The sequence below is a fragment of the Pantherophis guttatus genome, chromosome 4, assembly GCF_059756535.1.
Source record: "Pantherophis guttatus breed Tessera chromosome 4, ASM5975653v1, whole genome shotgun sequence".
NCBI lineage: Eukaryota > Metazoa > Chordata > Lepidosauria > Squamata > Colubridae > Pantherophis > Pantherophis guttatus.
This window is the reverse complement of record NC_142066.1, coordinates 113,541,448-113,829,805: the sequence shown is the minus strand read 5'-3', so window position 1 is coordinate 113,829,805 and position 288,358 is coordinate 113,541,448. Positions and strand designations below refer to the sequence as shown.

Here is a 288,358-nt window from a genome sequence, read left to right as displayed (position 1 = left end):
TCTATGATTACAAATAAATGCATGTTGGTATCTATTCTGATAATAAAGCATGGAATTGAAACAGATGCCAAAAGAGGATAATTTTAAATGGCATGGCATAACAAAGAAAAGAAATGAGTGCAATTAAAGAAAAACAAGTATAATAGACTATGTAGGGAAAGAACAATGAGATCACTGCACAAGTTCCTACAGTGACAAATTAATAGCATTAATTTACTGTCTAATAAAAATAAATGATTTTCTGTATTCTTGTAATCAGTAATTCCAACTTTATCTTCAGGAGCATCTTTTGGACAAAGAGTAATATACTTGTTTTCACTTAAATAAATGTTAGTTTTAGTTTTTCATCACTGATGAATCTTAGTAAGCTTCCTTCCTTCTTTTTTGCAATTTTTGTTTTTCCACCCTTACCACTATGTATTTTAAATGACAATTCATATCTCTTAAATGAAATTAGCCTAATAATACTTAAATCCATTTTTATTTGGGAGTATTTTTCTGATCACTTCTGTAGAAGAAGTGAAGAATATATTAAATGAAAATAAAAATCTATCTCAAGAAAATTAAGTCATTAAGGAATGCTACTTATCTATACAAATATAAATAAATGACTGTCACAGTTACTCACCTGCAAACGAAACCTGGAATTACAAGCTAATAAAGAAGTGTATTAGAAGTATAATTTATAGCTTTTTAAGATTCTCTTTTTAAGAGATATTTCCAATAAATTTGAGATATGTAAATAAAATCACTGTTGAGTTACTTAAAAGAAATATAGAACTTAAGCTTCTCTCAGCTCACTAGTATTATCATAGTCAGGAACTCACTAAGTCCTTTCTATGTCTTGAAAAGACTACATTATTTCTTCAAATTACTTTCTTGTATGTAATTAAAAGCAATATAATCATAACAATTACTCTAATGACACTTTTTTCTTCTCAAAATTCAGTTAACAATAAAGAATTCATGCAAGGGCTGATTTTATTGTACTGTTACTAGATTTTCAGCCATTAAAATTTAACATGTTATTGCTGGTCCCAGCAAAATGATTATTTTTAATGTTGAAATTATTGTACCAGTTTGGATGGTGGTTCAATTTTTTCCAGTTCATTTACTATCCTTAATTTGTGGCTTACAGCATCAGTTTGTACATGGCACAATTAAGAAAAAGCAATAAGAGGACAGATTGCCACAGAGATTAGTTGCCTGCTGATACTAGTGCTTGAGAATCTAATTCAATGGAAAATATATATCAAAGAAGTTTTTTTTTAAGCCATAAAGGTCATAAGACTTTTGAAACAGCTTTTACCTTTCTAAAATATGGAATTGCAATTCAAGTGCTAAATATAAAAAAACAGAGAACTTTATATGATGACAGAAAGAAATACACTTCAGTTTTTATTATATATACATATATACATAGATGTTCCTTGATAATCCTTGTGAAAGAATTTATTTTCTGGGTATATTTTAGATTGCATCAAACTATCTCAAAACATTTGGTTAAATGATCTCAGAATATATTTTTTTCTGGAAAAAAATGCTCATCCCCCCATCAATATTCAGTCCAACATATTTAATTTGATATTTCTTCAAATGTAATTTTATAACAGCTTTGTTATCTATAAGCTGCACTGACTTCAGAATTGAAAGTTTCTAAATTTGTTATTTTCAGTTTTTAACTTTGCTTCCAATTCTTATATAGACAACTATAAAGGAAAAACTGCCATATTTTGCAGGTTATTTGGCTCAATTTCATGTGTTCAAAGAATCATATGTGCCTTAATGTCACATATTAATAACAGTTTAATAAACCAAGTCTGACAACATGCCTAACATAATCTACTATTATTCTTCATGGACTGTGAATATGTTGCACTTTTTAGGAAAATAACTATAATAACACTGAGAAGAAAACAAATTCAACCATGGTGATTATGCGGGGAAAAAAATTCCAAAAATTTTATTAAGCAAAATCTGTTACAGATCTAACTGAATGGTTACGGAACAGAAATTTAAATATATAACTTCCCATTTTTAAAGTTTATATATTTTTTTTGTGATACAAACTGTTTTGAAACAAATGGAAGTAGAAAAAGAAAGAACCTTGCCTAAGTTTTGAATCTTTAAATATTTTTTTAAAAATTGTCAAGACATAAAGAAAAGTGCATCAACAAGTCATCTATCTGAGATAATAATAAAAAATAATAATTTTGTAATTCTCATTGTGAATACATGACTTTTTATTGAACTGGGCCTTTTAAAAAAAGTATCCAGCATTCAATTCAATAGGAGCAATGCACCATATGGATTAGATACCACTTCTTAAATAGAGGTAGTCCTTGATTTAGAATCACAGTTGGGACCAGAATTTCAGTTACTAGTCATTAAGTGAGTCAACATGTGACCAGACCTGTTTTACAACTATTCTTGCAGCAATTAAGATAAGTAAATGGTTAATAAGTGAATCTTACAGTTGTTAAATAAATCTGGTTTTCTCAAATGACTTTGCTCATTGGAAACCAGGTGGAAAGATGCAAATCATGATTATATGAACACAAGACATTGCAACCATTGTATATGTGAGCCAAGTGCCAAGTGCCCAAATTGCAACTACATAACTGCAGGGCTGGTGCAATAAGCATAACTTTAATGACAGATTGTACGTCATTTTTTTCTGAGGATGTCATAACTTCGAGCCAATATTAAATGAATGGTTATTAGTCTAAGACTATACAGAAAGAGTCTTGATGCTCAAAACAAATCTTCACCATGTTTAGAATCTGTTTCCTATCTTGGCCAGTAAGTTCTTCTTTCTCTACTATTTACACCATTCATGTCACTTCTAGTAGAAAGCTGTAGGGTGAGTGGGGTTGTAAAAATCTTAAAGAATTTTACAAAGTGTATAGAACAAAATCTTTCCTAAGCTGAAGGACATATTCATTAAGGCACAAGTTGCCAGGGACCAGACATAAAAAATGGAAAGAAGAAGGGGGAAAAAAATCTGCAGCCAAAACATTTTAAACCTTACATGCTAAAATTACCCTTTACTTATTTAAACTTGCCTGTCTTCTCTTTTATACAAAGTATATAATAAATTTAAAGAAATATAAATTATCTTAAAAGAACTTGAAGAGCATCCTATGAGCTGTATGATATATCTATATTTCCCTTTATTTTGCATTATTGTGTTATTATTATTCATCTGTATTTTTATATTAATATTCCTTCCCTTTTGTTTTTAACAAACATTACATTATTTATTTTGTTTACAATATTTGTGGTGTCAAAAACTACATATTTTTTCTTCTTTCTTTCTACCAACATGTTTTGAAAAAAATGTAAGGAGAAAAAGGAGAAAAAAGAAACTTGCCTAGTTTTGAATCTTTAAATTATTTTTTTTTAAATTGTCAAGACATAAAGAAAAGTGCATCAACACATTATCTACCTGTGATAATAATAAATAATAATTTTGTAATTCTCATTGGGAATACATGATATTTTATTGGAGGTACATGAATTGTCTCTTGCCACTGCTACATACGAATACATGTACACATTTGTTTATTATGTCCACTAACATTCCTGATTGAACACATATTAATTATTTTTACATTACAGTTGTAATTAAAAACAATTATATGGTGCCATGTGATATTTATTTGAAAAAGAGAGATGGAGAAAGTAAGCTCCAGTATGTGTTAAGCTCATATCAGCTCACATTCTATTGCTGGTTAACTGGATATTCTTTCACTCCAAAACTGAATCAATATCTCGCTGAAAAGTCTTGATGCCATTAGGGAAAAGGATGGCCAGAGTATGTATGTATGTATGTATGTATCAGAGGTAGGTATGTTTCAGCAGGTTCTGACCAGTTCTGGAGAACCGGTAGCGGAAATTTTGAGTAGTTTGGAGAATCAGTAGTAAAAATTCTGACTAGCCTCGCCCCCATCTATTCTCTGCCTCCCAAGTCCCAGCTGATCAGGAGGAAATGGAAATTTTGCAGTAACTTTCCCCTGAATTGGGGAGGGAATGGAGATTTTACAATATCCTTCCCCTGGAGTGGCTGGGAATGGAGATTATACAGTATCCTTCCCCTGCTACACCCACCAAGCCATGCCACGCCCACCAAGCCATGCCATGCCCACCAAGCCACACCCACAGAACCGGTAGTAAAAAAAATTGAAATCCACCACTGGTATGTATGTATGTATGTATGTATGTATGTATGTATGTATGTAATACCACCTTTCTCTTCCTTCAAACATTTATTTCTGATTGCACCCCACATACTTATAGATTGATATCACCCTGCAACAGGCTCTATCAAATCTACATCTCTTGCACACACCGTGCTCCCTTCCAAACCTGCAACTTCTCACTTCTTCCCCTACCCACAGCAGCCACTCAACTGCCTGCTGACTTTAGACTTACATTCTCCTGCTGGTTTCTCCATTAACTTACTCTAGAAGTCTGGTTAAAATATTAGAAATGATTTTTTTAAAACCACTGGAATAGGAGCAATTGGCCTTGAAGAATTGAAATTCTCTACCAGATCTGCAGGTATAGAAATTGGCTGATTTCTCTGAATTTCTCCAGGGGGAAAAAACATTTCTAGGAATTTCTCAAAGACAGGATTGCACAGTGCCTCTATTATTTAAAAAGCCCAAGGAGAAAAGTTCTCTCAGATTGTCTTCCCTTGGGACTGAACTGATGAATAGTGGGTGAGGAAGGCTGCAGACCATTGAGAGATAATTGTATAATGCAAAAAAAGATATTCATACAGACTTCTTGGCCACTTTCCAATGAAATAAGCACAATACCATACTCCATTAATGAGAGTTTCAGTGGAATGAGAGCTGATGGGCAAAACATTGAAGAAAAATCTGTTTAGCTGATTGCATAAAACATGTAAACTTGGGATGGAGGAACAGTCTTTTTTCCAAGCCAGTAGTGATTATTATTGCAAGAAGGTCTATGGTATGCCTGCATAAGGATGCTGCACCTCTTTTAAACCAGTTCCAGATCCCAAATTCTACCACATTGGCAGTGCTTGAGAATGAGATAATTTATTTCTACCTTAATTTCAGGATGTTGGCAAATCAGGCAAGTAAGCATTTTGTTTTTCAACATTATTGAAATCGTGGGCAATCCAGATTTCTCACTCATGGGAAGTCTTATCTTCCCATCAGTGTCCTAGACTCTTTATCCTGTGTCCTAGACTCTTTATCCCCCAGAAAGTTTAGATGTCTGTCCAGAAAACTGATTTCAAGGCAAATCAGTCTAGAAAAACACAAAATATTCTTGTGTGCTTTGCAAATTACTAGCTTTTTACTGAATAAAAAAATAGAACTCTTCACAATGTTGTGCTAGGAAGAGTTTCCAGAATCTGTAAATAATCCAACAACCAGGATTAGTCCCAGTTGCACTTCCCCATCTGTGCTGTCATAGCAGCAACAATCATGATTACAGATATTGTGGAAAATACCTACTTGCAATAATGCCAACATACTATCCTTCAAGCTTCATAGTTTGTGGAGTTTTTAAAACTAAAACAGAAAGTATGGCAACTTTACAGCCAGAGAAATTTATTTCATAGTAGCGGCTCAGGTTTTTGTGAGGTTTTTTTGCAAATGTACAGTAAATGCATGCAATAAATATTGAAAGCAGAAGTGGGAGGGAGGCAAGAATGGACCAATAGAAGCAGGCAGTGATTGAATGCCATTATCTTGATTCTCCTATATATCATCTGGAGTGAACATTGACCAGTCCATGGCGTTCCTCGCTGTTCACAGCTTTTCAAGAAGTAAAACCCCTAGGAATTTATTTTAACTTCCTTTTAAGGACTGGACAGTGAAAATAGTGTGTGTCAAGCATACACACACATATGCCACACACATATATACATACATATGTAGATATACTTGTTTGTATGGAAGGCATATAGAACAACTTTATTGTAACTTTGAATGTACACTAATTGGCATACATTGAAATGACATTTCATTGCATATAGCTCTCAAAGGGTCACTACCTCCAATATACACTACATAGGCATGACAAAATAAATTAATAAATAAATAATTCAAAATTATGCATATAAACCCACATATATTATATGACACAGAGAAACAACAGAGTCTAGTTCAGATATATACATGTACATGGAGAGTAAAACAAATCTTGCGAGTTTATCAGATGGATGGCGTAGGCAACAAAGCTGTTACAGAATCTGGTAGTCCTGCTAGAAATACTTTAAAACCTCCTCCCAGACAGGAGCAACAGAAACAGACCATACAGTGAGTGTTTGGGATCTCTAACAATGCTTTGAGCTCTAAGCACATAGCGCTTATAAGCAGTATCCTGAATAAGAGGAAGCGAACTCCTTATAATCTTCTCAGCTGTTCTCACCACTCTCTGTATGGACTTTCTATCTGAGGCATTGCTGCCACCAAACCAAACAGTGATGCGGTTCATTAAAACACTCTTAATTGCGCCTCTGTAAACAGTGAGTAGGACAGAAGGAGAAAGATCTGCTTACCTCATCCAGGAAATGCAGACGCTGGTTTGCAGATTTTACTTAAGATGACACAAGGAGAGACCAGTTCAGATTGTTAGTTATCTATACCCTCAGATACTTAATACTGTTGCCTACCTCTATAGCTGCATTCTTGATACTGAGTGGAATATGACTATGCCGGCTCTTTCTAAAATCTACAATGATCTCCTTTGTTTTATTAACATTTAGAACAATGTTACTTTTATTGCATCAGCCCACGAGAGCCTTCACCTCTTCCCTATAAGCATATTCATTGTTGTCCCGGATAAGACCCACCACTGTCGTGTCATCTGCATACTTCACAATATGATTCGTAGCAGATTAGACACAGCAATCATGAGTCATCAACCCAGTGGGTCAACAGTAGTGAATTTAAGACACAGTCCTATGGGGAACCTGTACTGAAGGAGATGGAGTTGGAAACTTTTCTTCTAACTCACACAAACTGAGGCCTATCAATAAGGAAATCAAGTATTTAATTACATAAAGGAGTATTAAAACCTAATAGGCCCAGTTTGTTCACCAAATACTGAGGAATGATTGTGTTGAACACCGAACTAAAATCAACAAACAGCATTCACACATGTATTCTTCTCCTCCAGGTGTGCTTAGCTCCAGGTATAAGATGAAGCACACAGGAAAGTGCATCATCTATAGAACGGTTCTTCTGATAGGCAAACTATAATGAGTCAAATGTAGGGAGAAGGCGTTAAACCATATAGACCTTTACCAATCTCTCAGAACACTTCATCATAATGGAAGTGAGTGCAACTGGATGGTAATCATTAATATATACAGCATGATGATTCCTGATTCTATATGCGTGTTCTTGGTCACTCATTAAAGGAATCTTCTGAGCTAGTGAAATAATTTTTCACAGAGGACTATTACTGAAAGTGAAGGTGAAAGTTCAGTCTCCTAGCTTCTGGGTTGGTTTCTGAACATTTCATTACCAGGCTAGGTAATATCTTCAGTGGAGTTTAGGGAATGACATCCCCTAAATTCCGCTGAAGATGTTACCTAGCCTGGTAACAAAATATTCAGCAACCATCCCAGAAGCTAGGAGACCGAACTTTCACCCGTATCCTACACCCGAGATACAGATATTCACCACTATTGCATTACTGAAACCATAATAGATTTACAGAAATATTCTTGGAACTTGAAAGCTGACGTACCCTCACATCTGGAGGATACTAATTTCCTAATAAATGTATTATGTGCAAATTCTTCTATGATCTCCCCTTATTCACTTGTTAAAAGAAATAAAAGGTTATTTTGTTTTCACAATCTATTTGCTTCAGCCTTAGCTGCTTGAAGAAAATATGATATTATTTTGATAATAATGATCTTTCCAGAGTTCAGCTATGTTTCTAGAAGGATAAATTCTTTTCTATTTAGAAGCTGTACTCTCTGTGAACAAATTGAAAGGGTGAGCTTATCCAGGCTGAAATTCAGCAGGTTCTGACAAGTTCTGGAGAACTGGTAGTGGAAATTTTAAGTAGTTTGGAGAACCGGCAAATACCGGCCTCAGGGTGGGGTGGGAATGGAGCTTTTGCAATATCCTTTCCCCAGGACTGGGGAGGGAATGGGGATTTTGCAGTATCCTTCTCCTGCCACGCCCACCAAGCCACACCATGCTCAGCAAACCACGCCCACAGAACCGGTAGTAAAAAAATTTGAATTCCACCACTGAGCTTATCCTACCAAAATGGGAAGGCAGAGTGTGTTACAGGTCCTGTCTATAAAGAATTGCACATAATGGGACTTAGAAAAAGGGCCTCTGTAGTGTGTCCGTGTCTCCAGAACATCCCTTCCTCAGAAATAAGGGTGCCCTCCCCCCTTGCTACTTTTCCTGAGGTCCTTGAAGACATAGTTCGGTCAATGGGTCTGGGGAACCTAGGTGGATTTGATAAAATGACTTGTATGATCATGTTTGTTGTTGCCATGGAGGATGGGGTGAGGGTTTCTAGGATTTTTATATTGTTAATTTTTAATGCTGCATAATGCCCAAAGTCATTGTGTGTAAATTGGTCAGATAAATATATTTAATAATTTTTTTAAAAAGCATCTTCATTTATGTTTCATGTTTTTGCCTATGCAAAGAAATAGATTATATAATGATATCCTATCATTGATCTGTGAGAAGTGAACAAGCATGTTTGTTTAACTGTTACATTTTTTTTACTATGCATCCCCAGTTTTGTTTCCAATCAAAAGATAAAGAATAAAGGGAAAAGGGAGATGTTAACTTTTTGATCATATCTGTCAAGCTGATCCACAAATGTCAGAAGCCTCATAACAGGAAACAGGCTTTGCATGCTTAAGCTTCCAGACCTATTCATCCTGGAATAAGAATGCACATTGCTTTCTAGTATATTACTCATCTAGGTGACACAAGAAGAATCCAAGTAAAATAATAATGATCCAGGTCATTTGGCATCTTCTTCTCTATCAAAGCTAACCAGAACAGGGGTGGGTTCTAATTATTTTTACTACCGGTTCTGTGGGTGTGGCTTATTTTGTGGGTATGGCTTATTTTGTGGGCGTGGCTTGATGGTCATGTGACAATTATTTAGGATTTAGCAGAGGTACTGGTCTACCAGGTTGTACCAATCTACTCATGTATTTTTGCAGGCACTGATCTACTCATGCATTTTTGCAGGCACTGATCTATTCATGCATTTTTGCAGGCACTGATCTACTCATGCATTTTTGCAGGCACTGGTCTACTCATTTGTTTTTTTTTAACACTGATCAGCTGTAGGGCGGCCCTTTGAAGCCCCACTGCAAGAGTTTAAACATTTTTTTTCCCTCTAGCCATCAGCTTGGATTCAGGAGGCAGCAATAGATTGGGGGAGGGGCCAAATAAAAGGTAAGAATAACGCGGGTGGGTGGATGGGCGGCGGGGTGGGTGGGGGGCAGGGGGGCAGAACCGGTTCAGTGATGTCATATCGTCACTGCTACCAGCTCGGCGGAACCGGGCGGAACCAGGCGGAACCCACCACTGAACCAGATGCTTCTGGAAGCTCATTCCAAGCCCATGAAAACACCTCCCATTTAAAATCCTCCAACTTCATCTACAGGCATATAGTGTCTTCTTCCTCTAAATCTAAACAATGTAGCTACCAATGGCACTAGCTGCTGGAAAAAAAATTGTTCATGTTTTTTAGCAACTCATGCTACTCTCAAGGAGCAGCCCCAGTGGTGAAATCCAATTTTTTTTACTACCAGTTCTGTGGGTGTAGCTTGGTGGTCATGGTGTGGCTTGATGGGCGTGGCTTGGTAGGCTTGGCAGGGGAAGGATACTACACAATCTCCATTCCACCCCATTCCAGGGGAAGGATATTGCAACATTCCCACCCCACTCTGGGGCAAGCCAGAGGTGGCATTTGCCGGTTCTCCGAACTGCTCAAAATTTCCGCTACCTATCAGAACTTGCTGGATTTCACCCCTGAGCAGCCCCCTTTTAGGCACCAGGGATTGGTTCCATGGACAGAGGTTTTCCACAGCCTGGATTTCGTGTGCTGCCTGCATCCCGCAGATGGGGCTTTGCTTATTTCCATGGCCTGGTTTCTGGCATGCCACGGACCGGGGTTGGGGACTTCTGCTCAAGAATATCTACTCACCCTACAAGGTCCATAAGGAATTCATGCTCCAGTTTTTCTTTTTTAAATTTTGCCACTTTATTGGAGCTCAGAAGTGTGCCTATTCAGTAGCTGCTCTTGTTCTCTGGAACAATTTATCTTCAATAAACAGTATGACAGTCCCTAAAGACAACACTTTAGGAAAAATGTTACTGCTTGCTTTTAGCAAAGCTGTTTAAACCTGGCTTTTCCCCCAGGTATTTGGGCTCAATTGAGTGGATACCCTTTTGTGTGTTTCATTAATGTGTTTGGTCGTTATCATCTTTAAGGGAGATGGGAGGTTTAGAAACATGAAATATAAATAAATACATTTTATATCTTGTACAGGTAGTCCTCAACTTACAACAGTTCATTAAGTGATCGTTCAAAGTTACAATGGTGCTGAAAAAAGTGACTGTTTTTCACACTTGCAGAATCCCCATGGTTACATTATCAGAATTCAGATACTTGGCAACTGACTCATATTTATGCACAGTTGCAATGTCCCAGGATCATGTGATCACCTGTTACGATCTCCTGACAAGTAAAGTAAATTAGGAAGCCAGATTCAGTTAACAACCCTCTTACTAACTTAGCAACGATGGTGATTCACTTAACAACTGTAAAATGAGGCAAAACTCACTTAAATGTTTCACTTAGCAACAGCACTTTTGGGCTCAGTTGTGGCTGTAAGTTGAGAAATACCTGTATATTGTACATGTTTAAATCAGGGGTGAAATCTAGCAGGTTCTGACAGGTTCTGGAGAAGCGGTAGCGGAAATTTAGAGCAGTTCAGAGAACCAGCAAATACCGCCTCTGGCTGGCCCCAGAGTGGACTGGGAATGGAGATTTTGCAATATCCTTCCCCCTGGGATGGGGAAGGAATGAGGATTTTGCAGTACCTTTTCCCTGGAATGGGGTGGGAATGGAGATTTTGCAGTATCCTTCTCCTGCCATGCCTACCAAGCCACACCCACCAAGCCACACCACGTTCACCAAGCCACGCCCACAGAACCGATAGTATAAAAATGTGGATTTCACCACTGCTTTAAATGTTCTTATGGTTATTTCAATTTATTGTTTGTTTTTCTATTATACATTTTCCAGAGTCACATTGTCTCATTTAAATACAATTTTACAGAAGACTATAAAGATTTTTTTAAAATGAGTTTAAACCACTATTTTGCCACTGAGTTTGGGCAATATAATCCTGAATTTTTAGAATGCCCCCCCCCAAAAAAATCCAGCAGAGCAAGTGATGATTTATATCTGACTCAATGGCTGTGAATTACTCTCCATTCAATAAAGGAAATCAGATAATAATTGAACATTTAATCTGGTGGAGTTTATTGACACTACAGAAATCTAACTTAATTTTTCTTTCCCTATGAGAGAAATTCTGTTTTACAATTTTGGTTTTAAGTTTGTTTTAAGACCTTAATTTATTGCTGAAAAAAGTGGAAGTTTGGGTATTGTCTCTGATTTTCTATTCCATATTTTTTGCACCTGTATTTGTCTGCAAGAAATTTGAGAACTCTTTAACTCTTATAATATAACCATATTCCATTATGTGTCTCATTTAGTTTCAAAACATTATTGTACATATGTTAATACAAACTTTAGGAAACATGCAATACAGTAGTTAAAGATGCAAGCAGTATAATACAAAAACCTGAGGAGGTTTCCTGGCAAACTATTTAAATTAACACATTTTATTAAAAGGCATGCTTGTGTGAGATATATCGCACTTCCTGGTATTGGTGGAGTTGCTAAACTGATAAAAGAGTTAAATTGGTGTGGGGTAGGAGGAGGAAACACAAGGTGATTGCATGTCAACATTTATTCTGACTTTAAAAAATATTATTAGAATTAATAAATGTAATAAAAGTACAAAGAATCAAAGAAAAATTAAGGAAAAAAGAAGATATAGAATTTCCATCCTTCTTCCTGCCAAGTAGTATCATTTTATTCTTTCCCTTTCCTTGTTTTTAATTCCCAAATGAATAAATCTTCAATTCAGTCTTTTCTTTTTTCAGTAAAAAGTCCATATAAAATTTCAGTCTTTTCTTCCTAATCAAACTGGTCAACTTTGCCATTTCTGCAATTTTATAAAGCAATCTTTCACTGAATTTCATTATTCTTCCATATGTATACATATATTATGCAATTATTATATATTTCTTCCTTATTCAATGTCTATAATATACTTGTTCTGCATGTATTTCTCAGAGTAGTTTGGGGGCCTTGGTATTCATTGGAGACTTTCAGTACTAATCAGACTGTATCTTATTTATCTTCCAAAAACAGACATGGTCCGGCTAGTTAGAGGATGCCATCTGCTGAGATACATTTTTCTTCCCCATGTTCTCTAGTTCACCCTAAAAATGTTTCTACATTTTAGAATAAGTTAGTTCTAAGCGGCAAGATCCCAGTTTGCTGTATGTGCATGTTTGTGTGTTTGAGAATGCATGTGTATTTTCCAATTAACTTTCTTTTTGTAATTTATTTCAGGGCTACATGTCTGCAATATGAATTTTTCTGGTTTTCCTTGATATATGTAATCTATTCTATAAACTCTTTTAAGGGAATAGGAGAATGGAAATATTTACAACTAAATGATTTCACTGATTTCACTGATTACTGATTGGGAGCAAGGGAGCACACATTCAGAAGGACATCTCCTTTCAAGGTTTGGCTTGAGAAAAGTTAGGTAGGAGGCTTAATGAACTCTAATCAATGTTTTCTAATAGCAAAAGCGCACAACTTTTTTTCAGGTGTATCTCATATGTTCAAATCATAGCCATATCTCCTAAAACCATATTTTATATTCTATATCAATATTATGATGTCTGGAGAATTCAGGAAGTTGACAACATTGGAGAGGTTGAGAAACATTGCCTTATATCATTTAATTATTAATCATTTCTCTTCTCCCTGTTTTGGAAAACATATTACACTAAATAAGTCAGATTTTTTTTGTTTTGTTTTAAAATGAGCTTCTTGGACAGTTGAGCATTAGGCTAAAATGTCTGCTTTTAGCCCTTCCTGAGTCCATTCACCTTGCTTCAATTTCCCTGGTTATTTTACTGTAAGTTTTTCACAGTGTAGGCTTTGTGACTGTGACATGCATTGTTCTCAAGTGAAACCTTCTATTCCACATGTGAGTGGCTGATTGATAAGAGCACCTGTAAGTATAATGCAGGCTTTCAGTGATGAATCCATTATCTCTCTAGACCAGGCTGCCTTCTTTTAACACCGACATAGTGGAGGGATGATGATACCGTTTATTGGAGCAACTTCTACTGATGAGACTATCACAGTCCCCAGCAGGTGTTGTTTTATTTGGAGCTATGTCCTGATTCCACTGCTTGGCAGGAACCTGTTCTGTTGTTTGTTTGGTTTTAGGCAATGCTCCTGTGCTTTTTAAAATTAAAAAGCAGAACTTTGATTTCCCTAACATAGATCATAGATCAGGGGTGCGGTGTTCAATGAACTGACTTGGTCAGTCAGCCTTTCCTTGCCCTCTAGATGCATTGAGGTTAGTGACTAAGATATTTAGAAGGTTTTATTTATTTATCAAATTTAGAAACTGCCCGTTTCCCTCCCAGAGAGACTCTGAACAAATAAAATCCTAAAATAAAAAATAGCGTATGTAAAATTTAAAAGAGGCAAAGATGATTAAAATCCAGCATTAAAAGTGAATTAAACAGTAGGGGCAGGACCTTCAGGGCAATAATCTACCCACATGCTTCTCTGTGAGTCCCAAGCAAACAGTCTTGAGTTTTTAGTTTAATTCATCTAAAGAGCATAACACTGAGAATAGATTCTCTACCTTTATTATGTATGATTTAGTTATTTCATTTATATTTCAATGATTTGTATGGCTCCCTTCAAAACCATTTGCAGGCAGTGATCAGTTTTCAAAACTGATGCAAAGGTACACACAAACACCCTTAAACTTTATGTACTTCCAAAGCTTTTTGAATTCTACTTTCAGTTATGTTGCACACTCCTACTGATAGAATCCAGCAACATGAAGTTGCAAGTTAAATTGTGATATATATTGAGTCTAGTTGCCGGGTGTTCTGATTGGTCGTTCGCAGCCTAGGATTTCATTGGTTGTTAGTGGCGACGAGAGGATGGGATCACGGTAGGAACCCTGCTGGACTGGGTTATAAGGGTTCCCGTGACTAAAAAAAAAAACTGGCCACCCTGTCGCTAGCAGATTTGCCCCGGGGACAGAGTCGCAGCAAAAGTAACACTGAGCCAATTCATTATAACGAAATGGAGTATAGCGATGAGGACTGTCTGGTGGAGGATAGTGACGTGGATCGCATCAAGGAGTCTCAGCGCCCTATGAGACAGGCTAGACAAGCAATAGGAGACTGCCGAAGTTGTGGGGGCAGTCACATGAGAGCAACTTGCCGTTTCAAGGATGCTACGTGTCACAGGTGTGGGCGCCAAGGACATATTGCTCGTGTATGCCGCTCTCAGAAGTTGAAGGAAAAGACACCCCCCCCCACAAGGGCCTTCCCGGGGGCCTCGAAGAAGGGAGAGGGGCCAGAGGACAAACACTGGTTGGGGACGTGAGCCTGGAGGGGTTAATGGGGTGTATCCCGCCCCTCGCGCTGCCGGCCGGCCGAAAATTGACGTGTCCGTCTCCATTGAAGGCCGTCCGTGTCTGATGGAGGTGGACACTGGTTCGGCCAATTCCATTGTCTCCTGGAGCACGCTTAAGCAGCTAGCACCACACATGTCTAAACGCCACCTGAACCCCTGTCCTCTACAACTCCGGGACTATCAGGGCAAACCCATTGCCATTTTGGGGTGTGGACAATTCAGGATCCAATTTAAGTCCTTTTCTGCCGTTTGCCGTTAGTGGTTGTGGAAGCCCCACTACCCAGTTTATTGGGGTTGAATTGGTTCCAGGCTCTGGGTTTTACAATTCAGGGGATAAATGCAATCCGCTCATCTGAATTGGATTCACTAATTCAAGAATTCCCGGCGGTGTTCGATGGCAGCCTGGGCTGTTATAAGGGGCCCCCAGTTTCATTTAGCCTGGATCCTAGCGTGCCCCCTCGCCGCCTGAAACCTCGCAGGGTTCCTTTTGCCTTGAGGGAGAGAGTTGACACTGAACTGGATAAATTAATCTCTCAGGATGTGTTAGAACCTGTTGAATTTGCCAATTGGGAGATGCCTATTGTCACACCTGTTAAAGCAGATGGATCAATCCGCATTTGTGCTGACTATCGGGCAACTCTAAATAAGGCCCTCCTGGGTCATGCTTATCCTGTACCTATCGTGCAACATCTGCTGCACTCCTTGGGGCAGGGGTCAGTCTTTGCAAAACTGGACCTGGCCCAAGTGTATCAGCAATTACAGGTGGACGATCAGACTGCTGATACGCAGACAATTGTGACCCACCGGGGGGCGTTCCGGTGTCGCCGGCTGCAGTTTGGGGTTAGTGTCGCCCCGGGGATTTTCCAGAGCATGATGGAACATATGCTTCAGGGAATCCCCGGGGTCATTCCTTACTTCGACGACGTCCTTGTCGCAGCCACCTCGACATCACAGTTGATGGATCGGTTGAGGCAAGTCCTTTGGAAGTTTGACGCTGCGGGACTCAAGGTCAAAAAAGATAAATGTCAAGTTGCTGTACGCCAGGTAGAATTCCTAGGGTTCCAAGTAGATGGTTCAGGAATTCATCCGACGGCTGCAAAGACCGCTGCCATTATGGATGTGCCAACCCCCAAATGTAAGGCTGACCTTCAATCCTTCCTGGGGTTACTTAATTTTTATTCGGTTTTTATTCCACATAAAGCATCGGTGGCCGAACCCTTACACCGTTTATTGCACCGGACTGTGACTTGGCGTTGGGGTGCCAGGGAGGAGGCTGCTTTCCTGGCCATGAAACGCCTCCTAATCTCCAATTCCGTTCTAACGCAATTTTCCACCCACCTGCCCGTGACCTTGGCTTGTGATGCTTCTCCGTATGGGGTGGGGGCGGTGTTAAGCCATGTCTTGCCCTCGGGCCGCGAGCTCCCAGTTGCTTACTTTTCTAAAACTTTGGCTCCTGCAGAGCGTAATTACTCACAACTGGATAAAGAGGCTCTCGCCCTGGTGGCCGGGGTCAAGCGATTCCACCATTACCTGTACGGCCGCCCTTTTGTTTTATATACTGATCACAAACCGTTGTTAGGTATATTGGCTAGTGATAGCCAAGCCCCCCAAATTCTGTCTCCCTGAATGACTTGTTACTCTGTTTTTTTAGCCGCTTACTCCTATAAACTTGTGCACCGTCCGGGCAAGGATTTGGCTCACGCGGACACGTTGAGCCGCTGCCCCGTTCCGGACCTCCTGGCGGACCCAGTTCCAGTCTCCTCTGTTTTCTTGCTGGCTGACTCTCCCCTGTTGGTCACCGCATCGGACGTCGCACGATTCTCCGCAAAGGACGCTACCCTGACTAAAATGATGGACTGGATGGCCAGGGGTTGGCCTCAGGGACCGTTCGCTCCAGAATTTCAACCATATGCCACGCGGCGCCTCGAATTGTCCACCCAAGCTGGTTGCCTCCTATGGGGCCACCGGGTGGTTATTCCGCCGCCACTTCGCCATTCATTGTTAAAACAATTGCATAGGGGTCACCCGGGGGTGGTGCATATGAAGGCCTTGGGCCGATGTTACATGTGGTGGCCGTTGATGGATCGGGACATCTCTGAGTGGGTCTCCACCTGCACTCAGTGTCAGGTTAACCTGCCGTTGCCGGCCAAGGACTTGCCGGGGACGTGGGAAGCTCCTGGGGCCCCCTGGTCACGGTTGCACATAGACCTGGCTGGCCCGCTACAGGGCCAGTCATTCCTGGTACTGCTGGATGCATATTCTAAGTGGGTGGAGTAATACCCATGCGCTCCACTACGGCGGGGGCCATCATTCACGCTTTGCACAATCTGTTCATTACCCATGGGCTGCCTGATGTTATTGTTTCAGATAATGGTCCCCAATTTACGGCTGCCGAATTTGAGGGGTTCCTGACACATAGGGGGATCCGTCATTGTTTAATCTCGCCATTCCATCCGTCTAGTAACGGATGTGCGGAACGCGCTGTGAGATCCGCGAAGGAGGCCCTCAAGAAGATTGGGCACGGTACTTGGGGAGAAAGGGTAGACGAATTCTTAATTGCCCAGCATACTACACCATGCCAACTCACGAATAGAAGCCCCGCCGAGATGTTAATGGGTCGGAAGCTGCGCACGACATTAGACAGGTTACACCCCTCTTATGGGCATTCCAAGCCATTAGATTCTCAGAGACAATACCGTCAGTTTAGCATAGGAGATGGGGTATATGCCAGGAATTATGGGGGATTGCCGTTGTGGCTAGCAGGGACGGTAGTAGGAATAGCGGGGCCGTGTTCTTACCACATAGAGATGGAACAAGGAAGAATTTGGAAGCACCACAAGGATCAATTGCGGGCTCGGAAAAAATTGTCAGACAATAGGGGACGAGAGGAGGAGCCAGACACACAGGACGATAGGCAGGAAGGGGGTGGCGAGGAGAATCACCAGCTAGATAAAACACACACACCTGGTAATGAAGGGTCAGAGGGCTTACCATCACCAGTTAGAGGCGACTGGGCCAGGGAGGTTGGGTGCGAAAATAGACCACGGAAGGAGGACGCTCGATTCCAGGAGGAAAGTTCGAATTCACCGCCACGGGAAGGGGTGGAGATCCGGCGTTCCGGACGAATACGTAGAAGACCGGCCTATTTAAGTGATTACGCATGCGCCTGATGTGGCGCACGCTCATCTTGGTGGGAAGGGGTGATATATATTGAGTCTAGTTGCCGGGTGTTCTGATTGGTCGTTCGCAGCCTAGGATTTCATTGGTTGTTAGTTGACAGCTCGGCGATATAAAAGGAGCTGCTTAGCGCGGGATGTTTGGTTCATTTGTATTTGTTATGGTTAAATAAAGGTTGTGAATTGGATTCAGACTCCCTCCTGTCAGCCGGTCTCTTAGGATGAAATAAATTGCATTATTATCATTTTGTGTTTCCAAAACACAATTTACAAAAGAAATTGCTCTTGAATAAGATAGAATCTTACCACTTAGTACAAAAAGATCATTTTAGCTATATAAAATGTTATAAAATATAACATTTTAGCAGATACAATGAAAATGTTTATCAAATATTAAATTAAATTTCAGAAACAATTTAAAATAATCTGCAGTAATCAGTTACAATGTGAATAGGAGAGAGGAGAAATAACTTAATTCCAATATTAAGATTGCAAGTAATTGTTACATAATACATAGTGTATTTTCCCACTTTTTTTTACAAAGGCTGTATAAACCACAGAAAACTTGCAAGGAATAAAGAAAGCCAGAGTTCTCAATTTGCTAGGAATGCTTTGTTTATTACCAACTGACTGCAATTGCACAATACACAATATCCTAAAAAAAGGGGGGGTGGGAGAACCTGTTTCTATGTTAATTTATCTCTTTTTATGCTAATATAACATGTTGTGCCTAAACAAATAAATCACTAAGATGACTAAGGGAAATGACCTGTTTTCATATTATATATGGTAGCTAGTTTTTTAAATTCCACATTATTCAACTTTTTATCATGAAAACACAGTGATTGGATGCTACAGTTATTCTCTAAATGTGTTCTATTGCTATTCATGAAATAATGAAAAAGCAATATTTATCCAGAAATGCAAACTTTAACTTTACTAAAAGGAAAGCTAATTGTTTGGCAATCCCAGTGACTCAAAATCTTATTTAAAAGGTGCTGAAAATTACAGTAATATGGGAAAGATTAGCCATTAAGGCAAATATGGTTCTTGAAGTTGTTAAACTTATGCAATCTACAATGTACCTTTGTGCAAGTTAAATCGAATATTTGAGCCCCATAAAATAGAAAATCTAGAAAACAGTGGAAAATTCCCATTGTTTTATCTTCTGCATTATCCATGTACAATATTGCACACGATTTTAAAATAAATTGATTTTCAGAGGGATTTACAGCTAAATAAATGTGCTTACAGCCTCAGACAATTTGCTTCCCAAAAGCTCTATGTGCCAACCTCTGATTCTCACAAAGGGTAAAATGCTGTTAGTGCAGTTGAAAACCTATAATGCTGTGAAACATATTTGCCATCTATTTTTAATGATATGATTACCTAGCAAGTATGTCAATTCCTACAATTTTTTCCCCAAAGGCTTTTAGGACAAAATGTGCCATAAATATCAGAGCATAAATAATCTACCATTATACAACCACCTCATAAAAAAAGCATGAATCATAATGTAAACATCAGCATGGAATGTCCTGCAAAACAGCTTTTTAAACAGTTAGCCACAATAAAAATTTGCAAGTATAGTTGCTTGCGCTATAATTAGAAGCTTATGTAGAGTGAATGAGTGAAGGATGAAGGAAAAAAAAAGGGAGCACCCGAAGGCACTAGCTTTATGAGGTAATTTTAAATATATCTTTGATATTGCAATCTTCTTGCTATATTTCCACAGTACCATTTTTCACTTATGGTCAATTTGAAGATATTCTAAAAATTGCAATCCATTCTCTTTGCTACAGGCCTACATAGAAATGTATAAAACACAAATAATGAAAAATTTCAATATCTATAAAATTTACAAGGGGCCAATCTCTTTCACAAATAGTTCAGACCTGCTAGCACAGACATAGCTATAAGTCAATTCATTTTTTTCAAAAAGGATGCTGTCTTTGTACAATGGTTGAAAAAGTAGCTCTTATTACAGTTACAGTAACTAGAGTAAAGTGTACAACCTGAATATCCAGGATCGTATGTGACATCAGAAAGCCTTGGGTGTGCCTCCAAATGTTTCTAGATGTATTTTATTATATGAAATATATTAAAATAATTTTTGTACTTCCGACCCACTTTGGAATTAGATTCTGGCATTTCACTAAAAGGCCAAGCATGACCCGAAAGAGCTGCCATTTTCTATGTATGTTGTTAGGTCTCTCCAGGATTAATATGGGAATTCATTCCTCAGTCAAAAGGATACATTAGTTAATCTTCTTTTAAATAATGATAGGGCATGAAACAGTAACTGAGAAATTGTCTTCCGTAGAAGCTATTGTGTAGAGTTATTAAACTATTTCCAGAAATTTGTTGTAAACACTAAGTGAATGTATGAAGGATTTTTTGTGCCAGCATTAAATTCTTTACTATCTCTGCTCCAAACTCTTATGTGTAGATTAATTCTTGTATGGCAAATTACCTGAAAATTTCAGGATTAGCTTAGGAAGTTGAAAAAAAATATATCTCAAAGACAATAATAAACAAACCACTTCTGTATTGTTGCTAGGAAACAACACTGAGATATCCATATAGTAACCAGGCCTTAAGTTTGACTTGAGAGACTTTATTTCATATGAAAATAACTAACAGAGGTGTGTGGGCAAACTTTTCATTTGTGATACTTACTTTGTAATTGTTGTTGTTTGCTAGGGCCTGAAATTCATCAATCCGATGTAAAATAGCGATAGGGAGAGGGATGCAAAACACTGTGGATCATTACTTGTCACGCTCCATAACTGTTCAGGATCTTCTGCATTTACAAGTACAAAACTACAAATCAGCAGTAGCTATGGTTTCTGAATCTAAGGGTGGCAGAAAAGGGAAGGTTTTCTGTATTAAAGAGTAGAAAGAAGCTCTTGCTGATCTCATTCAAAATTGCTTCAATTTTGCAAAATGTTAAAAATTAATTTTTTAAGGTAGCAAAGGTACCTGCTTAATTTTAAGGACAATCTAATAATAAATCACGAGATCTAGAAAACTTTTGAATACAAATGGCAATTAATGTACCTTTTTGCATAATATATTCATTGAAAACCTGTGGTTTTCTCCGTGTTTACAAAATTTGCAAAAATGGCCAGCTTCCCAGAAAACAGTGTTATCATAAAACATACTTTGTCCAAATGTCTAGAGTTTAAATAAATAATTTATCTTTCCCATGTTTAATTTGTTAGAGACCATAGCAGTGTTTATTGCAGGATATAATATATCCCTTTTCAGTAGCCAGGCACAAGGCTATAGATATGTAGAGATTTATTATTAACTGATTTATTGATTCCATCTCAGTACTAAATATAATTTTCTTTAATGCTATTTGCATTATGCAAAACTCAAAACAGCATATTTACATACAAACGACATTCAATGAATCTTTTATTTCTACAATTCGAAAGAAGAAACTGTACAGTTGCTGAAATTAAGAAGCATCAATGTAAGCTTACATCATATTCTAACAAATCTCCAAAGAATTACTTAAAAATTGTTGTCCTATGAAGAGCACATTACAATAATGCCAACTTGGGTTGTCAATATATAAGTTATTGAATTCAGATGACTTTTTCAAATAGGGACACATCTGTTTCCTTAGCCAAAGGATAGGGGATGGAGCCCATCTTGCCACCAATTATATATGGCTAAACAGCATGTGGATTGATTGTTCCTCTATTACTACAATACAAATAGAGAAGCAGCTATTAAGGCTTATTCATTTTAGTATGCAGCACACCCATCAAACTGGAATTTTTATAATATATTATTCATCAGACAACTTTTGAAAGTGGTCTAAAAATTACACTTCATTTAGAATGCAGCAGTAAAGTGGGGAGTTGAACATCTTGGAGATCTTATGTTGTCTCAATACTGAATCAGGTTTGTAAATTCCATGCTGTCAATTTAATATGCTAAATAGTGTATAATGTCTTATATTGCTGATGACTGGACTGCTTTCTCCCAAATATTCTCCCCATACTTTTAGGCTTCTAGCAAACATGAAAAAATAAGAAAATGGGACAAAAGAAAACCAAGGGAGAAAGAGAGAAAGATATATGCAACAGGCAATTATTTATATCTATATATCTTCTATATCTATAGAAAGCAAAGAGCTTCTGGAAACAAAACAATGGACTGTTCCATCCAAGGGTTCTTGATTATTGCAATTTTAACCCTTTTAGGGATATAATGACAGCAAGAGAGACATGGAGAAAGATAACAAGGAATTCCTCCTCTATTCTGCACTTTGATGGTTGGGGATGATGTACACAACAAAAATAACTATTTAAACCTGCAGTATCTACAGTGTTATATGTGAGCAGATCCACCTGAATTTGAGAAGCTTCTATATTGAAGAGAAGTACATGTAAATCCATTGCAGTTAAATGTATTGTAATAATAAATGCTCTTATTAAAAGATGTGGGTTCTTTTTAATATTTTTTGTCTTTCCCATTGCTTTGATCCTTTTATAAATTTAATATCCAGGTCTTTACAGAATTACTAATTTCTGTGACTACTTCTTGGTTCTATTTAATTACAGGCGTGCAGGTTTTCTTTTTATGAAAGCTTCATGAAGACGTCTATGCTAATCTACCTAATTAGGCATATTTTAATTTAATACCATGGGCCCTTTTCGTCCTTCATATTGAAATCACTAAACGTTTTAGTAGCTCACAATGTCAAATATCTTTGGCTGCTAATTAAAGCAAAGGGTTTACGATTATCTCAGTAGTGTCATTCTGTACAAACATGACTCCTATGTAAAGTACCTAAGTACTTGAATTAGGTCAAAAGTAAGAAAGATGGATTTACACATATATAGATTTATTAAGTATATATGGTTCTAAGCAAAAGCATAGTGAGTATGTAAAGGACCAAAATAAATCAGTATAATCTTACAACACCTGCAAAAGCTGTTCTGTCACACCTGCAAAAACTTGTTGTGAGGACTGGTTTGATGAGATGATGATGTGATAATTAGTAACACAGGTAAAGCTAGGACTTTATTTTTTACAGTTTTGATTGTTAATTGAAACATTTGAACCAACCTTCCTTCCTTCCTTCCTTCCTTCCTTCCTTCCTTCCTTCTTTCCTTCCTTCCTTCCTTCCTTCCTTCCTTCCTTCCTTCCTTCTTTCCTTCCTTCCTTCCTTCCTTCCTTCCTTCCTTCCTTCCTCCCTCCCTCCCTCCCTCCCTCCCTTCCTCCCTCTCTACCTCTCTCTCTCCCTCCCCAATGATTGTCCAATTTGTCCTCATTCACATTCAACATTGTCATATTTATAGAATTCACTTCAGGCATTTGTAGACCAGGATTGTTCTTCTCCATAGCCTACTGTTTAATTCAGAAAAGGACAGCATATCACTGTCCACATTATGGACAGTATGCACCTGTGTATATGCTGCATTGCTTGCTTCACAAATGTCTTATGGCACCTTTTACCAACCCTGCTTTTCCTGCCTCTGTTTCTTGCAGTATAAAAACCTTTTCAAGACTTTTCCTATCTTTATAATGATTGAATAAATGGACTTATCTTTCTAGAATTTGCCCTGGGTACAGAGATGACATTGCTTTAGTGTATTGTATCAACACTTCGTACTAGGCATGATTTTTTTAAAAAATGTCTCATTCTCTCAGCTCCATATTCCTAAAGCATGTTGTGAAAGCTAAATAAGCACATTAATTGGAATTAGGAAGCCATATACATAAACATGCTGTTTTATCTAGCAGCAACAGATAGCCAATCATGTATATATATCAGGGTCAAGATTCAGATCTAGGATTTCGTCCCTTCACCTTATTGAGCCAATTGATTTTTGATTGTTCATTCTTTGGCCCTGAAACTCTTTGCCATCTATTCCAGGATTATTTCTGCATGTAAATCAGAGTCTCACTTCATCTGTGAGACAAACCTTTATACATGGTGAGACAAACATCCCTTATAACTGTTCCCATTGTGTTCCATAATCTTATTGTAATCTCCTTATAATTGGATAAAATATATATTCAGTTAATCTGAAATCCTGAATAGGTACCTTGATTTATGCTCACACTGTGATGACTTCATCAACCTAACTTGATATTATTCTTGGACTAGTGGTCTCCATATAAGTAAAAACTGATCCTTCTTATGGCCCTTTAGCTCACAGCCAGCATTTGCAGAGCTACTTTAAATTTACCTTATATTTAATCTGAGATTAATCACAACTTGTTCCCTGTACATTCCCCCCCCCACTTGTTATGCCATGTTAGCTGTGAGAAATCAAGAGACCTATCTGTCAGAGACATTATAGCAACAAGGAGAAAAGAGATGAAGTCATGGACAGAACTGTCAAATTTAATTTTAATTACTCTTATTCATCTGCCTCTGAAGAAAGTCTGATTGCTCTCTCATTGTCAGTAAAATGAAACTTGGTTTGGTAATTCCCCTTATATTTCTCAATGAATTTTTATGCTGCCGATTATACAGAGATGGATGAAATATTATTTTAAGTATTATTTCAGGAAATAGAATTGTCATGGAAGGGGTGTGGTTAAAAGACTTTATTGAATTGTTCTGAATAATTTCATTTTTGAAAACAGATTACCATCACTATTTTGATTTTTAATTGTGAAGTGCCAATATACCATCTACCCATTTGTTTGACTAACTGTCACCTCTATATTTCTCTGTTCAGTTTGGTTTAAAGACTTTGAAGTCTTTATAATATTTCAATATAAATGTTCCATGGTATCTTTCACATAAGGAATAATTTTTTAAAAAAACTGTGATCAGAAGATCATAAAATGATTTTTAGAAATCGTAAGAGTCCCCAACGAAGAGGGGACTAGTTTTTGGTCACTGAAAGGGCATCAGAACTAATCCCAAAGGAATTGGCCTTGAAAGAACTCCCTGGCCTTCTGAGTTTACCAATCCTGTAAGGAGAGTGGAACAGTGGGTTGCTACCAGTAGCAGTGGTGGCAGGAGGCTCCACCCACCCGCCTGGATGCTTCTGTGCATGTGCAGAGGCAGCACGCGAGCGCACACACGCACATGAGCAAACCGGTAGCAAACTAAATTGAAACCCACTACTGGAGTGGAAGTACCCTTGAATATGTCTAAATGGATCCCTAGACCAGAGTTTCTCAATCTGAGCAACTTTAAAATGTGTGGACTTTAACTCCAGTTCCAGGAATTGAAATCCACACATCTTAAAGCTACTGAGATTGAGAAACACTACATCAGAATACAGAATCACAAAATCATAAAGATGGAAGAGGCTATTTAGCCAATCCGATCCAATCCATTGCTTAGTGAAGGAATAAAAAAAACTATCCCATACAAATAGCTATAGTGTATCTAGCCTCTATTTGAACACATTTGATGAAATGCAGCCTATCACATTTTGGGATAATTGATTCAGCTACTGAACATTAATACTTTTAATAAGTTTTTCTAACATTCAGTTAGAATCTGCTTCTTTTAACTTAAATCCATTTTATTTCCTGACATTTGAAACAAAAGAGAACAGGTCTTGCTGTGTGTAAATTCTTAAGAATATATGAAGAAGGCTATCATATTACCCCTCAATCTTCCTTTCTTAAGAATAAACATTCCAAGCTCATTCCATCTATTTTCATATTGTTACTTCTTAATCTTTTGATTATTTTCATTTTCCCTTCTTGGAACTGTGTTTTCAATTTCAATTTTGAATTTATAGGACCTGGAACTAAACACAAAAAAAGATCTTATGACAGAATAGAACAGAATGATTAGTTCCTTTTATTTGAAAAACAAGCTTCAGTTGCCATAGCTAAAACTGCATTTGCGTTCTTTACAGCACATCATACTGTTCGCTCATATTCAGTTTACAATCAACTACCATTCTGAGTTCATTCTCACAAGTGTTTGTTCCCAAGCCAGGTATCCTTCCTTTTATACCTATGCATTTGACTTTTTCCCCTCCTAAGGGATGGTACGCAGTGCTCAGAGTCTTAGACGCTGAGCTTGTCAATCAAAAGGTCGACAGTTCAGCGGTTCGAATCCCTGGTGCCACATAATGGGATGAGCTCCTGTTACTTGTCCCAGCTTCTGCCAACCTAGCAGTTCGAAAGCACGTAAAAAAAATGCAAGTAGAAAAATAGGGACCACCTTTGGTGGGAAGGTAACAGCATTCTGTGCACTTTTGGCATTTAGTCATGCCAGCCACATGACCATGGAGACATCTTCGGACAGTGCTGGCTCTTCGCCTTTGAAACGGAGATGAGCACTGCCTCCTAGAGTCGGGAACAACTAGCACATATGTGCGAAGGGAATCTTTACCTTTAAGAGAAGGAGATACAATTTTTGAGCCAGCTATGTATCAATTTAATATTGTGTCATTTAATCCACTCATAACTAGCTTGATAAACAACATATCATATAGTACTTTGTCAAATGCTTTGTGACAGTGAAAGACTATTATGATTATGGCACTCCCAAAATTTATTAAGGACTTTATCTGATAAAAATGAGATAAAATTAATCTGTCAAGGTTTACTCTTTATTAATCCATCTCTGGAGTAATAAAACCTTCCCAGATGTCCAAATCAAACCAAATGTTTTGTAGTTGCAGATTTTTTTCTCCCTTTTTGAAGACACTGATAACATTTCCTCCCTTCCAATTGTTTGCCATTTTTCCAATTTTTCAGAATATTTCAGAGGTAGTATGTAAATAATTACTTTCTTCAGCTGGGATGAAATTATCTGGTCCTGGACTTTTTAACTCCTGTTTTTGCTAGTTTCAAACTGTCAGTCTTCAACTGTTTGTTCCTGTTTCACAATCTCTTGGGAAAACATTTAGTTTGGGGTAGGTGTAGATTGAAACAAAATAGGAGTTGAGTTGCTCTTGATTTTCTTTTCTGTCTTTCATCTTCTTTACAAGCAATTATTATACTAGTTGTTTTATATTCTTCATCCTTGAACATATCTAAAAATATTATTTTTATAATAGCTAATATAACTTTATATAGCTAACCATAACTCATTCTGAATATTCTGTTTCCTGACATTGGCTTTTAATTTGTAGGCTTCTGCTTTGTTAACATCTTCTGACATACTGTAGATCATAGCTATCATTGTTTAGGATATTTATGCTTGCTTTTTTGAAGCCCCAAATATATTCAACTATGCTTAGTGTTAGTTTCCTGAAAAATCAAAATTACATAGTGACCTTCCCCACTTTTCCTGCAGTTCTCATTTTCTCAGCTAAAGGTATATCCATCCTTATGATTTCAAGTTGTCCTATTCTGTACTCATGTTGACTTGTCTCTAAGCTTCCTTAAGAAAATCCTGTCCAGACAGAGATACTTCAGCAACAGCAATAGTATTTAGTCAGCCCACTCTCCATTCCCAATGAACAACTCCATGTGCTGCTGTGACTTTCCACCTTTCTGTTCCAGGAAAATAATTATTATTATTTTTTTTAATTGAAAAAGTTTTCAAATACAAATTTCCCCCCCTTTTTTTTCCCTCTCCCTCCCCCTCCCTAACCCCCCCTCCCCACCCATCCCCCCTGTGACTTCTTCATAACAAAAAAAAAACCTAATTCATAACAGATTACTTACTCCCTCCTCTAGATATTGACCTTTACTTACTAAAAATATTATTAATATTATAACATCCCCCTTTATCCATACATATCAAAAAAGAGAAAAGAAAGGAAAAAAAAAAGACATTATACTATGACATTATAAAATAACTTCTCCACTTTAAAACTATACGATAAGTCCTACTTTAACATTTAATCTTCTATATATATTACTATAACATTCCAAAGCGGCCTTCCCCATAAAATCTAGTTTAACATTTATTCCACTCTATCCATTTCCTCCACTCCCCTAAATATAACACTTAAAAATCCCTTTTCTTAGACTAATCAATCTACTAAATAGCTTATTCACCCACTATCATACAAAATTGCCATAGACAACATTTCTTAACATCTTTGATTCACTGCCCACACTTCTTAAAAATATATGTCTATATTTTCCATTATATCTAAATAAAAAAAAAGAAAAGACAATGACTTTAAATTTATAATCCATATAGTATCTTCTTTGAGGTCTTTCCACTGGATTGGTAGAACCAACATCCATAATCGGGTAACATAGCTTACTGGTGCAACAGTTTATTCAGGATCTTCAATCATATCTGCCCCCATCAGTAGTAAATATCTTCTTATATGTATAAAAGTAAAAACAACCACCCAAGTGACATTATAATTATATTCCATATAGTAATAATTGTGGGTTTCATCAGGATTATTAATTCCCATCATCGTAGTGGGTAACAACCCGATCTTCTGCATGCCCCAGCATAATTCTCTTGCCTTGTGATTCAAGATAATATAATATGTTTATCAACACAAAAAGAAATTCCAAAATGGATAATTCAAATCCATCAGTTTAAGGCTCGTTTCACGTCCCCAGATTACGGCCATGCAGAGATCTGCCACAAACCTCAGGATGATATTAACCAATACGTCGCCTCTTCTGTGTTTACACATAATCGTTCATATTTTAAAATCACTGGCTTCACTGTTGCCTGATTAGAAATTTCTGTTTTTATGCCACCTATTTCTTTTTTTCTTTTCTTTTTGTGGGTTTGGTTTCCATCCTGGTTCCCTTTCTGTAAAGTGTGTATCATCTGGTCGGTTTTTATTCTGCTTTGTAGATTGGTCTTGTTGGTTTTGCTTTTGTATCTCATATTTCTTTTTTATCCCTTGTATATCCCCTAATTGGTTTCCATGTTTATCCTTGCCTTGATAAGTCATCACATTAAGATTAGATGCCTCTTCTCTCAAATTTGTAGATAGTCCAGCTGGGGTATCCAATAAATCCAAAGGCAATTCATCTGGTACAGTCTCTGTAATTCGATATTTTACCTTTATTTCCGGCTCCTTCTGCTTATCCTGTATTATACCTGGAGATGTTAAGTTCATTTTCAACCTATTTTGATAAAATTCTTCCGCTCTTTCAACAGTATTTAGCTGATATCTTTCTCCTTGGTATCTAAATATAATACCCACTGGGGCGTCCCACCTGTAGGAGATATTTCTCTTTTTTAACTCATTCACCAGAAAACCAAATTTCTTCCTTTCCATCAATATCTTAGGTGGGAGTTCCTTGTAAATCCAAATCTTTCTTCCATACAATTGCAAATTAGAATTGAAGGAGTTTTGAACGATATTATTCCTAATCTCCTTATCTGTAAAATAAATCACCACATCTCTAGGCCATTGCCTTTGCTTAGCAATCCAGGAGTTGATTCGATAAACTCTGTCGATCCTACAAAACACTTCGTCAGGTTGAACCTTTAGAATCCCAGCTAGAAATTTAGAAGATATTTTCCTTAAATCACCTCTATTATTTTCCTGCAAACCTCTTAATCTTATCGCATATTCTGTAAAATTATATTGTACCATTAACATCTCTTTTTCAATCTTCTGTTGCAAATTTTCTGCATTACCATACTTTTGATCAGCATCCATTTTAGGTTTTTCTTCTAAGCTATTATCCTGAGTGTTTGTCAAATCATTTTCAATTTTTTGAATTCTATTGTCCAATTTATCTTGAATTTCTTCCATTTTAGACTCTAGTACAATAGTATTTGTGTCCAACTGTTTCATAAATCCTGTAAAACCATTAACCACTTTTGAGAGTTTTTTCTCCAAAAAATCAAACTTAGATTTCACCAATTCTTTAATTTCCTGCTTAAATTTTTCAAATTGCTGATTCACAATCTCCTCCCTTCTTTCAATCTCCTCTATAAAAAATTCTATTATATTAAAGTCAGGTTTCTGAGACTGAAGAATTAAGACTTGTTCCTTTAAGTTGTTGGTGGGGGGATCCCCCCCCCTTCTTGTTTATCTGACTTTATGAGTCTCAGTGCCATGTTTCCGCCCAGGCAGGCTTTGTTAAAAAAAAAGCAAGAAAAAAAAAAGGGGGGGACTTCTTTCCAATCAACGACAATATCAGGTCTCCAAGGGAAAAAAAAAGAGAAAAAGACACAGGAGCAAAGTTTTGTCTACAAATGTAGCCAGTGGTATTTATTCCGCTACATTGTAGTAATAGAAAACGGAAAGACTTCCCTTTCAGCCTCTCCTCCAGCCAACACCATTTTAAAAGGCTTCTTTTTTTCCTCTTTCTTTTCCTCCTCTCTCTTAAGTAATTTTTTTTAAAAAAAATCAGTAAAATACTTGCAGTTCAATATTACAGGTCCAGCTCACATTTTCTTTGAGTAGTCTGTTAAATTTGCAGGCTTGCTTTTGACGCCTGGCTCTGCATCAGCAGAGGTCTCCCAAAGCCCGGAGCGGCGGCTGGGGATACGGGGCATCTCATCCGCTCCGTCCCAAAAGTAAAAAAAAAAACTTTTGGGACTCCGCAGAGAGTTCTACCCACCCCTGCCGGCTCTATCTCCGTTTCCTCATGGAAACGGAGTTTTTTCGAGCCGCCATTCCGTTGTGAAGGCGGCTCTAACAGGCGATGGAAGCTGACGATCCCAAAGGAACGTCTGGCAGCGGCAAACAGCAACCCAGAAGGAAAATAATTATTAATGCTTTCATTCACTTCCCATTTTCACGCACATATAATGATTACCACTCCAAATTAAAGCATTGCAAGATGGAAGATTCCTCATTGATGCTATAACCACCACAATGGTCTAGTTTGGTTGGTCAATAGATGTTTTTCAGCTTCCCATTCTAGGAATGAGAGAAGTAGAGATAGAGAAAATGACTTCCCAAAGATATCCATCAGCACCCAGATCTCCATGTTGCTAATCCAGCACTTTAGCAACTATACCAATCTGGTTCTTTCTATTCAGGTATGCGAACACCCATACATACAATTACATGCATATACACATAAAGCTAAATTTATGCATACATAAATCAAATTACACATATATGCAAACATAACTACATCCTGTGAAATTAAAAAAAAACAAATCTCTGCCCTTTGCCCCCAATTTTCTTAAATAAGATCTACACCTTCTATTATAAGCTTTTTTTATGGTAATGATTATCTTTGCTTAGTATAAGGAAAGTTGCAATTTAATGCCCAGCAGAAAATTTTTAATTATTTCTCTTTTCTTGAATAGCTAATTTCATACCTTTTATTTTTTTTGAATGTCCATATGAGCATGGTTTTACTTTTTTTCCAGTCATCTGAGAAAGGTTTCTTGTTCTTGGTTGTTCCCTTCATCTTACTGGGTTTGTTCCTTTGTTTATCTTTCTTAATAGGGTTTTTGATGTCTGTATCTGTAACTGACCCTCTTTTCTCTAAAATGAAAAACCTTCCTACTAAACGATGGCTTCTCACCATTCAAATACTTTATTTTTTGTCCAAGGATCACCGTGAGTTTCTATTTGCTGCAAATATGCCCCAGATTGTTTTCAGGTAGGTAGACAAATAAGCCTTAAGTAATGGAGGTCACAATTGTGGATTCTGTCCAGCTTTACTTTTGCTTTTTAAGGCTCCACAGAAAGATTTTTTCCCAAGCTTTCACATTAGCTAAACATGTAACTTTTGATTTGACAGAAAAATTGATAGAAATACCAAGCTGATTTCCCTAGACAAATTACTGTTAAATTCCCTTTCTGAGCGAACTCACTTCTGGGAACCAGACTATTTTACACTTATAAGGATGTAAGCTGCTAGTTCCTATGATGAAGAGAACCCCAGAACAGGTGCCTCTCTAAGTCAATTATTGATTCAGAAAGACAGAAAATAAAATAGAAATTAAACTGTGGAGCACAGTTGTATATGAGCTTTGCCATTGTGTGCAGAAGTTACAGATGTTCTTTGTGTGCATGGCCTCATTTTTTTTTATTGGGTCATATTTGTGACCTTCTGTGAGTAATCAGTTCCTGAAAAATGGAATTATTGTGTAGAGAACTAAGATATGCCACTGAACCTGTATGAAATCTGACAATAACCCTTACACAGTCACTCCTTACCCAGCAGGTAGCTGAGCCATCCAGTCAACCACAATGCCCAAACCACAGCTCTCAAGACATCTCTCTTATATTCAGCAGTTATTTAAAACCTTTTCAATCTTCACAATTTAACAAATAATCCTTAAGAAGAGTTTCTCTGGTCATTTTTTTTCTTTTCTGGTCTCTTTCTTTCTTTAAATTCCTTTGATAACCATTTGTTAGTTTTCACTTCTATTATGGTATTCTGAATGAAAATGTTAACTTATCAGGAAAGGAAATGAGGGCATGAGAAATACACCAAAGAGGAAAACTAAACATAAATGTGCTACCTTGTTTATCAACTATCACACGTGTCCTAAAATGTTAGATTTATATGCTGTGAAGTTACAATATTCAATGAAGACAGTGCAGTTATATATTATGCTTCCTTTATCTTGAGTACCAGGAAGAAGGATAATTAAGTTCAGGATGTGTAAATAAGTGGGAAAATATCCTGCTCAATTATAAAGTGATTTGTATAGCTCACAAGATCTGTAGATATATGAAGAATGCAAATATAATTTGTTATAACTGGGAGAACAGACAGAAATTAGACTAATACCTGTCTAGCAGTAGGTTTTCTTTGCTTGCCAGCCAAAATGTATTAGATCTATCTAGATTAATTAGCTCGACAATTTGACGCTAAATAAACTGGGTGTTACTCTTCTGGACTTTGAGTGAGTGAAAATTCTACCTATTTTAACTATGTAATATAAGGACTAAAATATGGACTCAACTAAAGTAGTAAAATTAGTATTTATCTTAACTAAGGTAAAGAAAGCTTTTATAATTTATGGTTAACCATAAAAGTTGGTTAAGATGAACATGGCTGCTTTCTGCCATTTGATTTCTCCTGCCTTTGGACCAAAGCTGTTTGTTCTTCAGAAAGTCATCACTGGTAGTTCTGGTTTGGACTAATCAGAGAAAACATTAAGATAACCTTAAAAAAACTATGACTCTGTTCTTTGGTATTGCATTTTAGTAGGTGGTAACTCAAAAGTTAAGTAGAGTCTGGTCTGATGTATTAGGATAGGATTCTATATAATCCTAAAGTCAGTGGTGGGTTGCTACTGGTTCATCCTGGATCAGGCGAACCAGTAGCGGCAGCGGGAGGCTGGATTGGAAAGTAAAAAAAAAAAAAATCTGAAAAACAAAATAACTGGCCAATTGGATGCTTGTACTGTGGTCATTAAGAATTGCCCTTGACTAACCTTTTATCCTTATCTTATAATATTTCATTTACCAGGAAATGCCTTTTTTCCTGGTTTCAGATAACATGCTTAAATACAAACAAATCACTGGTGAATCTGAAAAAAAATATATGAATACCTGCATCTTGCTTTCCCTAGTATATAATTTGAAGGATAAATACATCTAAGTCCTATAAGCAACTTATATAAATGGCATTAAATGTTTGAATTGATTAGCATTGTGTTCTGAAAGCTTCCTTACTCATTTGCCATGTGAACTTTGAACATTTCTAAGTACAATAATATTTTCTCTGAATTTTTTTTTTTAATAAAGAATATTGTAATTGGCCTTTGGGAGCTGATTTTTGGTACACCCTATTATTTATTCAGCTGCAGTGAAGGCAATATGCAGTGGGAAAACTGCATAGACAAAGGATTTATTATTTCTTTTTCAATTTTTTTAAATTAAAAACACCTAAAGTGAAAGAATCAGGGATCTTTATTATTTAGCATGTAAAGAACAGTAACCCCGGGTCTTTTGGGTGACCAATCAAAGATAACATTAGTTAGACTTTTTGATCCTTTTTGGCAGTTTGGATGTTTAGGGATTTTACTGTTAATGTTGATGAAAATATGAAGGCTTTCAGTCTATTAGTTTGCTTTTTCTTCCCCATTTCCCATTAAGTATCAGTGAAAATTGCACCTTCGCAATTCACAGCTTGGAGGATTTAGAACTGCAAAAAGGAAGTTCAGAGCCTGGATGTGGTTTGTAGACAAAAGGTTGGCCACAAGTAATAGATCGTTTTCATAAGAAAAAATGAAGAAAATGGGAATAAAACAATGCAACAAATGGAATTTTTGGAATTCAATAATTCAGTCAGACAGAAAATTAATTGTATGTTACATTCCCTTGTAATAGTGCATTCTGAACCACAGGTGCTTTATTACCATCATTGCTGTATTCTTTATTTCTTGCTCAAAACCATGATAATATCAGGAAAGATAAAAACCGTATCTCCTAAATAGCCTTACATAGCATAAAATCTATCTGGATATATACCACTGGGATATATTAAGATTACGAATGTTGCTTTGCAGGACGAAGGCATAATATCAAGCACCTGGATAATTAATACTATTGTCATGTTAGCAGAAGGAAATGTGTTAGGAGTATTCCCTATATAGCTATATGATGTCCAAGTAGCAATACAATAATGCTGTGTACAGTAAGCTGTTTTAAACACGACCCACAATAAAAGGAGTCCTATTACTCTCTGTATCAATACAAGCTTGCTTTGAGTCATGTCCAAAATTATCACAGTGTGAAACAGCAGATTAATTAATGATGGCCAATAAACTCAAACTCAATTTCCCTCTCCTTTTCTGTTTTCTTGTCATTCAAACACAAACAACACAAAAAATAATAAAACATTATTTCTGAAAAGAAAGTCCTGTGTGAAGATTTATTCCCAGTCTAAAATCTAATCATATCTTGGCTTTGTTGTTGTCTTCTTGGTGAGAGGGAGGGATTGGAGTGACAGATGTATGAAAAGCTTTTAAACGCCAACCGCCACTGTAACTCTTATTGCCCAATAACCAAAAGAAAAGCACCTTCAGGAGAAGCACTGCTAAACAAGGGTCTAGAACTTGGATAGACTTTTTTTATATACTAACATTTGGGTTGCTTCAACCTGAGAGCCAAATGCAAAGCAACTACATACATAATGTATACCATTTATTGATTAAATTTTACCCAGTGCCCATTCTCTGAATGCTGCATATGTTACTCTTTTCATGCAACTTTTCATGTTTATTGTACATTTTGCTTTTTAACTTTAAAAAATACATGAGTTCACAGTGAATTGATGCATACCAAATAAATAAAAATATTTAGACCTGCTGGCTTAAGGCCTATAGGGCAAAACAATGATAGTTAATCTTGCAGAATTGAAATATAAATTATTTATTATAATTCAGGTATACTGCCAGAATTGTTTGTGTAGATTTACTGTATCTGTCGGAGCTTGTCTGATCTGGAAAAAGCTAAGTCTACTAGATCTAGGTTAGTACTTAGGTAAGTACTACATTTGATGATGATGATCATGATCATGATGATGATGATCATGATCATGATGATGATGATTACTGTTGATTGCATGGTCAGCCAGATGTTTCAGATTTGGCATTTTTATCAATTTATTGAATCCTTCCCATTGACCTGAAAGAGGCAGGGGCTGTTTTATGGTGTTAAATGTATTGTTGCAAAAGTTAAGCTGTTCCAAGTAAAGCTGCCTTTTGCAATTGACTGATGATGATTTTTTTCAATGTCGATAGTATTTAAGTGTTGCTACACGTAATATTGTTGCTTTCTTCTACCTTATCACTCTACTTCTATTTGCAATTTCTTGTATTTTGTGATTCCCCCCCCCCCTATTTTTTTCTTTTATTCTGCTGTCTCCAGGTACTGCCATATCCACTATCCAGGGTTTTTGTCATTCTTATTAACAACTGTTAAGTTTTGGATGTTATGTGGAATGTTTGTTTGAATTTTAAAGTCCCAGAGCTCTTTAGCTTCTTCGTTTTCTATTTTGTGATTCTTGTTTGCAGGCAAATAGTATTTCTTGCAGATCTTCCAATGCACCATTGTTGCTACTTTGTCATGCCATTGTTTGTAGTCAGTCTGAGAGATCTTCTTGCAGCAGATAAATGGGTGGTCCAGGGGTGGGTTCTACTTACCTTTACTACCAGTTCACAGTGGGGCCGTGCGCACATGCTTGCTTTGCTCATGCGCATGTGCGCTCTTCTACATGCACAGAAGCATTTTAATGACGTCAGGGTCGGTGGGCGAGCCTCCCGCCAGTTTTACTACCGGTTCTATGGAACTAGTGCAAACTGGGGGCAACCCACCACTGAGGTGGTCCACTTTTTTTTCAGTTTCTTTGCAGAGGTAGCATTTGTTGCCTGTTGCTGTCTCAGTTCTGGCTTCATATATATTTGTTCTTTAGACTCAATCTTGTGCAGTCTGAATTAGCCCCTCTATCTCTTATTTTTACTTTCCTGCTCTTAGCCACTGTGAGGTGTTGTTACTATCTTCTTCATGTACTATTTTTTAATGTATTGGCCATGTAGTACTTTGCCTTGCAGTGTCTATTTTCTATTCTTCACATGGACTTGTAAGCAAGTTTGGCTAAATTCTAGTTTTATCTATTCTAGCTTGCTTGCATATAATCTTAGCTTGGTGATCTTATTTTCTAGCCTGATCTTTCCTTTTTGGTGGTATGTTCTTTGGCTTTTTTTCTTATTTGTTTTTTTGTATTCTAGGTATTCAGTTATAATTTCAGCTATGTGGTACATTAGTTGTTTTTATTCCGTGCACCGAGCTGGTGCTTATATTTGATATTATGATATTGGTATGTATTAATTCTTATGCTAGCTGTTTCTTTGGAACAAGTTTCAATGCAGGCAATTTTACCTGAAATAACAGAATAACAAAATTGGAAGAGATTTGTTAATTGTTCCCATTTTTAGGAAGTTTCTCCTTAGTTCTAGGTTGCTTCTCTCCTTGATTAGTTTCCATCCATTGTTTGTTGTCTTGCCTTCTGGTGCTTTGGAAAATAGGTTGACCCCTTTCTTTGTGGCAACTTCTCAGATTAGAACATTGCTAGTCCTTCTTTTCACAAGATTAGCCATACCCAATTCCTGCAACTGTTCTTTGTATGTTTTAGCCTCCATGACACTAATCATCTTTGTTCTATTCTCTCCAGTCTTTCCAAAGTCTCACTGTATTTTTTGTACTGTGGTGCCCAATACTGGATGCAATATTAATATTTACTAAATCTTTATAAAGTGTTACTAATACTGCATGTAATCTTGGTTCTATCCCTCTGCTAATGCAACCTAAGATTGTATTTCATTTTGTTAAATATGGCCCAGTATTCAAGACTGTCAAGATTCATCTGGATCGTGAGCCTATTGTCTGGGATGTTGGCTATTCCTGCCAGTTTAGTATCATCTGCAAATTTGATGAGTTCCCCTTCTATTCTCTCATCTAAATTGTTTATGAAGATATTGAAGAATATTCAGCCTAAAACAGAACCTTGGGGTATCCCACTACTTATTTCCCTCCATATATATGTAGTTCCATTAAGGACCATATGTTGTGTGCAGTTTGTCAACCAGTTACAAATCCACCTGATGGTGATGCTGTCTATCCCACATTTTGCTAGTTTAGCAAGAAGTAGGTTGTGGTTTACTTAGTCAAATGCCTTACTGAAATCCAAGTAAACTACTGTATATCCACAGCATTTCAGTCAGGGATGGATTCTACTTACCTTTACTACCTGTTTGCAGCGGGGCCGCGCACTTGCGCTCTCTTTGCTCATGCATGCATGCAGTCTTCTGCGCAAACGCAGAAGCTTCTGTCCATGTGCAGAAGCTTTTTGATGATGTCGGGGTAGGTGAGCAGAGCCTCTCACCGGTTTTACTACTGGTTCTATAGAACTGGTGTGAACCGGGGGCAATCCACCACTGATTTCAGTGGTCCACTAATTTAGTCACCTTGTCAAAGAATGGAATAAAATTTGTTTGGCATGATCTGTTTTTTTTTTTTAATTGAAAAAGTTTTCAAATACAAATTTTTCCTCCTTTTTTCTCCCCCTCCCCCTCCCTAACCCCCCTCCCCACCCATCCCCCCTGTGACTTCTTCATAACCAAAAACCTAATTCATAACAGATTACTTACTCCCACCTCTAAATACTGACCTTTACTTACTAGAAATATTATTAATATTATAACATCCCCCTTTAGCCATACATTTCAGGAAAGAAAGAAAAACATTATACTATAACATTGTATAATAACATCTAATTTAGCATAGTATTATTATAACTCCCAATTTGGCAATAATCTGCCCTTTTTCTCCTCTCCCAAACTTATATCTATATATTATTACAACAATTCAAAACCACCTTCCACTTTAAAACTATACAATAAATCCTACTTTAGCATTTGATCTTTTATATATATTAATATAACATTTCAAAGCGGCCTTCCCCATAAAACCTAATTTAATGTTTATTCAACTCTATCCATTTCCTCCACTCCCCTAAATATATCACTTAAACATCCCTTTTCTTAAACTAATCAGTCTGTGAATTAGCTTATTCACCCACTTTCCTGCAAAATTGCCATGCACAACAATTCTTAATATCTTTGATTCACTGCCCACTCTGCTTAAATATATATATATATATATACGTATATATATATACATATATATACATATACATATACATATACATATACATATATATATATATATATATATATATATATATATATATATATATATATATACATGTATATATTCCATTATATCGAAATAGAAAAGAAAAGACAATAACTTTAAATTTATAGTCCATATAATATCTTCTTTGAAGTCTTTCCACTGGATTATTAAAACCATCATCCATAATAGGGTAACATAGCTTCCTGATGCAACAGTTTGCTCAAAATCTTCAATCATATCTGCCCCCATCAGTAGTAAATATCCTCATATATATATAAAAGTAAAAACAACCACCCAAGTGACATTATAATTATATTCCATATAGTTGTAATTGTGGCTTTCATTAGGATTTTTGATTCCCATCATCCTAGTGGGTAACAGCCAGATCTTCTGCATGCCCCAACGTAACTGTCTTGCCTTATAACTCAAGATAGTTATAATATATTTATCGATACAAAAAAAAAAAATCCAAAGTAGATAATTCAAATCCAACAGTTTAAGGCTCTTTTCACATCCCAGAATTACGGCAATGCAGAGGTCTGGCACTGTCCTCAGGATAATATTGACCCATACTTTGCCTCAGCTATCTTTTCACATATTCATTCATTTTTTAAAGTCACTGGCTTCACTGTTGCTTGATTTAGAAATTTCTATTTTTGTGCGACCTATTTCTTTTTTTCTTTTCTTTTTGTGGGTTTAATTTCCATCCTAGTTTCCTTTCTACAGGTTGTGTATCAACTAATCGGTTTTCATTCTGCTTTATAAATTGATCTTGTTGGTTTTGTTTTTGTATCTCATGTTTCTTTTTTGCCCCTTGTATATCATCTAATTGGTTTCCATACTTGTCTTTGACTTGATAAGTCATCACGTTAGAGTCAGATGCCACTTCTCTCAAATTTGTAGATAATCCAGCTGGGGTATCCAAAAGATCCAAAGGCAATTTATCTAGTACAGTCTCTGTAGTTCAATATTTTCCCTTTATTTCCAACTCTTTCTGCTTATCCTGTATTATGCTTAAAGATGTTAAGTTCATTTTCAAAATGTTTTGATAAAATTCTTCCGCTCTTTCAACAGTATTTAGCTGGTATCTTTCTCCTTGATATCTCAGTATAATACCAACTGGGGCATCCCACCTAAATGGGATATTTCTTTTTTTTAACTCAGTCACCAGAAAACCAAATTTCTTCCTTTCCGTTAATATCTTGGGTGGGAGTTCTTTGTAAATCCAAATCTTTCTTCCATACAATTGCAAATTAGAATTGAAGGAATTTTGCACAATGTTATTCCTAATTTCTTTATCTGTAAAATAAATCACCACATCTCTAGGCAAATGCCTTTGCTTTGCAATCCAGGAGTTTATTCTGTAAACTCTGTCAATCCTACAAAACACGTCCTCAGGTTGAACCTTTAAAATCCCAGCTAGAATTTCAGAAGATATTTTCCTTAAATCATCTCTGTTATTTTCCTGCAAACCTCTCAGTCTTATCGCATATTCAGTGAAATTATATTGTACCATTAAAACCTCTCTTTCAATCCTCTGTTGCAGATTTTCTACATTGCCAGTCTTTTGATCAACCTCCATTTTAGGTTTTTCTTCTGAGCTATTATCTTGAGTATTTATCAAATCATTTTCAATTTTTTGAATTCTATTATCCAAATTATCTTGAGTTTCTTCCATTTTAGACTCTAATAACTTAGTATTTGTATCCAACTGTATCATAAATTCTGAGAAGCCATTAGCCATTTTTAAAATTTTTCGCTCCAAAAAATCAAACTTAGATTTCACCAGTTCTTTAATTTCCTGCTTAAATTTTTCAAGATGCTGATTCACAATCTCATCCCTTCTTTCAATCTCCTCTAAAAGAAATTCTATTATGTTAAAATCAGGTTTCTGAGACTGGAGACTTAAAACTTGTTCCTTTAAGTTGTTAGTGGGGGAATCCCCCCCCACTACTTGTTTGTCTGACTTTATAAGTCTCAGTGCCATGTTTCCGCCCAGGCAAGCTTTGTTAAAAAAAAGAAAAAAGACTTCTTTCCAACCAAAAGCAGTATCAGTCTCCAAGAGAAAAAAGAGAGAAAAAAAACACAGGAGCGAAGTTTTGTCTACAATTGTAGCCAATGGTATTTATTCCGCTACATTGTAATCAGAGAAAACGGAAGGACTTTCCCTTTCAGCCTCTTCTCAAGCCGCGGCAGACGCCATTTTAAAAGTTTTTTCCTTTCCTTTTTTTCTCTTTAATAATTTTTTAAAAATAAGTAAAATACTTGCGATTCAGTATCACAGGTCCAGCTCACATTTTCTTTAATTGATCTGTTAAATTCGCAGGCTTGCTCTTGTCGCCTGGCTCTGCATGTAGCAGAGGTCTCCCAAAGCCCGGAGCGGCGGCTGGGGATATGGGGAATCTCATCCGCTCCGTCCCAAAAGTAAAAAAAAAACTTTTGGGACTATGCAGAGAGTTCTACCCACCCCAGCCGGCTCTATCTCTGTTTCCTCATGGAAACGGAGTTTTTTCGAGCTGCCATTCCGTTGTGAAGGCGGCTCTAAACAGGCAATGGAAGCTGACGATCCCAAGGGAACATGTGGCGGCGACCTGGCATGATCTGTTTTTGACAAACCCATGTTGGCTTCTGATGATAACTTTGCTTGCTTTTAAGTGTTTGCAGATCTGTGGCTTGGTTATCTTTTCCAGGATCTCCCCAGATGATGTCAGGGTACTTAGTCTGTAATTTCCTGGATCCACCTTTTTTTGTTGCTTTTGTGCTGTTCTAGATGCTCAGTTATTCTTTGTTTCAGTTCTTCCACTTTTTTAACCAGAGGGCTTTGTTCTTTCGGAGTAGAAAGCAGAGAAGAGGATGCCTAGTTTGGGAGTAAAATAAATCAGGAACTTTGTTGGGTTCGCTGACTCTCCTTGGTTTCCCTCTACAGTCTGATCTACTTCTGGAAAAATTTCAATTTCTTTGTCCAGAGTAAACCTTTGCAATTCTTTCAATTCTGCTTTTGTGAATACTTTATTTTGTACTGTAAATCAATTTTGTTAGCTTCTGTTCTATATTTTCTGTTTTAGAATTTTGTTCTTCCCAGAACTAGTGCATTCTTTTCAGATATTCTCTTCTTTTTTTGACCTGATTTATAATAACATACCATTATTCCTTTCTTTTATATTTCTCTTATATTTGCAATGTATTAATGAAGTTTTAAAAAAAAAGTTTACCTGGGGGTTTCAGACCAATAACTTCTATTCACAACGCAGATGGAACATTGGTTGTAAAAGTAGATCTAGAATTTATTAGACTAACAGGACAGTAGGAAAAGATTTTTTTTTTATTTTAAAAGTTCTGATGTACATGTGTGCACATTTTGATGCTTTACATTTATATATACTATATCAATTCCATTTAAATTTATCTGTGTACATGAGTATTGGTAATTATATCTATGAATCCATTTATCTTTCTAGCAACCCATCCTATATTTTTATATATAATAGTAGGTCTGACCAATAAGGCTCACCTTCAAGAAGGAAAGCAATTTTTAGCCGTTTTTCTAGAATGACAGATTTGGAGGACATCACTTGACTGTGACTTGCAGCCTTCACTGCTACCTTCCCCATTGACCTACTTGTTGGAAGCCAAGTGGAAAGGTTGCAAATCATAATAATGTGACTGCAAGACACAGCATTGTCATAAATGAAAGCCAGATGTCAAACAACTGGAATGCAACCATTTGACTGCAGGGATGCTGCTATGACGTAAGTGTGAGGACTGGTCATAAATCACATTTTTCAGCACTGTCATAACTGAATGATTACTAAACAACTGGTTGTATCCTCTGTTTTTGTATATCAATATATGCAGAGAAGAAATTTGCTACATAATGCCATGAGAAGTGGCAAGAAAAAGGTTCTTTTGTCTGGAATTCTTCTATGCTATACTTTCCAAAACTGTATAATGAAAGTTCGTGGTATTCATAAATTAATTTTAAAATTTCTTCTTTGTATAGGCGATGACCAGGCTGAGCCTGAGGGCAGGGTCAAACACACATCATCAGTCTGGGGTACTTACATCCCCCTTAAGTCCAAAACTCCCCCCCCCCTTGAAACCAGTTGATTCTTATTTGGCACCAATTTCCCTTGACTATTAGTAGATCAGATCCTGTGTATAGGTTGCATGCAGTGCTTTCTGAACTCCTGACTCCTGGATTCTTGCACCTGACACTTTAGGCGCTTTGGAGCCCTGATGGTGAAGTGGTTAAAGGCAGTATTGCAGGCTAACTCTGCCACAGCTTGGAGTTTGATCCTGACCATCTCAAGGTTGACTAAACTTCCATCTTTCTGAGGTCTGTAAAATGAAGACCCAGATTGTTGGGGCAATATACTGACTCTGTAAACCGCTTAGAGAGAGTGGTATAAAAGTCTAAATGCTATTGCTTTGCTATTTACATAGATTATCAGTTGCTGGAAGAAAGGCAGATATAATATAACAAATAATAATAGTACATAGTAAAATATTTCTAGGAGGATAAATCTAATTGCATTCCCTTCATGCATCCACTTCCATTTGTGAATGAATATTTAAATCACATTCCTTTCTTATCTGAACTAAGAAACTATAGTTTAATCTTTGATTTCTAGCTAAGCAGGTATGAAACTAGAATTAGAGGTTCAGAGCAATGAGTACTAATAAACACAAAAGCATTATACAGCATGATGTAAAACTGAACAATCAACGAAGGCATTGTTCACACTGCATATATTTGTTTGTTAATTGTTGGAGCATTTACTTGAACTACTGTAGCATTAAACCAAAACATCAATGCAGTCATAATAATTGCTTTCTATATTCTTCTACAATATAGCGTGTTCTAACAGAAACATAATTGAGGTTATTCTTCTGGAAATGTTTTATTGTGTATTATTTTATTTGCTTCATTTATATCCTGCCTGTCCTCCAGGACTGGGTAACCAGCGCTCCATTCTCCCGTTTATTTGCTTATAACAATCCTGTATAAATACATTGGGCTGGGGGAAAAACGCAACTCATCCAAAGTTTCCACAGCTGGGTATCAATCTGATCATGGACCACTCTGATTCCAATCCAATATCTTAAGCACTGTACCACATTGGTTTCAGAGTTACATCCTTGCATAATCTTCATTTTGGGGAAGATATTATTTCTGTATGACATATTAACTGTTCCTAATGAGAGACAAAATATGTTCTAGACAATCTCTACAACAACTTTAGAATGTGTGTTAAAGAGAAGATATCTTAAACTGTAAGGAAGGCTACACTAATGCTAAAAGGAGCGGGGAAAACATCTGCTGTCACCATCTGTCTTCAGCTTTTAAACAATATTTCAAAAATTATTGGCACCAAGTAGTTATTTTCCTTTTGTGAGATCCTTAACCTTCTATTACTTTGTTGAAATGATTGCTATTATTGCAAACATGTTATGAAAGGTACAGATATCATCACTAGGAAGAGTTGTATTATTAAAGATGGGTGAAAAGGGTAAATTATAAATAAAAATATAATATGCATAGAAGCTACACATTTTAAAAAGTGCAGAGTCTATATTATGATTACACTTCAGGATTGAATGATAAATGTGTTTCTAATCGTGTCCTTCCTTCTCTAACATTTCCAAGAAAGCTTTACGAAATATAATGAATATCTGTTTTCAGCTCTTTTCTGTTTTAAACAGAAAATATTTCTTTGAAATTTTTATTTAATAAAAGCACATTTTTTTCCTATACAGGAGAATAATTGTACAAATGATCTACAAGGTATTAAAAATACAAAAACATTTACAAATAATTTTGAAAAAAATGTAATTATTGATTAAAACAGCCACTACTATGACACATAGAGCTATAATTTAAAAGAGCTGTTTTTCCTTTTTCAAAGTACAAGTTTTTAGGAAATGCTCAACTTGTAGTCTCAAGAATATATATGATTCCTGAAATCTTAGGTGTGATCCCAGAGCTCTTCAAATAGTGTAATTTTAATGTGATGAAAAATATAATTACAAAGAATCCTTATTTCAATTATCCTGGTCCCATCCACTTTTTTAATTAACATTGGTTGTTCTGTTATGTTTAAATGCCTATTATTGCACTATCTTGATTTAAGGCTTTAAAAACAATAATTTTCAATAATTTTATGCACTCAGAAACTGATTCAACCATGAACAATAAATTAATCAAATGATGCAATAAAAAATATGATGGCTGTTAGCACCCATCAACATTTGATAATGTAGTAATGTCTATGTTTAATGCACTGTTTTGCAAGAAAAGATGCCCACTACATCAAATTTACCAAATTTGTTTCTGGATTTCACACCATTTGACAGAAAAGCCTACTAAATTTAAAACAAAGCAAAACAGACTTTGCAAACTTGTTCATGAAATGGGGCTGAAGTATGAGTTTATATTTGGTTCATTTCATATAAATTTCCCAAATGAAATCCAATAAATTTACTGAAATAGATTTACTAATTGAGCAGTTTCCAGATATAAACCCTAGCAGATGGTAGGAAAAAAAAAAGATTCATGCTTCTTGGATCAGTGCATTTCTTTGGAACTTTGATAATATATTGTGGCCTACTATCAAAATGCTAGTCAATTCAATATTTTAGATTCCAGAGCCACAGCTATAAATAATAGGCTTGATCCTTAAAAAAAAAACCACACACACACACACATCAAATACAGCTTCCTATATCTTTACTTTTAGACAAAACAATTATTTCTTCCTGTAAGGACAAGAATGAAACTTCAAGGGAAATGTTTGTAGGCAAATTGATGCCTGGGACATCATGCTGGGAACCCCAGGTATGGAATAATTAAACTAATATAGTGCCTAAATTCTGGCTCATTCAACCTAGACATTTGTAGATTATTATCAGAAAACCAACTGTTCCATATAGAAATTTCCTGAGCAGATGCATTATAACTCAGTAATTGGTATTGTAGAGTGAAGGTATTGATTTCCCCCTGCTTTCATCAGATACTGATTGCTTTGGGGAGGGTGGTGGAAACATGTTTCTTAAGCTGACAGGAACGTTTTGCTTTTAAGATCTGGAGAACTGCTGTTAGTTAGAAAAGGCAAAAGGCCAGCTCATGGGATGCATGAGATTCCTTGGTCTAAGGACTGCATTAGCCTTCAGATGGTATGCCAGGGACCACTTCACAAAAAAGAAAGTCCATATCAAAAAGATAAAGATGGGACACAGGACAAAATTCAGTTACAGAAATTAAATATTAATTTTAAAAAATCTTACATAGAAGTCTTGATTGGGTGAAGGTTGAAGGAGGTAATGCCAGGTTTTACTGCACTTCAGGTAAGCAAATAAATTGATGTTGAAAATATGCAGATTGATGTTGAAGATAACTATACAGAACAATAACAAATGAGGAAGTAGTATGAAAAGTGATGACATTGGTACCAGCAAAATTTGGTGACAGAATCTGGGGGAATGTCAGTAATAACATCTGACCACAATTGAGCTTGTATGGACTCAATGGACAACTGACTCATATAGAATAAAGATAAGGATATAGAATTAAAAAAATGTTTTTGAGTGTGCATATACCTTAAAACTTTAGATCGAGGCTGAAAACAGGGGTACAACAACTAGATAGCACCAAAGAGAAAACTCTGATTTTGCTATGAGGTTTGTTTTTTTATATAGCCCAGCCCAGATATGTAAATTGTGTACATGTGCAGGGATGCATGGTGGATGTATGCTTTAAACAAAAGAAGTGTTTTTCTGCTTCAAACAAAGGTATTGTTTTTCTCCTCTTCTAAACAGAATATTTGCTGAAGGAAAAATAAACTATAAATAAGAATTTATATTTCAGAAATGATCTAATAAATATTTTCTTTTTTTCCAAAGCACATTTCTGTCTGTTTGTTAACACACTGTGTTGAATCACACTGTGATTCAAAATGTTTTACAATGTTGCCAGATGATTTTATATTTCCAAATAGTAATTCCAAAAGATCCTGCCCCCAGCTCAATTATGTTGCTTCAAAGCTGGCAATTTCAATTGGGCTTTCAGCTAAACTCAACCAATAGTTTTCTTCAGTTGCTTGTTACAAAAAGTAAGAATAAATTCTTAGTCCCCAAATAATTTCTTCCCATCTGCAACCATTAATGGAAATATGCCTCAGAGGCAGCACCACATAGCTGGGAATTTAGGCTTCCATTCTCAAAGAAGCCTCCCAATACAAACCTGTTTAGCTGTTCACAGCATGTTTGCAAAAGAATCATTGCATTGTCTACAATGCAAAAGAATTTATATTAATATGTATGTTGGAAATTACAATGGATTTAAAATAGATAAAATCTATGAAAGAATAATGGTAAGAAAGGATTTGTTTCATAGATCATTACAAATATTAATGCTAAGATAAGATTGATTGGTCAATGTTATTTCTCTACCCTCTCAATCCAAACAGACTTTAGATGGTGTATAGTTATCACTACACCTCTTTGGTGTAGTGGTTAAAGAGCTGGCCTAGAAACCTGGAGACTGTGAGTTCTATCTAGTCCTGCCTTAGGCATGAAAAACTAGCTAAGTACCTTTGGTCCACTCACTCTCTTTCAATCCAATTCACTTCACAGGTTTGGTATTGTGGAAAAAATAGGAGGAAGGAGTTTAGATTGAGGAGAAGTTGGCTAGTACCAGAGTAAGTTTGTAACTTGAAAGTTTGTAAGCAGACTACTGAATATGGAAATAAGGGGTAGGGTAAAAATCTTAAAAATTATAACATTATAACAAATTGCAAATTATGTTAACAACATAGAAATTTCGAATTACCATTAGCTTCTATGACTTTGCATTAATCACTGATGGCCTTCTGGAATATTATTATTTAAAAAGCTTTGAAAAGCCATAAGAATAGCAGCTTATCTTGTATTAAGAAGGAAAGGGAGGGATAACTGTTCTGAGGAAAAATAGTATAGGACACCTGACATGGTGCTACATCTCTTTATATAAGGACAGAAGGCAAAGCAGAGCTAACCTTTTTAACCTTTCACAAAATTTGATTATTTCCCCAAAATTTTGAGCTAGGTGGCTAGAAACTCTGGTATTAATGATGTGATTTGGGGATTATTATTTATTCTTGGGCTGGAGAGTATCTTAGCTATCCAGGATTGTAAAGCTAGTGAGCAGCATTTTGAACTGGCTCCGAAAACTACTGACAACCAATGCTATACTTGCATTAGCAGTATAACATGACCGTACTGTAACTGTCCAATAAGAATATTCTTTTTGATGTTTTTGGATGGATGTACAACCTTACGTACAACTCCATGTACAGAGAGTTACAACTAAAATTTATCTTCCTCAGTGCTATATATGGCATGTCAGCTAAATATGAGCAAAGGCCCTTTTCAAGTAGGAGCTGTGAGTTCAGAAGAATCAGATAATTTCATGTAAAGGACCAACTTCAATGAGAGGCGAACTTAGAACTGTTGTGCCATCAGGAGGTTTCAAATTAGCAGCTACTACATCTTGCTTCGGGTGTACCTGAGCCTATTTTTTCCTATCCAAGGCTTGGTAACTTCCAGGAGAATGATGAGTTTGTTTCACTTCAAGGAGGAGATATAGATAACAAATAAACACTGTTAAAATATTGTTTGTGTTTACCTGATAACATAATTAGAGAATCAACAACAAATATGTGAGAATGTAAAAAATTATATTAATTTCTTCATTGTTTTCAATTAAAATGAAACCTTGAACATTTCAACTTTCCATAATTGGATGGAAGAAAAGTAGCATCTAACATGGAATACTCAATACTAGCATTTATTCATACTATCCTGTTTATGATGATTGTCTCAAATGTTAATTAAGAATAATTTAGCAGCACATTTTCATGATATAAGAAGGATTGCAATTTTAAAAGCAACTGTTGACAGTGAAAAATATAAAATTGCTACATTCTATTTTTGTAAGTTAAAGCCTCAGTTCAAAACTACATTCTTTTAAGGATATATAATTGAATATTGAGGTCATATGAAAGCTTCATCTAACTAACCAAAATATGCACACAATTTTAGATTGTACTTTAAAAGATACCTGATATAACTCTCAAGAAAATAAACAATACCTAAAGATAAACAGGGAATTTCCAAGAATTTCCAATTTTATATACACCTCTAGCGTATTATATACTATACGTAGTATCATCTGGAAAATAGATACCTGAAGGTGCATGTTAGAGAAAATTGTAGTTCACGACCTGATCATTATTCAGTGTACAAGTCTAGACTAAAGAATAATAAATCACATATATAACACAAAAATAGTTTAGAAACAATGAAAGGAAAAAATAAGGTATGTTGTTATAGTAGAAAAGAAATCATCATTCTTTGCAATATTTCTAAAAAGAATCTTCTTAGAAGCATATTAATTCAGTACTGCAAATTAAATTCTTTGAATACCAGTGATCTGTCTTGAAGTATTATAATGTAATTTAATTTGTAGTATCTTTTCCTTGAATTGATGAATCTGATGACCACAGGTATATTCCCAAGCCTTTTGTTTGTTTTGACAAAATGCTCTGGAAGTCATTTGCTATTGCATTCTTCTGAGATTGAATTTTTTTCCACAGCTAAAGTTCTAGCTCTGGGAGTTCCCATTGGTTTAACAGTTTTTTTGAGATCAATCAATGTTATCTAAGTGTGTCTACCTGCTGTGCTAGTTTATATACGTCTCACTATGCTATACAAACAGAAAGCTGGACACTTCTGACTAAGAATATCACCATAAATAAACATAAAATAAAATCTTTAGATACATTCTGGTTTGTTCCTGGCAGAAATTCCATGTATTCTGAATTTTCAAGCCATGTGCATAGGTGTAGAAGTTGGATACACAGGATTGGGTTCACTAATAATAATTATTATTTTTTATTTTTAACATTAACTCTGTGTGCAATGTATCCTTTGATTGTATTTATTTCTGCTGGTTTATTCCCTCCTGATGAAAAATTAATATCATCTGTATGCTATTTCATTATATGAGTTTTTTTTCTTAAGAAGTAAATTGCTTTAAAATTATTTTCAAGTTGCACTATGTTGCATAAATTCAAATAATAAAAATACAATATGCAGCATATACGTTAGATGTTACAAGTCAGACTAATGAAACATTATTATAATCAATTGCCTAATGAATTAAACTTTACACTGTTGTAATAAGAGATAGATAATTCCCAGACCTTCCACATCTAATGACTTTTTTCAAAAGCAGCAGCAGCAGCATATTTATGTAGATCATGGCTAACAACCTCCATAGAAATCCCTGTATACCACTTGTGCACCTTCTCAGGTTGATGACTGTAGGAGCAGTGGAGGTTTTTGATAATTATCTGCTCCTTATATGCATCTGGAAAGGTACACAAATGGAATCCATCACCACTGCTATATGTTGTGTACTGCTTATTATGGTAATGAGCAATGGTAGAAGCAGAGAAATACCAAAGTAACTAGTGTTCTTATTGCCTTTTTTACTTGAGAATTTCACATATGAGTCTCATAAAAATCTAAGAATATACAAGTGCACACATGGATGAATACATATTCTTTAATATGATTATGTGGATACATTAATTGATCAAGTAAAGCATGTAATTACTTTAATAACCATTTGAATTCTTTGTGAATATGGGACTGCACTGCAGCCTAAGATTTAGTTATTTATAAACTAATGATTTCATATGAATATAATGAAGTGAATAAACTTAAATTTGGCTGTATACTCTTCCTTTATTTATCCAAACAATAGATTGAATGTATTTTGAGGGAAACCGGACTGGGAAAAAATGAACATATTTTTAAAACTGGAGGAAGAGACTATCTGCTTTTTGCTGATGGTCAGTGATTGATTAGTGGTGTCTTGGATTGCTAATATTTATAACATTTATTTCAATTAATTAATTACGTGGGTTTGGGGGAAGACCCGCGGGGGAGGGTATCTGGGCCAGCCGTAGGGCGTGGCATGGGAGGTGCGGACTCGGGGGTCAAGGAGATGATTAGATCTTACGATACAAATGGCCATAACATCGATACTGTAGGTGGGGGGGCAGATATGGTGGGAGCAGGGGGCCACATCATCCTGCAGGAGTGCGTCCTCGCTGATTACAAGCGATGGCACACTCCGACCCTCAAAGCTCTTCTCGTTCCCCAGGTTGTACGGAACCTCGGGCCCCAGGCCTTCGGCTGATGCTGTGCAATGCCAGGTCCGTGGTAAATAAAGCCCCCCTCATTTGTGATCTTATTCAGGAGGGGGGTGCGGACCTGGCGGGTATTACGGAGACCTGGTTGGGCCAGGAAGGGGGAGCCCCCCTTGTTGATATGTGCCCACCAGGTTTCCGTGCTTTCCATCAGGCAAGGTCTCAGGGGAGGGGCGGAGGGGTGGCGGTTGTTATTAACGAAGGTCTTGGACTGAGGGAGGCCACTGTTCCTCAGACGGCTGGATGTGAGTCCCTCCTTGTGAAGTGGGGTCATAGGGTGCAGTTGGGCTTGCTAGTCACGTACCTGGCTCCCTGCCACGTGGCAGCAGCCCTGCCTGAGCTGCTTGATGTTATAGCCGCGGTGGTTGTTGACACCCCCAGGCTTATGGTCATGGAGGATTTTAACCTGTCGTCAGTTGGCAAGACGTCTGAGGTGGCTCGGGAGTTCATGGCTTCCATGACGGCTATGGACCTGACCCAATTAATTTATGGCTCTACTCACATGGGGGGACACACACTGGACCTGGTTTTTGTCTCTGGACAGTGGTTGAGTGATCTCGAGATAGGGGATATAGCGATTGAACCCTTGTCATGGTCAGATCACTCCCTCCTTCGCCTGGACCTTTGAACCGCCACACCCCACCGCAGGAAGGCAGAACCAACCAGGTGGTTCCGCCCCAGGTGCCTGATGGATCCTGAGAGATTCCAGATGGAGCTTGGGCCATTTCCTGAGGTTCTGGCACACGACTCGGCTGAGGACTTAGTGGCCGCCTGGGATAGGGCAGCGGCTGAGGCTTTAGACCGAGTCGTGCCTTTGCGGCCTCTGACCCGGCGCTGGTCTCACCTGGCTCCTTGGTATACTGAGGAGCTGAGGGAGATGAAGCGCCGGAAAAGACGCCTAGAGAGCAGTTAGAGGGCTAGTTGTTCTGAATCCGACCGAACACTGGTAAGATCTCATATTAAGAATTACCTAGTGGCGATAAGAGTAGAGAAGAGTAACTACTTTTCTACTCTTATTGCGTCACACCCCACCGCAGGAAGGCGGAACCATATAATCGCCCAGCCACCCTGTTTAGGGTGACCCGCTCCCTGCTCCATCAAGATGCGGGAAGACCCCTTGGAGGGTAGAGCTGAGGATTTTGTACAATATCTGTATGACAAAATTGCTCAGATTCGGGAACAGCTAGACTCTGACTGGATTGATCCAGGGGAGATGACAAGGGCAGGTCCTGAGAATATTATTTGGGAAGAGTTTGATCCTGTGACTCCCGAAAGCGTGGACAGGATACTGAACAGACTAAATGCGACCACATGCTTATTGGACCCGTGTCCCTCCTGGTTGGTACTGGCCTCCCGGGAGGTGACGCGAAGCTGGCTCCAGGAGATTATAAATGCTTCTTTGAGTGAGGGTGTCTTTCCCACCATCTTGAAAGAGGCGGTGGTGAGGCCCCTCCTCAAGAAGCCTTCCCTGGACCCAGCTGTGTTAGCAAATTATCGTCCTGTCTCCAACCTTCGGTTTGTTGCGAAGGTTGTTGAGAATGTGGTTGCACGACAACTGCCTCAGTACCTGGATGAATCGAATTATCTAGACCTGTTCCAGTCGGGCTTCAGACCCGGGTACAGCACAGAGACAGCATTGGTCTCATTGGTTGATGATCTCTGGAGGGCTCGGGACAGGGGTTGCTCCTCTGTCCTGGTCCTACTTGACCTCTCAGCGGCTTTTGATACCATCGATCATGATATCATGCTGCACCGGTTGGAAGGGTTGGGGGTGGGGGGCACTGTTTTACAGTGGTTCTCCTCCTTTCTCTCTGACCGGTCGCAGTCCGTGTTGACAAGGGGGCAGAGGTCAACCCCGAGGCCCCTTATATGTGGGGTGCCGCAAGGATCGGTCCTCCCGCCCCTTCTATTCAACATTTATGTGAAGCCGCTGGGTGAGATCATCCGTGGTTTTGGGGTGAAGTACCATCAGTACGCTGATGACACCCAGCTGTACATCTCCACCCCAGACCACCCCAATGATGCCCTTGAGGTGATGTCCCAGTGCCTAGAGGCCGTACGGATCTGGATGGGAAGGAACAAACTCAGACTCAACCCATCCAAGACCGAGTGGCTGTGGTTTCCGTCGTCCCAATATAGTCAGTTGGCGCCATCTCTGACTATTGGGGGCGAGTCGTTGGCCCCCACAGATGGGGTTCACAACTTGGGCATCCTCCTAGACTCGCGGCTGTCTTTAGAAGAGCATATGACGGCCGTGGCCAGGAGGACTTTTTATCAGGTTCGCCTGATTCGCCAGTTGCGTCCCTTTCTGGATCGGGACTCATTACGCACGGTCACTCACGCCCTTGTCACCTCACGCCTGGATTGTTGTAATGCTCTCTACATGGGGCTCCCCTTGAGAAGCATCTGGAGGCTCCAACTGGTCCAGAATGCGGCCGCGCGGGTGGTGATGGGAGCAATGTGGCGCTCTCATGTGACCCCCCTCCTGCGCGAGCTACACTGGCTCCCGGTGGTCTTCCGGGTGCGCTTCAAGGTTTTGGTTACTATCTTTAGAGCGCTCCATGGCTCAGGACCAGGGTACCTACGAGACCGCCTCCTGCCACCAATAGCCTCTCACCGACCAGTTCGCTCCCATAGAGAGGGACTCCTCAGGGTGCCGTCGGCCAAACAATGTCGACTGACGGCCCCCAGGGGGAGAGCCTTCTCTGTGGGGGCACCTGCCATCTGGAACGGGCTCCCCCCAGAGTTACGATGGATCCAAGACTTGCGCATCTTCCGCCGTGCCCTGAAAACGTTTCTATTCCAACAGGCTGGTCTGGCCTAACTCTCCCTTTTAAATTGGCTTTTAAATTGGCTTTTAAATCGGGTTTTTAGATCTCTTTTAGATAAATTTGGATGTTTTAATCTTTGAGCCTAAATTACTTAATCTGTTTTTTAATAGTTTTTAACTTCTATATGTCTTTGTATTTATTATAGCTGTTCACCGCCCTGAGTCCTTCGGGAGTAGGGCGGTATACAAATATGAAAAAATAAATAAATAAATAAATTGTTTCAATTCCATTCTTAAACATATCACTAATATCATTTGTATACTTTCTTCACTTGATCATTTGCATAATTAATTCCTGGATATTCTTGTGTAGTTCTATTCACCCACTTTCAAATAATTGTTTTATTTCCATCAAAATCATTGTTCATTTTCTTTGCCTTTTTCAATTTTAACAATTTCTTGATGTCTTTCACTGCATTCTCTATTTGCATATTACAATGCTTGTAACTCATCCTAATTATTTTTGCCTTTATTAATTTCTTATATGCATTTTTTCCTGATCCAGAGCCTCTTTCACTTCATCACTCTCTAAGCATCCTTTTTTGTATTTATTTTCTTTTCCTTAATGCATCTCCACATATTTCTGTAGCATTTCGCATCCTCTTTCTTTATATTCACATTCCTTTCATTGTACTGGAAAATTCATTTATCTTCCATTTTTTTCCATATGCGATTCATACCTCTTCTTCCTGCATTCATTCTACTTTCATTATATTTTATTTCAATTATTTCTTTTTTTTCCCCGTGTCTGTTTTTCCCGAATTACAAATAAGGATATGTCCCATTTTCAAACCTCCTGTCACTGGTGAGTTCTCTAATTCTTTCAATATCTAATTATAATCAGCTCAATCATGATTTTAGACTGATATTTATCCATGTTTGGTCTATTTACACTACATGCATTTATTTTTAAACTACATAATCAGACTTTTCTGAAACAATACTTATCAAGTGCATTCTTATTAATCCTTCCATGTAAAAATATCCCATTGTCTTTTTAATGTTTTCTTGTCTTATTACAAGCAATCCATCTTTCTCTCTATATTGCATTCATTCAGTATGTTGCATAATTCTTCACCAAACACATATCTTTTCCTTCCAATTATCATCTTCCATTAGAGCATACTATGCAACTAGCACCAATTTATGGATTTTTACTTTCATTTGCACTCTGAAAAATATAGATGACACCATTCTGTGAGAAGGACCTTGGAGTCTTAGTGGATGATCGCTTGAATATGAGCCAGCTGTGTACAACAACAGCCAAAAAAGTTAATACAATCCTGGGTTGTATAAACAGAGGCATAGAATCAAGATCACATGAAGTATTAGTACACTTTATAAAACTCTGTAAGACCACACCTGTAATATTGCAACCAATTTTGATCACCATACTACAAAAAATATGAGATTTTGGAAAAAGTTCAGAGAAGAGCAACTAAGATGATCAGAGACTAAAACATATGAAGAACAGTTGCAGGATTTGAGTTTGGCTAATCTAAAGGAAAGAAGAATTAGGGTTGACATGATAGCAGTATTCCAGTATTTGAGGGATTGTCACAAAGAAGAAGGGGTCAAATTATTCTCCAAAGTACTAGAGGGCAGGACAAGAAATAATGATTGGAAACTAATCAGAGATAAGCAACTTGGAATTAAGGAGAAACTTCCTAACAGTGAGGACAATTAACCAGTGGAACAGCTTGTCTCCAGAAATTGTGGGCGTTCCATCACAGGATGTTTTTAAGAAGAGTCTAGACAGTCACTGATCTGAAATACTATAGGTTCTCCTGCTTGAGCATGGGGCTGACTAGAAGACCTCCAAAGTCCCTTCCAGCACATTCATTCTATTCTATTCTAATTCATATTTTATGACATATTTTGAATTATTTCATTCATAAGTTTCACTTCCTCATATGTTTTTATCAAATCATTCCAAACTCAGATCATCTTAATTTAGATCAATAAATTCCTTCATTATTCTTAGTTTACCGACCCAAATATATAATCTATTCATTCTTGAATTCAGTTTCATTCATTAGTTCATACTTTTTATGAATTACACAGCCAATTGATCAAGTTCCAATCTTCTTTATGTTATGGTCATCCACAATTGGGCCCATAAATATTAGCCTCTTACATCTATAATTGTTTAGTCAATCAAAAGGTGTGTGTGAATGTATGTATGTATGTATGTATGTATGTATGTATGTATACACATACATACATACATACATACATACACACACATATACATATACATATACATATACATATACATATACATATACATATACATAAGGATGAGTCATAAGATAATTTAGCAAATCAGTGTTCCCTGGAACTATGTGCATATTTCATGAGGAAAAGTGTTGATGGCTGAAGAGTATTCACATAGGACAGTCCAAATTTTCTTTCAGTTACCTTACACAGATCTGTTCACATAACACTACCTTATAAAGAACTTTCAGCATACATACACAAAATGAGAAGAATATTAAAACGAAGAATTAACTTGGCTAATATAAACTAAAGCCTACTTTAGGGTTTCCACTACATTAAAAATGCAACAAATTCAGCAGATTTAAAACTTCAGTTCTATGTACCTTTGCTTGGCAGCAAGTTTATTGAATTTAGGTGAGACTTATATCTGGGTAAAGATATAAAATTGGACTGTTTAAAAATAAATATATTGCAAATGCAACAATATGTGCCTTGATGGAAGTAGACTGTAGAGGGTAGTTTTCTACTATTAACATGCTATGCAAACTATTTTTTCTTTCTTGGCTCTGCTTGAGTCACTTATTTTTTAACAAAATCTTCTGCGGGAAAAAAACTCCCTTTACAGGAAAACAAAGAATAGGAGTTAGAAATGGTTATCAGGTTTTTTATTGATAATCAAAGTAATGATTATTTTATTAAAAAGTAAAATATTTATTTTAGTACAAATCGATTGTTTTCAAAGCTATGGAACAAAACATGGCATTTACAAAATATATTCAATATATTTATTTTAACAATGATTGCATTTATACAACTAACCTTTATGAAGATTTTTTTTATTAAAAATAAGTATTTTTCATACCTTCTCTTTTATTTTATTGATGCAAAACAAACAAATAATTTATTGTTACAAGTATGTTCCTCAGACTTAATTATGGATGCTACATCTTAAATGTGTTACACAATAATTCATTTTAAACATCCATCTGCACTATAGATGCTCACAGATCATAAATTCCTATATGGGGAGGGGGCTGGTGGCATTTATTTATTTATTTATTTTATTGTTTGTCAACAAGTACAAGGAAATAAGTATTAGTATAGACATAGACATGGACACATGAAAAAAAGGCACAGATAAATGGATATAAATAGGTAAGACATAGCCATAAACATATAAATAAACTGATTACATATAAATGGGGACAGTAGGACAGGGACGGTAGGCACGCTGGCGCGCTTATGCATGCCCCCTTAGGGACTTCTTAAGAAACGTGTAAGGTCCATGGTAGACAGTTTAAGTAAAAAGTATGGGGGTTAGAGAAACTAACAACAGAACCAGGTAGAGTGTTCCAGACATTTACTACTTTATTATAGTAAAGAAGTCGTGTTTTCTGAAATCAAGATTAGAGCGAATTACATTTAGTTTGTATCTATTGATAGCCCTTGTGTTATTGCGGTTGAAGTTAAAGAAGTGATTAACAGGTAGGACATTAAGGTAGATAATCTTGTGTACTAAACTTAGGTTGGAACGTAAACGGCATAGTTCAAGGTTATCCAGGCCTAAAATTTCAAGCCTGGTGGTATAAGGAATTTTATTGTGAGCAGAGGAGTTGAGTACTCTTCTTGTAAAATACCTCTGACTCTCTAATTTGAGTATGTAATTCAAAGGATAGTGAGCCTGCTTATATTTTACAGTCAATTCTTCTGTAGAACTGTTGCAGCACTGTATCTCAACTACTTTTTGGATTTGGGGTAATAGATGAGACTCAGAAGATCTTCCAAACGACATCTGGATACTTGTTAAGGTTATGTTAAAGCAGAGTACATGCAGTTGCAAGCTGTCACTTTATAAATTCTGGATAACTAATATTGTTAAAAAACATAAAAGAAGAAAACAAAACAATAGGCATAAAACAGCAGCTAATGTGAAAAAAAGATTAATCACAATTAACCAAGTAATGTATGAGCTTAGCCCCACCTCCTAACTTCCAGATGTAGTAACATATGGATTTTAGATGATGTTGATAAATCATTAATATATTTTTGTTATTAATCTGTTCATTACATTTTAATATTACGAAAATATTTTGAAGCAAGATGTAAAATCTTGAACGATGCATATTAATCCTTTAAAACAGCTGTCCACAACCTGTGCAGTTTGGCATCCCAGTTAGGGGGAAAGGGGAACTGGGCCACACAAGTGGTGAGCTGGCACACAAGCAAATGTGCACAGCTTGACTTGTGCAAGTGGTGGCCCAGCATGCACGTGCTTGCATGCCCGCCACTGAGGAGTCAAACTGTATAATAATAACACCAGCAAGCCACTTGTGTGCCCTGATTCCAAATAGGGCATGGCCCGTAGTGGGCCGTAGCTAAAGGGTTGCAGACTCCTGCTTTAGAAGACATATTTCTCCTTTTGTAGTAAAAGGAAAAATGCTTCTTTTAGATAGTGCTAATGATTTCCTATTTGTGTAAGCCAGCAGTGGGGTACTTCCTACCTTCTAAATATTATTGCATGCCAGTTCCAGCCTGATTCAGTCCAAGTGATTTTTGTCTGGATTCATACTAGAAAAAGACAATGAATCAACCAATTTAGTTGAACCAAACAGGATGCATACTAAGAACAGCTCATTAGCCATGTGGGTTACATCAGCTATAGCTGAGATGTTTTGTTTCTTAGAAAAAATTATGTTCATGCACCAGAGGTGGGTTTCAGCAGGTTCTGACCAGTAAATTTTGAGTAGTTCGGAGAACTAGTAGTAAAAATTCTGACTGGCTCCACCCCCATCTATTCTCTGCCTCCCAAGTCCCAGCTGATCGGGAAGAAATGGGGATTTTGCAGTAACCTTCCCTGGAGTGGGGAGGGAATGGAGATTTTACAGTATCCTTCCCCTGCCATGCCCACCAAGCCACACCCACAGAACCAGTAGTAAAAAATTTTGAAACCCACCACTATCCTGCACATGCTTCTTTACCAAGCATTTTTACAACTCTTAAGAAGGAAATACACCTCTGAAGTCAGTAGGGATAAATGCTCTACCAAAAGGCATCCTTTCCTTGTTATTTCTGTGTGGAGATTTTGCTAATGACATATGTTGGTCAAATTTACATATAAATATAACTGAGGACTGTTTCTTGGAGACATAGAAAAAGAGAAAAGCACACATGGACAAATGTGATAACTTATCCTTCCAAGCTACATGTTGGTGCTTATTTTCAAAAGACCTACATACTCATATGCATAAGCAGATTGGTGTAACATTAGACTGAAAACGTAAAGGTTTAAGTTTATTAAAGACTTTTTATAGCAATCCTTATCTCAACATTTGTAATATTTCTCTGCCTTTTCATTATAGTTTTTTTAAAGAAGTAAATGACACCCACTTTCAGATAAACTTTGTCCTATAAATATTATTCCCATAATGAAACAAATAGCAACCTAGCTCATTAGACTCCATAGTAAAGTTCTCACATGAAATAATTTAAGAGCCAGTTTATGGTTAATGTGTTGGTCTAGAAAGAACGACATAATGAGTTCTAATCATATCTCAGTCATGAAAGCCAGCTAGATGACTTTATGCCACTCATTTGCTCAAGCCCAACCCCTCCACACAACAATTGCTGTTGTGGGCAATGGAGAAAGAAGAGGCATGTTATACTGAGTTATAAAAAATAAGGTGAGACTTTTAAAAAAAGTTTTTAAAAATTATGTGAGAATATTCCAAGAATATTGTATATTCCTATGGCCTATACTGTCAGGAAACACTTCTAAGCAGTAGTAGAATGTATTGTTGTCTTTTATTTATTTATTTATCTATTTGTTTCCATTTCTATACCGTCCTTCTCCAAATAGGACTCAGGGAGGTGAACAGCCAAAATAAAAAACAGAACATACAAAATTTAAAAACAGTTTAAAATAATTAAATATTTTGGCTGTAAATTAAAACAATCCAATTTAAAATCAGTTTAAAATTTAACTCAAGCCAATTGAACCCAATTGACTTGGTCAAAAAAGCTAAAGGTCTATGGAGATTCTTAATCATCCAGATCAGGTTGTCTAAAAGGTGCTTTTCCAAAAGGCATCTGGACTTTCTTGGTTTTTGTTTGTTTGTTTGGGAAAGTTTAGCTTCTCGTGCAAGAAGCTTGTTTAGAACTGATGGGGAAAATGGAATACTGAAAAAGCTTCTTGGATGAGATGCGAAACATTTTCAAAGAAAAAAAATCAAGAAAGTCCAGTTGCCTTTTGGAAAAGCATCTTTGAGAAAGAAAGTTAGAGCTTCCCTATCTTTGTTATAAGAAAAAAAATCATGGTCTGATAAATTTGATCCCATTTAATTAGTTAATTGAAGTTGGACCCAACAGTTAAAGACTAATATTATCTTTATGCTGCAGATGGGAGACAAAGAACAAGGACTTACTTTAATTTCAGCAAGATTCCAAGGTAGAAGTTAAAGTGAAAAGATAGATTTAGTAGTTCATTCTCTACTGGGAAGAATATTAGCTTGGAATGGTGAAAACATTATATATAACTCCAGCATATCAAAAAGATAATTGGAGAAGTGATCCCAGGTGAAGAACAGTGAATATTTGCCAGAAAAGAGATGTGAGAGGAAATTCTTAATAATTATTTCATGAGGACAGTACAGGGGACCAGTTTGAATATGTTGCATGACAGAAGCTTGATCTAGAGAAGAAAGGTTTTCGGTTTTCTTTGAACAAGTCCTAGATTATTCCTGGGTCAGTTTGTTGACCTATGATTGATTCCTTGAATAGCTGTTTTGATTAAAAACAGTGCTTTCCTGCCTTATCCAGAAGAATGCTTTATTTCCACCTCCTGCTGAGGTCAGTCAGTCTCCTCCCAACAGGACTCCCACACACGTTGACTTGTTTCTCTGAAAAACAACACAGTGGAAACAGCAGTTTTTAGCCCCATTAAATGCCAAGCTTTATGCACCGACTGCTGAACAATAGAGACAGCAAGAAATGTCATTTTGTTGTTGATTGGAGTCCAAGGATATAAAATTGTCATGGGCTTGTTTGAACATTAAGGTTGACGTCTCATTATGAGTCAGCATATAACTCATGAAAGACTTGAAAATCTTCAAGGCCCCATTGCTTCCTTTAATGTGGATAAAAGTTTGAAAAAAATCTTTGGTTGTCCTCTTTTCTAGTGATTTTCTATCTTTTCCTATCTCTGTAGCTGTGTTCAATCTTCAAATTAACCTGGTTAGGAAGCCAGGTTAATTACTAAATGATGATGAAGATTAGTTATTACTAGATTCATATAATTTGCTAAACAGGTTTGTGCTCAGCATACTGTATAAACAGTCATTGCAGCTGGTGATAATTAAGATTAAAAGAGTCAGTTTGGTTTAATCGTTAAGGTACCAGACTAGAATCTGGGAGACAGTGACTTCTAGCCTAGAATCAGGCCTAAAGCCAGTTGGTGACCTTGAGCCAGTTACTCTCTCAGCCCTAACAAGCAAGCAATGACAAACCACTTATGAAATGTTGCCAAGAAAACTGCCAGGAGTCAACACTGACTTGAAGCCACATACACAAAATTAAAACATAGTTTAAAAATTCCAAGTACCTCTAACAAATTCTTCATATAATTTTGTTTTATTTCTGCAATATACAAAGAAGAGCATAAAACAGTGCCTTTTCTTATGATCATCCTCCATAATTTAATCATCTTTATTGTGTGGTCTTCATCTCTTAGAATCTGCCATCCAGTCACTACAACTGAGAATGTGGGGATTTGAAAACCATATATCTTGATGTTGCCTCTGCTAAGTAAATCTCTAAGCCACATCCCAAGCAAATGAATACAACCTATGAAGTATGATAGAGCCATGTTATGAGAAGCCCCTGAATCTTGGGAGTAGAGATCAGAAGGAAATAATCTAATTTCTGAAAGGTGGAATTCTAATATAAAATTCTGGGAATTTTGAGACAATTACCTACAGTATGTTTCAATTATCTGAACAAAAATATTGTCTTTTAAGACAAAAGATCAAAAGTCTATTAGCACTTTTTAAAAGGAATTAATTTAAGTGTTCATGTTCTTCGCTCACTTCATCAAATGCACAGACAAATTGAAAACTGATGTAGAATTTATTATAAACTGGGTGAGGAGGAAGTGGGAAGGGAGGAGAACATAGGTTGGTTATGTGGGTGCAGATTTTGTGTGAGGCAGATCAATTAACGATTGTAATGTGTTAAACCACTTGTGTTTGTTGAGACATCTCAGATTGCCTGAAGCTTTTTGATGTATGTGAATTCAGCAAGATCTTGCACAATGATATTGCTAAAGTGCTATATTTTTTTTAAAACAGTCACTTTGAGTTACTTTTTGCTGGCCCCTGTTGCTTTGGTTATATATCCCAAGAAGCAAGCACAAACTTCAGGCATTCTAGTCTGGGTCAAGCTTTTAATAGCAGCTCCACTCTGACCAAGGTAAGTGGAAGGAATGCAAACCAACTGTCAAAATACCTGTTCTACAAGAATGTACTGGGATAATTCTACCATGGTCTTTCCATTTTAGAATTTGGTCTTTTGTTGGCTAGGCACATCATGCAAATCTGTTCCCATTCTATTCTCTTTTCAGAGACTTATCTTAATGTGGGGTTATTGGTGCTCACCAAGCTCAGAGAGCATTTTCTTGCCAATGTTTCATTATCAAACTAGGTAACATCATTAGTGCTTATCATACTTATCCTACTTATGGACAAATTGAGAGACAGTCCCAAGTATCTTTCCATAATTTGTTTCCAAAATTTCATTGGCTTTGAATGTCTATGGAGATTCTCAGTCATCCAGGTCATGTTCGTTGACTTGTTCCAATACTTCTGTTGGTAGAAGTGATTTCAGCCCTTGGAGTTTGTGTTCCAACTCTCTTTCAAAATCTCAATTGTGAAATGAATCTGTCTTTTTCTTTCATTGAAAAGTTGGAGCTGTGCTTTCTGCAGGATGTTTTCTGCCTGTGCCTCTTCACTGTTGAACACAGGTACAGGTTGTTTGGGATGAATTTATGCTGTCTGCATCTCAAACTGGAGCACAAATGGTTCTTGTAGTCTGCAATTTTTCTGGAAATCTGTTCATACTACCGTACCATTTGAATTTGTTCTGCTTTGTGGAGATTTTTGAACATTGGTGCTATTATTGTTTCACACAATTGAAAATGAAAGAAATGAAATGAAGAGCCTTGGTACTACAGTGGTTTAAAGCACCCTGTTATTAACACAGCTGCCTGCAATTTACTGCTGGTTCGAATCTCTCCAAGGCTCAAGGTTGACTCAGCCTTCCATCCTTTCTAAGGTAGGTTAAATGAGGACCCAGTTTGTGGGGGCAATAAGCTGACTTTGTATAAATATACAAAAGTATGAAGGCTATTGCTTAATGCATTGTAAGCCGCCCTGAGTCTCCGGAGAAGGGCGGCATATAAATCAAATTTAAAAAAAAAAATACAATTAATATAAAACATGCATATTTTGATTTTCCAGTACTTTACAATGAAAAAGCTGGCTGTTAATTTAAAAAATGGACATATATTGTATTCATTTATAATTACAAGTTGTTCTTATTCAGTGACCATTCAAACTCATGACAACACTGAATAAGTGGTACTTATGACTGGTCTTTAAAGTTCAGATGTTGCAGCACACATGTGATCACATGATTACAAACCAGGAGCTTGGCAGCTGCCTGGATTTCTAACTATTAAAGCAGTCTATGTTCATATGAACACAATTTATTGATTTAAAGCTGCCTTTGATTCTATTTGGCATACAACATTTGGGAGGAAATTAGCTCAACCTTCTCTGCTACTTTTCCACAAGCTAAGTTAGTGGGGAAGGCAATAGGAATTGTAAATTAAGTCACTGCAAAGTTCTTTTGGCAAACAGTATATTTAATAGTAATAGAACATTTAATTCTATAAAATTTCTTTCTTCCAATTCTTTCTATTCTTCTTGTTTTAAAAAGTGAATGATCAAGGCCATTTTTGTAATCTGGTGTGCCTCTTGCAGAAATGTTTATACCAAAACTATGATACTACTATAATTTGCAACACATAAGTATGATTTTTCTGTCCTATTGCTTTTTTGTCCCAGTTACCAAGATTAGGAACTGAAAGGAGTTCATCATACATAATGTAGCAAAGTTTCTTAAGTGGATCCTAATTAGATTTGCAGATAATCATTTCCATCTTAAAATAATCACACTAAAAATATTGTATGTATTTAAATTAAACAGTTGATATTTAATTAAGGTTAGATGGTTAAATTAAATCAATTTTAGAAATTACAGTGATGGCATTCATTAAAAAAATAAAAAAAATTTATCAAGAGCAAAAGGCACAGATCATTATTAATGGAAGTCTGACAACAGAGTTTAAAATTGAAAAAGGAACAAGACAGGGATGTCCGCTGTCCCCACTTTTATTTATTTTAACACTAGAAGTCTTGCTAAATACAATACGGGACTCTAATATCTTGAGAGGTATAAAGATTAGGCAAGAGGATTACAGAATAAAGGCATTTGCAGATGATCTGGTTGTTACCCTATCACAACCAATGGAATCAATAATCTTGATGAAGGACATTATACAAGACTATGGTAAAGTTTCAGGTTTTAGATTGAATCCAAAAAAGACTAAAATGATAGCTAAAAATATGACACAAGATCGTAAACATGAGCTTGAAAGGAGGGCAGGTTTTGAGACTGTACCTAAGGTAAAATATCTAGGAGTTCAGGTTGCAGAATCAAATATGAAATTGTTTCAAAATAACTATGAGGTGTTGTGGCGAGAGGTGCAGAAAGATATGGAGACTTGGAAAAAACTGCAGCTGTCTGTACTTGGAAGAATAGCAGCAGTTAAGATGAATATTTTGCCAAGATTTCTTTTTTTGTTTCAAATGATTCCGGTGCTTAAAAGTGATAAACAATTGAAAGTTTGGCAATCTGGAGTGAATAAGTTTGTCTGGAACGAGAAGAAGCCGAGAGTGAAATTGAAAATTATGCAAGATGTTCCAGAAAGAGGAGGTCTTAAACTTCCAAACCTACAGCTATATTATGATGCAGCAGCTTTAACCTTAACAAGTGATTGGTTTGGAAGGAAAAAGACTGGAATATTGAATGCAGAAAGTTTTGATCTTGAATTTGGATGGCATGCTTACTTATTTTACGACGACAAAGTAGATAAAGTATTTAAAAGTCATATACTTAGAGATTCTTTGATGAGAGTTTGGAAGAAGCACCGACTCAAATGGGATTATAAAATACCGCTATGGCTGGATCTTGGTCATACCTTGTGGAATACAAATATAATGTCACTCAGGGGGTTTTTATATAAAGAGGTTCTTTTTACAGATGCGGGCAGATGGCAGTTGAAGACATTGCAGACACTGTTGGATGAAGGGATTAATTTAACTTGGTTACAGTATAATCAATTACAATTGAGATGGAAAGAGGACCAAAAAACTGGTATTATGTTGCATGAGGAAGAATTGGTTAGACATATAAGAGAGAAAGGTCCAATGCATATCAAAAGGCTTTATAATGTTTTGCTAGAAAGAGATTCAGAAACTGAATTAGTTAAAGACTGTATGATTAAGTGGGCACAGAATTTTGAAGAACCAGTGATGCTGGAAACATGGGAAAAAATTTGGGTTCAGAATGTTAAATTTACACAGTCGCAGAATTTGAGGGAAAATTTCTACAAAATGTTTTATAGATGGCATTTAGATCCCAAAAAGTTGTCATGCATGTACCCTAATGTTCAGCCAAAATGTTGGAGATGTGAATGTTTGGATGCTACGTATTATCATGTTTGGTGGACCTGTAGGAAAGTTAAAGCTTTTTGGATAAAAATTTGGTGGGTCATGCAGAATGTTTTGAAGAAAAAAATTCAATTTTCTCCACAACTGTTTTTATTGGGTATAGTTAAGGGTTTTACATTGGGTGAAACAAAATTGATATTGTATATGATAACAGCAGCAAGATTGTTGATAGGTAAATATTGGAAGAATGAAGCTTTGCCCACTATTGAGGAATGGACTTTGAAGATGGCCAGTTTTGCAGAGATGGCGAAGATTTCAGCATATTTAAAAGACTGTTCACAAGAGACTTATGAGTGGGAATGGAAAAGGTGGATAGAATATGTTCAGAACAAATATCAAACTAGAAAGTATCAAATAGCTTTTATTTGAAAATAATGTAATGTAGTGGAAATATTTTAATGTAATGAGGTAAAGAGAAAAATTACACAGGGGAGGGAGGGGTTCAAGTTTACATATAAGTGTTATATTAAGGGTTTTTTATGAGTATGAATATATTATAGGGAAGTCTGGGGGGAGGGGAGGGTTAGCGAGGGCTAGGGAGGTTGGGAAGTTTGGGGGGGAGGTGGGGGGGGAAAAGGGGTGAAAATGTAATTGTAAAACTTTTGCAATAAAAAAATAAAAAAAATAAAGGGAACGAATAGGCTTACAGTTTTATATGCTTCTACTCTATTTTGCATACATTCAAGTGTATTTTAGGACCAATAATAGAGATTATTTTAATAATTCCCAAGTATAGTGATAGGTAAGAGTTACAGCTACATTTTCTTGACTCATTTATCTTTAATGAAGCCTTATGCATATAAAATCTCAGGAGTTGATGTACATTCAACAAAAATATGATTCGATAACTTTGGCTTTAAAAATTGCAAGCTCTAGGTTAAACAATTAAAGAAATTATTTGACAGGTACATGCAAATACAAAGATACACACACACACAAATATACATTTAAACATAACAAAAAATAATTGCAGTTAATTCCTGTCTTTGAAAAAGTGTGTACTTTGAGCAAATCCTATTAAACCTACTGGTATTTGCATTCAAATAGACATTCTTAAGAACTATTTTTAATGACTCTACATATATTTATCTCTCCTTGAAAAGTTCAAAGCAGCAAAGATATTTCTTCCCCTTTCATTTATCCTCAATTCAACTTCCTGAGATAGTTTAAGTCAGGGGTCTTCAAACTTTTTAAACAGGGGGCCAATTCATGGTCCCTCAAACTGTTGGAGGGCCGGATCGGCTGGGAGGGTGTGGCTAGGTGGTCATGTGACTAGGTGGGCGTGGCTAGGTCATGTGACTGGGTGGGCCAATTTAACAGTCCATTGAACAATGCACACAAATTAAACTTTAATTTGTTTTGCTCCTGGGGATGTTTTATTTGCTTTTGTTTGCATATTGCTCTTTTGGTTGCCTTTTCTTTTTACTAGATCATTTTTTCAGTTGTTAGGAATCTAGTGGCCCACTTCAGGAAACTCAGTTGTGCTTCAATTCTTCTCAGCCCCAAGGAGCTTGAGAAATCTCTCTCTCTCTCTCTCTCTCTCCCCTCTTTCTCTTTCATTCTCTCTCTCTCTCTCTCTCTCTCTCTCTTTGACTCTCTCCATTTCTCTCTCTCCTTCTCTCTCTCTCTTTCTTTATCTCTCTCCCTCTCTCTCTCCCTCTCTCTTTCTATCTCTCTGTCTTTCTTTGTCTCTCTCTCCTTCTCTCTCTCCCTCTCTCTTTCCATCTCTTTGTTTGTCTTTCTCTCTTTCTTTCTCTCTCCCTCTATCTCTCTCCTCCCTCTGTCTCCCCCTCTTTCTCTCTTTCATTCTTTCTCTCTTTCTCTCTCTCTCTATTTCTCTCTCCTTCTCTTTCTTTCACTTTCCGTTTCTCTTTCTTTCTCTCTCTCCCTCCCTCTTCTCTTTCTGTCTATCTCTCTTTCTGTCTCTCTTTCTCACTCTCTATCTTGTGGAGGTGGTGAAGGTGAAAAATGGGCTGTTTTTGCCTGTTTTTTTGCCTCTTCTAACCCACCCACCCCTCTCATCCACAAGCATTCTGCAAGCTAGAACAAGGCAAAAATGGCTCATTTTTTGGCCAAAACCAGGCCATTTTTGCCTGGTTATTTTGCCTCTTCTAACCCCCCCCCCCCACCTCCACAAGCATTCTGCAGGCTAAAATTGTTGAGCTTACCTTTTGGTTCCAACCTCAGGTCTCCCGAAGGAAGTCCTGCACTCTGCTGAAGCGTGGGTTGGGTGGTGTGGGGGGAGGGCAACTTTGTGGTGCTCCACGGGCTGGATTAATTGGTTCAGCAGGCCGCATGTGGCCTGCGGGCCATAGTTTGATGATCCATGGTTTAAATTATCTGAGAAGTAGTGACTGCCTTAAATTAACAATCAGTTTTCAATATTCCATGGAGACTTGATCCTGAGTTTCTTAAGTTATATATATCACTTTTGTTGCTTAGTCCCTTAGTGATATGGATTTCATATTTGAAGAGATCTCCAGAATCCATTCAATGCATCCACTTTTATCTTTCTGAATGGGAACTAGACCTATGTATAACCAAATCTCTTTGTGTGAAAACCAGCTGTTGATTTAATGATCAAACCCTGAAATTGCAGATAATTTTAATGCTAGTATGGGACTCAGTGAAGTGTTTTCAACATTATAATATCCCATATCTCTCTTTAGCTTTAACTCTTAAAAATATAAAGATAAAATATAGGGGTTGAAAAGATGGACATTGCTCTAAATGGTGGTGAAATTTGGTTTGCAGGTTTTAAATAGTTCTATTTCAGATGGAGAATGTACTTTTGGAGCATTAGAATGATCTTTTCTTTCAGATTATCTTTTAATTTTTAATTATTTTGCCTTCATTGTATAGATTTTAGTATGCTTTTTCATCTTGATGATCATTTTACCACTAAGCAGTCTCTTTGAGGGGGTGGGGGATACTATTGAGCAAAAACAATACCCACAAATTCAACTGAGAGATATTATAAGCCACTACTGTCCAAAAAAATATGTGAGCTATTGTTTTTCAATTCTTTGGATCATCACAGGCTAGCCATTTAATACCAGTTATTGGCATAACTTACAATATTCATTATTTTTTTTTTACCATTTTCCCAAAAAAATATTAGGTTTCAATGCAACTGCTTAAAATCTAACCACGTTTCTTTTTACCATTACACCCCTAATAAAAATTCCAATCGGTTTATCACATCCTAGTCACGGCCCTAATAATTTCAGCCAACAGAAATGTCCAACTTTATAACAGTGTGTTTACATGCAATTTTCCATTCATTAAAATGTTCAGAAATAAAAAGCAAAGTTATTCACTTATGAATTGATCAAGACTCTAACAATCAGTGACAAATAAAGATTATTTTGACTTTGTCTTATTGTCAGGCCTGGAAGCCATCTTTTGCACTAGGCCTCAGACCTGCCACATTTACTATTGTGGGAAACTGGGAGGGGAGATTGTATGGAGTCAGAGTGATATATAGTCATAATAACATTCCTTCCTCAGAAAGTCAAGGACAAATTGCCCTACACCTGGAAGGCTGGACTTGGGAGGCATCTCCAGTTGGGACGATGTTTGATTGGGGCACATGATGGACTTATGGGTGTTGGGCAGGGACTTCAACTTTTCTTGAGTGGGGAAAACTGGAAACTTTCAGATTTGGGTTTTCCCTGATGTGCCAATATGACATCTCCAATAAAATGTAGCTTTGAGGAACTTCAAGCTTTGGAGTTTTATTTCATTGGGGGTATTACTTGGAACTCTGACATTTATCTCTTGGGTCTCAGTTAAATGTCTGTGGAGAGTCTCAATCATCTAAGTCATGGTTGTTCAAAAGTGATTTTTCCAAAAGGTTTTTCCTGGCTTTTTTTCTTTGAAAATGTCTCATTTTTATCTAAAAAATTTCTTCAGTTCTAATTGACTTTTCAAAAAAAAAAAAAAAATCCCAAGAAAGTCCAGTTGCCTTTTGGAAAAAACCATCCTTGGGAACCTCAGTTAAACATAATTCCAGCACTAGTAATTCAATTTCAATTGCATTCTGGATCACATATTTTCATGATTTATTCAGTGCTTCTCTCTTAACTCTATTCTCTATTAACTGATCTTCTTCCCAGTTTCTCACACAGAAATCAAAAACTAATTTCTTAGTTGAAAAATGATTAAACCTCAGATAAAAATAAAATTTGACAGAATTGTTAAAAATGAAACCTGATTGATGAGCTTTCCTGCTAGTCCCTTGCTTTATTGCTATTAACAATTCGCTAAAAAGTTACTTAATTCCATGATTTTTCCAACATACAAAAAAAGATAAAAGGCTGGATTCCAATCAGTATTTTGTAAATAATTTACAGTAGATTTCTCCACCATAAACTTTCAGATTGGATGTACCCAGAAACACCTGGACCCAGAAGAGATAGAATATTCCACTTGGAATCAATTTGCAATTCTGTATCATTTAACTGAGAAGTATTCTAACTATCCTAAAATTCCCCTTTATGTTGCCTTTATTAATTTAAAGCTGCCTTTGATTCTATTTATCAAAAGACATTTGGGAGGAAATTAACTGCAAAATCTATTGATCATCATCTTCTCAGTCTGATAATTTTCCTTCAACAAAATACTACCACATAAATTAGATGTAACTGCAACAATAGCCTAAAAACTCTTTTGCTGTTCTTAAGAAAACAAGAATATTTTTTCTCCTTTCTGTTTAATTTATATAATAATGACATTGTTTGGACCATGCTAAGTTAGAGAGTTGCTCTCCAACTATTATCTATTGTCTTATCTCTATTATTCTTTATGCAATGTTGGGGTTATCTATAACTCACATTGTAGATGCCTCACTGAATTAATCTGTTACTCTAGGAATCAATTTAAATTAACTATAACATTTTCAAATCCATCTGCTATATGGGGAAATCAATAAAATAGCAGATAAACCAGATAAAGAATCTTAAGCATCCAGACTTCTATCTATTGGAATAATTAATTCAGCATGCTGTCCATTAACAGCTGTCAATGCTTCCAATATGATCCTTAAATATGTGAGTCATTTTGGCAATAACTATATCCTTGCAGTAATTAAAATATATAAAGATAGGGTTTTGGACTTGCTACTATCCAATACCTAGCTATTTGTCTTTAAGGAATTACACAAAATTAACTTTAAGTTTCTAAAAGCTATACTTCATATTCCTTGATTAACCTCAAATGCCCTTACTCAATTGGAGCTTGACCACACATCAGTCTAGGGCCCACCTATGCCTTTGTTATCTCAGATTTTGGTTGAAACAAATTTGCTAATTTGTATCTCTGCTTCATCTTCATCTACTCCTTAGATTTTCCTCATCTCTGAGTAGACAAGTTAATTCTCACTTGGCTTATTGTGCCTTCTTATTCCTAGCTATATAATTTCTGACTTACTTACATCCTTGGCTGAACTTCAACAGAGAATTTGGGACTTAGATTTTAAAATGGCAGGCTAAAAAGTACTCATTTTCATTGTGGTGTAATTGCAGCTTGATGTCTTCTCCCCTCAACAATCCCTAGATACTTTTAAAACATTGCTCTGGAATTTTTTTTAGCTTGGTTCAAGTTCATGTACTGCTCATTATGCTAGCATTGCGAAGACATACTCATCTTTAATATGATAAATATATTAATATATTATATATTCAAAAACAAAGACCAACAAAATATTTTTTGCATTCTCAAACCATCCAGCAGTATGACCAAGGCATCTAGAATTCAAAAGCCCAGTTGTCAAAGATCCTGTTGTTTCTCCGACAAAGTGGTTTCAGACTTCCTTCTTCAAGACCAAACATAGACAACCTTTAAAACAATTGCCATCTTCTTAGCAACAGATATTGCTTGTGGAAGCTGAATTGTCCCCGCTTTTCAATAGTAGTTGTTTTAGACCTGACATGTTATGTATTTTTAAGTTTTGTTTTTGTATTTCATTGGCTTGGGACCCTAAATAAATAATTAAAATATGTAAATATGTATAGTACTCATCTCACAGCAATCAAAAGTATGAAGAGTCTATTGAGAACTGTACATGCATATATGGCAAACAAGTATACCTTTTTCAGATTGACTTGACTCTTGTGTTATTGGAGTGGTATGAGTGAGCTTCCAACTTTCAGAACCTTGAGGATTATAAACATGCTGTATATGAGTTTTGAAACAAAGTGGAAATTGTTAAGAGACTATTTAATGGAGTGATTGTGTGAACTGCTCTAATATTGGCTATCTTGGTGTGAGGAATAATTGGAATAGTGGGACTTTGATGGAGTATTGAGTAGATCGTTAGATTAATTCAAATAAGGCAAAATGGGACAGAAGGAAATAAGTGTATTATTAAAAGAATTATTATTGATGCTCCAAGGTACACAGGAATATGTACCTTGGAGACAATGACAGGAATGATGACAAGGAACCATAGAGAGATAAAAGAATTGATACATGATACAGTTGTGAGACCAGAAATTTATGAGCAAATGACACTGAACAATGATCAGGAAACCAGGAAGTAGAGGAGGAAATAGAAAGAATAGAGGAAAGGACAGGGAAGGAAAGATGGCAAATGATACCAAAAGATAAAAAAGAAGAGTTAGTAAATGATGAAATAGAAAAGGTAAATTACCTTTCAATATATCAAAAAATAAAAGGGGATATACAGGAAGACACCCCTGAAGTGAGGAAAAGATTATTGAAAGGTGTACTGAAGGCTCAAAAAAGTGAATAAGAAGCATAAAAAGAGAAGAAATACTTAGATCAAATACTAGCGAGACAAGAAGATACAAGACTCCAAGGGAGGAGTATGGGAGATGTGCCAAGAAATCAATAAGAGTGGAGATACGAAAGTGCGCAAGAGATGAGGGATAAATGTAGAATACTGTTTAATACAGGACTTGTTCTATTAAGAGCTAGTATAAAGATATAAACTAGAAATGGGGAAAATATTACTTGTTTAATTTGGAAATTATTTTATTAATGATTAGAAAATAGAAGCAGAAGTTAGAAATGTGGATATGTAAACAAAGATGAAGTAATTTGTATAACTGAATAATGAATATCAAATAATCAAGACAAATAAACCTTATGATTATATGAATAATGGTTATAAATGTGATCTCTATATGATGTCTATAATGTTTGATATTATCAATTGATTATAGAGAAAATTGAACAGAGGATTTAACTAAATAATGCGATTTTTTTTAATAAGGATAAGTGAAGACGATGGTGAATAGGATCTGAGAACAATCATCATAATTATTGTATGTATAAGATTTACTATCTGTACTTAAAAGAGACTGTACCCAGATTGTACCCTATTATTGTGAATATAGAAATTTTATATACAATCCAAGAAAATTGTACAATAAAATAATAATAATAAGAAGAAGAAGAACAACAACAACAACAACAACAACAAGGAAGCTTATGACAATGAATCATGCCTTGTACCCTAAAAGTTATGTTGACCGATTATATTTACCAAGAGCAGAGGGTGGTCGAGGACTCCTACAAGTAAAGCAGACTGTGGAAGAAGAAAAATGCAGCTTGAATGATTACATCCAGAAAAGTGAAGAACCAATGATTAAGGAAGTAAATAAAGGAGGCCTTTTAAAGACAACTAAAACAAAAGCAGAATATAAGAAAGAAGTAATTGAGCAGCGAGGTGAAAATTGGAAACACAAAGCTCTGCATGGCCAATACTTGAAAAGTATTGAAGGCAAAACTGACCAGAAACTAACTTGGAACTGGTTAAGATCAGGAGTACTGAAAAAAGAAACAGAAAGCTTTATTTTGTTAGCTCAAAAACAAGCCCTAGCCACAAACTGCATGAAGGCAAAAATTCAACATGTTACCACCAACAGCAAATGCCGCCTCTGCAACGAGAAAGATGAGACAGTCGACCACCTGATCAGTGGGTGCAGGAAAATTTCACAAACTGACTACCTACAATGCCATGACCGTGTTGCTAAGATCATTCACTGGAAATTGTGCCAGAAGTTTGGATTTGAGTACAGCAAAAACCACTAGGAACATCAGGTTGAGAAAGTTTTAGAGAATGAGAAACTCAAGATCTTGTGGGACTTTAGGATTCAGACTGACAGGCACTTGGTCCACAACACACCTGACGTAACAATAGTTGAAAAGAAAAAAGTATGGTTCATTGACATTGCAATACCTGGTGATGCACGGATTGAAGATAAGCAGCAAGAAAAAATCACAAAGTACCGGGATTTGCAAATTGAAGTTGAGCGACTGTGGAAAAAGAATTCGTGTGTTGTCCCAATTGTAATTGGAGCCCTTGGAGCAATACCCAAATGACTACCCCGCTATTTAGAAATTCTAAATTTGCCAGACTTGAACTTTTTGATTCTACAAAAAACCACCTTACTCGGAACAGTTTACATCCTCCGACGATACCTTAACAGTTCCTAGGTCCTTGGTTAGGACTCGAGCTGCTGAGCTATTAACCAGCCTCAAAGGCTGTGAATCTCACTAAAGATTAAATAATAATAATAATAATAATAATAATAATAATAATAATAATAATAATAATTCTAGCAGTATAAATAAAAAACATATTAATTGGAAAGGTCTTTGTGTGTGTGATCCTTGTTTAGAACTTAAGTTTATGTATGCATACTTAACATAATTCAAAATATGGCTTAGAAATAGAATCCAAGGAGGTAGAATCAACGTTAAGCTGGAAATTGAAATGTTTTGTACTTTCCATATGTGATTATGATTGTGTGGGTGTATGTGGCTATGATTGTGGGGAAAAAATCTATTTCCACCTGAATCTATTTTATTCCTCATAAGCTATACCAGGGGTCCCTAACCACTGGGCCATGGCCCACTACTGGACTGTGGCCCATTCAGAACTGGGTGGCATAAGTGGTGGGCAAGTGTGCTTCACTTGCATGACTGATAGGTGCTTGTGCTTCTGGGCAAAGCTCCATTTGTGTGAGTGGCAGGTGTTTGTGCTTGTGTACAAAGGTCTATTTATGTGAGGCACCCACGAAAACCTTCCCCTCTCCCCCCCACAGGTCCCTCCAAGCTGGAAAGGTAGGGGATCTCTCCTCTGTACAGTTGGCCTAATGCAAAAATTTCCAGCCAGCATGGTAGTTGAAGATCATAACTGATGGATATCATCTTGAGAAAGTCAAGTTATAAATAGTGGTGTGACACCAAAATGATGATATAATCAGGCAAATGTCATGATTACAAAGTTGCATCAAGATATTTGATATTCAACTCATGGAATTTGCATTATGATGTCATAATACATGTGTTGTCATTCATGGCATAGGACCCGGGTACCTTCGAGACCGTCTTCTGCCACCAATAGCCTCCCACCGACCAGTCCGCTCCCACAGAGAGGGTCTCCTCCGGGTGCCATCAGCCAAGTTATGTCGGCTGGCGACATCCAGGGGGAGGGCCTTCTCTGTGGGAGCTCCAGCCCTGTGGAATGAACTGCCCCCCGAAATACGAAAGATTTCCGACCTCCGGGTGTTTCGCTGCGCTCTGAAGACCCTGTTGTTCCGCCAGGCAGGGTTACTAACATAACGTTTTAAATTGGGGTATTTTAAATTTCTGGGATTTTAATTGGAGCCTAATTATTTAATGATTTTAAATTTTAAATTGTTGTCGTGTTTTTTGTGTTTTTAAATAGGCTGTACACCGCCCTGAGTCCTTCGGGAGAAGGGCGGTATAGAAATAAAATTATTATTATTATTATTATTATTATTATTATTATTATTATTATTATTATTATTTCCCTTATCCTGCTGATGCCTATAATAACATTGGTGGCCTTGGATGGAAGGAAAGATTTGTTTATTGGTTATATGTTGCAGAAACACAAGAATTAATCATATTTTTCTAAAGCGAGCAAGTGCATTTGCACATGCATGCTTATGTTTTTATATCCTCTGTTGCCTTTTATTTTATGCAATAAATATCCTGCACATTTTAGAAGCAAATCTTTCCTTCTTTCATAGTTTAACACCATCCTTATCCTATAAATATGACCAGAATTTAGATGAACCTGAAGACAATTGTTTTCTAAATACTTGATTTGTATCAGAAACACAGGTGCAGTTACACATATCTGAGAAAAGGGCATTAAAAGGTTTTTAATAAATTTGCAATGAATCCATGTATCAGACTTTGGAAGCTGATATTAAATAAATTTCAGAAAGTTTTAAACAATATCAGATATGAATGGTCAAATATTTTTATACATTTTTTAGCAGTGGCAGAATTATTATCCACAAAGAAAAGTTAAAGGAAATAGTCTAAGTAGTCTAAAGCAAATGTTAAGAGTACACTTGCATCTACAATTGTGAGAAATATATTTAACAGTTGTATTTAAAAAATTGTACCATTGGACTACAGAAGGGAAAATTATCAATAAGTAACAACTAGTAAAATAATGTTACAATTTACCATTAAAAATTATGAAACAAAACAATAGTTACTGAACAGTCAATCAAATCTTTATTGGGTCATAAACTAGCAAATAGAATACAGAAATTACAATTGATTTAAATTTTTTAAAAAGTGTAAATATATGTGTATGTGCTCATATATGTGTGTGTATGTTTTGTGTTCTAAAATTTCTAAAAAATCTAAGAATAGTTAAACTTAATATTATGGCAGACTACTGAGCACTACTTGTCCAAAAATCCAAAAAACTGGATTTTTAAAAAACAAAAAAATCCAGTTCAAATTGTCAAAAGATCAATGCACTTTGTTTTTCCCTATGATGTTTCAAGTATTCCAAAATATAAAGGCCAAAGTTCAAATGTTGGCCTTTAGCGTTTAGATTTAAAAAAACCCCACCTTGATCATCATGAATAAATTCTTAAAAATTGCTTTTTTATTTTAATTAAAATAATTAATTAAATAGTTTATTAAATATTCGGATATAAATACATTAGAGAGGTCCAGAGGTATTTTACAAGAAGAGTACTCAACTCCTCTGCTCACAATAAAATTCCTTATACCACCAGGCTTGAAATTTTAGGCCTGGATAACCTTGAACTACGCTGTCTATGTTCTGACCTAAGCTTAGTACACAAGATTATCTACCTTAATGTCCTACCTGTTAATGACTTCTTTAACTTCAACTGCAATAACACAAGGGCTATCAATAGATACAAACTAAATGTAATTCGCTCTAATCTTGATTTCAGAAAACACGACTTCTTTACTATAATAAAGTAGTAAATGTCTGGAACACTCTACCCGGTTCTTTTGTTAGTTTCTCTAACCCCCATACCTTTTACTTAAACTATCTACCATGGACCTTACATGTTTCTTAAGAGGTCCCTAAGAGGGCATGCATAAGCGCACCAACATGCCTACCATCCCTTCCTACTGTTCCCATTTATATGTAATCATTTTATGTGTTTATGGCTATGTTTTACCTATTTTTATCCATTTTTTGTGCCATTTTTTTCACGTGTCTGCGGCTATGTCTATACTGATACTTGTTTCCTTGTACTTGTTGACAAACAATAAAATAAATAAATAAATAAATGCCACCAGCCCCCTCCCCATATAGGAATTTATCATCTGTGAGCATCTATAGTGCAGATGGATATTTAAAATGAATTATTGTGTAATATATTTAAAATGTAGCATCTATGATTAAGTCTGAGGAACATAGTTGTAACAATAAATTATTTGTTTGTTTTGCATCAATAAAATAAAAGGGAAGGTATATGCTGAAAAAATAGATTTAGAGCCTGTTTCTGAATTTATAGCTGTTGCAGCATTCCCATAGTCATGTGATAAAAAATCAGGCACTTCGCAGAGCATGTGAACCTATAACCAGAGAGAGACTCTTCAACTCTTCTCACCCACCTATAATCCCTTCCCTCTATGCCCTTTTGGCCACCCTCTTGCCTTACCATTTTTCTAGTGGCCATTTTCATAATAGTAATCTAAAAGCAAAGATGTGTCAAACAGGGACACATCCCTTATTTTTCCCTTATTATATTTCTGTGGTTTTGACAATTTCATTTTAATAGTTCTGGATAGCTTCAGTCATAACACATTTCACTCCATGACAACTAAACATTATAGTCTGATTCTTTATTTTATCTTTTGTTATGTAAGATCCACTAGTTAAACTATTTAAAAATAAATAACAAGCATTCCCACACAGGACTAGTCTTTTTAACTGACTTAATACATTTATTTATTTATTAACATAAATGTAATTTATGCTTTAATTTATATCAAAGCAATTTCATCCAAAGTAAAATTGATAAAAATAAAAATAGAAAAAAAGATTGCACTCTTGTCCATTTTAAAACATTCTTACATTTTCTCTTAATTAAGCCTTTTGCAAATAATTGTCATATCTTTAAATCAAAGTCTTTTTTCCTTTTTTTTCTGTAATCTCAAAAGAAGATTTAACTCACTGCAAGGAGTCTTATTTTTCTCTCCAGAGGAAATATCTCTTGATCTGTAAATTAATTGCTTCCCAGAGTGATTAAGAAATGGGGAAAGCATGACATAATGTCCATATTGGCTCCATCACAGTTAGGAGCATAGATAGAATCCCAGGACTCTTTACAATTTAGCTCTCAAACCAATTGCAAAAACTTTTCTGTTTCTGCAGTTTAATTTCACAATCTCCCTTTGATCCAGGTTGAGCTGGCCAGAATCTGCCTTCCAGCTAGCATTCTCAACTGCAGTGTCTCTTCAATCCCTTGGGGAGCATCAGCCCACCATTATTCTCCACTAGAAGCTTGTCTTTCTTAAAATATCCTTTAATATCTTAAAGGATATTCATTCTATCACAAATTCTATTCCCAAATCTCTGAAAAGCAGTTTGAAGCCAACCTACATTTCTCTCCACTCTGCACTTAAAAATGCAACCCTATTACTAATTAAAATAGCTAAAGCTAATTAAAGCAACCAATACATTGATTCCGTTCCCAAAAGCAGCTGACTTTATGAAATTGACTGGTAGTGCTGATTCTGGATTGGTGTGTGAAAGTGCTATACATTTTTTTCATAAATAGGATTAGGGTTGATTGCATCATTATAAATTCCCTTTGTTCACTCATTGATTTTCGGTGGCAAAGTATTGTAGCTAATTTGAGAATTAACTTCACGATGTCAAGAGTAGACAGAAAGTAGAAAAGATTTCAATTTTATTGTTTTATGATTCCTAACATATTAAGGAAATATGCGTCTTTCTATGAGAATAGAATGTTAATATACATAGAAAAGGGTATGTGCTTTGATGCACAATTGAACCAGCCTTTTTGCTACCTTTCACCCTTGTTGCATTTGCCTCTGGCCATCATAATGAAAGTGTTACCCCAAGTAGATGGAATGTTAAGGTACATAGACAATAGCAAGTTTGCATTATACAAAATTATTTAATCATTTTACCCTCTACTGTAAATGGCACAAATGTTCTATACACCTAACATATCTCAAAAATTATACATCTGACTGTATATTTCATAGTTTCATAAGTACATCTAGATGCTTTACATGTAAAATATGTGATTATTGAATGTTTTTTTAGTACGTTGATACTTTATATGCATATTACATATTTAAAAAGAGAGCATCAGAGTAAACAAGGTCAGGAGTTTAATAAACCTGGATTGGTATTTACATTTTCTTGCTCTGTCCCAAGCCTTCTAGGTAGTAGTGTTTTAATTATATTGCTATCAACATTATCATTTATTTAATATCTACAGTGTGCCATATCTATGCATAATGAATGAAGCTGTAATTGAACTAAGGAAGCACAGTTATGGAGCCTTGTGATATTAAGGGAGCATCAGCTACCTTTAGCTAAATAGGCATAGGTTGTCTGCATATTTCCATAATTTTGATGCCATTAATTATCTCCCCTATTATTGTATCATCATTGTCCAATATAAAATTTTATCAGGGAAATATTCCAAATCTGAACCTTATAAGATAACTGAATGGTAAGATAAGATTCTGACCAACTGATTTATCTTGAAATTTTGAAATTTGTACGTCCTCATTAAAGTCAACCCAGTCAGTTTGGTCTAGTAGATCAGGTTTAGGAAAACCAACTTAGTGACTTCAGGCGTGCTCTTTCAGCCCTTAAAAGGCCATGACAACTTGCTTGTATAACTTGTATAAATCACCAGTTGTTAGACAAATGTTAATACACCCATATAACAAAAATGAAAAAGAAAACCTGTCACAAGTAAATGCCTTATTCTCCAATATGTAAATAGTATATAACCGGGGTATTAGGGGTTAACTTATTCTTCATCATTTAATATATTCATATTTAACCACTCCCATTCCTTGCTCCGCCTTGTGTATATAAAAGGAGCTGTATGCACCTCCTCCTTGCTTCTATCTGTAATTATTCAGCGAATATAGAATGCCTACTGTAAATAAACAGTGTTTTGTTTGAATACTTCATTCTTAAATCAATTATTGAGTCTGATCCTTAAAATATTGCAACAATCTGGTAGCAGAGAATGGTTGAATTGACTCAATAAAACTTTAAATATGTCTAAGAAAGAAAACTCCAGAAACAAAAGAGAAAGACCCAACACCAGGGCATACAGTAAAGAAATGGAAGCAGATCAAGAAATGATCGATGAATCCACAACTGCAATATCGAGAGAATCTGAAGATTGCACTACAGACAACGAAGAAATAATGGATGAAACTGATGACCAAGAAGAAAACGAGATAGAAAACAACGAACTCAGGTCAGAGATACTGAGACTCTTAAAAAGTCAAAAGAATGACGGAAATCTCATCGCGAACCTCCAAGACATAATAAAAAACAACGGAGCAGCGAGAGAGAAACACATCGTAACAGATGAACCTAAAGATTCAAAAATGGTAAGCGAACTGCCTGCAGATAAGAATATAACAAAAAAGAAGATTAACAATCCCACGCAAAATTTTGAATGGCAGCCATCTTGGTTCCAACAGACAACTAAGATGAGTGAAGCAGAGCCAATCAGAAAGCAGAATTCAAAATATCTGGCGCGAAAAGCCTTACTCGATGCAAAAAACAAAAGGGAGAAAATTTACTCTTCAGAAGAATCAGACACAGAAATCGAAGAAACTTCAATAGAAATGCAAATAAAATCAGCAATGAAAACGCTTTTTGCAGCATTCGGTCCAAAATTGAAAATCACAAAAGAACCGACAAAAGATAGCAGTCGAAAAATAAAGAAAAGACAAACAAGTAAGCAAACGTCTCAGAATCTACCCGCTTCTATCCAAACGACGAGAGCACCGACGCCTGAACCCAGAGAGCCCTGCAGATACCACCCCACACCACAGACGATCCCAGGAACCAGTGATCTCAACAAAAGAAAGCGAGCGCCTGCTGTCACCTGGACTCCCAAGATCGAGCCGGAGACCGATTTGTCAGAAGAGGAACGCTACGAGGGAGCTGCAGCAGCGAGAACCTCTCCCGACAGCTCCAAGAGCAAAATGAACAACGCGCATGTGCAGAACTATGTAGACAGCTTCGGAGGACATGAAGAACAGAGAGAGCCATTCAGACTCGTTGCGAGCATACCCACACCATTCTGCAACTATCAACACTTGCAAGATCACGGACTACCCCCAGTTGTAAGTAATGGATCTAACAACATTGGGAATTTACCCAATGATTTCCCAAAACTGAGAATAGATGGTATTAATTTGTAGGAATGGTGTCAACAGCTTCAGGTTGTTTTTCTAAAAGAAAACTTATTATTTTTTATTACTAACCCCCCAAAAAGACCTTGGACTCCAAAATTGGACTGCTTACACCACAGAACATTTTTCTTATTAATTTCCAGTATATCTCCTGCTATGTACCATAGTATTAAGCAAAATCTGACTGTCTCAGAAATTATTCAATGCATGTTTAAATTGTTTCACAGTGAAAGTGTAGCCACTACAACAAGAATATCTAAAGATTTCTTCTCAGCTAGGATAAAGCCAGGGGTTACTATAAGTGAACATTTAATATCTTTAAACAAAATCAGAGCAGAGCTGCATTTAAGGGGAGAGATAATTTCAGATCAAACAATGAAAAGTGTTATCATTAACTCACTAGACCCATCATGGGATAACTATATATCACATTTAGACACAATCAATTTAGGGTATTTATCCATAGAAAATTTACCAAATAAGCTAATAGCTGAAGATAATTCAAGAAGGAGTCGTTGTAACAAACACATAGAACATAAACAATATAAGAGGGTAGCATTCCAGGAAAGATATCGTGAATCAATTGAATGCCACAACTGTGGATCCAAAGAACATAATAGGAGAGATTGTCCTAAATTCCTTAGAGAAAGACAAAAAACTGACTATAGAAATAGATATCATAACAGACAATCATCCATTGATAGACATAGATATAGAAGTCCACCCAACTATAGAGAACATAGAGGGGGCAGGGATAATTCAAAGGATAGAAGATCTGGTTCACTAAATGGATTAAACAAACATAACACAACTAGCATACAACAGTCAGAGGACAATGACTGGCTCATTGATTCTGGGGCAACTAATCACACTACACATAACAAAAATATATTATCTTCATTTATAGAAGATAAATCTGTAATTAAAGTAGCTAATCAAGAAAAGGTCCAAGTCATTGGTAGAGGGAATGTAAACTTACCCGGTCTAGGAAAAATAGAGGGGGTATTGCTAATACCAGAAATACCTTATAACATACTTAGTGCAATAAAACTAAGTAGAGATTCTGACATAAATATAGTATTCTCAAAAGGAAAAGCAACACTAGAGAAAAACAAAACAAGCTTAGGTAGTGTGGTCATTAAAGGAGGTCTACCATATTTAATCACAAAAGAAAGATGGTTACACAATATTGATTCCAACATGGAAGAAAACAATGACATAGATAATGGAGACAGTAGCAATAGTGATAATGAAGAACATGAGACAATTCATAGTCACAAAGACACATCTATTAATGGCACACCCAATGACAAAAAACCTAAAATTGGAAAACCAATTCATGATGAATGTGCACATATTTTACATAGGAAATTAGGACATGCTAGTTTTCCTGTAGTACAAAAGATGATTGAACATGCTGAAGGTGTTAAAATAAAAAATTGTAAAAACTATTTGGAATGCTCAGTATGTAAGTCCACAAAACTCAGAACTAGTCCCAAACCAAGAAAGACAACAAGATCAACTAATCAAATTTTTGATTTGGTACACATGGATTTAGTTGGTCCATTAACACCATCAATCACATATAGAAAACGTTATTTTCTGACTATTGTAGATGACTATAGTCGTTATGGGTTTGTCTACACTTTAAAACACAAAGATGAAACCTTTCAGAAATTTAAAGAGTTTTACAAACGTGTAGAAACACAACATAACATTAAAATAAAACAAATTATGACAGATAGGGGATCTGAATTCATGTCAAAGGAATTCTCCCAATGGCTAAAAAACAAAGGGATGCTACATTTCACATCTAGCCCTTTCTCTGCATTCCAAAATGGAGTGGTAGAGAGAAAGAACTCGACATTACAAACCATGATTAGATGCTCATTAGAAGATGCTGGCTTAGGTAAACAATTCTGGTCAGAAGCATTACAATATTCCAATTATACACAAAATAGAACTTGGTCCAGCATTATAAACAAGACACCATATGAACTAATGTACAATAGAAAACCCAAAATAGCACACATGCACATATTTGGGGTCACTGCGGATGTACACATACCAAAGCAATTGAGGCGTAAAGGAGAGAACGTATCCAGAAGACTCAGGTTCATGGGATACGAAACAGGCACAAAAGAGTACAGATTTATTGATAATAATAACAAATTTATAATTTCTAGAACAGCAGTATTTCATGAACAGGCCAACTGGTCTAAAATACATCTTAATGAAATATTCCCAATCACAAATCCAGACACTGAACATCAGGATAAAATAACCAGAGAAGAACGTAATCACAACACACATAAAAACAAAATTAAAACATGGACAAACAGTCAACACAAAATAAAGACAGATTCACTAACAAAAAAGGAGGCAAGATATTTACATGATAACGATAGTAAACCAGAAAAAACAATCAGATGTAATAGAAACCAAGTGCCAAACAAATACAAAGATTACGTAATGTACATGGATAGCGAAACACCAACACCAAACACATACGAGGAAGTATTAAAACTTCCCCCCGAAGAAAGAAAAAAATGGGAATCAGCCATGGCCAAGGAGATGGATAGTTTACGAAAGTTAAATGTATTCACACCTACACCTGCACCTAAGGATAAAACTATTATAGGCACCAGATGGATATACAAAGTTAAAAATCTAGAAGAAGGCAACACTTTATACAAAGCTAGATTAGTTGCACAGGGTTATGCCCAAAAATATCCTGAGGATTACACAGACACATACTCTCCCACAGTAAGAACTGAGAGTGTCAAAACAGCTTTAGTTATAGCATCAGCACTTGACCTTGATGTATTCCAATATGACATACAGACCGCATATCTACACGCAAAACTTGATAAAGAGATATATGTAAGAGCACCTCATAGTCAATACACAAACAAAAATGAAACGTGGTTATTAAATAAAAGTTTGTACGGATTGAAACAATCTGGTAAACGATGGTATGAATGTTTGAGAGCAATTGCTTGCCCCGGTCCCCATGGCTCCTCTTGGAGACTAGGTGGCTTAGATACTCAGGATCTGGGCCTTCGGCTGATGTTATGCAATGCCAGGTCCGTGGTTAATAAGGCCCCCCTCATTCACGATCTTATACAGGAGGGAGGAGCGGACCTGGCGGGTATTACGGAGACCTGGTTGGGCCCGGAGGGTGGCGTCCCTCTGGTTGAAATGTGCCCACCAGGCTTCAGAGCATTCCATCAGCCGAGGGCCCAGGGGAGGGGCGGGGGGGTGGCGGTTATTATTAACGAGGATCTGGATCCGAGGGAGACCACTGTGCCTCAGATAGCCGGATGTGAATCCCTCCTTGTGAGGTGGGGCCGTGGGGTTCAGATGGGCTTGTTGCTTACGTACCTGGCTCCCTGCCGCGTGGCAACAGCCCTTCCTGAGCTACTCGACGTGATAGCCACGGTGGCAGTAGATACACCCAGGCTTTTAGTCATGGGTGATTTCAACTTGCCATCTGTCGGTGAAACGTCTGAGGTGGCTCGGGAGTTCATGGCTTCCATGACGGCCATGGACCTGACCCAGTTAGTTCATGGCCCTACTCACAGGGGAGGTCACACTCTGGATCTGATTTTTGTCTCTGGCCAGTGGTTGAGTGGTCTTGTTATAGGGGATATAGACATGGAACCCTTGTCATGGACTGACCACTCACTCCTTCGCCTAGATCTTCGAACCGCGACCCCTCGCCGCAGGGAGGCGGACCCAATTAGATGGATCCGCCCCAGGCGCCTGATGGATCCTGATAGGTTCCAGACGGAGCTTGGGCCATTTCCTGAGGATCTAGCACATGACTCGGCCGAGGACCTGGTAGCCGCCTGGGATCGGGCGGCTGGTGGGGCCTTGGACCGAGTTGTGCCTTTGCGGCCTCTGACCCGATGCCGATCCCGGGTGGCTCCTTGGTTTACTGAGGAGCTGAGGGAAATGAAGCGCCGGAAAAGACGCCTGGAGAGCGGTTGGAGGGCCAGTCTCGCTGAATCTGATCGAACACTGGTAAGGTCGCATATTAAGGCCTACCTAGTGGCGATAAAGACGGCAAAGTCTAACTACTTTTCCGCCTCTATTGCGTCATCAGGGAATCGTCCGGCCGCCCTGTTTAGGGTGACCCGTGCCCTGCTCCATCTGGGAGTGCGGGAGGATCCCTTAGAAGGCAGGGCGGAGGATTTCGGACAATACCTGTATGACAAAATCGCTCAGATCCGGGGGGATTTGGACTCTGACTGGGTAGATCAGGGCAGGGTGACGAGGAACAGTCTTGAGAATGTTATCTGGGAGGAGTTTGATGCTGTGACTCCCGATGATGTGGACAGGATTTTGGGGAGACTTAGTGCGGCCACATGTTTACTGGACCCGTGTCCCTCCTGGTTGGTACTGGCTTCCCGGGAGGTTACACGAGGCTGGCTCCAGGGCGTTATTAATGCTTCCTTGAGTGAGGGTCACTTCCCCGCTGCCCTGAAAGAGGCGGTGGTGAGGCCTCTCCTCAAGAAGCCGTCCCTGGACCCAGCAATATTGGCTAACTATCGTCCTGTCTCCAACCTTCGCTTCATTGCGAAGGTTGTTGAGAGTGTGGTCGCGCAACAGTTTCCACAATTCCTGGAGGAAACATCCTATCTGGATCCGTTCCAGTCAGGTTTCAGGTCTGGGCACAGCACGGAAACGGCATTGGTCGCGCTGGTTGATGATCTCTGGAGGGCTCGGGACAGGGGTTATTCCTCTGTTCTGGTCCTATTAGATCTCTCAGCGGCTTTTGATACCATCGACCATGGTATCATGCTGCACCGGCTGGAAGAGTTGGGGGTGGGAGGCACCGTGTTACGGTGGTTCTCCTCCTTTCTCTCCGACCGGTCGCAGTTTGTGTTGGCAGGGGGGCAGAGGTCGATCTCGAGGCCTCTCATTTGTGGAGTGCCGCAGGGATCGGTCCTCTCGCCCCTTCTGTTCAACATTTATGTGAAGCCGCTGGGCGAGATCATCCGTGGCTTTGGGGTGAGATACCACCAGTACGCTGATGACACCCAGCTGTACATCTCCACCCCAGGCCACCCCAACGATGCCCTTGAAGTGATGTCCCAGTGCCTGGAGGCTGTGCGGATCTGGATGGGGAGGAACAGGCTCAGGCTCAACCCTTCCAAGACTGAGTGGCTGTGGCTCCCGGCATCCCGATATAGTCAGTTGACTCCATCACTGACTATTGGGGGCGAGTCTTTGGCCCCCACTGAAAGGGCTCGCAATCTGGGAGTCCTCCTGGATAGGCAGCTGTCTTTGGAGGAACATCTGACGGCTGTTACCAGGGGGACCTTTTATCAGGTTCGCCTGATTCGCCAGTTGCGGCCCTTTCTTGATCAGGATTCCCTGTGCACAGTCACTCATGCCCTCGTCACCTCTCGCCTTGACTACTGTAACGCTCTCTACATGGGGCTCCCCTTGAAGAGCACCCGGAGGCTCCAGCTGGTCCAGAATGCAGCAGCGCGGGTAGTGATGGGAGCAACATGGCGCTCCCATGTAACACCACTCCTGCGCGAGCTGCACTGGCTCCCGGTGGTCTTCCGGGTGCGCTTCAAGGTGTTGGTTATCACCTTTAAAGCGCTCCATGGCATAGGGCCTAGCTATCTCCGAGACCGCCTGCTGCTACCGATGACCTCCCATCGACCCGTGCGCTCCCACAGAGAGGGCCTCCTCAGGGTGCCATCAGCCAAACAATGTAGGCTGGTGGCCCCCAGGGGGAGGGCTTTCTCTGTGGGGGCTCCCACCCTCTGGAATCAGTTGCCCCCGGAGATAAGAAGAATCCAGGACCTCAATGCCTTCCGTCGTTCCCTGAAAACCTATCTTTTTCAGCAAGCCGGGTTGGCTTAAGAAGAAATTTTAAAATTTTTAAATCCTTTTAATTAGTCTGTGATTTTTAATTTTTTGGGCCAAATTTTATATATATTTTTAAATGTTTTAATATTTGTATTCTATGTTTTTTATCTTGGCTGTACACCGCCCTGAGTCCTCAGGGAGAAGGGCGGTATATAAATTCGAAATTAAATTAAATTAAATTAAATTAAAGTACTCAGAACTATGAATTTCAATGCTACTACTGCTGACAACTGTTTCTTTGTCAAAAAGGAAGGTGACACATTAGAATTTGTGTTAATTTATGTGGATGATATTTTGTATATAGGTAAACATAAAGAAAAGAGAGAGGCATTTGTAACAAAACTAAATGAACATTTTTCCTTAAAATCATTAGGGAAGGTAAATAAGTATCTTGGAGTTCAAATCAGTAAAACCAAAAAAGGATTCAAACTTTCTCAGAAAGATAAGATTATAGAACTCATAAACTAGTGTAATTTAAACAATGCTAAGCCCTGTGACACTCCTATGCAAACTGACTTCTTGAGGAACATAGATGAATCATCCCCCGAATTTAAGGATAATACACTCTACAGATCAGTTATTGGTTCCCTTCTATATATTTCTAATTGGACTAGACCTGATATTGCTTTGCCCCTCAATTTGTTATCCAGATACGTCAGCAAACCCTTATTGTATCATTGGGAAGCCGTTAAAAGAATATTAAGATACTTAAAGAATAGCTTAGACTTCTGTTTATTACTGGAACCTAATAATGTCAAAGAGCCCATCCTCACATGTTATGCCGATGCGATTGGGCAGGTGATACTATATGTAGAAAAAGCACATCTGGTTATATATTTTTTCTTAACGATTGTCCAGTTTACTGGTACACTGGAAAACAAGATTTAGTAGCCACCTCAACGACTGAAGCAGAATATGTTTGTTTGTCTAAAGCCTCCAACAATCTTGTATGGTTTAATGATCTATTGTCAAATACTTGGAAGAAACCTTCATTACCATTTATCATACACAAAGATAACAAGGCTGCTATTGAAATATCTAGATCTGATGCTATTGGTCAAAGATCCAGGCATATAGATATAAAATTCAAGCACGTGAGACAATTATCTCAGGATGGATTTATTAAAGCAGTCCATTGCGAAACATCAGAGCAAATAGCTGACATATTGACAAAGCCTTTGCCTTCTAAACAGCACAAATACTTGACTTCAAAACTGCAAGTTTTATACTGCTCTGAATCTGAATGTAATTATTGTTGTATATCGAATCGGCATTTAGAGGGGGATTTGTCACAAGTAAATGCCTTATTCTCCAATATGTAAATAGTATATAACCGGGGTATTAGGGGTTAACTTATTCTTCATCATTTAATATATTCATATTTAACCACTCCCATTCCTTGCTCCGCCTTGTGTATATAAAAGGAGCTGTATGCACCTCCTCCTTGTTTCTATCTGTAATTATTCAGCGAATATAGAATGCCTACTGTAAATAAACAGTGTTTTGTTTGAATACTTCATTCTTAAATCAATTATTGAGTCTGATCCTTAAAATATTGCAACAAAACCTCCTTGTGCCAGTCGTGATCACTACATGGTTGGAAAGAATTTATTTGCTTCATTTTGGTTCATTTTGTATAATAACCTACTAATTGTCCATTAATAAATTGGAATAATCATTAAAATCAGATGTGGGTTAAAATGAAACAAGGACTCAGTGCTCAGTTCTGAAAAGATTCAGACCTCATATATTTAGAGATATCGAATTAGTATGCCATCTTTTGACAATCTTTACCTTTTTTTCATCAGCTACATTGCAGGAGGTGCAACATGATTTTCCCCATGTGAAAATAGCTAAATTGATTGAATGTGGCTAGTGCAGAAGAATGAAGATTAGATTCTCTTAATTTCTTTAATAAGAATCTAGCAAACTTGTCTACTTTTGTTTAAGTGGAAATTACGTATCAGTCAGAACGTTAGAATAAGATATAATAATTTCTTCATTTTGAGCCTAGAAAAAATATACAGTAACCAAGCCATTTTCTCTTTATATGCCTTTGTATGATGTTTAAAAAAAAAATCTTGAACTTTCTGCTTAAAAGAGCCCCACTGGCATAGTGGTTAAAATGCAGTACTGCAGGCTAATGCACTACTCACTTCAGTTCGATTCTAAGCGGTCAAGTTTGAGTCAGCCTCCCCTCCTTCAGAGGTTGGTAAAATGTGGACCCAGATTGTTGGGGGCAATATGCTGGCACCGTAAATCGCTTAGAAAGGTCTGTAAAGCACTATGAAGTGGTATATAAGTCTAAGTGCTATTGCTATTATTGATGTTAATTATTCTTCATATTAAAAGATTTCCTCTTTGTTAAATATGTGCATGCTACTCACCAAACAATGATTTATAAGTTTCCATGTAGCATAAAAATCTATGCCTACAATTTCAGAGTATATCATAATTGCCAGAAAACTATTTCAATAGTATGTAAATTTATCAATTTTAGAGATCAGTGAGGTGTACATATCCTAGAGGATTTATGCAGACATTCTAGATCTACATTAATAAACTTGGCGAATTTTTATCCCATTCCTGCATTCTTTTGGCATTTTTATGTTAAAGATGTTGAAATCATTTTATAATTAATTAGCATGACCTAAAATCCCTTTTAATCTATTCAGTGTTCCTTTGTGCTCCATGTAATTCATACTGAATTAACTAAAAGAATTAGAAGAAATCCAGGAATAAATTAATTTGAAAGTTACAGATGATTTTTAGATAACATTATCATTAACTATAATACAGAGTCTCAGTCATCCATTTATACAGCAAGCATATGGTTTTAATTCTTGTACTAGTATGAATCTGATTTTGTTTTGACAGCAGAAGCAGCATATAAAAAGCCATCTAACTGATAATAATAGTCATTTTCCATTTAGGAAAGCAAAGAACTGGTTAGCGGAGTCAAACAATGACTTGAATTACATAGCTTGTAGATGCATATTCAGCAAATGAAACCTGTTTAAACATTGTGAATAATTCCAGAAAGAGCTTTTGTATATGCATTGTCAGACTCAAGAAGGGAAGCAGTAGGTTTGGCTTTAAAGGGATAATAAATGTATATACTTGTAAGGACCCTGTAGCACAATGTAAAAATAATCTGAGTTTATACAGCCTATCAGTAGAAGAGTTTGCATCATAAATTACATACTGGATTTTAGAATAGAAAGATTCCATAATAATGATAATTTTGAAAATGTTAAAATAAAACAGGCTTAAAAATAAACTGAAACAATTTGAAATTTTAGAATGGGGAAATAATTTTTCAGTATGATCCCTCTGAACTTTTGGTTTCAATTAGAATCAATGTATGTTTGCTGTATGTATGTATGTAATCCTGTGTCACACAGTGAAGTAGATGTCCATCACTTCCATGCAAAGTAGGAATATTCTCATCCTTTGATTGCTTTATTATAAACTGGTATAGAGAAATGTTACTTCCTAAATTATTGAAAAGCAGTAGCTTGTATTTGAATTTCCATGGATCAAAAATAAAGATGGCAGAGAAAACAAAAGTCTCCTGCCATGGTTACAAAATTCTATTCTGCTGATCTGATAGCAGGTCAGCTGATTTTTGGGGAATTTACTTTTTCTGAAACTTTTTTTTTCCTGATTACATACATCTTTTAGAATGACTGAAGTGATGCAAAGAAAAACTTTGGGGATTATTTGAACCAGAAATTTGAAGATTTGAATCAAAGATCTGATATTTTAGAAAAGAAAGGCAGCTGAAAAGTCTTATGATTAATTTTATAAAACAAGAATGACACAATATTAAAGACCTGTTGTTTTAAAAAAAACTTTCAACAGATATGAAAAATCTTTTAAAAGACAGAAAACATCTTTAGGATGAAATTACCCGTTCACATGATTTTTGTCAAATAAACAATTCATATATTATAAATATCTATTTTACTGGTAAGATCAATTTTCATGGCAGAAAGGGGTCAATTTTCCCTTTTTCTAGCTATATTTGTTTATTGGAGAAAATTTGGGAGGGGGAATTAAAAACTTTTCAGTATAAATGCAAGACAATATGCAAATTTCTTCTGTGATGATTATTCAATTTGAGAACTAGTTAAGATCCTACTGACTGTGCAGTAGGCATGTATATGATCATGGCATGTAGACAACAAGCAGTATTGCCTTTGGTTAGCTTTCCTGCCCAAGTTGGTTTTGTAAATCTTAGTAAGCTGCAGGCAACATTAAATTACTGACATCACTGGGATAGATTACTACTTTATTTGGTAAACTAACAGACTTTGTATGGGGGCTGGCTTTGAATGCTACTTAGGAACTGTAGTTGCTAATTGCTGTAGAGCCCAACTGGTGAGTGAGAATCAGCCCAATCTTGTGACAGCTATACCAAGGAACAGTAGATACGTTTCTGATAAATCTAAGTAGAATTTAAATTGATTTCAATACTTCAGTACAAAACCTGAAAATGTTACATGCCCTCTAGAAACAGGACGGTGTTCAAAGCTGGTGTTTCTTAATAGGAGTTCCCATTTATTTATTTATTTATTTATTTATTTAGTCGAGTACATATTAGATAATATATATAAGTATAAGCATGAAATGAATATATAAAATGAGTACAATTAAAGGGAACATTAGGACAGGGATGGTAGGCACGCTGGTGCTCTTATGCATGCCCCTTACAGACTTCTTAGAATGGGGTGAGGTCAACAGTAGACAGTTTTAGGTTAAATGGAGGAGCCTTCCTCAAGAGTCCCTTTGGTAATACCATAAACATATTAAGAAAGACTTTTCCAAAGAGTTTTTGGAAGTTAGTGTTCCTTTAACTTTCAGTTGGTTATTTGTATTTGTATTTTATTTTTTTCTATTGTTTATACAGTATTTTTGGGAGTATAAGACGCACCTACCTTTTTTGGTGAGGAAAACAAGAAAAAGAAATCTCCCTCTGCCTCTGAGCAATTTTGCCTCATTGCAGCAAACAGCAAACAGCCTGCTTTACTTTCATTTTCGTTTTCAGCATAGCTTGATTAGCACAAGGAAAAAAAAATCTGCTCCAGCAATTTTCTTCCTTGCAGCAAACAGCAGAGGCCTGTGCAAAACAGCTGAGAGCAAAACAGCTGAGAGTTGGGAGGCGATCCAATCAACTTGTGCTAATTAGGTTGTGTTGAAGCTGAAAGGAGCTGTTGTTTCTTGCTGTTTGCTTCAAGGAGGTAACTGCTGAGAGGCAGAGACCAAAGGGTGGGGGCCAGTGGGTGGGCGGGGCTACATTCGGTGTATAAGACGCACCTAAATTTTCATCCCCTTTTAGGGGGGAAAACGTGAGTCTTATACGCCGAAAAATACGGTAGTTTTCAATTGCATTTTCTAGTTTTAATGCATTCATAAAAATTAAAATCAGTAGTATGGATAGTGTTCTTGGATGCAGAAAAAAAATATGTGATTGGTTCAGCAGAGATATCTGAAAGAATTCTTGCCTTTTCTTATTAACTGGATTAATAGTAATAAGCCACATCCTTTCCATGACTGAAAATGAACTTGTCTCTTCCTCTGCCAAGCTGTGATTGTTTCCTTTTATTTTTAATTTGATGAAGAATGGTTTTTTAAAGAAATTTATTGTATCCTATAAAATGACATAACCTTACTTTCTATATATTTGTGATCCTATTCAAATATCCATTAAGATCATTCAAAACATTAATATTTTAGCAGATACTTTGGAATCTCTATACTACTCAGTTGTGAACAATAGCAATAGCACTTAGACTTAAAAACCACTTCACAGTGATTTACAGTTCTCTCTAAGCGGTTTACAGAGTCAGCATATTGCCCCCAACAATCTGGGTCCTCATTTTACCAATCTTGGAAGGATGAAAGACTGAATCAATCTTGAGCCAGTGAGACCCAAACTGCCAAACTGCTGCAGCTGGCAATCAGTAGAGGTAGCCTGCAGTACTGCATTCTAACCACTGCGCCACTGTGGCTCTAACAAGTGTTTGAAGTAATATAACATTGTGCCTTTTTCAACCAAGCACCTTTAAGATGTTTTGACCTGAACTTCTCATTCCTAATCTTGAAATATTCTGCTGGGTTTTATGGTTTACAGTATCTGGAAGACATTGTCTGGGGAAAGTGTGCTGGGCATGGAATAAGCAGATCACATTTATAAATATTGTACTTTTGTCTTTTTTTACAGATAGTAATTTCATTCTTGCCAATGCTCAAGTGGCTAAAGGATTCCCCATAGTTTACTGTTCCGATGGCTTCTGTGAGCTTTCTGGATTTGCACGAACCGAAGTCATGCAGAAGAGCTGCAGCTGTAAATTTTTATATGGTGCTGAAACAAATGAGCAAATGATTCTCCAAATTGAAAAGTCATTGGAAGAAAAAATAGAATTCAAAGGAGAGATCATGTTTTATAAAAAGAACAGTGAGTATTATTTTATTAAATAGTGTTTACGTGGGTAGAAATTTAGGAGAAAAATGGTGCTGGCATTAAATCATGTTTTGAAAATAATTAGCTATTCCATTAGGTTAGAGCTAAAATAAAGTCAAGATGTCATCATATAAATACACTGGTATACTTTGATATACATTATTCATATGTAGCTTGTTTGAGAACTAAATAACATTAAAATTAAAGTTATACGTTCATTTTACTACAAATGTTCTTACCTGGGCATGAAAATATAAGATAGATAAGAAAAAATGTCTATCATCACTATACTTAGCTCTAGTGATGATCCTTTACACATAGTACTATATATCATTTACCAAAGAGACTTAAATGTATTTAATGGATTATTGTAGAAGAGTTCAAAATGTTGGAACATAGCAATAAATAATGTGAAACTTTTTTCTTTTTATTTTAAATCTTGAACTGGTGCATGGTTGACTTTTATAATTGACAGGTTTGACATAATATGCTGGTTAAGGTATAATTTTAAGGTATATCAAAATTAATTTTAAAAAAACTTAAAATGTCACTTTTCTTAAAACTAAATTAACAGTAGTTGAACTTACATACAAATCATACCAATTCATAATAAAATGCATTCATACAAATTTCAGAAGAATCATTCTAGCCTTACCTTTAATATACCTGATATAGGATAAACTTCAATAAGTTCAAGAATTTATTATTCTGGTGTATTATTATAAAATACAGCACACATAGACTCATGGTTGGTCAAGCGGGATAATAATAAAAGTGAGGTTATGCAGAACGATGTGCAGAATATGAAAATAATGACAAATATTTTCACACTGTGGCCAATCACAAAAATTTAGTACTAAGTCATTTACCATTTTAAATTAACTATTACATTGTTTGATAAGAAACCTTTGATGCTATACGGCTTCAAAACAGTCCTTGAGAATAAAGGATGCCAATTCAATATGCATTAGATTCAATTGCCCCAAATCATAATCAACAAAACCATCATAATCTTGATTTTGTTGTTAAGCAATACATTTGGAGCACAAAGGTTGGGGAGGCCAGAGTATAGAGAATAATGAGCCAGATAAAGCATTTTTCAGATTCAATATAATAAAAATTCACATAAATTTAGATGAGAGCCTAGATTGTTCAAGGCAATATGCAAATAATACTTCCATTGCAAAACACTCAGAGAGTTCTGTAAAGCACAATGGAGCAGTATCTATAAGCCTAAAAGCTATTACTATATACTTTCTATATATGTGTAAGGCAGGCACAATTCATACAATACGTTCATACAATATCCCCTGTGTTGGCACTGTATTTGTATCTATCTGCTTCTCCTCTGAAACAGAAGGTAATAGCAATAATGCTATTGAAGCACATGCTTCTGGGGCCTTGTGTATGGACAATTGGATCCTGAATATAATAGGCTACATTTAAATAGATGCCAATAAGCCTACCTATTGTTAATGTGCATAACAAGTATGTATATGAGGACATCGGTTATATATATTTAAAAATATGAAGATGTAGATAGAATTAAGGTGAAGATGTACTTTTAGAAGTTGCCAAGAAAGACTGGTAGAGAATAGATAATAAGAAAAAAATAATAATGTTGGAGTGACTTTTTAAAACATTCTGGAAGTGAGTAGGCTCATTTATACAGATTCTTGTTTCTTGCACAAATCAAAACACTAGATTGGGGAAAACGTTGCTTAAAAATCTGGACTATGAAGTAATATTTCTGTGTTTCAGTAAATTCAGTAAATTCTAACTTTTGAAATCAAGTAAATCAAGGGATCATACTGAAAATAGTAAATGGTATCATATTATGAGTAGTGTATATTTGATCAATCAGAAATTTTGTACTGTTTTGAAACCTTAGGCTTCAAACTTTATGAAGAAAGACATCTGGACATCCTGATAATGGAGAATGTAGTTTGAATATTGTTTCTTAGATGTGCATGTCAGCTTTGTCTCTGTTAATGTTTTTCAATAAATGTTTGCATCCATAATTCTGATTACTTTTGGCAGCAAAAGTAGAATTACTATACCAAAGTAATATAAAAAACTACATCAATTTAACTACACAGACCCGAGGTTACAATTAAAATCCATTTAATTATGCCATTTCTTAACATATTTAATATCTCTATGATGATCTCTTGGCTGTAATATCACTTGATGGAGGATTTTAGAACCAACAAATATGTGCAAATATGTGCAGCAATCTGTTGAACAACGCTCAAAATGATTTATAAAAATAATGTTGCTCTTTAAGGATCTCCAACACAAAACTGGAGGTTGTAAAATGAATTCTGAGTGCTTGTTTTTAGGGAGCATTTCCTAAAACCTGTGCCAGAAATATTCATACTGGAAAACTTTCAATATAGTATGATGCAATATCTGTTTATCTCCAATATTCTTTTTCCCTGCCTAGTTCAAGAAAAAAAGAATCCTTCTTCTCACTTGATATATTTACTTTCATGAATTAGAGAAGAAAGTTTATGTATATGCGGCTTAGATTATTATTTTATTTTTTAAAAAACTTTCTTAACATAGAAAATTAACAAAATAAAACAATTCAAAAAATATTTAGATTCCCATCCCAAAAGAAAAAGAAAATTAAAAACTTAACCCAAATCAAGGTAAAAATATAATATAAGAAAGAAAAGAAAAGATTACATTATGTGTTATACTTACTCATAGTCACTATTATTGTAAAATATCACAAAATCCGAGATAGTAGCACACATTGATGCATCCTTTAATTAGTAGAAAATACTTCCTTTTCCAAGAAAGATAGATTACATATTTCCAACAGCCATTCCCTACCATCTGGAATAACATCACATGTCTAATTTCTCAATATGATTCTTTTAGTATACCCACCCATAATGTCAAATAAACAGTTTATATTCCAAAGCTTTGGTATATAATCCTTTGGTTTTGTAATCCAATTGTTTGTACTTCGGATTGCATTGTGGGTTTTTTTTTCTTGACCTTTGCTTCATTGTGATCACATCTCTGTTTTTGTTTTCACAAATCCTCACTGTTATATTGTTTGTCTCTTTGACCTCTTCTTCACTATGAGCACTAGATTCCTTAAACAGTCCACTGGTAGGAACCTTTTTTCAGACTGACTTAGTTTGCATGGCCTTGCCTTGCACATTAACTGAGGGTCCCTTTTTAATTTATGACTGTTATAAAAGCAGTACACCAGAATTGCAGGCATGACTAATATGAAAATCAGAGGTTTAAAAAAATGAGTAAATAATAACATCTCCTTCTGCTGTATCTTTTCGTAATTACTGTAACCCACAGAGGAAAAGTCAAGTTGGAGGAATGGCAAAGAATTTAATATAGATGGGTTTACTATCCTCTGCAACATCCCTTATACCAAATTAGATGATTGATCTGTCTGCCTAACACAGTATTTTCTTTATTGATTGACAATGATTCTTAAAGGTTAGAAAAATAGATTTTTCCTAAAAAAAACCAACAACTTTGTTTTGGTTTGCAAAAGAAAGAAAGAAAGAAACATAGATTTTTTCCTTACTTGAAGGTGCCAAAATTTGAAGCAGATAATTGGTTCAAATAGAAATGATAGTGCCAAATTTTAAATTAGAGTTTTTCATAATTGGGTTATAGGAAAGAGAACAATAGCAGAGACAACTTGAGTTCTACCAGGTACAGATTTAAAAAACACAGATTGATCATATATGACCTAATCATATCTAGTGGTTCCTTAGTTGAAAAGAATTCAGTTCAGTGCTGGTTGAATTCTAATGCAATGATACTATGATTTTGTATGGTATTAATTTTTCATTATGTATTATATTTTACTTTTTTTGATGTACTTAGTCATCAAAATGTAAGTGTATTTTGAATCTGAAGATCTTATTGTGTTGAGGTGTGGAAAAAATGTATTCTTGGGAAAACAGCTAGAAGCAAGAAAATAATGCTTAAATATGAATCTAAACTGGAGATGCCAGACAATGATTGTTGACAGTTGCAGTGCCCTTCATATCCATAGGATTTCTAATGTTCAAAGACATACAGATTAAAAGAAACTGTCTAATAAATGTATCTGAGCAAGCATAGATATTTTCAAAGTAAAGATTCACATACAAATATAACTGTTGCCATAAATATAATCCTTCCAAACAGCAGGTTTTACAATAAAGAATAAGCAGTGAAATGTAAAAGGAGTTTATGTAAATAATATCTATTGATAGCCCTGATCTCCATTATTCTATGTAAATCTTTTCTATCATAGAAAAGTGGTATCATATTCAGACAGTGTTAGGGAGAGGTCCTCAGCAATGAATTTAATGTGAATGCTTAAGAAATTTGCTTAGGAAAAACCTTGAAAGAATTGTAATTCTAGAGTAGAAAAAATAGGAAGATACAACTGGAAATGAATATTTATCTAAACCCAATAGTCCTTGGTAGTAAATTTTAGACTACAGAATTTGATATAACTTGATTCCAAGATACTACAATAAAATATTTGTGTATTGGAATGGCAGCGGGTACTGTTATATTATTAGATTACTTTAGAAGACTGTTTCTCAACTTTGGCAATTTTAAGATACTATATTTTTCACTCTATAAGACGCACCGGACCATAAGATGCACATTAGCTTTAGAGGAACAAAACAAGAAAAAAAAATCTGCCTCTGCCACCCAGCATCTGTCCTGTATTCATCTGGCTAGCATCCTTGCAGCAAACAGCAAATAGCCTGGTCAGCTTCAGCACATTATGGCAGCCCCAGCACATGGCTTGTCAGGGCTCTACTCCATTGCACCCACCACTGGTCAACTGAGCTGAGCTGCCACCACTACTGGGGAATTCTGGAGCCTTCACTGCCAAGCAGCTGATTGGCAGTTGGGTCAGCCTCCTGGAATACTGTTGATCAGCTGTTCTAGGCAGCAGGGATTGCCCCCACCACTGATAGCCACTGCTGGCCATTACCGATCACCACTGCCGCTGTTTGCCACTGAGATGGTTGCAACTGGCGATTGCTGCTGTTATTTGGTGGCAGCGATCGGTGACAACCAGTAGCAATCTCCACTGCCTAGAACAGGCAGCATTCTGGGAGGCCAATCCAACCACTAATCAACTACTCAGTAGCGAAGGCTCCAGCGTTCCCTGGCAGCGAATGGCGGCAGCAGTGACAGCCAGTGATGGTGAATGCCGCTGCCTCACCAACACCCCTCCCCCACTGCAATATATAAGATGCACAGATGTTTCCACCCACTTTTTTCGGGGGGGGAGTGTGTCTTATAGTGCAAAAAATACAGTATATATTCTTAAATTCCCAGAATTCCCAGCTAGCATGGAAAATTCTGGGAGTTGAATTTCACACATCCTAAAGTGTTGTGAAGTGTCAGCCAGGACAGAAGGAGAGATCAAGGAAATTAGTCCTGAGAGCTTGTTCAGCTGCAAGAGACATAAATCTGACCCAACCCCCACCCAAGATCTATGAAAACTTATTTGCCTGTTCTCAGGGGAAGGAAGCAGTCTGGGAAGATTCTTGTAATATAAACCCAATAATGTCAACAAAGAAGTCAATAGAGTGCTCTAGTTGCTTGTGCCAGGCATAAAGTTGTTGAAGTTGAGAAAACATGCTTTAAAAAGTGGAGTATACCAAACTCATACTTAGAAATGTTTAGTTATTTTCAGTTGCTTGTTCAGAAATAAACAGTATTAGTTTACTAGCCAACCAGCTCAATAGCCCAAGTGCTGTGGATCTTTTAAAACAAAAAAACCCAATAACCTTAAATTACTAAGGAAACAAGTTGCTCTAACAAAGTCCATGAAACTCAGTAAAGCTTTATCCTTGTTGAGCTATTTTGGTTTGACGCCGTTCCTAGACAACAGGATTTCACAGCAAAATACACATGTGATCAGTTCCCAGATATTGTTTAAGAGGGTATGTGAGATATAGGGCTCATTTTTCAGGGAAATATGCTAAGGAGAAAATGGTTCATATTGATAGGCTTGGCTCTGGGTTCAAAGGTTGCAATGGCTGGCCCTTGTGCATTAGTTTATTTTCTTATCCTAGTAAGGACATCACTCAATAGTAATAAATAAATAAATAAATTGCTTAGTACTGATAGTGAATCTAGTATACTCAGTATATAATGGCATATTGAATCTTAGCCAAACCTCCTAAAGAATCTTATATGCATTTTATGTATCTTTGGATTTTGTTTATTGATATGGGGAAAAAAAATTTACGCCATTAAATACTTGATCATGAGGAAAACAGTTAAATACATTTCTTTCTCTCTCTGGAAATATCCATGTAAATGATATTTGTATTAATTCTGTTAATTAATATTATTGAAAGTATAAAAACCCATTCTATGTAAATGTTTGCTTATAAATAAAAAATTACTGAGTTAAACAAAAGCAATAATACTATTTTAAAGAAATATCTGTAAACAATCTTATCATGGTGCCCTAGTGCAATTAACACAAAGTGCAAAAGATATTTATAGCAGTATTTTCAGCATACCGAAGGGCAGAGAGAATAAGATAACCCAAACATAAGATCACTTTATAATGTTTTTTAAAAGATAAAAGTTCAAAATAAAATGATACAAGAATGTTTATCAGATTATTATCACAGTAGATATGTACTGCATTTAAATGAATACTTTACTTTAAGAGAAGACAGCATTATTGCATAACAACAAATGAAGGAAATTGAAGGAAATTGAATTTTTTTTTTTTTAGTTTTGAGCTTTTCAATTGTATCATATAATTAACCATATATACATATAGAATTATATGATATATGTAATGGATTTATTTTTCTTTCAGGGTCTTCATTTTGGTGTCTATTGGATGTTGTCCCAATTAAGAATGAGAAAGGTGATGTTGTTCTGTTTCTATCTTCTTTTAAAGACATAACAGATACAAAAATAAAGATTTCTCTGGAAGAGAAAAAAGATGGTAGGTATGATTTTAGGACAAAAACAAAGATTTTCAGAGGACAATATGTGATGTGTGTATGTGTTGTTGTTGTTGTTGTTGTTGTTGTTGTATGCCTGTGTTGTTGTTCATATGGCTATAAAAGGGCCATGAATTCATATCATTTGTAATGTCACAAGGATCTTTCATTTATATTCTGGCTGAATGAAAATATTATTGCTGAGATAGAGAATAAGTAAATGAGCACTGAATCAATGCTTAAAAAAATACAGTATTGAGGAATGCTAGAAGAAATTGTTTGGTACATTTATTCTCTTTGTATAAATATCATATAGGCGAGTCAAAGAAACAGCATTGCTCACAGTTCTTTATTCAGTTTAAAGAGCTATGGGATTAGATGGAGGAGGAAATGGGATGACTTTATTTCTAATACGCTAAACTCAAATTAGGCTAAGGTGCTTCCAACTGTGTAACAATATGACCTATTTCTTAATAAATTCAAATTAGTAATTTGAGTTATGAACATGAATGTGACCAAAATAAGACAATCAGCACTGAGGAATGTGCTTTTGATATTACTTTCATGAAATTGTCTATTTGTTTGTCTCATGTGCTTCATCACTGCCGGGGCAGGACAAGAGATGCTGCCAGCAGCATAATATTAGCCTATGCCCAATTACAATCTTTTACAGATTTTGTTTGAAACTTGGAGAGATAATAAATCAAGCTAATATGGTACTTCTTATTGCATATTTAATAGAGTAGAAGCAGATGCTCTTGTATAGCTATTAATTTTATGATGAAATAAGAGATGCCCTCATAACTTTTTTTTAAAAAAGCATATCATTATACCAGGCAAATTCACTTTTGCCATTTGCCTCTTTTGTTAACTCTAACTTTTCTGCATACAGTACATATATCTTTGCTGATCAGTAGTGAACCTGAGCAGTCTTGTTATGACTAGTTGTCCAATTGGCTATACAACAGTAAGAATTTGAGAGAAATAGTCACCAACTCAGACAACAAGACTCTCACAAAAAGTCTGTGGAGATTGTTAGTCATCCAGGTCATGGTTGTCCCAAAGGTGCCTTTTCAAACAGCAACTAGATTTTGTTTGTTTTCTTTGAACACATTTCACTTCTCACCCGAGCAGATTCTTCAGTTCTGACTGAATGGTGGGGAATGAAAGGATTTATATGTACATGGCCTTAATGTAGATGTTCATTTGATCCCTCTTTCAAATCAACTGATTTGAAAGAGGGGTCAAAGAGGCCATCTACATTAAGACTGAACTTCAACAGAGGGAAAGGATACAACACCACCTATCTCCTGTCTACAACACAGTCCTTTCAGCAATTCCAAGAAGATTCCATATCCATTTGCATTATTCAGGCAACCCTGAGGGCACAATTAAACTTCCAGGTGGCCTCAACAACTCTCATAAGAGTGCTAGTAACTAGATGACTGCAAGAAATATAAATTATTCCATTCTCCACCATCCAGTCAGAACTGAAGAAGCTTCTTGGATGAGAAGCAAAAGTTCTTCAAGCAAAACAAAGAAAGTCCAGTTGCCTTTTGAAAAAGCGCCTTTTGAAAAAGCACCTTTGGGATTCTCACAAAAAGACTTTACATAACTTACTTATTAATGAAAATATCAGTTTCTTTCTTGTGAGCTAGCAGATTGCTCTCTTCCCAATATGCAGGAGGTTTCGGTAGTCAAAATCATCTCCTGAATTTCTGTCTGGCTATGGTTACACAGATCCTGGTGGATACTTGAATAACAGCTTACTCTATTTCAGTTCATTAATTAAATTAGTTCCATTTATATAGCCAATAAGACAAATTCTTATTGTCATGACCTTAAGTGGGTGAAATGGTGCAACATTTTTTAACCAAGGTATTTCAAGTGGCCTAAATTATAAAATGTATCCAAAATCCTGGATTCATGAGGGAATGAAATTTGGGGAAGTCATATACTGGCTGCTACTGTGCTGCTGCTGTGGTCATTGATCTTTATTTTTGACATTCCATGATAGTTTTCCAATCAGTCTTTCAATTCCTTGTTCATTTCCCTACCCAGCAGCAGCATTTACTACCGGGGTGAAATTCACTTACCTTTGCTACCGGTTTGCAAACGTGAGTGTACGCGCCTCCTCCACACATGCACAGAACCGTCTGTGCATGCCCAGAGGGTCAAAAATGGGATGTGATGATGTCTGGGTGGGTGGGCAGAGCCTCTCACTACCAGCATTACCTGTTTGGTCAAGCCGGATAGATCCAGCTGAATTTCACCACTGTTTACTACCCTTCTGGGGAGAGAAGGGAAGGAAGAGAAGGGAAGGGAAAGGAAGGGAAGGGAAACAAAGGGAAGGGTTCAGTTCTCATTGCTTTTTAGCCCACCTTTGGTAATTTCACCAGTGTTCTGGGATCCCCAGACATGATGACACAACTGGGTCTTGAGAGATTTACAGAAAGTTAAAAAGGGAGGTGCCAGCCTCAGTTGGGGAGCAAAACTGTTGCTAGATCAGACTTCTGAAAATAGCTACCTCTCTCTTTCTTTTCTCAGAAAGGTTCTTTAAATGGGAGTGGGGGACTTTACAAACCTTTACTGTTTTGAGCAAAAACTATAGCCCAATTATTGAAAATCATTAATTAAAATTATTAATTGTATTTGTAATTCAGGACGGGAGCTTTAAAACAATATCTCAAATCTTAAAAACACACAAATAATATGCTCTGGGTATGTGTTCTGTAAAGGGTATGTAAATTGTATGTGTTCTCTAAGGGCAAAATTAAATATAAACCAAACCTGATGGAAAATCTCTTCAATAATTCCTTTACAAAGGATGCTCTATGGTTGAGCCGTATAATCTGCAAATATGTTATTCTGTTAACATTCTGCATGAACATAGTGCTATCCTATGCTCATTCTTCAATAGAAGCTTTTTTTAAAAAAGAGAGACTATAATTATGACATGGCATCTTAATGAAGTAACATTGTTGGAAACACCATGGAAATCATATAATCATTCCTACAGAAACTAAAATACAGCTAAAGAAAAAGTATTTTCTTCATCGATTAAGGTGATAAATAAAACTTTGTATTTAACCAAATTATAAATTGAAAAGAATAATGGGGAGGGGGAGAAATATCCAGCCATACTGGGTGTCCCATTGTAAATCTATCACCTGGTAAAAGAGAGACAGAAATGACATGTATTTACATCTTACTATTTACATCGCTACCTTAAAAGGATGACAGCAATACGAGCCAGTTATATCGAAAAAAATTTCATTGATTGTAAGAAAGATGAGCTGAGTTAGAGAGGAGCTATCTTATTTGAGTTATCTAGTCTTGGCAACTTAGCTATTGAAATCTGATATTGTAAAATTTTAATGTCATATATCATATATTTTTAGATTGTTATTTTTGTAACTCTTTTGTCTTTTTCCCTTTTTCTTTTCTGTTTTGTTTGAAAAGGCCTTTGGGCTATTCAATAAACAAATACAATACATACATCTTACTGCAATCTGACTCTCAGCAATTTAAAAATAAAACATACAAAATAGATATAAAAAATAAAAACAGGAGTCAATTTTCAGCACACTCTTTAAACGTATGGTTGCCAACATTCCTTTTGCTTCATCCAGAACCTCTCAGGCTAGAGTCAAACTTGTGTAGTTTTGATGTGCATTTACCTTACGGCTTACACACATTTCTAGAACTCATTTCACCCTTATACTCTGAATGTTGCTAAATCCATCTGCTTTCGAAGTCTGACCCTTGATATGGAATAGAAAAACTGAAGCACACTTTAAGGCCATAAAAGCTATATTTACTTTTAAATTATTTTTGCTTGTGCCCATAATGGCATCTTACAGTAAAAGATTTATTGGCGTTATTAATAACAAAGTTATTGAAGAGATATGCCTAGCCATTCATGCTGTACCATTCTGCAGCATGCTTTGATGGGAATACATTATTTGTTCGTCTCATAGTCTTACGTAAGATTTCTCCCTGCAACAATTTCATTTCTATAAACTCAGCCACATTGCTTCAATGCTTTGAGATGCAGCAAGCACTATTTTAAAATGTGAGATTTTTAGAAAAGCCAGGAACAAATAACTAGCTTTGCTCCTGAATTATGTATAAGCATGTTGGTCTATCATCTTCCAGGGACTAAAGTTTCACTGCAGGAGATAAACGGATTCTTAAATAAGAAAGGTCAGGTAATAAAAAGAGAACTACCACAGATTCTGATGCTAAACTAGCTGTATATCCAGGGATATATTTCAGCGGCATGTCATAAAAAGGAGAATCTTCAAATGCATGGTGGAAATAATGAAATCAAGTTCTTTGTCTCAGAATTGATGAAATTCATGGTATATGTTTCTTTTTCTGGTTTTGGCAGCTGATTAGCAATAACTGCTTTAATGATATGATTACCTTCAGAACTTGTATCGTTTGTTTTCCACAACACTTAAAATAAATCTTATACCAATGAAAACAGTTTCTAGATTTAGAATTCATAACTATTTCTTTGTATGTTTCCATAAGTGTACATTGGCACACTTCTTGGAGTTTCTTTTGGAGTTTCAAGCTTCATATTTTTTTTAAAAAATTGTAAATGGAGACCAGAGAGAATAAAATAGAATAGGATATATGCACATACATGGTATCCCTGAAGAATGCATATTGACTTCCACTCATCTTCACCAGTACTTATTTCTTTGAGATGGGTGGCATATGAGTTTTATAAATAAATTTAAAAAATAACTCATTGAATGGAAATTAATTTGCAGTTTCAATTTATATGGCCTCCCATCTCAAACATATGAGTCTGGAGAGCTAACAAAAAATTAAAGCAAGTTAAAAATATCACATAAAGAAAATAAATAATAAATATAGGAATCAAGATAAAATGATATGGGATAATGAGATTATCATTAATCTCATCAACTGCACATCATATACCCAATTGTTCTTTTGCCTTTTTTTTTTGCTACACAAATGTTCCTGGATCTTGAGTGGATGAAGTGGGAGGAGAAAGAAAGAATGTAAACTTTGTGTTTTTGCTTTGGATTTTCTCTTGAAGCCTAGGTTTCATCCACCCATCCCCCCCATCCCCCCAAAATAAAATATCCTAGGTAGAAGAAGTGGCAATGCTACCTCTATGAGTACTGGCGACGAGTAGAAGGCAATTCACCATGCTACTTTACCTAAATTCCAGAAAGAAGAGAACATGTGAATTCCTGCCAGCATAAATCTGCCTCTTCTCCTCAACTCTAGTGAAAGACTACAAAACTGTCTTTAAGACACTTACTCTAAAGCAGGCACTCTGTGTCAGTGATAGAGGTAGATCTTGCTTACAGACTGTCTTATGCAGCAACTGTTCAAAGCTACAATGGTCCTGAAAAATAACCATGCAACCAAATTGTGCATTTATGACCTTCACATTGTCTCTCAGTCACATGTTCACCATTATAGTTAGTTATAACACATTCTCCTGTGTCCAACCTGTTTTCTTTTTCTTTTTTCCCTCTCAAAGAGCAGAGGGATAGGAGACAATGAGATTATACAAGAATAAGAAGGCACACAATGGGAAATACATATTGAAAAGAATGTGTTAGCACTAGCTAATTTGCCTAGGGCATTTGGTGGTGGGAGCTGAGAGCATGCTAAGGGAACATGCATTAGCACATTCCTTTAAAATTTGCATTCTCCATTATGTGCTTTCTTATTCTTTTTTAATCCCTTCCTCTTCAGTAAATGTAAATATAATCATTAATTTCCTTCTTACTAATTATCTAGTGCTAGGGTTAAGCAATTCAAAGTTTGAAGAAGTAGAGAAAAAAGAAAGCTGCAATCAAATCATAAGCACAATTGCACTCATGTGATTTTCCACTTAGCAATTGAGTTGGTACTCCCAAATGTGGTTGCTAAATGTAGACTATCTATAAAGAAGTCCTCTGGTATCATAAAGGAGCTTACATGCAGAAAATAGAACTAAATCCAAAATTCATATCCTAATCAGCTCTGGGATTATACTTCTTAAAGGTTTTGAACATCTAACATTTAGGTTGAAGGCTGACATTTCAAAATTGTCATAATTAAATCCCAGATAATTCTGGATGCTAGGAAAGAGCCCAGGGAACAGAACTGAAAAGGAAATCTAAAATTTGCACAATCTGAACATTGCCTAATCTGCATTGATAACAAAGCACAATTGTGTATGATTTATACTTTTCCAGACACAGATTGTAGAGTGTCTGGAATTGACTTGGAATTGCTTCCCAAAAGAAACAAGCCTATACTTTTCCTTCCTTGGTTTTTAGAAGAAATACTAGACCCTAATTCAGGTGTTTTTCCCCCATGAGACAGCAGTATTAACCTATGGTTTAGTAGTAATAGATTTTTTTTCTGATATATCTGATTTGTGCATTGTGAATATACAGTATATCTGATATATTCTCTTCTAATTGTGAGCCATTACAAACATACAAACAGTTAATAATTAGTTACAAGAGTACTTAGACAATCTGTAATATAAACTATGAATATGAAGTATAAAATATAAACTATGAAATATGAACTATGGATTTATGCATCTTTAAAATTCAAACTTATATTCTTAAAAGGCATTTGATTTAACACAGAAGAAAAACTCAGCTTTTTCATTAGTCTTTAGTGTAAGTTCCTAGTTCCTAATTTAATGTGATATGCAATGATGGGGAAGTAAAGAAAACCCTTCAGATTTCTACATTTGTTTTACAATGGTGAGTATCTAAGAATTTTTTTAAACTGTTATCACATGTTAAAGTCTTTTTCAGAGCTTTTGTGCATATTGACAATTTGCAGAATTCTGGAAAAAGAAAATTCTATTCTGCAGTGGAAAGTGATACAATTTTTAGTGACCATACTCAGTGTGACTTCTTCATTAATAATCAAGATCCTCTACATGCACAGTAACCAGTTGATTACTGATCTTCTAGTACATGCTATCAAAATTGTAAATGTGCCCACTCCACCTGAAAGATTAACTTTCTCTTCCAAGGAAAGGTTTGGAAATCCATGCAATATGGAAAAATGACATACTTCCCCCATATTTTGAATGGTTCTATACGTTCCAAATCTTCAATAACAAGAATAATTCCATTATTCCCAACGTTTTACAATGATAATAGATGAGAGAAGATAGATGGATGATAGATGATAGATAGATAGATAGATAGATAGATAGATAGATAGATAGATAGATGATAGATAGATAAAGAAGTGGTAGAGGCAGAAGTAGAGATAGAGGTAGAGGTAGTAGAAGTAGAGGTAGATAAAGAGATATAGAGATAGATAAAATAGAAAAAAAAAAAAGAAGAATTTCCTGAACAGAAAAAGTTTGTTGGTGGCAGCAAAAGCAATCTATTTTTAGAGATATCCCTGGTTGATGGGATTAATTTTGTAGAAGAAGAAAAAAGCAGAAAAAGAATGAAAGAAAAGCTATCTGAAACAACCAGGGTATGCAATTCTGGACTATTAGTTCACTTTCCAGAGGCTGCATTTAAACAAATATAATGTGTCATCTGTATTCTTCAGAAAAATTCAAAGGAAGAGGAAGAGCAGGATCACATTTTGATTCAGCCCGCAGACGGAGTAGAGCTGTCCTTTATCACATCTCCGGACACCTACAAAGAAGAGAAAAGAACAAATTAATAATTAATAATGTAGGTATAGAGAATCAAACTATTTTCATACTATTCTATCTGAGGTGGGGGATTGTGTGCTGCTCAGAAGATTTAGATTAAAGGGGGAAAACTAATTGCTTATAATTGCCCCTTTCTATTTTGAAGATATGTACTGAACTATAAATATAGAAATATAGAAAATAAAACCTTGGCCAATACAATGTTTCTTGCAAATGAGTACTGTACAATTTCAAAGAGAATATGCAATGGACAGAGACTAGGATCCTTATATCTGATAATGATGTTCATATGGTTTAGCATAAATGTCTAAGGCTCAACCCAAACATTATGCTACGTCATGTTTATTCTTTTATAAAACTTCATAGAAAATGTTGGCAAAAAGATCTTTAATTCTTTCCTTTCCCTGAGCCATGATTCAGATTTCCTGCCACTCCCTAGAAGCAAAACCCTAATGAAAGCTCCCACCCTCCCAAGCTAATAATAGAGGACAGTGCTATTTTCATCATAAACCCAGCAGGAAAACTGCATGAACAAACTAGTGTTTGTTTATTTATTTATTTAAAGAAAATACTTTAGGATTAATGGAATGTTTTACTACTGCAATGCTCTGTACATGGGGCTCCCCTTGAGGAGCACCCGGAGGCTCCACCTGGTGCAGAATGCGACCACGCGGGGGATTATGGGAGCCAGACGGCGCTCCCATGTGATGCCTCTCCTCCGTGAGCTGCATTGGCTTCCAGTGGTCTTCCGGGTACGCTTCAAGGTGTTGGTTGCCACCTTTAAAGCGCTCCATGGCATCGGACCTGGGTATTTGCGAGACCGCCTTCTGCCGCTGATAGCCTCCCACCGACCAGTACGCTCCCACAGAGAGGGACTCCTCAGGGTGCCGTCAGCCAGGCAATGTCGGCTGGCGACCCCCAGGGGGAGGGCCTTCTCTGTGGCAGCACCTGCCCTCTGGAACAATTTGCCCCCGGAGATACGAAGGATACCAGATCTCCGGGCCTTTCGCCGTGCCCTAAAAACTTTTCTTTTCCATCAAGCAGGGCTGGCGTGAACCCCCCCCCCTTTTTAGCTCTTTTTAGCTTTTTAAGTGTACATTGGGTTTTAATTGGATTGTTTTAAATTGTGGGCCAAAGCTGTATAATTCTTTTAATTGATTTTAAATTTTGTATTGGTATGTTTTTTATCCTTGGCTGTGCACCGCCCTGAGTCCAATAGGAGAAGGGCGGTATATAAATTGAATAAATAATAATAATAATAATAATAATAATAATAATAATAATAATAATAATAATAATAATGTTTTACATATAAAGCAATGAAAGCGGTATTACATTCTCTCCTTTCCAATTTATTGTAGAACTTGATCTCACTGTCCTAGTGAGCAAACTTCATTCATAGCACAACTGAAAACATTAAAAGTATCAAGTAGATATATTGTATCACCTGGAAGCTAAAAATAGGGATCATATGATGCATTCCTATCACTGCAATCTTTTTTAGGTATATATGTTATGCAAGGCAATATCCTTAAAAGAGTGAGAATGTATTGTTATTTTATTATTTTTAAAGGGGCAAGAAAAGCTTTATTAACCAGTTATTGACCAATTTTCTAAATTTTACCAGTTTACTACCTAAGGCCTCTCTATTAGAAAATATTGGGATTAACTTGATAGAGAACATCCACAAAAATGTAAGTTTAGGCGAAAGGGGCAGTACTTAGTTCATAGAATCATAGTACTTGGAAAGTAGTTGGAAATTTAGGAAATCTTCTAGTTCAGTCCCTTATTCTGTGTAGATATATGCTACTATGAGACTCCCAAACAGGTGGCCAGCCAGTTTCTGCTTAAATGCTTAAAGTCTACCATCTTCCAAGACAGTGTATTCCACATTGAAAATTTCCACCATTAATGTATATTTTTATGATATTTGGCTGAAATCTGCTTCCTGATCATTTAAGGCCATAATTTCCTGTTTGACTTCCAGAACCACAATGAACAAGTCTACCCCATCTTTTGCATGGCATTGCATGGGCCCGGGATAGGGGTTATTCCTCTATCCTGGTCCTATTAGACCTCTCAGCAGCTTTTGATACCATCGACCATGGTATCATGTTGCGCCGGCTGGAGGGACTGGGAATGGGGGGCACCATTTTGCGGTGGTTCTCCTCCTATCTCTCCGACCGGTCACAATCCATGTTGACAGGGGGGCAGCGGTCGACCCCAAGGCGCCTTGTTTGTGGGGTGTCACAAGGGTCGGTCCTCTCGCTCCTCCTGTTCAACATTTATGTGAAGCCGCTGGGTGAGATCATCCGTGGTTTTGGGGTGGAGTTCCATCAGTACGCTGATGATACTCAGCTGTAATTTCCACCCCAGACCATCCCAACGATGCCTTGGAAGTGATGTCCCAGTGCCTGGAGGCCGTGCGGGTCTGGATGGGGAGAAACAGGCTTTGACTCAACCCTTCCAAGACCGAGTGGTTGTGGCTGCCGGCGTCCCGGTATAGCCAGCTGACGCCATCGCTGGTTATTGGGGGTGAATCATTGGCCCCCACGGAGAGGGCCCACAACTTGGGTGTCCTCCTGGACACATGGCTGTCTTTAGAAGGGCACATGACGGCCGTGGCCAGGGGGGCTTTTTATCAGGTTCGCCTGATACGCCAGTTGCGCCCCTTTCTGGACCGGGACTCCCTACGCATGGTCACTCCACTCGTCACCTCTCGTCTGGACTATTGTAATGCTCTCTACATGGGGCTCCCCTTAGGGTACACCCGGAGGCTCCAACTGGTGCAGAATGTGGCCGCGTGGGGGATTATGGGAGCGACGGGACACTCCCATGTGACTCCTCTCCTGCGCAAGCTGCATTGGCTTCCAGTGGACTTCCAGGTGCGCTTCAAGGTGTTGGTGATCACCTTTAAAGCGCTCCATGGCTTGGGGCGGGGTACTTACGGGACCGCCTTCTGCCACCAATAGCCTCCCACCGGCCGGTTCGCTCCCACAGAGAGGGCCTCCTCAGGGTGCCGTTGGCCAGACAATGCCGGCTGGTGACCCCCAGGAGGAGAGCCTTCTCTGTGGTGGCACCTACCCTTTGGAAAAATCTACCCCCAGAGATACGAGTGATCTCCGACCTCAGGAATTTTCATCGGGCCCTAAAAACTTACTTTTTTCAGTTAGCTGGTCTGTCTTGATTTTAGGGTTGGTTTTTAAAATTTTGATACTGATTTTAAATTGACAAATTTTAAATTATGGACCAAATTTATTAATTATTTTAAATCTGTTTTTAATTTTAATGTTATGTATAAATGTTTTTATTTTGGCTGTTCACCGCTCTGAGTCCGAAAGGAGAAGGGTGGTATACAAGTTTTAATAAGAATAATAGTAGTAATAATAATAATAATAATAATAATAATAATAATAATAATAGTAATAATTCCGTCAGATCCTTGAAGACAGCTATCATGGGTCTCCAATATTCTTTTTTTCAGGATAAATATACCTAAAATACCAGTATACGTTCCACATCAGTTTTTTCTTTCCTTTTTCCCCCCATCCCTGTTATCTGCTTGGTTGCAATCCTCTGGAAACTCTCTAGTCTGTTAGTGTCCTTTCTAAAATGTGGTGCCAAAACTGAATGCAATATTCCAATCAATGTAAAAAACAAGGGAACAATGATGAACAAATCTCATAATACCCTATTTGCCAAAATTTCTGTCCCAGTGAGATGGGGGAGGTGGAAATTGTATGTCTTAGCCTCTTGCATTATCCTTCTTAAATTCATATATCTTTGATAACATCATTCTATAAAGTTTGCTAGGCATAACATTTCTCTTTTTATTTATTAAGGAGAAATTTGGCCTTTTTTGGCAATGTGGCTGCTGTAAGTTTTATGGTTTTTTTGTAGATAGTGCAAGTTACTAAATTCTCGTTTGACAAAAATTTATGAATATTTTGACTGAACCAAAGCAATAATATTTTTTTAAAAATTCAATAAGTTACACTTATACAATGCTCTTACAAAGATAAAATAAGAGGTATTTATAGCTGTTTATTACTTGCAGTCTTGCCTTAACTGATAGGTCAAATCACTTGTAAATAAAACCTATACACAATTTCCCTGCGGGACTAAAATAGATGTGTAGGTAAATAAAATAAAGAAACTGATTTACATCTATTTAGTGTAATAGTCTCAGCTCTAAAATGTCCATGACCCTCATCTCTAAGTTACTACAGCTGACAATTAGAGCAAAAAATACACTCTTTGTTTTAGCTTAGCTCAGCAGGAGCTATTTAACCCTGACACCTTTTGGAAGGGAACTCCTATATTTGGGTGCATGTTTAACTGTGTCTTCTGGTAAATAAATTACTTTGTTGTTGCATTTCCACTTTGGCTATTTTCGGTTACCTCCATGAATGATGCCTGAAAACAACTTCTATAGTCTACAGAATTCTCTATGGAATTCTTATTTATCTTCAGTTAAATGATTTTACTTTCCATAGAATAGATTCTCTATACATTATGGTAGCTGATAGTTCTTTGGTTATATAGGTAGTTCTCAACTTGCGACCATAATTGAGCCCAAAATTTCTGTTGTTAAAGGAGACATTTGTTAAGTGAGTTTTGCCCCATTTTATGACCTTTCTTGCCACTGTTAAGTGAATCAATGCAGTTGATAAATTAGTAACCCAGTTGTTAAGTGAATCTGGCTCCCCCATTGACTTTGCTTATCAGAAGGTCACAAAAGGGGATCATGTGACCCTAAGAACCAACAACGGTTATAAATATGAACCAGTTGCCAAACATCTGAATTTTGATCACGTGACCACAGGAATGTTGGAAAGGTAATAACTGTGAAAAATGGTCATGTTACTTTTTTCAGTACCATTGTAACTTTAAATGGTCACTAAATAAACTGTTGTAAATTGAGGACTACCTGTAGCTGGAGATAAAAGTCCTCATAGCTATTTTGAACACTACTAAAATAAAAGGAAATATTAAATATTTTCTTCATATAATAGAAAGCTGAGATTGTTTTTATTTACCAAATTTAATATTTACCAGTTTGTCTAGGTGAAAACTGGCAGAGCTCAAAATATTAATTATTGTCTAAATTTAAAGATTTAAAAAATGGGAATCCTAGTTTAATCCACATGGAGTGATTATGTAATACTTGTAAGGAAGACTTTGATTAATACTGCTGGATAAGTTATAGAAGATCCCACTGAGTAGAAGATGCATAAGATGATACTTGTTGGGACTGAATTTATCCTAACAGGAAGTATTTCTGCCTGCCCCCAAGAATTGTGTATAATATATTAGGACTGTGTTTTAAATAATGTTTTACTGATTTCTGAATTGTAATTTAATTATGCAAATATGAATAGTATATTAAGTAATAAAAATCAGACATTAATTAACATAATCATATGAGGAATAAAATATAAGTATTTACTTAAAATTTGCATTGAAATTTAATGAGATTTAAAAGTGTTGTCCTAGTGAGATTATGTTTAAACCTAATGCATACTCTATCAGAGTTCTAAAATGCTACTTCTAAAAACAAAGACAGATTTAGTCATTCTAGGAGAAGATTGAACGAAATCAATGAAATCTGGTTTAAAGAGCTCCATTGTATACATTTTGGTATAACATGAAATGACTGTTCGGTGTAAAAGGACTGTTTGTAATAGATTTTCACAGATGGATGTATCCAGACTTGAAATACCAATATATCATTCAATTTAGGACTTTCACTGTAACAATTGTTCTTTTGAGTTTCTCTGCCATTGTATGATAATCGCTTCTTTTCATATTTTCTTTCATTCTCTTGAGAATACAAATTTTGGTAAAATAATACAACATGTAGATTATAATTCTAGGAAGCCATCAGACAATGAATGAATGCTAGAGAGTGTGCTTTCCTTCTCTTCAAGCAGAATTAGTGGAATTACCAGGTTGATGCAAAAGTGTTCCAAAGTTGAGGCAAGCAAAGATGGGATGCAGAGTTAGCACATTTCCAGAAAGATGGTGACTCTTGCCCAGGGGAAATTATGAGCAAAGTGAAAGAAGAAATTCAAATTGGAAGAATGGAAGGAGGAATTTGCAGTAATAAGATGTAAGACAAAGAGCAGAGGTTAAATCTATTATCTCATTGAAGCTGTGTTGAGAGAGGGCTCCAAAATTAATACAGTAGCCTGCTAGTGTTTTGCCAGTTATAACATTTTAACAGGTTTCTAAGAGATGCAGATTTCAAGCATGGAAACATTCTCTCCTTTGCTGAATGAGAATAGCTGTCTTCCATATGAAATACAGGTTTCAGGAACTATGCAAATATAAGCAACTTATCTTTCCTACTAAAAATTATTGTCTCCCTCCCCGCCCCATATTCACTACATAATTATTTCATAAAATCCCAGATTCTGTCGTGATATACAATTGTATTTTAATTATGAAAAGTATTTCTTGTTCAGTTCTAAACCCAATTAAATCCTTAATTTTATTAAAAGGAAAGCTGCACAAATTCACCTCAGAATTTATGTTACTTGCAAAAGAAACTATGAAAGAAGGATTGAATGAATATCAGGACAAACATATCCAAAATGTATACAATGGGTACAAAAGCTTTCAAAACAACTGAAGGTTACTAAAATGACTTTTATAAATAGCCATCCAAAGCACTTCAAATTGATCTGAATTACCTTTTTCCTCTCTTTCTTTTTTCAGAATGTTTTTGTAGATAAACCAGCATTTCCGGAATATAAAGTTTCAGATGCAAAAAAGTCCAAATTCATACTTTTGCATTTTAGTACTTTTAAAGCTGGCTGGGACTGGCTTATATTACTAGCAACGTTTTATGTTGCTGTAACTGTACCTTACAATGTTTGTTTTATTGGCAATGATGATCTATCTACAACTCGGAGCACAACAGTCAGTGACATTGCAGTGGAGATACTGTTTATCATAGGTAAGGTATTTCATTCTTTCTGACATTACCATTACTAGTTCTGCAAATAACTGTAGATTTTCTAACAAAATTCTGTAAAGGTAAGCTTGCAATGTGATCAAAAGTTATGTATCTGATTTCTGTATGCATTTAAGCATAAATTCCTTTCAGTTTAATGGATTTTGAATGTGGGTGAAGAATATTTTCTAGTATGCTTACCCATACTACTAGGCAAAATAAAACAGATCAGATGTGAATCTAATGTGTATTAGGAATATCTCTATTCTTTTTTTAAATTTTATTTATTTAAATACAAGTAACAACAAAACATACAAAACATGTAAACATTGAAAAGAATTCAAATACACATCTTATCAAAGTTGTCGCAACAGTAATGTATGTTCTTGTTTGTGCTTTTGACTCCTCCTTGTTTGGTCTTTCTCTTATATCTGTCTTTGTAATTCACTGTTAACCTGCATTAGTAGTTTATGTTCCTATTTCTATATTAGGTCACTCCCATTACTTCCTAGTCTTTTTTCCCTTTTCTATCTTCCAACCAAGTGTACCACTTTTCCCATACTAGATAGTAATCGTGTTCCTCTTTATCTTGTAATTCCTTTGTGATAATTTCTTTATCTCTATTCTTAAAGAACCTTAATTGTTAGAAGAAAAATGTATCAAATATAATGGGATTTTTGAGTTTGAGTTTTTGTTTTCATTTTTATCACCAATAATGCCATTTTGGCTTAAGTAAGAATCATATTAATAACTTGTAATTCCTGCTCTTTAGAAAATAAAGATAGCCTGCTCATTACCAATTCAGAGAATTTAATTTTTCATTTTCACACATATGGTATCCTTCCATTACATCACATTTATTTATACTGAGCCATATTTGCTATTAAAGCATATGATTGGTGAGATTATTTTTGCTACCCTTGTATGTGTCTTTTGCATGACCCAACTTAAATAATATCATGCTCAGAAGGGATTCTTGGGATGAGCAAAAGTAAACAAGCCAAAAGAGAACCTGCAGAAGTATAATTTAATGCAAGACTTGTTAAATTTCCTTACTGGAGCAGAGTAAGAGAAGCAGAGTCCATATAGGGCACTGCTTGGTGACCACAAGCATTTTATTTTTGCAACACTCATGAGGTAGCTGTACATTACAGTTCTACAAAGAGAAATTGCTGAGTTTTGCTTTCTGCCATGATTACAATTATTCTTTGATTCTTTGTTTTCTGTTGCAAAATCTGGTATTAGATCCTAAATAGATCAAAAGATTTTTCTAAAAATCTACTTTTAAAAATATATTGTTCCCTTTTTCACTTACACAATTGCTATCCCTATTTCCCACTAAACTATCAAAAAGTGATTGTTCAAATACTGTACCATGTTTGGGATAGCTCTTCCTTTCAATTCACATGCAGATCTGGGGGAGGGGGGAGTTTAATTGTGGTGAAGTGAGAATTTCATGATAGTGTCTGAAATTTGATATAAATCTTTAGCAATGACTCTGCACCTAGATCTGTAGTATGCCCATTCCACTAGATTTGGTTGGATGAGTAGAGACTCTTAGAAAAAGGTGATCCCTCTTGGATACTGGTCCCAAATCTTGTAGGGCTTTAAGGGTAATAACTTTGAATTGAACCCAGAAAGACACTGGTACTCAATGCAGCTTATGCAGAAGCGGTGTCACAGGTGCATATATTTGGCACCATTTACTACCTGCATCAGAATGGGGCAAATTGCCACGGCCAACTCACTGCGACCAATGTGCCGCAGGACAACTCGCTGCAGGACAATTCAACAAATGCAAAAGTTAAATTAATTTCAGTGGAACCATGTCCAATAATAATAAAAAGGAAGTCAATCCAGAAATACAAGAGTTGTGCAGCAAATTATCATGCGGCAAATTCACTGTACTGAGTAATCCTAGACCTATCTGTGCAGCTGCATCTTGCAGAAGTTTATGTTTCTGAAAGTTAAATACAGCCTACATATAGTATGTTATCATAGTCTAAAATGGTTTTAAAATGGTTTCTGCTGAAGTCAGCATTTATTTGTTCCTGTGAGTTTCAGTTTTATGTTGGTAGGACAAAAATCCTTTTCTTTCTGTAAAACTTTAATTTCATAAATTGTATTTTGTGTATTGTAGAAAAGTTTCAAAATTATTTGTGTTCTAAATATTGGCATTCCATTCAGATTCCTATATTATCCCTGAAAAGAGAATGAAGAACTGAAATGTGTAATGGACTTGCCATTAGTACAGGGAACTATTAGAGGTTATAGGGTTTTCAATAAAGGTACTCCAGCGATTATGAAATGGCTATGAGTTTAAAAATTATCTTGGAAAAGATATGTAATCTATGGATTTGTACTGCATACTCTGGTTGATACTATATTAATAAACACTGAGAATGAAACCATATAGAAATCTTGGATGGAAAAGACTAGAGAGTCAAATCTCATGGTGAATATACTTTGAAAGTTGAATGAGACCAATCCTGTCCCTTAACTCTATGTGTTTGTATAGCTTGAAAGAACTGTACTTGTACCGTTATAGTAGTGACACAGTAAGTCTCCCAAGAATTGGGTAGAAAAGCTTGGTTTAGATAGATAATTTGTCTCACATAAATTTCCAATTAACAGTAGCTGCATATTTCTAATGGCTTCTATGTTTGTTAAAGAGATTTAAATATGTTCAGAAACTTAGCAAGCATAAAAGATAAATAAGGCTAATGTTAGTTTTCATACAATATTACAGATAATGGAATCTTATTTCAGAATAAAATACATTGTATAAATAATATAAAGCTACAGCACAATCAATAGTTGTCTCATACTATAGTTTTCCATACTTACAAAAGTATGGAACATTGTAGTTATGATTTATGGTGGCACAGTGGTTGATTCTAATGACTGCTGGCTACCTGTAGTTTGGCAGTTTGATTCTCACTGACTCAAGATTGACTCAGCCTTCTATCCTTCCAAGGTCGGTAAAATGAGGACCCAGATTGCTGGGGACAATATGCTGACTCTGTAAATTGTTTAGAAAGGGCTGTAAAGCGCTGTGAAGCAGTATACAATCTAAGTACTATTGCTATTGCCATTGCTATTGCTATTCTAAAAGAGATGTAATAGATGTTATGCAATTGACTATTTAACAACATTTAGGTGAATGTTACCTAAGTTATACTTGGTCTACAGATGCTAAAAAAAAATATAGAATATTGATAGTTGTACAGTTTCAGTTTACAGATGGGAAATCACATTTTAAAGATTTTAAAGATTTTCAGTCTGACAAGTTCTTAGAATAGGATAGAACAAAAGGTTTTTAAAATGCTAACATTTTTTTAAAAAATTCAAGAAATATTTAACAGAATAACAGAGTTGGACGGTACCTTAAAGATCTTCTAGTCCAATACCCTGCTCAAGCTGGAAACCCTATACCAGTGATGGCTAACCTTTTTGCCCTTGTGTGCCAAAAGCAAAGGGAGCATGGGGGGGTGTCACATGCACGCATGCCCACACCCATAATTCAATGTGCCCCATCCCCCTGTGCATGTGTGTGTGACCCCCCTGCGCTCCCTCCGCTTTTGGCACGCGATGGCATGGGGCCCTGTAGACCAGTTTTTTGCCCTCCCCAGGGGCCAGAAGCTTTCTATGAGCCTGGGGAGGGCAAAAATGGCCTTTCCCACCCCCCCAGAGGCCCTCCAGAGGCCAGAAAAGCCCCATTTGCCGACTTCTGGTGGGACCGGAAGACCCATTTTTGCTCTCCCCAGGCTCCAGAGCCTTTCTAGGAGCCTAGGGAGGGCAAAAATGGGCCTCCCCCCCAGAGGCCCTCCAGGGGCCAGAAACAGCTTGTTTACGACTTCTGGTGGGCCCGGAAGGCCCAAAAATCGGCTAACCAGCATGCGGTTATCAACTGCAATCATTACAACTTCTTCTATGTGGGAAAAACATCACATCAATTAAAAATCAGGATCCCCGAACACCGGCTGGTAGTCAAACATCACGATCCCAAATCCTTTATCTCCCCACACTGACAGCACCAGTTCGATTGAAGCAACACAAAAATAATTGGCCATGTTACTACCTGCTACGTTTGTGAGTTCATTGAAGCCTGGCACTCCACAAGCAATTCCATCAACAGACACATTGATCTACAACCAACCTATGAACTAGTGGTGAAATACTACTGGTATGCACTGGTTCAGGAGAACCGGTAGTGATAAAAACTACCGGTCTAGGCAGGAAATCCTACTTTCTAGTGAATCTAAATTGTGCAGCACAACTATTCCCCCCTTGCTGTTCTACTTAACTTACCAAGTCTCCTTTTTCCATGCAAATTGTGTGTTTGTGTACTGTGCATACGCATGCAGTGCGCATTTGGCGCACACCTGCATGTGCAGGCAGTGAACCGGTGGCAAACTGGTTCAGATTTCATCACTGCTATGAACCCCTCAGAATCTAAATCAACCACACAGCCAACAAGAGACAGCACCGACCCTCAATCAACCTGTGCAATTCCCCCCCACCAACAGTTCACCTCCCAATGCCCCTAACCTGATGTAATCTCCTTATCATAAAACCCATCACAAGAACCTCATTTGACACACCCACACCTAAAGTTGCAATGTATGGCTATGAAAGTTGGACGATAAGAAAGGCTGAGCGCCAAAGAATTGCAAGGCGATCAAACCAGTCAGTCCTAGAGGAAATCAACCCTGACTGTTCTTTAGAAGGCCAGATCCTGAAGATGAAACTCAAATACTTTGGCCACATAATGAGAAGGAAAGATTTACTGGAGAAGAGCCTAATGCTGGGAAAGATTGAGGGCAAAAGGAGAATGGGATAACAGAGAATGAGATGGCTGGATGGAGTCACTGAAGCAGTAGGAGTGAACTTAAATGGTCTCCAGAGGATGGTAGAGGATAGGAAGGCCTGGAGGAACGTTGTCCATGGGGTCATGATATGTCGGACATGACTTCGCAACTAACAACAACAACAACAACAATAACAACAACACCTAAAGCAGAAGAACAGAGATAAACAGAAGAACACACACTTGACATCTCCTAAACTCCGCTGAAGATTTTACCTAGCCTTGTAATGAAATGTTTGGAAAACAACTTACAGATAGGAGACTGAACAGGAGACTCTCATATAAATATGTTTTGACATGAAGACCGAATAAGTTTGTTGCTGGTCAGAGATATTAGTAAATTCAACTTGAAGAAATTAAAGAGGTTCCTTTCTTGGAGATGGAAACACTTCAGGATTGGGATAGCTTTCTCATCAGGATCGTGTCCTGGACAAATATAGAGGACTTTCACAAACCAATTATCTGATTAATGAGTTAGCAGTGTAGGCTTGCATGAAATTGTAATTGTAAAGAAAAGGTTTTGTTATCAATTTCGACAGAGTCTTGCAGAATTTTACAGAGGATGGAGACATTTGCAAACATTCCATTCTAGGATGGTAACAAACCAGCGCAGCAATGAGTGAATTGAGCTAATAACACCTCTAAAAATCCAAAACTGTTAATCACAACTTTCATAATTTCTACTCAGCACAGGAATTGTAGTCTAACACATCTGGAGAACTCTAGGTTAAAGAAAACTACGACAGCAAGCAATGGTGTGATGTAATTTTAGGGCCTGAACATACCTGTCTTTCAAACTCATTATAAGTGACCTGAAGATGTAGAATTTTGAGTTTTAAATTCACCTAAATCAGTCCATTATCATGACTAAGGGAATTTAATAAAGTTTGTTCTGAACTGGCCTCGTAAGAAATATATTACTAAAGAAGCATCATTCTCTTGTAGGAAGTATAGTATATTGTTTAAAGCATAATATAATTAGCCTCTTTTGTTTTAACTAAGTAAACAAACAAATGAAAAGAGATGTGCTCCAATGAGCTCCAATGTGCTTGTGCTGAGATGCTAACATTGATCCTGTTTGTTATTGCTCCTGCCAACGATCACAGGAGGAAAACTATTTTTGCAAGGGTAGCTGTTCAGTGCCAGGATTTGTTCTTCTAATTTTCAACAGCAGCAGCAGCAGCAATTACAAGAAAGACTCTTGGAAAGATAATTGTTGAACTTGGGGGATGGGATGGGAGATGGGAGGACTAACTGCAAGAACAGGCAGTCAGCCAGCCTGTATAGCATAACTGGGATCTCATCAACTAGGTACAAGACATCAGTCATTGTTTGATGTGATGTTGATGCTACAATTATGAATAAGTCCATGGCTAAAACACACAGCAAGGTGCTTTTACAGGAACACAAAAATTATTAGTGATAAAGCACATTAAAAAGGCTTTGGTATTTATTCTGCATCAGTGGAATTGTTTGAGGGATCCAATTGTTACATTAGGCATGAATGGTTCAGGTTCAACTCCAAGGTTACTAAATAGCAGGAACTGTTTACAGTACTGTGAATTATGCTGGTATGCATCACTGAGAATCCCATGCATATATTTTCTGGAGGAAACTGTGAATAAAATGTGGCCCTGCTCAATTTGTGTTTGTTTAAATACAATGATAGGTAGACACTATAATATCAAATAGAAAGGGGACTATGTCAGTATAGATCAAGGAAGGTCTGTATTTCTAAATCCATAATAGTGTATAAGAATAATAAAAAGCTTACGGATTATGTTATAGAAATATTAAGTGGCTAATGTTCAATTTGCTGGTCTTGAGAAACATGCTTGAAAATGGGGTATGTGTTTAAAATCTTTTTCTTTTTTCTTTTGCTTATAGGATGTTTAAATAATTATTGTTATTTGACTCCATTTCCAGGAGTCAAATGAAATGAATTAATATAACTTCATATAAATAAATACAAATCCAATTAATAAATCAAGTTTTAATATTGTCCTGATTTTATTTCAAAGTAGACTGCAAAAATGTAAATCAACTGAAAAACTGAAGAAAATATCTATGAAAAATATATCAAAATCTCACCATGCCTCAGTGCCTAAAAGAATGCCCTTCCCCTCCATCCAAACATTATGAATGGCAATGACACCAATTAAATATATGTGTCAGTTTTGAGATATTCAGAAGCTCAAGTCTAATTAATCATTTGTAAATGTGAATTTGTAGAATAATGGCTATTCATTTATAGTAAAAAATGTAAATGAGAAAGCTTTAGTTGAAAAAAGTTTTTAAACGTTCTGTTATTACTGATGGGATGCAAGTGGTGGTAGTGACAGGAAAAGTAGTAAAGAACAATAAACCCAAGAGAAATGTTCCAAATCTTTGACTGCTTTGCATCAGAAGCTCTTCAGTGGCAATACTCTGCTGACATAATAGATGGTCACAAAAAGGAATTTCTATCTTATGTATATTTATAAGCAAATCAGGCAGTAGGACTGAGAAAAAGCAATTATAAAACCTGACATGCTTGTCAAAAACCATATTAGCATCAGATGCTGTGTGTGCACATTCAAGGATGATATTTGCACACCTCTGGGCACAGAAGCTGAATTTGCCCATCTCTCTTCTGCTTAGCTGCCTATGCAATCACTTTAACCATATCCAGGGAAGGTGTAGTAATTTTCTGCAAACTGATTTGTGTTCTGTCAATTTACATCCTTCCTTCCTTCCTTCCTTCCTTCCTTCCTTCCTTCCTTCCTTCCTTCCTTCCTTCCTTCCTTCCTTCCTTCCTCCGTTCCTTTCCTTCCCTCCCTCCCTCCCTCCCTCCCTCCCTCTGACATTAATCCTGATTTAGAGTGCTGCTGTCTCACTCTCAATTCCAAACTGACTAAAAATAAAGTAAATCAATTAAAAAAGTTAATGTGAAAATAATTACCATTATTTTATCAAAGCATGTCTGTGGCCAGTTAAATTGAAACCTTAGTGAAGAGTTGGAAATGTCAGTGCCCCTAATTATGCTTAATTACAAATGTGATTACCAGGGCCTGTCAATTCATTATTTGAATTGTGATTTGCAAGGAATCAAGTATTTGTTTATTTTTGAGAGTTACAGTATATTCCACTCAATCAATGAATCTCAATAATAATAATAATAATAATAATAATAATAATAATAATAATAATAATAATAATAAAATTTAATCATGAAATAACCATTTTTTTAAAAACCTTAAAAGCAGCCGTAACATTAAAAATGTTCTTAATGTTGTCAAGCAAAATGTAACTTTAAAAGTCAGTCTTAGTTGCCTTACTAATGATTAACATAAGGGGAGCCATCAGAATCTTTTGTAGCATGCTGTTTCAGAGAGCCAGGAAAGCCATCAAAAATTTTCACCTCTGAATTCCCACCATACTGACATTTTTTGTGAGAGGAATCTGAACATGCATAGATAGATAGATTCCACTTAAAAAGATGGTCCTGCAGATAACAAGGCCTCAATTCCAAAGGCCTTTAAATTTACCTGGAAATACATTGGCAGCCATGATATAAGTGTTACTCTGATGAAATAGTTTTCACACACCAAGAAATAGATGCTGTGAGATGATAAGAGCATGAATTGGAGTATGCTATTGCCCCCCCTTGCCTCCCCCCAATGTCCTGTTTTCTAACCTCGTGCCTTGACCATTAGACCAAACCTAGCTCTTACTTGAAAAAATGTAAAGATTGATACAAAATATGGACTAGTGAAATTACTTGGAAAATATCCATACTAGGAATACATACACACGTATAAGGATAAATGATCATATGTGAATTTCCTTTGGAAGTATGAAAAACACAGCAGATGCAAAACTGGACAAATTGAAAGTGATAAATTGGACTCCAATGATCTACCTGTAAATTTGAAAATGACAGAAACCTATGTTTTTGACTGAGAATACCTGCTTGAATTATTTATTTATTTATTTTATTAGTCATATTTCTATGGCGCCTACTCTCCGAGGACTCTAGGCAGCTTACACCAAAGACAGTATACTAAATAGCATATTGCCCCCTAACAATCTGGGTCCTCATTTTACCCACCTTGGAAGGATGGAAGGCTGAGTCAACCTTGAGCCGGTGAGATTTGATCCGCTGATCTGCTGAACTAGCAGTCAGCTGAAGTAGCTGCAGTACTGCACCCTAACCACTGCGCAACCTTGGCTCTTATAATTAAAATTATAATTTTATAATTAAAGCAAAAAATAATATTAAAGCAAAAAATAAAAACATGCAGTGTTTGGATTTAGGAGAAATTATACCAGCAGCTCCACTTTCTTGCAAAATTCCTTTGATCTTTGGAATTTGACATCTACCAGAATTATATGATTAGTTTAAGGGCAATATATGGTTTTTATCTTGTAGGATATGAAAATATTGAGATACATGTCACAATTTAAATTTTTATTTGATAATTAACATGTTGTTGCTTGGATTTATCAGTACTGTAGCAAAAAGCAATGTGACTATAAGCCTAACTATGGGATGCATAAAAAATAGAAATTAGCAAACTGTAGATAACTGATCAACAGTTTCCTATTTTACAATATTTAAACTATTTTAGCTTTTTCAGCTTTCCTATTCTGAATATAGCTTCACTATAATGTTAGAACATTATTTTGAAGATGGTTATCCTATATCTATTAAACTTTTATCAAATAGCCCCTCTACTCTCCAGGAATGTTGAATATCTTTCTTTGCAAAAATCAGATTTTTCAGTTTATCAAAATCTGAGAGCCAATGGTTTTGTCTACCTTAATGTTGCTGCAACTACACTTTTCAATCCAACAGGTGTTTGGGAATTTATAATGGCATTGTTATATAAAGAAGCATTGGGAGTTTTTGCTGTGCTAAGATGGGTATATGGAAACTCTACCACAGGTTCACAAATTTAAATAATTGGAGTCAGTTCCACTCAAGAAGCATGTGGAATGCTGGTTAGAATCAGGTGGTGCAATTTAGGTGGATAAACACTATTCAACTATTTTTTTTATACTGGTAGAGAACACTTAGTAGCTTTAAAACATTGGCTCAAATTTATTATTATAAAGAGGAATTTATATGAAGAAATTGCTGGAAACTGTGCAAACAAAATTGTTGCAATCATTTTTAGCTGCTCCCAGTGGAATTCCAAATGCCCACAGGTCAGAGACTGGGAGATAGCAATAATATTGTATACTGACTTCATTACAATTCTTTCCAATTGGACTGATCCCTTTAGTTTTAATAAATTTCTCCTGGAAACAGACAATGGAGCATAGGTTAACTTCATATGGGCTTTTTCTATATTATTTTTTATATCAGTAGGCTATGATCAAGCCAAACAATTAATTATCTAAAGAATAATAAATGTAGAATTTCAGATGTAAGTCAACAGGCTGTTCCAACATAACAGAATGCAGATAAATAGGAATAAATGAGAACCAGTTTGTTATCTTCAAAACCTAATATTATCTAAGTTTAAAATAGCATTTTTTAAAAGTCAGATGCAATGTTCTTCCATCCAACGCATGTATAGTAAAATCTGCATAGTGGAATACATCTGTCTGTGTCACAATAAGAAAGTTGAAACCAACTTGCACAAATTACATTGCAAATTTTGTAGAGACATAATTTATGTTTATATTTTGCCCCTAATAGATAAATACCAGTTAGATTAGGCAAATTATATTCTCCAGGATTTAAAACCTATTATTTTTGCAAATTTTGTGTTGTTACAATGAAAATAAGACAAAAATCATTAAAGAAGTATTGTTTTAGAAAGTTCTTACTTTTACCCTGAATATCACTTTTAGATAGTTATTCTATCAATTATACATTGCTAGGGATATTTATATTATTTTTAATTGTTAAATGTATCATGATTTAGGTAATTAATGTATTAATACAGTAATAGAAGTATAAATTTAATATCTATATATGATTTCTTTTTTAGTATATGCTGTATCAATTTGTTTCACTCTGTTATTGTTATTTGCTGATCATTGACCGAATAAATAAATAAATACTATTACTACTGTACTTCTACACTACTAAAACCACTATTACCAAATAAGTGTAAGTCACATTTGCTTTATTCTGAAATAAAAATACTTTCTTGATAATGATTAATTATTCAACACCGATCTCAATATCTATGGAGATTCTCATCATCCAGATCATGGTTGTCCCAAAGATGCTTTTTCAAGAGGCAATTGGACTTTCTGGTTTTTCTTTGAAGATGTTTTGCTTCTCATCCAAGGAGCTTCTTCAGCTCTGATTGGATGATGGAGAATCAAAGGATTTATACTCCTTGCAGACAGCTGGTTATTTGCATTCTTTTAGTGAATCATTTAGGCCAGTGATTTAGATGCTGGATCTCTGTCTGACCACTACCTATTTTAAATACAATTAAGGTTTCTACAGGCAAAAACATGGTTGCACCATGGCTTCACCTATGTCTCCCATTGTGGCCAATCTCTACAAGGAAGAGGTAGAAACCAAAGCCCTAGACTCCTTCACAGGAATTTTACCCCTCACTGGTATAGCTATGTGGATGATACTTGGGTCAAAATCAAAACATAGGAATTGGAAGCAGTCACCAAAATACAACTCTATGGACAGATATATCAAATTCACATGGGTTAAGGAAAATAATGTAGCTTTCCTGGACTGTGCAATACACATTAAGGAAGACAGAAGCCTTAACACTGAAGTTTACAGAAAACCCTTACACACAGATCAATATTTACATTTTGATTCTCACCAACCACTGGAACACAAAATGGAAGTCATCAGAACCCTACACCACTGAGCTGAAGGCCTGCCTATCAGCAAAGATGGGAAAGACAAATAACTAAAACTCATCAAGGAAGTCCGCAGAAGGTGTGGCAATCCCAAGTGGGCCTTCATCAAATCTCAATGAAGACCCTACATGAGCTCTTCTATAACAGACAATGAAGAGAACAATAATCAAAGCAATGTTGTCATTCCATCCATTGCAGGAATATCAGAAAAGCTCAGGAAGATCTTCAGCCAACACAACATACATGCGCACTTTAAACCAAAGAATACACTAAGACAGAAGCCTATGCACCCCAAGGATAAAACACCCAATCACAAACAGAGCAATGTGGTATATGCATTACAATGCAGTACAATGCAGTGAGCATGTGCAGATCTGTACATTGGGGAAACAACCACTTCATAAATGCATGGCACAACATAGGAGAACAAACCCTTCAGGACTAGATTCAGCAGTCCATCTGCATTTAAAAGACAAAGGCCAGTCTTTTGAAGACAGCAAAGTCCACATTTTTAACAGAGAGGACTGCTGGTTTGAAAAAGAGGTTCAAGGGGACATCTGTGTCTAAATTGAACAGCCCTCTCTCAACAGCGGGGGAGGGATATCACATCATCTATCTTCAGTCTTTCAACACTGTCCTTTCAACAGTCCCAAGAAGGCTCCACAACCATTTGCACCACTCTTGTGATCCTGAAGACACAGATAAACCTCCAGGTGACCTTAACGACTTGCTAAAAGAATGCAGATGGCCAGCTGCCTACAAAGAGTATAAATCCTTCCATTTCCAACCATCCAATCAGAGCTGAAGAAGCTCCTTGGATGAGAAGCGAAATGTCTTCAAAGAAAAACCAGAAAGTCCAGTTGTCTCTTGAAAAAGCAAGACAGACACCTATCTGAATGTTCTAAATTTCAGTAACAAAGAAACTGTGAAATGTAATAATTGCTTTTCATTTTTGTCTTAATCCATAAGGTTTGTTTTAGAAATGGAACTCAAATTGAAGGTTCATATAAAGAAAAATATATAGTGTGGCCAGAAATGCTTTACAAGCCATAAAGTACCATTTCTCTGACCATTATAACTTTGAATGATTGTTACCTGTACTCTTCTCCTTCCCAGTAGTATTTGTTGTTGCTCTCTTATCTACGTCTTGTCTTTACTGACAATCTAACTGCTAGACACAGGTTTTGTTTTTGTTTTTCTTTAATATTGTAACTGGGCACTTAAATTTTTACATCTTCCTGTTTCTCTCCAACATGAATGTCATCATGGCATGGTGCAAGTTGAAGCCATCCTTATGAGTTAGAATAAAGTTAGAGTTATTTATGCATTGGATGGTCACAAAAATCATTCAAATATATATATTATTTAAACTGGTTAAGTGAAATGTATTAAGGAAAAAGAAGGTGAAGTTGGTTTAGTGCATATAGTCTGCATTTTCAAGTAATAAACTGAGCATTTTTAGATTTACCTGTGGTTTCAATCTTGCAGTATATTTCCAACTGTTTCTATTCTATGTTTAGCAAGATGGGCAGCATAAAGTGTATAGCTTAAAGTTATGAAATGGCTTCATACTGGGAAAACTACAAAAGAAAGTCAATGCTAAAATGGGAAAGAACTAGGAAATACTAGGAAATAATGGTATTTGGTGCATGGACAAAGTTATAGCACTGACAAAAAACACGAATTTATTTCCTCTATTAATTATAGATGACTAATTTAAATGAAAATTAAAAAATACACACTATTCTTTTGGAATAATTTTGGAATTTCTAATACTTACTTTTCTCTTTGTCAAGCAGATATTATTTTAAATTTCCGAACTACATATGTCAGCAAGTCTGGCCAAGTAATATTTGAAGCAAGATCTATTTGTATCCACTATGTGACTACCTGGTTTATCATTGATTTAATAGCTGCACTTCCTTTTGATCTTCTTTATGCTTTTAATGTCAATGTGGTAAGTATAACCTTCTGAAACCACTAAAATAACAATTATAGTATTTATTTATTTCTTTAGTCAATCATATATAAGATAACAGTTAATAGTATAAACATAATTTGAATACATGAAAAGAGTAAGTAAAAAAGGAATATTAGGATAGGGACGGTAGGCATGCTGGTGCACTTATGCACGCCCCTTACAGATCCCTTAGGAATGGGGTGAGGTCAACAGTAGACAGTTTAAGGTTAAAGTTTTGGTGGTTTGGGGAAGAAACTACAGAGTCAGGTAGTGCATTCCAGGCATTGACCATTCTGTTACTAAAGTCATATTTTCTGCAATCGAGTTTGGAGCGGTTTACCTTTATCTATTATTTGTTCATGTATTGTTGTGGTTGAAGCTGAAGTAGTCATTGACAGGTAGGGCATTGTGGCAGATAATTTTATGTACTATGCTTAGATCAGACTGAAGTCGGCGTAGTTCTGAGTTGTCTAACGCCAAAATTTGGAGTCTGGTGGCATAAGGTATTTTATTGCAGGTAGAGGAATAAAGGACTCTTCTCGTAAAATATCCCTGGACTCTCTCGATTGTATTTATGTCTCATATGCAGTGCGGGTTCCAGACAGATGAGCTGTATGCAAGAATTGGTCTAGCAAATATTTTGTATGCTGTAGTTAGTAATACAATATTACCAGAGAAGAAGCTACGCAAGATTAGGTTAACAACCCTTAGTGCATTTTTGGCAATGTTGTTACAGTGTGCTCTGGCACTTAGATCTTTAGAAATAAGTACTCCAAGGACCCTGACAGAGTGAGGGTCATCTACAAGGTCATGTCCATCTAATTTGTATTTTATGTTTTTATTTTTTTTTTATTTTTTTGCCAATGTGCAAGACAGAGCATTTATTGGTTGAGATTTGAAGTTGCCACTTGTTAGACCAATCTGACACATAGTCAAGGCCTTTTTGAAGGGTAGTTGCATTGTTGGTGATATTGAATAATTTAACATCGTCAGCAAAGAGAACACAGTTGCTTTTAATATGATCGCAAAGGTCATTTATGTAAAGTATGAAGAGTGTTGGACCTAAAACACTGCCTTGGAGAACACCACTATTAACATTTACAGGATTTGATAGAGTGCTTCCTATTTTGACCACATTGTCTGTTTGACAGGAAGGCAGCTATCCATTTATGTAGGAGTCTAGAAATGCCATAGGATTTTAGTTTTAGAAGTAATTTGTCGTGTACCACTGAATCAAAAGCTTTACAGAAGTTTATGTAAACTGCGCCTATTGCTTTGCCCTGATCGAGATGTGTAGCCCATATGTTTTTTGCAATGTAGTAGTTGTAGATTACAGGATAATTTTTTTCTGAAACCAAATTGTTTGTTAGAAAGTAGGCTGTTTGTCTCTAGGTGGAGGGTAATAGATAGGTTAATGATTGATTCCATGACTTTGCAGATGATGCAAAATAAAGAGATTGATCTGTAATTTTCAACTAGACTAGGGTCTCCCTTTATGAAGATAGGGATGACCTTGGTTTGTGACCACTGGTAGGGCAAGGTGCTGGTAGTGAAAGATTTTTCAAAAATTATGCTTAGAGGTTCTGCAATTGCAGTGGAAAGTTTTTTTAAGAAGTATGCACATAGTCCATCAGGTCCAATAGATAGAGATGATTTTAGATTGCATAGTGCCTTTTCAACATTGTCTTCTGTAAAATAAATATGTATAAGATCACCATAATCGTTGTAATTGTCTGTAGTACGACTGGGAAATATTGGCTATGTGTTGTTCTGTTTACAAAGACTGAGCCAAAGAACATGTTAGAGATTGGCTTTAACGGTTTCGTCAATACAGTCTTCATTGTTTGGGCCTTTTAGGAGTGGGATGGATCTCGAGTCTTTAAGTTTGTTGTTTACAAAATTATAGAAGGCATGGTGGATTTTGTGCATAGAAGGTTTTCTTCTTGCTTGATGTGATAATTGGTCCATTCAGTCTTTATTTGTTGGCATAAGTTTTTGTAGTGGTTTTTGAAGTTAGCTACGTAGTTAGTTTTGTTTTTTCGCCAAAGAGATTTTTTTCAGGATTGTAATTTCCTTATTGCTATTGGTAGTTTATTTTTTCTGATTTTGAGGGATATTAATGGTACGTAAAGTTTAATGATTCTTTTGACTTCGCACATGAAAATGCTGTAATGGTCGTCAGCAGTATTACAGCCAGAGAATAGAATTTGCCAATCACGATATGAGAGTTCATTGTCTATGAGATCATAGTTGGCTTTTTAAAAGTATAACTGGGAATCCCATCATTATGATGATTTTTGAGAGGGTGTAAGTTGAGACAAAAGTCAATCATGCTGTGGTCGCTGTTGGAGAATGGTTCTTTTATTTGTAATCCATAAATTGAATTTAAACTGTTGCAGAAGATGAGATCAAAGCAGTTGTTGAGTCTAGTGTTGTTAGTTACTAGTTGATTTACCTCAAGAAATCCTTTTTGTGAATAAATGTATGTATTACTCTATGCAAGCAAATAAAAAGTGCACAGACTGAACTGTATGTGCATGTGCATATTGTTTATTGAATGCTGGTATTTTTCTATTCCAGATAAAATACTAGTGTTATCTGTTCCCTATGAAATACTCAATAAACAATCGAGGGGGAAAAATACAGTGAAAGTAAAGTTAAAGACATGCAAACAGAAAGATGAAAACATTGGAAGCTTTGAGTAAAGTATACCGAGAGTCCTTAACTTATGAATGTAATTCAGCCCAGATATGTGGTCATAAATTGTGCTCAGGTACAATTTTACGAACTTTTTTCTGATTGTTCACTTCTTAAATGAACACCATGGTTGTTATGTAAACCCACTGTCCATAACATGAGGTTTTTTTTACTGGAAACCAGCAAAAAATAATGCCCATTTCTGGCAAAAAATATTCATAATTGTGGGCCTATGACTGCGGGATGCTGTAAATTTTGTAAATGTGTGTCAGTTGTCATTTAACCAAAATCACATGACTATAGGAGGGTAGAGCCATCAAAACTTCAAATCTGAATCATACCTTTCTGGGAGGTCTGTATAACTTTGCCTAAGCAACAGATCATAAATGAAGGACTGCCTATATCTAAGGAATACATTACATTTTTAAGCAGCATGCAAACCTAAAATACTTTTGATGGATTGAACTAAACTTAGTGGAAATAATTTATTTTCTTACTTTAAAATAAAAAAATAAGAATGTTACGATATTTAATTTTCTATGAATTAGAGAAATCTATTTTCCTTAATAATTTAGTCCCTGCCAACAATAGTCTCACTACCTCATCACAATAGGGGGCTGGGAGGTGTTCCTGGGAGGAATGAGTAAATAAGAAACTTGGGTGTGGCAAGTGACTCAAATGGGACCTTTCTTTTGGCTGCAAAGGTATCAGGAGAAATACACATTCAGACCGGCAAGATTCTGTTAATGTAATCTTGCAATAAAGTAGAGTTACCATATTTTTTGGAGTATAAGATGCACCTTTTTATCCCCAAAAAGGGACTGAAAATCTGGGTGCATCTTATAGTCTGAATGTAGCCCCACCCACCCGCTGGCCGCCACCCTTGGGAGGTTGTCGGCCTCCATGTGTTGCATTTTCTGGTGGTTTCAGGCGATGGGGATCCTCACATTGCCAAAAATGAGCATCACATTTTTGGTGTCCGCACACTGGGAGAGGGTGGCAGAAACTGTTAGGGTGCTGCTTGGAACCGGCTGAAAACTGCCACCACCGCATTTTCATGAGTGTGCGCAGCTGTGCGAATTGCATCGGGGAATCAGGGAGGAAAACGCCAGAAAACACGATACATGGAGGCGATGCTCTTGCGAAATGGATGCTTCTGCGTGAGAGGTGTAAGGCAAGGTGACTCACTGCCTGGTCTGCCCCTTCTCCAAACAACCCAGACTGAGGGTGGTCAGCTTGTGCTCCTGGCCTGGGAGACGGATCTGGCCAGGAGGGAAGACAAAGTGAGACTGCAGAGGAGGAGGAGGAGGATGCACGGCTTTGCAAATTGCTTCAGGGAATTGAGGAGAAAAACACCGGAAAATGCAATGCATGGAAGTAATGCTCTTTTTCCTTCCCAATTTCCTGAAGCAATTCACAAAGCTGTGCACCCTTCACCTCCTTTTCTGCAGTCTCACTTTGTCTTCCCTCCTGGACAGATCCATCTCCCAGGCCAGGAGCAGAAGCTGACCACCCTCAGCCTGGGTAGTCTGGAGAAGGGGCAGACCAGGTGGCAAGCACCTTGCCTTACGCCTCTCCACACAGAAGCACCCGCTTTGCAAGAACATTGCTTCCATGCATCGCATTTTCTGGCATTTTCCTCCCTGATTCTCCAATGCAATTTGCAGAGCTGCGCACCCTCTTCTCCTTGATGGCTAAAGGGGAAGAAGAAAACTCTGGGCATGTTGAGAAAGCACACTCTCCAAGTTGATTCCCCCACCCCCTTTCTTTCTTAAACTGAACTGCACTGCTTTTCTGACTTGTTGATAAATGATCCTGAGAGAAAGCAGCAGCCGGCAGATCAGCCAGTGGTCAAAATGCCAAGTGGCTGTGGGGAGCTGAGACATTTCTCCTTCACACCGCCCTCCCCAGCTGCTCAGTGCAGTTCAGTTTAAGAGAGGAAGGGGGGGGAACCAACCTCGACTGCAGATGGAGTCCCCCTGGGCATGAAGTCCGTTTGGCTGAGAAGGTGGCTGAGGAGGAAGAGTGTAGGCACAACGCGCAAGGACGGGGAGCGGGGAAGACTGCAGGAGAAGCAGCCTTTCTCCCCTTCTTCCAGCAACAAGAGTGTGTGTGTTCTCAACGTGCCCAGAGGTTGTTGGGTTTTTTTAATTATTTTATTGCAACACATTAATACAATACAAAACATACAACATTTATATGCATAAATTCTTTTTATAGCTCTTTCGTAGTGGTCCTTACTTAATATTTACTATTTATACAAATTTTGATTTTATCTTGATCCATATTACTCTTTCCTCTTCATTTCATTTATATTTTAATTGTTCTTTACATTTCAATCACTATATTGTAATTTACCAAATTTCCCCATTTATTTTAATAGTTTTCTTCTTCCCCTTTATCCACCAAGAGTTCCGAGTTCTCCCAGGGTCTGCCTGGAAGCAGCTCCAGCAGTTCTGACAGCTGCCTTCACAACTTGTGCGAGGACTGGAGATCCCCACTCTCTATAGCAACAGACTTCTCCTTAACCTCCTGAGATTTCTGCCCCCATAAAAATCATCCCCCATCCCACCCTACCCAGTCCAGTTAAATAGATAGGATTTGTTTTAAACTGATAAAAAGATCTGTGCTACTCATTATCAAAATCCAAATGGAAGTGAGGATGCCGGTGATCCTGATGCTGGTAGGCAGAGACAGAATTCTTTTTTTCTTGTTTTCCTCTCCCAAAATTAAGGTGCATCTTATACTCAGGTCCATTTTATACTCCAAAAAATACTGTAGTTCATTAGCGCCTGCAAATTTGAAAGAACATTTCTCCCCTGTTGCCTGTCTAGCTCAAGAAATTAGAAGGGTCCCTTCTGAGACATTTGCCACTCCATATTCTTTTTGCAGCATAAACTGATCTTTCCTCCATCTCCCATATCATTCCCAGTTCCATTACAACAGGTGGCTACTGTGGCAAGAAATTTGCAGTTTACAGTCTTTTGAAGATGCCCACACTGTCAGAAGTTCATCTTTCTGGCATGCAGGAAAGGCATCCATCTTTAAGTCCATCTTTAAACTGGTTCCCACTCACCAATGTTCAGAAAATCAGTAAGATGCATTTATTTTGTCAGGCTTTTAATTGCTTAAAAATTTCAGTTAGAGCAACGGCAGTACCTAATTATGTAAACTGACCTCAAAAAAGTTAAGCAGTGTCAGATTTGTTTAGTACTTCGATTGTAGCTACCAGAAAATCCCAGAGCCGTTCGTTGGTTTGGGAAGTTAAAAAGCAAAGAAAGCAGCAGAAAACTATTTCCTTATTGTTGCTAGGAAAACTATATATATACTCACTAAGAACTGAGATTAACTCAAGCAGCTGCACTTTAAGTATTCGCTTATGTCTTGATTTTAATATTTCTGTGTGTGTGTTTGTGTATGTTTGTGAATATAAATTTTTACTGAAGTTATGCATTCCTTTTTTTTCCTTATGGCTCAGAGAGGTGGCAAAATCTAGCCAACCTCAAGGGATCTGAAAATGTTAAGTAGTGTTTGATATTACTTGTAAGAAAAAGTTAGCCACTTGCTTAATATTTGGATGGGAGAGCATTCCATGATTTAACTAGATTGAGATACTGACAAAGTAGGAGGAGGGGAGACACCAGGTCCTGGAAGAAGGTAATAATAAAATATTTCTGTATAAATGCCAAGAAAATTCTATGAATGTTCCATGAAATCACCAGGAGTTAAACTCAGTTAAAAATAATCTTTATTTAATTTGATTGAGTATTGGCTAAAGTCACTCAAAAAACTTTCATTCCTAAAACAGGACTAGAATTTACAGGATCCTAATTTCTAAGATAGCACCTTAACTACTCGTTTAAGTAAAATTGCCTTTTCAAGAATGGATAAATTACATATTTCCAAAAGCCAAGGTTTAATATCTAAAATAAATTTACTCCCCATTTCTCAGTATAATTTTATGCTGGTTTTTTTTTTTTATCATAATAAACATTTGACCTGATCAATATAATTCTTTGGGACATCCCCAATGCCTGCTGCAATCATAATTCCTCATGGTTGATCTGATTCGAGGGTTTGAGTATATAATTTAACATTGCATAAATAGCATCTGGATATTTCTCTATGAATTTACTTATGTATATTAAAATAATATTCCAGTATTTTAATGTCCATAGAACTCTATAATATGGAACTCTCAATGTTTTTGTATGAATTTGTAGGAATAATCTGATGCTCATTATTTTCAGTATATAGTCCAATACCCCCTAAATACAATTTTTGATTAATCAATTTTAATCACAAATCTGCTATGTCCATTTTAGTACTTTTAAGGATTCGCAGCTATTGACTGGACATAATCAGAGATTCCATTTTTAGTCCTTATTGGATATATCCATGTCATATTTTTAAAATATTCTATAATTTTTGATAAAGATGATTGTGGGACAAAATTTTGTCAAGATTTCCATCAAATAAGAAACCATTCCAATGTCTCAAAAGCCACTAACACCTCTGACCTATATTGAGCTATTAAAACATGCTTAATTTGAAATACTGTCACTAGAAACACAAAAATCCTCCAAATAATAATTAATAATTACTTGATAATTTATTTAAAGCAACTGTACTACTTCCTTATTACTACTTATTTTCAAAGTGCTATTTATTTATTTATCTATTTATTTATTTATTACATTTCTGTACCATCCATTTCCATCAAAGAGGAAGTGGAAAGAGGAAATATATAATAAATTTCTAAAATATAAAACAGTAAGCATTTAGGAGGAGGCAGGAGTTATTGAAATTAATTAAAAGGCAACGGGGGAGGGGCTAACCAACTCTATGGCTGCATACGTCCCTTGGTTCCTCGTACAAAACCAAGAGCCTTATTTTAACTTCTTTTGGAAGACCAGTAGAGGGGGGGCTGTCTCACCTCAGGGGGGAAAAAATCCACAGAGTAAAAATAACAACAGAAAAAGCACTATTCCTAAATATTAATGTTTCAGTATCAAAACACAATTTGCACCAAAATGAGGCCCAAAGGTTTCTCACTGCCTGCACTTATAGCAATAAAACACCTGTATGTTGCTCCAGGAATTTGATCCTGTGATACATGGATCTTGTTTCCATGTATTAAAAATATTTTTGGGAACATGAAGCATAGGTATGTAATATACTCATAGAATAATTTATATAATTGTGTTAATATGTTGGAAGGAGGAAAACAAGATTTATATCATATGATTTTACAAAGAGAATATTTTCCAAATACTGTATTTCCCATGTAAAGTTAAACAGAGAAGCAAAATATTTATCCAAAATTGCTAAACCTCACCAGGATGCGGAAAAAAATTATATTCATACCTTGTCACATCAGTAATACTAAAATAATTCCAAAGATTTGTAGGGTTGCCAGATGTCCACTATTTGAGCGGACAGTCCACTTTTTTTCACATTATGTTCACTATTTTTTTTCACAAAATAGTGGACATTTTTTTTATTCAAAAGCTTTATGATGAAATGATACATAATCTAAAGCTGTACAGTCTAAGAGAATAAGGATAGGAGAATCGCGTTTTGTCTTTTTTTTTCATAAGTTAGAATGAGACAAAGATCGAATATCGATCTTGAACTTGATTCTCCGAAAAAATTAATGATGAGATTAAAATAAAAATATATTATAAAATTATGTACAGTTCACATTTTTAAAATGTATTGTAGCTTGTGTCGACTGACCTAAAATGGCGTTGAGTGATGAGAGTGACAGTGGCGAGATTTTGAATTCTTTAAAACAAAAGAGAGGAGTGTGCAAATACACCAAAGACTGGGAAGCTACTTTTGCATGGATTGCCAACAACGAAACCGACAGAACAAATACAACGGCCTACTGTAAATTGTGTCAGAAATCGTTCACAATTGAATATAATGGTATCAAAGCTGTCACACAGCATGCAAGCACAAAAAATCATTTAGATAAGAAGAAAATAGCTTCCAGTAACAAGCGAATCAATTCGTTTTTCATTGTTAAAGACTCCTCTTTCAGTGAGAAAGTGACTGTAGCTGAAATGGCTGAAACTTACCATGGGATCAAACACCATATTTTTTTCCTGGCTCAAGATTGCGGAATTAAGTTAATGAAGCAAATTTTTGATGATTCAGAAATTGTAAAAAAGATGTCTTGTGGAAGAACCAAATCATCAGCTATTGTCAATGAGGTTTTGTATCCTCTTTCTATTGAGTTAGTTCTCAATGATCTTAAAACTGGAATTCCATTTTCTCTCTCCACTGACGCATCAAACAAGGGAAATCGCAAAATGTATCCCATTGTTGCACAATATTTTACTTGTGAAGAAGGACTGTGTGTGAAAATTTTAGAATTTATGAGGATTCTTTCGAAGATTCTACATCAATAAAAAATCAGCTGTGTCGAGTTCTTAGTGATAACGAATTGGAAATAAATAATGTTTCAGCTTACTCAGCAGATAATGCATCGGTCAATTATGGAGTGAACAAATCTGTTTACCAAAAATTATTGCTGGAAAATGACAATATTGTAGCTGCTCATTGCAATAATCACATTTTACACAACAGCGCAAAAAATGCATTAAAGCAGTTATCTTTTGATATCGAAAATGTAGTGCTGAAGGTTTTTGCCGAATTTTCAAATTCTGCAAAGAAACGGGAAGAGTTGAAATCATTTTTTGAGTTTTGCGAGTCAGAAATCCATGAAGTTTTGCGCCATGTTCCAACACGTTGGTTAAGTTTGTTTAAAGCGGTCGAAAGACTTCTTTTAAACTGGATACCTCTAAAATCGTATTTTATTTCTCTTGGATCTGATGAGTGCCATAAGGTTATCTGGAACCTTATTTTGGATCAGGAAAATGAACTCGCAAAGGACGATGAATCAACAATTTCAGAATTGTATTTATATTTCATGCACTTCTTCATGTCAATAATGCAAGACACCCTACTGAAGCTGGAAAGCAAGAAAATTCTTGCATGTGATCTTCACATTATCATGTGTAAGCTGCGTGATTCTTTGCAAAAAAAATACAATGAGCAGTTTTTTGGAATGAAAGTTTTATTTGCCTTACATAAAAAACATTTACCTGAGAATGCTGTGCAAAAGTTCAAGAAAGGAGCCATCAACGTGTATCAAAGATCCATTGCGTACCTAGAAAAGTGGTATAATTTCACCGATTCAGTATATGAGACGCTAAGTTGTTTCAATCTAATTGATCACAATAATCCTCCAACTTTAGAAGAAATGACGAACATCTGGTTATTATCACCATGGCGAGAACTTCCACCCAACACTCTCTTCAATGAAATTTCTGCCTTAGAAGAAGTTTATGTTCATCTGCAGGGCGATTCATCCCTTGATAAGTGGACATACTTTTTCAAGAAAGAGCCAGCTCCAAGTTTACTGAAACTGTTCCAGTATTGTGCATCAATTCCGGTATCAAATGCAAACGTTGAATGAATTTTCAGCGTCATGGGAAATTTGTGGACTGACGAACGTAACCGACTGCTTGTATCAGTTCGAAGTGAACTTTGTATATTTTTTAATATTTCTCAACGTTGTACTGAAATTAAAGAATTATTCCTTAAACACAAAGAATTGATCAAAGCTGCGCAGTCAAATAAAAAATACACACGACAGCAAAGTAAAATGTAATTTAATATTTTACATATTATTATAATATATTTGATGTTTTGAATTTTAAGTAAAATTTTCAAGTGATTATTTTAATATGTGTTAAAATGTTTGTAAGAAAATATATAATTTAATTGTAATTTTTTTTTTATTACTTAAACCCCACCCCCCCACCCCCCGCTTGTCCGCTATTTTTTGGAAGCAGACCTGGCAACCCTAAAAGATTGTCTTATGTTAAAAGCAAAGATTCAAGAAAAGTCAATGGTAGGCAAATTTGCCAAGTGCCACACTAGTTTGAGATTATTTAATCTGTTATGACCAGCATTGCAAATAGTAAATCTCAAATCAATGGACAAAATCCATTGGAGAAGCAAATATAATTATCACTTCCTTTGAAATATATTCCAAACCAAATCAAGTGACTTTTCTTTTTTTTAAAAAAAAAAAGAATTTTTATTGAGTATTTTACATTTTAAAACCAAACACACAATAGCAAAAGAAATCAAGAGACAAAAACAAAAAACAAAAACACACGCATATCAGACGTTAAAATACAATACTGACAACAGATATATATAATTTTACAAATTTCTGCATCAACTTTTGTCTTTACTCTTAGCTTTTATCCTCCCGCTCTTTCTCTTTATTTTTAAATATTCATAATTAACTGTTTTGTTAGCAGAATCATTATTTACATTTATATCCAGTATGTTAATATCAAATTTCACTTTATATTCTTATTTCTTAATTTGATTTCTGTTTTCCAACCATGTATAAAACCTATTACACACTTTATAATAATCCAAGTCTTCTCTTTCTTTGATCTCCATCATTAAGTTATCCATTTTGGCGCATTCGAGGATTTTCTTTATTATTGTTTCTTCCGATGGTGTATTGGTCGACTTCCACATTTGCGCTAGAGTAATTCTGGCCGCCATTAGAATATGCAATATAATATAAAAGAGACTTTTTTCCATTTTTCTATCAATCATTCCTAGGAGGAACATCTCTGGTTTAAAATCTATCTTTTGGAGTGTAATCTCTTCCAACCACCCTTTAATTTTATACCAAAATTTCCTCACCTTAGGGCACATCCACCACATGTGGTAGTATGTCCCTAGTTTGTGACCACAGCTCCAACACTGGGGTGATAAATTTTGGTACATTTTTGCCAGTCTCGCTGGTGCTAAATGCCACCTATAAAATATTTTATAACTGTTTTCTTTGTATGATACTTCCATGGTCAATTTATAATTTTTCTGCCATAATTTTTCCCATTTATCCAATTCTATGTTATATCTGAAATTCCTAGTCCAACTTATCGTTTCCTTTATTGTTTCTTTCCAATTTGTATCCTAATAAGTAATTATAGATATTTGTAATCATTTTTCTTCCCAATCCTAATATTACTTTATCTAATTCCAATTGTTTCCTGTTTATGCCAAATTGTTCCTTATCCTTTTTAAATCTAGTTTTGATTTGTAAATATAGCCACCATTCCAAATTTATTCCTTGTTTTTTCAAATCTTGTATTGATTTTAATTCTCCTTTTGTGTCTAATAAATCTGCATATCTCACCATTTTATCTAGGTCTGTGGTATTTGGATGTATGATTGCTGCCATTGTAGACAATCAAATTGGGACTTTCATATAATGATTCTTTTTAATCTTTTCCCATACTTTCAGTAGTGCATCCCTTACCTTATGACGTTGAAAATAAATGTGTGATTTATTTTTCCCATCCCATAAAAAGCCATGCCAACCGAGTTGGAGGTCATGGCCTTCTATCGTTAATATCCGCTTATTTTTAAGTTGTATCCAATCTTTGAGCCATGTTAGGGATGCCACTTGATACCATTCTGGTAAACCGAAACCTCCTTTTTTCCTACTATCTTGCAATAATTTGAATTTAATGCGTGTTTTTTTTTCCTGACCATATTGTTGCAGAAAAACAACGGAGATGAATTTCGAGATCAGAAATAGCTTTTTTATTTTGGCCAAAAGGTTCAGACATGCATTCTGTTTTACATCCTGAACAAAAGTCCTTCTTTAAGAAACGTATCTTTATAGAACAAAAAACAGGAAGTATCTTAGATCTGCCTTTTTAGCTAGCCCCCCTCCCCTATTGCTTTAGGCAGGAAGCTCCATGTGGGTTAGTTCTGCATTTTAACATAGTACCTCTGCGGTTTGACTTCTTGAACTCTCCAACTGTAAAAAGTGTGTTAATTCTGCGGTTTAACTTTTTGAACTCTGCAACTTTCTCAAGTCATGGGTCCTTCAGAGATCCTCTAGGCTGAGCCCATATTATTTCATTCTTTTTTTATATATATAAATTTTATTGAATAAACAAATATATTACAATTCAACCTTTTCGGTTTGGCAACGTATAGTCATACTATATGCTTATAAATGTGGTAGCTAATGAGTTATGTAGATGATTTACAATTAGAACATAGGATATTTATGAAATTAATACATTGTAAGTTATAATATAGTAGTACATAAGTTAAGTTAGTAGTTAAGCGTTGTCCCCCTTAGTAGTTAACTTTTGCATTTATTTCCCAACCACCTATACCATAGATCCCATACCGTATAAAACTCTGAATCCTCCTTCTCGTTTAATACATATGTTAATCTACACATTTCTGCGCATTCCAATATTTTGTTGACTATGTGTTCCTCAGTTGGGCAACTTTTCTCCTTCCAATGTTGTGCATAAGAAAGTCTCGCAGCTGTGACGATGTGGATAATTAGATATTTCTTCTTCTTCCCATATGCTCGTTTTAGTACTCCCAGGAGGTAGGTTTCCGTTCTAAAGGTAATATTCTCCTCTATTATTTCTTGGATCCATTTTTGTATCAATTTCCAGAATTCCCTCACTTCAGGACACGTCCACCACATATGGTAGAAGGTACCTTGCCAATGATCGCATTTCCAACACTTGGGGTTTGCGTTTGGGTATATCTTTGCAATCCTAGATGGTGCTAAATGCCACCTATACAGCATTTTATACTGATTCTCCTTGTAAGTTACCGCTCTTGTCAGCTTCAGGTTGTTGTTCCACACTTCTTCCCAATCGTCTAGATTTATTTTTGATCCGATATTTCTCCCCCAAGCAATCATCTGATCCTTGAGTATTTCCCCTTCTCTATCATATTCAAGTAGGTATGAATATAATTTAGCTAATAATTTGTTTTCACCACCCATCCATATCTTATCAAAGCTACTTGTTCCCATTTCTATACCATCTTCCTGCTTGTCCTTCCTGTATCAGGATTTAATTTGTAAGTAGGGCCACCAATTGATGTGAATTGCTCCTTTAAGGTCTCATTTGTTTTAATGTTGTCGCTATTGTCTAGGATATCTTGATAAGTGAACATTTTTTCCTTGCTTAACGTATTTGGGTGGATCATTGCCTCCATTGTGGAGATCCATTTTGGGATTTTTGTATAATGTATACACCTAATTTCCTGCCATGTCCTCATTAATACGTCTCTAATTTTATGTCGGTGGAAATGTGCCCCTGCCCCTTTTCCTTTATCCCAAAGATAGGCGTGCCAGCCTTTCTGCAAATCATACCCTTCCAATTGTAAAATTCTTTTATTTCCCAGTGTGGCCCAATCTCGTAGCCACACTAGGTTAGCGGCTTTGTGGTATATCTCCCACACTGGGAGCCCGAATCCACCTCTATTCCTTTTTTCCTGCAATGTTCGGAATGCAATCCTTGGCTTTTTCTCTCCCCAAATAAATTTCCTGACTATCTTATTTAATTCTACAAAATATTTTTTCCCTACATTGACTGGCATGGTTTGGAATAAATATATCAATTTGGGGAGAATACTCATTTTGACGGTAGCTATCCTACCTAATAGTGAAATTTGTAACTTCCCCCATTGTTCCAAATCTTGCTTGATTTTTGCCAGTAGTGGTATATAGTTGTCGTCTTTCAGGGTTGAACATCTAGCCGTAATCCAAATCCCTAAATATTTTATCTTTTTAACTATTTGAATGCCCAAATTTTCTTCCAAGATTTTCTGATCTCCTGCTATAATATTTTTAGTTAACATTTTGGTTTTAGTCTTATTTAATTTAAATCCAGATAACCTCCCATACTCATCTATCTCTTCCAATACTCTTTTCCTGGTTGTTAGCAGCTCCTCCATGATCAGTACCACATCATCGGCAAATGCTTGGGTTTTGAATTTTTCTTTCCTTATTTCTAATCATCTTATCTCATTATTCTGCCTGATTTTCCTTAATAACACCTCCAATGCCAGTATGAATAAGAGTGGTGAGAGCGGGCAATCTTGTCTTACTCCTTTGCCAATCCGGAGGGTTTTAGTCATATCCCCAGTAAGTATAATGCTTGCTTTCTGTTTATCATAAATTGTTTTTATCACATTCTCAAAGTGCTCCCCAAAATTCATCCTTTTGATTTGCTGGGTCATGAATCTCCAATTTAAGTTGTCGAAGGCCTTCTGAGCGTCAAGGAAGGCCAATGCCGCTTGTTTCTCAGAGTGAACCTCGTAATACTCCAAAACATCTATCACCACCCTCATATTACTTCTAATCTGTCGTCCCGGGAGGAATCCATTCTGATCAGGATGGATCCAATTACTCAATATTGTCTTCATCCTACCCGCAAGTATACCCATGAATATTTTATAGTCTGTGTTAAGTAAGGAAATCGGTCTATAGTTTTTAATTTGTTTCGGGTCGGTACCTTCTTTTTCTACCAATGTGATGTACGCCTCCCTCCACGAATCTGGGATCATAGAGCTTTATAGGGCCTCATTACATATTACCAACAGTTTCGGTACAAGTATTTCTTCCAATTCTTGGTTTTTATATAATTCTCCTGGAAGACCATCAGGGCCAGGTGATTTGTTATTTTTTAATTTTGATATTACCCCCTTTAATTCCAATTCTTGGTTTTTATATAATTCTCCTGGAAGACCATCAGGGCAGGTGATTTGTTATTTTTTAATTTTGATATTACCCCCTTTAATTCCTCCATTGTGATCTCTCTATTGAGCATTTCTCTTTCTTCCTCCTTTATCTGTGGGAGGTTCTCGTTCGCCAAATATTGATTGATATTATCCATTGAGGTTTCCTCCTCTCTGTACAGGGTCTCATAATATTGTCTAGCAAAATCGAGTTTCTCCTCCTCTTTATCTAACATCCTTTCTTCCAAATCCTCCAAACAATCTGTAATCTCCTTTATACGACAACCACTTCCCTGGCTTGTTTGCGTTCTCAAAATAATACTGTTTAGATTGTTTAATTTTATTTGCCAATTCTTCCTGTTCCAGTAGATTTAGTTTATGTCTTATTATCATCCATTTTTCCTTTTTTGCCTCATCGCCCGGATCCATTGTAGTCTCTTTTCTGCTTCCCCCAGCTGAGCTGTCAGATCTTTCTGTGCCTTCCTTTTTTCCTTATTACTATAAATATTGTACGATATTACTAGCCCTCTTAAGTAAGCTTTCATTGTGTCCCAGATACATGCTTGAGAGATCTCTTGGCTCTCGTTTTCTAGGAAGAACAATTTTAGGTCTCCCTGGAGTTTGTTAGTAAACTCTTTATCTCTAAGAATATGGGTGTTTAATCTCCATCTCTTCTGTTTGGCCCTATTTAAACTCTTCCACCTTATCTCTAATGGGCTATGATCCGCCCATACATTTGGGGTAATTTCTACTGCATGAATATCCAACCCCAAACTCCTACTGCCCCAGATCATGTCAATCCTTGACCAGGGTTTCTGAGGGTTCAAATAACAAGTAAATTGTTTTTCGTTCGGGTGTAATACCTGCCATATGTCTACTAAGTTGTGCTCATCAACCAAATCAAAAACGGTTTTTGGGAGCTTTTCCCTCTTGTTCTTTTTCTCTATTCCACTCTTATAATCCTTCTCCAGATTTACTACCCCATTAAAGTCCCCAACTACGCAAACATTCCTATAATCCAATTCACTTATTTTATGGCCCAATTCTTATAAAATTCTCCTAGGTTCTTATTTGGTGCATAGATAGCGACAACTAAAATTGGGGTACTTCCTCTCCTAATTTCAATCGCCAGTACTCTCCCTTTATCATCTGAATATTTGAGTTCGGCAGTAATCCGTTTTTTTACATATAATGCTACTCCCCTTTTTTTCTTCTCCGCTAGGGAGGTAAAAGTCTTACCAAATTTCGCAAATTCTAAATACTTCCTCTCTTCTCTTTTTATATGGACTTCTTGGAGACAAATTATTTCAGCTTTATGTTTTATTAATTTTGAAAATATATGTTTCCTTTTCCTACCGTTATTTAAACCATTAACATTAACAGACAGCAACTTCCAGCCCTCCATCTCTCTATAAAACCTGTCTAGTTTTTATTTGCTCGAACGGCTCTTTGTGGTCTTTGTCTCTTTCCTTTGGTTTCTTTGATTTCCTTCTCTTCTATCTCCTGTTCCTCGGGTATTCCTTCTTTGGATTTCCTATGTTGCACGCTGACTGACTCCTGAGAGGCTACCTCAAGTTCATCTTTACTGCTATGGTCTTCCTCAGCACCCCTCAGCTGGTCCAGAAGTTCCTGCACGGAGACTAGGCTGTCTATTTTGATTCTTTTCCCTTGCCAGGTAATCAGCATCCCCTCTGGTAGAATCAATCTAAAGGGGATATTCCTCTTATTTAACTGTATAGCCAGGAACCTGTAGTCTCTTCTCAGTTCTCGAACTCTCTTCAGGACTTGTTTCAGTACTATCACCTCTTTTCCTTAATAATTTACAGGGTCATCTCTTACTAAATTATATAGTAGATCTTTCACCTTCTTTCGGGCAAATCTAACATGGACTTCTCTAGGGACTTGTTTCTCCTAGCATAATTAGTTTCGACTCTATAGACTTCGTCCAGCTCTTTTATAATATCATCCTTGTCCTGTTGCATTATTCCAGCTATTAGGTTTACCATGACCTGTCCCAAATCCTCATCTTTGTCTTCTACTACGTTTTGAAAACGTGGAAAGAAGGCTGCCCGGTCCATCTCAAGCTGAATTATGGAGTCCTCCAGCTCTCTATTTTGTGCCATTAACTTCTGGTCCATAGAATCAAGATTTCTTTCATTCTACTCCATCCTGGTCTCAACCTTCTTTATCTTTTGCTCATTATTATGGATGGACTCTTGGATCTCACTCATTTTCTGATCGAGAGAATGGATGTCTGTTTTCAATGATTATTTGTTATTTCTTCCTGCAGTAGGAGCATGGTTTCTTGTATCGTTGATAGGGTCACTTGCATTGCTTGCATAGTTGGTAACATTGTTGATTTTTCTGTTTTTGTTAACCCTTCAACAGATTTTTGCAACGCTGGAAAGGACATTATTATTGCAGGGTTGGATGGTATTTTCTTTCCTGCCTTAAATACCGCCGATGAGATGCTTGTCATCTCTTTTAAAACTCTCTTCTGATTTCTCAAGATCTCCTCAATATTCCTCCAGATTATCATCCACTATTCTCTCTTTAACAGCAGAAAATTTCTAATTCATCTAACTATAAAATCACCCAATCTGTAGATCAACAAGTACAATTCATTCAATTATTATATCAATATTCACCTAAGTATGATATAGCATGCTATCAAATTCTTAATTACAGTATATAGACTATTTTGCAATTCAATATAATTCAAAATATAAGTTAGGTATATGTATATATGTATATATATATAGATCAAAAACTGTTAGACTATAGAGAAGCAGTATATAAGTCTACTCAAAAGGAGTTGAGAAGTGTTATTTAAAGTAATTAATATCTATATAAATAAATAAATAGAGGAATACTTATAGGTTAATTAACAGGTGATAATTTAAATGATAATCCAGGAGTTCATTATAATTAGTAAATTGTTGCCACAGTTAAACGTTCAAACCACTTCTCTTGTATGATGCAGTACTTCAGTTAATTGAAAAGGGATCTCAAACAGTTCCGAAGTTTTCTGACAGCCAAATCTTAGTAATCGGAAGTACAATTCCAAATAGCACAATTCAGAATGTTACCACTTAATCCTTTCTGCTGTCAATCATCCAAGTCAGTTATGGCTGCGCTTCCGGTTTCTCTCCTCAAGAAGAAAGGGGGAAAAAAAGAAACAAAGTGTCCTTAGTTTGTTATTTAATACTTCTATGGATTCATGCACTTGTAATCCAATCCAATTCAGTTATATCCACATTCACTGCCTATTTCAGAAAAGGTGCCAACAACTTCTAGCTGCGCCGTCCCCTGCCTCAGCAATCTCTGCTTCTCCTCGCAGTTTTGCCGGCAATCCATACTTTCCCAATCTGCTCTGTCACTTTCACTCGCCGCCTTTCATCTCCCGTGAGCTCTTCCACCCGGCTCCACTCGCTGCTTCTTTGAGATCAATCCCCACGGTTACCAGGGATTGCAGCTGGGTCTTCTTTTCATGTTGGCCGCCCCGATCTCCTCGCTTCCTCGTCGTTGCTGGCTAACACGGCTTCGAGTCCGCCATTGAACAGCAGACGCACCCGTGCCAGTTTGACAGAGGCATCTGTTCGAGCGGAGAGTGCTTGCTCCTTGCTTTTCCGCTCTTCAGATCGCCTCTATTGTCCAAGACGCTCTCCGGGCTGTCTCGCCCCTTGGGGTCCCCAGGACACAGGAAAAAAGACAGTGCAGTGGAGCAGAGAACGCTCCTACAGCACCCTGCCGCCGCGATTCACCAACCGGAAGTCTATTTCACTCTTATAATCACTTTACGTCCTGCCTTATCCCCCCTTTAAGACTCTATTTTACTTGTTTACAATTGAGTCTTACCTATTACAGAGCTTAATTCAACAATGTAAGCATATACCATTTGACATAACATAATCAATTCAGGATAAGATACATAATAATACAAAGGAAAAGACAAGTAATACATATGATTTTCAAATCTTATTCTCTGAAGCACTTTCTCTAATTACCCAGTTGAGAGTTGTTCCTGCATCAGAAACGTCATTTACATTAAAGAGATCAGGGTCCATTTTACAGTCTATAAGGCATTCCATCAAAATCAACTCATTTTTTTTCAACTCTTATCTCTTTCACTGCTCTCATAGCTAGTTGTCTGAACAAGGAATAAAGGCCAGGCCTGTCACAACAGGAATAACATCTGTCTAATCCAGCCAGGCCCAGACAACTAAGAGAACCACCCAGTCCTGCAAATCTTTGGCAATTTCTCTGACCACTTCTGACTTATTCATGTAAAAACAACAGTCTTCTCCCAAGAATACACACAAACCACCTTCTTGGACCTTAACCAAGGTCCCTGCAATTTGGTTCATGCTTTCTTGGAACTCCTCAGACAATTGCTTGAACTGTGTTATGGAGTGTGCCATTCCACTTACATCTGTTCCAACAGGTGTAATAGTGGGACCAAGAGTGGCACCCTTTTTTTGAACATGCCCCATAAGGGGAACAGGGATAGTGTGCTTTTCACTGACAACACCTATTTTTGGGGAAAGATGTACATGTTCCAGTCCAGTTTGTAGGTAAACACAATAGCACATTTTTCCCACATAAGAAGCACTTATTTTTCCTTACACACACACACACCTATATTCATGGAAAAGGCATGGGCTCGTTGCTTTTTCTCATTAGTCCAGACCCCTAAAGTCCCTGCCACTAGCATGCCTGTCAGAGGCTGCAATGGGACTTCTAGTGTAGGATCCTTTTGCTTTTCTCTGAGAATTGTGCCTTCAAAAGGATAATGGGAGCTTGCATTTCCAGGGGAAAATAGGACACATGAGCCTGTGTTGGACCTAATGGAGACATGTGGTGGTATTGAGAAGTGACCTTCTGTTGAAATAAATAGTGGGCATAAGGAGAAATGCCACTAGTTAGGTTTACATCCATAAGTGTCATTCTAGGGTCAAGTATATTTCTGATGGACATTGATCTCCTATCAGGGATCCTACAGGAATATCTGGTTCCTGATATCACTTTACACACAAGGAGGGTGACCCTAGGATTTCCACACTAACAGCTATAAGGCTAACAATGGGGAACAGTTCATCCCCAGCCTTTTGATGGTGTTATAAAAGTCTCCTTGCAATTTGGCTACTGCTACTTTGGTTCTCCATTTAATATCTTTCTCAAGGACTATTGTGGCCCTGGTCCTGACCCAAAGATCTGGCACAACTGGAACAGCATTGTAAGATGAAGGACCAGCAGACAACAGAACCAGCATTTTTGGCTTAGGGTAGGGTCAGACTGATTAACTAGGCTTTAACTCAATTCCAGTATTCTTAACATGTAATTCCCTTTTCTCAATTGTTACAGGGGCCCATTCTCCCTTTGTTCTACCCCACTCTGTTCTGGGATTGTCAAATGCTTGTCTTTTAGGTCTTGGGGTTGGCTTAGGTTCAGGGTACCAACCCCACCTATTGATTATATGTCGTTGGCGGGAGTGGACCTGTTCCAAAGAGTTCGCACCTTGTGACCCATTCTTGCCTTGTACTTTGGAGTTTTTCAACTTCCCCAGATAAGAGCAAAGGGAGGGGGGGTCACTCAGGCATTCTCACAACATTGGGAACTACTATTCAGGGTGTTATTACTCATTAGGCCCCTTGCCAATAATAGCCAAAGCCACAGAAAACTCTTAATTGTCCTCTACACAGAACCTATCCAATCACAATTCCCTTAATCTACAAAATCACCACATCAGGAAGAAGGTTAGGGTTATATGTGAGTTGGGAAAAGGCAATATTAGTTTTAGGTATCCCACAGAACCACCCCTTATTTGTTAATATAATATTCACAATCCTAAAGATAGAGCAGCCCCACAGAGAGCCCACTTCCTCATTTCTTTATCATAAATATCTACAGGAGTTTCGTACTGCTCTCTGTCACAGTCAATGATTTTAGGTTCAGCACCTGTCTTTCTGGGGAAGAGATGATTCCAGAATACTATATACAGAAAATCACAACTAATCACAATAACAGCAAGCACGCTTATTAAAATAACAGATAGTACAGCTATGGCTATATATGTTTGACTTCCCATTCCAAATCTTCAGCCGTACGTGGAGGGTCAGCTTCCGGTGTGACACTAGTAAGGCCTCTTCTGCCCAGTATGTTGCCTGCCCGTTGCCAGTAGGACAGTTACAGGAGGTGCTTCTTCAAGCGTACTACTAGTGATCGGGTCTAGGCTTGGTCTGCCTCCCAATATTCCTAAACTGCGGACTTAACTCGAGTCCAGTGAATTCAAGACTTGGATTTCAACACACTTCTTACTGCAAGTGGGAACACATTACCACAGTATACGGGCTCTTCCACCTAGGCATTAAACTTTTTCCTTTCCAGTGTTTTACCCATACAATCCTCCAAATCACAATTTAATCATCTTTTTACTTTCATCACAATATAAACTTTAAAAATATTTCTATTGTTACAATTTCCCTAATTAAATTTAGAAATGTTCTAGCTGTTATCCAAGCTACAACTTAATCCTTTTTTTACCTTCACCACCATATACCATTAAAGTATTTCAATTGTTACAGTTTATATTTATTCATATTTCTAGAAAAAGATTAAAAAGGAAAACTTATCATTGTCTAGATTTGAAAATACAAAGACAAATACTCCAATTATTATTCATTTCATTTTTACAATCATGTTTTCCCATTTATTTCTTACTACTATTGAATATTATAACTAGAGGTGGTCAAAAATGGTGGCTAAGGGACACACAATATTGTTGGATTTCTTGTATTTGCTTATTTAATTCTCCCACCATCTGATTCACCCACTTAGTTTCTATCTGACTTAGGTCTCCTCATGATTTTCAAGTATTTCAAAAGGAGATAATCTAATTCCTTTACTTGGAGAACATCACACAGATCAAAATACTAGTGGTAATGCATTTACTCACTTAAGGTGATTTTCAAGGCACACCTTTTTCACCTTTTCTCTTATAGTCCTGGTAAGGCTGGTCAGTCAGGCTTGGGAAGGTCTGCTCCACTCTGGTTTGTCAGATGTAAATGCCTTATTCCCTAATGTGTAAATAATGTATATATGGGATATCAGGGGTTAACTTATTCTTTGACTCTTAATGTATTCATAATTCACCATTCCCACTCTTGGCTCCACCCTTTGTATATATAAGGAGCTACCTTCACCATTTTCTTTGCTTCTATCTGTGAATATTCAGTGAATATAGAATGCCTATTATAATTAAAGAGAAATATATTTAAACCTCTAACTCTCATTATTATTATTGAGTCTGATCCTAAAAATATTGCAACAAACTGGTAGCAGAGGATGGTTAATTGACTCAATAAATACCTAAAAATGTCTAAGAAAGATAGGCCCAACACCAGGGCCTACAGCAAAGAAATAGAAACTGAACAAGAAATAATCAACGAATCCACAAACGCGATTTCGAGAGAATCCGAAGAATACACCACTGAAGAAGAAGAATTAATAAATGAAAATGATGGCCAGGAGGAAATCGAAATAGAAAATAACGAACTCAGGTCAGAGATACTGAAGTTATTAAAAAGCCAGAAGAATGATGAAAGCCTCATCGCGAACCTCCAAGAAATGCTGAAGAACAGCGGAGCAGCGAGAGAGAAAAACATCGCTAAAGAGAAACCCAAAGACCAAAAAACTGTGAGTGATATGACTACAGAGAAAGTCGTTATGAAAAAGAAAAAATGTGATCCCGCGCGAAATTTTGAATGGCAGCCATCTTGGTTTCAACAAGCCTCCAAAGTGAGCGAAGCAGAGCCAATCAAAATGCTCAGTTCAAAATTTCTGGCGCGAAAAACGTTATCAAACAACGAAAGTGAAAAGGAGGATTCAAACTCTTCGGAAGAGCCAGAATCAGAAAATGAAGACGACTTAACGAAATCCCAAGTAAAGTCAGCAATGAAGACGCTTTTTGCTGCATTTGGGCCAAAATTAAAAATTTCCAAAGCGCCAACGAAGAAGCAAGCGAACAAGCCGATACTTCAAGACCTGCACGCTCCCATCCTGACTTCGAGAACGACGACGCCCGAGCCCAGAGAGCCATGTCGATTCCGCCCTACACCGCAGACCGAAGCAAGTGCCAACGCACCCAAAAGAAAGAGAAGAACAGTCGCCGCCATCAGAACTCCTAAGACCGAGCCAGAGACCGACTCGTCTGAAGAGGAGCGGAGCGAGCGAGCTACAATGGAGAGAACCTTCCACGACGACGTCAAAGAAGAAATGAACAACGCGCATGTGCGAAACCACGTAGACGGTCCGGAAAGACTTGAACTGGCCAGAGAACCGCGCAGACTCGTTGCGAGCATCCCCATGCCGTTTTGCAATTTCCTACACTTGCGAGACCACGGACTACCTCAGGTTGTAAGTAATGGACAAAATAATGTGGGTAACTTACCCAGTGACTTCCCAAAACTTAGGGTTGATGGCATTAATTTACAAGAATGGTATCAACAGCTCCAGGTTGTCTTTATGAAAGAAAATTTACTATTTTTTATCACTAGTCCCCCAAGAAGACCTTGGACTTTAAAAATAGATTGTCTACACCATAAGGCATTTTTCTTAATAATATCTAGCGTGTCTCCTGCAATGTATCATAGCATCAAACCAAATCTAACTGTTTCAGAAATAATTCAATGCATGTTTAATTTGTTTCACAGCGATAGTGTAGCTACCACCACAAGAATGTCTAAGGACTTCTTTTCTTCCAGAGTAAAACCAGGGGTTTCCATAAGTGAGCATTTAATATCTTTAAACAAAATAAGAGCTGAGCTGCATTTGAGGGGGGAAGTGATTTCAGATCAAACAATGAAAAGTGTTATTATCAACTCACTTGATTCATCATGGGATAGTTTTATGTCACACTTAGACACCATCAATCTAGGATATTTATCAATAGAAAGTCTGTCTAACAAATTGATAGCAGAAGACAATTCAAGAAAAAATCGTTATAGCAATCACACAGAACACAAATCTTTTAGGAAGGTAGCTTTCCAAGAAAAATATAATGAAACTTTTAAATGCCACAATTGTGGGTCCAGGGAACACAATAGAAGAGATTGTCCCAAAATTTCAAAGGAAAGACATAGGTCAGAATATAGGAATAAATACAACTATAGACAGTCTTCCACAGATAGACATAAATATAGAAGCCCACCAAATTACAGAGAAAGTAGAGGGGGCAGAGAAAATTCAAAAGAGAGAAAATCTGGTTCACTGAATGGACTAAATAAACAAGACAGCACTAAAACGCAACAAAATGAGAACAATAATTGGCTTATTGATTCTGGGGCAACTAATCACACCACTAATAACAAAAATATATTGTCTTCATTTACAGAAGATAAGTTTGTAATAAAGGTAGCTAATCAAGAAAAAGTTCAAGTATTAGGCAGAGGGAATGTGACCTTGCCTGGTCTAGGAAAAATAGAGGGGGTATTGTTAATACCAGAAATACCTCATAACATACTAAGTGCCATAAAACTAAGCAGAGATTCTGACATCAATATAGTTTTCTCAAAGGGAAAAGCAACTTTAGAGAAGAATAAAACAAATGTAGGCACTGTGATGATTAAAGGAGGCCTACCCTATCTGATAACAAAAGAAAGATGGTTACATAACATTGATTCAAATATGGAAGATTGTATTGAGGCAGATGATGAAAATATTAGTAACAGTGACAATGATGAATGTAAAATATCTCATGATCACACAGATACACACAATGAGAAGAAACCAAAAATAGGTAAACCAATTCATGACGAGTGTGCTCATATCTTACATAGGAAGTTAGGACATGCAAGTTTTCCTGTAGTGCAAAAAATGACTGAACACGCAGAAGGTGTCAAAATAAAAAATTGTGAAAATTATTTGGAATGCTCAGTATGTAAATCTACTAAATTAAAAACTAGTCCCAGGCCAAAAAAATCCACCAGATCAACTAACAAAATTTTTGACTTAGTACACATGGACTTAGTTGGCCCATTAACTCCATCAATCACTTATAGAAAACGTTACTTCCTAACAATAGTAGACGATTACAGTCGCTATGGTTTTGTTTACACATTAAAACACAAGGATGAAACCTTTCAAAAATTTAAGGAATTTTACAAACGCATAGAAACACAACATAATATCAGAATAAAACAAATTATGACAGATAGGGGATGTGAATTCATGTCTAAAGAATTCTCCCAATGGTTAAAGGATAGAGGAATGCTACATTACACGTCTAGTCCATTTTCTGCGTTCCAGAACGGGATTGCAGAGAGAAAGAATTCCACATTACAAACCATGATTAGGTGCACATTAGAGGATGCTGGTTTAGGCAAACAATTTTGGTCAGAAGCCCTACATTATTCAAATTACACTCAAAATAGAACCTGGTCCAGTATTGTGAATAAGACACCATATGAGGTGATGTATAATAGGAAACCAAAATTAGCACACATGCACATATTTGGGGTCACTGCAGACGTACACATACCCAAACAGTTGAGAAGAAAGGGAGAAAACGTATCCAGAAGACTAAGATTTATGGGATATGAAACCGGCACCAAAGGGTACAGATTCATTGATAATAATAATAAATTTATAGTTTCCAGAACAGCTGTGTTCCATGAACAGGCCAACTGGTCTAAATTACATCTTAATGAAATATTTCCAAATAAATGCAAAGATACCAAATCTCGTGAGGAAGGGACAATAGAAAATCAAAATGTCAACAAAAATAAAAACAAAACCAAAACATGGACAAATAGTCAACACAAAATAAAGACAGACACATTAACAAAAAAGGAAGCAAGATATTTGCATGACTACCATAGCAAACCAGAAAGAGCTATTAGGAACAACAGAAATCAAATACCAAATAAATACAGAGATTACATAATGCATATGGATGGTGAACAAATAACACCTAATACATATGAGGAAGTATTAAAACTCCCTCGTGAAGAAAAGGAAAAATGGGAACTAGCTATGAAAAAAGAGATGGAAAGTTTGCAAGGATTAAATGTATTCACACCTGCGATTGCACCTAAAGATAAAACAATTATTGGTACCAGGTGGATTTATAAAATTAAGAACCTAGAAGGAGGCAATACCTTATACAAAGCTAGATTGGTTGCACAAGGTTATGCACAAAAATATCCGGAGGACTATACTGACACATACTCCCCCACAGTAAGAACAGAGAGTGTTAAAACAGCTCTAGTAGTAGCATCCGCACTCAATCTTGATGTATTTCAATATGACATACAGACTGCGTACCTACACGCAAAACTAGATAAGGAAATATATGTAAGAGCACCTCACAGTCAATACACTAATAAAAATGAAATTTGGCTATTGAACAAGAGTTTATACGGATTAAAGCAATCTGGCAAAAGATGGTACGATTGCTTGGTAAAAGTACTTAAGACCATGGATTTCAACGCTACCACTGCTGATAACTGTTTCTTTGTCAAAAAGAGTGATGATCAAATTGAATTTGTATTGATTTATGTAGATGATATTTTATATATAGGAAAACACAAAGAGAGAAGAGAAATCTTTGTAAACAAGTTAAATGAACATTTCTCGTTGAAATCTCTAGGTAAAGTAAACAAATACCTTGGTGTACAAATTAACAAAACTAGAAGGGGATTCAAACTTACTCAGAAAGATAAGATTATTGAACTTCTAAACAAATGCAATTTAAACAATGCCAAACCCTGTGACACTCCTATGCAAACTGATTTCCTTAGAAATACTGATGAATCTTCCCCTGAATTCAAGGATAATACATTTTATAGATCAGTCATAGGTTCACTTCTTTATATATCTAATTGGACCAGGCCAGATATTGCATTACCACTCAATTTATTATCAAGGCACGTTAGCAAACCAACAATTATCACTGGGAAGCTGTCAAAAGAATTTTAAGATATCTGAAAAGTACATTAGACTTTTGCCTAGTATTAGAACCTAGTGATAATAAAGAACCAAGACTTACATGTTACGCAGATGCGGATTGGGCTGGAGATATATCATGCAGAAAAAGTACTTCTGGTTATATTTTTCTGTTAAATGACTGTCCAGTTTACTGGTACACTGGTAAACAAGAACTGGTAGCCACTTCAACCACAGAAGCGGAATATGTTTGTTTATCCAAAGCTGCAAATAACCTTGTATGGTTTAATGATTTAATTTCAGATGTTTGGAAAAAACCTGCTTTGCCTTTTGTTATGCATGAAGACAATAAAGCGGCCATTGAAATATCTAGATCCGAAGCCATTGGACAAAGATCCAGGCATATAGATATAAAATTTAAACATGTGAGACAATTGTCTCAAGATGGATTTATCAATGCAGTGCATTGTGATACCTCTGAACAATTAGCTGACATATTGACGAAGCCTTTACCTTCTAAACAGCACAAATACTTAACTTCCAAATTGTATGTCTTATATTGTCCTGAATCTGAATGTAATTGGTGTTGTATAGCGAACCGGCATTTAGAGGGGGATTTGTCAGATGTAAATGCCTTATTCCCTAATGTGTAAATAATGTATATATGGGATATCAGGGGTTAACTTATTCTTTGACTCTTAATGTATTCATAATTCACCACTCCCACTCTTGGCTCCACCCTTTGTATATATAAGGAGCTACCTTCACCATTTTCTTTGCTTCTATCTGTGAATATTCAGTGAATATAGAATGCCTATTATAATTAAAGAGAAATATATTTAAACCTCTAACTCTCATTATTATTATTGAGTCTGATCCTAAAAATATTGCAACATGGTTGTTGTGTTGACCTGCATACGTTGTTTCAATTTCAGGATCCGATGCTTGCAAAAGATTAGCTGGGTTAAAGCATTTGTTTGTTTCAGGATCACTCATGGTTTCTGAGTGAGGAGAGCTTGATGCTTGTAATTTCTGGGGTTTGTCAGCCACAAATGGCCCTTTGTCTCTAAAACTCTTTGAATCGCATGGCTGGCATAAATGGTAGTTGGCTGCCTAAGGGTTAATTTCCCACTAGTTAGTTCCGCAATTCGACAGACAGCTTCCTTCCATCTCTCTCTGCCTTTGGCTTATTGTAATGCAGCGGGAACAGCTTTTCTACCTGTACTTCAAACTCCTGCCAGGTATTGGGGATTTGACCCTCTTGAGCCATATTTCTCGCTATATTTCATCTGGGGGGTGCCTTATTGTTAATGACATCTTGTCTTCATCAAAGGACAGAATAACTCCCATCTTCTATACGTTGTCACGACCCAGGAGGAAACTGGATACGCAGGCATATCTATATTTCTTCCATCTAAGGAACATTTCAGGGTTTTCAGCATGGAGCGACGAATTATGAAGCCATTAATCCCTTGGATATTTTAGAAAAGGGAGCTAGCATCTTTGTTTAGATGCCCCTGTATGTACTAAGAAGGTTACATTATTCCCCCTATTTTCATTCGGACCAAGGATTCAGGGGGGGCTTGACTGAACCCTGGTCTCCTTCAGTCTTCAGGCCTCTCATCTATTGCAGCCAGGCCTATGGCTTCCTCTCTTCACAGAATGCTTTTGCAACTTTTCTTCAAATGCAGATTGAGCTCACTAGGCTGAGAAGCAACTTGTCTAAAACAACATACGCACAAACCTTGCAAAGAAGATTCAAACATGCTGCCCTGGGACCTTTTATTACAGGGCAATCTTCTTAGCCAACACAAGAACTGTCTTTCCTCTTTCTGTCCCTCTACTGCTGAGCAGAATACTTTCACTCAATTAAATCCAATGGAATTTGGGATGCAAAGAGAAGGAAAGCAAGCTTTGTCACTTTTGTGGCTAAGCAAAGGTCTCAATTAGATGCAAACAAAGTCTTTTTTATAAGTTGTGCGCAGAGAAGAGATGCATTTTCACTCAAACAGAATGTCCAGCAATGCTCCAAGAGAACGAAAGAGAGGGTTCCTTCTTGGAAACTGTTGGTCTATTATAGTCTGGAGGTTTCCCTTGTCAGTGGGTTTTTAAAATCTTACCAATGGCACTACTTAATCTCTCTCTCTCTCTTCATCATTAAGGAGAGTGGTCATCAATTGTTCCAAGTTCTGCCAGGTAGGATTGTGGGTCTTTATAATGACTTGTTGGAAGGAAAAAAGAAGCCTTTCCCTTTAAGGATTGTTGGAAGGCAACAATCTCAATTTGTTTGAGAGCAAAATTAGTTTATTGTTTATAGGAAGGCAGGCAAGAAACAAATACCAAAGCACACCGTTCTGAGGCTAGCCTGGAGTTTAGTTTTGTTCTTGCCCTTGCTTTCTTCTAATCCAATTTTTACTTTTAAAAGAGAAGTATAATTTTCTTGGAGTTCTTGGTAATTATGATTAAAATTTTATTTCAGCAAGTGAAAAGGAGTTTTTGTTTTCTCTTCTTTTTGTTTGATGTCTTGTTGTACAAGTTTTTCATTTTCAGCTATTAATTTGTCTAAGAACTTCTATCTCTTCCTTGAGGTTATTTACCAGAAGCATCATTTCTTCAGAGATAATAATTACTGTAGGTAAATCTTTTAGTCTTGCTATTTCTAATGTAGGTTGATTCTGATATTATTATTATTATTATTATTATTATTATTATTATTATTATTATTATTAATTAATTAAGCTGTCATTTTCGAATTGCATAGCTTCTAATTTTTCTTGTTCATTTCATTTGCAAATCATCTAATTGCTGTTTAGCTTGCATAGTCATATTACCTTTAAGATTTTCAATATTTATTTTGTGTCCTATTTGTAAACCATCTTTCACTTTTGATAATTCTTCATGCCTGAATAAAAGTTGATTCCTCAATCTCTCTAGTTCTGCTTTTACAGATCTAAATCAACCTTGCAGGGCTAAAAGACATGAGAACGAAGTCCCCTCCCCCTTTGTGGGTGAGGAAAGGCATTGCAGAAGTAGAAGAAAGGAAGTTTGAAGGACAGCAACTACACATCAGTATTGTAGTTAGTGAACTTAAAACTTTTACTTATAAACTTTTACCTATAAACTTTTACTTATAAACTTGAGTTTATCTTGAAGCATAGAAAAGAAAGAAAAGTTAATTTCTGTTCTTCACCCTGTCTGGGCGGCCAGACCAAACTGGATGAGATATTTTCTTTCCTCTCAATACCTCCAATTCTTTTCTAACAATTTAAAATTCATATCTCTAGAGATCAGGCAGTTGCAGTTACCTTGAAAGTACACAAAACTTTAGACATACACACTAGTCATTCCCGCCTTAAATTTTAGTTGAATTAGGGAATGCACAGATCTTAACACTTAATTTTTTTACAGAAATCATATCAAATTAATCAATTCAATTATCTGAGTCTTCCCATTTAGACAGGCTTTTCTTTTTTATTACCTGCTAAACCCCGGGTGGGAAGAACAATAACAATTTTCTTCTCTATTCTTAGTTCTTTCAGAGTTCTCTGGCTCTTTTTAAGAATGGTAATTTATCAGAATCTTTATAAGACTGCAGTAGTTCTTTTCTCCTACCACACATAACAGCATAAATCTTCTTTGGTCAGACCCAACGTCTGAATCATCTTACTGTATGGTGGGGCTTCTCAACTTCTAATTATTTTTCCTTTAAGGACTAGTCAGTCTATTTGCAGTTTGGGATTCTTTCTAATTGTTTTAGTGAACTTCTCACTTTTTCTCTGCCCTGGGATATTCTATCTAGCTCTTTCTAGCTTGGATCTCCCAGCAGGCATTGGCTTAATTTTAAAGTTCCAAAATGTATAGAGACCTTTGTTCACACATCTTAGCCAGGGCTCTCATGAGCAAGTTTGAACCCCACTTTTCTTTTAAGGACCTTTATTTTGCCAAATTGGTTTTCCTGTGTCATCCCTCAGCAATCCCTTTCCTACATCTGTTTCCTTCTCTCTTCTTTAGGCTGGCCAGGATAGGCATCTGCCTCTTGTCCCTGGCTCAAACAAATTTCCTGAAGGGGTATCTACCACCCATGAGCTGCAACTTCCTATGTTTCCCCTTTCTATGTGGGGTTTTTATACTTTGGTTCAGCTGGGCTACACAACATCAGTTCTGCCACTGATTCTCAGACCCCTCTTATAAACGGAAATCTGGGAGGACCTGCTGCCTTCAACATAGACTATGGACACCTTCTACACTTCACAGCTTCACAATTTCCTAAACTCCTGGGGTTTACTTTTGGGATTTTCACAGGAAAAAAGGAACAACAAATTTTCTTTTCTTTTCTCACTTGCATGGGCACATAGTGAGTGGAGGCTATTGATGTAAGCTATGCACTGAAATGCTTCTGCTTCAGAGTATCTGGGGCTCAGTCCCTTTGGCATTTGCAATACTGCACAAGCTGGCATTTCAGGGTGGTCTCTCTTCTTCATAGATTGCAGTCATTAAGATAGGTTTCTTTTCAGGGTGACTCTTTCTGACCTGACATTTGGGATTTCCTCTCACTCGGGCCACACAGACTTGCATGACTTCTACTTGGCATTTGTGAAGTCAGTCAGGGTTCTGTTTCACTACTATTTGCCACCCATTTTCTAAGACGCTGGCATTGACCTGCAGTGCTGGACTTTTCCAACAGTCACCAGCAGGAACTGCAATGGTTTAACCACCCACACAGTTCTAGAGTCTCATTAGGACACACCGGTTCCGTTAGGAAGGGATGTTCCTGGACCCAGGGAGGTGATCAGGCTCCCTCTTCCACTCTCAAGGAGTGGGCCTACAATTCCCACAATACTTGCCTGCAGGCATCTTCTTTTTTCTTTCTCAGCCGGAGTTTATCCATTAGCTTATTTTTTATCTTGTTTTAGTTCTTGGGTCAGTCAGAGCCATCGAGTACCCAGACGGGCCATCTGCTTCCTTCCAGAGAAAAACTCTCAGAGGCGCCTTAAAGGTTGGGCAGGATGGCCTCACCCGGGCTCTGGCTGGTCTTTTCCGCCCGCAGCAAAATCTCGCTTCAGTCCCGGCGGAGTCGCCATAAATGTTGCAGAAAAACAACGGAGATGAATTTCGAGATCAGAAATAGCTTTTTTATTTTGGCCAAAAGGTTCAGACATGCATTCTGTTTTACATCCTGAACAAAAGTCCTTCTTTAAGAAACGTATCTTTATAGAACAAAAAACAGGAAGTATCTTAGATCTGCCTCTTTAGCTAGCCCCCCTCCCCTATTGCTTTAGGCAGGAAGCTCCATGTGGGTTAGTTCTGCATTTTAACATAGTACCTCTGCGGTTTGACTTCTTGAACTCTCCAGCTGTAAAAAGTGTGTTAATTCTGTGGTTTAACTTTTTGAACTCTGCAACTTTCTCAAGTCACAGGGGTCCTTCAGAGATCCTCTAGGTTGAGCCCATATTATTTCACTCTTATAATCACTTCACATCCTGCCTTAATATGAATTTTGATGTCAATTTGTTCAGTTGTTCAAAAAAAAAATTCCCTAATGTTATTGGTACCGTTTGAAATAAATATAGTAACTTGGGCAATATGTTCATTTTTATTGTTGAAATTCTGCAAATTAATGATATTGGTAATTTAGTCAAATGCCTCTTCTATGTGATGAAATTCAAGTACAACACAGTCCAAACCCAGATTTGAGAGGGTGGATTATACATAAGAAAATGTCTGCCACCACCAAGCCAGTAAGATAGTTAGAATCTTACCGTAGTATCCACATTAATTAATTAAATAGACCTACAACTAGGATAAGATTTAGGATCTTTCCTTGATTTTAAAAAACAGCCTTATATAAGTTTTATAAAATGATGGAAGCCCTTTACCAGTCTTCAAGGATTAATCACATATCTCCAAAATTTTCAAACACTTTATACCAGTTGCAGCTGAAGAGTTTTACCACTTTGCAATGCCTGTATCAAATCAGATATTTCCAGAAGTGACAGTATTATTCACCACAAAAGTTGAAAAATCCTCTGAGTCAATGATGCATTTTCCTGCAACAGTTGTGAATATAGAATTTCCCTTTCAAGATCTGCACAGTTTGGATCAGGTATAAAAGGTAACAACCCCCTATGTGGAAAGAAAGCTAAAAATGATTCTTGCTCCATGAGGTCATATTATCAACATTATTATTCTCCCCTGTTGTTTTTATCTGAAGAACACAATTGCATTTTTATGGATATTGAGAGTTAGAAAATTCACATGGTGTAGGAAACACCTTTTTAGAACATGTCTTCATTTATGGACTTCTATAAAATTCTAGTCTATTCCTTCATTTTATTGTAAATTTTTCATGTTGTGAGCTGCCCAGAATCATTGAAAGTTAGTGGCATATAAAATTAACAAATTATTTTTATTGCATATTGTTATATTATATGCCTTGTAAGGAGATTTGTGTGTCTTTTAAAAGCATTTACTATATTTTTCGGAATATAAGACGCTCCGGACTATAAGACACACCTACCTTTTTTGGTGAGGAAAACAAGATATACACTAGTGCATGGATATGGGAAATAATATGAAATTTTACCAGTTTGGAACTGTTTTAAGTTTTTTTCTTTGCATAGATTGGTATTGTAATCAGAATCAGTAAGTTATCCAGAATGCAATCTGTTAGATGTAAAGCTTTCCCCCCCTCTCTGTCACATATGTAAATGCCTAATATATATATTTGCCTGTGTATATATTTATGGTTACCTCCCACTCTGCCTACATCACCCCCATAACCACTCCTACTTACCTCTAATCACTCCTCCTCTGTATATATATATATCGACTCCTCCTTGACTCTTGGTTCTTCTGCTATTTCTCCTGTAAGAGAATAGATGAAAATAAAGGATAATTAATATCATAACAGACTCTGAGTAATCATTGGGCAAGATCCTCGAATTCTGACAATTATGGTAGCAGAGGATGGTTTACACCCAATTAAATCCAGATATGTCTGAAAACAACGAAAAATCCAAAAAATCCAAAAGAAAAAGAAATAACACTCGGGCCTGCACCCAAAAGATGGCAGCCCAACTCTCACCAGAGACCAACGCATCAAAAGAAACTTCAACGAAAGAAAATGAAAAAGAAAACCTCGTTGAAACCTCTCCAAACAAAGAAGACAGTCTAAAAAGAAACCTGCTAGAAATTATCAACAACACACCAGGTGAAGAAGATTTGATCGTGAAACTCCAAGATCTAATAAAAGACTGTGGAGCAGCGACCAAGAACGACAAACCTGAACCAGAATCTGAACCCGAAGACCTCAATCCAGTAAGAGATTCCTCTATTTGTCTAACACCCACCAAACAGACAGAAACGGCTTTCGCGCCCTTTTCGCGGTGGCCATCTTGCCCAGAAACATTAAATAAAATGGCCGACCAATCAGGGAGGGAATCTCCCGATTCAAATACTAAAGCGGGAACGAGGGCCTACTCACTAGAAAACCTAGCGGACAGTGATAACAAAAATGAAGAAGAAAACTATAGTCCCACTAAAAAACCACCAAGCAGAAAAGAAATAGAAAAGGCCATGCAAATCATAACAGCTGCCTTCAGTGAAAATGTAAAACTAATAAATAAAAATCCAAACATTTCTAAAAATAAAGTAAAAGACTGCCACGCTGAAATAGACCCTACCAAAGCCTGCTTTAAAAACTACCACGACCAAATCAATACCTCTATGCCTGCACTACAACGCTGGGATGCACCCGAAAAACAAATAACAATCACACCGATCCCAAAAGAACGAGAAAAATACTTACCAGTCCTGCTGACACCGAAGAGCCATCCCGATCCAGCGACTGACAACATCTTCGGTGCACTCCCCATCGACAGACGAAACGCAGAGCCGAGCCTCCATGGTGTCCAGCACTTCCCCGCAGATCTTCAGCACCAAACAACGATCCAGAAGGACACGAAGATTCGGGACTTTTTCAGTCTCCCTGAGTCAGAAATAACTTTTTCAGCCCTCTGAGTAGTCCATATGCATAAAAGGATACAGCAATAGAGAGGGATGAAGGAAGGGAAGGGAAATTAGAGTAGGAGAGAGGGTAAGAGAGGAAGGAAGAGAGGAGGAGAAGGAGAAAGGAAGAGGAAGTAGGGAGGAGAAGAAGAGGGGGAGGAAGAGAAAGTAAGAAGGAAAGAAAAGAGAGAGGTGGTAGGTTTGAGGAGAAAGATTGCTGTACAATAAAAAAGATGAAAGGGAAGAAAGCCAACCCCAAACAAATATAAAGATATTAAGATAAAGAATGAATTGTTAAACTTTAAAGAATAAAAGAGAACAAATATGAATAAATAGCAATAATTAGAAACACACATACAAACATACAATGTATTTTCTTTGAACAGAGTATTTGGCCAGTTCACAAATTTAAAGAGTGTTTAGTCATTTCAATTAAATTTACAATTTCTATATTTCCTTTTTGCCATATTTATTACTCATCTATTTTTGTAAAAAAACAATATTACCCTTCATCCTCATCTCTAATCTTAATCAAATTCAATTTTTCCCTTCTATTCTAAATTATACCCCTTCCCATTGTCATCTATTTTTATATCCATCCTCACATTGGTTAATTATGTAATATTAGTTGTTTAATATAAATTCAACATTTTAATATAAATCAATTAGTTATATAACTATCATTTTTGTATATTAATCAATATGAACACGAATATTCCAATTATTTCCATGCAATCCAATTTCTTACAAATCAATTAATTATATTTACCAATAATAATAAATCAAATAATTTCCCCCATATATTCCTCCAAAACCACAACTTAACCATTTCTGCTTTCAGAAATATACAATTAATAGTATCTCAATTATTACAATTCCCTAGTTAAATAGAGCTTTTTTTCTTTTGTGTTTTAAAATCTTTCCCTAAATTTCCCATTGTTTGCACCTACCTTTTTTGGTGAGGAAAAAGAAAAGAATTCTGCCTGCCTAATTTTCCAACGTTGCAGCAACAGCAAAGCAGTTTCAGTTTCATGTTTCAGCAGAGCTAAGGGGAAAAAAAGTCTGCTCCAGGACTCTTTGCAAGGAAGCAGCAGAGTCCTGAGCAAAACAGTTGAGACAAATCAGCTGAGAGCCGGGAGGCTGATAGAATCAAGGGGCTAATTAGCCTATGCTGAAGCTCCATGGACCAATAAAATTACAAAAAAACCACCGAACCGTTTGTTAAATTGCTGGCTCGCCCGCCCTTCGCCCACCACTATTTATTGGCAATTTATTGGTTCGGCTGCACCACTGGCTATAGGGCGGCCCTTTGAAGCCCCGCGGCAAGAATTTGAAGTTTTTTTTCCTCTAGCCATCAGCTGGGACTCCGGAGGCAGCAACAGATTGGGAGTGGGCAGGGTAAGCAAACGGCCGGCGATCCAACAGACCAGAGAGTGAGGGTGAGTGAAGGCGTGGAAGCTGCTTTCTCCATCCTGCTCTCTTGTGTCCGGAGCCGGTGGGGAACCACGTGGCAGCCCATGTGGATCCCAGGCAGCGGAACTCAGGCTAGGAAAGGGTGGGCAATTGTGGCTCTTTTACAACGTGTGGCCTTCAACTCCCAGAATTCCTGAGACAGCTTGGCTGTCTCAGGAATTCTGGAAGTTGAAGTCCACAGGTTGTAAAAGAGCCACAATTGCCTACCCCTGGCTAGGGTAGGCTGGCGCCGCGCGGGTGGGAGGCGGGGCGGGGCGAGGGCCGGGCGAGCCAGCAATTTAACAAACGGTTGATTGCTGCAGGGCCAATAAATTACAAAAAAACACCGAACCGTTTGTTAAATTGCTGGCTCGCTTGCCCCATTTATTGGGAATAAATAGTAGTGCGGAGGGGCGGGGCAAGGGGCAGGGCGAGCCAGCAATTTAACAAAGGGTTCAGCCGAACCCCCTAGAACCCCCAGAATCCCACCACTGTTTTTAACCATAGTCGATGACTATAGTCGCTATGGATTTGTATACACAATTAAACACAAAAGTGAAGTCTTTCACAAATTTAAAGAATTCTACAAACGGGTTGAAGTTCAACATGATACTAAAATAAAACAAATTATGACCGACAGAGGGTCAGAATTTTTATCCAAGGATTTTTCTAAATGGCTTAGGGAACAGGGAATACTTCATTACACATCTTGTCCTTTTTCGGCATTCCGAAATGGTATTGTAGAAAAAAAGAATGGAACACTACAAGTAATGATGAGATGCATACTAGAAGATGCTGGACTAGGAAAAGCATTCTGGTCAGAAGCCGTCCTATATTCTAACTATACAATCAACAGATTATGGTCCAGCACAATAAATTCAACCCCTTACGAGTTAATGTATAAAAGAAAACCCAGCATATCTCATTTACACATTTTTGGAGTCACTGCTGACGTCCTCATCCCCAAACAAATTAGGAGAAAAGGGGACAAAGTATCCAAAAGACTCAGATTCATGGGGTACGAATCTGGCACCAAAGGGTATAGATTTATTGACAACCAAAACAACTTCATAATCTCCAGGTCAGCCACATTTCATGAACCACACTAATTGGTCCAAGATTCACTTATAACTCACACAGCACATAACACAAACAATCAAATAGATTCAGATAGCACAAATCATGATACACAACCAGTAATCAAACCCAATCACAAAGAGATTGATACTAAATATTGGAAAGAAACCCACCCATCATTGAAATTAGACACTCTCTCTGATAAAGAAACAAGATATCTACATGAGTCTATAACACCTGAGAACAGACCTATCAGGGAGAGCAGAAACAAAAAACCTAGCAAATACAATGATTTTGTCATGTCAATACATACTGAAGAATATACCACCACCTCATATGAAGAAGTCACAAAACTACCTCATGAGGAGAAAAATAAATGGGAAATAGCCATGAAAAAAGAATTAAATAGTCTAAAGGAACTAGATGTATACACTCCTTCACCAGTACCTAATGACAAATCTCCAATTGGAACAAAATGGATATATAAAATAAAGACCCTAGATAATAATGAAACCATATATAAGGCTAGATTAGTTGCCCAAGGGTTTGCCCAAAAGTATCCTGAAGATTATACAGAGACCTACTCTCCTACAGTAAGAATAGAAAGCGTAAAATGTGCCTTAGTAATTGCTTCAATCTTGAAATTAGATGTATATCAATTCGATGTTCAAACTGCCTATCTGCATGCCAAACTGGACAAGAAAATATATGTTAAAGCCCCTCCCGGTATACACCCACTAGAAGGTAAAACATGGCTATTAAATAAAAGCCTATACGGACTGAAACAATCTGGAAAACAATGGTACGATTGTTTGTCCACCATACTAAAATCAATAGGATTCTCCCCCACTCATGCTGATATGTGTTTCTTTTATAAGAAAAACAGTGATTCTACAGAATATGTTCTCATATATGTTGATGATATTTTGTACATAGGAAATCAGAAACAAAAATGTGAAATCTTTGCTCAGGAATTGAACAAACATTTTTCTCTAAAATCCCTAGGGAAAATAAACAAGTACTTAAGTGTTCACATCACACAAACACAAAAGGGATTCCAATTATGCCAAGAAGAAAAAATAATAGAACTAGCAAAAAAATGTAATATGAATGAGGCTAAGTACTGTGAAACTCCTATGCATCCTGATTTTGTAAAGAACATGCATAATGAAAACGACCCTTTCACTAACAACAAATTATACAGGTCAGCAATAGGTTCTTTATTGTATATAGCCAATTGGACCAGACCTGATATAGCATTACCTGTCAATTTACTATCTAGATATGTAAGCAATCCTACTATCTATCATTGGGAAGTGGTTAAAAAAATCATTAAGTACTTGAAACATAGTTCAGGGGCATCTCTAAGGTTAGAGCCAAATAACTCATCTATACCCACACTCTCATGTTATGCTGATGCTGATTGGGCAGGTGATGTAAAGACTAGAAAAAGCACTTCAGGTTATATACTCTTTCTCAATGGTTGTCCCATCCATTGGTATACAGGAAAACAAAATCTGGTTGCTACATCTACTACTGAAGCTGAGTTTGTATGTTTGTCAAAAGCAGCAAATAACCTCATATGGTTTGACGATTTATTAACTATAATATGGAATGAACCCAATTATCCCATCATCATTTATGAAGATAATAAAGCTGCCATAGAAATCTCTAAATCAGATGCAGTGGGTCAAAGATCAAGGCACATCGATATTAAGTATGAACATGTAAGACAGTTGTCTAATATTGGATTTCTAAAAACTGTTCATTGTGAAACTAGTGAGCAAATAGCAGACATACTTACGAAACCCTTACCTAACAAGCAGCATTCATATTTAAGATCAAAACTCAACATACAACTATCTTAGGCATTTAGAGGGGGTTTTGTCACATATGTAAATGCCTAATATATATATTTGCCTGTGTATATATTTATGGTTACCTCCCACTCTGCCTACATCACCCCCATAACCACTCCTACTTACCTCTAACCACTCCTCCTCTGTATATATATATATCGACTCCTCCTTGACTCTTGGTTCTTCTGCTATATCTCCTGTAAGAGAATAGATGAAAATAAAGGATAATTAATATCATAACAGACTCTGAGTAATCATTGGGCAAGATCCTCGAATTCTGACACTCTCTTTATTTTTCTTCAGGTAGCATTTTAATTAAGTTAGTGAAATGCTTTTTAAATTCCAGCTAATTGTTGATTCTAGACAGAAATTTTACAACAAAAGAACACAAAGAAAATAAGACCATAAAACATTCACAATAACTCTCCCTCTGCCTCCCAGTTTCCTCGTTGCAGCAAACACCCTGCTTTAGTTTCATTTTCAGCACAAGAAGAAAAAAAATCTGTGTCCCAGCAATTTGCCTGCTTGCAGCAAGCAGTGGAGGCCCATGTGTCAATAGGCAATGCAGCCTGAAACAGCTGAGGGTCGGGAGGCCGATCCAACTGACAATCAACTGCTTGTACTAATCAGGCTATGCTGAAGCTGAAATGGGCTGTTTTGCTGTTTGTTGCTTGCTGCTTGCTTCAAAGAGGGAAATTGCTGGGAGGCAGAGGCCAAAGGGTGGGGGCCGGTGGTGGGTGGGCCTACATTCGGAGTATAAGATGCACCCAAATTTTCACTCTCTTTTAGGGGGGAAAAAGATGTGTTTTATACTCTGAAAAATATGCTATATTGGGAGGCAGTGGGAGAGAGAGAAACTATTCATTTCTTTTACCCTTCTTGATTCAGTGGTCTCTTTATTACAGTTAAAGCAAGCTTTCCTAGATTATAGGTCTGACTCTTGTAGTGGGGTACAAGCAAAATCTAAGGAAGAGCCAGGGAATAATATTTTAATTGTACATGGTTAAATCCACCTGTACCAAATTTTCATTGGCCCCAGTTTATGTGAGTTGGAAAAGTTTCCAATTCCATCTCTGTGAGTAGAGGTTTCTCACAGGGCTGTGTCTTGAGTCTGCTACTGTTTACCTTGATGACCCATGACTGTTGTGCCAAGTCTGCTATGAATCATATTGTGAAGTATGTGGATGACACAGAAGTGGTGGGTCTTATCCGGAATGAAAAGGGAGATTGTTATAGGGAGAAGGTGAGGGCTGGTGCAGAAAAAATAATCTGGTTTTGAATGTTAACAAAACAAAGAAGATCATTGTTGATTTTAGAAAGAGCCGGCATAGTCATACTCCACTTTGTATTAAGGCTGCAGCTGTGCAGGTCATCAATAGTTTTAAGTATTTGTGGGTGCAGATAATTAACATTATGATTTGGTATATTCATACGTTATCTTTAGTGAAGCATGCAAATCAGTGTTTGCATTTCCTGCGTTCTCCTTCTGTCCTGGCTACTTTTTACAAAGACATGATTAAGAGTGTTTTAAAAAACTGCAATAGTGTTTGGTTTGGTGGCAGCAGTGCCTCAGATAGAAAGTCCATATAGAGATTCATAAGGACAACTGAGAAGATTATAGGAAGCTGTTATTCAGGATACTGCTTATAAGTGCTGTGTACTTAGAGCTTGAAGCATTGTTACAGACCCCACACATCCACTTCACGGTCTCTTTCTGTTGCTCCCCTCTGGGAGGAGGTTTTGAAGTATTTAAAGCAGGACTACTAGATTTTGTAACATTTTTGTTCCTTATGCCATCTATCTTGTAAATTTGCAGGATTTTTTTTTTTTTTGCCATCTATGTGTATACATTCGAACTAGACTGCAATATTTCTCTGTGTCAAATATATGTGTGTTTCTGAGTATATGCATAATGATTATCTTTTGAGAGCTGAATGCAACAAAATTTCATTTTAATGTATGCTGATTAATGTATATTTAAAGTGACAATAAAGTTTTTATTCTATGCTATGCTATTCATTGCATTATTTTCATTGTTCATTTGTGTTTCTTTTGGTGTGGGGATTTTAGGGTAAGTATGTACATTAAAACTTTTTTTTCTATTCTACTCAGTCATATCTGGTTCTTGGAAATTGCCTAAACAAGTCCCTGCAGTTTTCTTGGCAAGATTTATTAGAGGGACTGACTGGCCCAGCTGGTTTTGTGCCTAAAGTGGGATTAGAACTCACAATCTTTAGATTTCTAACTTTACCTTAACCACTACCCCAAGCTGTCTCTCACACTTAGTTATAGTACATTAAAGGATTCCATGGCAAAAAGTTTAGAAACTCCTGAAATAAAGATTGACTTGAAGGGCAGGTACATTTCTCTGCAGTTATATCAGAACTGAAAAGAATCCTCACTTTCCAACCTATGTTCAATTTATTAGGAATGGAATCACAGTGGTTGGCTTGTAGAATGTGCTGATTCTGCTAATGTCTGAGGATTGTTTTTGTTGTTGTTTTGTTTTTTGCCCTTTCTGGGATCAGAATGTAGTTCTATCTGATTTTGCCTGTATAAAAGTATGAGACATTATTTGCAATGCAATCCTTGATTGGAGAAGATTACCTATCTAGCTCATTTAGAAATCATCCCCCTAAAAAATTAGGGTATACTCGGGGTTGCTCTTCTACCATTCCATCTCCCTTATTTTACAACAACCTTTCCTCTCCTCCCTTCTTTCCCTTCCCTCCCTTCTTCTATCCTTTTCTACTTTCTTCTTTCCTCCTCTCCTTCGTTTCCTCTCCTTCTCCTTCCTTTCCCCTGCTCCCTCTCTTCCTCCCTTTCTTGACCCCTTCATTTTATTTATAATATATTTCTTGTCATTCATAACAATTTCTTAATTTTTATGCTTAAACAAATTCTTTCTTTACTTTTTAGCATTTTTATCATTTCCCATTTTTCTTCCTCATTTTTCCTTTCCTTTTCCTTTCCTCCAACCACTTATACCATTTATGTCAAATCATGTAATATTCTGTGTCCTCCATTTCTTTAAGTTCTTTTGTTAGTTTATCCATCTCAGCACAGTCCAATATTTTTTTTATTAACCTTCATTTGTTGGTATATTTTCCTTTTTCCAATTCTGGGCATAAACCATGCCCAGAATGGCTGTTAAAATATGTAGTATCAAATATTTTATATCATTCGTATATTTTTCTGTAAATATCCCTAATAGGAATGTCTCTGGTTTTCCATTCACCAATTGTTCTGTTATTTTCTCCAACCATTTTTTGATTTTCACCCAAAATTCCTTCACCGCTGGATATGTCCACCAAAGGTGGTAGTATGTTCCATAATTCTTATTACACTTCCAACATAATGGAGATTTACTCAGGAACATCTTCACTATTCTAGCCAGCGGTAAATGCCATCTGTGAAACATCTTCAACTGGTTTTCCTTGTATGCCATAGACATTGTTAATTTTATATTTGTTTGCCACATCTTTTCCCACTTCTCTAATTCTATTGTATAGTTGAAGTTTCTTGCCCATTTAATCATTGTGTCTTTTACTATTTCCTCTTTCATTTTATACCATAGTAAAAATTTATATATTTTACTAATTAATTTCTCCTCTGTCCCTTGTATAATTTTTTTTAAAATTTGTTTATATGCCGCCCTTCTCCGGAGACTCAGGGCGGCTTACAATGCGCTAAGCAATAGCCTTCATCCTTTTGTATATTTATACAAAGTCAGCTTATTGCCCCACACTGGGTCCTCAATTTACCTACCTTAGAAAGGATGGAAGGCTGAGTCAACCTTGAGCCTGGCGAGATTCAAACCTGCAGTAATTGCAGGCAGCTGGTCTTAATAACAGGGTGCTTTAGACCACTGTACTACCAAGGCTCTTATCCAAGTCATTTTGCTCCATCTGTATCTCATTTAATTTTATATCTTCTTTGTATTTTGACCGAATATGTCCACCAATCTATTTCACTATTTAAATCTTGTTCCAATTCTTGTTTTGTTTTTATCTTCCCTTGTTCTTTTAATATATCCCTATACCTAATTATTTTGTCCCATTCTATTAAATTTGGGTGTTTTAGTGTTTCTGTGGGTGAAATCCAAATTGGTAATTTTGTGTAATGTTGTTTTTTAATCTTAATCAAAATTGATAGCAATGCATTCCTTAATATATGTCTTCTAAAATACCTGTGAGTTTTATATTTCTCATCCCAAAGGAATGCATGCCATCTCACTTGCATGTCCTACGATTACTAATATTCTTTTGTTCCTTAATTCCATCCATTCTTTCAACCATAATAAACAAGCTGTTTAATAATATATCTGCCATTCTGGGAGTCCTACCCCTCCTCTATCTTTAGTATCTTGCAAAATTTTTATTCTAATTCTGGATCTTTTTCCTTGCCATATAAATTTAGTAATTGTTTTATTTAATATATTAAAGAAGGTCTTATCCAATTTTACTGGTATAACCTGGAAGAGAAATAAAATTCTGGGCACGATGTTCATTTTGATCGTAGCGACTCTTCCCATAAATGAAATTTGTAAGTTTTTCCAATTGTCCATATTCTAGGGTTGCCAGGTGTCCACTATTTGAGCGGACAGTCCACTTTTTTCACATTATGGTCACTATTTTTTTTCACAAAATAATGGACATTTTTTTTATTCAAAAGCTTTATTGTGAAATGGTACGTAATCTAAAGCTGTACAGTCTAAGAGAATAAGGATACGAGAATCGCGTTTTGTCTTTTTTTTCATAAGTTAGAATGAGACAAAGATCGAATGCTCATTGCAATAATCACATTTTATACAACAGTGCAAAAAATGCATTAAAGCAGTTATCTTTTGATATCGAAAATGTAGTGCTGAAGGTTTTTGCCGAATTTTCGAATTCTGCGAAGAAATGAGAAGAGTTGAAATCATTTTTTGAGTTTTGCGAGTCAGAATTTCATGAAGTTTTGCGCCATGTTCCAACATGTTGGTTAAGTTTGTTTAAAGCGGTCAAAAGACTTCTTTTAAACTGGATACCTCTAAAATCGTATTTTATTTCTCTTGGATCTGATGAGGGCCATAAGGTTATCTGGAACCTTATTTCGGATCAGGAAAATGAACTCGCAAAGGACGATGAATCAACAATTTCAGAATTGTATTTATATTTCACGCACTTCTTCATGTCAATAATGCAAGACACCCTACTGAAGCTGGAAAGCAAGAAAATTCTTGCATGTGATCTTCACATTATCATGTGTAAGCTGCATGATTCTTTGCAAAAAAAAATACGATGAGCAGATTTTTGGAATGAAAGTTTTATTTGCCTTACGTAAAAAACATTTGCCTGAGAATGCCGTGCAAAAGTTCAAGAAAGAAGCCATCAACGTGTATCAAAGAGCCATTGCGTACCTAGAAAAGTGTTATAATTTCACCGATTCAGTATATGAGATGCTAAGTTGTTTCAATCTAATTGATCACAATAATCCTCCAACTTTAGAAGAAATGACGAACATCTGGTTATTATCACCATGGCGAGAAGAACTTCCACCCAACACTCTCTTCGATGAAATTTCTGCCTTAGAAGAAGTTTATGTTCATCTGCAGGGCGATTCATCCCTTGATAAGTGGACGTACTTTTTCAAGAAAGAGCCAGCTCCGAGTTTACTGAAACTGTTCCAGTATTGTGCATCAATTCCGGTATCAAATGCAAACGTTGAACGAATTTTCAGCGTCATGGGAAATTTGTGGACTGATGAATGTAACCAACTGCTTGTATCAGTTCGAAGTGAACTTTGTATATTTTTTAATATTTCTCAACATTGTACTGAAATTAAAGAATTATTCCTTAAACACAAAGAATTGATCAAAGCTGCGCAGTCAAATAAAAAATACACACGACAGCAAAGTAAAATGTAATTTAATATTTTACATATTATTATAATATATTTGATGTTTTGAATTTTAAGTAAAGTTTTGAAGTGATTATTTTAATCCGTGTTAAAATGTTTGTAAGAAAATATATAATTTAATTGTAAATTTATTTTTTTTTACTACTTAGCCCCACCCCCCACCCCCTGCTTGTCCGCTATTTTTTGGAAGCAGATCTGGCAACCCTAATCTTTTTTAATTTTCTGTAATAATTTGTCATAATTGTCTTCTTTAATTGAGGAGCCTCTTGCCGTAAAGCAAATCCCTAAATATTTTATTCTTTTAGTTATTTGAATCTTTGTACTGGATTCTAATTCTTCCTCTTGTTTTTTTGTAAGATTTTTAGTTAATAATTTGGATTTGTTTTTATTAATTTTTAATCCAGCCACTTTGCCAAATTATTCTATTCTTTTGCAATTTTGGGCCTGATTCTATTGGTTCTCTACAATAAAAACCAAATCATCGGCAAAGGCCTGCAATTTATATTCTTCATTTTTTATCTTTAAGCCTTTTATTTTATGCTCCTCTCTTATTCTCTTTAAAAGCGGTTCTAGAGTCAGTATAAAGAGAAGTGGGGAATGTGGACATCCTTGTCTCACCCCTTTTGTTATATCGAATTTTTCGGTCATATCTTCATTTATAATTACCCTCACTGATTGTTTTGTATATATTTTCCCAATCATATTTTCGAATTTAGTCCCGAATTCCATGAGTTTCAATTGTTTTGACATAAATGTCCAAATCAGATTATCAAATGCCTTTTGGGCATTAAGGAAAACCAGTGAAGCTTGTTTTTCTGGCTGTACTTCATAATACTAAAGTATTTATAATTATTCTCGTATTGTTTTTGATTTTTTGGCTTGGCAAAAATACATTTTGGTCTGGATGTATATGTTTGGTCAGAATTCTTTTTGTTCTTTCGGCTATAATTGACATAAATATTTTATAATCAGTGTTTAACAGAGAAATTGGTCTATAGTTTTGTATTAATTGGTGGTCTGAATCTTCTTTATGTATAAGAGTAATTATTGCTTCCTTCCAGGATTTTGGTATATTTGCTTCATCCAGCACTTCATTGAATATTTCCAACATTAACCCTCCTAACATTTCTTAGATATTTTTACATAACTCCACTGGGAGTCCATCTGGGCCCAGTGTTTTGTTATTTTTTTGTTTTTTCATTGCCATATCAAATTCTGCTTCCGTTATCGGTCTATTTAATATTTCTTGTTGTTCCTCTGCTATTTTACATATATTTGCTCCTTCTAAATAATATTTGACCTTTACTTCTGATATCTCTTCCTGGGAATATAATTTTGAAAAAAACTTTTGTATAATTTCCTTTTTTTCCTCTCTTTTGTGTTGGATTATTCCTTTGTCATCTTTCAATTTATATATCATTCGTTTATCTTTCTCCTTTTTTAATCGATAGGCCAACCATCTACCCACTTTATTTGCATGTTCAAAATAATTTTGTTTTGACATCTTTATTTCTTTTGGGGTTATTAAATTTATTTTATGTTTAACTATACTACATTCTTCTTTTATTTATTTATTTTTAATTTTGGGGGTCTTCCTGTAGTTTTCTTTCTAATTTTTTAAGTTCTCCCTGAAGTTTTTCTTGTTGGCATTTCTTTTCCTTTTTCTTCCTTGCATTATAGGCTATTGTTAATCTTCTGATATATGCCTTTAATGTGTCCCAGAGATTTTGAAGTGATGTATCTTCTTTTTTATTTATACTGAAGAATATCTTCAACTCATTTTTCAACATCTGTTTATACTCTTTGTCTTTACATACATTTTGGTTCAATATCCATCTTTTATATTTTTTTTGTCCTTTCTGTTTTATAATTATTGGGTTATGGTCTGCCCATTCATTAATTCCTATTCTTATTTCTTTCAGTCCTATTCGTATTTCTGCTGTCATCCAGGCCATATCAATCCTGGACCAGGATTGATGTGGGTGCGAATAAAATGTATATTGTTTTTCTTCGTTGTGTACTTCTCTCCATGCGTCTCACATTTTTAATTCTGTTATCATGTTAAAGAATTCTTTGGGTAATATCTCTTTCTTTTTTTGTTCTTTGTACTACTCATATAATCTTTTTTGCTGTCCGCTATAGCATTATAGTCCCCTACTAAACATATATTATCATAACCTTGTTCTATAATGTTATTATGCAATTTTTTAAAGTATTCATATTGGTTTTTATTCGGGACGTATATTACTACTAATAAGACTTGTTTTTGGTCTATCTCTAATTTTACCATCAACGATTGTGGTCGACAGGTAAATCCCATTATCGTTTTAAAGAGACAAAGACCAAATCCTGGAACAAAGTTTATTCTTTGCAAAGGGCCTTTCTCTCTAAAGTAGAGAAAGACGGAAATAAAACAATTTACACAAGTTTTTATAGTCTTCAGGACATTCAGAATACACGTCAATAAAGTACCTTGGGAATCAGTTCCAGATCTTACATAACATCTTATATAACATATGCAGTACATAATTCCACCCTGGAAATTCCCCAATTCCCAACAGAAATACCCCTCAAAAACATCAACTGCGTACTTCCTTTAATTAATAAGGGCAAGTTAACCCAGGAACGTATTTCCTGCAAACAAACATCTTCTCAAAAACAGGAATTATTGTTTTTATTTATTTATTTATTTATTTATTTATTTATTTATTTATTTATTTATTTATTTATTTATTTATTTTATTTGTTTAAATTTCTATACCGCCCTTCTCCAATGTAGGACTCAGGGCGGTGAACAGCCAAAGTAAAAACAAGACATACATACAAAACATACAAAATCTAAAAACTGTTTAAAATAATTAAATAATTTTGGCCGTAATTAAAACATTCCAATTTAAAATCCATTTAAAATTTGACTCAAGCTAGCCCAGCTAGTTGAAATAAATGGGTTTTCAGGGCCCGACGAAAAATCCGGAGGTCTGTTATTGTACGTAGCTCTGCGGGGAGGTTGTTCCAGAGGGCGGGCGCCGCCACAGAGAAGGCTCTCCCCCTGGGGGTCGCCAGCCGACATTGTCTGGCGGACGGCACCCTGAGGAGGCCCACTCTGTGGGAGCGTACTGGCCGGTGGGAGGCTATTGGTGGCAGAAGGCGGTCTCGTAAGTACCCCGGCCCTAAGCCATGGAGTGCTTTAAAGGTGGTCACCAACACCTTGAAGCGCACCCGGAAGACCACCGGGAGCCAGTGCAGCTCGCGCAGGAGAGGTGTCACGTGGGAGCGTCTCGTCGCCCCCAAAATCCCCCGCGCGGCCGCGTTCTGGACCAGCTGGAGCCTCCGGGTGCACCCCAGGGGGAGCCCCATGTAGAGAGCGTTGCAGTAGTCCAGGCGGGAAGTGACGAGTGCCTGAGTGACTGTGCGTAGGGAGTCCCGATCTAGAAAGGGGCGCAACTGGCGTATCAGGCGGACCTGATAAAAAGCCCCCCTGGCCACGGCCGCCAAATGATCTTCTAGCGACAGCCGTGTGTCCAGGAGGACGCCCAAGTTACGAGCCCTCTCCGTGGGGGCGAGTGATTCACCCCCAATAGCCAGCGATGGCGTCAGCTGGCTATATCGGGACGCCGGAAGCCACAGCCACTCGGTCTTGGAGGGGTTGAGTTGGAGCCTGTTTCTCCCCATCCAGGCCCGCACGGCCTCCAGGCACTGGGACATCACTTTAAGGGCATCATTGGGGTGGCCTGGGGTGGAGATGTACAGCTGGGTGTCATCAGCGTACTGATGGAACTCCACCCCGAAGCCACGGATGATCTCACCCAGCGGCTTTACATAAATGTTGAACAGAAGGGGCGAGAGGACCGACCCTTGTGGCACCCCACAAGCAAGGTGCCTCGGGGTCGACCGCTGCCCCCCTGTCAACACAGATTGTGACCGGTCAGAGAGGTAGGAGGAGAACCACCGCAAAACGGTGCCTCCCACCCCCAACCCCGCCAACCGGTGCAACATGATACCATGATCGATGGTATCAAAAGCCGCTGAGAGGTCTAACAGGACCAGGATAGAGGAGCAACCCCTATCCCGGGCCCTCCAGAGATCATCCACCAATGCGACCAATGCCGTTTCCGTGCTGTGCCCAGGCCGGAAGCCGGACTGGAGCGGGTCCAGATAGACAGCTTCATCCAGGTACCGGGGAAGCTGTTGCGCCACCACACTCTCAACAACCTTCGCAATGAAGCGAAGGTTGGAGACTGGACGATAGTTAGCCAAAACAGCCGGATCCAGAGAAGGCTTCTTGAGGAGGGGCCTCACCACCGCTTCTTTCAAAGCGGCCGGCAGGACCCCCTCACTCAAAGAAGCGTTAACAATCTTCTGGAGCCAGCCTCGTGTCACCTCCCGGGAAGCCAGTACCAACCAGGAGGGACACGGGTCCAATAAACATGTGGTCGCGTTCAGCCATCCCAGGACCCTGTCCAGGTCCTCGGGAGCCACAGGATCGAACTCCCCCCAGATAACACTCTCAAGACCTGCCTCAGTCATCCCGTCTGGACATACCCAGTCAGATGCCAGCCCTTCCCGAATCTGAGCGATTTTGTCATACAGATACTGCACAAAATCCTCAGCTCGACCCTGCAAGGGGTCATCCCGCACTTCCAGATGGAGGAGGGAGTGGGTCACCCTAAACAGGGCGGCCGGGCGATTATCTGATGACGCGATAAGAGCGGCAAAATAGCTAGTTTTCGCCGCTTTTATCGCCACTAGGTAGGTCTTAATATGAGACCTCACCAGTGTTCGGTCAGGTTCGGAGCGGCTGGTCCTCCAACTACTCTCCAGGCGTCTTTTCCGGTGCTTCACCTCCCTAAGCTCCTCGGAGAACCAAGGAGCTAGGTGAGTTCGGTGCCGGGTCAGAGGCCGCAAAGGCACGACTCGGTCCAAGGCCCCGGCAGCCGCAGTATCCCAGGCGGCCACCAGGTCTTCAGCCGAGTCATGAGCCAGAATCTCAGGAAATGGCCCAAGCTCCATCTGGAACCTATCAGGGTCCATCAGGTGCCTGGGGCGGAACCACCTGGTCGGTCCCGCCTCCCTGAGGCAGGGTGCAGCGGTTAGAAAGTCCAGTCGAAGGAGCGAGTGGTCAGACCATGACAAGGGTTCGATGGCTATATCCCCTATATCAAGGCCACTCAACCACTGACCAGAGACAAAAACTAAGTCCAGAGTGTGTCCTCCTGTGTGAGTGGGGTCATGAATTAACTGAGTAAGGTCCATGGCCGTCATGGAAGCCATGAACTCTCGAGCCACCTCAGACGTTTCACCGATAGATGGCAGGTTGAAATCCCCCATGATGGCAAGTCTGGGGGTGCCCACCGCCACCTCGGCTATAACGTTAAGGAGCTCGGGCAGGGCCGTTGCCACGTGGCAGGGAGCCAGGTACGTGACCAACAGGCCCATCTGTACTCCACGACCCCACTTCACAAAGAGGGACTCACATCCGGCTATCTGTGGAACAGTGGTCTCTCTTGGATCCAGACCTTCCTTTATAATAACCGCCACCCCCCCGCCCCTGCCCTGAGCCCTTGGCTGATGAAATGCACGGAAGCCTGGTGGGCATATATCCACAAGGGGGACTCCCCCCTCCTGGCCCAACCAGGTCTCCGTAATGCCCGCCAGGTCCGCCTCCCCCTCCTGAATAAGATCGTGAATGAGGGGGGCTTTATTAACAACGGACCTGGCGTTGCACAACATCAGCCGGAGGCTCTGGCCTTGAGAATCTGGACAACCTGGGGAACAAGAAAAGCATTGGGGACCGGAATGCGCAATCGCTCTAAGATAGCGAGTGCGCATTCCCCGCACATGATATGGTCCCCAGCTTCCGCCATATTTGCCCCTCCCACTCACTGTGCTGATGGAACAGCCCTCTTCAAATCTAACTCCAACCCCCTCCCCGACCTCCGGTTCTACGTCCCTAATGTCGCAGCCCTTCGCTAAGGCTGGTCTTGAACCCGGTGGATTTCCCCCAGAACCCACCCTAATCTCCCCCGAACCCCTTAAAATTTTTGTTAAAAACTCACTAAAAAACCCACTTAAAAAACCCCTCAAACTCTTCTTAGCCGCATGCCATCTCTCGGGGCTCCAACACCCGTCATCAAGATAGGCCCTCGATAACGAAGAGGGCCAGACCTGCGAGAGGGGGGAATCTCGCAGGGCACAAAGGTCATTCACCGAGTACATCAAACATCAAAGGGAGGTGATAGTCCATGGCCAATAACCAGGGGCCAATTTGATGTTATCACAGTCAGAAGGAGTGAAATGCCAGGCTTCAATAGAGTTCCAATGGAGCATGTGAGACCTCAGTGCCCTCTCACGGCAATGGCGGGAGTAAAATGCTGTTTCGGTCCGGCAGAGGGTGACCCTGCCCTCCTCTCACGGGGGCTGGTCAACCACGATCGTCCAAAAAGCCAGAGTTGAGACAGCAGCTATAGACCCACTCCACCAAGACTTGAATCCCCAGATGTAAACCTCCATTCAACGGAGGGGAAGAATGGGGTCAGGTCAGTCCACATAGTCCAGACAGGCTCAAACAGCGGAGATCATAACCGTCATTACCTCCGGGGAGGTCAAGATGGCATCTAGACCCGGAGATGATTGTTCAGCAGGCATACACGGCATGGCATCACCACATTCAGGGGAATGGGGGTGAAAAAGGAGAGCAGAGGCAACAAATGCCATAGGGGGGAAAACCCATCAGTCATAGTCCAGCTCTCCCCAACCCCTCCCAGATCTTCCTTGGGACCATGCTGCTTGCCTCGTCCAGCCTCGCCCAGCCTCCATAAATCCTCATGGAGGCCTCTGGGACGACCAAGGGGCCAGATAACGCCCCACGGTCGCCCAGGAGATCCAACAAAGCAAGCCAGCAACTGCCAACCTCTCCGACGCTCCCACGCTCCAAACTGTGGCAGCTTCTTCCTTGACCGCCATTTCCACGCCGCCAGCACCGCCGTCGCCGCCGCCGCCAGCCTCCCCGCCCTCACCTCGCCCCCCCCCCCTCCGCCCCTAATACATGTCCAGGGCAGATTGGGCTGGCGAGGATCCCGGCGAGGGTGCTGCACCGCCGCCACCGCCGCGGCGCTGACGCCGTCATCCTGGCTCTGCTACCTTCGCCAAGAGAGTCTGCTGCCGCCCCTCCTCCTTCGGGCCGCTCTCGCCGTCCTACGGTCTCCGCGAGCCTCAAGGACACTCACAGAAGCCGGAGACCCCTCAACGGAGAGCCCCAACACTCCTCCAGCTGGGCCAGGGCTGCAACGATCGAAATTCAGCCCTCCAAAGGCCCCCTGGAGCCATAATCGCCCCCCAGGATCACCGGGATCACAGGCAAGTCGCCATCTTGCGCATGCGCAGAAGAATAATATTCATTATTACACATTTCCTTTCTCATGTTCTTAAATGTCAGCTAAATTATATAATCAGGTTATACAAGGTAAAACAAAACCTTAACATGATTTCAAAATGGCGTAACTCAGGTTATGCTTTTACAGGAATAATTCCTATTTTTCTCACAATCCCCAATTCTCTTCATTATTTTTTATTCCTGTAAACTATGAATATCCTGTAACAGTATAGAAACTCCTCTCCATACAATAGGTAATTTGGTCAATATCATGTTACCACATAAAAACATTAACTTGGAGAGAACTTGTATCCTTAGACATAGAAAATGTAACCCTTCCTCCAAAATCCAAAACTTCTATAATTACCAAATAGCTCAGTGCATTGCTTATATAAAAATTCCATTCTATTTGTAAGGCCAATGTATTGAGGAACTATCTCATATGTACGTTTGCACTTGGCACACACCATCTTCAAAAGATGACTTAATACATATCTCAGCTTCCTCAGTGGTGTCTATTAGGGTTAGTGGTGTTTCTATAAAAGAATAACGGTGCTCGAATTCAGTATGGAAACATAGCTGCTACCATGTTATAGGGTAACTAGGCAACACAGCCAAAATCCCCATTCCTATCCACACCTGTAGAATAACAAACATTACCACAAAAAACCCCATTATTCCTAGTGAACTAGCTCCCCCAACATCAATCAATCAAGGAGAACTTACATCCACTGGATACCAAAACATAGATTTACACCAATCAATAATATCTTTCCTCAATACAATCAAAAACACAACAAGAATTATTACCACTCCTAGCCAAATACAAATCTCTTCATAAAACTCTTCTTCCATCCATTGGTCATCAATCATCTAAAGTTTGTCATCAAAAAGTCAATTTAAGAGGGTTTGCAGGTTCTGTAGCAACTGTCCTTCCATAAGGCAAAGCCACCAGTCCCTTGACTCTGGAATAGCATACCCAAATTTGTTCCTTAGTCCTTACAGCCGATTCAGTAGTCAGCAAAACTTGGAACGGTCCCTTCCACACCAGCTGCAACTTCTTCTCAGTAATGGCTTTTATCGGACCCAGTCTCCATTTTTGTATTCATGTGCTTGGAAATCAAGAGGTGGATTCTGTCCTTTTTACCTTAAATGAGAAAAACACTGGGACAGTCCCTGTATATATATTTTCAGAAAAAACATCCTTCAATTCTATCCTAGGCATCTCAACTTTCCCCACATATGGCAATCCAAACATCATTTCATACATAGATATCCCCAGATCTTTCCTAGGACTAGTTCCTATTCTTAATAGAGCTAAAGGCAAACACTTCATTCAAAGTAGTTGAAACTCTAACATTAATTTTTATAACATAGATTTACTTATCTGATTAGCACATTCACAACACCCTATAGAACTTTGCATAAACAATAAATGTAATTGCCAATCAATTCCTAATTGTTCCATAACCTTCATCACCTTGGACAATGAAATGTATACCCCTATCACTATATTTGGGTATTATTCGCTCTAATACGATTTAACAATCTTCTGAACACCTATCTTTACACAAAGAAAGGCTTCAACCTATCCAATAAAATAATCCACTATTATTATTACATATATCAATGGTCACACCACCAGCATTTCAATGTAATCTACTTAGATTCATTGAAAAGGCCAAATGGTCAAATCTCTACATATTTTTTACATACACAATATATTCATTTCCGTACCATTTGTATAACTATTGTATACACACCCCTAGACACATATATGCATATACATTTAATAAAATCAATAAGTGCTTGCGTTCCCCAATAGGTTCCCTCATGCACTCATTCAATCACATTCCACATCACAACTTTAGTAAAAATTTGCACTCCATTTTAGTAATCCATTTCCCATTCACTTACACACCCCTTCATCCACTATTTATATAATATCAAGTTTAGAAGGATCCCCAGCTGCCTTTAAAACAGCTGTGATAAGTTCCACCTATCGCAATTCCTTTTACTAAATATCAACCCCCTTTCAATCCAGATTTTTCCAAAAGTATGTAGGATACCATAAGCATAGTTTAAATCAGCATAAATATTCCCTACCTCATTAATTAATATGTGCAATGCTTACAATAAAGCAAAAATCTCACATATCTGCACTGACCATTCAAACGGTAACTTTCCACCTTCCAATATCTCAATAGTGCCTCCATTCACAACTGCATCTCATCCAGTCTCATCCCATTCTCAATTCATTTATTCATAACCACACAATTTCATTCCACATCTTCCCATCTCTCTCTCCTATTGGTCAAGAGAACCAAACTCTCTTGAAACAATTTTAAAAACCTAGCATTTGTGCACCACCTTTTAGTTCCCAGTCCATATGCAAACCAACATTCCTTTGGCTATACCATCTTCCACTACTACAGACAAGTGGAAATTTTTCCTTAAACCAGGCAAACATAACACTGGAGCAACACTATATTATTACTTTCTTCAACTCTTCAACTCTTCAACCTTTCTTCCAAACAACTTAGTTTAAAATTAACTATCAATAAATCAATAGAGTCTCAATAAATACTCAACTCTCCCCACTTCAGAGGAATCACACCACACTTCTATCAAAAATTAGCTAAACTATTTCCACAAGCTTCAAAGAAATGCAAAGCTTAATCTAAATTCACTAGTCTATACAGACAAACTTACAAGTAACTTCCTAGCTAACCAGACCAAAAGTCCATCTTTACCTTTTACCAGTAATTCTTCCCTCAAGGAAACATCCTTTACCTAGACAACACTAAGCTAAAATAACATAGTCAACTATTCCCCAGACTATCCAGTATCTAGTATCTAGAAATCTCCTTCTCAGCATTCAAAATCATTCAAAATACACAGACACAAAAACATAAAAGAGGGTAATAAAAAACTTCAAAAAGCAAAAGAAAATCACCTAATAGAGGTATTCCGGATCTCTACTCCCAAAAACTTTTCAAACTTTCAATGTCACTTCTCTAAAGCAGGACAGGAAATACATCTGCATAGCTGCCAATGCAGTCAGAAACAATGCAGGATCAAATCACCCATTCGCCCCTCCTTTCTCTCAGACAAACTCAACAAAGGAAAAAAAAATGTGTAAAAGGGAAAACAAACCACACCTTCCCTCCCCCCTTTCTCACTTCTCTTATTCAGAACAAAAAGACGGGGAAATATAGAGAAGAAAAATACTACTCCTGTCTCTAATTAACATCGCAAATACCTCTACCTAATCCTACTTCTCCATAGGATCTCTCTCATCTCTCACTTGCTCATTCACACACTTGCTATTACAACATAACAACAACTACAACAACAAACTCTTGCCACTCACTATTTCAATATACAAAAGGAAATTTCTCAGGCATTCACAAATATCAGGATCACTTTACCACCCCCATTTAAGGGCTTACCACATACACTCATATTTATCCTGCAATCAGACCTTTTAGTGTATTCCAACGCACACATGCCTTTTCCCTACCAATACAAATACTTCAGGGAGCTATCATTCTCATTATTATTATTTTTTCAAGACAATGAGCTCTATTGCCTAAACAACTCTCATTACACACACATACCATTTAACAACATTTGCAAACCTGGAATAAAACCTGGAAAGGTTCCATCCCTTCAGATACCCATTTCAGTTTTATCCTTGACATCTTGTAGCCCATTCCTCAAGCAGTGGAAAACTTCAGGATGCGGTTTTTAATCAAAAACTTGATTTTGGGCCCTAACCACACCTGTCCTCCACAGCTCCAGACTTAAGCCAAGAAGGTCACTTAATTAGCCGGCACACACATATTACCATCACATCACATTAATCAAAGACAAAATATTCGCATTCAACCTCAGGTAAGAAGAACAATAAACCTTCCTTACTACATTCCTACAGAGTTTTCTTCCTCATCCAAGAACAATAAAGATCTGTATACCAAGCTCACATCCCAGAAGAGACAATGCATCTCTCCCAAGCAGATTAAGACCTACTTCTAGAACAAATATCACATCCAAACGTATAATACACTTTTTGCTTTCCAATCCACCAACACTAGACTTTTTTCCACTGGAGTAATCCTCTCCCAATTCCAGGACACTGTCGCCACATTGCAATCGAAGTTTCACAAAACCTTTTCCTCTTCTAGTCTTGGCCTCGTCCCTAGTCACATAGACCTTTTAAGCTTCTTTCAACAGAGCAGCAATATCAGTAATAGCTTCTATATGTCTGGCCATGATTTCGTCACAAATTTCATTTTCATTAAGGACTCATAAGCCGGTGTTTCAGGAGAAAGACCAGTGTGCTTATTTAAATTGTCCTTAATATTTTCCAGAAACACAAATGGTGTTTCTTCCCACAACTGTTCCACCTCAAAAACTTTTGTTTCTTCCTTGAGGTACAGCTGTCTTAACTCCCTCCATTTGTTCCTGATCAGCTAAATTATTATTATTCCAACCAAGATCAACTAATGGAGACTTAACATCTGCAGCAACGGGCTGAACAGCCCCCACTTGGGTTTTTATCCAAAAAAAACCATAGCTGCCTTTCGAATTTGTGACCTCTCCTCAGGGGAGAACAAATAACCCAATATACACTGTAACTCTGCAAAAGTATACAGATTGGGTCTCAGGAATAAATCCAATGACTCAGACAACTTAATCAGATCCGCCTATAAAGACGGCATATTTCTTTTATAATCTTCCAGATCAGGAGATGTCAAAGACTCATTCACAAAAGCCGCAATACCATTCAGCATTCCTCTTAAAGGAAACATTCCTTTAGTTTGTGAACATGTAACATGAGGAGAAGTGGATGGATTTTGTTTCACAGTTACTAACAATTCACCCAACTCCTTTTCCAGCTGCCTATATTACTGCCCTGCTAAAGTCTCTTCCTTTCGGCTCCCAGCAACAACATCAATTTCACCCACAACTTGGATTATACGAAGGAGTGGGAGGTGGGCATGTAGCATAAGCTAAAGGATCCCAACCTTCCTCTTCTTCTTCCTTCCCATACAAAACTCTAGAACTTCTCGGGGAAGAGGAGTTAAACTACTGAACATGGAACTGAGGTTCAACATATAACAATTGAAACAACTTCTTTTTTCACCAAAACTTTCTTCAAAGCATTGATCCAATATGGGTCTGACTCCCCAAATTTACTCCACCTATAATTAGGCTGTATCAACACAAACGTCAGCCAAACCTCCTTACAATAATTAATCATAGTCACCTTATCTAATACCTTTGTACAAGCTTCCAACCAATCCTCTAACCACTAATGGAGATATGGGGGATGGAGGATATTTCAGTCTCAGCAGCACTTTTCCCTAGTAAAGTCCCCATACGTTCCCCAACCTGTATTACACTAATTATACACACAAATCATACAGGCCATACACACACAAACATACACAAATCCAAACCACCAAAAAGAAAACATATACTCACTCCTGGTGCACCGAAGTCTTCAGGAACGTTCCTCTCTGTCCAGGCATTCAGGTCTCTGCCTCAAGGTTCATAGAAAAGCAATTCCGGCTGGAAAGGAAATAACCCCATCTCAAATCAGTGTTATGTGCGCACGCAGGGAAATCCCTTCCAGACAGAATGTTTTCAAGTCCCTTCGGGCGCCAATTGTGGTCGACAGGTAAATCCCATTATCGTTTTAAAGAGACAAAGACCAAATCCTGGAACAAAGTTTATTCTTTGCAAAGGGCCTTTCTCTCTAAAGTAGAGAAAGACGGAAATAAAACAATTTACACAAGTTTTTATAGTCTTCAGGACATTCAGAATACACGTCAATAAAGTACCTTGGGAATCAGTTCCAGATCTTACATAACATCTTATATAACATATGCAGTACATAATTCCACCCTGGAAATTCCCCAATTCCCAACAGAAATACCCCTCAAAAACATCAACTGCATACTTCCTTTAATTAATAAGGGCAAGTTAACCCAGGAACGTATTTCCTGCAAAACAAACATCTTCTCAAAAACAGGAATTACACATTTCCTTTCTCGTGTTCTTAAATGTCAGCTAAATTATATAATCAGGTTATACAAGGTAAAACAAAACCTTAACATGATTTCAAAATGGCGTAACTCAGGTTATGCTTTTACAGGAATAATTCCTATTTTTCTCACAACGATCTACCTTCTTCATCTGAGTAAATTAGTTTTGATTTTATTCTCTCTTTTACATATATAGCAATTCCTCTTTTTTTCTTTTGTGTTAATGATGTATATAGTATTCCTAGCTTTGCATTTTCTAATAATTTCTGGTATCCTTTTTTAATATGTACCTCTTGAAGGCATATCATGTCTATTTTGAATTTTTTTAGCTTTGTAAAAATTTGAGTCTTTTTTTTTTTTTTTTTTGGTGAATTCAAAGCATTTATGTTCACAGAGAAGAGGTTTAGTGCCTCTTCCATTTCTTACTGCTGTTGTTTCTTGGTGTTTCGTGTCTCTCTTTTTACTCTCCCTCTTGCTCCTTTTTCTTCTCGTTCTCTTTCCTGTATTTTCCTTAGTTCTCTTTCCCTTTCTGTTTCTTCTATTTGATCTTCCTCTTGGCTTTTACTTTCTGATTCTTCTTTACTTTCTTGCTCTTCTTCCTGTGAAAAATGACTTCTGTAAAATTCTTGTGCCTTCTCTACTGTGTCTACCTTGTATTTTCTGTCTTGCCATGTAATAAGAATACCCTTTGGAATTATCCATCTAAACATCACTTTATACTTGGTAAGTTGGGTTGTAAGAAACTGATATTGCTGTCTTTGATTTCAAATTCTTCATTGGATTTGTTTCAAAATTATAATTTCTTTACCTTTATATGTTATTGTCTCTTCCCTTGATTTCTTGTAAATTTCATCCCTAACTGCTTTTTTTGTAAATCTTATATGTACTTCTCTTGCCAATCGATGCCTTCTTATATAATGGGCATGTACGCAGTAAATTTCATCTATCTGTTCCCTTATTTCCATTTTGTTTCTTTGCATTAATTCTGCCAAAATTTCTGCCATTTTTCCACCCAAATCTTCCTCTTTCTCTTCCCCTACATTTTGGAAAGGCAGAAAATATGAAGCTTTCTCCATTTCCAGGAATGCAATTGAATCTGACAGCTCCTTGTTTAATTGTAGTGATTTCTGTTCCACTGTTTCTACTTTTAGATCTATTTGATCCATTTTTTTTAAATTTTTTACTAGTTTTCCAGAATTGCTTGCTGTATGGTTTATATCTTGTCATTCATGTTCTTAATATCTTCCTTTACCTCTCCTCTCTTATTCTTAATTTCTTTGTGATGTTCTTTCACCTCTTCATGGTTATTGGCCATTTGTGATTTCATTAAGGTTTCCTGTATCATTTGCAGCATGCTTTGCATGCTATTTACTATCAGCTCTGTTTTATCTTTTTCTTTCCACAGCATGTTTTCTATTGACCCTTGATTTAACGGTGAGCCAAGTACTGGTGGGGGATTGGTAGTAGGTTTTTTTCCTGTTTTGGCTACAGTTGCCTGCCTTTTAGGCTTCGGGTAAAATTGTTCCACAATATCATACAAGTAAGATATTCTAATTAAGTTTTGTACAGGTTTGTCTATAGTTCTTAATTATTATCCCCACCTTCTTTTATAACACTCTATAATAGTATCTTTCTTCCTTATAAAATTGATTTATATTGTTCCTATCAGCTATTAATATACTTATAAATGTTTTACAATAATTAATAACCTTACAATGATACAATAATAATATTTTTCAATAAAAATATTTATTGAAAAATATTATTATTATATCATTGTAATAGTTATCTTGTTATTATTCCTACTTTTATCTTATACTAATTGTAAAAGTATATATAACACTTTAGTTCATTCACAACAACTCAAATCAATCATTTCACACTTCATTAATCCTTTAACAACTTTTCAAATTCCTCCAATATTCAACAATATTCAATTTATTCAGTTATTTTTTTCCTTAATTACACAGTCTATGTTTAATTTAAATTCTTTCCAATTATATCTTTTTCTTTTTTTATTTACTTGCCACTGTTAGTGATATTATTAAGTCCGTGTTGCATCTGTCAGAGGCAATTAGCCCCGTTACCTTCCTGGGGTTATTGCCTGGATCATGGCACTTTCCTTGTGTATACTTTTGATAAAATAAAACCAGAATACATCTTCTAATTAAACTCATATTTATTGTAAAGGAAATAAAACATCTAACTATCTAAAATAATTAAATTGTTACATTTTTGCAAAGTTCCTATCAGCTACTTCTCAGCAGCCAGACTTCTCTGGCAAGAGAACAAAGAAAAGTGTGAAGTAGAAAGAAAGGAATGCGGATATACGTAGTATCAGTTACTGATAAGAAATTTTGGCAAGCTACAGAAAGTCTGACAGTCCAGAAATAAGGAGCTCTGCTGGTAAATACAAAAATGCAGTGACAACCCCTTCTTTTGCCAGTTGAGCGAATATCAGGTACATCATCAAATAAGGCACATCTTCTTACGCAGATACTCATGTTGAGCATATCTGCAATCTGATCATGTGTAGATACATACTGCATTTTAACAAAACCTTGTTTCACTAATTGTTTTATGTTTTGATAACGGATGTCAATGTGTCTGGACCTAGAACCTGTGAAATGTGATTCAGAAATATAAACCACCAATTCATTGTCTTCCATCACTGTGATTGGTCGGATCGGGTGTGTCCAGATATCTGTGACCGAAGCATCAAACCAACTTAGAGAATTACATGCATCTGAAACACAAGCATATTCAGCTTCGGTAGATGAACAAGAAACAAAATTCTGTTTACATACTTGCCAATAAACAGGACATCCATTTAAGAACATCATATAACCTGAAGTACTTTTACGTGATTTCTTATCACTTGCCCAATCAGAATCTGCATAACAACATAATTCTGCATAATCAGTATGTGTTGGTTCTAACAATAACTTCATATGTTTAGTGTATTTCTTAACTTCTCAATAATTTCTTAACACATGACCAATGAAACTGTTTTGCCTTACCTACATGTCGAGACAAGAGATTAACACTAAGTGCAATGTCGGGTCTGGTCCAACTACTAATATACAACAGTGACCCAATTACTGAACGATAAAGTGTTTGATCCTCGAACTCAGGACTTGCTTCATGTGTCAAGTTGTGAAAATCTGTTTGCATGGGTGTCTTTGTTGTGTTAGCATCTTTCATGTTGTAATGATGCAAAATTTGTTCAATTTTATCCTCTTGTGAAAGACTAAACCCCTTCTGTGTTTTTTCAATCTGAACACCTAAATAAGTGCTAATATGTCCCAATGATTTCAATGTGAAGTATCTCTGCAAAGCTTTGGCAAAAAATTCACTCATTTGCTTATTTGGATCAATATAAACAATATCATCAACATAAACAAGAACTATCTCATATGCATTGTTAGATCTTTTTGTGAACATGCACTCATCAGTTTCGGACTTAATAAAGCCCATTGAATTTAGTTTGTCAGTAAGACATAAGTACCACATTAAACCAGACTGTTTCAGACCATAAAGACTTTTGTTTAGAAACCAGGTATCCCCTTCTTGCTGTTGGAATCCTGGAGGACTTCTCACGTAGATCTCTTCATCTAGGTCTGTATGTAGATAAGCCGTGTCAACATCAAACTGGAAAACTTCTAAACCAAGGATAGTTGCAGTTGCTAAAGCAATTTTTACACTTTCAGTTCGAACTGTCGGTGAAAAGGTATTTGTGTAGTCCTCAGGGTAACGTTGAGCGAAACCCTGAGCTACAAGTCTGGCCTTGTACAATGACTCACCATTTGGCTTCTTTTTGATTCTGTAGACCCATCGAGTGCCAATGACCTTTTTGTTTGCTGGAGGTTTTACAGGTGTATAAACACTTTAAGTTTCTTTAGACTGTCCATTTCAACCTGCATTGCTTCATACCATTTGTCTTGCTCTGAATCAGGAAGCTGTTTGATTTGTGTGAAATTATCAGGTGGAAGTGTAACATTGCAAATCAAAGGCAAGGGTGCTTTTGTCAGTTGCCAAGAATATCATTGTGGAGGGATTCCTTTTGTGGCCCTCTTGGAACGTCTCAGAACAACAGTCAATTCTTCTTCTGCTTCATCCTCGTCCTCACATTCGTCGCTAGCGTCAGCATCCGCAGCTTGCGAAGACAGAACATCAGGTTGAGAAGAACTACTGGAATCTTGATCATCAATCTGCACAGCATCAGAAGTATCATCTCTAGGAAAATAAACTCCAGGATCATTGGAATGAATCCTGGACCAGTCAATATTTTCCTCAAAATTGGCAGATTGGGAAGTCACTATTACATGTTTAGAGTCAATAAATTTACTCCATTTTGAGTTGTCATCAATACCCATAAATCTCAGCCTCTTTGCTGTTGGACCTCCTTTCCTTCTTTGAGCTAAGGGAATGTTCACCATAGCGTATGAACCAAAAATATGGATGTTTTTGAGATCGGGCTTGTAGCCATACAACATGAAGAAAGGAGTCTGATTTATTACAATGCTCCAAGTACGGTTCACAATGTAATTTGTATATTTGATAGCTTCACCCCAGTAAGGATTACTGAGATTGGTGTCTTCTAGGAGACAACGCATCATGGTTTGCAGGACCCCTTGTCTTCTCTCTATGACTCCATTATGAGCCGGGGTGTACGGGGCCAAAGTCTGATGAAGAATTCCATTCTTACGCATCCAGTCCTGGAAACGCTGAGACATGAATTCAGCACCACGATCACTCTGGATTCTGGTGATGCAAACTTGGTGTTGGGTAGAAACAAGAGCAGCAAAATCATTAAAGATCTGAAAAGTCTCAGATTTTTCTTTCATAGGATATACATATCCATATCTAGAGTAATTATCAACAATTGTTAGAAAATATTTTCTACCACCAAGTGTTGGTGGAAATGGACCAACTATGTCAGTATGTACCAAATCAAAAATGCATGTTGATAGGCATGTAGCGCGTTTTGGAATGGCTGCTGCTTTGGATTTGGCCTTTTTGCAGACAGCACAATCCCAAAACACCTTACATCCCTTTAGATCCAAACCTTTTGCGAACTCCGGCATCTTCCTAAGAACACGGAAACTGGCATGCCCCAATCTTCTATGCCACTTATGGATACACCTGGAATGCAAAGGTTTACCAGTTAGTGAATTCTCAACATTAACATTTTTATGAGGAACCTCAGGCTTGCTCTGAGCAACCTGTTTCCTAATTTTCTTTTTGTTGGCTTTAGGAGTCTTTGGAGCAGTAACAGGATCTCTCACTGGAACATCTCTCTCTGGGCCTGTGCTCTACTCTTTTGGAGTTTGTATATTTGCCTGTGTTTGCAATTTAGGCTTTGGCTTTAAGTAATAAACATGGTTTCAGCAACAATATCTCCATCTTTAACTATGTAACTTGTTTTTCAAGGTGGTGAACCTGGAACTTTAATGCTCTAGACAAGAGACTCTGACTAAGCAAATTACTGATTGCTGTTGGTATATAATAAACATCAGGAATGAATGCATCGAGCTCTTCAACATAAACAGTTCCTTTTCCTTTGACCTGACAAGGATGATTGGAAAAAGAATAAAGTTCACGTAGTTCAGGTTCAGGCTATGAAAAGTTCTTTTCTGTAGGTAACATGCAAAGCTGCACCACTGTCCAAAGTCCACAGGAGCTGTCTGTCATACTCTGGTTGAGGTTGTGGATCATTGGTTAAAGCCAATGTGGTGAGTGGAGCTTGCGAATCACGCCGGGGACCATGACGACCTTGTCTTCCGCCTCTGCCTCTGCCTCTAGAGTCTGTTCCTCTGGGCTGGTACGTGACAGGAACTGGAACTCGTTGGGGACAATCCCGGGTGGCATGTCCCACACGATTACAGACGTAGCATCTTGGCATCCTTGGAGCATAGGTCCTTCCTCGGAAGGGGCGCCTAGCTGGAGCTCTTGATGTGGGTGGTCCTCTCAAATGTGGAGTAGCTAACATGAGTGCTTCCTCTTCAATTAAAAGTCTGCATACATTGTCCACTGTGCATTGAACACTAGGCACTTGGTTAATCTTTGTAATGGCATCTTTCCATTCACAATTCAAAGAATTAATGATAATACTGATCATTTGAATATCTTCAATAGGATAGCTTTTTTTCTCTTAATTCTTTTTTCAGTCCTTTCAGTTTGATCAAATGTCCTCCAATTTGTTCACCAGGTTTCAATCTCAAACCATGGAATTCAGACATGAGCAAACATGAAGATTCAATTGAAACAGGCCTGTAGCAATTTTTCAATTGGGCCCAAATTTGTTGGGCCGTTGCATCAGATGAAAAGGTAACCTGCAGTTCAGTATCCATGGACATCAATAATGTTGTGCAAACTTTAGTTTCTAAGTCTCTTATTTCAGGTGTCCATGGTTGGGCAGGAGGGTTAAACACCATACAGTGGGTACCTTCTCTATGTAGCAAAAGTCCAACCTCACTGACCCAGGCCTTGTAATTCTGCCCTGACATCTTTAATTTTGACTCACCAGCCAGTGGAGCAACATAAGGTGCCTGTGGAGGAATGTGCATTTGAGGTGCTGGCTGTGGAAGTAAAGGCACTTGTTGCGCTGGAGGTGGACCAGGAGCTGGCCCTGGTTGTACAGCTGGAGGCACGTGTGCATGCATTTGTGGCTGCTGTGGCATTTGAGCTGCAATATTAACATGGCCTGCTGGAGATGCAGTCATTTGCCTTTGCTGCATTAAGTTTTGTTGTGTTCCATCTAAAAGGATACCAGCACCACCAGGGGGTGCTGAAGATTGAGCCTTTGGAGACACTTGTGGCATTGCAGCCTGAATATCTGAGTAAGTCAAAGACAACGCTAATAGAGTCTTCTGCAGCAACTGTAAATGCTCTCTCAAATTGCGATGCATTTCAGCTTTCTCTAGTAAATTACTTTCGCAGCAGATGGTGCTGCAACTTTAGTTTCGGGCAGCTCAGCTCTTTCTGCATACGTGGCATTTGTAATTTGAGAATAGGAATGATCATGTGACATGTGCACAGCTCTCTGTTCTGATTGGCCTGACACAAAATCCACCAGGGGTTGTGTCTTTGGCTCCGAAGAAGAAGGCAAAATGCAGTTTAGAGATTTTGAAAGCACTAGACTCTCTCTTATCTTGCTCAAGCATAGATAAAGCCATTTTTGCCTGGGATAGCTTCTGTTCAAAAATTTTTATTTGATTACTATAGCTTTTTACAGCTAGTTCACGAAGGGAGAGATTGGAGCTGTGAGGAGGATAATGAATTGTTTCTCTCTCTGCATGGGGGTGAAAATGGTTGGCCGTTTGTAGAAAACCTGGCCCTGCACCAAGCGTTACAAATTCAGAAGGTTCTGGGGCAACTGCATAATTGGAAGGGGGCATTACTGACCTCAGTCATAGTACTTCACCATCAAAAGCATCTCTGCCTTTATCTTCCTTCTGAAGCTTTTGTAAGAGCATTTCGTCCATTTCTTCTCCTCCCATGGCTCCCTCTAGCCGGGTGGCTGAGGCGAGCGGCTGGAAACTTGAAAAACTCCTTTCTGCCTCCTCTTTGTTGGAAAAATCAATCAAATCATTTACGAAGAGTGGTCTTAATTTCATTTTTCCTTTTTTCTTCTTTTTTGGCATCTTAGCAGACAATTAATCAGCGTTCCGCAGTCGCAAAAATAATCATCTGGCTAAACTAGCCTAGAGGTCTAATTATCAAAGCAACAAGCAAGGAAAAGCCATAAATCAACCATCCTCTTGCTACCATTGTCAGAGGCAATTAGCCCCATTACCTTCCTGGGATAATTGCCTGGATCATGGCACTTTCCTTGTGTATACTTTTGATAAAATAAAACCGGAATACATCTTCTAATTAAACTCATATTTATCGTAAAGCAAATAAAAAATCTAACTATCTAAAATAATTAAATTGTTACATTTTTGCAAAGTTCTTATCGGCTATTTCTCAGCAGCCGGACTTCTCTGGCAAGAGAACAAAGAAAAGTGTGAAGTAGAAAGAAAGGAATGCGGATATACGTAGTATCAGTTACTGATAAAAAAAATTGGCAAGCTACGGAAAGTAGCTTTCCAGAAATAATGAGTTCTGCTGGTAAATACAAAAACGCAGTGACAGCATCGGCCTCCTTCTGTCCAGCAATATTGTCTCTGAAGTCCTTCTAATTTGTTCTATTCCTTCTATTCCTTCTATTTTCTTCTGTGCTTCCTTCCTTATTGTTCTGTCAATATAGTCTTTTTTATAAGTCCAAGTCCAATATTATAAATCCATAAGTATATCTGTAAGTTTAATTAGATCTATCCTTACTCCTTAGCCAGTCCTTAGTCTGCTATTCCACAGTCACTAATCCTTGTGTTGATTCTTTTAAATTTGTTTAAACCAGTATTTGTAAGTCCTTTACAATATATCCAGTGCATTTCCTTCAAAATCTCATCTCTCTTCTTTTCTTTTCGTGCCCTCTCCGCTTTCCTTTTTTCGTTAGCCCTTAGCTCCTGCCAATTATCCGTCAGTCACTTTGTATCCTCTTTATGGCATCTTTCTTCCTATCGCACTAACGTCTCTATTCATTCATCTCTCTGACTTGCGTTTCCTCCTCTCAGTCACCTCCTTTCCTTCTTTTCCACATCTTTCTCCTCTCATGTCTCTGCTCAACAGGATTTTGCCATTTTTTCTTCTGGACCCTCCTCAGCCACCATCCAATGCCGCTTTCACTTTTCGCTTCCTCACTGTGCGGTCGCCATCGCTCCTTAAAGACGGGCTCTTTCACCACAGGATTTAAGAGGTTTGGTCTTATCCTCCTGGACGATTACTAGTCGTCTGAAGTCTTTCAGCCTTCCCCTTTTGTTTTTTTATCTCTCCGGGATCAGAGCCCTTAAAGGGCTCTTTATCGGGAATAAGTTGGGTTTTCGGGAACGAGACTTTGTTCCCTCACCCACTTCGCTCTGACATCACCGCCGGAAGTTCTGTTGTATTTATTTTCAATTCAATATATTTTCAAAATGTATTCAAGCAATCCTGATTTTCTATTTACATACATTTTCCTTTCAATTTCTTTTCTATTTTACTAATTACACATATATTATCATTAATGTACATTTGTATAATAACACTTTTTCCATTTTCCCCCTCCTTCCCCCTTTTCCATTTACTCAGGTGTCATCTGGGTTTCTATTCCCTTTTTGTCTTTTCTCTCATTTACTTTTTCCCTATTCAATTTATTAATCTCTAATCTTTTATTCATATTTCTTTTCTAACCAATCATAAAAATGTCCCCATGTCTTGAAATACACTGATTCCTCTTTATCTTTTATTCTTAATGTTAATCTGTTCATTTCTCTACATTCTAAAATTTTATTTATTATCTCTCTTTCTGATGGAATTTTTTCTGCTTTCCAGTTTTGTGCAAATACTATTCTAGCCACTGTTATTATACAAATAATCAAATATGTATCTTTTTTACCATATTTTTCTGGTAAAATTCCCAATAAAAATGTCTCTGCTCTTAACTCTATATGCTGGTGTAGCATTCCTTCTAACCATGTTTGTATTTTAACCCAATAATTCTTTGCTTCCTTACATGACCACCACATATGATAATACGATCCTGGCGATTGATGACATTTCCAACATTTAGCTGATTTATCTTTAAACATTTTTGCTAATCTTTCTGGTGGCATATGCCATCTATAAAACATTTTATATAATTTTTCTTCATATGCTGTTGCCATTGTTAATTTATAATTCCTTTCCCATAGTTGTTGCCATTTCTCTAATTCAGTTGTATAACCAAAGATTTTTGCCCATTCTATCATTGTTTCTTTTACCTCTTCATCTTCTAATCTGATTTGCAGTAAATAATTATATAATTTCTTAATCATTTTTTCATCTGTTCCCATCAGTATCTTATCCAGTTCTGATTTTCCCAAATTAAAACCATATTGTCTAAGATCTTTTTCATATCTTGATTGTATTTGCAATTGTGTATACCAATCTGTCTCAATCCCTTGTTTTTCTAACTCTTGCTTTTGTTTTAGTTCTCCCCTTTCTGATAAAATATCCTTATATCTAACAATATTTCTCATAAAAGTATAAGACATTATTTTCAATGCAATCCTTGATTGGAGAAAATTACCTATCTAGCTCATCTAGAAATCATCCCCCTCATTCTAAATCAGTTTCCTATTCATCAAATTTAAGACATGATTCATGCTGTGTTCATGTTCATTCTAAAAGGAAAGAGAAGTTCTAACAATAAGTAGCAGAAAATAAAGGAAATCATGGCACTAAGGTGATTCCAAAAGAGATGAAAATACAACAGCTTTATTCAGATTTTTTTTTTGCCTTTGAAAATAGAAACTGATTTATTCTAAACAAAATAAAATCAAAATTATTATGATCCATGAAAACTACTTTTAAAAGCCTAAATCTGTTCTGATCTTTTTTAAAGAACCAGATTATAATAAATTAAGTTAAAATAATTTAGTTTTTAACTTCGCCCTGTTAATAGAAATTAAATCAGACCAGGGTTTTCTATAATCCTGAAAGGTACTCAGTTATAAACTGTGTTGCTTATTCTGGATCTGGTTATTTTAGTTTCAGCTGTGATGTCCTTTTTCCTTTTCCTATCCTTAAAACTACAATTCTTGCTTTGATTTATTAAAATTCACATTTGTTGAGGTAAAATGCACCCAAGTTCTAATTACAGAAAGTCCTGGTTTATTGATCGTAATAGGGCCTGGCAGTTCTCTTTTTAAGCAAGGCAGTCACTAAGTGGAAAATCATGAGATTGTAATTTCCTTTATTCCATTCCCCCATCCATAGGAATGCTCAACTAGCACTAAGGTAGCCATCTCAAAACTGACAGGACTAATCAATTTCATAATTTCTGCTTTTGTTTGCCTCCCAACCATTCACCCACCCTTTGGAATGCTAAATTGCATACTGGGATAATTAGCAAGAAGGGAATTAATGTTTGTAGTTACATTCATATGAGAGGAAGGAATTCCAAGAGTATAAGCAAGAACATAGTGGGGAATACATATTAGAAACAATGTTCAGGGCTGGCAACAGTGAACACATGATTCAAACAACCAGTTTATTCCACAGTGTGCTTTTTTACTCTCTTGTAATCCCTTCTTCTCCAATCTCTCCACTCTTGTGAGGTGGAAGAAAAAAGATGGGTCAGACACAAGAAAGATTATTGAAGGAGATTGCATGTTTGTTGTTGTTGTTTTGATTTTTTTTCTTCCTCTATATTCCTGCTGATTTAAGCAACTTCTCTATTCTGCAAGTGGGGGGGGGGAGCAGGATGAAGGCTGTTTGTGTAGTGTATTCGGGACTGCCAGTGCCCTTGCAATTTTAGTGTGTATTCCCCATTGTGTGCTTGCTTACTCTCTTGTAATCTCTACCTCTGATTTCTCCATTCTGTGAGAAGGGGAAAAAAAGCAGGTCAGACATAGGTTAATGTGTGCTAAATATAATGTCGAACAAATAACTGAGAGATGCTGTGAAAGTCACAAATGCAGACACTAGTCATAATTTTTTTTCAGCATCCTCCTAACTTCAAATGGTTGTTGAATGAGGCAGTCAGTAAGCAAGCTCTACTGTACTAGAATTAATATACATCATAGTAGGTTACTGAAGTACATTTTGGACAATGCATATTGCACTGAAGGCTGAATGTTTTCCATGAAATAAATCTTTCATATGCAACAAGCAGCATCTAAACCATAATGACATGAAAAGAAAGAACAATAAGCATACAGGAACATTATCACACAAAATTACTCATTACATATTTGTATTACAACATTTGGTGCAAATGTTGAAGGATGATAATACACCCATGTCATAAGTGGTCTTTGTTGTGACAAAATATACCTATCTACAAAACTCCATTCCTTCTCTATATCAAAATTGACCTCTGATCTGTGGTCTTCTTACAAGATCCATGTAACAAACTGTGCAATGTTATCTAATTTATTCTTTTATTTAATCCTTTGTTCATGTCCCTCTGTATAAATTAAAAACCATGTGGTTAATGAAATAGGTTCTTGCCTGTAGACGATGTTATAGTGGCTGAACTGCATGGCTATTAGTTGCTTTTGTCTTACGTCATTTTTGCTTGAAAAGTTTAACTGATCAAACTTGATGAACCAGAAAATGAAGTTCAGCAGGTCTTGTATTTGTGAGCATATCAAATCCACGAGAGACAAATGCTGACTCTTCATATCTTCTTGTCAAGTATATGGTTGTGAAAATCTGCTTTTAAATGTGTTTCAGACCTTACAGGAAGAGATAGAACAATAAAAACGGAAAAAAGGCTTTGGGAATTAATAAAAAGAAATAAGACTTGATTTATTACAGTCATTTACAAAATTGCCATCATTATGTTTATAAATTGATATTTTTAGTTTGATCCACTGCAGAAAAAAATGAAAATTAAATTAACTTTACTGAAGTATACAGAGTCCCATCCTATCCCAAGATTTGCTTCTCTTCCTTTTTATTGTAACTTTTAGATTATAATATAATATAACCTGTCCATTGAATAGCAGAAAGGCTGTTTCAGTATATGAAAAAGGAGATGGGCAACCTACATCCTCATAGTTACATCCCACAATCCCTCACATTTTTGCTTTATTATATTAATTGGCAGGGGATGTTCCTCATGGAGGAATGGAGATCCCTGTGACCACTATTTGCAAAAATCATCAACACTGTTTTCCACCAAATTGAGGAAAACTGAATAGTGTACCATGATCCATGAAATAAGATTACCATCATTGCCTTAAAATTCCACAAATCAGATGGAAAAAAAATCTCATGAAGCTCTATATGCACTAATCTGTCACTTACCAGCACCTTTTGAGACAGAAAGTCTCCAAAGAAAAAGGAGACTAATGTAGTTTTAGGCCATCAAAAGATTCTTTAGTTTTTATATATATATAAAAATTCAGGATGTCATGTTGGGGGCAGCGTCTGTGTCTTTTTTCAAATTGTGCTAAGTGTACACAAATTCTAGCTTTGATTATGTATTCAGAAAAACAGGGCAAGAACAAATGGAATCAGAATTATTTACTAGCAACTAGAGAAGGAATAAGGAGTGTCACTAACAAATTATAAAATGGCATGTTATAAGTAGAAATTTCTTACTCTTTTTTCAATGATTACGTTAGCCCATTTTTTCTTGGTTTTTTTAAATGCAATAATATTTATATTTTCCCTTAGTTTTGGTACTGTTTAAAAGAAGCAAATAGAAGGGATGCATTTTATATAAAGACAATATCAATTTATAAATGTAGTTGATGTTCATCCTAAATTATAATACATGCCTAACTGAAAATAAATGGGCCAGTTTTATTCTGTTTTGAAATGCATCTATAACATGATCTCACTTTCTTGCATGTTTAGGTATCGATTGTTCACCTTCTCAAGACTGTACGCTTACTGCGCCTTTTACGTCTACTTCAGAAATTGGATCGTTATTCCCAGCACAGTACAATTGTTCTGACATTGCTGATGTCTATGTTTGCATTGCTGGCTCACTGGATGGCTTGCATTTGGTATGTCATTGGAAAGAAGGAAATGGAAAAAAAACCACTGACATGGGACATAGGTAAAGATGAGCTTTTTATCATTGAAATTGAAAAACAGCACTGTAAAGATGAGAAAATTATAGTTTTGCATAAGCAACTGTAGATGTTATTAGAGACATACTGTAGCCTCACTGATTTTGTGCTACAGTTGAGTAGGCCCTTTAATCATGCAACATTTCAGGCTTTCCAGTAAGAACAGAGATAACTCAGATAAATATAACTAATGTACTCCTACAGTCGTCTAAGTAGATACACAATTGTTTTAGCTTCAGAAGCAGAAATTACAGCCATTTCCATCTATGCACTCTACAGCAGTCTAAGGCAGCTTTGTATAGTATCTCCAATATTTTCTTCATTTTCAGGAAATCCTGCCTTATCATATCTCTGGGTTTCTGGTCCTAAGTAGGTCTATTGAGAGAAATAACATTTTGTTGAGTCTAATTAATAGTATATTGATATTTGTCAGAAATGAAGATAATCACAGATTGCATTCAAAGTGTTTGATAGAACTGGCTTCAGGTCCAGTTATGAGGTAGAAATAGCATTGGTTGCACTTGTTGATGAACTCTGGCAAGAGTGGAATAGGGATAGTGCATCTGCCTTTGCTTTCCTTGCCCACTCAACAGCCTTCAATATCCTCAACCATGGTATCCTTTTTGCCTAGCTGCAGGGCTTGGGTTGGGTGGTCTCAGTCTTCTGCTGGTTTGGTTCCTTCCTCCAAGGCCAGTCCCAATCAGCTTTGGTGGGGAATGAGATGTTCAATTCACTTCTTGGGGCCATGTCACAATGTTCAGTATTCTCTCCACTCTTTTTTTTAAACATTTACATGAAGCTGCTGGTTGAGATCATCCATCACCATGGGATGAGGTATCATCAGATTTGATGATAATCAAGTTTAAATTTGGGGGTGGGGTACCATCAGATACACTTGATGATAGTCAATTTTAAATTTCCTCAACCACCCCCAGTGACATAAATGAGTTTCAAAATCTGTTAAATGGGAATTATTTTACATGTAGAAGTCAGCTGAAGAGTTTCAGCAGACTAAAAGCATCAAGGCATGTAATTTTTAGGAAAGTAAGGAGCAGATAAGGAAATATTACAATGTGGAATTTTCAGTTACTGAGTGCCAAAATACTAAATCTCTGGATTCTTAGGAATATGCCACTTAGATCTGTGCCAGTCAGTGAATTCATTATTTGGAAAATGTTCTTTGCTAATAACTATATTATGTGCACTAGAACATCACAATCTTTTTTAAAATGGACAGCCATGGAAAGAAGGTTAATATGAGGTGAAAGAGTCAAAAAGCTTTTTTCTTGGGATCAGCAAAGCTGCCAGAAATAATTTGTATAACGTCTTATAATTTCATCACCAGATTTTTTTTTCTTCCTTTTTTTTTTAAAGAAAGTTTTTTAGAAGCTCACCCTGAATAATATTGGATATGTAGTGATTACAGAAAGATACATTTCAAAAGGATTGCACATATATCTACATTTTTCTGAAATAATATAGTTTTTGATACTGTTATTACCAATATATCCTCTTTTCCTAATGGTTTCTTTTTGAGCTTTAGCAGAGGGCTCCAGCCTTGGCAACTTTACGACTTGTGGACTTCAACTCCCAGAACTCGTCAGCCAGCGCATGATGGCTGAGGAATTCTGGAAGTTGAAGTCCACAAGTCGTAAAGTTGCCAAGGTTGGAGGCCCCTGATTTAAATGAATCATTCTATTAAACTTATTTTTAATTTGTTTGTCTAATGCTATAATACTGAAAGTCCTGTGTACCTTTATTTATCTATTGATGCCAGTGGGGCTTCCTTCTAAGAGTGTGTACGCACACACACACACACACACACACACACACACATACACGTTGTAAATTTGTAATGCTTCTTACATCTGTTCTGTCAAGATCCTCAGGACCTCAGCTAAGCTAAATTTCTTTCCATAAGCATTATCATCACATACATCATATCCTAAGAATACTGACAGAAAGATTTTAATGGCTAGAAAGTTGTCCCAGGTGAATGCTAGTAGAATGTGAAGCGTTCATCATTACTCTTCATTAGTAGTTTTGCAGTCACCAGATATTCTTGTCAGCAATTCTGAGGCATTTTGAATATATCCTTGAGGGTATGCACTTGTCTCTCTATCACCATTAAAATTCAATCTTCCCACCTCCAACCCCTTGTCCTCAAAATAATAACCTGATTAAGCATATCCAGCAAAGCAAGAGACATTATATCATTATACTGTTTTAAAATGTGGATTTCAAATATAACATCCACAAATCAGCCACATAGAAACCTGTAATTTAATCTAGTTCAACTGTTATCTTTTCAGGTTATCAATGCATAGAAAAGTTGGAATTCAGCAATGTGGGTTTGGTTAGATAAAGAAAAGCTTGTCTCTCTATGTCTCAATGTAACATATAAGAATATAATAGCGCATTCACACTATATTTAAAGCTGATTTTCAGGTTCATAAAATTCATGGTATATATGTTTTAATTCTTGTATTATCAGAGAACTGCAATATTTAATATTCATTCACACGCAAACTCACTGATTATGAAGACATGGCCTATAATCCTAAACTTCTCTTCAAGTATTTTTAAATATGCACATTATTGTGGGAAGATTCCACAATGCTCAGTAATTCCTGGAATGCTGAGCCATTTAAATGAGATGCAGACTGATGGGTGACTTTGGATGTCAGACTTCCCAGATAGACCAGACAAGAAACATAGTCAGCGAGTGTGAAAATCCAAATTTCTCAACATCTTATTTTACAGCCTGATTAGTTAGAGTGATTCTCTTCTAAGTTTCTTTTTCTGCTTGTTATTCAGCTACAGGCTCCCTCACCATTAACTGATTATTCCCTAGGCAGCATTTTCACCCTTTCTCATTTCCCAAGATCATTCCCACAAATCAATGCATCAGGACAGTCACTGTTAGACACAAATCTGGCAATTTCAAGAAACAAAAACAAAATAATTTTACTTTCTCAATAAGATAGAAACCATATATAGATTCAATACATTTTCTCTATGAAGATTGGAGATTTTTGTAGCTATTTTCAGAACAATTATGTCTCAATAATATAACCAGTAGATCTTATTCAAAGTGTAACATTTTACTGAGAAAGCACAATTAAATATAAAAATATACCTCTTTCATATTTTTGTTTAACTCCAACTCTAATTCTTTCCCAATTTTTCCTTAGTTGGCTTCCAATTCCAGTTCTGATAAAGTCACTTAAGGAGGCAGGACCTTTCTTTTTATATGTTATTTCATGTTCCACCCACACCATTGCAATTATGTCATAAGATTATGTATTTTAGCATTTAAATATCACCAAAATCTTGGCATAATAATCTAGTTTGGCCAGCAACAACAATCTAAACTATAAATAAACAAGTAATTTCTATTTTGCAATTTTCTACCTTTGCATAAAACTTCAAATGATTTGTTTCCGGTGATTACTTCACCTTTTTGGTAGCTTTTGCACTGGGTGGTATTTATGGAGAGCTAATGCTCCAATAAAACTAATATGATAATATTAATTGCATTTCCAATCTTAGCAATACCTTATATAATTCATTACATCTGATTACCTGACATTCTTTTAATTCCACAACATTAGTTATGAACCACTCTGGAAAGTGACAAAATCATATTTAACAGGACATTGATTAGCTTCATTTTATTAAGTTGTTAGTAGTGGGGGTGAAATCTGTCCAGCTGCCATTTATGTATTGAATGTAAAAGATTTGGCTTTAAGGGAGGTTATCAGCAACTAGGAACCCCGCATATTTTTTTTTTAAAAAAAGAGGAATATATAGAAAAATGTAAAGGTTTTCATTAATTTGTATAGCATAGACATCGAAACAAAATAAATTTTCATTAAGCTTCCACATTTGCTAGATTGATCTACAGGAACTAAATATACAGGCTGAATATATAGGCTGGATAGTACTCTGCTTTGTTTCAAGGCCATTTTAAATACAGTTTAAAAATATTGTTTCTACTAGTTGAAGAGCTGTTAAATTTCAATTAATGTCAGGTGCAAATAATCTGGAATCAGGGTTATTCAAATGAGTACAAGTTTACTCCATGCTATCTCTCTACAACAGGGCTGTCAAACTTGTGGCCCACAGGCCGGATGTGTCACACACAGGCCACACCCACAACCAGTTTAGCGAAGGGGAAAAAAGTCCCGATATGTCATGTGACGCTCTACAAGAATTTGAACTGCTAAGAGTCAATGCAAATTGGCAGAAAAAAAAGTCAATGGAATTCAAGGTGTGCTGGCCTTAGATCTTGCAGTGCGAAGGGACTTACTTGACCACTCCCTCCACCCCCCACCCCCCGGCTCAGCCAGATCATCTCCATCTCCAACCTGTTTACCATCTAAACTAATGTGATTTTTGAATTTTGTTAAAAAGTAGTTATAATTTCAGAAGGTAAAATGAATAAAAAGTATTATAAAGTAACATTTTACAATATAGTACTCCCCTCTGGCAGCTGAAGGCTTTTTTTTAAAGGACTACATTTTTACAGAACAGTAGCTGTAAAATTAAACTTTCGAATTTCCCTTATTATAAATAAACTTCATGCATTTAAAGAAAGAACAATATTAAATGTTTTATTATTATAATTAAATCTTTTCTTGGTTTTCAATTAAATATATGCACTCCAAGTGTAGATACAAAGCAGTAGCAGGAATTTATCTTGAACATATAGTATTTTACTATTCCAGGTTATACATCAGGATTCAAGTGTTTAGATGTTCCTTTGAGGTTCAAAAAAGTAAGTCCAAAGAAACAAGTATATGAGAAGAAAGCCTAAACCAAGAGCTTTTTCTTTGATCTGTTACCTCAAGCAGTGACCACAGAGACTCCTGGACCTGACACAGCTGAGGCCTTGCCTTGAGGTGTATCTTTATAATATACCAAGGTACTCGGTAAATATATATATATATATATATATATATATATATATATATATATATGTGTGTGTGTGTGTGTGTGTGTGTGTGTGTGTGTGTGTGTGTGTGTGTGTGTAGGTCTTTGGTTATTCGGGTCTTATCCCACGTAAAATTGGAAGTGTCTTGGCGACGTTTCGACAAAGTCTCATTCGTCATCTTCAGGCTGGTGTTCTCGGCTTCGTGCTTCCAGGAGCAATGTGAGATCGCAGCTGTCTCTTCCTTTTAACTGCTAGTGGGGGTGTGAGCTGATTGGGTGGGAACTTGGCTGTGTTCTGATTGGGTGGAGGTGTGTTCTGATTGGTTAGGGGCTTGGCTGTGCTCTGATTGGATGGGGGGTTGGTTGTGCTCTGATTGGCTGGGGGTGTGTTCTGTTTGGGTGGGGGCTTGGTTGTGCTCAGTTTAGTCTGAGTTGCAGGGGGATTTGAGCTGGTGAGCTGCGTTGTTGTTTGGCTTCGTGTTTGTGGCCGTGCGAGCTCTTCATGGTGGGTGTCAGTCTGCTTCATGTATGGATTGGAGGGGTTTAAAGTGGCTAATGATGCAGCTGCGGTCTGGCTTCTGGTCCTTGGTCGTGGCTCATTATCAGTGTGGGTTTGAGTCTGCTTTCTGCGTGGATGTGTGGTGGTGACATCCTGTGTGGCTCTCGTGAGTGTGGGTCTGGTGTCATTCATCGTGTTAGGGACTCGTTTGTCAATAAGGGCGGGTTTCCAAATGGCTGGTAAGGCGGGAGCTATCATCTTGTTTGTTCATGTTAAAGTGTTCAGTTTTGGCGATAGTTCTGGTCTTCATAGACATCATAAAGCAACAAAACTTACAGCCCAGTGACCTACTCGTGAGCTTCGATGTCATATCCCTCTTTACCCAAGTACCAATCAAAGAAGTCTTGACAGTTATCCAAAACAAATATAACCCCCCAAGCACATCTTAGATCTGACCAACCATTGCCTATCCAACACATACTTCATCTATAATGGACAGAAATACAAACAAATAGAAGGAGCACCCATGGGATCACCCCTCTCACCTGTCATTGCCAACCTCTATATGGAATACTTTGAAACCCAAGCTCTAGAAAAATCTGATCACAAACCCAAACTCTGGCTCAGATATGTAGATGACACCTTCATAATCTGGCCACATGGGAAAGAAAAACTGGACAACTTCCTCACACACCTCAACAGCCTACACCCCAAAATACAGTTCACCATGGAAACAGAAGCGAACAACCAATTTCCCTTCCTGGATGTCTTAGTCTACAGAAAATCCAATGGCTCCCTAGGACACACTATCTACCAGAAGAAAACACACACAAACCGCTATCTGCACGCACTCTCACACCACCACCCTGCCCAGATCAACTCTGTAGCCAAGATACTCATTTCCAGAACAAAACGCTTAGCTGACGAACAACACCTAAAAACCGAACTACACACTCTCACTAATGTACTAACATCCAATGGATTCCAAAGAAATAAAATCACCAACCTAATCCAAAAAGAAACCCCCACTAAAATCCAAGACAGAGAACAAGAAAACGGCAAAGCCCTCCTCCCATACATAAAAGGCACCACAGACAGAATAAGCAAAATCCTCCACAAACATAACATCAAGACAGCATTCTGCACAAACCAAAAAATATCCACCATCCTAAGGAACCCCAAAGATAAAATTGAGTTAGAAAATCAAGGAGTATATGAAATCCCATGCACCGCCTGCCCACCACATACATCGGACAAACCAACAGACGAATAAGTGCACGCATAGAAGAACACAAGAACTCAGTCAGAAAAGAGGAACCAACTTCTTCCCTGGTCCAACACCTTAAAGCCACAGGACATGATATTGACTTTAAAAAGACCAGAACTATCGCCAAAACTGAACACTTTAACAACAGAATAATCAGAGAAGCCATCGAGATAGAAAAACGTCCACACAGCATGAATAAACGAGATGATACCTCCCGCCTACCAGCCATTTGGAAACCCGCCCTTATTGACAAACAAGTCCCTAACACGATGAATGACACCAGACCCACACTCACGAGAGCTACACAGGATGTCACCACCACACATCCACGCAGAAAGCAGACTCAAACCCACACTGATAATGAGCCACGACCAAGGACCAGAAGCCAGACCGCAGCTGCATCATTAGCCACTTTAAACCCCTCCAATCCATACATGAAGCAGACTGACACCCACCATGAAGAGCTCGCACGGCCACAAACACGAAGCCAAACAACAACAACGCAGCTCACCAGCTCAAATCCCCCTGCAACTCAGACTAAGCTGAGCACAACCAAGCCCCCACCCAAACAGAACACACCCCCATCCAATCAGAGCACAACCAACCCCCCATCCAATCAGAGCACAGCCAAGCCCCCAACCAATCAGAACACACCTCCACCCAATCAGAACACAGCCAAGTTCCCACCCAATCAGCTCACACCCCCACTAGCAGTTAAAAGGAAGAGACAGCTGCGATCTCACATTGCTCCTGGAAGCACGAAGCCGAGAACACCAGCCTGAAGATGACAAATGAGACTTTGTCGAAACGTCGCCAAGACACTTCCAATTTTACGTGGGAGAAGACCCGAATAACCAAAGACCTACATACAAATACCCGCGAAAACCTGAGAAATATATATATATATATATATATATACACACACATACATACATATATATATATATATATATACATACATACATATATATACATATATATATATATATACATATATATACATATATATATATATACATATATATATATATGTGTGTGTGTGTGTGTGTGTGTGTGTGTGTGTGTGTGTGTATAGTTAATATTTCGGGTTTCTTCCCGTGTAATTGTGGATATATCCCTAAAAGGGTAGAAGCGACGTTTCGGCAGAATCCCATCTGCCATCATCAGGCTTATGCCAGTAGTCATTTTGCACTAACTTTTTTAATTTTGTTAGTGCAAAATGACTACTGGCATAAGCCTGATGATGGCAGATGGGATTCTGCCGAAACGTCGCTTCTACCCTTTTAGGGATATATCCACAATTACACGGGAAGAAACCCGAAATATTAACTATACACACATACATACCCGTGAAAACTTACATAAACATATATATATATATATATATATATATATATATATATATATATATATATATATTTAAAGAAGCCTTTTTCGATAAGCACTTGTTTAGCTATAGAGAAAAGAGACTGACAGGAAAACTAGAAAGCAGAAAATAAAACCAGAAAAGGTGAAGGTAGAAGCAATAATAGGAAGAACATGATGGAGAAAGAAATTACCTGCAAGATACCCAGGGTGCAAATAAAAAAATTATAATAGAACTTATTGGGGCAGAATTTGACTATCTGTATGTTATTATCAATATGTAAAATTAGGCATTTTATGGAAATGCCTAGGAAATCTATAGAATGCCAAAAATGGGATGTCAAAATATGAAACAATATTTCTCACATGTACAAGGAATTCTATACAATGCCAAAAAGCAAACAGGCAAAGCATAAAATACTCCAGTCAAAATGCCATTCTAGCCTTCCTTGTTACAATAAGTAGATCAATACTGATATTTTTATCTTGTTTTTCTTTCTTTTTTTTCAGCAAGAAAGTCCTGTACATTTATTTTGCATTTCTTCAATTCATTTTCATATTTGTCTTTTCAATAAAGGGTTAGGGCCTCTAACCCTAACCTTAGCCCTAACCCTTTCCATGAATCTTTTTTTCATACTTTATCTAAAGTTCTTATCATTTTGCATAATGCCTAGGTATTATATACAATGCCTAAGAAAAGCATATAGCATATTAAAATAACACAGACTGTTATGTATGTATCTATTTTGTGCGGGAAATTCAAATGTACAGTGAATGCTGATTGGTTCTTGGTCAGCCCTGAAAAATATATAAAGAGGGCTGTTGCCTGTGTTCCTTTGCTGAAGTCTCACCCTGAATTAAAGAGCTGTTGTTACTAGCCTGCTTGTGCCTCTCGTTATTCCCACGCTACAACATTGGCGACGAAGGTGGGATAGAGGACACAAGAGGCAATTCAAAAAGAGCTTAGAGTTTCAGCCAGGGTGACTAGCGAACACGGAGACACAGCATGTCTGCCTACGTTCCGCCAAAACCCTTCGACCCGACCCGAGAGAAGTGGGGATTGTATCTGACCAGGTTCGAGTGCTCCCTGGAAGTGAGCGAAATGCAAGGGCTCTCTGCGAACAGAAAAAGGGCTCTGTTCTTAAGCCACTGTGGGCCAGACGTATTCGAGATGGCCGAATCCCTCTGCGAGCCAACTCCAGTTCAGACGGTTCCCTGGGACGTCCTTCAGGCCAACCTGAGAGCCCACTATGCTCCAGTCCCGTCTAAATTCGTTCAGCGCTATGAACTCCGGCAATGAGTTCAAAAAGAAGGAGAGCCGGTCAGTGCTTATGTAGCCACGCTTCGAAAAGCCGCAACACATTGTGACTACAGAGACTTAGACGACGCATTGTTTGAACAACTGATTTGCGGGGTTCGAGATACCCAGTTACAAAGTCGTCTTCTAGCCAAACCAGACCTAATGCTAGCCAGCGCGCTAGATGAAGCCCGAGCACACGAGGCATCAATGAAAGCTTCGGAAGCACTGCAGCATCCCAGTTCAAGCAAGGACGGGCCGAAAACAGCCCCCGTCCACAGAGAAGAGCCAGCACAGCAAACCAGCACAGAGGAAGAGTCGGACAAGGACGTCTTCCATACAGAGAAGAAATCGAGCGAACAAAGCCGCCGCCACGAGAACTGCCCCAGCTGTGGCAGAGATCACGAGAGACAGTTGTGTAAATACAGAGAAGCCATTTGCAGGTGTTACGACAAGAAAGGCCACCTAGCACGAGTTTGCAGAGTTCAATTTCCGCATAGTCGAAAGTCACGTGACTACCACGACCAACCAGAACCGGCTCGTTCAAAACAGCCAATCAAAGATGATGGCGCGAGAAAACGGTGCGAACCTCAAAAGCGGGAGACCTACAGCATGAGAATCGGCCAAGCCAGCACAACCGACGATGAGAAAGTCTACACGAAAGTAGAAATCGATGGCAAATCGTGCGAAATGGAGATCGACACTGGGTCTACGTTATCGATCATGTCCTGGTCAACACTCAAGGCACTCCTGCCCAAGCTTCAGAAGAACCAGCTGTCCCGTCAGAAAATCCGCCTACTCAACTACCAGGGAAACCGGGTTCCCGTTGAAGGCGTGGGCACATTCCGGGTCACCTACGGCGAGTTCCAGAAAGAGCTGCCCCTGACCGTCGTTAGCAAGCCCCTACCAAGTCTACTGGGCATAAAATGGTTCTGGGCCCTTGGCATGGGCTTCACAGGCGTTCACAGCATCAGCGGATCATCACTTAAAGAAACCCTGCTCCACGAGTTTCGGGACGTTTTCGAAGAGACTCTAGGCAAGTACGTGGGGACCCCTATATCCTTTAATTTAGACCCCAACATAGCGCCAATCAGACTGAAAGCAAGACGAGTTACATTTGCTTTAAAGCCCAAAATCGATGCGGAGCTTGACAAACTCATTAAGCAAGGGGTGCTCGTTCCCGTAGATCACGCTAAATGGGAAACCCCTATAGTCACGCCAGTCAAGTCGGATGGCTCAATTAGAATTTGCGCCGACTATAAATGTTCGTTAAACAAGGCGTTGCAGCAGAGTGCCTATCTGGTTCCGATAGTCCACCATCTACTACATTCCCTGGGGCCTGGCAAGCTATTCGCAAAACTAGACCTTGCGCAGGCATACCAGCAACTGCCAGTAGATGACACTACGGCAGAATCACAGACTATAGTAACTCACAGAGGTGCCTTTAAATGCACCAGGCTTCAGTTTGGAGTCAGCATCGCCCCAGGACTCTTTCAAAGCACAATGGAGCGCCTTCTACAAGGCCTCCCAGGTGTCGTCCTGTATTTCGACGACGTTTTGATTAGTGGCCAAGACAAGACTTAGTTAGGCCAGAGGGTTAGACAAGTCCTAACGAGGTTCAGAGAAGCGGGACTTAAACTCAAGCGAACAAAATGCAAGATAGTGGTTCCATCAGTGGAATTCTTAGGCTGCAGAATCGATGGCACGGGCATTCACCCCACAGAGAGCAAAGTTAGGGCCATCCAAAGCGCGCCCACCCCTAAATCAAAATCCGAACTGCAGGTTTTCCTGGGCCTTCTCAATTTCTATATGATGTTTCTGAAACACAAAGCCACCGTTGCGGAGCCTCTGCACAGGCTCCTTGGAAAAAACGTTCCGTGGATTTGGGGCAAGCGAGAAGCGACCGCATTCAACGCAGTAAAGAGACTTTTGTCTGAGGACAGTTTCCTCATCCAATACAATTCAGAACTGCCTCTAGTATTGGTCTGTGACGCTTCCCCCTTTGGTTTAGGCACGGTTTTAAGCCATAGACTGCCGAACGGGTTAGAGGCGCCCATCGCCTATTACTCTCACACTTTGTCTAGTGCTGAAAGAAACTATAGCCAGCTAGATAGGGAGGCGCTAGCGGCTGTAGCTGGGGTCAAAAAGTTTCACGAGTATTTGTTTGGCCGCACTTTTGAACTTGTTATGGACCACCAGCCTCTTTTGGGACTTTTGGCTGGAGATAAACCGACCCCGGCTGCCCTTTCCCACCGGATGACCAGATGGTCCATTTTCTTAGCCGCGTACTCGTACAGACTGCTCCACCGGCCGGGCAAAACCTTAGGACATGCTGACGCCCTCAGCCGATGCCCCTTGCCTGAATTGTTGGACAACCTGACCCCGGAAGCCCCGGTTTTACTGCTTGACATTGTTTCCCCGGGCCCCATTTCTTCAAACGAGGTGGAGAGGCTTTCTGCCAGAGACTCTGTTTTGTGCACTATAATGGGCTGGGTAACGAGGGGTTGGCCTACAAAGGTGGATGGTGGTGACTTTCAATTGTACTTTAACAAAAAAAATGAACTGTCAATGTTGGGGGGTTGCTTATTGTGGGGTGACAGGGTGGTCATTCCTTCGCGGTTAAGGCACAGAGTTTTGGAAATGTTGCATGAGGGACACCCTGGTATTGTTCGCATGAAAGGCCTAGTTCATAGTTATGTTTGGTGGCCACATCTCGACCAAGATGTCACTGAGTGGGTAGGGAAGTATAGGCCCTGCCAGGAGTCCCGCCCAGATCCGCCCATAGCTCCCATTCATGAATGGGAAAAACCAAAAGGGCCATGGGGGAGGATTCACATTGATTTTGCTGGCCCGTTCCACGGCCAGAACTTTCTTATTATTGTAGATGCATATTCTAAGTGGATCAAAATTGCCCTAATGCCATCTACCACTACTGAGGCCGTTATCAAAGTACTCAGAAAACTATTTGCTACACACGGGTTGCCGGACACCCTGGTATCCGACAATGGGTCTCAATTCACGGCTACTCAATTTGAAGGCTACCTAGCCGAATTAGGCATAAGACATGCATTATCCACTCCTTTTCATCCGGCTTCTAATGGCCTTGCAGAGAGATTTGTAAGAATGGCCAAAGAAGCTCTGTCCCGGCTTGATGCCGGGGACTGGCAGGCTAGAATAGATGAGTTCTTAGCGGTACAGCACGCCACCCCGTGCCCCACCTCGGGCCGCAGCCCAGCCGAGCTCTTAATGGGCCGAAAGCTTAGATGCATTCTTGACCGACTGCATCCCAATTACTCCCCCGATAGCTTCAAAGGGGAAGGGGGAGGACTAAGACAATTCCAAGTAGGAACTCCAGTTTTTGCTAGAAGTTACACCAATGGGCCCTTATGGGTGGAAGGAACCATAGTAGGAATTACCGGCCCAAAGTCTTATACAGTTGATATAGGGCATGGTAAAATCTGGAGGAGGCATATCGATCAATTGCGTAAATGTTTACAAAACAAAAACTCATGTCCTAACTTTCAAAGTCTTCCTGACACAGCTACCTCAAGCCCGAGTAAGATGGAATATTTATCTGGCAACCCTGAGTTCCAGCGCCGCCCCAGCGAGCCGACACTCCCAGCCGGAGATAGCCACACCTCCGGAGAAATCCAGGTGTCAGGTTTTGGTGCTATCTTGAATAAACTTCATTCTCAAGTGCAAACTGTCTAATGAATCATTTTTATTTTAAGAATAGCAATATCCGACATTTTTGATTCAAATTGCAGCCAAACTGGCCCCTCCTTCCAACCCCCTCCTCTTCCGCTCTCCAACCCCAATGTCCCATTGGCCATCATATAGATCCATCTCTACATCCCGGCACGTTCTTTTCACAGGAATGTAGCCCCCATCCTCGTCTCCCAGGAAACACTATCTGTAACATACAAAACTAGGTAAAAGTTCATCTTGTTATGTCAGCGCTGGAAGAAAGCCTAATTTGGAACGCTGACACCAGGAGGTTCCATTGGCAGAGCCGGGAGAGACGGGAGGTTCCTCCGACCGGCTCGACGCCTCGCCAACAACTGAACTGCGCAGCTCAACCAGGATTAAGACACGCCCTGGTCACCTGCGTGATTTTGTATGTAAATATGTAAATAGATAGAATAAGTGCCTTCTGGGAGTGGAGGGGTGTAATGTATGTATCTATTTTGTGCGGGAAATTCAAATGTACAGTGAATTCTGATTGGTTCTTGGTCACCCCTGAAAAGTATATAAAGAGGGCTGTTGCCTGTGTTCCTTTGCTGAAGTCTCACCCTGAATTAAAGAGCTGTTGTTACTAGCCTGCTTGTGCCTCTCGTTATTCCCGCGCTACAACACAGACATTTCATACTTTGCCTAAAAACTTCACACATCCTATAGATTTGCTAGGCATTCTATATAATGCCAACTTTTCACACATTACTAATAACATATTTAAATATGGATAAAAATAATGTGATTGTGATGTGATGGTGTAGTGGTTAGAATGCAGTATTGCAGGCTAATTCTGCTGATGTACGTTCAGTGTAGGTAATCCTCTACTTGCAATTGAAATGGAGCCTGCCAAATTCATGACAATCATAAAGAGATTCATCACATGTCTGATCCAATTTTACACTTTTATTTATAGTTTAGCGACCATGACAGTCATAAAGTAAACATCACAATTGTAAAGTTATCACAGCAGTCATTAAGCATATTTATTGTTCTCTGTGGCACAGTTTTGCCAAAAACTGGGAAATGGCAGTTTTTAGCAAAAAAACAACCATAAATTGCAGTCACATGACCATGGGATCTACAAATAGCCATAAATGGGACCAGTTACTGAGCAAACACAGTCATGTGACTATGGGCAGAGGCAGCTGTTGGAACTCTGAAACAGAATGTATTTTTTGGAGTCCATCATAAGTTCAAATGGTTTCTAAGCAATTGGTCATAGTTCAAGGACTACTATATGATTTGGTATTAGTTTCTACATTATATTCAACAAGGTATCTTTTTCAAGTGTAATTTTTTGCTGCATACTTAACAGATCTTTAGTGTTTAGATATTGTTCTTTGTGGTAATCTTTTTATTGTTTAGATATTTCATTCCCTTCATGACAGCCAAAATTTCAGATCTTTAGATGCACATTTACTGTTATAATGAAAAATATGATTGTTTTGCTAATTAATACTTTAAGATCATTGCAAAATGTCATAAATATTGATAATGTCTCTTTCCTCGTATTAAATCTGTTATTTTTAAACCAATCACATTATGTTGGAGAAACCTTTCATGCTTCTTAATGTTGTAGGATTGCAACTCTTGTTCAAAAAGAAAAGAGACCTACTAAATTGATGGCAAGCTGTGAAAAAATGAATGCTTGCAGGCAGTGGTGAAATGTAAAATTTGTTATTGCAGGTTCTGTGGGCATGGCTTGGGGGGGTAATGTGACTGGGTGGGCGTGGCCAACTTTTTTTTTTTTTTTTTTACTTTTAAAACCATTTTTTCTACAAACTCTTCCAAAGAGGTTGTTAAAAAATGCTTTTAAAAACCTCTGCCAATCAGGCAACTCAGCTGGGATCGTCAGAGCCTTTTAAAAGCATTTTTTAAGAGGTTGTTTAAAAAAATCCTTTAAAAACCTCTGATGATCCCAGCTGAGTTGCCTGATTGGCAGAGGCTTTTTCTTCTTTTAAAAACATTTTTTCTACAACCTCTTGGCTGAATAGGTTGTAAAAAAAAATGCTTTTAAAAATTAAAAAAAAGTATCTGATGATTGCGCAGCTCAGCTAGTCATGGGGGGGGGGCAGGGATTTTTGCTACCGGTTCTCCAAACCACCTGCCTCCATCGCTACCAGATTGGGCAATCTGGTCTGAACCGGGAGCATTTCACCCCTGCTTGCAGGTTAGAATAAAATATATAGAAAATAGCATTGTAATGTCAGAACCAAATTTAAATGAGCTAGTTCTATTCTTTGTTGTTGTTGTTGCATATTATCTACTGAACTTCCTTCATTCATCAAAAAGAAGAATCTCTGATAGTGAGTGGTGCCTAGTTTTTCTTTAGCTTTGCTTTTTGGAGTGGAAGTGTAAAAGAAGACACTTATTTTTATTAAATCACAGTGTGAAATCTCTTTGATGGAAGGCAAACTAAATTTTAAATAAATGAAAATGAAATGACTTCATTTTCAAGGATTGAAGTTTTTTTCAAGGCTTAGTTGAGACACAATGACTCATAAAATCAAGTGATTTTAAATCTTAGCTTTCAAATCATTTAAATGTAACCAATGTTCATTTGATATACTTCAAAGAAATGTAGTTGGAAATAATAAAGTCTTAACATGCTTACTAAAATGTAAGTTTTATTGAAAACAGTTATTTCTATGTAAATAGGAACAAAAGTACAGTGCAAGATGGAATCCTAAATGTCTTTTTTGCACACTCTTTAATCATTTCTAAGAATTCAGTGGCCAAATTGCTGCAGGACTTGAAGTAGATATCTTACATCTTTAATCAATCTCCTCTTACCAGAAAAAAGAGTGGAAAGGCTGAATATATTCAGTTCCATTCTTCAATAGTGTCAGCATATGACTGGAGCCAACAAAACTGCAAATTCCAATCAGGAAAAATAATTGACCCTACATTATTAGTATCTGTGAAACAGTAGGAAATCTTTTTATTTCATTGATTTTTCTATATATTTCAATATCATCTTGTTTCCTTAGCTTCAATGATAACACTATTAAATTTCTTCATCCTCCTACATATGTTAAACTATTTCATTAAATGACTTAGAATTATACACGGTGGATATAGCTTTCTGGCTGACAGAGCTCTAGCAGTTCTTTTTCTTGGATAATCACTCCCTCCAATAAAAACTTGGGAAGAGAGTAGGTGCAAATTATGGCCAGTGGAAACAAGAGATAAATATTAAGCATGTTTAGAGATGGTCAAAAGATTAAAGATGAGCAAGAAAAACCATAAAGAACAGAGCTTAATAGGTTTTATGCATTCTGCCACCATCACCTGCAGAAAAATAATTACAATGGCACTGACAAAATCACCACCAAGCCATTACAAAAGACAGCTTTACACAAAACAGCTCATATTCTGTGATGATATGTTTAACACAATCAAACATCTATATCTATCTATCCTTGGGAAGGACTTGATAAGTAGACAAAATCCAATCTGAACATCTGACTGACTGTGTGACAAACCGTAATAAAGCCTATTCAGTAAAATAGAGTCCTATTGCACTACAAATATGTCTGAAGGAATAAAATTATTTGGGAGACCCATTTTTTGATCATGGTGGATAATGTCATAGATCATGGTATCAGTAATGTCACTTTTCATCAGGGATGATAATGATGTCATAGCTGATATGGTACCCCTTTCAGCTGTAGTCTTTTCATTCTTCTTTTATTTTCTATAATAATTCATGGTCTTTCAAACTTACAAGTTTTGCTATGAATAAGAATCAAAACTATATACAATTTATTCAAATGTGTTCTTATCTTGTCATATTAATCAGGTCTCCGGGCCATTTCAGAGGCAATCTTGAGTACTATTTAACTATTTTACTTTTAAAAAATTGTTTTTCTATTGCCACCTTTTGCCTTGGATATAATCTGGTACATTTCACTGACCACTGTATTGTTCTCATGGGTTGGCTTCTATGGACTTTATTGGCTTTTATGGACTATGATAAGCCAAGCTCCTAATGACCATTTTAAACTATCCCTTGTTAAAACTCATATCCTCCCCAAGCCCATACTAAGAAGAATGACTGCTTGAGGGTTTTTTTTCCCCCCCTGCTGCCTAGAGACTTTTGATGTGAAGGGAGGAAAAGAGAGCTGGGGAATCCAATAATCCCTGTCCTTAAAATAGCTCTATAAATAAAGACAGCACCATTTTTTTGCATAATAGCTGTGACAAAATAGGGATTACTAGTGATACTAGTGCATTTTCTAGCAATATTGCTTTCCGCTGGCTTAATGTAGGTAGCATTTTACCTCATCCATGAGGAAGAGACCTAAGTTGGTCTAGAATACAGCAAATGTATATCGAAGATATGCTCTGCTTTTTTTTTCAATGTATTTTTTCATACAGTGATTGGAGGAACCATATAACTATCTAATTTAAGACTCTTTCAAGCTAAAATGCTAAAGGTTAATTCTAAATCAAGTGATGTACTAATTAGTGCAGGAACCTATTCAACTGTCCTGCCTCATAAATCCAGAAGCTGTTTCTGACCTAGTGATAACTTCATTTCTTTATAGTCTTTGCCTGTCTGATTTGTATGGAACTTCATGTAGCTTTCTTGAATTTTTTAATCATCTTGATGCTTTTCATTGTCCTTGATAAGATTGTTCATGCCCTGTGCTGCTCCAATAGTGGGTTACAGCAAGGGTAGGATTCAAAATTCTCTAGTTGATGCATGCACTTTCTTAGTATTTGTATTTCACACTTGATAAACTATTCAATGCAGTTAGTTATGAGCTTTCAAAAAGCATGAGCTGCAGAGGGGAAGCAAGATAAAACTATTATAAGGAGATATGAATGCTGACTCTACAAGCTTGAGTCCAGAGGTACTATGTGGCACTATCTATCAGAACAATACTCATGTTTCGTTAGAAAAAAGACTTAAGATTACACACTTGTATAAATTGGTTATTTACAATCCTATTAACCAGTTTTAAAAAAGCCTCACATAATAATTTACCACAAATATATTGTTGATGTTTCAAATCAATGAATTCCACTACTTTGAAAGAAAGACTGTAGGAACTTTAAAAGATTTGCCATGCCATACAAAATAATTCTAAAAGAGATTTTTTAATTCTAAGCTTTTCAGTTTTTCTGTCTGATTGTATGTTCAGGCATTAGCATTTTCAATCTTTATATACAGTCAAAAGTAGAGTGCCCAGGTAGGAAAAGCTCTGAAAGATTTGTTCAAAATAGGTCAGAATATTATGCTTCCAATATAAGATATGCAGAATCTAGGACTTCAAAACACAAAAGGAACTGTTCCAGAGAATCAAATTGTTCTTCATGACTTTTACATTCAATTCGTTTTGTGAACCAAATATCCTTGCAATATTTTTTCCCATGCCTTTTCTTTGTCAAATATATAGAAAGGCTAACTTCTATATTCAAATGCTGATTTCTCTGTTTGCGTAAGTGTTCAAACTCTAGCTAGGGAGCTTTCCCTACCTTCGTGTGACAAATCTACAGAATAGTAGAGTTTATACAGGTTCGCTGATTTTGTAACAATGATTAAAATGAATCTTTTGATGGCATCATAAGAGCTTTCTGCCTAATTGTAATTGCTCTGGTTCTGATACTTTTTCAACATACGTTTAAAATGTAAGAGCTAATTGCCCTTTAAACCTTTTGAACAAATACACTGGGCTGATCTGTGTTATTTGCAATCCATTATGTAGCTTAGCTGATCCCTGAAAGTCACATGCTTCAGATGAAACTACATTTCATTTCCATCTGCCTGTATACTAGAAAATAACCAGAATGATTGTTGAGCTATAACCATACTCAATTTGATTGCCACCCAATGTACAAGGAATTTTTTTCTCACTTCAGATTTAATTTCTATCTATTCCAATTCAATTTCTCTAAAGTGCTTTTCTTTTAGAATGAAATCCAAAGAAGACCCATATTATCTAGAACAGAAAATATGGAATAGTATATTTATTTTATTATGCTGTTTGGGGTAAAGAAGTATTTGGGATTATGGATGTTAAGCATTTGGTAACAATGAAATAGAAGCATGCAAGTTTTTATTTGAGTTTACTTTTCAGTACTTTTCATTGGTAAATAAAATATAACTAAAGCTAATATGAAAGGGTTAAAAAATCTAACCTAGGTTTTGTTTTGTTTTTTAAATTTGATTTATATGCTGCCCTTCTCCGGAGACTCAGGGCGGCTTACAATGCGTTAAGCAATAGCCTTCATACTTTTGTATATATTTATACAAAGTCAGCTTATTGCCCCCACAAACTGGGTCCTCAATTTACCTACTTTAGAAAGGATGGAAGGCTGAGTCAATCTTGAGCCTGGCGGGATTCGATCTTACTTTAATTGCAGACAGCTGGTCTTAAATTACAGAGCTCTGTCTGTTGAGCTATCCAGGTTGGGTTTGACAGAAAATATAAAAGCCTTAGAAGTCTATGATATTAATAGTTCTAATGAGTTATGTACTCTATGTAGCAGTTTTTTCAATGTTGGACATATTTGATATGCCTTTCAATAATGTTGTCATACTGCAATAGTTTGGTTAGGTATTTGGAAAACCCTATCTGCTCCATTTTATGTTTGTATGTATGTATGTATATATATGTATCTGTTGATTTATTTATTTGGCTAACCATCTGACAAAAAGTTCTCTAGATAATCTACAATAGCAGCCCCCAACCTTTTGGCACAAAGGACCAGTTCCATGCAGAGAGGTTTTTCCATGGACCAGAGTGGGTGTGGTTTCGCATACAATGTGCATCCCACAGATGGGCTTCATTTGTTTGCATGGTCTGGTTTCTGGCATGCCGTGGCCCAGTGCTGGTCCATGGACCAGGGGTTGGAGACCTATGGCCTACAACAATAAGTAGAACAATACATATATAAATAAAATCACTATTAAAAATAAAACAGTAACTAGTTTAAAAATAATACTGATACATACAAATAATACAAATATAGCAGTTACTAACTTTATAACTTTATAACTTTAGAGCTATACTTTTTTCCAAAATCATATCAATTTCATGTGCATTCTGTTTAATTTACTTCTCATTCTGTAATTTAAAGCACACTAATATATAAATAAGATCAACAAGGAAGAAATCATGGTCTTCTTTGATGCCACCTCGATTTACATTGACCTGGCTAAACAAACCATATACTACCTACTCAGTAAACATCATGCCACAAAGATGATGTCACCACAGAACATTTCCTGTCCATAGAAACCATCATGAAACTTCTGGATCTATGCCTCAACACATACTTCAGGTTCAAAGGGAAAATCAATAAGCAAGTACAAGGTACCCCTATGAGATCATCCATATCAGGCCTAATAGCAGAAGCAATCAGGCAACAACTTGAAACCATAGCTCTATCCATCATCCAACCAAAATTCTGGACACACTACATCAATGACATCTTCATCATCATCAAACACTCCCAAATAGAAGAAACACATCATCTACTCAATAATGTATTCCCTGGGATCAAATTCACAAGTGAAGGGGAAACAGACAACAGACTCCCATTCTTTGACATCGACATATGGAGATTAGACAACAAAGAACTGGAAACCCCATCTATTGCAAAACCATGCACATGGATCAGATCCTCAGCTTCGCAAGCAACCACCCCACTGCATATAAAAGAAGCTGTGTCAAGACCCTCTTCAGAAGGGCCAGGACACACTGCAGCACCAAAACACTAAGAAAAGTGGAATAGAAATGGTTGCTTGATATCTTTCTCCGTAATGGTAAAAAAGTCACATTCCAACCCAAACCACCACACACCACAGCCAACCATCACTCAAAAACTAACCCTACCATACACAAAAGGCGTATCAGAAATGACAGCCAGAATTCTCCAACCTCTAGGAATAGCAATAGCCCACATACCCATAACCACACTCCACCAGGAATTATCCAGAACCAAAGACAAGATACAGAAGGATGAAAGAAACAATGTAATCTACAAAATCAACTGTAACAATTGCAACCAATTCTATGTGGGACAAACATCACTTTAATTAAAAAACAGAATCCATGAATACCAGCTGGCAGTCAAATGCCATGATCCTTAATCACTATTCACACCAACACCAACACCAAACATTACCAGTTCAATTGGAGTAATACAAAAATCATCAGCCACGCTACTACCCAGTACACTCATGAGGTCATCGAAGCCTGGCACTCCACAAAAAGTTCCATCAACAGACACATTGACCTATAACTAGCCGCAGAATCCAAATCAACCACACAGCTAATCAGAGATAGCAGCTCTCAACTAACCCATGCAAGCCCCCGCAACCAGCACTTCATCTCCCAATGATCCTCACCTGATATAACCTCCCCATCACAAGACCCATTACAAGACTCCCACTGACGATTCCCACCTGATCCATCACAAGACCTATTGACCACATTAAGCCCTTATAAACAGAAGGACATTGACACTGACATTTATGTCATTAAGTTTGAAGTGTGTAATCTGTGATACAACCACATCAGTGGTGAAATCCAAATTTTTTTACTACCAATTCTGTGGGCATGGCTTGGTGGTCGTGGCAGGTGATAGATACTGCAAAATCTCCATTCCCACCCCACTCCAGGGGAAGGATACTGCAAAATTCCCATTCCCACCCCACTCTGGAACCAGCCAGAGGTGATATTTGCCGGTTCTCTGAACTACTCAAAATTTCTGCTACCGGTTCTCCAAACTGCTCAAAATTTTTGCTACCGGTTCTCCAGAACCTGTCAGAACTGCTGGATTTCACCCCTGAACCACATTCTAAGTGATATATCAGTTAGGAAGTGGAAATGAGGTTAAATCATTTTAAAGTAATTGATTAAACAATATTTTATGTCTTATATATACTATAACAATTGTGCTTCCTTTTCCCTAGGTTGGCTTCATGAACTAGGAAAACGTTTGGAATCTCCATATTTTGGCAATAACACATCAGGAGGCCCATCACTCAGAAGTGCTTATATTGCTGCCCTGTATTTTACACTTAGCAGCCTCACTAGTGTTGGGTTTGGCAATGTTTCAGCCAATACGGATGCTGAAAAGATTTTTTCCATTTGCACGATGCTGATTGGGGGTAAGTAAACATTGTGCATAGCAATATGAGTTTAAAAATGTATTTCTCAATATCAGACTTCATTCAAAGATGGAGATAAGCAAAAGTTTTTTTTTTTTTTTTAAATCCAAATATTAAACAGTTGGTTCTAAATTAGGACCATTCATTAACACTGAAAATAATATTATGCCATTACCTCGGGGCAGGGCAAATACTACCTTGTCACTCTTTCATGAGATAAAGGTACATATGTAATATATTTGCTAAAATACTATAGCTAGGAGCACTCTAAAATGCTTGTTCACTTCATACATCTAATACCATGTATTTGATTAACCCTTAGCCTATACACAAGAAGACATTTATAGGAATTAGAAATAAATTTCATAAATTAATCTTGATAGCAAATGTATTGGGTTTATATTTATCAAGAATTTGAAATGGAAGAAGGTTACAATTCAGACAACTCCTTGTCATTCTAGGTGTTGCCAGTTAGAATTTTAAATATATTTGCTATATTTATTTCCTGTATGAAATCAGTGTTGCCCAGTGGTCTTTTGATAAACAGGAAATGGCTATGGATGTCAACACAGTAACAGAAATATTAGTTTAACTGCTTTCTTTATTTCTATATACTCTATAGCATACCAAAAAAATCATGCTTTCTTGGTAGCTTAGTAGATATAAACTCAATAGCTATAGACAGATGATTTAGCTTGACATTTGCCTTAGAGCTAATCCAAAAGTCTTCACCAAATTTGGTTTTTGTGGAACGAAAAAGTATTTGAACAAACAAACAAACAAACAAACAAATGCACACATTAAAAGAAGAAATGAAAACTCACATATTTGTGTGGATACAGTTATATGGAGATAACATATTGTTTGGTGAAAAATTGTGAAATAACATTCTTGTAATTTTATTTTATAGTATGAAACAAGTAAAATAAATCCTTTCTTTGCTTAGAAATATGTATGTGAAATTATTCATAATTAGACTTTATTGTTCAGTGGTCCCTGATAGGCAGAACATTGATGGATATTTTTTGTTAGCTTCTAGCTAAAATCGCTAGGATAAATCATTGTTAAGTTAAATATTTATCTTTCCTGAAATATTACGTAGATCATTTTATACATACATATTGGCAGCAAAGGAAAAATAAACATTTGCTGAGCAATTATATTTTTACTACATATGAAAATAATTGATCAGCAGAGCAAGCGTGTACAAGTAGTCCTTGACTTATGACCACAGCTGGCACCAGAGTTTCCATTGCTAAGCAAGGAGGTTATTAAGTGAATCATGCCCAATATTATAAACTTTTTTTGCATGCTTGTTAAGCAAATTACTGCAATTGTTAAGTAAATTATACTATAAATAAGCAAATCTGGCTTTCTCATTGACTTTCCTTATCATAATTCTGCTGGGAAGATTCCAAATGGTGATCACGTGACTCCAGAATGTTGGTAATACATTTCAATTGCCAAGCACCCAAATTTTAATCATATGACCATGGGAATGCTACAATGCTTGCAAGTGCAAGAACCTATCATAAGTAACTTTTTTCAGTGTAACTTCGAACAGTCTCTAAACGAATGGTTAAGGACACCGATAGATAACATACATTGTCCCATTTATGTAAGTAATATATTATATTCTACAATTATTTAAAATAGATCTGCAGTATTTAATGTTGTTAGTCACTTCAAAATGAGATCAGTGGCAAATAAATTTAATAATTAAATAATAAAAATAAATACCTATTCCTTATGTCTTATCTTCCTATTGTCCTCATCATGATTGAATATAAACCTGCTAATTGGTGAGGTGTGGGATCTATTGGATTGTTGTGTAACCTGCCTAGAATTGTTATAAATAGGGTAGCCCATAAATACTATGTGAGACAGTTGTTTTTTTGGGGGGGAGGGGGGTTAAAGGCAAATCATTATTTGAGAATTATATAATAATTGTGTAATAATATAATAATTATTCAGATAATTGACCAATACCATAATGAATACTGAAAGACAATATCTATAAGTCTGTCTGGTGACAACCATAATAAAGAAGAATGAAAAACGAAGGGGAAGGGGAAGGGGAAGGGGAAGGGGAAGGAGAAAGGAAAGGAAAGGAAAGGAAAGGAAAGGAAAATTGGAAAATTGGAAAATTGGAAAATTGGAAAATTGGAAAATTGGAAAATTGGAAAATTAAGAGAAAGCAGAAGAAAGTAATGATCTGAATGAAGATGAGTTGGTCTTAGTCGGAAAGAAAAAGTATAGGCTTATTATCTGTAAAATGTATGTCAGAAAATATGAACTTCATTATGTATACATTTTTTAAAGGCATATAACTTTAAGAATGCCTGAGCTGGTGATAGTTGCATATTATATTTTACTGAATGTTGATAACGGAGGAACAAGTATGATTTTTAGCAAAGAATATGCTACATTCTGAGTGTATGTGATCCAAGAGAAAAAAAATTGTTAACTGAAAGACATACAGATCTAGGAAAAATACATATAATAAAATGAGTGCTTAAAAATGAAGATAAGGGAAAAAAATATTATGTAATGTTGAAAAAAGTAAAAATGGTTGTCAAAAAGGATATGCTGTTGCCTGATTTGTTATATGCAAGTGAGGAATAAACTAAAATTAAGTTGAATGCAGTGAGAATGGGATACTGAGAAAAGATATGATGGCGTACAACCGAACTCTACTGTTATATTCTGCCTTCCTTCAGGACCTTAAGATATCTCTTTCTCTATTCTTTCCCACAACAATGCTTTTATCCTGTGAAATTCATTGGACTGAAAGAGAATGATTAGTTAAAATTCCAAAGTAAGCTTTTGTGGTTGAAGGTGGACCTAAACCTGCTTCTCCATTGTGTCAGTCCAACCACTTTATCATTGCACCATATTGGTTAGCATCAGGAACAAATGGGGGATGAATGACCATGAATTAATACAAAACTGAATGACCCATATGAAAGTGCATTCCATTATATAAAGAAAATGATTCAATATCTAATTTCAAAACAAAAATATATGAAGGAATTAGGGTTAAAAACTGGAGGATTGAAGTGCTGAGGTCAATAAAAACAGATAATTTTTTTAAAGCAAAAAGACAATGTATGACTGGAATATTGATCCAATGGGATCAAAATGATTTGCAAGGATAAAAAGTTATGAAGCAAGATTATTTGCAAGGATAGAAAGTTAGTGAATGTTGTAAAATTCAGTTATATTTTCTTATTATGTGTTTTAATTTCTTTGGCTTACCATTTCTTACTCCCTTCTCCACTGCATACCAATATTTATCTCAAAAGAAAGTAACACACCAAAGTAATATTCTGAATATACATTCTATACTGTATATGTGACTTTCCAATATTTTAGGTTTTTTTAATCTCCTCTGATAAGTTATCTCTAAAATTCATAGACACATTTATGAATTTCTACTTTTTCAGACTGCTTTCTTAGCAAATCATTAAGTGGTATAACTCATCTATTTAAAAATCTGTATTTTTTTTTCTGTAAAAATTAGAGAGAGAGAGAGAGATAATTGATAGATAAATGATAAATAGATGATAGATAGATAGATAGATAGATAGATAGATAGATAGATAGATAGATAGATAGATAGATATAGACAGAGGGAGTGTGAGAGAGATATTCTATACCATTTCTTATCAGTTGAGTATTCTAGTTGGGTAATTTGTAGTAATGATCAGCTCAAGGGTCCATGGCCTCTCTTAAGGCCCTTTGATTAAGGCACTGCCTTCCAGCGACACAAAGGTTTGCATTTTTAGAAAGATTCAGAAGGGTTGGTGTTTCTAAGCTTTGGTCCCTAGGCCAGTGCCTACTTAGCCTTAGTCTAAAATCAGGCCTGTTTCAATAATGTCTCTATTACTATTACTCTATTAATATACTTTCTATATTCATAGCTTTAATGCACGCCTTGGTTTTTGGTAATGTGACTGCTATCATTCAGAGGATGTACTCCAGGTGGTCCCTTTATCACACAAGAACTAAGGATCTCAAAGATTTTATAAGGGTCCATCACCTGCCTCAGCAATTAAAGCAAAGAATGCTGGAATATTTCCAAACCACTTGGTCTGTCAATAATGGAATAGATTCCCATGAGGTAAAACTTTTTTGTTTTATTATTTCAATTTTGGAAAAGATCTATTTAGTCATTTTGGTTGAATGTTATAAGCAGATATAATAAATAAATAATAAATAAATAAAACAGATATACAATTCCAAATTTGTCCCCCAAATTTGGCCACTTCTCTCCTCATTGAAGAGCCCTTTCAATTAATCAGTAAATGTAACAAAACTTTATTTAATAATTGTAAAAATAGGTAAGTTAGCATAATAGGGTTAACTGTTCCATGCATTAACATTCAAATCTTATTAACCATTCAACTACTGAATTAAAATATGTCTTCCCCCTCTGGACAGCTTCTTAAGGATTTTCCAGATGAGCTGCGCTCAGACATCACCATGCACTTGAACAAGGAGATTCTGCAACTATCCCTTTTTGAGTGTGCCAGTCGAGGTTGCCTCAGGTCTTTGTCTTTGCATATCAAAACCTCCTTTTGTGCTCCTGGGGAGTACCTTCTCCGGCAGGGAGATGCCTTGCAAGCTATCTATCTTGTGTGCTCAGGTTCCATGGAAGTTCTAAAAGATAGCATGGTGCTGGCAATTCTAGGTAAGCTTTCTTCTGTGCTTATTATTGTGAAAAATGATAAAAAGATTCAATGTGCCTGTGAAAGAAAAGAAGAGCTTTATACTCAACTTAGAAGAAATCTCCTAATTGATTGCACATTGACTACTATCAGCAGAGGAAGAACAGCCTATATTAACCACTGCTGGGCCTTTCCATTCTACTGGTGAGCCTTTCCATTCCATTCTAATCCTGGGCCTTTCCATTCTACTGGTTGCCTAGCTATTTGAGTTCAAAGTTTAGTTTAGTTAGTTTATTTGATTTGTATACCGCCCTACTCCCGAAGGACTCAGGGCGGTGAACAGCCAACAATAAAATACATAAATACACAAAATTTAAAAACCCGATAAAATCAAATTAAATTATTTGGCCCAGACAGATTAAAATACCCCAATAATTTAAAAACAGATTAAAATTTACATATTTAAAAAGGGAAGAGATCAGGCCAAGCCCGCTTGATGGAATAAAAAGGTCTTCACAGCGCGGCAGAAGGAGCGCAGATCTGGGATCCTCCGTATCTCCGGGGGGAGCTCATTCCAGATGGTAAGTGCCCCCACAGAGAAGGGTCTCCCCCTAGGGGCCGCCAGTCGACACTGTTTGGCTGACGGCACCCAGAGGAGTCCCTCTCTATGAGAGCGTACTGGCCGGTGGGAGACTATTGGTGGTAGTAGGCGGTCCCGTAAATAACCAGGAAAGGGAAAGGGAAATCCTGGAAGTTGAAATCTATGCATTTTAAACTTGCTGCATATTAAACTTGCTAAGTTTGAAAAACATTGCATTAATCATGTCTTGCAATCTTGTAGAACAGATTGCACTATAAATCCAATGGCAGGATTACATAACACAGAATATAAAACTATAATTTCTGTTATTATTAATGCTTGAAATAATTTTAGCATGTTCTTCTCTTTTTATTGATATGTGTGTGTGTTTTTTAAATCATAGGCTTATCAAACTTTACTTGCGTTTAGTAATATTCTATATCTCCTTATACTGTTCAAAAATATTCTCAAATATTCAAATATCAAAATATTCTCTCTATCTATCTATCTATCTAATGTAATTTTACATTTATCTGTCTCTCTGTCTTCTTTCTATCTATCTATCTATCTATCTATCTATCTATCTATCTATCTATCTACAGTATCTCTATATCTATCTATCATATCTATCTATCTATCTATCTATCTATCTATCTAGCTATCTAGCTATATCTAGCTATATACAGTGTGTGTGTGTGTGTGTGTGTGTGTGTGTGTGTGTGTGTGTGTGTATATATATATATATATATATATATATATATATATATATATATATATATATATATAAATAATGTAATTTTATATTTTACAGATGCATTCTAACATTTTCTTGTCCTCTGCCTACGTAGTCTTGGTCATGTAGTCAGCAGTTTGCCTTCCTAAAAATATCCATGGTTTTGGCATAGACTCAACCATTCTCTTCCAACCAAGATCTATCTATAGATAGATAGATACATGGTGACTTCAGTCAGACAGTTATGGCTACTATCTTCAGTTTTTCTAATCTTCTTCCCTCCCCCCAATCCCATTCTAAGATTACTGCAGGACTGCTGGTTTTAGGCTGGATTAGTTTACGGCTGTACTTAAAGCAGGATAATTCACTAGACAGATGTTTGCCCTGATATCGTTGTGTTTTATACCATGGCAATGTTGCAGTGATCATATGGATTCTCTATATGTCAGCACTGCTTTAGTCACTAGAAATGATAAATGTTACAAACAGAAAAGACCTCAAGGCCACCTCATAATAGTGGGTAAGTGAGTTCAATTGCTACGCCATTCCATCCATGGAAGAATAATCAAACTTTGTTTCAGACTGTCTCTCTCTTTTTTTTTTAATCAAGGATCCACTTGGAAACTCTGCAGTGAATCCATATCCAGTATCTTTTTTTCTGTAGTGAAATATCCAACATATTTTTTTCTGCAGCAGAATCTATAGTAAAACTCTTTTTAATGCCTATCAGCATGTTTAGGTTTGGGCTGCTGGCCTACAAACACATTCTTTTTGCTTATTGACATCCTGCTTTTTCTATTTTTTTGCATAGGTAAAGGAGATTTAATTGGAGCGAACCTCTCAATTAAGGACCAAGTGATTAAAACAAATGCTGATGTGAAAGCTCTAACCTATTGTGACCTCCAATGTATTATTCTCAAAGGACTTTTTGAAGTGTTAGATCTTTACCCAGAATATGCTCATAAATTTGTTGAAGACATTCAGCACGATCTCACTTACAATCTTCGGGAAGGCCATGAAAGTGATGTAAGTAGTGTCAACATGACTGCTGCTATATCTAGTTTCAAAAATAGATCTTGTTTGGCAGTTCATTTATCAGAATAAACAAACTATCATTTTGCTTATGTTTGATTGGTAATTCAATTGCTGCTTAAATTACTGATTTTTGAAAAAATGTACCTCAGATTATTTTTTATAATAATTCCCTCTAGTGTCAGTTTTATGCTCATATGCTTTTATTTTGCTATTCTTTCCAGCTCCATTAAACATGAATTCAAAGTAATGTTAGTATAAACTTTTTAATTTCCTGCTGAAAGGCATAATGCAATTATTAGCGCTGAAGAGACCTGTACTGACAACCTCATGGATTTTAGAGTAGAACCCCCACAATATAACAGGGTAAAATGTATCTGTTAGTATATTGTCATGGGAGAATCACAGTACAAAGGATGGCTTTTAAAGTGTAATGAACTCTTGCAACCTAAAAACCAATTTATTATTTGAAAATAGTCCACTCAAGAGTAGGAAGGAGATTAACTTTGTAGCTAAGGGGTCTGCAATTCCAAAAAACCCCACTAGCCAGAAAAGATTAAAAAGTAGGTTTTGGGAAGTGAAGAGATTTGTTTGAATCAAAATTGGCTTTATGCTTTTCTTCCAGTTAAGCTGGACTCTGTGCCCCCAGAGTCTTAAGGATTTCTCTGAAAGGCTCAAGGAATATTGTAACTAGTTTTTAATAGTAAGTTAGAGTCCATCTATATAAGCCATGGATTTTAGGAATCAGCTACGCTCTGTTATATTTTTCTAGCAATAGGATGAAATGTGTTAGACGATTCAATAATATTTTGAGCATTTCAGGGCCAGCTCTTATATTACACTATAATGCTTGGCAACTCCTATAAAGGTTCCAGTCATTGTCATGCCAATAACTTCAAAATATGGAAATATATAGGCAGGGAATTATTTCCTTCAGTTTCATCACCCCATCCTACTCCCAATAATCCCAACAAAGAGAAAAAATAGCACCAGCATCTTCTTGAACTAAATCTCGATTTTAAATTCAACATACATCAAGCAATAATAAACCATTGTTATAAAATAATAGTTGGACCATAAGAAAGTCTGAGCGCCAAAGAATTGAGGCCTTTGAACTATGGTGCTAGAGAAGACTCCTGCGAGTCCCTTGGACTGCAAAGCAATCAAACTGTTCAGTCCTAGAGGAGATCAACCCTGACTGCTCTTTAGAAGGCCAGATCCTGAAGATGAAACTCAAATACTTTGGCCACCTAATGAGAAGGAAGGACACACTGGAGAAGAGCTTAATCCTGGGAAAGATTGAGGGCAAAAGAAAAAAACGACAACAGAGGACAAGGTGGCTGGATGGAGTCACTGAAGCAGTAGACGTGAGCTTAAATGGACTCAGGGGGATGGTAGAGAACAGGAAGGCCTGGAGGAACGTTGTCCATGGGGTCACGATGGGTCGGACACGACTTCACAACTAACAACAACATAAAAGAATAGGGAACCATGTCCTCCTAATTTTGGTGAATCACATATCCTGACAGACTGAGGAATGCTGGGAAATGCTGCGAATTATAGTTTAGCAAGTTCTGGAAATTCATGTTCTTCCCAGGCTTGGAGGACTCATGAGCTGTTCCCTGGTAATTGAAAGATGAAGATATGCTTTAGAGACTACTCATTATAAACCAGAATAGCAAGTACTGTTTATCACTAGTCAGACTAATTTGCTGTGAAATAAAAGTTAAAAAAGGCTAGCCATATATCAGATATACAGATATGAAAGAACAAAATTATATCAAGTCTTACTCTCTCTGCTGATCTTTAATTGGATTTTTATATCTGTTTTCCAACCATATAGGTTTCTCTCTGACATTTGTTGATCAGAACAAATTTGCATAAACTAATTGGCTAAATCTAATCCAATTGCTTCATATATTTCAACCTGATAGTAGCAGGCTGATTTAGAGAAACCAGCTAGGTTGCATCTGGGAATAGGTTGAATAGGGTGGGGCTACTCTCTAGAACCAGTTACAGGGATATCTGTTGGTATGGATGAAAACCTAAGAAGGTAACCAAAATAGTATGATTGAAGCCCCGCCTAATTTTTATGTACATCATATGTGCAACATGATAAAAATAGGCAGAATTTTAATCTCGCTGTCATGGCCATCATCTTGACTACTATATTTTGTGACATCCCTGCACTTACTTGATGCAATTAGCATCACACAGAACATTTTGAAAAAGTCAATATATGAACAATATATGCATGTTTTTATGCTTCCCAGGATTTGTCTTATGGAGAGTTTGAATCATGGAATTATCTTAATTGGTCTTCATAATTTTCAGTCTCTTTGAACAGATGGGTTCTTGCATTATGACAAAAATGGAACTGCCAAATGACCTGACCATATCTGCCAGTTATATTTTTGAAAAGATTTGTGCATAACATAATTTTTAAAATAAATATTGAACATGTTAAGCTGATTCGGAAGAAGCAGATTCGAAAAAGAAGTTACAAGAGAAAAAAGAATATAAGCACAAAGTAAATAGATATGAGATGTACAAGTTATTATTAAATTAGGCACACATTCTCAGAATAATATCTACATATTATTAAGTACATAAATTCTACATATTTAAATATCAAATCATGTTAGAATTACTGATCATTATTAAAATTGAGTTAGTGTACTCATTATGATTGACAGTAATCAGTGTAATACATAAAATATAAATTAAATTGAAAAATTAGTCATATCTAATCAATATAAATCCTACTCTTGTTTAACAAAATCATCCACAACTTAAATGTTAAAATATTAGGATAAGTAAAGTGCAAACCAATGTCTAGAATTAGAGTCCTACAATATTCTTTGAAAGGATAGAAAATACAGAACAAGCCAATTTCAACTTCTCTGAGAAAACTTACAAAATTAAAAAGATGAGCCAAGAGGACCTGATGATACATAGAAACAATAAAGTCCTAGTGGTTAGCAGAATTTTCAGAAGCCAGAATACCAGCTATGTAGCATTTTTGTTGTGCTATTTCCATATGGATTATTGGGATAGTTGAAGACAAGAAACATAAAAATTCTTTTTTAAGAAATTCACATGGGAAGATACATATCTGCAGTATTTTCTGTATAGAATCTGTTATTTCTGCAAGTCATTCCCATATTTATATTGGAGTGACAACAATTTATGTTTGTGTCTGTTAAAAAGCATCCTTTATTCCTACTCTGTCACTTCTAGGTTGTTGGGATTAGCCACATGATGGTTTTGAAAACTCTGATTACATCTGGATTGCATTTTTAAATTGGTTGCTGGTAGAGTAGCACACTAAAATTACAGATACTTTTCCACTTTCAGTGCTTCCGGGATGTTGCTGCTTTAGTTCTACCAAGCTACTGCTGCAGTTATGTGATCTTCTTTTTTTTTTTTTAATATTTTTATTATTAAAATATAAACAAAAATACAAAGACAATACAAACCAAACAGAACTCCCACCACCCACAATACCCACACAACATTCTACATATATGCTTTTTGTCATCAACAGTGTATCTAGTTCTTTTCATTATCTATTCATAAGAAAATAATATTTGATTCTTAATTCAACTACTTAAGATTTATGCTAACTTTACATTTTCTCCTTATTGCTAATCATCTTTCACCCTAGTTATTATCGTCTATCTTTGTGTTTATTTTCCTTTCCAGCCATTGGTACCATTGGTGCCATACATTGTAATAGTCACTTTTTTCTTTGTCCTGGAGCTCCAGCGTCAATCTGTCCATCTCGGCACACTCTGTTATTTTTGAGATAATTTTGTCTTTGGTTGGGAGTTGATCTAATTTCCAATTTTGAGCAAATAGTAATCGTGCTGCTGTCAGGATGTGTATAGTAAGATATTTCGTCTCTTTGGTGAATTGTGCTGTTATGATGCCGAATAAAAAGAATTCTGGACTGTCTTCTACTTGTAGATTCGTTATTTCCTCAATCATTTTTTTAATGTCTTGCCAGTATTGTTGGGCCTTTTTACATTTCCACCAAGCGTGAAAATATGTTCCTTTTTTGATCTTACATTTCCAACAAAATGAGGGGGCGTTTGGGTACATTTTCACTAATCGAGCCGGTGGTAGGTGCTATCTATAAAACATTTTGATGAGATTATCTTTATACGTTGTGGCCCTTGTCATTTTAATATTTTGTGACTGTAATTTTTCCCAATCTGCCAATTGAATGTTGTGGCCTATATCTCTGGCCCACCTTATCATGTTTTCCTTGACTGTTTCTTCTAATAATTTATATCTAAGAAGGTAATTGTATGTTTTGGTTATCATCTTTTGTTCCGGTCCGTGTAAGATCTTGTCCAATTCGTTTAGGTTGTCCGCAATTCCATATTGTTTTTTGTCTGCTATATATCTTGATTGCATTTGGGTAAAGGGCCACCAATCAATATCTATGCCACCATCTTGGAGTTGATGTCTTGGGGTAAATTTGCCTTCCTGATTTAATAGATCTTGATACCGCATCATCTTTCCTATCTCGCCTCCATCGGGGACCACCATTTTGGAATTCTAATATAATGATTTCTCTTAATTTCCTGCCAAATCTTAAATAATGAAGCCCTAATTATATGTCATTGGAAATACATATGTCGTTTGTCCGGTCCATCCCATAGAAAGGCATGCCATCCTCGCACTAGATCGAAGCCTTCTAAGTATAGAATTCTTTTATCGTCCAATTTCATCCATTCTTTGATCCAAGCCAACCCTGCAGCCTTATAATAGAGTCCCAATCTAGTAGTGCCAGGCCTCCTTTGTCTCGTGAGTCTTGTAGAGCTTTGATCTTGATTCTAGCCTTCTTTCCCTGCCATAAATACGTCGTTGTTAATTTATTGAGATTCTTGAAAAAGTCTCTTCCCGGCTGTATTGGTATTATCTGGTATAGATATAATACTCTTGGCAGTATATTCATTTTTATTGAGGCGATTCTACCCATCAGTGACAGTTGTAGTCTATTCCAAATTTCCAAATCTTTTTTTATTTCTTTTAATAATTTAGTATAATTGTCTTCTTTGATCGTAGTAGCTTTTGCCGTCAACTAGATACCTAAGTATTTTATCTTCTTTACTATTTGAATTTCTAATTCTTCTTCTAATTTCATCCTCTGTGTCTGATTCATATTTTTTGTTAGTACTTTCATTTTTTGTTTATTTATTTTGAGGCCAGCAACATCTCCGTATTCCACTATCATTGCCATCAGCCTGGGTCCGGATAGTCTCGGTTTTTCCAGACTACAAATTACATCGTCTTTGAAAGCAAGCAGTTTGTACTCTTCTCCCCGGATCTTAAGACCTTGGATATCTTCTTCCTTCCTGACTTCATTCAATAGCACTTCCAGTGCTATTATAAATAGTAAGGGTGACATGGGACATCCTTGTCGTACTCCTTTCTGGATATCAAAAGTTTGTGTCATGTCGCCATTTATTGAGATTCTTGCTGTTTGGTGAGAGTAAATTTTTTTTATCAATTTGAGAAATTTCTCTCCACAATCCATCGACTCCAATTGTATTATGAGAAAGGACCAATTTAAGTTGTCGAAGGCCTTCTGGGCATCAAGTGAGATTAGGGCTACTTCTTTATCTATCTTCTGATCGTAGTATTCCAAAATATTTATAATCGTTCTCAAATTGTTTTTGATTTGTCTCCTGGGTATAAAGCCATTTTGATCTGGATGTATATATTTATGAATTATTGCTTTGAATCTCTTTGCTAGAATTGACATAAATAGTTTATAATCCACATTGAGTAATGAGATTGGTCTGTAATTTTTAACTTGGTTCGGGTCTGTATCTTCTTTGTGTATTAATGTGATGATAGTTTCTGTCCAGGATTTTGGAATTTCAGTTGTCAGTAATGCTGCGTTAAACACTTGTAACATTGTTTCATCTATTGATTGTTGGCAGAGTTTATAAAATTCAGTAGGAATTCCATCTAGTCCTGGGGTTTTATTGTTCTTTTGTTTTTTGCGGGTTTCAATCAGTTCGAACATTGTTATGGACCAGATCAAGATCTCTCTGTGTTCTTCTTCAAAATGTGTGAAATTAGTTTTATGAAGATATTTTCTAATTTGGTCTTCCGGGACATCTTCCTGTCTGTAGAGTTTTTGAAAGAAAATTTTTATGTTTTTCTTCTCCAAATGTGTATGGTGTAAGGTTCCTGATTCGTCCTGGAGTTGATGAATAGTTCTTTTTTCCGTTTGCTTTTTCAGTTTGTAAGCCAACCAGTGTCCGGTTTTATTTGCATATTCAAAATTGGTCTGCTTTGCCATTCTTATTTCCTGTGCCAGTTCAGTTTTTGTAGTTAAGTTCAATTTGTGTTTAGCCAAATTAAGTTTTTGTTGCACTATCTTGTTATTAGGATGCTGTTGTAATTTGACTTCCTCTATCTTAATTTCTTCCAGTAGATCATTCCTAATTCTCTGTTTTTCTTTTTTCCTTTTTGCCACAAATGCAATGGTTAGGCCTCTATTATAGGCTTTTACCATATCCCATAAATTTTGTAATGACATTTGATCCTTTGTATTGATTTGAAAAAAATATCTTCATTTCCTTTTCTATCATTTATAAGTACTCTTTTTCCTTTATTATATTTGTATCCATTTTCCATCTTTTCTGTTTTCAGAAACCTTTCCAAACTATTTTGATAGGATTATGATTGGCCCATGTACAAGGCATAATTTCTACATCATGTGTTTCTTTACTTAGTTGGGGTGTCATCCAAGCCATATCCAGCCTGGACCACGATTGATGAGGGCCAGAGAAATATGTATATTGTTTTACTTTGGTGTTTAATTCTCACCAGGTATCATGTAAACTCATTTCTTGTGCCAAATCCTTGAATGTTTGTGGTAATGTCTTCCTTTTAATTTTATTCTTTCTATTACTATGATAATCTTCTTGTTGGTTTATAATCGAATAAAAATCGCCGAAAATACAGACGTTTTCATAATCCAACTCTTTTAATCTATCATGTAATTTTTTGTAAAAATCTATTTGGTTTGCATTTGGAGCGTAAATTGCTACTAATAATATTATTTTTGTTTCCAATTTTAGTTCTATCATTAACACTCGACCCTCTATATCCGTATAAATCAGCTTGGTTCTTATGTGGTCTCTGACATATATCACCACTCCCCTTTTTTTGCAATTGCCTAAAGATGTATATATTATTCCTAATTTTTTATTTTCAAGTAATTTTTTCTGTTGTTTTCTTATATGTACCTCTTGTAATGTAATTATGTCTGCCCCTAGTTTTTGCAATTTGGTAAATATTTGATGTCTTTTACTTGGTCCGTTTATATTTATAGAAACAAGTCTTAATTCTTCTTCCATTTCTGCTAGTGTTTATTTGTCCTTGATTTTGAGTTTTGTAGTGTTTCTTGTAACTCTTTGTGTAATTCCCGTTGTCTCCTCCTTCTCCGGCCTTCCCCTCCTCTGCTCCCTGTCCTCCTTGCTTATTGTTTGTACCTCTTGATCACTGGAGTTTAGTTCCTCTCTACTCTCTCTACTTTCCTGTTCTCCTTCATATCCTAAGTGTTGGTCAACAAAGTCTTGAGCTTTTTCTATGGTGTCTATTCGAAATTTTCTTCCTTCCCATGAAATAAGTACCCCTTCTGGTATGAGCCATCTGAATTTTATCTTGAGCTTGTTTAGTTGTCTCATTAAGAAGTTATAATCTCTTCTCCTGTCCCTGGCCCTTCTCGGTACTTGTTTTAATGTTAGAACATCCCTTCCTTTGTACATAACTGTCTCCTCTCTCATTTTTTTGTATATTTCTTCTTTCATTGTTTTCTTCGTGAACCTAATATGTACTTCTTTGGGGAGTTTGTTCCTTCTTGCATAGTTTGTGAAGACTCTATAGATTTCGTCGATTCCATTCCTTATTTCATCTTTATCTTTATGTGTCGCCTTTGCCAGTATTTCGATCATAGTTTCACCCAAGTCTTCATCTCTCTGTTCTTCTATGTTTTGAAACCTTAGGTAGAAGGATGCCTTCTCCATTTCAAGCAGTGTCAATGCATCTTCAGTATCTCGGCTCCTTGTGGCTTGTTGGTTTTCCATCCTTTCCAGTCTTGCGGCTGTGGCTTCCATTTTTTCCTCCACTTTATAAATTCTCTGTTCATTATCTGTGATGTTTTGTTGGATTTTTACTATTTTTCTCGTCTATGTTTCTAATATCATCTTTGATTTCCCCTACATCTAATCGCATTTGTTCATGATTCGTTTTGGTTTCGTCATGGTTAAGAGTCATCTTATCTTCCATTCTTTTCATTCTTTCTTGAATCATTGCAAGGGCGGCTTGTATATTTTGCATACCTATAATAGTATTGGTCTTCTCTTTGTCTATCGTTTCCCCTGTCTTCTGCTGTGCAGGGGAAGCCACCAATAATGTTTGGGTTGGGGATATCTTTTTAGTTGTTTTAATAGTGGTTGATGTACTTGAAGTTGCCATGTCTATTATGCTTACTATTCTCGCCCACAATTTCATAAAATTCTCAATCACCTGATTAGTATTTATAGCTTAAATATACAGTTGTTATTAAGATATTATTTAAGAGTACCTCTGATCAATAATATGATAGTATAATTAAAGGAGTAAGGAAAGCAGGGGGAGGGAAAACAAGAGAGGAGGAAACAACGGGGAAAAAACAAGCTTCTAGCAATTCATTAATTATAGCAACATGGTGCTCCCATGTGACACCTCTCCTGCGCGAGCTGCACTGGCTCCCAGTGGTCTTCCGGGTGCGCTTCAAGGCTTTGGTTACCACCTTTAGAGCGCTCCATGGCTTAGGACCTGGCTACTTACGGGACCGCCTACTACCACAAACAGCCTCCCACCGGCCGGTACGCTCTCATAGAGAGGGGCTCCTCCAGGTGCCGTCAGCCAAACAATGTTGGCTGGCGGCCCCTAGGGGGAGGGCCTTCTCTGTGGGGGCACCTACTATCTGGAACGAGCTCCCCCCGGAGATACAGAGGATCCCGGATCTGCGCACTTTTCACCGTGTTTTGAAGACACTCCTATTCCAGCAGGCCGGCCTGGCCTAATTTTTCCCCTTCTTTTAAATTTTTAAACTCAAATTTTAATTTGTTTTAAATTATTGGGAGTTTTAAATTGTCTCGGGCAAAAATTATTTAATTAGGTTTTAATCATGTTTTAACTTTCGTATTTATGTGTTTTATTTCATGCCTGTTCACCGCCCTGAGTCCTTCGGGAGTAGGGCAGTATACAAATTTAATAAAATGAAATGAAAAAAAAATGATCTTATTCTTCAATTAATTAAACAGTAAAATATATTTCTCTAAGAGTTTTATATTGGTTCTAGAATCAAGTCAATATCAATTTATATCTTCTATATATCAATCAAGTTCTAATTATCTTAAATATTATATCTCTATTGAGTTACCTAAATTAATTAGCTTCAAATAGATAAACTTATCAAGTATAATATATTATAATTATCTAGTTAAATTTAAATAAGCAAATTATTCCATTATAAGTCCTTAGGAAAAAAGATTAATAAATTGTTAAATATTATTTTCCGGTTCTATTGCAATGTAATCTGATATATTAAACTTAGTCAAAACCAGCGATAATTGTATTGTCCGTTTGTTTCTCTTAGTGGCTTTGTTTTATAGTCTTTTATCTTTTTTCTTACTATATAGCCTTATTCTTCTGCCAATCAATATCCGTTCCGAAATCTAAATCACCCTTTTAAGATCAGGATCCAAATCCAAAGGATATAATATAGCTCCTCGTATATTCCTGTTCACTGAATGTCCAGCTTTCCTCCAGTTAATCAGCGACTTTTCCTCTGTCGTAGTTATGTCCAAAGTTATATCCAAATAGTTCGATGCTTAAGAGTCAAATAGTCCAAAGTTCTGCCGCTTTATATCCTAGTCTTCGAAAGAAATGTCACCCAAAGTGTCGGAAATGATGATAAATTGTAAAAATCCACTCAAATGTATTGTTCGTAGTTTATCCCACCTCTCTCCACACTATCGCACAATCTATTTCATTCTCTGGTTGTCCAATTCAGCCCAATCAATCCGATCGCTGTCAATAGAATCTGATGCAGTCAATTTAAATGAGTCCGTCCAGAATCCTTCCTCTGATCTCCAATACTCCACACTCCTCACTCTCTGTACGTTCCCTTCAATATTACACAACCTGTTCTTGCTCTATATTTGTCCAACTCAATCTACTCAATGCTATCCACGTTACTAGTATCCAATAGTATCGAGGTTTTAAATCATGTGTAAGTCTAGTTTTATTTTTCGTAATTGACAAATATCTTCCTCACGCTCTCTCCATACACTTTGGCTGTTCCAATTTTTTGCGCTGTCACATTCCGTTCAAAATGGCTCTGTTCAATCCTTCCGTCGCCGCTTCTCTTATCTCTTTTTCCGCCCTTCTCTGCCACCACCATCTACTTCTTGCTATACAATGATTTTTGGGTTTTCTTAAATTTTAGTCTCCTGTTGATGACTTCTTTTCTTTATCAATCTTCGCTTCCCACTCACGCAGTTGTCAGCGCCTCTGGCCAGCCCGGGAAGGCTGGTTTTTCCTTGCACTGGATTAAGGGATTTATCTTGTCCCTTCAAAGGAGTTGCAATCTCCTCCGAGGTCCTAAGATGTTCCCCTTTAAACTATTGATCTCTATGGGATCAATAGCTCCTGTTTCGGCTCCAAGTGTGGGATTGTTAGGAACCCAGGAACGGAGCCCCGTCCCTTTCATTCCTAGCACGCTGAGGTCGCCGCCAGAAGTCTCTGCAGTTACGTGATCTTCATTTTCAATATTCCGAGACAGTTACCCAGCCACTCATGCAATCCCTTGTTTCCTTCCCACCCAGCTGCAGTCACTTACCATCCTGTTGGAAAGGGAAAGGAAAGGAAGGGAAAGGGAAAGAAAGAAGGAAGGGAAGGGAAAGAAAGAAGGAAGGGAAGCGAAGGGAAGGGAAGAGAAGGGAAGAGAAGGGAAGAATAGGGAAGAAGGAACCAATACCACTCTTCCCAGCCCACACCATCTGTCTGAGCTGCCCCGTGCAGCTTCTATAACCTGCACAGTATTTCTTACATACTTTCAAAAAACAAAGGGACGAGATTGAATATATTATTCTTAATAAATGCTTTTATTTATTTATTTTCATTTATTTATTTATTTTTTCAGATTTCTATACCGCCCTTCTCCTTTCGGACTCAGGGCGGTGAACAACCAAAGTAAAACATTTGTACACAAAAGTTAAAAGTTAAAATTAAAGTTTTGGGCTGTTCCATCTACATTAAATCATTAAATACAAGAGGTCTTTCAACATTGTCCACTGAATTTTTCTGCCCATAACAGTTTGTCTGAATCCCCCCCACCCCATTGGAATAGGCAAGCCATGTTAGTCTAAGGAGACAAAAAAAGTCTGGTAGTAGTACTTCTCAGATTAACAACTACTATTATGCATTTAATGACATCTGTTACTCTGAAAAGGTGTTTGCAGGTTCTTTCAATTCCAGGTGAAGGAGAAATAATCCAGCATTTTCTCAAGGATAGGTCTCCCATTAATGATACTAGTGCTGCTACTGAAAAAGCTCAGTGGAATAAGTTTCTTCATTATATTTCTTTAGGAGTAGGAAGCCAGAGGTGCTACAGATGATTGTACAATTAAAGAAAGTACATTCACCTTCACTGTGCAAGAAGGCTATATTCCATCCATGAGAATTTCTCTGAAATATTCTTCTTTAAAAGAAAGGATTTCTAAAGCAAATTGCTTTTCATCAAACTGAATGTGAACTGGTAGGGGGGGAATACAGGAGAATTGATTTTTAACATATGTTATCCTGTTTTGTTTTGTTTTCATTAAAAGCTTCCAACCTCTGGATTAAAAAATCAAGGATGGCAAAATAAATGATTAGACTATGTTTAAGCCTTTGGCAAAATTTCAAGTAAGTTTGGAAATAGTCATTGTTGACTATTCCTGGTTATGAAATTTGCTAATTCTCTTGGAAACCTATTGTTCTTCTGACAGTAACCTTGAATTAATTAATTAGAAGATACCAAATGAAATTAATAAAATACTCCAAGAAATATAATTATTACGCTTTCTCCTATTGCTACAAGTTGTAATTCATATATTAACACCAAGCACCATAGCATTCTGAGTGACTCACAGATTTCAAATGCCACTCCACAAGTATTAATGAAGTCCCAAAGGATAAAAAACCTTGGGGAAAGGCACTACTCCTTTGCCTTCGGTTCAGTTGAATACTATCACTATATATGATTTTGTGGCGGAATAGAGGGCTTACTTAGATAAGTGGAAATCTACATCTATGGATTTGATGCTTATTCAGAATGATCCATTTCTCACATATTTGAAAAATGGGACTGCATGTCATGTACTGCTTCCCCTGCACTAACAAAATAAGACATTTGAAGTCAAAAAAAATAGCACTTGTGTAAGGTTGAATTTTATTGCATTTTATTTCATTTTTTTCCATTTTGATGTTGAAAATAATTGTTGGAAAGGAAAGAACAGGTAAACCTTATGGAATGTTTCAGTTGTTTAATTGATTATTACTTTTCTCTGGACATTCTTTTGAGTTACGTATTCTGTATTACTTTACTGTTTTAATGTTGCATCTTGTCAGCCATCCAAATTGCTGCAATTTAATGAATAAATAAGCAAAATTCTCATCGGTGGAAAGGATTTTGGCCTTTACTTGAGTGATGAAATGACCAAGGGATTTGATCAAAACTCTGTCTTTCATTCTATTATCTTCTTTCCAGCAATCTGAGATTTCTCAATTTATCATACCTCAGTTAACTCCTGAGGGAACACATCTAAAAGAAACTCCTTTCTGGAATTCTTTCAAACCAGAAAGGGGTGATGGTGGTGAAGGAGGCTACAAAGCATTGAAGACATTGCCAAGAAGGAAAAAAACAACCACCACCACTAACATTGAAAGAAGTTCCACTGTTCATGTGTGTCACCAAAATTGGAGAAAAATATGAGCTATGTTTATATGACCAGGAGTTGGCTAAAAATTCTAGGAGATGTCATCTGAGTGCATCTGAAAGTTATCAAATGGGGGGAAAATGAAAACTTGATGCAAAATTATACATTGTGTGATCCCATAACAGTAAGAAGTCTTGTTGGGTTGAAGGATGATTTCACCTATACTGTATTATATGCTAGGTAGCCATTGTGGACAAAAATGCTGTAAAATGGTAAATAGCTTATATCAAATTTCTATTCAGTAACTGCATAAATACCTTTTCTTTGCACATGTTTAACATGTTTTCTGGAAAGAACTAGAAAAGCATCAGAAAAACTTGTCTTTGGCATGCAAAGGTTCAAAGAGGATAATGAATCACAGGCAATGGAAGATGCCATGGTTTATTTCAGGATATTGCAAGTCCTATCTCTGAATTTAAATATGCACTGTTACCTATTTTAGGCTTGGAGTATAAATGTACTTGGAGAACTGCAAAGAATTAGATTTAAAAAACAAATTATAATACTTAAAATTTATTTCATTGACATATTTATACAAATGACATAACTTTAAATATCTAAGTCATACACCATCTCTTTTGCATTAATATCTCCAGTTTTAATATATTTTTTGACCACTCTCTATAAGCATGCTGTAGAATTGGAAGATGAAATACTTTTTTACTTGCTGTAATTCTACCTCTAGCAGCAATAAAAAATGGGATTATTGAATAATCAACAACTGACTGAGTTTCATAAACAAGAATGCACACTTTGCTTGCATTCACAAATTACAGATGGATCACACCATTTAATAGATTGGATTGGGAACAGGATTAAGGATTGGATAGTTTGCATGTCAACATGTCGTGAGAAGTTATCTAATACATTGTTTGAATTAGGCTATTATACATAACCATAATATAGCTAGCAATTGCTTTTGTCAATCAGATTTAGGGTTAGCTTGTTTCATGAACGTAGTTAGCTTGCTTCATGATCCTAGTCCAATTACAAATACAAATACTTTTATACAAATAAAAGTTGGAATCTTTTAACCACACTTTATTTACAACTGACTCTGCATTTTTTTAGCACACAGTGACTTCCAGCATACAAGAATAGATTCATTCTTTTTTCTTTCAATTCAAAGACATCAAGCTAAAACAGCTGCTACTTGGGTTTTGTCCATATTTTTTGCCTCCCATCCTGTCAGCTGCAAAGAATCAGTATTGTAAGATTGTAGCATAGAAAATGTATTCAAGCTTATACATAAGAATCTAGTCAACTAAAATTCAACACTAAAATTAGTGCCAGATAAGGGTCAATGGAATTCAGAAAAGGTTGGACTTGGAATACTTGTGCTAAAGCAATGACTCTAAACTGATGATGGGCTTAATTCTGCCAACCCAGTTCTGCCTCCCTCTTGTGGGATTGAGGGAATGGGGGCGGGAGGACAGGCAGAAATTGTATAAGGGAGATGACATTATCCTTATTTCTTCCACAATGACTTCAATCCTGTCCAAGCAAGCAGTCATTTGTTGTCTGTTAAAAAGTAAACAATCTGCCAACTATCATAAGGTTGGTAGGGTGCTTAAAAGGGGATTGCACTGATATACATGGAAGTGCCATCAATTTCCTTGATGTTTTGCTTCTGAGTCACTTGATAAGTGATTTACTTTGATTTATGCCAGATAGGCCCTGATTTTGATGCAAAGTTGGCCTTTAGATTAGCACAGTATATGAATATTTCAAACTCTTATGTTTAGTAAAATATATCTATTCAGGGATCAAGCATTTAGTGTGCAACATATTTGAGAATGCAAGAAATGAATAAAAAAGTTTATCATAAGTAGTTAACATTGCCCAATGTATCTGAGAAAGAGGGGGAGGCCATTTGGGCAATTTCTGTCCCATTTAACTGAAATAAATATTTGAACTGACCAGATTTTTGGGATGCTTCAAACTGATACATTAAAAATGTTATTAAAAAACCACATACTAGATTAATACTGAAACTCTGCTGGTAATTGTAATAATAATAAAATTTGGGCATATTAGTTTTAGTTTTTGAACCAATCTGAATTTTCTCTTTGATTCAGCTCATTTTCTAGGATTATGATTGACGCATCTGATTATAAAACTTAACTAGATGGTGGTGCATGTATCTGTGTTATTTGTGCGTGTGTGAGGAAATCCACAAGCTTACAAAGCTGCTTATCTATGTTTTAAAAACATGGTACCAAGGGGCTGTAATGCACAGAAAAACTTATCTTAGCTAAAAAAAACAACACTTTTTTTTGCATTGTAATGCAATTCTGTTCTACAGGCACTGCTGTTACAAAATTAACTGCAGTATCTCAAGAGCCTTAATTGAATTGCAGCACACAATAGGAAGGAAGGGAGGGAGGGAGGGAGGGAGGGAGGGAGGGAGGGAGGAAGGAAGGAAGGAAGGAAGGAAGGAAGGAAGGAAGGAAGGAAGGAAGGAAGGAAGGATTGTACAACTAAAGGGCAAGTAATCAATGTTCCCAAGATGTCCAGAGAATCATTAAATTGCTTTTCTGTTTTAAAGAGCTACAAGCTTTAATTTTCAGATTATGGCAGGATAAACTATAGTCAAGGTGTAGAGAAAAAAAAACTCCAGTTGTATAGAAGATTAAACAATATAAACCAAGTTTCTGTCATTTTTATTACTGAAGGGAGAGTTGAAGGACCATCGCCTGAATAAAGTCTAAACTGTCTCCATCTCACTGAGACTGTTTTGTCAAAGTGGTGCTCTTTGATAGCTGTGTTGTCTGCAACATTGAGCTCTAACTTGCATGAGCCTTGTTTATGTCTGTGTACAACAGCCCCAAGATTGAGCCTGGCTTATCTCGTTTTTTTCGCATAGAATGCTGATATTCCTACAAAAGCAAGAAAATAGTCTGATATACAGCTTTTACAATGGTTTGATTGATTGATTAAGTGCAATCCAGGTGTTGCTCAATTACATTGATAGATTTTCTCTATGACAATCTGTCCCTAACTTAGTCTATCAGGTTTTTAAGTGAAGCACTCATCACCACTATAACTGAATCCATCCAACTTGCTCCTGGCCATCCCCATCTTCTCTTAGGTCTACATTTATCAGCATTGGCAATTTGGTAGTAATTATTATATATAAAACTTCCTTTTCCACAACTATTGCATATGTTTCAGCAGAAATACTGGCTGGAACAGAAACTGTGTCTTGCTTTATGTCAGGATCAGCAAAATGGGTGACCTGGGGCTAACTTGCTCAAGATACCCCTGGTAAACATCTTCAGAATCCAAAATAATATTTAAAAGTAAATGTATTTGAGAGACCAGGGAGATCAGAGAAAAAACATTACGAGAAGAGAGCTAGTGAGACAAAAATATGGCAACACTGAAAAAGGTATTCTCAGTCTTGATAGTAACACTGACTTATCCAGGAGTTAAATGTCCCTGAGTTCATCCATTTATGATAAACAAAGGGTTATCTGAGGACATTGGAAGCACACCAATCTCCTCTTTTAGATAAACACCTGTGCAAAAAAAAAAATGCACAAGGGGAAAAAGTTCTAAAACTAAGAAGGGAAGGATACAACAATTTTTCCAATCCTTTAATTGTCCAATTATGATTTAACAATCTAATTTACACCTCACTATAAAATATAATCATCAATTGAAATACGAAAGAAACTGCATTTTGTTTCTTTTTAAATTTACAAAGGTTTTTTCTTCGCTAATACTAAGGGAGCAGTTGGAGTGAGGCATCAGCTTTGTGTTATCTTGCCCATTGGAGAGCATAAAAAAAGCAACAGAATAGAACAGAAGCTACAGAACAGACAGAGCAAGCTGATGAAGTAAAAAATTAAAATTCAGAAGGTGCTCGACTGGGAAATTATCTTGAGAATATTATATTCAATTATTGACTTTAGTTATATTAACAATTCTAACTCACCTAAGAGGTCCTTCAGATTGTATATCTCTCAATAGAATGCAAGTACAGGATTTACATATTTCATTAAAAAAATCACTGTTTCCTACTTGAAGAAAAATTGGAGAGATGAGCATGTATGAGTCATTAAGCTTTTAGATGATACAGTAATCCCTTCTCATACGCTCCTGTAATTTCCATTACCACACAGGGGGAAAAATATCCTCAGGTACAAAGCGTATGGCATTTGATCTACATACTATTAACAAGATTCACAAACAAAAATGGTTGTAGTTTTTTTAAAAAATATTAAGCACATTAGCATGCCAGTTTAACTTAAATCTAATTGTAAGGCTGATTTTTATTTGTGCGTACTTGCAAATGGCATAGAAATATGCAGAACACAAAGCAAAGAATTCAGTATACATTTTAGGTGACACTTCACAAATCCTTCTTTTTTAACATTTTATTTAAAATGAGACAAGATTGCCTATCAGAAGGTACAATGCTCTTAATATAATTAAAAAATTAAAAACACAGCAAGACCCAAAGTAATAAAAGTCAAGGACAAAGATAAGACATCTGCTTTCCTATAACTGAATCAATAACGATACAATAGCAGTCAAAAATATAAATTATCTAATACAAAGCAGAAATCTGGAAGAAAGTCATGGAAAGTCAATGATTCTTGGCAGTTTTCTTGAAGGCTTTGCATTTTCAGTTTCAAGTACATTTTAGAGATGCCCTTGGCAGAAGCCAGTACAAAAAAAAAGGTTTCCTTCTTTAAACTCAGGGAGTGGATTGCTTCTCAGAAGCTACTTAATGCATAATTCAAAATATAAATCAAAAATTGATAGTCAGCCAATGACTATCAATTTTCAAGACACTTACAACATACTGTAAGTGTTCATATCAATACTCAGGTGCCATATTCTGTGCCAGTTAGATTTTCCGAATCATAAACAGAGCACTTCAGGAATACAACATGAATGTCACTAATGGAAGTATATGAATGAATAAATAGATTATTGGTCTTATCTTATTTCGAAACATATTTTTTATGTTCCTTACCAATTTAAGATTGGCTTTGCTTGATATCCATCAGACCCATCTTTAAAAAGTTTATTTATGGGCAAATCCATCAACATGAACAAGAAAATGTCTTCCATTACACAGTTCACCTGAGCAGTTCCCAACAAATAAGCAATAGAGTTAATTCATAGGATTAGACTGAAGACATTTTGCTGCCTGAAATAAAGACCATGATGATATCTCTCTTCAATCCATGAAAAGGCATGGATCAGAAAAGAATTTGAATTATAGTTCAATGATAACAGTTTTAGTTCATTGTACCTCCGTATTATAGAATTGTTTAAACGGATACAGGGCACTAGTATCCACTAAATAGTACACACAACTCATATATTTAGTTGATACAGGAAAGATGTACATGCTAAACATAGATACCCTTAACAGATACCAGATAAAGTTCTATCTTGTTTCTTTACTATTTCACTTCACTAAGAAATTACTTCATGAATGTAAGATCTCTCCATTCACCATAAATACAACCCTCCTAACAAAAAAGGGAGCTGTGGTATAAATTGCAAGTCCATTACTTTTTAGTTTTTCACTTTCTACAAAAATATTTTGTTAATGTCAGAAAGAAACTTGAAAGGCATTTGATGTGAGATTTCCCTTTTACATCATGCTCTAAAATTCATTCTGGAAACCACTTGTGTGTACAAATTCTGGTATTCGCCATTTCCTCTATCTGTTGTTCTTTCAGGTAATCACCAGATTATCAAACAAGTCTTCCATCTGTCAGGTATGGATGTCCACTTTTAATATGAGATTAACTATATAATTAAACCCAATCCCTTTTGAACAAAAAAATTGATACCATTTTTGGAATCTATCAGGGAATGAATTTTTAAAAAGGGCCTTATCTTTAATTGATGTAATTAAGCTGGCATGGATAAGCTTGTGTATTTGCATGACCCTTTGCTACCCCTCCCATTTAAAATTTAAACCCTGCATGTTTGCCTATTAATATATGTGGACATATTTTTATGTACAAATTGAAAGTCTGTCTCATTTCATGGTACTATGTGGTTATTTGCCTGTTGGTTCTAATGTTTATCCTTTGCATTTTCTATATGACTGTCAAATATGAATTATTAGGTTTTCCAGGCTTCCTAAACAAGGTATTATTAATGTCATATTAAATCAAAATATCAAGTTGAGTATCTTGAATGTATTGAGGAAAAAAAGAACTATTTAAAATTTACAACACATGACAAACATTTTCAGTGGTATTATGAACATACACTAGCTGACAATATGCCAAATGGCCTTTTTCTCACAAGACTGATTGTATCAAAGTAGTCTAGACTGAAGCCAGTTTTTAAATGATATGACTAATATTTACAAATGATCTGGCTAATACTTACCAAAAAAAAAAAAAAATCAAAATAAGTAAATATTTCCTTCCATGCAGAAGTTTTTGTGCAATTTCTCAGATGAGGCCTAGAAACATTTTATGGTTTTCTGCATGTAGGCTGTATTTCAAACTGTATTTATATAGATTCAACCAAAAAGAGAAATGTAATCTGAAATGATGCTTTCCAGACAAATCGTCATATTTCAGTATATATAACAAACACAAATGAGTATCTTGACCCAAAATCCTAAATATAGCATTAGGATTAAATAGTGAGGGTTATCAGATCCGGGCTGCAAAATTCCAGACAATCACCAGGTGGTAGCAAATGATTAGAATTTCCTATTTTTTCTACTGTCTTTTAATGGTTGCTGATCTTAGTATATATAACCACCCAGTTATTAAAAAAAGAAAGACATTCAATGCATAGAAATATCGAACACTGCCTATTATTGGATCAAATTATCAGTCCTTCTAATCCAAAATTATCAGCATCATTGGCACAATTTTCCATGATTTTAGATAGGACTTTAAGTCTTACTTGGAGATAATAGTTATTTAAACTGGAGCTTCCTTTTTGCACCGCATAAGCTTTGTGGTCCTGTGCATGCTTCTAAAATGATTCAAAAGTAGTGCTGCTTTGAACCCTCCACATGCAAAGCTCTCTGCTGGACATTAAACCAACCTGACTTTTTAAAGTTTCCATGTAACTCAGGGGAGGGAGAGGAGAAGAGAGATGATGTTTTCAAGAACCCAGTCATCAAAGTTAATACAGCTATTAAAACACCAGGACCAGGATGTTTTCAGTCTAATACAGGAAGCCGAAAAGAGTTTATCCATTTTAGTTAATAGCAAAAAGGTCCTCCATTCACACCTGCATGAAGTCCAAAGCATTTAATCTATCAAAACTCACGGTAGGTCATAATCAGTAAAACAGAGTATTGTATGATGCAGGCTCCACCTTTTTGTATGTGCAGCAAAATAGCACGCTCCACCCACCATATTGCCAATTTTGACACTGCTATAGATGCCATCTACCTAACCTGAATCATTTTCAAAGCATGCTCAGTCCCTATGTTCTGTACATACTTTCTCTTCTTCTTCCTGATTACTATTACACCCATCCTTAGATTTAACCTGGATGCCAAGTACTGATTTTTATATTAGCATGCTAATGTATTTGAATATGTTAGCAATTTAAGATGAATTTTGCTGGCTAAAATTCGATATGAGTTTCACATCTTTATTTTTTTTTAGCTAAATAAATTTGATCTGAGTAATATGATCCTTATCCATTTATCCACTGACAAGATGCTATGGAAATTAGAATTGTAGTTGAATTGTAGTGTGCATGCAGAGATAGAAATATTTATTTATTTTATTTTTTTATTAATCAAATTTCTATACCACCCTATTCCCGGAGGACTCAAGGCAGTGAGCAGCCAAGATAAAATACAGATAATACAAATATTAAAAATCCCTTAAAATTATTAAATATTTTGGCCGAAACACAGATTAAAACACCCAATTTATAAAATCAAACGAATTAAAAATTTAAAAGAGGAGAGTTAGGCCAGGCCAATATATAGATATAGATTAAAAACAATGCAGTTCATGGGCTGGTTTTGGATTAGATTTTAAACTTTTAGCAAAAATCCACTTTTTAAAAATTTATTTATCCTTCTTTATTATTTTTATCAATAAATTCAGGAGTGTAATTATATTCTTCCTCCTATTTTCACCATAATAGAAACCCTGTGAAGTGAGTTGGGCTGAGCCAGAGTGATTGACCCCAATCACCCATTTGTTTTCAAGAAGTCACAGTGCTAGAACTCACAGTCTCCCAGCTTCTAGACCTGATATCTTAACCACTTGACTAAACTGGCTCTCTTAATGTCTCTTTTAGACATTAAGAAAACTGGAGTTTTCTTAATGTTAAGACAATTCTTTCTTTAGGGTAATTGTCATAATCTTTGGATGTAATGTATTTTGTAAGTTACTTGTTAGTGCAAAGAAAGAGAGAAATCTTTGTCATTTCCATAAAAACATCCTCATACAAATATGCTATGTACGGATTGAGCAGGCCATCACAAACTATTGTTATAGTATTTGGTTAACTGTTCCTTACTTAATGACTTCATAATACAATGTGGATTGTATAAGAAATGGGTACAGAAAATGACAGAGAGTTCATTGAAAGAACTAGGGTTATATGTAATTTTAAACCAAATTCCATTTGTAGCATTAGTCTTCGTAACATATAAATGTTATCACTTTGATTCCTGCATTTCACACTATCTCTGTTTTGAATAATTCTTCATGAATACTCACAAATTGTAATAAGACATTTTCCTATTCAGCACTGCTATATTATTTTAGTAAGCTATCAACTTTTCTGCAGGGAATCGCAATATAGCCTGAAATACAATCAATTGTACTTTTTCTCAAAGAGGCCACTCATCTTCTATTAGTATCATGGAAGGTTCTGGTTTATGCTTATGCTCGCTTTGTTCAGAATATGAAGACCTGGAACACGGAACAGGATTTAAGGAACTGTCCCAATTATACAGCAGCTCCTCCCAGTGCACTCATCTATATTAATTATATAATGGCTACCTCATGCTACTTCAAATGAAACGCAAGACTAATTAAAATGTTGATTATAGATTGTTATTTTTCATGTTGATCTCTTTTATGGCTTGCAGTTGTTTTAGGACACTTGGTTTTTTTGTTTTTTGTTTTTTGTTTTTTCTTTATACAAAACATTTCTTTGAGCAAATATAGAAAGTCGGTCTGGTTGCATGTGCCAGGATTTGTTATCACCCATTCTCTAGGCTGATCCCACCGCCAATATTCCCCTGGTCTGCTATTTATTTTCTTCCATCTTTCTACTGATACTTGTCTACCTGCCTCCCCAAAGCAACTTAATAGTGATGGAAGGAGCATCTTGTCTTCTTCCTCTCCTCTCTATTTGCATATATTATAAATTGAGATTGAAGAAAAAGAAAACTAACATAAGAATAGATAAATAAACAAGAGCAACAAAAGTTAATTTGCCCACACATTTAAATTGGAGTCAATGATGCTGTAAAGACAAGATACAAAGCTTTAAACTTTATTATTGAGGATATAAATCTATCAGAAGGCACTTGTTTAGAATGAACTAAAATTATAAAACATTTCCAATTAAATGCATTGATTCTTTTCAGAGATATGTTTCATATGTACTTCATTCTTTAAAAAAATCCAAGAAACTGATAAATACATAGAAATGAATCCTGGCTGGGATATTGGTTAGATTCAAGTGGTTACATCTTAACAACTGATGTACCTACACAACAACTAGCTTCCTTTTTTCTTTTGAAAAAAAAGTTTAATATAAATGATTCATTATTTTAGTCAGACTCCAAAGGAAATGGCAGCATAAATAAAAGACTTCCATCCATTGTGGAGGATGAGGAAGAAGAGGAAGTCATGGCAGAAGAGGAGGGAGCAACTCTTTCCCCAATTCACACAAGAAGCACAGCCTGTCAGCAAAAGAAATCAGGAAGCAATAAAAGCTATCTGGGGATAAACTTGAAACAGTTGGCCTCAGGTACTGTTCCCTTCCACTCACCCATCCGAGTTTGCAGTGCAACTTCATCTAGAACCAAGCATGAAACTGAACTCCATTACTATTCCAAACGGAAAGAGAAGAATCTGAAGCTTCATCTTTCATCACTAAATAGCATCATCCCTCCTGACCTCAGCCCTCGGTAAGTATCAGGAAGGCTTGCTAAAATAGACCCATTCATGTGCCATCTTTTCCATTTCACATATTTCTATTCCTTGGTGTTAATTCCAATTACTTTGCTGTTTCCACAGGTCTAAAGGCTGTGTTTTATTAGTATTTCATTTTGTCTGCAAGACTACAGTGGGGAGTATCATTATGTTCATTAAATGGGGCTGGAACACATATAAGATTGGGCCCAAAATTTATTATTTGACTGCACCACATAATTTGCCAATAACATATTTTATTAATAATAAGAATAATTGAAACTCATTATTCAATTTTGTTGGGGTGTTAGAATGCTGTGAGCCTTAGACAGCAGTATGTCTTCAGCCATCACTTATGGAACCTTGCTTTTAAATACCGTGTTTTTTCCGTGTGTGGGTGGGTGGGTGGGTGAGTGAGTGGAGAGAGAAACAGGGAGAGATGCCTACAAGTAATAGAGATTTTCATAGCTATGATAAAATCTAACAACTTAAATCTATATATAAATAGAATATTGATTTACCTCATTTTATTTTCAGTATTCCTTTAAAAAACCTATTGCAATCTGAAATGCAGCATCCCACAGATTTTTCTGAATGATTTTCATATTGAAAAAAAAATCTCATGATGTATAAAAATGATATGACAGGTTTTAAATAAACTGCTATAATCAGGGCACAAACAGGATTAGTGGATGAGTATATTCACAAAGCTGGTTTTGTCATCCATAATATCCTGTAGCCTAGCTGCTGTTTAAATTTGCTCCTTGTGACAGAAAAACAAACCAATAAGGCACTGCTAATTGTAGTTTCCCTTTCTATCTGAATCAGAAAATTATGGCTAAGCATTTTGAAGTAAGTTGGAATATAAAGCTGTTAGCCTCCGCAGCCAGATTTGTTTATGAGATATACGCTGCAGTTTTCATCTCAGACTAAACAAATATATATTATTAAGTCTGATTTTTGATTAATTTTCCCATTCATAACAGAGCAAAGCAACTGTATATGACTGCCTCAAACTAATTAATTTCACAGTTTAAGCCAATTCTTGATTATTTTCATGCAGCCCCATATGACCTCATTTGAAGATGCAGTTATGAGTCTTAGTGAACATACTTTGGGAAACTCACTCGAAGCTTTAACTCATGATCTAACCACATGTAACATTTGCGCTGCTCTCCAATTGGCTCCATGCCTAAAGGATGACATGTTGTTATTATCACTAGCAGCACAACTGATTAATTTCTGGCACAACGAGAGCATAAGCAGAAATCACTGCAAACACCATGTTGTACCTAAAATCAGTGCCTGGAAGTAATTGGTTTCCCATTAGTAATTCTTCTTTCATATCACCTCTTGACTCTCCTGGGGTTAAATTGTACAGAGAAGCATCCATGGCCCTGTTTGCCCAATCTCTTAAAGTGAGTCAAGGATGGCCTTGCAGCCCTTCTCACATCAGTTGGTCATTTTAAAAAGCTACCAAACTAAAAGTAGCACAAAGTTAAAAAGTGGCTGGTTCATTATATTTTTGGTCTATGGTCAGATGCTTGAAGCATCTGTCAGGTTACAATGGTGCAAAAACTCTGCCTTTAAGCACAATTGCAGGATGCTGTGAATACACTTGAAAGGCTGATTGATAAGCAAGAAAATCATACATGCAGGTGTCAAGTTCAATCAGAATGGAAAGGTTTCTTAGGTTTTATGGGACAATCTTGACTGCATATATCTCTAAAGTCCAAAAACAAAATTGTATGTATTAAACGCAAGTTTATATATGAGTGGCAATTAATTAACAACATCTTGAACAAAAGCCAAAATATTCATTTTTTTTAGCATTCTGCATAGTTCTTGTTTAAAATTGTATCTTTTTTCAATTAAACTAAATTCCAAATTTATCAAAATAAAAAATAGTTACAGAGCTAATAAAATATATTCCCATTTTATTGAGCTTTCATGATACATTAAATGCAATTTAGGGGGAAGTTCATCTGTGAAAAGTTCACTGAAATTATCAGAACTATGAATGTATATGATGAGGTGCTCCCTTTTTCATTTTAAATTGACTTATAGAGTATAAAATAAATTATATAGCATAAAATAGTTAGAGAGATCTCTACTGCTATGTTGCTGAATTTAGCTTTGGACAGACAGGAATTAAAACAATCTTCCTTAATGAATATTTTGTAACCTGTGTAAAATAGTTCAAGAACTTATTGTTCCATTATGCTATTATTCTATTTTCATTATGCTAAATATATCTGTGAGTACTATATAGTTGAAACCATAAATAAATATTTATCAACAGATACACATTTGCAAAGTTTGCATAAATATTCATCAATAGAATCTGCTTCAATAAATGAACAAGTCCCCAATTTTGTACCTTTGCATGATCACAGGAGAGGGTATTGTAGTTACCTGCTCCATTAAAAAGGCATCTGTGATTGGGAAAGAAATGTCCCCTTATTCTCAATACAGAATTGGTAGTTTCAGTTTGGAAAAGGTTTAATAGCAAAGGATATATTTTCAAATGAATTAGAGAAAATATAATAATCAGGCATCTTTTTAAAAAAAATATCCTCATGCAAAATACAATTTCAGTGATGGACAATGATGAGAAAAGCTTTTTTGCTCTTTATCTAAATAAGAGAAAGGAAGGGAAGGGAAGGGAAGGAAGGAAGGAAGGGAGGCAGGGAGGGAGGAAGGAAGGAAGGAAAGAAGGAAGGAGGCATGTGTGCTAAACTGTAATGAATCAGAATACAGTGAGTGTAATATAGGTAGCAATGCTGAAATTCAAATGGCATTGAATTTCAGTGTTCTATTATACTCACTGCATGTAGACTGTATGCATATGGTTATAAGTGAAAGGGTCTTATTGATTACACAGATACTCATAAATATATATGCACTGTGTTGAGATAAAATTGCCTCTGCCATGTTGCATTTTACATATAGGTAGTCCTCATTTAACAATCTGTAACTTAGTGACAGTTTGAATTTACACCAGACCTGCCCAGAACCCAGTTCCAAAATTCCAATTGCTGGCCATCCCCATTGGCAATTGTGATCCCATCATGCATTTATAGCATTTTCAGATACTGCAAATCACATGATTGTGGTTTTTGGTATTTTGCTGGCTTCCAGTACTTACTTCCAGTTTCTCATTGCAACTGTCACAAGACAGTTTGTAAAATCAGACAGTCACATGGTGACCCATTAACAATTGCTACAATTTACAGTTGTAATTTGAGGCTTAATTACAGTAGTCAAGGATTACCTGTACAAGATTATTATATTCAGTTTCAATATTTGCAAGCTGGAGATGGTTCTAAAATTCAGTTGAACCTTCATTTGCAAACTTCCATTGTAGCTTGAAAATATTTTGAGAAATTAGAATGTCAGTGAATTACTATATCAATCAATAAATGTCTGTCATACAGTGAAGTTTAATATTCATTTGTTTGCTATTTTGCAAACAAAATATTACATGGCAAATACCTATTGTTTTCCCGCATGAAGCAAATATACCAGTGAAGCCTCAGGCGTTCTTGTAGCATTTGTAGCACAGTGAACAATTTTCCAGCTGAAGTTCTCATAGCATTAACACAGCTGCCTCTGTGCTTAGGGCAATTAGTTCCTGTAAAGAAAAACTTTTTGCCCCACATTTTATCTCTGTTCATGTACCAAAGTCTGAACAATCGTAAGACAGGAATGCAAACATTGAAGCAGCTGGAACATACACAGAGCCATCTTCAGTCCACTATTGCTTCACCAAAAGTCCCATTCTTTATAGAGATATAATATTACATTTCATTTAAGGACCTTGAATGTTCCATATACACTTCTAACCCTAGTCCATCCAAGATATCAGTAAATATCCAAGTCAGCTAAAATAAGCTCTTCTATTCACTGACAAATAAACAAACCCACCAACCACAAGAAGGACAAAAAAACCCAGCATGTACTGTAGGCCAAAGTCCAAGTGCTGCCCATTCTTTTGATGAGAGAGGAAAAATCTGTATTTCTTTTGAAAATCCAAGCAGGTTTTTCTCTAAGATCAATTAGAAAAATAACTCAGGACCCATATTTCTGAAACCTGTAAGAAAATTATGCTGAGGTGGAGAAAGTATCTGATCTCTAATAGCTTCTGATTAAACCGGAATTTCAGGAGAAATAGAGATCCAGGTTAAAATAAATCAAGGAGTAGCACGGAAAGGATGGCTAGGATGGTTCTCTGATATTTGGCATCGTGCTTTGATATCTATTTTATAATCTCTACATACACAAGGTTTAACTAAGACTGATATATCATTAAAAGTTTCTGTCTAACAACCTCTGAAAATACTTGGCACTCCTTATGCTCTCATGATCTGCTCTGAATCTTGTCTTTCTAGATAGTTATCCTTTGAGAACTCTTTTCAGATACTGTGATTTTTAGCTGCACTATATTATTTCTTCAACATTGCTTGGTTTTTTGCATGAACTCACCTAATTATTTTTTTTTAATTTTCTCTTAATGTTAATAAGAATATAATTACCTTATAACTTTATATATTATATGTGTGCATAAACTTCTTGCACAAATATTTTTATTGTTGGTATACTGCAGCTCAGAATTCTAAAACATACTAATTTTAATTAAATGTTGTCAGGTATTGCTTTAAAAATGCCAAATTCTATAAGTAACATTCAAATGTAAAACATATATTTCCTTCATCCCTAGGGTGCATTTTAAATGTTTTTAAATGGAATTTTAATAATAATAGTAATAATAGAGAAACCAAATAAAAATAAGGCTCAAGATTAGAATTATTGCTAAAACAACTTTCTAACCTCAAATGATGCCAATAATATTTCATGCAACATTGCAGTCAGATGACCATAATCCATCAATGAGAATTGCTTAAAAACATACAAATTGAAGTATCACTAATCATCAGTCTTACTTTACTTTGTTCTTGTAAGAGTTTAGGTGTAAATAATGAGATTCATATTGTAAATATTATATTGCTCCAAAAAAGTACATGTTGTTTATACTATATTATAGCATGAAGGATCAATGAGATTTCTGTGGAAATAGTTCAAGCTTATGTTTTGTTTTGTTTTGTTTTGTTTTGTTTTGTTTTGTTTTGTGGGGTAAACAGGATTGTTGATGGAACAGAGGATAATGGCAACAATGAGGAAAACCAGGCATTTGAGTTTGGCTCTGAACAATTGAGACAAGAATCCAGATCATCTTCTATCATCGGGGGTTAGTGCTATATTTAACCACTTTACAAATTATTCACAATGCATCATTTTGGAGAGGAAAGCCTTTTTCGTATTGCATATCATGAGAAAAATCCTTACATGAAAGTAGGGAGGGAGGACATATCAAGTCCTATCAGAATAAAAGCTTCAGGAAAAAAAGTGCAAAGTCCTTGTTTCTTAGATGATTTTTCTTGTCGCATAATAAATAAATGAGCAGATTTGGATTATCATAAATATTGGTGTTCCAAAATCTAAACTACATTCTGAAAGACTTTAGAAACTGCACAAAAGTGCTCATTGCAACAATAGTGAATTAGGAGAGTAACATGTTCGTCTAACGGTTGACTATTTTGAGTATTTGACATAATTGCTTAATAGTATCCAGAATTTTCATTGGACGCTATAAAGCCACAAATATAGACAGATTTAAATATTTTAGCTTTACATTTATTCAAAGTGTATTACATGCAGTAATGAAAGAATAATATCTGAAAAATGAAAATAAATATTTACCAGATTAAAACATTATCTAATAATATTAACTTTTAAATAACAGTTATAACATTATAATAAATAATGTAGATATATTATAAAACATTGTTTAATAAAATTAAAGTATTAATTTGGACAATTTGGCTTTCTGCAACAAAGATTTTCATTAGGTAAATTTTGAAAACAAATTGTTATTTTACATATTTGAAATCTTTTCAAATATTTTACATGTTTGAAAATAGACATTGAAAATAACACTAAAGTTTGTCTCTATCAACTGCCTAATAATGCTTTATGTCCTGTTTTGTTTAGTTGTTTATTTGCTTTAAGAAAAATCATGTTCCTTTTCTTATGAGCAGCGCTGTAAAGAGCTCACTGAAAAAAAAGAGTAAAAGTTCTCTGGACCAGGTTTCAGTCAACCAGATATTTAATAATTCTGCAAATTCTTCAAAAAAGTATAAAATGATTGTGTAAAAGATAGATCAATGTGTCTTGTTTATGTCTTGTTTATGGTGGTTTTATGCATCTCGAGGCAAGGCATAATGTGATCTGGTTTTGGCTGAGCCTAATATATGAATCAACAACAACAAAAAATTATTATAAAGGTGACTTGTATTGTTTCAACATACTCAGTATGGTTTCTGCAGTGCATCATTTAAAGATCAATTTCAACTTCCGGCTCAAATTTTTTAATATATTTTTGAACCTGTAATCATCATGATCTTTCCTATCTTTATGAAATTCCAAGTTGTTGGAAATGCACTTAGTTTTAAATGCTAGTTTTGATACAGTTGGTACACAGTTGTCTCTCTGAATAGAAGAAAGCCAGGATACAATATTAAGCCTATACATTATTAGTACATGACCTTCCTTCCTTCTTATGCATTGTTCTGATTACAGAGAATGAAGTTGGTGCTGCTGTGTTAGTTATCAAAGCAGAAGAAACAAAACAACAGATCAACAAGCTTAATAATGAGGTAAGGTCTTTTTGTATTTTATTGAAATTATTCTGATAGCATTGTAAAGACTAGCTACACTCTAATGTTCATAAATAGCAGTTTGGGGATAAAAGTGGAATATATGTGCATTCATTTCTTACCTTAGTATGAATGAGCATATATTCAACAGCCAAAAAGTTTTTATTTTTTTTCATATGATAGGATTAAGGCTGCAATTTTACAATATAATACCCAGGAGTTTATCACGTTAAACTCTTTTGGGCTTATTTTCAGATACATTCATACAGTAAAATGTATCAAAATCCCAAGAGCATAAATGCTAATTGATTCAATCATAATAAAAATATTATGATTTTATGAATAAATAGAATTACACAAGGAAGTTTATTTATTGATTTATTTATTTATTTTATTATTCATATTTCTATGCCGCCCACTCTCCGAGGCCTCTGGGCCAAAGACAGTATACTAAATAGCATATTGCCCCCAACAATCTGGGCCCTCTTAACTTAACACTTTTCTTTTTAAAAACTATTTAAAATTATCTGTATTTCTTTAAAAATATTAGTTCTTAATCCAGTAAAGATTTGTTGAAAAATTACAGTACTCTATAGCAAACAGTTGAGATATAGTATAACTTTCTTCAGAGTATATTCTCTTAGCCTGGAATTGGAACAATTTTCTATGATTCACTGGAAAAATATCTAAAATGTTCCCAACCTCAAAAAGATTAATTATAATTAATCTTTTGGGGATTGTTGAACATTCTGGAAATTTTTGAAATGCCTTAGTTTAGGAGTTATACAACTGATCATTCAAGCTTTCTTGCTTTGATCTGCAAATTCAAATTCAATCACATCCACTTCTTCCTATTCCCCGTTATTAGACATCATGAATGTGATAAGGAAAAAAGCTGATAATAGCAGTCAACAACCAATAACCCAAGATCACTGAAAAAGGCAGGGAACAACAACAGCCACATAAACTCAGAATTTAAAAATATTTTTAAAATAGAAGGATGATGAATATAAAATTTATATATATAAAAATTCTTCTTATAACTTAAGAAGACGTGTGTGTGTGTGTGTGTGTGTGTGTGTCTGCGTGTGTGTGTTTCCTCTAGCCAGGTTTTTCCTACGTAACCAAGGTTTTTCTGCAGCCCTAGCTCAGTAGAATCACATCCACTCGATTCTGGGCTTTTTTTCTTTCTGGCAGCCAGCAAGTTCTTGCTGCCAGGTGAGAGACTTCTATAGATCTATTTCTGGCTCGTTAGCCATCATCAATAAGCGTAGTTACGTAGGAAAAACCTGGCTAGAGGAAAAAAACACATAAATCCTATGAAGAAGTAAGAAAATAGATATTGTACCTTTACAGGGAGGATACATGAGATGTGGGTGTGGCTTACTGATGATGGCTAATGATCCAGAAATAGATCTATAGAAGTCTCTCACCTGGCAGCAAGAACTTGCTGGCTGCCAGAAAGAAAAAAAGCCCAGAATTGAGTGGATGTGATTCGCGGGTGTTTGTATGTAGGTCTTTGGTTATTCGGGTCTTCTCCCACGTAAAATTGGAAGTGTCTTGGCGACGTTTCGACGAAGTCTCATTCGTCATCTTCAGGCTGGTGTTCTCGGCTTCGTGCTTCCAGGAGCAATGTGAGATCGCAGCTGTCTCTTCCTTTTAACTGCTAGTGGGGGTGTGAGCTGATTGGGTGGGAACTTGGCTGTGTTCTGATTGGGTGGAGGTGTGTTCTGATTGGTTAGGGGCTTGGCTGTGCTCTGATTGGATGGGGGGTTGGTTGTGCTCTGATTGGCTGGGGGTGTGTTCTGTTTGGGTGGGGGCTTGGTTGTGCTCAGCTTAGTCTGAGTTGCAGGGGGATTTGAGCTGGTGAGCTGCGTTGTTGTTGTTTGGCTTCGTGTTTGTGGCCGTGCGAGCTCTTCATGGTGAGTGTCAGTCTGCTTCATATATGGATTGGAGGGGTTTAAAGTGGCTAATGATGCAGCTGCGGTCTGGCTTCTGGTCCTTGGTCGTGGCTCATTATCAGTGTGGGTTTGAGTCTGTTTTCTGCGTGGATGTGTGATGGTGACATCCTGTGTGGCTCTCGTGAGTGTGGGTCTGGTGTCATTCGTCGTGTTAGGGACTCGTTTGTCAATAAGGGCGGGTTTCCAAATGGCTGGTAGGCGGGAGGTATCGTCTCGTTTGTTCATGCTGTGTGGGCGTTTTTCTATCTCGATGGCTTCTCTGATTATTCTGTTGTTAAAGTGCTCAGTTTTGGCGATAGTTCTGGTCTTTTTAAAGTCAATATCATGTCCTGTGGCTTTAAGGTGTTGGACCAGGGAAGAAGTTGGTTCCTCTTTTCTGACTGAGTTCTTGTGTTCTTCTATGCGTGCACTTATTCGTCTGTTGGTTTGTCCGATGTATGTGGTGGGGCAGGCGGTGCATGGGATTTCATATACTCCTTGATTTTCTAACTCAATTTTGTCTTTGGGGTTCCTTAGGATGGTGGATATTTTTCGGTTTGTGCAGAATGCTGTCTTGATGTTATGTTTGTGGAGGATTTTGCTTATTCTGTCTGTGGTGCCTTTTATGTATGGGAGGAGGGCTTTGCCGTTTTCTTGTTCTCTGTCTTGGATTTTAGTGGGGGTTTCTTTTTGGATTAGGTTGGTGATCTTATTTCTTTGGAATCCATTGGATGTTAGTACGTTAGTGAGAGTGTGTAGTTCGGTTTTTAGGTGTTGTTCGTCAGCTAAGCGTTTTGTTCTGGAAATGAGTGTCTTGGCTACAGAGTTGATCTGGGCAGGGTGGTGGTGTGAGAGTGCGTGCAGATAGCGGTTTGTGTGTGTTTTCTTCTGGTAGATGGTGTGTCCTAGTAAGCCATTGGATTTCTTGTAGACTAAGACATCCAGGAAGGGAAGTTGGTTGTTAGCTTCTGTTTCCATGGTGAACTGTATTTTGGGGTGTAGGTTGTTGAGGTGTGAGAGGAAGTTGTCCAGTTTTTCTTTCCCACGTGGCCAGATTATGAAGGTGTCATCTACGTATCTGAGCCAGAGTTTGGGTTTGTGATCCGATTTTTCTAGAGCTTGGGTTTCAAAGTGTTCTATATGAACACTTTGCAATGACAGGTGAGAGGGGTGATCCCATGGGTGCTCCTTCTGTTTGTTTGCATTTTTGTCTCTTATAGATGACGTATGTGTTGGATAGGCAGTGGTTGGTCAGATCTAGGATGTGCTTGGGAGGGTTATATTTGTTTTGGATAGTTGTCAAGGCTTCTTTGATTGGCACTTGGGTGAAGAGGGATATGACATCGAAGCTCACAAGTAGGTCGCTGGGCTGTAAGTTTTGTTTCTTTATTATCTCTATGAACTGGAATGAATTTTTTACATGTGAAGTGATGGATTCTGCATAGGGCTGTAGTTGTTTGGTGAGAAATTTGGCTAGGTTTTGTAGAGGTGAGCCTATGGAGCTGACTATGGGTTTAAGTGGGGTTCCTTCTTTGTGCATCTTGGGGAGACCATAGAGTTTTGGGCATCTGGATGATTTATCTCTGGGAATGATTCTTTGCTGGATCTCTTTGCTGATGGGGGAGGCTTTTATTTTGGATCTAGTGGTTTTTTTTCAGGTAGGTGGTGGGATCTGTGTTTAGGGGTTTGTATGTGGAGTCTTGGAGTAGGTTGGTTAATTTGGTTTGGTAGTCAGATGTGTTCATAACCACCGTGGCGTTTTCCTTGTCTGCTGGTAGGATTATTATGCTGGTGTCTTCTTTCAGGTTAAGTAGTGCTGTCTGTTCCTCTTTCGGTAAGTTGCTTTTGGGTGGCTTGCTGGTGCAGAGGATGTTGATGATTTCAAGTCTGATTCTGTTAGCGTTGTCGGGGCACAGCCAAACCCCCAACCAATCGGAACACACCTCCATCCAATCAGAACACAGCCAAGCTCCCATCCAATCAGTTCACACCCCCACTAGCAGTTAAAAGGAAGAAACAGCTGCGATCTCACATTGCTCCTAGAAGCACGAAGCCGAAAACACCAGCCTGAAGATGACGAATGAGACTTCGTCGAAACGTCGCCAAGACACTTCCAATTTTATGCGGGAGAAAACCCGAATAACCAAAGACCTACATACAAATACCCGCGAAAACCTCAGAATATATATATATGTGTGTGTGTGTGTGTGTGTGTGTGTGTGTGTGTGTACAGTTACAAAACTTACATATATGTGTGTGTGTGTGTGTGTGTGTTAATTTTTTAAAGATGGTATTAGTTGAATATGTGATTTAAGATTAAGAAATAAGTGTTATGGCAACATAGAATAGATAAAATTTTGTTAAAGATTTTGATATATGGCTTGGTGGCTTGGTGGGGGATGTGTCCTGTGACTGAGTGGGCATGGCCAACTCGATGTCACTCACAGCTACGCCCACTCAGTCACAAGACTCCCTTCCATCAAGCCACACCCACAGAACCCGGTAGGAAAACTTTTTAAATTTCTTTCTCCCATGGCTCCGCCCACCCGCTCCATTCCCCTGACTCCTACTGCTCACCTTTCTCCCGCAGCTGGCTGTCAGGGAAGGCAAGCACCCGAAAGGTACCGGAGTCACTCACTCTCCTTTTTGAATGAGCCGCTCTGGTCCACACGCCGGCTGCGCAAGTGCACAGTTTATTTAATCAGCGGCAGGTTGGATGTGAGCTTGCGCAGCTGGCGCGTGGACCAGAGCAGCTCATTCAAGAAGGAGAGTGAGTGACTCTGGTACCTTTCGGGCGCTTGCCTTCCCTGACAGCCAGCCATGGGAGAAAGGTGAGCAGTAGCAGTCGGAGAATGCACCATTCCTTAACTCCGGCCTTGCCGCAGAGTCGCTGCCTGCTCGCCCTTCACCACGCAGTTCCACCCACCTGCCCCATTCCCTGGAGTCGGGAATGCACCATTCCCGGACTCCTACTACTCACCTTTCTCCCACGGCTGTCTGTCAGGGAAGGCAAGCAACCAAAAGGTAGTGGAGTCGCTCACTCTCCTTCTTGAATGAACCGCTCTGGTCCACGCACCGGCTGCACAAGCGCACACCCAACCTGCCGCTGAATTAAATAAACAATGTGCGCTTGCACAGCCGGCGCATGGACCAGAGCGGCTCATTCAAGAAGGAGAGTGAGCGACTCCATTACCTTTCGGGTGCTTGCTTTCCCTGACAGCCAGCCGCGGGAGAAAGGTGAGCAGTAGGAGTCTGGGAATGGTGCATTGCCTGAGTCTGGGGAATGGGGTAAGTGGGCGGAGCCTCCAGTTGCCATTGCTACCAGTTCTCCGAACCACCGGCCATCATCACTACCTACTCGCCCGATCGCCCGAGCCGGTCCTAACCGGGAGCATTTCACCTCTGCTTTATTTCATTATTACTTTATCTAATTTAAATCTTCTCTTTAATTTTAAAAATATAGCAATTTAACATTTAAACATAGTTCTTAGTTCAAATAATGCTCTTTAAAACAATTTCCCAATTATCCTAAATTCTATCTATCAAACCAAACCATTTATATAACACCAATTAAGTAATTTTTGTTTATAAATCATAATCATATCTTATTTCAGTTTTCTTTTCTTTTTCACTTAGGTAATAAATGTTCAAATTATCACAATTGTTATACATATTTAAACAATATCCCAATTATTATAGCTATCAATTTTCTAATTTAACATTTTCTTTTATCCTTCCACTGTTAATCCCAATGTTCAAAATACATCTTTATTCCACTGTTAATCCCAGCCTAATCATTTATTTTTCTCACTGTTACTCCCAGCATAATCATCTTTTACTTTTGTAGGTATATTATTAAAAATATTCAAATTATAACAATTGTTATGGGTATCTAAATAATGTTTAAATGTTTAACACTGTTAATCGCAGTGTAATCTTTATTCCACTGTTAATCCCAGTGTAATCATCTTTATTTTTCTCACTGTTAATCCCAGTGTAATCATTTTAGTTACTTTAAATCCCAGTATAATTATCTTTAATCCCATTGTAGAAAATATATCTTTATTCCACTGTTAATCCCAGCATAATCATCTTTATTTTTCTCACTGCTAATCTCGGTGTAATAATCTTTATTCACTGTTAATCCCAGTGTAATCATCTTTATTTTTCTCACTGTTAATCCCAGTGTAATCATTTTTATTCCAGTTAATCCCAGTGTAATCATCTTTATTTTTCTCACTGTTACTCCCAGCATAATCATCTTTTACTTTTGTAGGTATATTATTAAAAATATTCAAATTATAACAATTGTTATGGGTATTTAAACAATATCCCAGGTATTATAACCATCAATTTTCTCAAGTAGTATCTTTTAACATCTTAATAAAAAAAAAGGTTCATTATATCCATTGCTATATTTCTTTTAATGTAGTCTATTTTCCATATATTTTAGTTTCAATCCCTATTTCATTTTTAAATATCTGTAACATAATTCTTCTCACATTTGTTAATCTCAATATAGTCATTTTATAAATCCAGGTCCTGGATTCTTAATATTTTCCAACCTTTTATTCTTTTATCATTCAGTATTAATCTCCATATAATCATCATTATATTATTATTAATCTCAGTGTAATCATCATTATGTTATTATTAAACTCAATATAATCTCTAGAGACCTCCTTTTTATTATTACTATTCACATGTTCAATTATTTGTTCATATTTAATCACAATATCTTTATCTTCTTTATTTTCCACTTCTATATCTTATTTCTCCATCTTCATTTTCTTGTCCACACATGTATACTCCATTCGATTTTTATGTCCTCAAATTTTGTCCTCTGTGCAACATTATAGTTATTTCTTTTATTTCCATTCTCCAAGTCAAATAATTACTCCAATTATAAAAGTTCTACTGTATTCCCTTCTATTTCTTTTTTTTATTCCTCCAAAAGTTAAGCCTCTTGTAGACAAGAAAACCCTCCCCTGCAAGTTCTCACAGTTGTTATCTGTGAAGTTCACAATTTTCCAAAACAAAGAACCAAGTTGCAATGTTCCTTTTTACTCCAGATGGTGTCTCTCTGCAATCCACAATTTCCATTAATAATTTATTAAGCATTTATTAATGCTTAATAAATATCCATTTTGTTTCCATTACATCACAATCTTACTTGACTTCTCTTTTTTCTTTTTCAATTTAAATCATATTTAAAGTCTAGTCCAAATTTAAATAGCTCTTCTCACTTCTCACTTTTTTCTTTTTTCCTCTTCTATTTATACATTCCTTTTTTTCTTAAAGCTTATTATCCATTCTTTTTATTTTTCTTGCAATTTAAAAAAAACAAGGAAAAGAATCTCTTTATTTCTTTCCAATCCTTTGACCATATCTAATTGTTTAAAGTTTCCAATTAGTTTGTTCAGAAATCAATTTTCAATTAGGTTTTTGCCTCTTCCAAATTACATTTCAGAATCTTCTTTGCCCCCATGCTCCTTAGCAGCTATTAAGCAATAGGGGTCTTATAGTTGTAAGATATTTCTCTTGCTGTTATTCAAGCCTGAGTTGGCTGTCACTCACCCGGCTTCAAAAAAACTTCAGTTCCATTCCTCTCTTCCTCCAGCTCTACACTTGGTCCAGTTGTCCCAGCTTCGTGGCAGCCGCCATGGCTGCCGCCCACCACCACCGACTTACAGAGTTCCCTCTGACCTCTGAGGAACTTGTCTGTTCCTCTTGGTCATCTGAGGCGCCTCTCTTTCTTCCCCGTCCCTGCAGGATAGTTCCGGTCCGAAGACCCATCAGCAGCGGTTCGGCAGCCAGGGTTTTTGCGGCGCTCATCAGAGCCCGCTATTTCCCTGACTGTCTCGCCATGACGCCAAACCGGAAGTTTTCATAAAATTTATATTTATATTGCGTTTTATTCATATTGTACCTAGTTTGGTATAGTTAATATTATAAACTGCTCAGAGGTAAGGTGGATGGCCAATAAATTTAATACCCACATGCCTACATACATACATACATACATACATACATACAAACATACATACATACATCCTGAAAAATGAGGCTGCTACTTTATGTAATCACCTCTTTAATGCATACACAATAAAGAATTACAGCACCTCATTGCTGCTGATTAAAGCAGCAATGATTTCAAGCTTCCTCATAATCCTGAAAAATGAGGCTGCTACTTTATGTAGTCACCTCTTTAAATTGACTGTCAAACCAGCCACATCTTTTTTTAAGTTTCATGGAACTCGGAAATAGGAAGAGCAACATTAATTAATGCTATTATTCTAAGCACTGTTTCCAAATCCAGAATGGGGCAACTCTCTGCAACCAACTCTCTGCAGGTCAACTCACCGCAGGACAATTCAACAATTCAACACAGGATAGCTCAAAAGAGGGGCAAGTGAATTGCAGCAGGCCTTAGCCTAAAGCAAGACAAGGCCTGCTGCAATTCATTTGTCCCTCTCGTGAACTATCCTATGTTGAATTGTCTGTGGTAAGTTGTCCCACGGGAAGTGTTGGTCATGGTGAATCACCCAGGGTGAGTTGGCCAGAGCAAGTTGGCCACAGCAAGTTGTTCTAGGCCTTTACAAATCATCTTAAAGCAGGGGTGTCAAACTCATGGCCCACAGGCCATATATGTCACACACTGGCCACTCTGACCCAGTTTAGCAAAGGGGGGAAAGGCACAAATGTCACGTGATGATGTGACATCACGAGTTTGATACCCCTGTCTTAAAGTCTACACAAAGCTTATTACAGTATGATTCCTTCATGAGAGACTCAAGGGACCAGGATTAGCCTTGAACATTATTTTTGATCTTATAACATATTAAAGCTGCCAAGTTCCTGAATACATTAATTCGAAGACTGGCACCATAGAAGTAGTTGATGTTGAAATAGCATATATACAAGGAGAAATCATATTATGACTAAGTTTCCCTTCTTTTCTTATGATATCCATGTGTGTGTGCATATATACCAATGAATGAATGTTTGATTGATTAAATAAATTTATGACATTCTAGGTCACTGCTTTGACCCAAGAGGTCTCTCAATTAAGGAAAGACATGAAGAGTGTTACACATCTCCTGGAAAACCTATTGGTGGCCCAAAAGTCACCAGATTTCTGTGCAATTCATGGCCCAGCAACAAGTCCCAACATGGAAAGCTTACAAAGGAGAATGACATGGACTACACACCAACCCTGTATGCATATGCAGGTACCAAAGGTTACTTGCACCAAAGCACAGCTCTGCCATTCCAATACCATTGTAGGAATTTGGAACATGGACCCAACCTCCGTTAGTAGCAGCCCTCAAAGAACTGAATCCCATGTTCAAAATTCTATGGATGGTGAATTTTATTGTACTTCAGGCTTTGAATATTCACCTTCCCATTACCATGTTATCCAGAAAGATAATTTGCAGTTTGTAGACTGCACTTCTCCCCATTCAGACACTACTTTGACTCCTCTCCAGTCTATTTCAGCAACTCTATCATCATCTATCTGCTCTTCATCTGAGACATCCTTACACCTTGTGTTGCCCAGCAGATCTGAGGAAGGCAGCTTTAGTCAGGGAGTTAGTTCATTAAGCCTTGAAAACCTGCCAGGATCTTGGGACTTGGAAGGAACAACAGGAACTACACTTGTACAAACTTCAGAGGATGTTAAGACCAGCACAGAAGACATTAGGGACAGCAAAGCCATAAATGCATAATGGGACTGATTGAGTGATATTACAAGTAAGTCCCATGTTTGTAAGATCATCCAGTACTGCATGATAATTTGCCTTTGTTAGATGATCATGAAAATCCAAAATATGAAACTTCATATGGTTAGAAGACTTGAAGAAAGGCAGAAGCTGAAATAGAATAACTTCTAAATTTCAAAAGCACACTGAAAAGTTTTTTTATGTGCAATTACTCCAGAAATTTTTGTCATTCTTCATTGCTCCTTAGAACCAAAGAATTTGGACAGCTAGGACTAGGGAGTTTTCGAGTAGGAAGATGCTGCTGTGTGAAGTAAAGGTGTTTTTTTTTGTTTGTTTTTTGTTTTGTCCATTTTATTTTTCTTTCTTAGTGCTTGATTGTTGCTTCTAGATAATACCCATTTTCCTTCAGATGATTGAGACTCTTGCTGGTATTTATGTCAAGAGTTGTAAAGGCTGAAAGACATTACCACTGCATGTCATCTCCTTGACAATCAACCAAATAGATCTGATAGGAAATGGTTAATTGTTGCACGTTCTTTGTTATATAAATCAGGCTTCTTTATCAGAAAAAAAATTATATATGTATATACTATTTTTCTATACTTGATAAGAAGTATGTATTTAAAATATTTATAAGGAGATTAAAGGATTTGAGGGGTTACCTTGCTTGCAGTCTTCAAAACTAATGCATTTCCATGTACATGGTATTATGAATTAGATCAAACTGTTCTTAACTTCAAAACTTATCTTTTCTCTACTGCATGAAATTATAATGAATTTATCCATGCCAATAGAATGCAAATAAAGAAGAGTGATACTATTTTATTCACAAAAGAATAAAAGCAGAATGGTATATATAATATTCAGACTGTCTTTGAACTCAAATACTTTATCTAAGTATGATACTTTTATTTATGCCGCTATGTAACATCATCATCATTTTCATTTTTAAAAAATATAGATCTAGTAACTATATCAGAATTAACCCCTTGCATATGTTCTTCAATCAAGATAATAACCTGAAAGCTGGGTTAAACTGTAAAAAGGAAATATTTCTCCAATAAATTATTCAGATATAAATATAATTGTTTCACCACCATAAAAAGGAATAATCAATAAATTCTAGGATACTTATGAACCTGCTGAAATATTTGTACACAAAATAACCGTAAAGACAATCAAAATAGGTATGTATTTGAATTCTATAATATTTCAGATAATGTTAGTGTATTATTATTATTATTATTATTATTATTATTATTATTATTATTTATTGAAAAAGTTTTACAAATACAAATTTTCCCATTTCCCCCCTCCCTATCCCTCCCTAACCCTCCCCTCCTCCCATGACTTCCCCAATGTGAAATCCATCCACATTATATTATATCTTACTTTACTACCCTTCTATTCTCCCCCCTGTGTACTATACATTTCTACATAACATTAAGCTATTCTACCCCCTATATACTATACATTTCTACACAACATTCAACTAAAAGCTATCTGGTACTTCCTAGTTTGATATTTATTCTGCGCATAATCTATCCATTTCTTCCATTCCCATGCATAAGTCTCTTGAGGCCGGTCTTTTAAGTATGCTGATATCTTCGCCATTTCTGCAAAACTGATTATTATTATTATTATTATTATTATTATTATTATTATTATTATTATTTTAATATTTTCACACCATACATATTTTGTGGACAGTGTATTGACTGGGTCAAATCTTTTTTAAACAACGCTAACAACAATAATACAAATAAGTATGTGTAATTCTAATCTTCCAACTTCAACAATACTATTCTCTTTATAATTCTTTATTATTTTTCCCATTAATTCATTTAAACACAGATAACATTTCTTTGCACCATGTATTTGTTATTCCCTACTAAATTACTTATATTTAATATTTTAAAAATTACTCATTATTCCACCATAACTTCAATATTCCAAATGTGTAGGATTACTAATAAAGCCAAATATTAACAATATTTAATCAATCCTGGGAGTTTATCTCAAAATCCCCACAATTTCTAATCCTTAATATATTAAATTCACAATATGCTTTAACACACTATTAATGTTGATAATACAATTAGATAAACTAATCCTAAATTTCCATCTACTTTGCTTAATTTATTTTTAGTTATAATAAGTTATATCATCTGTTAATATATATACTTGGTGGCTGGTGCCATCGCTGGCTATTGGGGCGAATCACTGGCCCCCACGGAGAGGGCTCGCAACTTGGGCGTCCTCCTGGATACACAGCTGTCTTTAGAAGAGCATATGATGGCTGTGGCCAGGTTTTTTTTTTCAGGTTCACCTGATACGCCAGTTGCGTCCCTTTCTAGATCGGGACTCCCTACACACGGTCACTCAGGCTCTCGTCACCTCCCGCCTGGACTAGTGCAATGCACTCTACATGGGGCTCCCCCTGGGGTGCACCCAGAGGCTCCAGCTGGTCCAGAATGTGGCTGCACGGGAGATTATGGGAGCGACGGGGCGCTCCCATGTGACACCTCTCCTGCGCAAGCTGCACTGGCTCCCGGTCGTCTTCCGGGTGCGCTTCAAGGTGTTGGTGACCACCTTTAAAGTGCTCCATGGCTTAGGGCCGGGGTATTTACAAGACCGCCTTCTGCCACCAATAGCCTCCCACCGGCCAGTACGCTCGCACAGAGAGGGCCTCCTCAGGGTGCCGTCCGCCAAACAGTGTCGGCTGGCAACCCCCAGGGGGAGAGCCTTCTCTGTGGCGGCGCCCGCCCTCTGGAACAACCTCCCCCCAGAGATACGTACAATATCAGACCTCCAGACTTTTCGTCGGGCCCTGAAAACTTATTTATTTCACCTAGCCGGGCTGGCTTGATCCCATAGTTTTGGTTAATTGTAATTGATTTTAATTGGGTTTGTTTTAAATTGTGGCCAAAAATATTTAATTATTTTTAAACTGTTTTTAAATTTTGTATATTCTGTTTTATTCTGGCTGTTCACCGCCCTGAGTCCTGCTGGAGAAGGGCGGTATACAAATTAAAATAAATAAATAAATAAATTTATTATAAAGGAGCCTGAATGGCGTAGGAGGCTAATGCCTCGTAAGGCAGCATTTAACATCCAGCTGCCTGCAATTACTGCAAGTTCAATTCTCACCAGGCTCAAGGTTGACTCAACCTTCCATCCTTTCTAAGGTGGGTAAATTGAGGACCCAGTTTGTGGGGGCAATAAGCTGACTTTGTATAAATATACAAAAGTATGAAGGCTATTGCTTAACGCATTGTAAGCCGCCCTGACACTCCGGAGAAGGGCGGCATATAAATCAAATTAAAAAATAAATAAATAAATAAATAAATAAATAAATAAATAAATAAATAAATACTATTATTTTCCCTATTTGTATGTTTCCATTTTATTAATATATTTTCTCATTATCTATCATAATCTTTTTGAAATTCTATCATTTATTGAATTTTAGGCAGCCTTTTATATTCCTCTCTTGGAATCTTGTAGCTCTTTTTGATATATTTATGCCAACTGAACATTACCTTCTGGGTGCCCTATGTCTCTTTCTGCTGTATTATTTGAACACCCATCCCCAAAACTTCCTTTTTTTTATTTTAAAGAGATTTTTATTTTTTCTCTCTGTTCTATTATAAACTTTTAAGGAGTTATCTAATTGATTCCTACTTATTAATTCTTTCTCTTCTTTCTCTTTAGCTTCTTGCATCTCATTTTTATTTTCTCCTTCCACTGCTTCTTCTAATTTCTCATCTATTTCCTGAATATCGTGTTGCTCTTTTCCCCCCAATTGAGTGACTTCTACATTCATTTCTGTGTCTTTAAACAATCTCCTTGTCCAGTGGTAGGATTCACATTTTTTAACAACCAGTTCTGTGGGCGTGGCTGTGTGGGCGTGGCTGGGTAGTCATGTGACTGGGTGGGCGTGGTCAACTTGACATCACTCATGTGAAGGGACCCTTTGCCCAGCCCCTCCCCTCCCAGCCATTCCTTGTCACCCCCGGCCTCAGTGTATCTATAGTTCTGTAAAATGTTGTTCACTTTTTTCAACTTTATTATCTGCATCTACATACTATAGATGTACTTTCATGGACCACTGAAAGGAGGAAATGGCTCACATGCTTTGCCCAAGAGTGTGATAGGCAGCAGGCTTTTAAGGGGCTGCCAGAAAGAAGTGGGGGAAAAGCAGCAGAAGGCAAAACAAGAAGCAATGGATGGAAACTGAACAAAGAGAGAAGCAACCTAAAACTAAGGAGAAATTTCCTGACAGTAAGAACAATTAACCAATGGAACTGCTTGTCTTCAGAAGTTCTGGGTGCTCCAACGCTAGAAATTTTCAAGAAGAGACTGGACAGCCATTTCTCTGAAATGGTATAGGGTCCCTCCAAGGTCCCTTCTATGTATTATTCTGACACCTTTCCCAGGCCCTCCACTCAGATTTGGCATCCTCAGTTTTCCTGCCTGAACAGGGGGTTGGACTAGAACAGAGGTCTTCAAACTTGGCTGCTTTAAGATTGTGGACTTCAACTCTCAGAATTCTCCAGCCAGCTATGCTGGCTGAAGAATTCTGGGAGTTGAAGTCCACAAGTCTTACAGCTGCCAAGTTTGGGGGGCCCTGAACTAGAAGACCTCCAAAGTCCCTTTAAGCTCTGTTATTCTGTTATTCCTAAACTAAATAGCTACGATCAGTGGTGGTTTGCTACCGGTTCTGCCCACTTTGGGGAGATTGCGCACAAAGCGTGTGCCCGAAGTGAACCAGTGGTAATACCGTTAGAACCCACCACCCTATCTCTTTTGCTCTCTGTGGACTAATGAGTTAAAGAGCTATCTCTAGATATTCCTTTTAATAAGATTTTTAGAAACCTGAAGTTCAAAGTTCTTCATGTCTCCTTACCCTGAAGACCCAATTTCATTTAGAATTTAATCCCAAACTGATTGCTCTTTTCTCTTGACACTTCTCCAAAATGCACCCTCAAGAAGCCACATCTCTCTTCCTCTCCCTCTCCCACACACACACACACACACACACACACACACAGAGACACACACACACACACAGAGGTTGGATTGGATTTCTCTCTCCCACCCTCCTTCCCTCTCTGCTTTAGGCTTAGAAAGTCTGCCAATGCTGCTCCTCATTTGGCAATGCTTAAGGAGAATTAGGGGCTAGAGACAGTTGACATTCTCATCTCTGCTACAGGTGAGGCTCTCAGAAAGACTTTTTAGCAGGCACGCAATGCCTTCTCCTCAGACTCTCAGCACTAATGAGAGATGCATCTCTACTGCCCAGGGGAGGCAAAGCATCTCATTTTGTATTTTTTTTTCTTATTTTTTTTATTTTAAATTACTAACATTACAAACAACATATACAATATTTCACCCTGTGCTATACATAAGAAAGGAAGATTTGGTTCTTCGGATATATCCTCATGATCGCCAAAATCCACGTTCTCGGGGTACAGGTACCGAAGCATCCAATTTTTCCAGCGCATAGTCCACAAATGGTTTCCAAATTTTCCAGAAAATATCTTCTTTATAGTCACCATTTCTAATTTTAATATCACATGTCATTTTATCATTTAAAGCTAATTTCCACATTTCACAATACCATTCTTCTATTCTAAAATTCACATCTAATTTCCAATATCTGGCTATTATAATTCTACCCACTATAATCATAATTCTAATCAATTCCTTCTCATATTTTGTTGGTTCTATTTCCTTAATTATCAACAGTAATATAGTTTCTGGTCTCAATATTATTGCTTTCCCCATCATTTCAAATATCATTTCCTCCAATTGTTGCCAAAACTTTTTAACTTTATCACATTTGTACCACATATGTTCATAAGTCCCTAATTCCATATCACATCTCCAACATTGTTTACTAATTTTTTTATCCATCAGTGACAATCTTAATGGAGTCAAATACCATTTCCAAACAACCTTATAATTATGCTCTTTAATCCTTACAGATAAATTCTTCATAATTCTACTCTTCCAATTCACGTTCCAATCTAAATCTGATATTTTAATATTAAGTTCTTTTTCCCAATTCATCTTCATCACCCTTTGTGGTTTTCCATCAAAATTTATAATCTTATATATCTTACTAACGAGTCCCTTTAGCCCAATTTCATCTTTCATAATTTGGAATACTAAATATTCAAATTCAGTTTTACTTCTACTTATCGAACAATTGACCCTTACCTTCTTAGTCCATTTTTCTATCTGTATTTTTTCAAACCAGCTTAAACCCAATTTTTCAATGATTTCTTTTTTCCTCCTTTCATTTTCTGAAGTTTTTAACCAATCTATTATAGTTTGTATATTTTCATCTTCCATTACCCTATCACGACTTATATTAGTTTTAATCGGCCAATTTTCAATTGTCTTCCCTAAGAAAATTATATCTGGAATCAAAATTTTAACAAATTTGTTCCAAATTTTACTCAGTCCCTTTAACCAATAGCTATTAATTACACATTTTGATTTTGCTTTATCTAAAAACCATGTTGAGCCAAATCTCTTGATGTCCTTTAATTCTAAATCTCTCCAATGACTATCTTCACCTTTAAATATTTTTACCACAGTCCGAATAGCATAAACCCAATAATAATTGAGTAGTTTGGGGATTCCTAATCCACCTTCCTTTTGATTTTGATACCACATTTTCTTCACTAATCTAGGTCTTTTCCCACCATTACAAAATTTATCCAATTTCTTCTGATATCCTTCAATATCTTTCTCTGTCAAGTTTAACGGTAACATCTCAAATAAAAAATTAAACTTTGGCAACAACATCATCTTACACATTGCAATTCTACCAAACCAAGACAACTTTATCATTTTATATTTATCTATCTTTTTTATAATTTATATTTATCTATCTTTGAGAAAAAGCATCTCATTTTGTACAAACCATCTGCTGCCAGCGGATACGCGCTATGGGTGACATGGGTAGGTCCATCCAGAGCACAGAAGTTCTGCTGCTAGCCTGGCAGCCTGGCTCGAGCCATGGGGTTTTTTAAAAAAAATATTTTTCCTATGAGGGGCTACCAAAATGGGAAGTGTGCCTCTGCCTGCATAACTAGGGGGAGACTCTCCAGAGACTCTCCACCCCGCAAAAACCAATGGCTTGAAAGCGGCTCCTCTGCCACCCCCCATTCTCCCGCTGCCTTCCCCAAACACCTCCCCGCATTGCAAATGTGGCATGCTGTTCGGGTAGGAAATGCCTGGAACGCAATAAAGCCCACCAATTCACCTCCTGCTAGCAGATTGGCTAATGGGGTGAGAGGAGAGGCGGGGGAGCTGATCGGAGCCCTCCGAAAAAAGGGGGCTGAGGGAAAGTGCATGTGCTACAGCATGCTGCGGATGCCCTTGCTCGCCCTTTGCCAGGCTTCCCGCCTCCCGCGGTCTCCTCAGTGCTCGCTCATGTTCCCCCTCCCCACTCTAGCTTGATTGCAGGTGGAGCCACATTGCCTTTTGCAAGCCTGCTGTCGGAGAAGCTGGGTGCCAGTGAGAGCTGGCTTTTTGCCTAGCTTTGTCCAGCTGTCATGGGAGGCATGGCTTCCTCCCCAGGATCCGTCCGTTTCCCCCCCAACAGCTGGAGAAAGCTAAGCAAAAAGCCAGCCCTCACCAGCACCCAGCTTCACCGACAGCAGGCTTGGAAAGGCAATGTGAGCTTCTACCTGCGTCAACCTAAACTGGGGAGGGAGAGAGCGCAAGCGAGCCAGAAGCCCTTCCCTCCAGCCTTTGCCCAAAGCCCCGCGCTGCACTAGGAGGCTGAAGTTTGCATTTCTTCCCCACTCTGACCCACGCGTACCTTGGCAATGGGACTGTTCCTCTCCACCCCCTTTTCCAGCTGCTGGATCAGAGGGACGAACCTAGCTTTGCTGCCCATTGCAGCTAGGAATTTCAAAGCCGAGAATGAATGTTTGTGCTACAACCAGCCCCTAGATCGGCCTCCTGCAAACTCTGTGTCTTGAGGAGCCCGGCCAAACTTTTGCGTGCCACTCACTGAGGCAGAGGTAGGTAGCCAAACTAAGTGCCCAAAGGATCCCATCGCGTCATCAGGAGTCCTGGTGCCTCAGCGAGTGAAATTTCGGCCAGGGTCCTCAGAAGACCACGGAATTTGCAGGCCACCTGGCTAGCTAGCACCAAATTGGCTGAAACACAAGCATTCATTCTCGGCTTTATTTGAGATTCCTAGCTGCAATGGATAGCAAAGCTAGGACTGACCCCAGCCAGCTTTCTCATTTAGAGAGCCTCTGCTGATTGAGAGGGCCGCGTGGCAAGAGAAAAGGCCTTACATATCAGCCTCATCCGAGGCAAGTGGCTGGGAGGGGCAAGGGGCGTGACGGGGCGTGGTTAGCTATTGGTTCAAGCGAACCAATGCGAACCTGCTGAATCCCACCACTGCCCTTGTCTCTTTATTGTTCTTTATAGTTTCATGCACACTTTTTAGCATCAAGAATATTTCTTCATATGCCTCTATTATCCCCTGTAAATCCATTTTATAACAATTTAATAAAAATTACTCAGTATATTTCTATAGTTCCAGTGTCTCAATATTTAAAAACTCCTGCTTAATAAGATTTCATCAATTCTATAATTATATCTCCAAAACCCCTAAATTTATGATCTTTAAAATTATTTAGTAATTTACAGCCTTATAATTTTCCAATTATATATCTTCCCAATTGTCCAAATTTTAAAGTCTTATTTAACTTTTCTTCTTTTCTCTTTTCTTCTATCACCTTTCTTCTTTTGTCTCGTAGAATGCTCTGTTGAATAACATTAACAGTCCAAACCCAAATTAATCCACTAGATTTCTCCAATCTTACAGGTCCATAATCCAATAGCCAATTTTAATAAAGCATTAGTTTGTCAACTTGCAAAGCTTTCAAGTTGCCATGAGCAGGAGGGAGGGAGAACTGATAGACCTGATTGATTTCCCTAACTGAAGTGCATTCCATACATTCTTCCTGACCGCAATCAGAAGGAGGGTGTTGGATTTCACAGCCAGCCAAAGTGGTTAATTGGAGAATGTGATTTATGACATGGCCAGAGAGGAGGGGAGAGACAGGGTCATAGGGGAACGTAAATCTATGTGGGATTAGTTCTAACTGCATCCGAATATTGCCGAAATGGTGCTCCTAATAAAAGACTGTATTTCTTTTGAAGTTCGGCTCATGGCTCATGAATTAATTAGGGCATCTTTCGGAAACTTCACATAGTTATTTGTAAGTAGTTCCTTTTAGAAATCTTCAGAAGGGGAAAAAAACTTCATTAAGTATTCTCAAAATATCCAAGTCGTCTTTTAACATAAAGTCAATGTCTGGCCATCTTCCAGATGTTGTTACTTCTATTCTGTGTATTCTGTGACTTTGTGTGTATTGGGTTCACTTTCACTTAGTGTACTGCGGCTATGGTGCTGAACTACTTCTCTTCTTCCAGTAGATGGCTCTCTTATTCCCAAATCCAATGTTAAACAGTCTGTCAAAAACAGCTGATTATCCGATAAATCCAGGGGGTTTAGAAATACAAATAGATAAGACAGTTTCTGCTGACATCGTCAGAGTATTAAACTACCATTACAGAGATCTCTGCTTTTATATGCCATTAATCAATTTGGCCATTGTGCACGTAATAGGCCCTTCCAGTCTCAAACTATAACAGATAGGATTAATGAGAAACAAACCGGGCTGACTACAAGGTCACAGACAAGACAGCAAATTACGATGATTGACAGGCTAACATCATCCCCCACAGATAAGCAGGTTAGGAGGGAGGAAACAGTAGGAATTAAGCCTCGATCAACCAGCATGAAGACAGCAAAAACAACATAGCTAATTACAAGTGGCAGACAGCTGGAAGAGCCTATTACGCGGCAATGGCCAAATTGATTAACGGCTATAAAGGCAGAGATCTCTGTAATGGTAGTTTAATACTCTGACAATGTCAGCAGATGGCTGACGAAAGCTTAATAGAATAAAATTTTAATTATTTTAGTTCCGGAGCTCGCAGAATGTCTGTTTCTTTCTTTACATACATGCATACATACATACATGTTTGTGTGTGTGTGTGTGTGTGTGTGTGTGTGTGTGTGTGTGTGTGTGGGATAAATTTGTTGTCCTTTAAAGTTATGTATACATCACAGAATTCAGGATATCACAACACTAGAGCTCAGGATGCTACCACATCTGGGTATAAAGACCCAGGTCTTTATAACACAAAAGACTAATGGGCACATAGCTAGGACCTCGCCCACACAGGATGTTACGAAACAGCCGACTAATGTGCAAACATCAACTCCATCAACTCATCAAGATGTAACAACACAGCCAACCAACCTGCTTACAACAACAAAGCCAGCACTCCACACCTCCCCACCAGTATTTATAGAGAGACAGCATCTCCAATCACACTTTGCTCGCACAAGCATGAAGCCGAAGACACCAGCCTGAAGATGACGAGTGGGACTTCATTGAAATGTCGCCAAGATATTCTCAATCTTATACAGGAAAAACCCGAATACGCCAAGACTTGCATATATATAGAGGTCTCTCTATAAATACTGGTGGGGAGGTGTGGGGTGCTGGAGTTGATGTTTGCAGATTAGTCAGCTGTTTCGTAACATCCTGTGTGGGTGAGGTCCTTGATGTGTGCCCATTAGTCTTTTGTGTTTTAACGACCTGGGTAATGGGCTGTGTGTTAACATCCTGAGTTCTAGTATATAATATCCTGAGTTTTTTGATGTCTGTGATGCCACATCCCGGGCTTTGGTTTGTCTCCGAGTTTGAGGTCTTGCCATGTGTTCATGGCATGTGTCAGTTTGCTTTCTGTGGGGATCAGAGGAGGTTGCAGCAGCTGGTGATACCACTGTGATCTGGCTTCTGGATGGTAGTTGTATTTCATCTATGGGATGGGTTTGTGTTTAAATCTGGTGAGGATGATTGGTGGTGGTGTCATGTGTTATCTTGGATCCAGTGGTAATCTTTGTGACTGGGATTCTTCTGTTGACTAGGGCTAGTTTCCAGATGTCCAGTAGGCGGGAAGTATTGTCGCGTTTATTCATGTTATGGGGGTGTTTCTCTATTTCGATGGCTTCCATGATTATTCTCTTGTTGAAGTGTTCAGTTTTGGAGATTAATTTGGTTCCTTCAAAGTCAATTTGATTGACTTTGAAGTCAATCAGATTCAAACATAAAACCCATCCCATAGATGAAATACAACCACCATCCAGAAGCCAGATCACAGCGGCATCACCAGCTGCTGCACCCCCCTCTGATCCCCACACAAAGCAAACTGACACATGCCATGAACACATGACAAGACCTCAAACTCAGAGCCAAATCAAAGCCCGGGATGTGGCATCACAGCCATCTGCTCAGAACATTACATCAAAAAATTCAGGATATTACAATACTAGAACTCAGGATGTTAACACACAGCCCATTACCAGGTCGTTAAAACACAAAAGACTAATGGACACACATCAAAGAACACCCCCATAACATGAATAAACGCGACAATACTTCCCGCCTACTGGACATCTGGAAACTAGCCCTAGTCAACAGAAGAATCCCAGTCACAAAGATTACCACTGGATCCAAGATAACACATGACACCACCACCAATCATCCTCACCAGATTTAAACACAAACCCATCCCATAGATGAAATACAACTACCATCCAGAAGCCAGATCACAGTGGTATCACCTCCTCTGATCCCCACAGAAAGCAAACTGACACATGCCATGAACACATGGCAAGACCTCAAACTCGGAGACAAACCAAAGCCCGGGATGTGGCATCACAGACATCAAAAAACTCAGGATATTATATACTAGAACTCAGGATAGTGGCACATGGCAAGACCTCAAACTCAGAGCCAAATCAAAGCCCGGGATGTGGCATCACAGCCATCTGCTCAGAACATTACATCAAAAAACTCAGGATATTACAATACTAGAACTCAGGATGTTAACACACAGCCCATTACCAGGTCGTTAAAACACAAAAGACTAATGGACACACATCAAGGACCTCACCCACACAGGATGTTACGAAACAGCTGCAAACATCAACTCATCAAGATGTAACAACACAGGCAACCAACCCGCTCACAGCAACAAAGCCAGCATCCCACACCGCCCTACCAGTATTTATAGAGAGACGGCAGCTCCGATCACACTTTCGTCGCAGAAGCATGAAGCCGAAGACACCAGCCTGAAGATGACGAGTGGGACCTTGTCAAAACATCACCAAGACACTTCCAATTTTACGTGGGAGAAGACCCGAATACACCAAAACTTGCATACCTCTACCCATGAAAATCTACAAAAACAAATATATATATATATATATATATATATATATATATATATATATATGTATGTATGTATGTATGTATGTATGTATGTATGTATGTATGTATGTATGTTTTCTCAGGTTTTCACGGGTGTTTGTATGTAGGTCTTTGGTTATTCGGGTCTTCTCCCATGTAAAATTGGAAGTGTCTTGGCGACGTTTCGACGAAGTCTCATTCGTCATCTTCTGGCTGGTGTTCTCGGCTTCGTGCTTCCAGGAGCAATGTGAGATCGCAGCTGTCTCTTCCTTTTAACTGCTAGTGGGGGTGTGAGCTGATTGGGTGGAGGTGTGTTCTGATTGGTTAGGGCTTGGCTGTGCTCTGATTGGATGGGGGGTTGGTTGTGCTCTGATTGGATGGGGGTGTGTTCTGTTTGGGTGGGAGCTTGTTTGTGCTCAGCTTAGTCTGAGTTGCAGGGGGATTTGAGCTGGTGAGCTGCATTGTTGTTGTTTGGCTTCGTGTTTGTGGCCGTGCGAGCTCTTCATGGTGGGTGTCAGTCTGCTTCATGTATGGATTGGGGGGGTTTGAAGTGGCTAATGATGCAGCTGCGGTCTGGCTTCTGTCCTTGGTCGTGGCTCATTATCAGTGTGGGTTTGAGTCTGCTTTCTGCGTGGATGTGTGGTGGTGACATCCTGTGTGGCTCTCATGAGTGTGGGTCTGGTGTCATTCGTCGCGTTAGGGACTCGTTTGTCAATAAGGGCGGGTTTCCAAATGGCTGGGAGGCGGGAGGTATCGTCTCGTTTGTTCATGCTGTGTGGGCGTTTTTCTATCTTGATGGCTTCTCTGATTATTCTGTTGTTAAAGTGTTCAGTTTTGGCGATAGTTCTGGTCTTTTTAAAGTCAATATCATGTCCTGTGGCTTTAAGGTGTTGGACCAGCGAAGAAGTTGGTTCCTCTTTTCTGACTGAGTTCTTGTGTTCTTCTATGCGTGCACTTATTCATCTGTTGGTTTGTCTGATGTATGTGGTGGGGCAGGCGGTGCATGGGATTTCATATACTCCTTGATTTTCTAACTCAATTTTGTCTTTGGGGTTCCTTAGGATGGTGGATATTTTTCGGTTTGTGCAGAATGCTGTCTTGATGTTATGTTTGTGGAGGATTTTGCTTATTCTGTCTGTGGTGCCTTTTATGTATGGGAGGAGGGCTTTGCCGTTTTCTTGTTCTCTGTCTTGGATTTTAGTGGGAGTTTCTTTTTGGATTAGGTTGACAAGACAGAGAACAAGAAAACGGCAAAGCCGTTTTCCCTGGTCCAACATCAAGTCCACAGTGCAAAATGACTACTGGCATAAGCCTGATGATGGCAGATGGGATTCTGCCGAAACGTCGCTTCTACCCTTTTAGGGATATATCCACAATTACACGGGAAGAAACCCGAAATATTAACTATACACACACACACACACACACACACACACACACACACACATATATATAAAGTGATAGACATCACGATCTCCGGAACGTTTAAAAGTTTTTTAAAAAATTATTTTAAAAGTTGTGCTAAGCTTTCGTCGGCCCCTACTGACTTCGTCAGAGTATAAAATCACCATTGAAGAGCTGCTTGCTTTTATGTAATGCTGATCAATTTGGTCATTGCACATGTAACAGGCCCACACCCTTGCCTTCCCCCTGTAATTATCTTATTTTCTGCCTTAGTCATGCTGACAGATGACGATGCACTTTCCCCTGCCTCCTGCCCCATTATGTGTTGCCTCTTTCTCTCCCTGGGGGGTAACGCAGGGTTATCAGGCATTGCTTTGAAGGTGTTACTCCCGGCTCCCTCTCCCTCATTGTTATGCCTTTCCCTTTTAGATGCACACGTTGCCTCCTCTAAACCCATTTGTTTTACCCATGATCTTGTGATGGGTCTGCGTTGTTCTTCCTTACCCCCCCCTATCTCCCTCATTCTGCTGTTTCCCTAACCTACTCTCTTGCCCTCTGTCAGGGTTTGTCACACCTTCATTGGGCCAATCTCTATGCCTAGAAGAGGAGATTTGTCCCCGATCTCCATTCAGTCTTAGTGATCGGTCCTCCTTAAGTCTTTCCTGGTGCCGTAAAGCCTGGTATGTCGGTGGTATGTCAATATGTCTGTTACTCGCATCTTTAGGACATTTCTTTATACATACATACACACTACAAAGAGAAAAAATTCTCTAATTTTAAATTATGTCCCTGAAAAAAGGTAAAATCACTTATTATTCAAATACCTGTAATATTTTTATGAATATGGGAGTGTAAACAGAATTATAACTTCTAATTTAGCAACAAAATTAAGCCACAACTTCAAAATACAATATCTGTATTCAGATAAATATTATCTTTGAAGGCTAGATAAACAAAATAATAGTTCTGGATTGAGAAACTTCCTCTAATACACATAGATAAAGTTGACTACTGAAAATTAATTACATCAACCTAATGATGGTGGCTGTCAAACATTCCTCAATGGAGCCTAATTCTTGAATGTTTTAATAATCTGATGGACCATTAATTTAAAGCAAGTCTCCAGAGAAATATGAATGGATAATTCAAAAGCTACAAAAAAGAAAGAAAGAAAGAAACATAAAACTCTTGGAGCAATTTGTCAATGTTAAATGAAATCACGTAATACATAGTCAACTGGCTGTAATTATATCTTTATGGTAAAACAGCTCACTTTTCAAATACTAGAATGATTTATATCACACGTAATATTATGTATCATAATCTAAACTTGAAAGTTAGAATATGATAATGTTTCTTAAACAATTTGGAGTGGATAAGATTCATGACATTCCCAAGGTTGCCCTAGTTTGACAAAAACTACTGACAATAGTTTTCCTCCACAATGAGTAGGAAATTATGTAAGAAAGACTGTTAATTTGGCAAAATAATACCACTCTGAAACCTGGAGTTGTGCACTATTTAAACCTATCTGCCCGAATAAGGTAATTATCTCATTTGCCCCAGCTGCTCTCCTGCACCCACAAGATATATCAGAAAGCATAGAAACAAAGATCCTCTATTCCTTTGTCAAGGAACAATTAAGATAAGGAACTTGGCATCCAGAAAAAGAAACTGCAGTATCTATTTATCACTGCCTACAGTAAAATACACAGGCATACAAACATCAGGGGTTTTTTTTTTAGATCAAAGCTCTCTGCATTGCCAGTCAAATCACTTTTGTTTTTTTGTTTTTTCCCCCCTTTTCATTATCTTATTATAAATTATTGTGTTGTTTCCATACATTGATGTTTATATGTTTGAAAATTAATAACTTTCTATTATTTAAATACCTAAGGATATTATTTCTTTCTTTTCTCTAAAAATGTCTAAATATTTTATCAATGTTGATTATCATTGACGTGGGTTATTGGTAGCTCCGATCTCACCAGGTGAAAAAAGTGGCTCTTTGCTTCTCTTTGAAGTTTCTCCCCAGAAGTTTTATTAGTTGGTTAGGGTTTTTTGTTTGTTTGTTTTATGTGGGAATCACTACAAGGTTGAAAGGGTCAGTTTTATATTGCCAAATCATTTACTTCCAAATCCATCATCACTTTTTTCTTAACTCTGAAATTCCTCTGTAACCCCCAATCTTTTGCATTTAATTTTTTATACACTAATATATTTGATTCTGCTAAACTTATTAATTTCAAACTTTTTTTTAAAAAAAAACTCTTCTTGCTCACAATTGTCTATAGGTTGAAGAAATACAGAAGAGGGTTCAAAATTTGCTGGATGGCAGGTGTAGGGTTGTGATCCAAATCCTACCCTTTTCAATATTTGTACAACGTGATAAGTACATACAAAAAAGTGGGTTGTTCATACTATAAGGCCCATCATCCTGCAGATTTTGTCCCTTCCAGCATCTTCCCCCATGGACACTGTTGCTTGTACCATTGAGCAGACAAATTTTCTGCATTATTTTTCTATTGTTTCTCATTCATTTTTATGGAATAGAATTTATCTTCAATTTTCTTTCAAAGGGGAAAAGCATTTCTGAGAAATCTTCAGAAAATGAAAGCTATTTTATGTATTAAAATACAAGGTAATCAAATTCTTTCTAGTATTGTAGAGGAATCTCTAGTCCTTGTAACCTAAGGAAATGAATTTCATGGGACATCTTCAGGAGTGATAGGTAAAGGTAAAGGTTCCCCTCACACATATGCTAGTTGTTCCCGACTCTACGTGGTGGTGCTCATCTCTGTTTCAAAGCTAAAGAGCCAGCGCTGTCCAAAGACATCTCTGTGGTCATATAGCCAGCATAACTAAATGCCAAAGGCACACAGAAAGCTGTTACCTTCCCACCAAAGGTGGTCCCTACTTTTCTATTTGCATTTTTTTCATGCTTTCAAACTGCTAGGTTGGCAGAAGCTGGGACAAGCTCACCTCATTACAGGGCACTAGGGATTCGAACTGCCAAACTGCCGACCTTTCAATTGACAAGCTCAGTGTCTTAGCCACTGAGCCACCACATTCCTATATTTAGGAGTGATACAACCATTGTACTGTATTGACAGGGAAATCCTACTTCAAAAATGGTTAAAGAATCTTTTACCTGGAGAAATCTCCTCATTCTCTACTCTGGTGGAGAACTTTAAAAGGTCATTGTGTCCACTTTTATTTTCTGTTGTTCTGTTGTTTTTAAACTATAGGAAGGAGGAGGAGGAGGAAGAAGAAGAGGAGGGGAAAAAAAGACTGTGAATCTTTATTTAAAAAGCAGAATACAAAGAAGTATTAAGGAACAATAAAACATAGGAATAATAAGTAGGATGGGTGACAAATGTATATACATAGAATATGAAAACAAGAAACCAAGTAAGAATAGACTCCTAGTCCACATTTAAAGTATACAAGGCAGCAAGAATTGCAAGAATGCTTAAGTAAATCCAAATCTTTATCTATAATCTGTAAAACAGTAATAAAACATTTAAGTAATTAAACATGATAAAACACAGACATACACACTAAAATAATAAAGATCTATCAGGAATTCTTTCCATCTGAAATTGTACCAATATATACAGGGCGTAAATAAAAATAAAAGAAATGTCAAGATGGCAGCCATCAACTTGAGTTTTTTGACCTAGCCCTTGCCAAAACCCCTGTGATATTGTGTATTCTATATTTTTATTTAGCTGCATTTTACATCTACATTCAAATCCCACATGTGAAAGTTCCCACTAGGATATAGGATTAGTTTATTTGGATTAGGTCACCTTCAAGAACTTGATGTCAGAAGCTGCAAAAATGAATATGTATCAGTTAAAGAAGATTTTGTTAGGAAGTCTTGACAGTGAAATAAACAGGCTTTTGAGAGCAACCTATATATCCCATCATCACTTTCTCAAAAGCTTGTCAACTCGCTTTCACCAGGCTGTGTTTACATAGCAATTAAAGTAAGCTTATAATATCTTCACCTACTCATATAATCCAGAAGGAAATACATGACCTTACCTCATCCATTATTCATCTGACTGCATGGTCGATAGGTACAGTAGGGCATTTATTTTGAGAGTTTTTTATGCCAGGTGCTGAAACCCAGCCTGTCCCAATCCACCTTTTCTCCAATGTGTTAATATTTACTGAAGCTATAAA

General features: G+C 37.0%; 2 protein-coding genes and 2 long non-coding RNA genes across 5 annotated transcripts in view; 2 read left to right on the top strand and 2 right to left on the bottom strand.

The window, feature by feature from the left end:
* The window catches only part of LOC117654874 (uncharacterized), a 21,018-nt gene extending 14,192 nt beyond the window's left edge, over positions 1-6,826 (bottom strand). Inside the window, exon 1 of the long non-coding RNA XR_004588423.2 lies at positions 6,542-6,826. This is a non-coding gene — a long non-coding RNA (uncharacterized LOC117654874). The remainder of the gene's footprint in view (positions 1-6,541) is intronic.
* Positions 6,827-100,472: 93,646 nt separating this feature from the next.
* LOC148114312 (uncharacterized) lies at positions 100,473-128,937 on the top strand. Its single transcript, XR_015733976.1, has 4 exons — positions 100,473-100,682; positions 108,253-108,380; positions 115,082-115,322; positions 128,820-128,937. It is a non-coding gene; the product is annotated as an uncharacterized LOC148114312 (long non-coding RNA).
* Positions 104,101-186,100, bottom strand: LOC148114311 (uncharacterized). 2 transcript variants are annotated; one of them, XM_087892581.1, is made up of 6 exons: positions 182,874-186,100; positions 168,748-168,818; positions 165,184-165,278; positions 164,034-164,213; positions 163,020-163,090; positions 104,101-108,341 (listed from the first exon to the last, which is right to left on the bottom strand). In XM_087892581.1, exons 3-6 carry the CDS (start codon positions 165,264-165,266, stop codon positions 108,259-108,261), a joined length of 417 nt encoding a protein of 138 aa, XP_087748707.1. In that variant the 5' UTR covers positions 165,267-165,278; positions 168,748-168,818; positions 182,874-186,100; the 3' UTR covers positions 104,101-108,258. The 2 variants fall into 2 exon arrangements, with proteins under 2 accessions (XP_087748707.1, XP_087748706.1); XM_087892580.1 differs by lacking the exon at positions 104,101-108,341 and adding an exon at positions 161,348-162,349.
* KCNH8 (potassium voltage-gated channel subfamily H member 8) lies at positions 181,198-271,191 on the top strand. Its single transcript, XM_087893684.1, has 10 exons — positions 181,198-181,878; positions 201,382-201,586; positions 223,627-223,824; positions 227,748-227,947; positions 228,268-228,517; positions 230,619-230,833; positions 253,656-254,011; positions 259,157-259,263; positions 260,655-260,731; positions 269,709-271,191. Exons 1-10 carry the CDS (start codon positions 181,198-181,200, stop codon positions 270,399-270,401), a joined length of 2,982 nt encoding a protein of 993 aa, XP_087749810.1. The 3' UTR covers positions 270,402-271,191.
* The last annotated feature ends 17,167 nt before the right edge of the window (positions 271,192-288,358 follow it).

Bases quoted from the DNA above. Each gene is read 5' to 3' on its own strand.
- KCNH8 (XM_087893684.1), top strand. From the start codon at position 181,198: ATGGGGGTGAAAAAGGAGAGCAGAGGCAACAAATGCCATAGGGGGGAA. The intron at 230,834-253,655 runs GTAAGTAGTGTC...TCATTATTTTAG, and splicing joins GGGAAGGCCATGAAAGTGAT to TCAGACTCCAAAGGAAATGG. The intron at 254,012-259,156 runs GTAAGTATCAGG...TGGGGTAAACAG, and splicing joins CCTCCTGACCTCAGCCCTCG to GATTGTTGATGGAACAGAGG.
- LOC148114311 (XM_087892580.1), bottom strand. From the start codon at position 165,266: ATGAAACTGAAACTGCTTTGCTGTTGCTGCAACGTTGGAAAATTAGGC. The intron at 164,214-165,183 runs GTAGGTGCAAAC...TTTCTGACTCAG, and splicing joins CTTTTTCCTCACCAAAAAAG to GGAGACTGAAAAAGTCCCGA. The intron at 163,091-164,033 runs GTAAGTATTTTT...ATTCTCTTACAG, and splicing joins CTTCGGTGTCAGCAGGACTG to GAGAAATAGCAGAAGAACCA.